The sequence below is a fragment of the Bubalus kerabau genome, chromosome 9, assembly GCF_029407905.1.
Source record: "Bubalus kerabau isolate K-KA32 ecotype Philippines breed swamp buffalo chromosome 9, PCC_UOA_SB_1v2, whole genome shotgun sequence".
Classification (NCBI taxonomy): domain Eukaryota; kingdom Metazoa; phylum Chordata; class Mammalia; order Artiodactyla; family Bovidae; genus Bubalus; species Bubalus kerabau.
Window position 1 is genome coordinate 75,788,963 of NC_073632.1, and position 241,201 is coordinate 76,030,163.

The 241,201-nt window shown below is 39.8% G+C and overlaps 1 protein-coding gene across 7 annotated transcripts; it reads right to left on the reverse strand.

Moving 5' to 3' along the window:
* Positions 1-280: 280 nt before the first annotated feature.
* Positions 281-206,608, reverse strand: ARHGAP18 (Rho GTPase activating protein 18). Of its 7 annotated transcripts, XM_055535602.1 has the most exons (17): positions 206,330-206,608; positions 199,554-199,634; positions 193,207-193,282; positions 64,872-65,068; positions 60,794-61,032; positions 56,549-56,612; positions 51,030-51,208; positions 38,602-38,767; positions 36,364-36,455; positions 31,685-31,762; positions 27,201-27,360; positions 24,733-24,815; positions 20,282-20,488; positions 19,295-19,435; positions 6,996-7,120; positions 3,222-3,283; positions 281-1,841 (listed from the first exon to the last, which is right to left on the reverse strand). In XM_055535602.1, exons 2-17 carry the CDS (start codon positions 199,603-199,605, stop codon positions 1,750-1,752), a joined length of 2,013 nt encoding a protein of 670 aa, XP_055391577.1. In that variant the 5' UTR covers positions 199,606-199,634; positions 206,330-206,608; the 3' UTR covers positions 281-1,749. The 7 variants fall into 7 exon arrangements, with proteins under 7 accessions (XP_055391577.1, XP_055391580.1, XP_055391581.1 ...); XM_055535605.1 differs by lacking the exon at positions 193,207-193,282 and having other exon boundaries at positions 206,330-206,604; XM_055535606.1 differs by lacking the exon at positions 199,554-199,634 and having other exon boundaries at positions 206,330-206,602.
* Between the last annotated feature and the right edge of the window lie 34,593 nt (positions 206,609-241,201).

A 241,201-nucleotide genomic window follows, 5' to 3' on the forward strand; every position in this document is an offset into this window, starting at 1 on the left:
GATGGACAGGGAGGCCTGGTGTGCTGTAATTCATGGGGTCCCAAAGAGTTGGACATGACTGAGCAACTGAACTGAACTGAAAGAATAGAAATTTCATAAGGAAAAACCTAAGGAAGGAAACAAGTTTATACCTTCCATGTCTCTTCCCACTTTAAAAACAACACAGGAGCAGTAAATAGGAGAAATAAAAGAGTAGAAGTGGCTTTTAACAAAAACAAGAATAGCCCATTATTATACTCATGAACACATCAGGTTAAATGTAATAAATTCCAAGAAAAGATAATTTAGAAAAATGTATTTAATTATAAAAAATTTTTTAAATAAAAAAGCAATGGCACAAATCATCACAAAGGTATTTAAGTGATCATATCCACAGGCTGCTCTTAATTAAAAGTTTCTGACTGTTCTCATTAGCAGCATTTTCCCCTCCTAATTAGAGTGACATCAAGAGCTTCTGAGAATGTGCAATGTTTCCTATCCTAAAGTCCTACTGAAAAGTATCATAAACACAGTTTGTGCAACATTCATGTACATTACTTTTATTCACTACACTCTAAACTCATAAAATATGAAACATTTCTCTCTCACTTCATTCCTCTTATTTACAGTATGGAGGCTCATCTCTTATTATAATATGGTTTGTGCACGAAAATTTCTGGGAATGGTCTTTCCACAGCATTTTAATAAATTTGCTCTGATTAAAATAAGTACACAAACAAAAGCTTGTTCATATGATGGTGTCATACTCAGAAGAATAATTCTTCCTGCGACTCATTTATAAGTAAAAAAAAAAAAAAAAAAAAAAAAGATCCCTCTTTCAGCAGAATACATTCTCAACGACTGGATCACACTATTGCACGTATTTGTACTGCTAATATGACAACAGGTAAAGCCAGTTACAGTATTTGTACTGCTAATACGACAATAGGTAAAGCCAGCTATATGACTTTTTAAATTTCATTTAGGAGACTACAGCATACACGAAGTGATCTTCCACTCTTTCATTATCCATAATCCAGTTATTCCACATGGATATATTTTATTTATTCTGAATACGTAAGTCTTAAACAGTGCAGTAAGAATTGGCAGTTTCTGACAGTTCTGTTTTCTTGATAGTGGATATAGTTCTGAGCACATACGTGAGCTGAACTGAAAAAAAATGCAAGTCTCTTGGTGTGATACAGCAGTAAGAAGTGGGAGGCCACTGTCTGAACAAGTGACTCAAAGAGATGAATATTAATGTACGACAGAGACAGAAATATTGCTGAACTCAGTCTGTTTCCAGAGGTACTATCTTCACATCTTGCCATACCTGATCCTGGTTACCTTTCCGGATGCAAAACAAACCCATCTGGGGGAAGGCAGGTGTCAGGAGGAGAGAAAGGCGAAAATGCACATTATTACTGTATACATCATTTTAGAACAGAAAAAGAGGGGGAAGAGAGGATATTTTCATATTAAAAAGGGATGTCGCATCTGGACACATTCCACGGAGTGGATGAAAATAGCCTACAAGCTAATTTAGCTCCTTTCTTCCCACTCCAGAGATGTTTTCTAATATGAATAATAACAATTAACATAATCTGGCAGCAGCACAAATCTAGAACTTTTTAAGGCTCAGTGTGTCACTATTCAAGAATAGGGTATATGTGAATAATAAGAGTCCCACCATTTATTTTATTTACACTCTTGACCCAGCAAGTATGATTAAGGGAGTCCTTATGGCTGGCTATCTTCAGCATAAATCTTCTATGATGGCTTTGACTTTATAACCCACTCAGCATTGGGGTTGAGTTGATATAAGTCCTTCATGTAAGTGTCGTCATCGAGGCAGCGTTCCCCTAGGAAAGAGATGTTACATCAGTGTGATACAGTGACTCGGGAGATAGAGAGGCAATTTTAAATTTAAGCCTCGTGGTTTAACTCTGGAGTCTTACACTTTGAAATAGTTATCATTTTTTCCCACCTCCCATAATATTATAAGGCTTGGGCCAATAATGGAAAAATTAATTGAGTAGTCCTCCAAATGCACAGGTTTTCAAATGAAGTTAGGAAGTTGAAAATACTGTCTGTGATGGGCTTTTAAATGGTTCCTTAAAAGTTTATTTGCCTTTATTAAGTAAGAAACCATGCTTAATTCCCAATATCTAATAGCAAAATGCACAATCAAATAAATATACTAATACTTGATTAACAGAGTTAACAATCCAGATTTCTAGTGGAATTGTGACTTATTTAAATTTTTGAAGGAAACTTGATATTCTTAAATTCAAGTTTCAATATTTACTAAAATTTTTTAAGTCCTAGAAAAGAATTCTACAAAACTTATCTTAAGGTATTTTCAATGACTATTTTGAATTTATTTGCTGACAATTTTACTCTTACCATTTTAAGGATCAAAAAAAAGAAGGAAGGTTTACTTTAAATTTTAATAAGAAGATGAGTACAACCCATTGATAGTTATAAGTGGGCAAATAAAATATGAGACATGGTCAAAACTAATCCATTTATCCTATTTCTATTTTATAAGGTACCAATGTGTGTAGGTATACATATGTGTATTATGTAGCAGGCAATCAACAATGGCAAAATAACTTCAACTTTCACTAAAAAATACCCAATACTATACCATAATAAAAGTATCAACTTGGTCTTAAATATGCTCACTCCCTTTATTAAGATGTGCTTTCAGCATATAAAAGGGCTTCTCTCATAGCTCAGTTGGTAAAGAACCTGCCTGCAATGCAGGAGACTTGGGTTCGATTTCTGGGTCAGGAAGATCCCCTGGAGAAGGAAATGGTAACCCACTCCAGTATTCTCGCCTGGAGAATCCCATGGAGAGAGGAGCTTGGTGGGCTCCAGTCCATGGGGTCACAAGAGTCGGACACGACTGAGTGACTTTCACTACCACTACCTATCAGCATATAAAAAAGAAAGAGGTTTTGAAAAAATTCATTAACCATTTTAGAAGTTATTTCCATTTTAGGGAACTTGCCTTTGGCTCAAGGTCCACATAGAAGGAGCTCTAAAAGAGCCAGAACAGAAAGTCCAGACCATTAAAAAAAAAAAAAAAATCTCATCAACTATAATACTCATCAACTGTCTACAGAGTGTTATATTTTACTTCAAATTTCCTTTTCTCTCCCAAAGATATAAAAAACAACCACTGGCAATGTCAAATAAGCATATGGTATAAAAGATTTAAAAAAAAATGTGCTTACCAATATTTCCTCCAATTTCATACAAAAAAACTTCCCCATTCTTGAGAGTCTGGGCAACTCCACTAGCAGGGACAAGACAAACTGATTAGTTGCATCATCAGACAGCTTGCAAGTAAATCACTTTAATGTGCTTGGGGAATTCTAGCTTGTATGGAAAATTCATAACTTAGACATACTGTAATTATCTACACGTTTGTATTTTCCCATCTGTTAAATGTGTTGAACAGTAATAAAAATGTCACACCTGTAAATTAAAATAAACAAATGGAATCGTACATCCAAAGGTGAAATAATAAATCACTACCTAAATTTGTAAAGTTAAAAAGAAAAGTACCATTTTAGCTGTCCATAAAATTATTAATATGGTCATCTATTTTGCATAGGGGCCAGAAAGGTCCTCATGAAACTCTAAGAAGAAATGTTTGCACATTGCATTTATTCAATAGTATTCCTCACAGGGTTGCTGTGCTGGCCGCTCTACTAGTGCACAAGGTGAATATAAAGAACACAGCACAGTTCATAGGCCTCCCTGTGCTAACTGTCGCAATATGGGAGGTAGATGCTCTCAAAATAGAACCAAACACTCATGACGATGACTTTACAAGTAGAATGCATCTACAGGTTTACACTCTTCAGAAAGTAAAGTCTCCAGAACATCAGGTTTAACAGTGGCAAAATTAAGTGCTTTACAAACATCTCTATTATTTGGAAAACTTGCCAAAAAGCAGATTCAGAGCTCTAGAAAATCTGATTTAATATGCCTAGGTCAAGCCCTAGAATCTGGTTTTTAAGCACTCTCTGGTAGATGCTGATGCACAGACGGGTTTGGGAACCACTGACAGAGGACCTGAGGACAAACTCCCCGGAATTGACGAGAGAAAACCAGGGCTGACTTTTACCCAAACCAGTAGAAAGATGTGATACAGCAGAAGCTTTCCTAACCAACCATTCAGTGGCCCCTCTAGTTACCCAGCTCCATCTACTCTGCTGTCCACAGCACCCTGACCACTCAGGGCTATGGGAGTTCTCATGCTTACCATCCTCCCTGTTGAGCCATATCCTGACCAGGAGACAACTCACTTTGCTTCCAAACTGGGGTATGCTTATTTTTGAAATTAAATAATTTAATAAATACATTTTCATTTTTAATACAGTATATAACCTGATAAACTATAATGAGAGTCATTATTTTTACGAAAACCAAATGGGATGTTTTGGGAGACGGGAAAAATCTAGTCAGGTTACTGTTCTCCGATTGTATCTCCAATATTTATATTCTTATTTTACTTTAAAGAAACCTAAACTAGATTTTTTGGTATACATTAACTTTCACTTAATACTAATCAACAAATCCATAATTAAAGAAAAGGCAACAGCTATTACCAAAGATTGGTGAATGAATGTATAATTTATTGCACATTTATTTTATGTCATTTGTGTGTTCTTGGCTTCAGTAGAGAAAGCAGGGGAGGAAAAGGATGGAGGGAAGTGGGGTTTCCCACTGTCCCTGTACAAGTGGAAGGCAAAGAAGGAAAGCAAAGTCATGGAAGAAAAGATACATATAAGTATTTATTGAAAACATCACTTATTAGATGGCCCAGACAAATGCTATGTACTTCATGGTCATTTTCCTATTTAATTATCACACAGCTATAACGTAGGTCCACTTTTACAATGAAGAGCCTGAGACTTACAGAGATGATAAAAACTAGCTTAACATAAAACAGGAGAATCTGGTATTTGGATCCATATTATCTGGTTCCAGCATCCCCAAGCATAAAAGAAAGGGTTGAGCACTGGGCGGAGAAAAGGCAAATGGGCAAAGAAGTTTGCTAGACTTCCCTTTGGATGGAGCGGGATGGTAGAGGAGAGGGGGAGAAGAAAGGATTCTGCTTTAGTGCGCAGCAAATGTTTGCTTAATAAAAGCACCACAAGCAGTAAATCCAAATAGACAAAGGGCAATTGTCAAAAACTGGTAGTTTCTTATAAGAGTATGTCTATAAAAGTCACAGTGGAGTGTATCATACAACTTCAGAGCCACACCTTGTATTACCTACAAGCAGAGGAGCACAGCTGCAGACTAAATTGAGCATCTGGGTCCTGCAGGTAAACACTGCATAAATTAAACTATGTCTAGCCTGGAAGAGCTGCTTATATCTGAAGTCTGGCCAGATCTTCAGGTAGACACTTTGGGAGGGGATGGGAAGCCATTCCTGGTGGGAAGAATGGCATCTACTTGGTCAGCTCAGGGAATAAAGAGGAAGTGGATTGATTTCCTCGAGGCAGAAAGACATTTTAGGGAGCAAAGACATCGAAGAAACTCCAACTGCTCCCAGAACCTAATCCCCGCTCCCCCAATTCCAACTGGTCCAGGAATTTATCCCCTCAAAGTCCATCTATTCCCAGACTCTACATCAGTGGTCCCCAGATCCATGATGATCTCTTGGTCCCTGAACCAGTAAAGAGAGGGGTTAAAGGACTTCCTTTGGGGACAAACCCCAGATTTAGAATTCAGCTCCACCACCCAGGTGACATGTGACCTTGAAAGTCTCAAGTTTCCTTATCAGTAAAATGGAGTACTTCCCTCAGAGTGTGGTTGAGAGGAAAGTTTAAGCCCAGAATTACCAATAAGCCTCTCTTTTATTTCATCACCATCTGTTAACTACACAGGCTCATTTCTTCCAATTTACAAACCACAAGGGAAGACACTTTAAGATATTTTTTATACCCTTTTCAACATTTAGCAGAGGGCCATAGACAGAGCAGAGACATATTAAATACATGCAGTTCTGTATTAAAACTGGAGAAATTTTGACAGAAAACTTGAATGAAAGAATGAAGAGATTAAATTCTATCGGAGATGAAATCAGTATAAAGACGCTAAACAGCTAATGCCTCTGAGGTCTCTGTCTTAAAAAAAAAAAGTTAGATTTATTTATTTCAATAAGTGGAAATGAGAAAGGAAAGCATTAAAATATAATTTTAGCTAAAAATAAGAATTTGAACACTGAAATATCCATACCCTGTTCGAACCTCCAAAATTCAAGAAAAGATGTCTCAAACATGTCTCAAAAAGTGTGAGGGAGGTTCAAGAGGGAGGGGACATACGTATACTTACGGCTGATTCACATTGTTTGTTGTATGGTAGAAACCAATACAACATTGTAAAGCAATTATTCTCCAGCTTAAAAGGGATGCCAATGGCTTTCAAAAGACTCCTCCTGCCTCATCAGCCCCATAACAGAGGGGAAGATATGGTGGTCTCTACTGAGGAGGGTGTGCTTTGTCCTGTGACTTCAGAACTCCTCGGCCAGCTGTCCCCTCTGAATTCTTTATACTTTCTGTCTTAAAATTTAAGCATTTCTTTGTATTCATTATATTTCATTGAAAAAGTTGTATCTTTTGTTTTAATCCCACTGTATCCTAATTAGTGATTTTCCTAACAGACTACACATAGTAATTAACCTCCAAATCACCATATTCTGGAAAGAATACTGAGTAGTGTCATGTGCCAAGTCCATTGCAGACAGAGTGAAGGAATGCTCAGACTGCCTGCCTGCAACAGGCTCAACTTGAACACAAACTACACGCAATGAACTCAACTTATTCCAACAGTATTATTTTTAAGTCTCCTTTTCTCTTCTACTAACATTTTAAGTCCTTCACACCAGCCATCGTTTAAAAAAAAAGGAAGAAAAAAAAGAAAAAAAGGGGGGAGGGAGAGAGAGCAAGTGAGTGATACCATGCAATAATTAAAACAAAACAGGCCTCTACCTTTCTTGGCTGAGAAATCTGGCAAGTACATCACTGGCTTTGAGTTCTTCAGTTAGCTGTATTGCCATGGAAACTTTGGAAAGATGGGGAGCTTGTACTCGAATCACTCCCTGAGGAACGTCAGCCTGCAAAGCAATAATGACACTGGAACAAAGCTGGCAGCAGCTGGAACGTGTAACTCTGTACAATGCATTATACGGTAAGTGTGCTTAACTACTATGCATTTTACTTCACTACATAAAAACCTTAACTACTGTATAATGTAATTTACTAAATTACATCAAACCTCAAATATCCTCTTAATGGTGATAGGGGAACTTTATAATGCCTGTGCAGTAATGCTTAATTATTTTTAAAGATGTAAAGAATGACAGCAATAACCATTACTGCCATATTAAGTGCTGATTTCTGAGTATTATCTACTGGAGGGTGCTTCTTCGTGTAGCAATTTATGAAATTGAATCAGAATGAAGTTACTTTGTGGGCTATTGCAATGTATGCATTAAAAAAAAAAAATCTTCCTGCACATTCACAAAACTTCACAAAAATTTTGTCCCTGAGAGTATTAAAATAAATGAAACATACTTTTCCAATACATTTGTATTGTGTCAGTTCCTCACTCGGTCGATAAGCACACACTGTGACTGCACACTTTGAACCTGGGATGACTCATTCTAAATCCTGTGCCCACTGATGTTAAGAACATTTTATGTATTTGGGAGGCTATCAAAGAAAGATTTTGAGGATTATAATATCAAAACATCAACTATGGCATTCAAAATATTAGACTTAATTAAGTCCTAATGGTTCTGCTAAAATAAATACTAACTTATTATTTATAACCATATGCTCTTGAACAGACCTTAGACCAAACAGCATGCACAAATTATGTTTAAACAAAATGCTTTAAACACTACAAATACCCTGTTTAATTCAACCATAATTTACTAAGCATCTACTGAGTACCACATTGTGCTACTGATGTTTAGCAAATTTATTTACTTAGCCAGTAAATAAATAAGACACAAGTCCTTTGGTGCACAATAATTTTTGTGCTCACAGCATCATTTTTTAATGTATATGGTCTTGAATTTTTTTTAACAAAGTATAAATATACCATACATGGAATTAATGTGATGCTTTTCAACATGTAACAAAAATAAGATCATTTTTAGATCAGGTTGCATAAAAACATAGGTGTCCTCAAAAGATATAAGATTGCTTCTCAGTAACATCTGAAATGTAGTATGGGAATAACAAAGAAAAGTGATACTGCACAGGACTATCAAAGGAGCAAAGGGTATGATGACAATGGTATTGTTCCCCCAAATGAATCCCAAACACCCGCTTCACCTGTAGAGACAGCCTGCACCCTCATCTGACCCCTCAGTGATGCCCTATAGGGGGCATGCCCCTCCAAGCCACACAAAGACAAATCACGTGGGGCTGCCCACTGGCCATCCAGCTGGGGATAGACTGCATTCCTAGCACCCTGGCCTGAGTCCTCTCTCTGGGGATACTGTGCTCAATCCATCCCTGATCCTAGCCTGTGCCCTGACCCCTCAACTCCTGCTCAATTTCTCCCATCCAGCCTGGACCCTTGCCTTGGTTTGTTGACTTCCAGCTTCTGGGGCTTGTAGTTTAGCCTGATACCTTACCTAGTCTCTGACCTCCACCTCACCTCTAACTTACAAGGCTAATTTGCCGTTGTCCTTGATTCTAAGACACATTTTCATCTGTAGTATTTTGGAAAATAAGCAGGTTCTTACAACGACTGGGGCATTTCACGTGCTACTCTTGTCATCCTTTCCCAAAGCAGTTCTTCAATCAGTGAAGCACCTTGTAACTCAAGGATTATGCTACATGCACTTCTTCTTGGGGTTCATCTCTAGCTACTATCCTGCTATGGTGATTCTGCCTGCTGGCCTGGCCTCAACTGTTTCCTCATAGGATGTGAAAAACAATAAGCTTGGCCTGATAACTTGAATGTTGGAGTGATAATTGTAATATTGTAATAGCAACAGTACTGAGTCTGTGTTCATAAAACCCAATCTACCTTGTCTACTCAGTGAAAAAAATATTGGTATTTTGGATTCTGTTAGTCTATTATTACCATACCATACGAGGGTCCTAAATAGCAGGTTCGGGTTTGCAGATCAGCATCCAGTTTACCCTGATTTAAAAGTTAGGAAATTCTGCTAAAGTCATAGTGCCAACTATCCTGACAAAGAGGGTTTCTTTGGTGAAAGTCATAGTCATAGAAATTATTTCCATAATTACATCTTCTACAATCCTAGACTATCAAAAAGGGCAGGAAAACCTATACTGACATTTAAAGTGAAGTAAGATGATATGATTAAGTTTTTAAATATAGAAGGTCCTACAATAAATGAGTTATAAAATCAAAATGACCCAGAAAAATAATAAATTTGCCATAGAGAGTTCAGGCATATAGCAACCTTCCTCTGCTCCCTGCCTCTCCCCACTATTTCTTGTGGCACATTCCATTCTTTGGATAAAAAAATAGTCAAAATTTGCTGAAAATACCCACACTTTCCTGTATTTATGTACATTTTCCTCCCCTTCTGAAATATTCCCTGGTATCCATCCATTTTTCAAGGCCAAGCTCACATACCTCAAACCCCATGGAACACTCCATAGATGGTTTCTGACTTCACAGAATCAAAAGGAAATTCCTCTTTCCATTGAAACTCCCACTGAGTCTCTTTTATAATGGAGATCCTAATTTATGACACTTGCATTCTAGTTATATGCCACATATCTGAGTCGTATCTGTAGCCATCTATCAATGTTTATTGATTAAATGAGTCACTCAAACATATTTTTCACTAGAGACTTCCCATGTAGGGCCAGTGGTTAAAACTCTATGCTCCCAATTCAGGGAGCATGGGTTTGATTCCATGTCAGGGAATTAAGATCCTGCATGCACATAGTATAGAAAAAGTCTCACTCAAAATCATATGCTAATAAAAGTAAAATTTCTCCAGAATAAAACTATAGCAATGAGCACTTTCCTTAATAGCAAAACATAGTCTTAGGAATATTGTCTAAAATAAAAAAGTTAAGTTGCCTCTATCTATCATATGATACTACTATTCGCCTCGCTACTGAGAAAAGACAGGGAGGGAAAGAGAACGGAGGATGCAGTCACTTTCCCCCCAAGGCATCTCATGAACAGCTGAAGACCCCTAATAATAGGACCATGGCTACACTTCCCAAATGAGTTCAGGGAACATACTGTGGAGAGTATGGCCAAGCTTTCTTGCAAAGCACAACAGTGAGATCAGGATGGTGTGAGGAGTTGTACCCGACAGACAGCACCGCACCTCTCGTGGGCATCCAGACTCTCTTTGATTGTTAGTTTAGAAGGAAGAGGCCCAGGTACCAGCATCTGAAGGCACTTGAGAGTTCTCAAGTGTATGTGAAAAGTCAGGTAATTGCTGTATTTTGGCTTTTGCCAGTATATGGGGAGCAGCTTGTGTATAGGTTGCTTATGGCTATGAAATTAAATATTTCCTATACTTTGCTTGTGTGTGTGTGTGTGTGTGTGTGTGTGTGTGTTCATGGGAGGGAGGAAGAGAGAGGGAATTCTCAAAGAGTGTTTATTTCCATGGTAATACATCTCATCCAAATTCTCACTACACTACAATAAAAAGATTGTGAGCCTCACTCAATTTGAATCTATTCTGCTCTTTACTGTTGGAGGAGAAATTAGCTTAACTGATACATGTAATAGTTAAAGATGAAGCATTTGAAAGTTGTTTCTGGAAAGTTTTCCCTGGTATCTTGACAAGGATAGGAAAATGGTATTTACTAAAGATGACAAATAGTAAATGATGTCAAAGTTCTCATTTAAATAGTGTATGACAATTACTATCAAGCTCCAAAATCATGGTGTATTAAATACTAATGATGTTAGTATACTAATTACACTGAGCTGCCAAGCTTTGAATAGACACAACATGCCTGTTGATTGGAGAAGGCAATGGCAACCCACACCAGTACTCTTGCCTAGAGAATCCCAGGGACAGAGGAGCCTGGTAGGCTGCAGTCCACTGGGTCGCGAAGAGTTGGACAAGACTGAGCGACTTCACTTTCACTTTTCACTTTTGTGCATTGGAGAAGGAAATGGCAACCCACTCCAGTGTTATTGCCTGAAGAATCCCAGGGATGGGGGAGCCTGGTGGGCTGCTGTCTCTGGGGTCGCACAGAGTCGGACATGACTGAAGCGACTTAGCAGCAGCAGCTGACTCTGTCTCTTACTTCTTGGAATTCTTTTGGTGTGTTTGTGAGCTGAAGTTTTATAATGTACAAAAAGACTAGGAAAGAGCATTATTTGACTAACATGATTAAAAATTAGTCACAAAGGATTTCACAACTTACAAAATGCTAGTTAATTTCTTACATATGCAAAGACTGTTAAAATAGAGAAAATAATCTCATATGGTCCTCACATGTTCTACATATTGAAGTCAAGTATATTTTTAAAAACAGGATCTTATTTCTTACTATTTCATAAAATAAACAATGATTTTATCATTTTTTTCAAAAGGTATAGACAAATACTGTGTTGCTTATATTTTTATACCCTAGAGATTAGAAATTTAATGTCAGACCCTTAGAAGAAACATTGATTTCCTTTTTTAAATTAAAAGATAATTTAAATGTAAAGCTGACATCTTTTAATACTACCCCCCACCCCAAAAAAAAAAACAAAAAAAAAAACCAACCACACACCTCTGTCTTCAAAGGGGCAAATTGGAAATACAGCTTTCTCAAAAAAAAAAAAAAGCCAAATATAATAAATATTTTGGAAAATTTAACAAGGACATTTTAGCAGGGTATCTTCAACTAAAATGGCATGTTCATCACTTTAGTCTGTTTGGAGGTGGAGATACAAAAATCATTCTCTGTTATCTTGAACTGTCTAATTTTAATTGTGCTTTTGTAACCCAAATGCTTAAACTTTTATCCACCTTACAGACACAGAGAATTTTAAAGGTCTGAAATAAGTTTTATCATTAATAAGCACTTAATTGACAATGAAATAAATTCTGACATTTTTTACTTTTAATATGGTATTTTTTAGGCACTATAAAAAATCAGAGAACATCTGAAAGAAATAAGATTTTATGCTTGATATTGTGATTTGATTTTCCATATGTGTCCCCCAAGTAGAGCCAGACACTATTTCTAGACCCAAAGCAGATGCTTGAAACAATACCTGTGACAATGCTCTGGGTCTGAGCTGTTATGTGAAACCACAGATGGGATTCTAAGCAGAGTTGTGACTAGACACACAACCTCAGCCACAAATGACCCAGAGTCTACATCACACTGCTGCCAACTCCAGGATTCTTCTGAAATGGCAGAAGATGAGAGTAACAGATTTCTTTTTCATGTCCAAAACCCCAAAAATGTCACAAGATCATTTTGGAACTTTTAGCAAGTCATGTAAACTCTCTAAAGCTCAAGTTCCTCAGCTGTTAATTAAGGGTGTGACCAGCAGATCATCCTGAGTTAACACTGAAATTCAACCTCAGGGAAGAAAATGTTTGTTTCCACTATAATGATGGCAGATGGAATGAGCAGCTTGCCTTATTTCACAGAACCTCACAGAGCCCTGCTCTCTGCTCATGCTCTCTCATAAATGCAGTCTCCTTTTACTTTTAGAGGTATACTGGACTGATAGAAGAAAAATCACACAGATCTAAGTCCACAATGGACTTGAAGCCTGTGTGATTCAGCAATTCATAACCAAATGCTCATCAAAGCTGCCCAAGATCCTTTTTAAACAGAGATGCAAAATGAGGTAATTATAGGTGAAATGATGAAAGGTCTATGATTTCCCTAAAAATACTAAAAGGAAAAATGGTGTGGAAGACAAGATGGAACAAGATATAAAAATGTGTTTGATGGTTGGTAATAGGTTTATGGAAGTTGACATACTATTCTATTTTTGTGTACTTTAGAGAAATCCCATAATAAAATTAAATTTATATGCACACAAACACATGTGCACCAAATGGGGGAAAATTACCCTGACAGTTTTTAATACAAGACACATGTGTATGCCCTGTGCTGAGAGATTCTGATTCACAGGGTCCAGGAAGTGGCCTAGTCGTGATTTTTTGCTATTTACTTTAAAAAAATAATAATCCTACAGAGGCCCCTACTGCATACTTCTGGCTAAGCACCATTAAGCTGTTCTTACTCTCATTTTATAGAAGAAATTGAGACCCAGAGAGAAAGTGATTTGCCATTAACATCTCATTAATGGCAAAGCTAGGGCTATATCAAGCCACATGACCTCTGATGTTTGATGCAGCGTGTTTATATATATATGTGCATGTGCGTGTCTCTGTGTGTGTGTGTATGATATCAATCCTAACTCAAGTTGAAGGTAATCAGAAAATGGTTCTTTTCAAGTGGTCGATAATTATGTTATTTTTCACCAAGTGTTTCCTCCATGTTGTAATTAATAGATAAGTCTCATTAGTACTTGGAAATTCACATTTGTACCAAACAATTACTATGCTGCAGCCATTATAAACATTGGTCTTGCTAAATAGATTGAGCGTGTCCCTTACATTCTGGTTTAAACTATTAATCCACCTAGTCCAGCATGTCTTAATAACAGGAATACCTTGTTATATACAGTTAGCATTCAGAGGGCTTTAAAAAAAAAATATTAGCTTGATGAATTCTCATTGGGGAAAAGTCACAACTAACCTTTCAAATGCAAAATCCAGAGGATCTCTCATCCAACTTTACTCAACCTCTCTGTAGCATTTGGTACTATGACCAAATTCCATTACCCTACTCTTCTCCCCAGGGCAGCTACAACACAACCTTCAACTTTCTGTTCCTTCCTATTACTTTCTGGCCTCTTCTACCAGTTCCTTTTCCATGGCCCACTATTTAAATATTTGCATTTTTGCTTTTTTTTTTTTTTTTTTTTTGCTTTTTCATTCCTAACCCCATGTACCCACTTGTGTAAAAAGAATCACTTTATGGCTTCAAATACAGTCTCTATGTTGGTCCCAAATGCATGCCTCCAGCTCTGTCCACCCCCTGAGCTTCAGGCCCATGTAGACAACTTTTATGCCAAAAACGGACTACCCCAAAGTCTGTTCCTTTTATTGGATGTTTTATCTTGATGACAAAGTCTCCCAAGGTAAAATCAGCAAGTCATTCTAGATTCCTTCTTCTTCTACATTCCTCACATTCAATCAGTTTTACCATCTCACTGATAAGGGTCTTACAGGCTCACAGTCAACACTCTTTTCATTCCCAAAGCTGGGGCTTAGCTCAGCCCAAGCCTGTTTTTAAAGCTATATATTAAATATATGTAATAATGGCAGTAAAACATGTTCATTTTATTACTATACCTAAGCCCAGAATTTGGGATATATATATATATATATATATATATATCCTTCTCAGAATTTTTCTGTGCTCTGTGGGTAAGACAGGCTAACAGCAAAGAGACCTAGATTTAAAGTCCTATAGACTTGGTTTCAAATTCCAGCTCCACAACTTCCTATCTAGATAACCTTAAGTAAATTATTTACGATTGCTAAGCCTCCCTTTCCTGATCTGTAAAAAAAACGAGACTATTTTAAGAGTAAATTCCAACTAAACAGCAGCAGCAAACTGCAAGGAATACTAAACAAACAAAGTGTGGGTAACATGTTTAGCAGCATACCTGACCTCTGATAAGCATTCAAAATAATGATAATTATTATCCCTTACAAATATAGCAATAAACAACTCACTGATTTGTAATTTCTTCCTTCAACATATTACAAATATCTTCCAATGTCATATACACACTTTTTCACTTTCATGGTATTTCATTAAATAGATACATCATAACATATTTAACTGATCACCTCTCTCCTTTTGGATTATTTCTAATTTTGATCCATACAAAGAAAATGGCAATGAATTTAAGCATAATTATTTGCATGATTTTGAGGATTTTGCCACATGCTCTCCAGAGAGATTTGACCAATTTATTTATATATACTCCAATTAACAATGAACTTAGCTGACATCTACCTAACCTTCTCTCACAATATCCTTCACCTGCCAAGCATAATAACTGCTCTAAAATGCAAATACAATCATGTTACCTCCTGGGGGGGGAGGTTCACAACTTTCAGCAGTTCCCCACCATACACACAATAGAAGCCTGGCTCCCCCTGGAGCCCCATTCCTGCCTTCTTTCTGTCCCTGCCCTCCATGCACCTTACTGGCCAGGATGACTTAATTTTCCCTCCAAACACCTTCAGTCATCCTCACTTAGATATCCAACACACACCTTCTAGTCAACAGACCCTAAATTGAAATTGTGATCTTCCCTAAGTGTCAATCCCATTCTTCAATTTCTTAGGCCAAAAACTTCTGAATCATTCTGGACTTTTTTCTTTTTCTTTTTTTTTTTTTTACAACTCATCATTTCAGCATCAAGAGATCCCAATGGCAGAACTCCCTGGCAGTCAGTGGTTAGGACTCGGCACTTCTATGGCAAGGCACATAGGTTTGATCTTTGGTTAAAGAACTAAGGTCCTGCATGATGTGTGGTGTGCCCAAAAAAAGAAAAAAAAAAATTAAATAAAAATCCCAATGGTCTAACTTCAAAAAATATCCAGAATTTTACCACCCCTCAATCTCCTGATCTGTCACTCAGATTACGACATGAACCTCTTAGAAGGTCTCCCTATTCTATCTTCACTCTCCTAGAGTCTGTTTTCAAAACAACAGACCAAGGGATCATTTTAAAATATAGATTTTCAAGCCTTTCTTCAAAAGCCTGAAATGATCGTGCTTCACCCAGGGCAAACCCAGATTCCTAACAACGGCCTACAAGGCCCTGCATAACCTGGTCCCACTGTCCCACTGACTTCATTACATACATTGTCCTCCTTGCTGGCTCCACTCCAATCACAATCACTTCTTGCCAGTCCCCAAGTGCCTTAAGGCTTTTGTGCAGTCTATTCCCTCCGCCTGGAAAGTGCTGCCTAAAATATAGACCCAGCTTAGTTCCCTGCCCTCCTGCACATCATCCCCAGACCATCCAACTTAACACTACAAGACACTCCCCACTCCCGATTCCTCTTTTTCTGCCCTACTATTTTTATTATTATTTTAGGTGCATTTAACCACATACTCGGAGAAGGCAATGGCACCCCACTCCAGTACTCTTGCCTGGAAAATCCCATGGACAGAGGAGCCTGGTAGGCTGCAGTCCATGGGGTTGCTAGGAGTCAGACACGACTGAGCGACTTTACTTTCACTTTTCACTTTTATGCACTGGAGAAGGAAATGGCAACCCACTCCAGTGTTCTTGCCTGGAGAATCCCAGGGACGGGGGAGCCTGGTGGGCTGCCGTCTGTGGGGTCACACAGAGTCGGACACAACTGAAGTGACTTAGCAGCAGCAGCAACCACATACTAACATACTATATAATTTATTAATTTTAATTTTAAAATTTAAGCTGCATAAGAGCAGCAAGCTTTATGCTTTGTTCATAGAATGTATTTTGAGTGCCTAGAACAGTGTCTGGCACATAACAGGCACATATCCAAGAATTGTTTAACAAATAAAACATCTCAGGCAGTTTCATTCAAATGATTTGGGTGGAGAGTCAAGACACACAAAACAACATGAAAAATCTGGAGTGGGCAAGGGGGGATAGTTTATGGAAACATAGATGGCCTGTGTTCCTGGTATCTCAGATGGTAAAGAATCTGCCTGTAATGCATAAGACCCAGGTTAGGTCCCTGGGTTGGGAAGATCCCCTGGAGAAGAGAATGGCTACTCACTCCAGTATTTTTGCCTGGAGAATTCCATGGACAGAGGAGCCTGGCAGGCTCCAGTCCATGGGGTTGGAGAGAGTCGACATGCCTGAGTGACCAACACACACATGTTCCACCCAAGTGAATAGCTGCTACTCAGATCCAGGCAATTGCTACTCTGCTGGAAACAGATTCCCCCTAGGGCAGGGAAACATGAGGATACTCCCACTTCCAATATGTCCAGTTAAGATGGATGTCCAGACTTTAAGGTTAAAATGTTTTAAAATGCTGGCAACTGATGGGACTTAGGTAGAAAACTAATTGGTGACTCACCACATAACCACAGTACTTGACATTATCTTGTACTCTGTTGTTCTGTCATTGTTTCCCAATATTTTTTCTCCTTAATAAAATGATAGTAGCTTGAAAAAAAAAATTCTGGTAATTGATGAAATTGTTTCAACCAAAACGACAAGCTAAATGACCTCCACTGTGGGCCACGATCACCCATGGATGACCACTCTGCCTCTCTAATGTCCACTTCCTGCTTGTGGCCCAGAGTCCTCTGGTCAGGCTCCATCACACAGTTCTAGCATCTCTGAGCTCCACCCTCCTGCATCCTTCTCTTGCTTTCTGTGGGACAGCACCAGCCCCATCTCCCCCTGAAGACCTAACAGGGAGTGGGGGCTTGGCACCAAGGAGGCATTTACTAGTATTTTGTCAGAAGAATTGCTGAATCTCAAAAGAGAAAATCAAAATCAAAACTCAAAGATTAAGTGACAACTAATGCATGATTTAACTGAGAGTTAAATCCAGGCTTAATCCCACGCCTTAAACTGACAATATAGCTTTTAACTAGTATAGACACAATTCCCAGACCAGCTCTTATCTATTTAACCCAAAGGTGTTCCCTGGTGGCTCAGCCAGAAAAGAATCCGCCTACAATGCAGGAGACCCAGGTTCGATCCCTGGGTTGGGAAGATCTCCTGGAGAAGGAATGGTTACCCACTCCAGTATTCTTGCCTGGAGAATTCCATGGACAGAGGAGCCTGGCAGGCTATAATCCATGGGATCTCAAAGAGTTGGACATGACTGAGTGACTAACACTTTCACACTTTACACTAAAAGAAATCCAATGCTATTTTTCTATAAATGACCAAATCATTTAAACATTTCATCTCCAAAAAATTAACATTTTAATTTCTGTCTAAAAGACTTATTAAAAAGGTACAGCACCAAGTCTGTTTTCTTAAACCGTTCCTCAGAGTATGACATTGTAACTGTCTCCTTAAATATTAGTAAAACAAGAGTATAAAGTCACCTACATTAATGTGAATAAGCAGGACTACAAAAAAAAAAAAGTTCACGTACTCATGACATCCTTAGAAGTAACAAAACATTCTAAGTTAAATAAGAACGATATCTTGAAAATCCTTTCTAACCTGTATCATTTCTCAAAAAATACCACACTATGTACAACTCCCATTTATTAAATTTTACATTTTTAAGATAATACAAATTTACCCAAAAAAGTTTAATGTCAATAAAATGCTATTTTTTAAGAATGAGAGCTATAAATCAATAAAGGAGAAAAACATTTTTTTGTGTGATTACTGGATCCCTAAGTAGGCCAAAACAGGAAAATCAGACAAAGGCTGGTAAGTGCATTTCCATATTATTCCACAAGATGTCAGCATGTAACTGAGGAACCTCAATGGTGGAGCTGGTGGTGGAAGGGTGTCTTCGCCATAAATAGAACAATAGAAACCCTTGCATTTCATGTTCTTAAGTTAGAGCTTTCATAACTCACTTCTAAATGTGTTTTCATATACATTTCATTATTTTAGCCCAGTTCTTAAGATATTCTTACGGAAGTTTATGATTACTAATATTTAGATATCCCTTTTTAAAATATTTTAATTTTCTGTGTTCCAACATAACTCTTTCCAAATTCTTATGACCCCATTAAGACCCTTTGAAGACTTGCTGAAGTCCAGGGAGGATTTTAGGCACAACACTAATACTTACCTATTTGTTTTTCAGGGTTAGTTATTTTTCCCCATTTTACAGATGAGAAAAGTGAAGAAAAGATCAGTGGTTCACACAAGAGAATCTTCAGCCACTAAACATTACAACTGGTGGACAACTGCTATCTCCGTGTCATCTGTGTGTGTACATGTGGGTGAGTGACGGTGAGTGTGTGATGAGACATTCCTTTCTTGTTGTCTTCCTTTGTTCTTTATCAACAAACTCACATGCTGAGTCACCAAGACCTGTGCAACTATCCCTACTTATTATTAGTACTAATGAGCATAGTTACCCTTATTAATTACTTTAACTTATAAACAGTACCAGAGCTTAGCAAGTGTGTAGATAGTCATACTATAAAACATTTAAAACTCTTTGATGTATATATGATATTAAAAACAGTACTGCAATCTGCATAAATACATATATCTTCAAATTGTTTCTTACATCATTTGCACTCTTATCTTGCTTTTCATATTTTTCTCGATCATAAGCCATTTTCTTCAGCAATTTCTTCATGGCTTTTTTATCTTTTCTTTGATTTTCAGTGTTTTGCTTCCTCACTTGGTTGACAATAAACTTGGGAATCTATGGAGAAATGAAATCAAGTTTGGGGAGGAAAAAGAAGTAGCAACATTTTCAACTATTGAAATAAGTATCTTTATTTCTTATATTTGGAGAGAAGTAAAAGTTTTATCTATTTGATAAGACTATGCAATTCATTAAATCTGTGGGGAAAAAAATGGATCGTATTACTCACCATGCGTTCAGAGCCTTCAGGTGATACAAGTTACCACCCACTGTGTAAGGTTCAAAGAGAGGCTGGGTGAAGTTCAAGGACATAGGGGCCATTTCCTATGCCAAGACTGGAGACTGCCTGAGGTAACTGACCTCAACAGTTGGCCCCTTTGTGTGGGGGCTTCCCTGCTGGCTCAGATGGTAAGGAATCTACCTGCAATGCAGGAGACCGGGGTTCGGTCCCTGGGTTCGGGAGACCCCTGGAGAAGGGAATGCCTGAGGTAACTGGCATTAGGGGTCACCACCTCAATGGCTGGCCCCTTTAGGGTTTACCTATGTATAACCTTGCCTCTTTAACCTATAGACCTCTTCTAAAAGCTAACCAGCTAGCCTCTCCTGTCAGAAGAGAAAGAAAAACTCACTAAGAGCTGATGGATGCCTAACAATAATCCAGGAAAAAATAATCCTCAGAAATTCCATTAGCAAAAATAATATATTTTAGAAGTTACCAAATTGAAACAATAAAATCATGTTGGCATTTTAAGAAATGAGATTTAAAACATTAGTTTTTTTTAACTGCATTTGAAATCACCTATATTGGTTACTTTTTTGCAGAGACTGTAACAATATAAAAATAATAAAGACTTCAAGATCTAGATATTATCACATTAACAGAGCTTGAAAATATATACTTACTGTCCACAGGAGTTTTTGATACCTAATCAGTAAGTGCATGATATTAGCTATCCCGGCTGCCATTACAAATTCTCGCTGTTCGCCGGACTTCAAACCCAATGTGTGATACATGAAGAGATTTGGGGCCATGACCATTGCTACATTCATGACTGTCATCTTATTTTTCTCTTTATTGTCTACGACTCTTTGGAGAAATTCAAGCAGGGCCTGAAACAGAAATGGCTCTTTGAGATCTGTGTCATACTTGAAGATAAGAGATTAAAGCACTGTAGCACATGAGATTTTTATTTACTTAAAAAAAAATTACTAAGTTGAACATAACCACAGTCAGCTGGCCACATCCAGTGGGCCTTGTCCTCAAAGCTGTTCTATTGGTTAACACACCCTGAGGTGGTGCTGTGTGTCTGCTAAGGACTATGGCCCTGGGGAATGATGCAAGAGACACACATCTGAGCTGCCAGTGGAGAGAGGAATGGAGAAGCATCAGACTGCATGCCTACCAAGCCATGGAGCACTGAAAAATAGTTACAATATCAAACAAATATTCACTTTGCAGGAAGTGCTGTACTTTTAGGAATTAAAATTTTAAAAAAAGAAAAGAAAAACCTTAAAAGGATTCATTCAATCTCAGTTGCATTTGTTTTAAGGGATTCAGTAGCTGGCTGACATGAAATCCAAAAAGAATGGAGACTCTGATGGGGAGGAAGGGGAATAGCTAGAGACAAAAAGAAGAGAATTTAAAAAAAAAAAAAAAAAATGAAAAGAAGCTTTTCACCAGACCAAGCCAGTTTATGCTCAGTTTGATGCCACCCACTTCCCATCTCTATCGCCAATACTTAAGTCTCCTCCGAGCCTCTCCTATACAACAACCACAGGCAGCTTAGACCACCCTTCTGCCAGGACAGAAAGCTTCCACTTCTTCTGCGAATCAGTTTTGGTCTAAACCATTAACAACAATAACTGCACAGATAGTCAATGATATCTATGAGCAAGGCATTGTTTTAAGAACTTCATAGACATCATTTCACTTAATCCTGGTTGGAAATCGAAGCTGTAACGACTTTCATCATACAGATGAGAAAACAGAATCTAAGAGAATGGATGTAATTTACGCGATGTCATAGAGTGAGCAAATGGGGGAGAAGTAACTTAATTACCTATCTATTGGCTTTGTTTCTGAACTCTTAACTATTAAAAGAAGCATGTTTTCATATTTAGCCTAAAATTCCTACATAAAAAAAGGCCAAATAAACTATGCCAAAATGGAAAACAACAACAACAAAAAACTGTTCTTCTCTCACAAAATTTTTAGGGAAAAAAAATTCCTAAAAGCTCTAAAAGCTTGATCTTGAATCCAGTTTAGCTGTTATATAGACTCTCAAAGTTTGAAACAAACTAAAGTCATAGCCTTACTATCTAACAATGAGATTCATGTATCTAATTTTTGATCCAGTGCTCAGAAAGTTAAACTGTAATCCAAGAATAAGCTTATGTAGAAACAATACAGTCTCAAATGAGGACAAAAGATTAATTGGTAAGGTTTGGAAAAATATTTAATTTTGTTCCAGAGACCAGAATAATTATTCAGGGAACAGTGTCTTACTTTACAAGCATAAATTACAGAGTTTAGGTAATAAACCACTTAAAGGTAGTATGCATAATGCAATAAAGTTAATCAAAATACCACTATCAGGATATTAGAATGTTATGTGTATAGACATAAAATTAATAAAATGTTAGCCTAGGCTTTGCTGAAAGAACTTCATCTTCAGATGTATTGTAACTACATCTGATCTATAAGAGCTCCCTTTTCTTAAAAGTATCTATCACCAGGACTTCCCTGGGTCTAGTGTTTAAGACTCTACACTTCCAATGCAGGGGGTATAGGTTCAATCCCTAGTCAGAGAACTAAGATCCCACATGTGGCAGAGTACGGCCAAAAAAAAAAAGTATCTATCACCAGCCAGGTGTTATATAAATGTCACTGGACCCACTCTCTGAAAACTCAGTTTGAGTCTCAGTACAGTTAGTTACTAATCAGCTCTGTGCGATCTTAGGGTAAACCTTTTGGCATCCCGTTCCTTAAAGTCTTCTTATTCATAAAATGGGAATACTAATTTCCTAGCCTGCCAAGATTAAGCAACAAAATATATACAATGAATTTGCTGAAACTACAAAAAAGATAAATGCTTGTCAATAATAACATTAATACGGATTCCCCACTGTTAACATTAGTCTTTGTTATTCCTCCAAGTCAAAGGTAGGTTTGATCACTAGTCCAAATGCACATAATCCAAGGTTAAAAAAAAAATCCTGGTCAACAAGTTCCCTAAAGACATCTGTTGCCTTAGATTTAAACTAGGATATAGGGTTTAATATGGTCCCTCCAAACCCTTAGATGTGCTGTACAAATTGGCTATACAAGTCATGTATATGATCCTATCCCTTCAAATGGCAATAGAAAGAGTGGCAAAACTGGAAAAATTGAGGAAGTTTGCATTAAGCTTCCTGAAATCATCTTGTGATGAAGTTTCCCTTCTCTTTTGGAGAACTAAATTTAAATGGTTTATTCTCTGGTATGCATGCTATACTTGTTTCAGCATTTCTAGTATTAGACATGTTGTTGAAACCTTTATCAGATCTGGCTAATTAAACTACTAAAGCTTAAGTAAATTAGTAAAATTGTTTGGCAATTTCCAATTTTTTTACCCCAAGAAAGTATTTTCCACTTACTTATACAATTGTGCTCCAGTAACTTTATGTCCCAAAAATAAAAAATTGAAAAAAAAAATACACCCTTAAACAGATTTTGTCTTAAAAGAATGTGCCTGGGGTTTAAAGGCAAAATCCAAGAATGAGCTCTGGGCCAACCTTGCCCAATAGTAACCATATTGGAATAAGTGTTTCCTCCACTAGTGGTTGAACTCTTTCGAAAGTAGGCATATTTTAAGTACCTCATGTGTCTTTCTATTTCCATTTTATACTGGCCATTCACAGGGCCATGACACAGATAGGCACCTTTATGTGAATCAGAAAAAAGATGGACTAAATTCCTCTTTCTGGGTAGTTGATGAACTGTGACAAGGGCATGGCTGACAAGCAGAGCACAGACTGAAAATCAGTCCCCACCTCGTCCTGGGCCCGATGTCCCCATTTTAGCCACAGTCTACCCACCCATACACAGCAGCCTTGGTCACATGATGCTTGAATACAACCCTTCCTGGAGCTGGCCTCTGTCTCCAAAACCAAACCAAACCTATTCTCAGCTACTCACAAAGTTAATCAGTGAAGCGAAAGATTATTTTCTGACTTAGTAAAGGGAACAACTCATTGGAAGTTCTCTTGCAGCGATGTAATGTTTTATTCCAGCAATCCTCATCAACTGCTTCAGGCAGAAAAGTTGAGTATTGACATTTATTCCAAGGGCATGGAATTTGCTCACCTGGTTTCAGTTCAAGGAGTCTTAATGAGGTACAGAAAAACATTTCCAAGGTTTACCAACTGGTGGTTTTGTTTTCTCGACAAGAAATTTTTTGATGTGATTCTTTTTCATTTTAAATATAAGGAATATAGGGGGTAAATGGGCAAGGGTTGCACCCTTACTTGTATAAAAAAAACTTTTACTTGTATAAAAAAACTGTTACTTTTTAAGGTAACAGTAAAACATAAGGTAGATGTGCTTTCTAAATTAAATTTTTTTTTTCTAAGAGTTTATAATTAAACCTTTTTTAACCACTCTAAAATTTTTTGCTATTAAGGAAAACTAATCAATGTGGAACAATCCACTGATTATTATGAAAGCCTCTGATGATACATAATAAATGGTATTTAATCATATGACTATCAGACCAAATCACTGTGAAATGACGATATAGATCAGAAACTCAGGGTAAGCCCTTAGAGAAATGACTAGAACTTGAGTTGGTTTATCTTTTGACTAATCAAACATTTCAAGTTCATCATTATGACTTATTTCAAACTCTACTGCTTGGAACTACAAACACATGTAACATCTTTAGGCAGCAATGGGCTATATTTGGTGAGCTTTAGGAGTTCCTTTTTAAACATTCAATTTTTACCTTACTAGTACATGCTCACTAAATAAAACTGGAAAATACAGGAATAATAGAAAGAAGAAAAAACTAAAATACATTCATGTTTTTATTAACAAATGAACCTCAATCACCTGTAGAAGAAATGTTATAGTTGAAAAAAAGACCAAAAAATATTAAAAAAAAAAAAAAAAAAACCTAATGATACTATTCACATGACTAACCTGGGTAGTAAATTAATAAAGAGTTAACAACTTTCACCATCTCTCCTTGAAAATAGGTCTTCACTTTATAGACAACTACTAACATTTCCACAATAACATTATTTTGTTTTGCCACAAATAATGAAAAATAACTCTTAGTTCTGAGGGATATTTAGCGTAAATCAAACCAGCTGACCTTGAGTGTGTCTCTGTTTGCTTCAGGCAGGAGGATGACAAGAAGGTTCAAAGCCTGTAGTTGTTGCTTCCTGGTTGGAAGATCTGCAGACAGATTAAATACATCTGAATGCTTGCCTTTACCAAATACTTCTCTTTACTTTCTTTTTCTGTTTTGCAAGAAAAAAGTTATTTGGCATAAACATCACTGTGAAATGTGAGACACAATGAGTGAGCAGTAAGCCTTGTTGAGAGTGTGTGTAGGGGAGATCAGGAGAAGCAGCTGTTAAAGTAGAGCTTTCTCTTTCTCGGAATGCTCACTTCCAACTGTGAGCGTATGACGGCAGCCTTATGTTTGCAGACACACAACCGTGCTTTGGAAATAATTTTAACTTCCGCATGATAATCATTCCCCAATTAAAAAGCAGAGGAGATTGGACCTTTTATAATACAGTGTCAGAGTGCACCTGTAACGGTGAAGCTTCTTTTCATGGTGAGTGAACAAATTATGTGGTGTCCATAGTTAAAAGCCTATCAATTACAACAGAAATATGTAAAACAAAGCCTGGAACACAGTAAGTGCTCGATAAATATTTGTGGAAAGAGTAAGAAAACCAATCAGCAATGAGAGAGTTGAAGAGGTACATTATTATTATTGATATTTCCTATTTTCAGTACCCCCACCCCAATAAGTAATACTCATGGATATCTGGAATCATTCTTGCTTTTACTTCTCGGGGATAAATTTGGTCCTTCAATCCATATCTAAGGACTATATATGCAAAATAGCACAACTTAACCATTAAAAAATATTTTAAATGACAATTTCAATACTTCCCTAAAAATTCTGAATAAATGATATGATGATATCATTTATGATATCCCTATCCTTAAATGAGATAAGCCATGGGAAACATCTCAATATGACATGCTTTAAGAATAGCTTGGAACATAATGGAATAATATTCAGTCATAAAAAAAAATCTGGCCATTTTCAACAACATGGATGAACCTTGAGTGCATTATGCTAAGTGAAATAAGATGGAGAAAGACAAATATCTTATGATCTCACTTATATATAGAATCTAAACAAAAACAGCTCACATATATACAGAGAACAGATTGGTGGAACAATGTGAACCACCATAGGTATTGGGGTCAGGAGGGGAAATGGCTAAAGGCAGACAAAAGGTACAAACTTCCAATTACAAAATAAGTAAGTCTCAGGGAAATAATGCAAGCACGGCAGCTACGGCTTTCCAGGTGGCTCAGTGGTAAAAGCATTCACCTGCTGATGCAGGGGCCGCAGGAGACACGGGTTTGTTCCCTGGGTCAGGAAGAGCCCCTGGAGGAGGGCATGGCAATACACTCCTTGTTGCCTGGAGAATCCCTTGGACAGAGGAGTCCGGTGGACCACAGTCCATAGCATAGCAAAGAGTAAGACACAACTGAGTGACTATGCATCAGACTATGCGTGGCAACTATAGTTAATACTACTCTATTACATACTTTAAAGTTACTAAGAGTAGATCTTTAAAGTGGTCATTACAAGACATTTTTCCATAATTATGAACGGTTACAGATGTTAAGTAGACATTATGATGATCACTTTGCAATGCATGCAAATAACAAATATTGTACATGTGAAACTACGATGATATTATATGTCAATATACTTCAATTAAAAAAAAGAATAGCCTGGAAAAGTTCTGGTTGACACTGCAGTTCAGCATAATCATTAACAGTGCTTCTCTTTCACTCTCAAAAGTGTCCCAATTTGGACCTTAAAGTCTGGCTTGGCCACTAGAATGTGGTGACAGCATTTTCCCTTTTTGATGGTCTCTATGACTAAAAGGGACAATTAGCCAGTACACAAACCTCATCAGATCTCTCTGTTCACTGGAAAGGACTTGAGAACTATTCAAGGCGATAATTTGGAGCCTGCCCAAGACCACAAAATGGAAAGACATAAGAAATCTGTTGCCCTCCGACCAATGAAGCAGTCAAATGATTTGCTCCATGTTTCTGCATCACAATTTCAGAAGCTAATTTTTCAGGAAATAATCACAGACTCTGTCACATCTCCTTGTGCTTTTATGATAACTGTTAATCCACAGCTTCTCCAGTAAGTGTTGCTTTTAACACTTGGCAAGAGAAATGTATCAGAGAGCTTACGTGATTCATTCTATTAAAAAATAAATGTGACGTTTCCAGCTTTTAATATGAAAATACATACACTGTATTGCTTAAAGGGCACGTAATTAATCTGCACCTGAAGAGATACGGATAGATCTGTTATCTATTTACTCCTAGATGTATATTTATAAAGGAAAAGAAAACGAGTGGCATTTTATTACTCACTGACATCAGTGAGTCAGTGTGTCTACCCAAATATATCTGGTTATATTCTTCACAAAGCAAAATGTCATTAAAGCAATTAATATGGATGGCACTGACTCAACGATTGCTTCAAAGAGGGGTGGCACTTACTCTGGACAGCCTGGAAAGCTTTGAGATATTCTACACTGAGCAGTGGCTGGGGCAGCTCCCGGATAAAGAGCTTCAGCAGGCTGGCGGCATCATGCTGCTTGACACTTTCCCAATTAAAAGTCCCTTCATAGAACTTTGCTTCTAGTTCTTGGCAAAGATTCTGAAAGGCAGAAGAGAGAAAGGGGGGAAAAAATAAAAAGCTACCAGTAAGTTGATTTCCTTGCTAAGACTGATATACTTCCACTTCAGAAGAGATTCTACCCTTTTGTGGCTTTTTATTATTTAATATTTATTTATTAATTTGGTTGCATAGGGTCTTTCATTGTGGTGTGGAGGCTCTCTAGTTGTGGCTGGCAAGCTTAGCTTAGTTGCCCACGACATGGGGGATCTTAGTTCCCCAACCTGCGTCCTCTGCACTGCAAGGCTGGTTCTTAACCACCAGGCCACCAGGGAAGTCCCAAGATGTTACTTTTTTGAAAAGACATCTGAAACTAGTAAAGGCCAATACTTCTCTATTACTCAGAAAAATATTCCTTCTCCTACCCCAAGTTGATACCTAAGGTCTAGAATTCCAAGACTTTACACATTTTCCAGGATAGGCAACAAACCTTAAGCAGTAGAGGCTGAAATAAAAGAACAGTTAAAACAGACTTTACACTTGGGAGCTTTACTTAGATACTATAATTTTTCACCAACTTTTAAAAAATTATTTAAAGAAAAAGTCTGTGCTTTATTTAGAAGTGTACATTATGTAACAAAATACTTAATCAATCTATGGACCTAAAGCAAAAGGCCACCTCTGATTAGTCACCTCTGGGAAATGGAAAACCAAATTCCAAAGCAAATGAGGTACGAAAAATACCCCTTCTTAAACGCGTAGGCTGTCAGTGACCCAGCCGTCCTGCTGCCAGCTGCAAAAAACAGCTGGAGTCCTTGTGGAATTAGAAGTACCTAATTCATTTACCTCAAGGACTCCACAAAATCTGCCAGGCAAATTATTAATAATAAATCAGTTTTGTTTTGTAATTACTATTTTCTATATGCTTTTTCACTGTGGCATAAATCCGATTATGTTAGAAACCCTTCCAAGTTTCTGTCACTCCCTTCTAATATTTGAAACTGTTCTCCCAAGAAATGTTCTTTGTTTTTCCTATAAGGTGAATTTATTACACTTTCTCTTCCCAACACAATTCCATCCTCTACTCTACTTGTTTTTTGTAATTGGTGAAATACATAAAGGCAAACCTAGAAATGGGGGGAAAGAAAAGTGGGAGGAGAGAGGATGAAAGAAGGGAGGGGGGAAGGAGATGGGGAGGAAGGGAGGGAAGGAAAGAAGGCCTGCGGAAGAGGGAGAAGGGGGCGAAAGAACGAAGAAGAGGGAAAAGAGAGGAAAGAGAGAAGGAGAAGAGGATGGAGTGGGAGGGAGAGTCCAAGAAATTTGGTGGGGAAGGGAGAAGAATGACAACCCTAAATTTTGCATGTCATCTTTACATTATGTACAAACAGAGACCAGGTGCCGTACCATTCAGTCTGTGATAACAGGCTGTGTTGAGCCAGCTGAATCTACTTCATTGACTTCTAAGAAGTTACATATAGTTGAATTTACTCCTCTGTCAGCGATCTGGCCAAAATGTGAAATCTACATTACATCCATCTTTGTGAACTAAGGCTTCCCTGGTGGCTCAGAGGTTAAAGCGTCTGCCTGCGAGGTGGGAGACCTGGGTTCGATCCCTGGGTTGGGAAGATCCCCTGGAGAAGGAAATGGCAACCCACTCCAGTATTCTTGCCTGGAGAATCCCATGGACAGAGAAGCCTGGTGGGCTACAGTCCACGGGGTAGCAAAGAGTCAGACACGACTGAGCGACTTAACTTTGTGTACTAAAGTAAACATGTTTATGACTCTCCTGAGTTGGCCATCACCTTTTGCTAATGTGGGACATGAAGAGTGATGTGGGAACCAGTGTTCTTGCTAAGATAGGTAGAATGGAGTCATGTAACTGGCTTCTGAGGGACCCTTTCTCTGTTAGAGAATGTATTTCTCGACAGGACTCATCTCCCAATCACACACACTGTCCCTGATTGACTGACTGGTGGTGAAACTGCCACAGGTGTCAGCAAATGAGGTGAGACAGTGGCTGCGTATCGAAATTAAAAGAGCACCTGAACAGTTTTGGGGACCTCTGTGCATCAGACATCAGACCCAGGGGATGCAAGTTGAATGACATTTGTGAGCGGGTGTGTGTGTGTGTGTGTGTGTGTGTGTGTGTGTGTGTGTATCAGTTCAGCTCACTCGCTTAATTGTGTCCAACTCTTTACAACCCCATGGACTGCAGCACGCCAGGCCTCCCTGTCCATCACCAACTCCCGGAGTTTACCCAAACTTATGCCCATTGAGTTGGTGATGCTATCCAACCATCTCATCCTATGTCGTCCCCTTCTGCTCCCACCTTCAATCTTTCCCAGCATCAGGGTCTTTTCAAATGAGTCAGCTTTTCGCATCAGGTGGCCACAGTATCAGAGTTTCAGCTTCACCATCAGTCCTTCCAATGAACACTCAGGACTGATCTCCTTTAGGATGGACTGGTTGGATCTGCTTGCAATCCAAGGGACTCTCAAGAGTCTTCTCCAACACCACAGTTCAAAAGCATCAATTCTTCGGTGCTCAGCTTTCTTTATAGTCTAACTCTCACATCCATACATGACTACTGGAAAAACCATAGCCTTGACCAGAGGGACATTTGTTGGCAAAGTAATGTCTCTGGTTTTTAATATGCTGTCTAGGTTGCCGTAAATGGAGTCGCACAGAGTTGGACATGACTGAAGCAACTTAGCAGCAGCAGCAGCAGGTTGGTCATAACTTTCCTTCCAAGGAGTAAGCGTCTTTTAATTTCATGGCTGCAGTCACCATCTGCAGTGATTTTAGAGCCCCCAAAAATAAAGTCTGACATTGTTTCCACTGTTTCCCCATCTATTTGCCATGAAGTAATGGGACCAGATGCCATGATCTTAGTTTTCTGAATGTTGAGCTTCAAGCCAACTTTTTCACTCTCCTCTTTCACTTTCATCAAGAGGCTCTTTAGATCTTCTTACTTTCTGCCATAAGGCTTGTGTCATCTGAATATCTGAGGTTATTGATATTTCTCCTGGTAATCTTGATTCCAGACTGTGCTTCATCCAGCCCAGCATTTCTCATGATTTATCAGGTTACTCAAATCCGATTAAACTGAGATCGCAATGTGGTAAGAGCCATGTAAGCCGAAACTAGTGCTTTAAACTGAAGAAGCTTATAAAAATCAGCAAGTGATGCAAACTGTGGAATCTTTGCACAGACCTGGCATTGCCATGGCCACGACTGGCTAGGAGAGTGTACACCCACCAAGAGTCATTTCTTCCTGATCTAGCTCTAAAGAGCTCATACAGAATACATCTTTAGGAGATGAACAGGGAATATCTCTTCCCTTTATCCTATTTTTTCTTGGATTTACAAATTCAGGAAGACAAACTATTGGATGTGGCCAGTGACTTGTGTTATCTTTTTAGAGCTAGAGCTGAATTTGGAGGATAAGGGTTAAGGAGGTTTTTAATGACTGATAATCAAAAAATTTCCTAGATAAGTTTTCCAGATAGAGCTACAATTCCAAGTATGAAGTCCCCATTAAATGCAAATCCCTGGAGAGGCACATTCCATCTACATTATCTGCAGGGTAATTCTACTTAGACCAAGCATTCATTGGATACTGGATTCCCCAAAGCAGGAGTCAGGAACAGAGAAAGGAGGAGGACACACAGTATCCTAGGAAAGTGGGGAGGAAATGTCATCTTGAGAAAAAAGAAAGAAGGGGAGTGAGAAAGGGGGTTCCAACTGGAAAGCCTGGGAATCCCCTTGACTCTTTCACAAGCCAGACTCAGGCTGCCCTTGGATCCAGTGAGCCAAGGAACTGGGACAGCCAGGAGCGGTTAAGACAATCTCATTTTGCCAGCTCACTACGACTGATAATGTACGGAGACTAATGCCAAGTCCCCTACTCTGCCCACCTGGTGGAGTTTACCATCCTGCCCTTTAAAAAAGAAAAAGAAATAAATCTCACGCTGTTACTCATGCAGACTGTCAGCAGTCCCCTCTTAGTATTTTGACTCATCATGTTCTCTTTCCATCAGCAGGACAGAACTGCTCTTTGTCTTCTGCTTGTTTACTTTTGTTCCTATTTTATATCTGCACAGTTGGAGAGTAAAATCATTTGCCTCTTTACTTATCACAGTATTGTTACTGGTAATAGGGTGATTTTGAAAAAAAAAAAAAAAAAAGTCAAAATTTACAATCAGAAGAGACTGTAGAGAAGCTAATATAAACTGAATGTTAAGGTGTTTTTGTGTTTTTTCATCTTCTAAAATGGGAAGAAAGAGTGGAGAGGACAACTGAGCTTTGCAGATGGAAAAAGTTTAATTAAACAAAGTTATTTACATGAGTAGAACCAAGAAATCACCTTGATTCGAACAGCAACTCCAGGGATTCTTAAGAGACCTTCGGTTTCCAAACCTCCCTCTTCAATGCGAGAAATCAGCTGTGTATAAACAGAAGGACATTCTGATTTTGGCATTTTAATAGGTACATTCTCAAAGTTAACATCTCCTTCATACATAAATAAATAAAAATTGAATACAGTGACATGTTAACTGGATTTCACTAAGTTTTGAACGCTGTGGCACAATCACTACTCGTCTTTAAGCCAATATATCCCAAAACTTTGGTTGTAATTTGGAAAAAGTTGGGTCCTTTAGAACAAAAGTATGTAACTTCACAGAACACCTGCAATATCCCAGATAGAGACTGACCCATGTTCACTGTTTAAAAGTAACTAAGATGATCCATTTCTTCTGCTTTTTCACAAACATACATTCTGCAATCAAATACATCTTATGAAATTACAGTATTTGCATATTTACACCTCCTTTTCAGTTTGTTCAAAGAAAAAATTGTTTATGATATGAAGGGAAAAAAACCTGCTTCCAAATATTCATTTTTAGGCTTTAAGCTTTTGGTGATAAACTTAAATTAAAAAAACAGTTTTGGTATGGGGGTTTCTAAATCATACCTGATGAATACACACAGATCTCTAAGGTTTTTTGTTTGTTTTAATAAGACAGAAACCCACAAGAATAAGAAAATGGAGAAATTTCAATAACATAACACTGGAAGCTAGGAAGTGGTTAGTTTCTTGGCAGAGACTTTCAATTGGAATATGCATTCCCTGGGCAGTACACAAAGGGTTTTTAGAGGGGTACTTGACTATTTTGGCTTCCCTGTGACTCAGCTGCGTAAAGAATCCACCTGCAATGTGGGAGACCTGGGTTCACTCCCTGGGTTGGGAAGATCCCCTGGAGAAGGGAAAGGCTACCCACTCCAGTATTCTGGCCTGGAGAATTCCACGGACTGTATAGTCCATGAGGTCGCAAAGAGTCAGACAAAACTGAGCAACTTTCACACTTGATTATTTTAAGGGCTTCCCTGGTGGCTCAGATGGTAAAAAATCCACCTGCAATGTGGGAGACCTGGGTTTGATCCCTGGATTGGGAAGATCCCCTGGAAAAGGGACTGGCAACCCACTCCAGTATTCTTGCCTGGAAAATTCCATGGACCGAGGAGTGTGGCGGACTACAGTCCATGGGGTTGCATTATTGAGTGACTTTCACTTTTCACTGACTATTTCAAAAAATCAATTTCCTTGTTCTCAATTTAAATATAAGGAATTGCTAGCATCATATAGGCTTTCCTTACCATCCATTCCCCTCCTTTCACAATAGCCTTCTTCTAAAAGACAAACCTACTTTTCTCTCAGCCCCAAACTTACTATAATACCCTCTGCATACCCTGAGGCACAACATCTTCCAGACTGCCAAAACAGTATAAAATTTTAATTTTTTTTTTTTTCAGAGAAACGTCCTTAATGATTTACCAAGGCTTTATAAATAACATAAAGCTTACTATTTTCCCCATGCTTATAAAAATGTCTATTAGGAGCAAAGCATTGCATCATGAATGAAGTCTTTTGACCTTTATCTAGATGTTCTGAAGTACGATTTATTGTAGCACATAGGCACTGGAAGAGGGCACAAATGTTTCTCCATGACCCCACCTCTTATATCCCTGGATTATGTCCAAAGTCTGTACTAATTTTGAGTTAGTCAAGTAAGAACAAAGCAAAGAGTAGTCTCCCAAGTAGTTATTACTGACTGAAAATAGAAGCACTGAATTTCAAAAATTCAACTGGAATGATTTTTGAGACATTTTTCGAGTTACACTGGATAAAAACTCATGGGGAAAAAAGTCTTTAAATGAATTATTTTAGATTAGATGAACATTATTCAATAAAGTATTTAAAACTAAATATATCAAATAATACCATGTGACATTTATTCAACATACAAGCAATTTGTTTTATTTCATCTTATAAAATGTTTAAAATATTCTATTAACAAAAAATAAAATTGCATGCCAGTAGCTGGATCAAATTAGTTTTTAGCAGTGAGACGAATTTTGCTTTTATTAAATACACAGGCATAACTGATGATTTCTAAATAACTGAATGAGAATAATTTTTACATTTTTATGTTTTAATGTTTTTTATTATTCTCTAATGCTGAATACTAGCATTCAACAGAGAATGTATATATACACTGTCATTTTTCTCATTATTTCTCACTTTGAGAATAACATATTTTAGCTACATTCTATTGTCATTGTTAAAATACAAATAATACTTTATTATGAAAATATCATTTACTAATTTGCCAGAATTTTGCCATAGATAAAAGTTAAGAATATTTCTATTTCTCCAGTGCTTTTGGGAATATGGTTTAAACAATGTGTTTCTAAGGTGTGGGGTGGGGGGGCGTGGAGTGGCATGGGGAACCAGATTCAATTTATAGATATTAGATAAGCTTTTTTAAAGCCTCTTTGAGGTATATTTCTCAATAACTGAGAAAATATAATCTGTTAAGACTGATAATAAAAATTTTTGCAAATCAGTGGTTTTCAATTCTTTCATTTCAATAAAATTAAGGGAATACCTAATTGCATTGTCAGCTGATAAAATAAAAAAATACTTTTCGGGATAGATCACGGTGATTTTTTTTGCTTATCATTCAGAGGGGATACAAACAGATGAGTGTTATCTAACAGAAAGCTCTTTATATTCTCTTTTATTATATGAACCCCAAATCTTTAAGGCTGTTATCCAAAGATTTCAAACTGGTGGGTAGTCTGAGTCTCTAAAAAGTCTGAAGAGACCAAAAATGTAAACTAACTAAATACAAAAACAATGTCAAGAGAAAATGATAGGGTGCTGGATGCAATCCTGAGTCTGACCAGGAGGCAACACTGACTTCTGTTGGGACCAACGCTTGCTCTTAGCTGATGTGATAGTGAATCTGATGTGTCAACTGGGCTGGGCTAGAGTACCCAGCTATTTAGTCAAACACCAGTCTAGATGTTGCTGTGAAGGTGTTTTTTAGATGTGATTAATATGTAACCTGTAGACTTTGAGTAAAGCACTACTTTCCATAATGTGAGTGGGCCTCATCCAGTCAGCTGAAGGCTGTAAGAACCCAGACTGAGGTTCCCCAAAGCAGCACAATTCTGCCTCAAGACTGCAACACAGAAACCCCACAGGAGTTTCCGCCTGCAGAGTTTGGACTCGACCCTGAAATGTTAACCCTTGCCTGTGTTTCCAGCTTGCTGTACATAATTCAGACTTGACAGGCCCCACAATTGCAGAAGCTAATTCTTTAACATATAATAAATCTCTCTATCCCCCTGACCCCTGACCCCGAGAGAGAGACAGATGCTCAATAAATATTATTGAATAAGTGAGTGAAGGAAAGCACATGTGTGTGTGTGTGTGTGTATGTGGCTGCATGTATCTCTTTCTCTCTCCCCCTCCCCAACACACACTCATTCCTTCATTTACTTAATAATATTTATTGAGCATCTCTCTCCCAGAGAGAGAAAGAAAGAGAAATCTCCTATTGGTGCTGTTTCTCTGAATAGCCCCAATACACTGGGAAAGGGTTCTACTGAGATCCATGCTTTGTCCATCTGCATAAGTAACTCACACCATTTACTGCCATTAAAAGAACTTGAATCTATGGTCTCCATTCATAAGCATCTCTCTGGTTATCCCAGACATCACGAACTATCCACACAGACACAGGTTCTGCAGGCAATGACGAGAGGAAGCTGGTGAGTAGAACAAGCTGTCTACAACAAAGTCCATCAAGAGAAACACTGAGACACAGGTTTGGATGTAATGGTGATTATGAGGAATGAAGAAATCAGAGCTTAGTATTAATAGGTAAGATAGCAAATGACTGGCTTAGAATAATGGAAGAATTGGTGCCAAGTAGATTAAGCTTAAGTATTAAATGGCTTTGTTGAGCCAAACAACTGAGAACATTACTACTGCCATTCTTGCTATCCATGAATTTTCAGAAACTGAGTGCCTGAACTGTTGCAAAATCTGCGTCTTGGGTAGCCCACAACTGATGTGACTAGCCTTCCTCAGGGGTATTCCCTGTCTTTTATCCAATGTAATCTGTGTTTCTGAACAATGATGGCTCAGAGGTTAGACTGCAACTTTTATATTGTCATAGATAATCCCCTTATGAATAATTGAGTGTTGGCTACACAAGTGACTTTATAGTTTAGCAATCATTTTCTAATTCTACTTTATGGTTTCTTTGCCTACTTTGGAAGAAGGCACTAGTAAATTAAATTGGACATCCTCACTGTAAATAGGAAAGCTTGGAAAATACATACAGGCATAAAATATTCATGAGGATTCAATTCCTTAGAAATTTACCAGCAGTCCCCACTCTTATGTATTATAGAATTGAAATCTCAATTATACAAAGCCAGCTAATATAAGACAGGAAAATGATGCCAGGTAATCACAGTTACAAGAAATAACACGGAAAGTATCACCATGAAATAAAAATTATGAGTCCTTGAAACAAATCTGTTTTCTGAATAGAAAAACCAAAGCATAAAATAAAAGAGCATATCAATTGGAAAACTATATTATAATAGTATGAATGCAAAAACAAAAACAAAACACCATTATCTCAAGTATGCTGTCTCTATGCTGACCCATTTGAGCCTACTTACTTTTTGAAATATCAAGGGTATTCGAGTTCCTGGTACTTTCTTCTGATCTTGTTCTAACAATACTGTCAATGGGACACAAAAAAGGCCAGAATCTGCAAAAACAACAACGAAATCTCTTCACTTTCATCAACCTATGAAATATCAATGCAAAAATGTTACGGCACCAGATTCCCGATATTGTCATTCAATCAGACAACTATATCAAGCATCTAAGTGGGTGACATTGCCTACCAATTAGGTAAACACAACTCAATTGGAAAATTCTGGCTCCACCTTATAGAGCAATCTAGCAAAGACAACTAAACTAATGATTACAGATCATCACCAAAATAATTAGAAAAGTATAACTGTTACAAAAGAGAAATAGAGTGCTTAGGGGAATAGGCAAAATATGCAAATAATTTACTAAATGTAATCAAATTAAAAGTTCTCACTTAAAGCAAATATCACTCATGTCTTCCATATTTAACTGACATTCAACATTCTATAATATAGCAAAGTATAAATATTTGCTTTTTGGAAAATCAGCCAAGATTATGAGCTTGCTCTACAAATGTTCTTCTTTAGAGAACACAGTAGATACTTGGTCTTTGTGAATTTAAATTTGTTTTTTTATATATTTGGGAACAACTCCAGAAGACATGACAGGTAATAATTTATAATTTTTCTAAATTAAAATTATATGCTTTCAGTCTGATGTGAGCATAGCTTCTATCCAGCACCTCCTACCCCACACCCATCACTGAGTGAACAGTTACAACAAAAAAGTGTAACACACATCATCAGAGAGATATAAATCATTTGTGAACAAGAAAAGGGGGATTATCCCGTGATATGAAAACAGACATTGGAAACTGTGACATTCAGAACAATGTCAGTAACCTACTAAATAACTTTTAGTTTAGGAATTAAGAAAAGCATAATCTTTAAGCATATCAAATTCTACTTTATAACATAAATATCTTAGATAAGATACAAAAATATAAAAAGGTGGGAAGAAAATCTATTTTATTAATAGTGTTACTTTTAATGAGAATGGCTTAATATTTCTCTGTCTGGTAGGAGGCAATTCTGAGATAAAATTAAAAAGGCCTCTCTAAGTCACTCTGGAAGTCTTGAACACTGAGTCACAACTATTTTTTTTTTTCACAATTATTTAAATTAAAATTTTATTTTGTATCTGGAGAAGACTTTGTGATGAGCTTTTGAAAAAGCATCTGAAGTCTTTATCCATTAATGGGCCTGTGGAAAACCAGAACTGTTTGACTCAGAAATTCACCATCACAAGCCTTAAGCTAAAATACTCACTCAAAGGAACTAAACACAGAACGGGGTCTTCTGGGGCCCAGCATGGCAGAGAGGACTTGAGGGAAGGTACACTTCAGTCCTACAGAGAAATTGCCTCTAAAACTTACATCAGGTGAATACTTGTCTTTGCTAACGTTACCATAGCAACTCAATAATCCCCATTCTTGGTTTTTCTTTAAGAGATATCTTTAAAGTTAAATGAGATGTCAGAGATTTCTAAACAGTATAGCTTTATCAACAGAAAATTATCTGGATTTTCAGATAAATAAAATCTTGGAAAAAAACAAGAACTGAGGAGGTGTTTGTTTTCTATCATATTATAAAAAAAAAAACAAAACAGCCTATTTATATAATGGAGAAAGCAAGCTGATTACAAAGAAAAAAAAAACTATGCATACACAAGAGATGCACAATTTAGGGATATTATATGCCAAAATTACGTTATTATCTTCAAAGAGGGAAGAATATTTTTTGCAAAAGAGTTAAAAGTAGATTGTAAATGAACAAAAGGACATACTACTAACTGCCTGTGCATTTGCTATCAAATAAATAAAGCAAAATTAATCGATGAGGATTAACCATATTAATGTCAGTTGTCAGGATCCAGTCTTAGAAATAAGTATATGTACCAAACGTTGTTTTTAAATACAGCTTTCAAAGGAGAGAGCATTTAAGAATCCTTGATAAGAATTTCCTTTTTTTTTCCATGGTAATTAACTATTTGATTATGCCTTTATCTTCTATAATCTAGGAGACAGATTTATCAAATTACAAAAATTTTAGAATCCTAACTTTAGATGTATTCATGTGCGGATTATAGGCAATTTGTTATGCATGCATTTCCCACACCCCAGAAAGGATACTTCTAAAAAGCAAGCTCATTCTTACTAGCTCAGGAGTAAATCCAACTGGTTTTTGTTTCAAAATTACCTTTTGTTTTGATTTTCACAGCTTTCTGTTGTTTCAGTTCAATACCCAAGACATCATAGAGGGCAGTCAGCTCAATTAGGGCTAAATAGCAAACTTTCTTCATGTCCTGGGGCGCTAGGTCACCAATCCTGGTGGTGCCTGTTTTGTCTTTTGGCACTCTGTAAGTCTAAAATAAACATCATTAATGCAGTAAAGGTTTACAAGACCTAACCCCTTTTTAATGAAAGATAACAAAATTGTAACTATGAAAAGAATTCGTTCTCAGAGTGGTGACAATGAAAGCCATGGAAGAATTTCTCCAGCCAGAATGAAGAGCAATCCTGTCTTAATGATGATCCCAAACCTGCAGGGAGTCAATATGTGAAATATGACAGACAGCAGAACCATGTACTAGGAGTGTGAACATCAGTGGCCAAGAGGACAAAAGAGACAGTGAAACAAAAGGAGAAAACAAACAAACAAGTTAACTGACCTTTAAGAACCAAGAAAAAGTACAAGTCAAGACAAACTGTGAGGAGGAAGACACAGGAGGTGAGAGAAGAGTAGGAGTAACCACTAGTGCGTGCCAGGAACCGTTTATCTACACTATTATTAATTGTCATATATATATATGTGTGTGTGTGTGTGTATATATATATATATATATAGTATGGCATTGTATTGATATAGATAATATTATATATTCAGATATATGATACCCAAATAAGGCAGGTACAAAAGGACCGTGCAGCACTGGAGAGAAGGTGAGAACAGAGGGGAAACCAAAAGCAGGGACTTTAGAGCCACCATGTATCAGTCATCTAACTGCTAATTCGCCGTGTGTGACTTCTGGCAATTCTTTAACCGACACTTTTTACAAAATGGACATGCAAAAACCATATCCCAAAATAGCAGTTCTCAAAGTGTGGTCCAGGGAGCCATATAGATACCCAATACCAAATACCCAATACTCTTTTCAAGGAATCTAAAGAGGTCAACTTCCACCTCCAGATGTTCAAGCTGGATTTAGAAAAGGCAGAGGAACCAGAGATCAAATTGCCAATATCTGTTGGATCATTGAAAAAGCAAGAGAATACTAGAAAAACATCTACTTTTTCTTCATTGATTATGCCAAGGCCTTTCACTGTGTAGATCACAACAAACTGGAAAATTCTTCAAGAGATGGGAATACCAGACCACCTGACCTGCCTCCTGAGAAATCTATATGCAGGTCAAGAAACAACAGTTAGAACCAGACATGGAAAAACAGACTGGTTCCAAATCAGGAAAGGAGTAGGTCAGGGCTGTATATTGTCACTCTGCTTATTTAACTTATAAGCAGAGTACATCAGGGGAAATGCAGGGCTGGATGAAGCACAAGCTGGAATCAAGACTGCCGGGAGAAATACCAATAACCTCAGATACATAGATGACAGTACCCTTATGGCAGAAAGCAAAGGAGAACTAAAGAGCCTCTTGATGAAAGTGAAAGAGGAGAGTAAAAAAGTGGGCTTAAAACTCAACATTCAGAAAACAAAGATCATGGCATCCTAGTCCCATCCCTTCATGGCAAATAGATGGGAAAACAATGGAAACAGTGAGAGACTTTATTGTCTTGGACTCCAAAATCACTGCAGATGGTGATTGCAGCCATGAAATTAAAAGACACTTGCTCTTTGGAAGAAAAGCTATAACCAACCTAGACAGCATAGTGAAAAGCAGAAACATTACTTTGCCAACAAAGGTCCATCTAGTCAAAGTTATGGTTTTTCCAGTAGTCATGTATAGATGTGAGAGTTGGACTATAAAGAAAGCTGAGTGCAGAAGAACTGATGCTTTTGAACTCTGGTGTTAGAGAAGACTCTTGAGAGTCCCTTGGACTGCAAGGAGATCAAATCGGTCAGTCCCAAAGGAAATCAGCCCTTAATATTCATTGGAAGGACTGATGCTGAAGCTGAAACTCCAATACTTTGGCCACCTGATGTGAAGAACTGACTCATTGGAAAAGACCCTGATTCTGGGAAAGATTGAAGGCGGGAGGAGAAGGGGATGACAGAGGATGAGATGGTTGGATGGCATCACCAACTCAATGGACATGTGTTTGAGTAAACTCTGGGCATTGGTGATGGACAGCGAGGCCTGGTGTGCTGCAGTCCATGGGGTTGCAAAGAGTTGGACACGACTGAGCAACTGAACTGACTGAAGAGGTCAACACTATTTTAATAACACTAAGACATTATCTGCCTTTTTCACTCTTATTCTCTTATGGTGTACAGTGGAGTTTTTCAGAGTTTTTATAAGAAATGTGGTATTGCCAACAGACTGAACACAGAAGCAAATATGAGAATCCAAATGACATCAACTCAAGCCAGACATTAGAGAGTTGCGAAAACGTAAAACACCAATACAGTATATTAATGCATATATATGGAATTTAGAAAGATGGTAACGATGACCCTATAGGCAAGACAGCAAAAGTGACACAGATATAAAGAACAGACTTTTGGAGTCCGTGGGAGAAGCGAGGGTGAGATGATTTGAGAGAACAGCATTGAAACGTGTATATTACCATATGTGAAAGAGATCACCAGTCCGAGTTTGAGGTGTGAAACAGGGCACGCAAAGTCAGTGCACTGGGACAACTCTGAGGGATGGGATGGGGAGGGAGGGGGGAGGGGGGTTTCAGGATGAGGGACACATGTACACCCATGGCTGGTTCATGTTAATGTATGGCAAAAACCACTACAATATTGTAAAGTAATTAGCCTCCAATTAAATTAAATAAATAAATTAAAAACAAACAAAAATTTGCTTTGGAAAAATGACTATTTTTAATGAAGATATTATTTATGTTCCCCATAATATTATATTTTAAATGGACTAATAGTTTAAATTTTTTTCAATTTTATTTATAATATGGGCTTCTTTGGTGGCTCAGATGGTAAAGAATCTGACTGAAGTTTGTTTTAGAAAATACAACTTTTTCATAAAAATGTTATTTATGCTTACCATAATAATAAATTTTAAATGGATTAATAGTTTAAATTTTTCTATTTTAATTTATATCATGGTAAATATCCATAGATATAACTGACATAAAGAAAAGCACCCCGTGCTCCTCCCCACTACACAGACAGTACTTTTAATTAATCACCAAGAGAAACTATTCCTTAGACTACTTATTTATATTTCAGAGCTCAAGAGCACAGTCAGTGACCAACTTCCACAGAACTCAATCCAAAGAAATTCTTTACATTCCAAAATCACTTTGTACCAGCCTTCTTCATCTCCTCAGAGTCTTCCAAGGAATCATAGCTTCTGTAGAAATCTGTTTATGCCTTCTTTCTTAGGCCAGCCAGAGCAAACACAGAGAGCTGCAACCTACAGGAAGACAGTGAATGCTCCAACAATACAAATCACAGATTCCTGGCCGGAAGGCCACGCATCTGAGCTTTCACCAAAGCACTGCAAGGTGTGGCAGTTATTCTCCTCAACACCAACATCTGTCCTGACTGATTAGACAAAAGCTTTTTGAAGTCCTCAATAATTTTTTCAAGAGTCTGTAGGGGTTACAGGACCAAAATGTTTGAGAGTTACCCTCCTAGAACATTTCCTAAAACCTACAACTTTCAGCAATTTAGCAGCTAGTTCCTTTCAAGCAAACTCATCTCCAAGAGAGAATCTTCTATATTTCATTGTAGAACCTTTGACAGAACCTTTAGAATCTGCTATATTCTCGAGAGTCCACTATAGGAGAAAAGAGGTAATTCTTCTATTTTTGTGATACAGTTTCCCCATAAACACATTAAAAGAACAACAGTATTCTTTTCATATTATTATGAAAAGATATTCAGCCTTAGTGAATTTTCAGCATAATTTCCAAGGTCAATAGTACAGTGCATAGGAATTGAGAACATACAGACAGGTATCACGGTTTTTCTTTTAACTATTACTGCAAGGTAAGACAAAAATGGTAATACTCATTCTGACAAATAGTTTTTCATTTTATCCTGCAAAAGTTCCAATAAGACAAGTATTATTACAGCATATTCTACATGGGGAAACTGAGGCTCATTAAGAGACTAAAGTGAAGTGAAAGTGTTAGTTGCTTAGTTGTTCCGACTCTGCGAAACCCCATAGACTGCAGCCCTCCAGGCTCCTCTGTCTATGGGATTTCCCAGGCAAGAATACTGGAGTGGGTTGCCGTTCCCATCTCCAGGAGATCTTCCTGAGCCAGGAATCAAACCCAGGTCTCCAGCATTGCAGGCAGATTCTTTACTGTCTGAGACAATGTCCACATAGCCAGTGACATAAGGAGGCAAATTCAGATCTTTTAAATCCTAAATTCAGTAGTCATTCTGTTCTGCTCCACTTTCCTTATGCCCCGCAATAGGCAGGGAGGAATCTAGGTTGATCAGTATTGATGTAGGACATGAAATCCTCAAGGACAGAAACCATGTCTTAATCACCTGTGTGTGCCCACTGCCCCACAGCCCTGACACACTGCAGGTGTTCTGTCTCCGTGTATACAATGAATGAAGACACACACCCAACATGGAGAAAAGCACAGAATCAAGCTCAGTGAGGGGTGGGGTCACTGGCTTGATGTTCCCCCAATTTCCTGTGATTTGTACTGAGCTTCATTTTCAAATCACACAAAACTCTCCCCATTTTCTTCTCGCCTAGTCCAGAGTTCTGCTAATTGCTTTGTTTTCTGAAGGACTGAACCAGTACTATTTACCAACCATTTATTTCAAAAAAGAAAAAAAGTCCTACATGCTTCATTAAAATCAGTTGCATCTGGTCTAATAAGCCAAATACATGTAATATAATTATTTAAAGCATTACCCAAGGTAAATGTTTAAAGAAACCTGAAATATTATTCGTTCAAACATTTGATTTACCAAGCAATATGTCATGAGCTTTATTTATTTATTTATTTATTTAACAATGTACTTAATGAAAGGAGTTAGTTCTTTATCCCAATGTTTAATTCATAGCAGGAGTTTTAAATATTTATGAAGTTTCATGTCATTTTTGTTTAGTTAATAGACTGGATGGTTCAGTTCGTTGGCTAAGAGAAGGCAGTGCAATTTCAGCAAAAGGAAAGCTCTTTACCTTTTGAAAAATGTGCTTTTAAAAGGGGAGTGAAATAAAATTTTTCAAAATATATAAGGTCATTGGCTCCCATGTGTCACCATAAATTAATCAGGCAACTCTCCCTGGGTGCACCCTCTTCTGTAAGCTTTGAAATATGAGGGGCCCATTAGAAACCTTACCAGTAATGACATACTTGACTTTTTCACTCATCAAGTCACTCTAGCCTCAACTCGGAAAGCAAGAGAATCTACTCTTACTTGGTCAATTTCCACAGATGACTTATCACCTGCTAGGAAATTCATTTCTTACCTAAGATTTTTCCATGTGTAAAATGTGATTTTATTAAAGTATTTCACTCACTGTCAACCTAGAGAACCTAGAACGTTTCTAGATAAATGAAATTTTAGGAAACTTTCAAATTTACAGTTTTTAAAAAGAATTTTTAATGGCAAGGAATAATCATAATTTAAACTTTTCTTGACAATTCAGGATCATGATCCTACAGCTATCTCGCACATTTGTGCACAAACGTGTATCTGTCTTAGGTTCTCATTTTCCTTACTCTATCCCACCTAACATTTCTTTTACTGTCCTTCTGCTTCCTCCAAAGATGTTTCATTTTCTAGCAAACTCCCAACTTGGGCCTCCATGCAAGCCTGTGGCCTTCAGTATGCATAAAGCTTTGTTACAAGACAAGCAAAGTTGCAATAAAACATGAATTTACTTGAATTAAACATAATTCAGTAAGAATCCAAAGTACACTGAATAAAGACAAGAACTAATACAGGCTTCACCATAGTTATCATTTCAATACTATGATCTTAAAAATTTCTAAATAAACTCTTATTGTTTTTAGTCTGCCAAGATAGGATAAAGGAGTACTATCTCTCCTTTACTTATTTCTACTGTATAGATGGACTCGACATACCAGAATCTTATTCATGTAACCTCCCAAGCTATCCTGAAGTTGTTAGTAGCATCAAAACAAGGACACGTCTAAGTTAAATGAACACATACCTTTAGGGCACATGTCATCAGGAAAATTCCAGCTTCAAAAGATTAGGCAGTGAAGCCAAGACTTACCATGCACCTCCTAATCTCTCTAACTATGAAAGGAGAATCATAATATCTGTTTCATAGAGATCACTTGATAAATGAGCAAAGTAATTACACAGCATACTTTCTAATATATTATGGGTACACAAAACACAATATGTAATAGCTAAATTTTCATCCTAACACACATTAAAGTTATAAAACCTGATCTCCAAATTTAAGAGGAGAAATTTGAATCTGCTGAAAGATCACAAAGAATTAACAAAGACTGCTCAATGCCGTAAAAAAAAAAAAGAAGCAAATACAAAACGAGATCAACAAAGAACAATGTATTACATAAAACCCACTGCTTGTTCACAGAAGCAGAAGACCATGGAGTAGAAATGGAAATTAAGGTTTTATCTGCTTAGACTCTCACCTCAGAGTGAGGAATATAAATATTTACCTCACCAACCATGTTTTTGACTTGTGGAAAGCTTACAGTATGCACATGCTTTCCAGAAGATACAAATAAGTAAATAAGTAAATGGTTGTATAGATAAACTGATGCATATATACATAAATAAATTCACGGATACATTGACAATAATTATCAAAAGGATGGCATCTTAACAGTTTAAAAAACGATTTTATACATTTTATTAATGTAAGTTTGAAAACAGGAAAGCGCTAACAGGAAAGCTAGATATTGAGCTAGACCCCAAAGGATGGGTTAAGGATGATAAACAGAGAACAACAGAGGGGTAGAAATGGGAAGGTCACTTTAAGCTTGAGGCAAAACATGAATAAAATCTAGAAAGTAGGTGAGCAAAAATCAGTTTGTTAGGCAGAGAATAAAGTGAGAGAGGAAGTTTTGTCTTTAAGTTTCTGAAGTAGAAATGAATTCCTTTTATATTCCACTGTTTGAATCAACAACTTAAAAGTCAACAGTGTCTTCATCTTGTTTAATTAGACTACTTTCACTTAAACTCCCTTCCATCTGTTGAGATATAGAAGACCATCACTGTCATTTACTTACCTGTCACACAGTGTGGCATGTGGGAACTTAGTTCCCAGATCAGTGATCAAACTCACGCCCCTGCAATGGAGAAGACTATTACTTGTAAAAGATACTTTTGCTAAGGATGGGCTGGGAGCCTGATTTATCTCTTTAGGCCACATGACAAATACTCCTTTACTTTTCCCACTAGGCATGAAAATAGATCCTTAAAAATTTTTGATAAAGCCTGAAAACAACGTAGAAGCCCACTGTCAGATGACTGGTTGAATAAATTGTGATAGAGCTTCATAACATGGCACAACATATAAATAAAAAAGAATGAAAGATATTTTTCTATGCTACTATGGAGTGATCTCCAGGACATATTGCCAAGTCTAAGTAAATAATCAAGAGTGTATCTATCTAAGAATGGAAGGATAAACCATAAAATTAAAATAAAAAGAAACTGACCTGCAATGTAAATTAACCTGTAAAGGGGAGGGAGAGAAGAGGGTGATGGCTCAAGAATGGAAGTGAGACTTCTAATACACCTTGTTTTTAATTATGACATTTGGACCACTTAGATAATTCACATGTTTACAAAACACAATTAAGTTTCAACAAAGCAATCCCTAAACATTCAATAGAAAATGAAATTAACCAACCGGGTATGCAGTGAGTGGCATAACCATATGGAGAATAACTATCCTAAACAACCTGAAGCAGACTAATTTGATTATTACAGTCCTTTTGGGATAAAACCCTAAGGATACAGCCAACTGAGGAAAAGAAAACAAGTTTAAACTATTTTTTGGTTATTATATTGTTGATAGCAGTGTTAGTATTTCTATTCTGAGAATGCTGTGCAGTAATAAAGGATAAAACACACAAGTAATTATGTGATATTCTAATTATATTATCTGCTGTATCCTCAGAACCACTATTCTCAGCATGGAAGAAAGAAGATACAGATGTACTTGTCTTTTGTAAAGGCTTTAACAATAATCAACTCAGAGAAGGGAACGTTCCTAGTATCCTGAACACAGTAACAAAAGTATATTTCTACTAAGTAGAATCAGTGTTTCTTGAGGAAATAGATAATTCTAGGTTTGGATCTATGAAGTGATGGGACTAGATGCCATGATCTTAGTTTTTTGAATGTTGAGTTTCAAGCAAGCTTTTTCTCTCTCCTCTTTTCACCCCCCCATCAAGAGGCTCATTAGTTCCTCTTCACTTTCTGCCATTAGAGTGGTATCATCTGCATATCTGAGGTTGTTGATCTTCCTCCCAGCAATCTTGATGCTACCTTTTGATTCATCCAGCCTGGCATTTCACATGTTGAACTCTGCATAGATGCTAAATAAGCAGGATGATAATATACAGCCTTGTCATCCTCTTTTCCCAATTTGGAACCAGTCAGTTGTTTCATGTTCAATTCTAATTGTTGCCTCTTGACCCGCATACAGGTTTTTCAGGAGACAGGTAAGGTGTTCTGGTATTCCCATCTCTTAGTCAATGAAACAGAAGTAGACGCTTTTCTAGAATTTTCTTGTTTTTTCTATGATTCAACAAATGTTGGCAATTTGATCTCTGATTCCTCTACCTGTTCCTAGCTTGTATATCTAGGAGTTCTCAGTTCACATGCTGCTAAAGCCAAGCTAGAAGGAATTTGAGCATTACTTTGCTAGCATGTGAAATGAGTACAATTGTAGGATAGTTAGAACATTCTTTGGCATTGCCCTTCTATGGGATTGGAATGAAAACTGCCTTTTTCCAGTACTGTTATGACACATTTGTTAACATATTGAGTATAGCACTTTAACAGCATCATCTTTTAAAATTTTAAATAGCTCAGCTGAATTCTGTCACCTTCACTAATTCTGTCCATAATAATGCTTCCTAAGGCTCACCTGACTTCAACTCCAGGATGTCTGGCTCTAGGTAAGTGATGGCATCATCATGGTTATCGAGGTCATTAAGACCTTTCTTATATAGTTCCTCTGTGTACTCTTCTGCTAGGTCCTTATCATTGCTATTCTTTATCATGCCCATCCTTGCATGAAATGTTCCCTTTATATCTCCTATTTTCTTGAAGAGATCTCTAGTCTTGTCCATTCTACTGTTTTCCTCTATTTCTTTGCATTATTCATTAAAGAAGGCCTTTTTATTTCTCCTTGCTATTCTCTGGAACTCTGCATTCAGTTGGGTAGATCTTTCCCTTTATCCTGTGCCTTTCACTTGTCTTCTTTCCTCAGCTATTTGTTAAGCCTCCTCAGACAACCACATTAAAAACAAAACAAAACTAAGATCATGGCATCCAGTCCCACCACTTCATGGCAAAATAGATGTGGAAAAAGTGGAAGCAATAACATATTTTCTTTCCTTGGCTCCAAAATCACTGTGGACAGTGACTGCAGCCATGAAATTAAAAGGCACTTGCTCCTTAGAAGGAAAGCTAGGAAAAACCCTACATATCACATTAAAAAGCAGAAATAACACTTTGCCAACAAAGATCCATATAGTCAAAGCTATGTTTTTCGCCATGTACGGATGTGAGAGTTGGACTATAAAGAAGGCTGAGCACTGAAGAGTTGGTGCTTTCAAACTGTGGTGCTAGAGAAGATTCCTGAGTCCCTTGGACTGCAAGGAGTTCAAACCAATCAGTCCTAAAAGAAATCAACCCTGAATATTCATTGGAAGGACTGATAAGCTTCAATACTTTGACCACCTGATGTGAAGAGCTGACTCACTGGAAAAGACCCTGACATACCAGTAAAGATTGAAGATGAAAGAAGGGGCAGTAGAGGAGGAGATGGTTAGATGGTATCACTGACTCAGTGCACATGAATTTGAGCTAACAGAGGAGGACAGAGGAGCCTGGTGTGCTACAGTCCATGAGGTCACAAAGAGCTGGACACAATTTTGCAACTTAACAACAAGAACAACAACATGTCTGGAGCAAAAAATATGCTGAAACACATGAGAAATTATCTTTGGAGTCATGTCATACATGAGTTAAGATATTATTTTTACAAGAAAACTAAAACAACACTAGTTGGTCATTAATGAAAGGTACTAGGGAATTTAAGAAAGGAAGAAAAAAAGAAAACTGGTAAATGAAAGTAAGAAGTAACCCTTGAGAAAGTTTTTCTTAAGAGAGATATTCAAATTAATAAATGAATTTATTAGAACATGATTTTATAACCATTAATAAATGGATATAAGTACTGATCAGCAGCCGCTGCTAATTTCACAAATGAGAAAGACAGAATTTTGTATCTCTTGCTACATGATCACAAGAAGTAATCTTGACCAAAAAAAAAAAGAGCATGAATCTGATAAATCTCGAGTCAACCAATCTACAAAAAAGAGAAGGACATGGGAACAGAATTAGAAACTTAATAAGCAGGCTTCTTCAACAAACAAAGTCTGAGAGAAGGAGAATGGGAGGAAAGAAGTAAAAACAGATAGGGGAAAAGAACTTAATGAAGAGAAAGAGGGAGGCAGAGACAGAGGCACACTGGCAGGAGGAGGAAGGAAGGGAGGGATTAAAGCTGCTGGAAAAGCCCTTTCAACCAACTCAGCTAACTGCAATGCATGAACCTTATCTGGATTCTGATTCAAACAAACTGTAAAAAAAAATCATGAAATTTGCAATACAATATGAAATTTAATATTTAGATATTTGAAATTAAGAATTGTTAGCATTTTAAATAGGTACAATAATAGCAATATGAATTTAAAAATAACCTTATATCTTGTAGGGAACTGCTTGGGGGTGTGCATAGGACAGAACTAGTCATGGGTTAACGAATGTTGGGGCTTGGTGGGGGGTTCATTATACTATCCCTATTAGCTTTTATGTATGTGAAATCTTACAAAATAAGTAAGTGTATTTTTAAAAAATATAAGACATTCGGTATCAATGAGAACACTCAGTACACAGAGGTTGGTTTCTAAATACAATATGCTTCTGAAAAAACAAGGGTTCCTTGAAGAAATAGATTCTTCCTAATCTGAGGGGAAAAAAGTACAAGGTGAGCCTAGAACATCTTGTACCAGAAAGCAAAGGAGTGAAACAAGGAGTACATGTTAAAATGGCATAGGAACCAGCTTGAAGGGCTGCCTTTTGTCAAACTTGGGTAAACTTAAACGTCAAAGAAAAACAGTAATGATTTATAAAACACTGAATGAAAAATGGAAGCTTCTGCACAGTGACATTCAAAAATAAAAAGAGAAAAGGGAGGAAAAGCAACTATTGCAGACGACTGCCAGCCAGTCAATATTGAAGGAATAATAAAATTAGAAAAATCACCACTTCTCTAACACTAGTCTATTTTTTCTGGTAAGGATCACAAATGCACAGTAAAGCCACTGGATGATAGGTTTTTACTGGCAGATAGGCTATGCGTTCGGTTTCAAGGATCACAAATTAGCATCAGTTACCAATAGGAAAAGGTATTTTTACAATGAGGAAAGAAATAAGAGGGCTATCTGACATCACACACCTCTTCTGATGATGCGATGGGAGGCATAAACAATCTAGGCATCTAGGTTTGCCAAAACTGTTCAACTTGAATTCAGTCATCAAAAACAGACAAAATCAGAAATTTGATTTGGAGTCTTTAAAATATACAGAAAAATCAGAGGATCTAATCTAAATTTAAGAAACCAAAAAGATATGACATCAAACGCAACGCATAACCCTTGCTTGAATCCCAGGTAGAGCGAGGGAGAAGCCATTAGGACAATATTATGACAACTGGGAAATTTCTAATATGGTCATATATTAAAATATAATTGTTTTAATGTTCAAGTTCTTAAGCATTATACCTGTTTTGTTTAGTATGGCCATGTTAGGCTTAAAAAAAAAAGTGAGTGTATATGGCACAACCTATACATAGATACAGAAAAAGAGTGTGAAAAGTGAAAGTGGTAGTTGCTCAGTCATGTCTGACTCTTTGCAACCCCATGGACTACAGCCCGCTAAGGCTCCTCTGTCCATGGAATTCTCCAGGCAAGAATACTGGAGTGGGTTGCCATCCCCTTCTCCAGGGGATTTCCTGACCCAGGGATCGAACCCAGGTCTCCCGCATTGCAGGCAGATTCTTCACCATTTGAGCTACCCGGGAGGCCCAAGAAAGAGTAAAAGTTGTACAATGTTATAATAACTGGTGAATGGGATCTACAGGGAGGCTCCAAGGGATGCATTCTATACTATTCTTTCAACTTTTCTAGGGACTTAAATTTTTCAAAATAAACAGCTGATGAAAAATGTAATCTGATAGTGACATCTGAATAGTGTACTACGTACCAGTAACGTGGCATCATCACCTTTGCTCCTCTGGATCTTCTCTCTGGAGCTCTCTTTCTGACTGACAGCTTGCTCTGCAAATGATACCTCCAGGTTGATGTCTGTTTCAGAGGCAGGTGCCTCCTCAGGCACCAGTGGGGTCAGCTCCTTTCCACCAACACCTAGGTGAGATGCCTGGTCTGGGAACAAAAGAGAAGACTTAATTCCTGTGCTTTGGTTACTTCTTTTTAAAAAAAAAAAAAAAAAAACTTCTAACACATCAACTATATAAACCTTTAGAAAAAGTACTACTTACTGTAAGCAATAATTAAAATAATTAACCCTTCTTTGCATAGTAAAACATATACTCAAGGAATCCTAACAATGGCACATGGGGGACAGAGGAGGCAAGGTGGTAACCAGAAAGCCAGAGCTGAATTGTGGAATCTTTCTCTGAGGTCACAGTTCTTAGATTGAATCCAATTCTAAAACATTCCTGGATGATCTCAAGCTCTGAATGAAAAACTCATAACAACTTACTAAAACTTAATTGTTGTTTTATATTATACTGGGAGATTAAAATTTAGTACACTTAATGATTGTTTTACTTTATACTCAGAAATGAGAAGAGAAGGAGGTTAGTTTTACTCTCTTAAAATCCTGGTGGCTCAGACGCTAAAGAATCTACCTGACAATGCAGGAGACCTAGATTCAAGTCCTGGGTTGGAAAGATGCCCTGGAGAAGGAGATGGCAACCCACTCCAGTATTCTTGCCTGGAGAATCCCATGGACAGAGGAGCCTGGCAGGGTAGAGTCCACAGGGTCACACAGAGTTGGAGATGACTGAACAAAGGTTTTTAAAACTATGATATACCATTTAATTTTCTCACAGTGGAACAGATTCCTGAATAAGATTTCTTTCATGCCCTTCATGTCCTTTCTGGAATGCTATCTACCAATCAAAGCAAAAATTCCAGCACCAAGAATGTTCACCGTGGGAGTCAGTTCTGGAGGTACCTGGTTCAGGAATCAGATTATTACAGGGATTATAACAGTTCTTACAACTATAAATCTAGTCAAATGAGTTCCAGGTATTTACATCAACAGTTTATAATAAATTTAACATTTTTTTCTTGCTTTATTTACTGTTAATTTAATCCTCTGGGGGAGGGGGGAATTAACATTTGAAAATTTCCTTGCTGAAAAACATCAGGTTTAAGCTTGGAAGAAAATACTTCTAAATTTGGCTATTTGATAAATTTTTGGTTTTAACACAACTCACACTAGAAAAACATCTGGCATCAATGACAGGATTATTGTCATTTTCTCACTGTGACCTTTAATTCATGGTGAGCGGCTCTAGATTACATCAGTAAGCTTATGCGCTACAATCAAATGCATATATACTAACACAACAAGGTGATGGAAGGTACGTTAATTTTTTAATTTAATAAATATGTTATATATACACATTTACTATTAAAAGTCTGATGCCTTCAGAAAACATATCTGTATTACCTTCTATATATTTTCTATATTTATAGTCATTTAAATAAAAAACAACCACAAAAATTATTTTACTCAAAAGAAAATAAGAATAAATCTAAATCTAGCCTTTTTCACTCCCACTCAATAAGCAGGGCGGGCTTCATGGGTGTAGGACTTTCGAAGTGCTTGGTATGGGCCCCACGCTGGGTTTAATGCTCTGCTGTTGCCTTCTTGAAATTTGAATGAGAAGCTCTACATTTTCAGTTTGCACTGAGCCTCGCAAATTATATAGCTGGCCCTGGTCACATCTCACAGTTAAGAAAGAAACAAAGAACTGACCTATGTCAAGTCTAAAAATAACAGTAAATTTGGAGCTCTGATTGTATTTATCTGTTCCTAACTATGCTACATTATGCTTTTTCAACAGCCTGTGACAATTTTGTTTAAAACTAAGGATAACTAGACCTCTGATTAATTTTTAAAGTATTAAATTAAATATCAAAGCACAATTTGAGTTTTATTTTCCCACTGGTTTACACTACTTTATGTTTTACTGTGAATATGTATGTTGGTTTCCTAGGAAACCATTCTGAGAGGAAAAAACTGATTAGCCATTTTCTTAAATTAGAAGCTACCTTTCCAAAACCTGAGTGTTTACCAACAAGCATTTTAAATGGACTCCCTGTTCTTAACAGCCCCACATCAGAGCTACAATAAACACAACCTCCCCCACCACACACAAATAAATGTTCTGTGCTGAACTCAAAACTGAGGAGAAAAATTATAATTAAGTTAGAATACATTTAAAACATATGAATTTCCTCCAAATATTAGCAAAAACAAAAAGCACAATATAGAGAAGGATTAAGGATTAAATGATAATTCCAGTTAAGGCAGATAGCAAGAAAAAGAGTTTCAGGATGATCTAAGAAATGGATGGTTAATTCGCTAATAAAAGTATTTATGAATTAATCATTTACTCTCCCTAGTGGCTCAGAGGGTAAAGCATCTGTCTGCAGTGTGGGAGACCTGGGTTTGATCCCTGGGTCGGGACGATCCCCTGGAGAAGGAAATGGCAACCCACTCCAGTATTCTTGCCTGGAGAATCCCATGGACGGAGGAGCGTGGTAGGCTACAGTCCATGGGGTTGCAAAGAGTCGGACACGACTGTGTGACTTCACTTTCACTTTCTCAACGAGAAACATTAATAGAGAATGCTGAGATAAACCTTTTGGCTCTTTAAGCCCTGAAGTGTAAATAATACAGTTTTAATCTATTTTCTCCTTTGGTTTTTAAAGTGGACAACAGCACCAAGTTACAAATATTTTCAAAAACTCTAAGTTTTTCAACTGTCCAAAATAATCCACGTCTTTATTCAAAAAAATAATTTCGCTTCCTCCATGGAACTCAAAAAAAGAAAATATATATTACATGAAAGTTTTAAAAATTATTTGGGCATTATTAACACTTCTAAATGTATGTATTGAACACTGGTCTTTCAAATACATACTGTACAATTTGGTGAGAAAATTGATATTAGCAGTAGATTAATGAATTTGAAATGCAACAACCCTGGCAACATTAAAATGTAATAATTTTCATTTAGAATAAGTAACTTTATAGAACATGCATAAAAGCCCAAGTGTAGAGAAAACATTTAAAATAGACTATGTAGCTCAGGCTTTCATATTTCAAGTGGAAAGAGCTCCACTTTTGAACTCCAGACAATATTTTCCGAGCATTTCATTCAGAACCTTTCAACGTTTGCATAACACTGGGGAATTCACTGGCTAGCAAAAGAGCACGGTATTGCCCAGAACAGGTGCAGTAGTAAATCCTCAGTGACTTGGATGGCGTCATACACATTATCTTATTATTCTCACTGGAGGCTCTCTGCCCACTTCATAGTATTCCAGCAAAAGCAGATGTAAATCAGGCAGCAAGCTTGTCACATTCCACTTGGCTGCCGCAAGCTAGGCTGGAAAAAGCTGCTACAATGAGCCTGCCTTCCAGAACTTCTGTTTATATAGGCTATATCACCATCTCCAGCAGAGGAGGAAAACACCAAGAAAGGACAATGTTTTCCTCAGTATTCATTTAGCAATTGCCAGTCGCTCTTCTTCAAAGCCCAAAACATATTGACACTGGCACAAAAGGTTCATCTGTCTCTCTTGACAACCCAGTTCTCTACCCAGCCAGCAAGGGCTATTCCAGCCTGCCTGCCATTCCAGTGTCAGCAGGCACACAGGCCTGGGGAAACACCCAATCATTTCAATCTGATATACTTATGTAACTGAAGAAATTTCCACAGAATAGTAAAAAGCAGGTGCTTTTATGAATACAAATATAAATATATAGACTCATGTGTCTATACACACACATGCACACACACATATACATATGAACATACATACACACACACACATATTATGTGTGTGTATCTATTTGAAGGCAGGGGTACAGGAGAGAAGTTCTGAGATAAAAGCATAGAAGGAAAGATAAAGATATTAGATGCTCCAAGATTCCAAAATGTCCCAAAGTGACAAATTTTCTTTTCTTGGCCTCCAAAGTCACTGCAAATGGTGACTTTGTAGCCATGAAATTAAAAGACACTTGCTCTTTGGAAGGAGAGCTATGACAAACCTAGACAGTGTATTAAAAAGCAGAGACATCACTTTGCCAACAAAGGTCCATCTAGTCAAAGCTATGGTTTTTCCGGTAGTCATGTGCACATGTGAGAGCTGGATCATAGAGAAGGCTGCGTGCCGAAGAATTGATGCTTTCGAACTATGGTGCTGGAGAAGACTCTTGAGAGTCCCTTGGACTGCAAGGAGATCCAACCAGTCCATCCTAAAGAAAATCAACCCTGAATATTCTTTGGAAGGGCTGATGCTGAAGCTCCAATACTCTGGCCACCTGATGTAAAGAGCCAACTTATGGGAAAAGACCCTGATGCTGGGAAAGATCGAAGGCAGGAGGAGAAGGAGGCAACAGAGGACAAGATGATTAGATAGCATCACTGACTCAATGGGTAAAAATTTGAGCTAACTCTGGGAGATAATGAAGGACAGAGGAGCCTGGGGTGCTGCAGTCCATGGGGCCACAAAGAGTTGGACATGACTTAGCAAATGAACAACAACAGTAATTTTGGACAAAACTCTGATTTTAATAGAAAGGTTGGGAACACTTCCCAGGCCTCCGCAGTCTACCTGACACTCTTCCTTCACTACTTCCAATCCAAACATGACACTAATAATGCCATGAACACCCCAGGTGCTGGGTATTAAGAACATAAACAAAAGCAAAGTCCCAGTTGGGACACAGGCAGCCACTGACCATCTTTGTTATATTATTTAAGTAGCAACACATTAAGGATTAACCTATGACCTTAATTTAGAACATTTTTCCTTTTTGTAAATCCATGAAATAGCTTTAAATTCTTTCTTGGTAAGTACTAATAAATCCTTACTATTTGTTTTCATCCATGCTTTAAATTTCTAATCCATTTCTGAAATAATAGATACAGAAAAAGGAATGAAATGGAGAATTAGAATCAACTTCCACCCCCAACCCCAGATCTTAATTCAAAATGTCTTTTTAAGCTTTCTTAAAAGCAATCCATTTATGAGCTAAGAACTTAAGATTTGAAAACGAAGTTCCAAATTCACTGGCTCCCCTTACTAGCTGTATGGCCTTGGGGAAGTGATTTTATATCTCAAAACCTTGCTTCTCTCATCTGTCGAATGGGTTAAGAATAATATTTACTACAGAGCATTCATGAGTATATTAAATTAGGTAAATGTCTCTGCATAGCACCTGGCACATGGTAAGCATTCAAGAAAACTATGTATAGAGATGTTAGAATAGATATAGACAAGTATTTTTAAAAACTCAAAAGCCAACTATATGCTCAGACTTATGTAATTATCTACTTTGATATGAGAGTATTTTAATTGAATTTGCTTACTAGAATTGAAGATGAATGTTTTAAATTGTCTTATCTATTTGTTATACTAATAATGAGAAAATACAAGAGAACGGGTCCAACTTACCATCTTTTCCTCGGTATTTGTTTTCATCTGTTCCGACTGATTGTGATTCTGTGCCATCTGGAGCCTAAAGATAGAAAATGGGCCATTTAGTCATTTCCCACTCACAACCAGAGAAATGGTATTGTAAATAACTCTATTACTAACCTGTAGAGCACAAGAAATGTATTCAGACTTATACCACGTCAATAAAAGGACTACAGTTATAATTAACAAGCAACCAGCCAACAAATACGTGATCACCCACAACATCCAAGACATACTACTAAGCTCTGTGTAAATACAGACAATATCAAGTGTCCCTACCATCAGGAACACCATTAAGATAACATCTCAAAAAGTTAATTTCTACTAACAAATGAGTAGATAAATAAAATGTGAGCCATCCACACAATGGAATGTTATTTGACAATGAAAAGAAACAAAAGTAAAGAAAGTACAGATACATGGGACAACATGGATGAACCTTGTAAACATGATATGAAGTGAAAGTCACAAGGACCACATACTGTGTGATTCCACGTCTATGAAATCTTCAGAACAGGCAAGTCACAGAGACAAAGATTAGTGGTTGCCTAGGGGTAAGGAGGGGAAAACAAGGAATGACTGCTCTGGGTATGGGGTTTCTTTTGGAGATGATGAAAGTGTGCTAAGATGACTGTGGAGATGGTTGCATATACATGACTACCTAAAAACCTCTGTATTTCAAACTTTAAATGGGTTAACTAGATGGTATGTGAATTCTCTCTCAATGACATGGTTATAAAATAAAATTACAAACTGACATATAGGTAGAAAATAGAATACTTCTTTTTTAAAAAGCTAGTAATAAATGTGAGAGACATTAAAACTAATTTGCCAAGCAGGTAATAAGAGCTTAGGTAGTCAAAGGAACTCCTCTTTCAAGGGGTTGGGACAGTGACACCCAAAGAAATGAAGCCCTCCAAGGGTTTATGGACACAGTAAAATGCAGTGGGCTCCTCTCACCAGTAAGTGTGTCTAGGCAGTACCCACTCCTTTCCAAGTAAGGCTCCAGGAGGAATCAGCAAGGGGAGCCTCGGTCAATCATACAGAAAGGTCTATCTGAATGAATTGTTTTTAAAATACTCATTCTAGTGGACTTTCATTTCAATACAAAAGAAGGGAGCCTCTGTCGTCCCCTCCCCACACTTCACAGCTCAAGTGTTAGCAGAGAAGGACTCCCGTCTCCACCTGCAATCTAAGAAGAGCGGGGAGAGCAGCAGGGCAGGCATGTGGAGGTGCTCTCCTTCGATTATGCAGGATAGCACACAGTGAGTACCAGTCACAAAGGGATACTAAGTCCCCCCCAGGCAGAGCAATACCACCTTCCTCCCTCCACCCCCAGCTGCAGAAGGCTGGGTCTCCATGGCACAGGGAACACAGTAACTCTAATCTTACATATGAACACATATTTTGGAGCATGTGGTTGAAATTGTTTTCCTAAGCAATTGAAGATGACAGTGCAGATGGTATTCATTTCTGTATTTTATTTCCTAGTGTCAGCAAGGGCTTCATGAGGAAGCATTTAACATGGAAGAGCTGAATATGGACAGTCATCGCTCAGTATCTGTGGAAGATTGGTTAAAGGACACCCCCACCCCATGAATACCAACACTGGAGATGCTCCGGTCCCTTATAAAGAATGGCAGAGCACAGTCAGCCCTCCCTATCCACAGGTGCAGAAGCCAGGGATATGGAGGGCATACTGCATTTATTAGAGAATAGAAGAAATGCAAGTAAAGATGGCTGGCCCCTGTTTACTTGAGGGTTGGAAGACATATTTCTAATGGGTGGTCATATTTCAATTAAAGGCAGAAAGCGTAAGTTAACACTATTTTAATTTACTTCTGCTGTTTCTCACTTATTGACTCCATCAGCCGATACAATCCACCAATTACCTTGAATTCAAAGCATGTGATTAAGACACTAGCAAGGATTCGCTGAAAAATGTTGCTTCTAGCACTGAGAAGCAACATCCTCTTCAAGACTGGCAGGAATCCCACAGAATATGGTTTGCTGAGGCTCAGTTCTCTGTCCCCTCCCGCTTTTGGCTTCCTCTTAACTCCCTCAGGGAGGGCTCTTTAATTGGGAAGGAAATGCCAATAATACTGGATTTCCTTATTATTCATTTTTTTACTGCTGTAAAAAAGCAGTCTAGTCCTTCCAAATAACGAATGGGTGGCATGCAAGTGTGTAACTGCCTCACAGCAGCAACAGATCTGTCTGGAGCAATCCTGTGACCCCAAAACTCCCATAAAATGGACTAGATTTGATCTACAATCGACCATACAAACAGAGTAGCAATCTGCAACTATGCAGGATTTCTTAGAAGAATGAAATGTTTACAAAAAGCCAAAAAACCTCTATATGACAGAAAGATACCTTAAATATGTCTTCTTATTCCCAAATTTTTAAAAAAGATTTTTGTTACCCTTTATTATAGTGTAAATACAATCTCATGTATTTACTGGGATTACTTAACATCAGAATTATAGATGTAAAACCAAATGTAGTAGGATGTATAGTGGTTAAAAGCACATATTTAGAGTCTGACAAATTTGGGTTTACTATCTATGGGACCATTGAGCAAGTTACTTAAAGTCTATGAGCCTCGGCGGTAGAACAGAAATGATGAAACCTCACTCATAGGACAAGCTCTAAGGATGAAATGAAATAAGGCATGGAAAGTAGTCAGCACAGTACGTGTTCAGTGGTGGTGGCTAGTGCTATAATAATTGCTATTATCGTCATTACAATCCTCATTTAAGATCTCTTCTATTTGCTCTTACTTCATCCACCCAACTGGATCTTCTAGACTAGAGCTATGCTAACTGTCATCTGAGAACAGTTCAATGTGTCAACCAACTTTGACCCTAAGAACACCATTAAGTTCAGCTGACCTTTTTTTCTCTTGGTAGCATGACTGTTTCTTGCTGGGAGCAGATATTAATTTTCATTTTGGGCAAGCTCTTTAGGTCCTCATGGGCACTCCATAAACAACCTACCAAATGGCTATCCTGAGTAGCACTGTTCTAGGCCATTCAGGTCCCTGACTGGTACCATGCTATCTTAGATAGCCATCAGCCCCAGAGTCTCCACCAGACTCCAATAGCTTCCACTAATAAATTCATCATCGTGGCAAATATCTATTCCAATCCTCTACATGCTAGGCACTAGACACAGAGGGGAAGTTATTTTATGTTCAGGGTTCCTGTTTTATAATTCAGCTGCAATTAGGTTCCTTGCATTCCACTTCCATTCATCCCCACGTGAGTCTTAAAAAAAAAGCAAATTTTCCTACAAGAGTCAATGTGGAAAAAAGAACCTCCTGCCTCTGACTGCTAAGTAACAACTAGCAGTCACATTGTCCAGGAGGTTGGGGCACTCCCAAAGCTCCAAGGACACCGAGTGCAGGGACTGTCAGAGAATTTTAACTTGTTTCATTTTCTGCCCCATCAGAAGGTAACTTCTAGAAGGACAGGGATCGAATCCCTCTTGATCATGGCCAGCATGGAGCTTCAGTGCCTTACACACGAAAAGTGAAAGTCGCTCTGCTGCTGCTGCTAAGTCGCTTCAGTCGTGTCCGACTCTGTGCGACCCCACAGACGGCAGCCCACCAGGCTCCCCCGTCCCTGGGATTCTCCAGGCAAGAACACTGCAGTGGGTTGCCATTTCCTTCTCCAATGCATGAAAGAGAAAAGTGAAAGTGAAGTCGCTCAATCATCTCCGACCCTTAGCAACCCCATGGACTACAGCCCACCAGGCTCCTCCGTCCATGGGATTTTCCAGGCAAGAGTACTGGAGTGGGGTGCCATTGCCTTCTCCTCTCAGTCGTGTCCAACTCTGTGCGACCTCCACTGACTATATAGTTCATGGAATTCTCCGGGCCAGAATACTGGAGTGGGTAGCCTTTCCCTTCTCCAGGAGATCTTCCCAACCCAGGGATCAAACCCAGGTCTCCAGCATTGAAGGCAGATTCTTTACCAGCTGAGTCACCAGGGAAGCCCAAGAATACTGGAGTGGGTATCCTATCCTTTCTCCAGAGGATCTTCTCGACCCAGGAATTGAACTAGGGTCTCCTGCATTGAAGGAGGATTCTTTACCAAGTAAGCTATGGTGGCCTTACATATACATGCCCATTAAGTTTTTAATGATATGAATTTAACTGGACGAGTTCAACTGAGTCTAAGCCATTATTCCTCTATGTTACTGAAAAAGAAAACCTACCTCCTTTTCTTTTGACCCTGTCTGTTGAGCAAATATGTCTCTGACGTCAGGAACCTGGTACTGTTTGTTTTTTTTCCTCAAGGTCTGGGAGACAGTCTCTACTCGTTTCTGAACAGCTGCCGCCTGCGTCCGGGTCAGTGTTGATAAAAACACCATGCTCTCTTGGGGATCTCCAGCAGTCTCTCCAAAGAGATTAGACAAACCGGCCTCCTTAAGCCACTCTTCTTCCAATTCTCCTTCTGAGACAGTAGAGAAAAAATGGTATTTAAATCACAAAATATGAGAACTTCCACATTTTTAAAAACTGTTTTAAAAACTCTTACTAAAACTCTTGTACCATAACCCAACCACAGTGCTAAGAATCATTATCTGAAACTTGGAGCACTGCCATAAACTCCAGCCATAAAGATATCAAATTTTAGATCCATTTCATATATACTCAATTAAAATTTTTAAATGACTTCACATGTGATTAACCTCTATAACTTCCCTGCAGATTAACTAGGGGAAGATAATACTGTTCCCTTTCCAGAGATGAGCAAGCAATGAAAAGATAACTTACTTCCAGCAAGTTACAGAAGGAAGTCAATGCTGGGGATGGCCATTAAAGCCCTATTTCTTGGCTTACATTCAGCACTATCCCAGAGTCCGACCCTAATTGATGGAAAGGCTTATTTTCTCTGCTCTCTGTAGCTGACAGTGTGGCAAAGAAGTAAAAAGCATCTGGACATCAGGAACTAATCAATTTCAAATTAATTTTTTAACCCCCCAGTCAGCATACCAGAGTCCTGTTTTTCTTTCTTTACAATTTTTTTTTTAAAAAGCAAACTGTTTTCAGAAAAAAACCAAGTAGATTATAGGAAACTAATTAAACAACTGAATCAATTCAAAACACTGTAAGGGAGTAAATAGTAAAGCAAATATTGTGTAAGATCTGTTGACAATTCAAGACTTTCCCGATGGTCTACGCTCCTACTGCAGAGGGTGAGGGTTCAGTTCCTGGTCAGGGAACTAAGATCCCACTTGCTGTGAGGCATGGCCAAAAAAAATTTATTGATGATTGTAGAAAAACTGAATGACAACTAGAACAGATTTACTCCAAGCTCCACATTTATAGTGGACATCAGAAAACCAAGGACTTGGGACACAAAAGATCTGTCCATACTCCATTCCTGCACCTTGATGGCCATGTCACTTTGGTCAAGTCACTTAGCCTCAAGCTGACTCTGTTTTCTCATCTGTAAACTAAAGCACAGCTGCCCTGGTTGCCTCATAACCAAATGTGAGCATGTTGCATGCAAAGAACTTTGCAGAGCTCCATTATAGCCGGCAGCACAAGACGGGGCACTGACCACTGTGCTTGTCTATAGCTTCTCTACTATCTAGACTCCATGAGGGCAGAAATAAAGTATCAATAACCTTGACTTCAAGAAACATAAGGCATGGATTCATTTTGATATTTGGCAAAACTAATACAATTATGTAAAGTTTAAAAATAAAATAAAATTAAAAAAACAAACAAACAAAAAAAGAAACATAAGGCAGTGCAGGGCATTCTGCCTGCCAGGCAACAAAAACTGTTCACTGAAATAAAAACTCACCGTGATTATTAAAGATATTAAAGTAGAATTCAGTGTAAATGGTCAGAAAAAGCTGATACTGCCATAAGGGAAGTAAACAAGATTACAATATAGAGCAGCTTGTTCCAGTAAAAAGTAGAGGTAAAATTCAAACTATTTAAAGTCAAAGAAAAGGCATGGGTGTGTAGAAACACTCCCAATTCTTGATAATCACATCATGAGCAACATTTCATGAATCCACTTTAGCCTTGAAGAGTTATGACATAGCTGACACATGGCTATGTATCAGGCTTGAGTGCTTCTTTGCGCAGAATGCTTTCTCCTTACTCAGCAGGCCACCGGTATGCTGCTGCCATCTTGAAACATTGATCAGAAAGGTTGAAAGATACTATTATTCCAAATAAGCTCAACTGGATTGGTAAAGTGAGAAAGAATGAGAGTAAAATGAAAGAGAACCCAAATAAAAGGATGAGCTGGCTATCATTTTCTTTTACAAATCAATGTTAAATTAAGGAAAATCTCCAACTTTCCTCTTTCAAGTGTTCAGTTCAGATCAGCCGCTCAGTCGTGTCCGACTCTTTGTGACCCCATGAATCGCAGCACGCCAGGCCTCCCTGTCCATCACCAACTCCTGGAGTTCACTCAAACTAATGTCCATCAAGTCGGTGACGCCATCCAGTCATCTCAACCTCTGTCGCCCCCTTCTCCTCCTGCCCCCAATCCTTCCCAGATTCAGAGTCTTTTCCAATGAGTCAACTCTTCACATGAGGTGGCGAAGGTACTGGAGTTTCAGCTTTAGCATCATTCCTTCCAATGAACACCCAGGACTGATCTCCTTTAGAATGGACTGGTTGGATCTCCTTGCAGTCCAAGGGACTCTCAAGAGTCTTCTCCAATACCACAGTTCAAAAGCATCAATTCTTTGGCGCTCAGCTTTCTTCACAGTCCAACTCTCACATCCATACATGACTACTGGAAAAACCATAGCCTTGACTAGACAGACCTTTGTTGGCAAAGTAATGTCTCTGCTTTTGAATATGCTGTCTAGGTTGGTCATAACTTTCCTTCCAAGGAGTAAGCGTCTTTTAATTTCATGTCTGCAATCACCATCTGCAGTGATTTTGGAGCCCAGAAAAATAAAGTCTGACACTGTTTCCCCATCTATTTCCCATGAAGTGATGGGACCAGATGCCATGATCTTCGAATATTGAGCTTTAAGCCAACTTTTTCACTCTCCTCTTTCACTTTCATCAAGAGGTTCCTCTTCACTTTCTGCCATAAGGGTGGTGTCATCTGCATATCTGAAGTATTAATGGTTGCTTTTTTTCCCCAAGCAATGTTATAGCAAAGGAGAAAAACCTATGCAGATTTTAGTACTAAACAACTTGATGCTAAGTCATTTAGCATCATTAAGAAGTCTTCTGTTGAAAAACAGGTCACTGCTAGCTGTGGGTCCCAAGGTACTGACCGTGGCTCTTTTTTGGAATCGGTATCAGCCTGTACACCAAAGATATACTTACAAACTTATGGTCAGCACAAGGCATGGAAAGCAAGCTAATATAATAGATACCAGAGTTAGACATGAGAAACCTAGTGTCTACTTGAATTTAATGTTGATTTTTTTTTTAAAAAGCATGAAATTTAAGAGGAGGGAAAAAAGTAAAATTTTCCATGCTTCTTCCAGAATATCAAGTACAATAATGGGGACTGTGGGAAACGCAGATAGAGATGACAGCAATTATGAACCAAATATGAGAAGTAAATAGGGAGGCTAAAAATGCTAATACCGTCTTCCACTTTCACTGTCAAAACCTCCACCCTAAGCTCAGCTGGTACTGTTGCCAATCTAGAAGACAACAGTTTGAAAGATAAGATAACCAAGACTAGGATAGGTCTGCAATCCACCACCAAGGACTGATTTATGTGAATCTTTTTCCTTCTAGAAAAAAGTTATTTGTCTAGTAACAAGATAATTATCCTCAATCATTTGAAAAGCTGTCATGCAAACAACAGAGCAGATTTGTTCTGCTCTTCCAGAAAGTAGATTGACAATAAGTGAGTCAAAGGTAGTGTGGAACAGATTGTAAATCAATAAAATAAAGAACATCAAAACAGCTCAAGCTGAACAATGGAAAAACACCAACATCATCAGCATCTCTACTCACTTGAGGCCAAACAACCATGGGGCTAGGATACCACAGATGGAATTTAAAGAGAGGTTAGATGATTTCAAAGATCAAGTCCAGCCCTAAGAGTCTATGATACAGCTTAGCCAATAAGAGTCTAGCCATATCCAAAACTCAGTGACTTTACTTATATCATTTATATTTGGCGGCTGCATCTATAATCTGCCACAATTAAGTCATTTTTAAGTTGAAAGGCAACTACCATTTTTTTTTCTGGTTTTCCTCATTTTAATTTCTTTCTTCCTATGTATTCATTTCCCATCAATACATGCAAAATAAACTAAGAAAAAGTTTTATTAATTTCATCATTACCATCAGGCTCTTTGACAACCACCACCTCTTGATCATCTTGTCTGTTTTCATGAGATTTCTTGATATTTTCTAGTTCAGTCCAATAAGCTTCCATAGATAGTTCATCCAAAGAATCCTGGGAACCTGATCGATCAAATGGAGGTCTTTCTGTAACTTTGGTGACTTCCTGGTTCATAGTATACTGGCCATATCTTCTACTGTAAAGTCAAAAGAAAACATGGTTCATTTTAGTGTATAAGGAAGTAGTATTATTTCTACAATATCATAATACTAAGCTGGAGAACTTGGAAACTCAAGTTCTCCTTAACAAAACCAAAGAGATGTTTGCTTTGAAACTGTTTGCCTTGAGAGGCTACTGATTATAACATGTTTGTAAAATGAAAAGTTTTATCCTCTACAGAAAACTTTGGCAATGAACAAACAGCTATGTGATAAATATTTTTACATTTCCATTTCACTTAAATTATTTTAAAGCTCCTTTAAACCTGAAAATTTGTTCTTAGAAAGCAACTGATTAAAGGTTAATAAACTTGGGATTGAATTTTACACAGTATTTCATATTTATCATTGATAATTATAAATTAAACTCAGTCAACCCTTACACAGCAAATATCTGCAAACAATGAATGAGGTACCGCTTGAATTTTCCTTTTATTTTTTGGAACCAAAACATAAATAGAAGGATAATATATTAAGTTTACTGTTACACCTTATTTTAGAAAGCAACATTTAATCTTTACACTTATAAATGTACCTATTACTTACATATATTTTAAAAAATGGTAAAATGCATTTATTGGCAATTCTGAATAAGTTGAGAATTACCTCTTAAACCATTCAGCTTATAATTTATGATAAAAGGATACGTGAATAGGGTGGGTTTTTTAATAACTTCAACTATATTTTTTCTTTATAAATCATATCCTACCTACTACGAAAATTGAATTAAAAGGCCTAATAATAAAAACCCATATAGAAGAGAAATACTGAATTGTTTCATGATTGTTTATATTGAGATAGAAGAGGAAAAGCCTTATTACTTGAAGGAGGAAATTTTTCAGCTATGTTTTTCCCCTTTATATTCAATAATTTTTTAGAAATATAATTTGAGTAGAGATAATAATTGGTGAATGAGTATTTTGTTATTTTAATTTCAAATCGCTTTTTTAATCTCCCAAGAGGACATTAGGAAGTGATACACTCTTGCTAGACTGGTTTACTTACTGCACATAGAGAAAATAAAAAGAAATGCAATAAAACAAAATTCTTTAATTGTCTGTGAACATTTTCACATTGAAACTGGCCTCTCCCATAATTATTTAAAATAGTAGGATTTAATATGGCATAAGGAAGAAGGTCACTAAACTCTGGTGGAATCTACCCAGTAGTTTAATTCCAACTGACTTCTCAGAAAAAGTCAAAGAATTACCTATTGCTGCAAATAAACGCAATATAACTGACTTAACTGTAATATGCTAATTGGCCAGTTTTATCCCTGTAAAAACGGTTCTCTCTGTCTTGATTACACATTTTATTAATGCAACAATTCCTATCATCTCGCTCCAGTAGCAGTCCTGGGGTGGTGATGGGGGGGTCAGTGTTAGATGAGGGCCAACAGGAGGACGTCTAGACGTGTTTGTGTGAATCTCTTTCCTCTAGTCTTGGGCACTGTTTGCCTCCCCATCCCTTAATTCAGAGACAGTTTCTCCCTCCCTGCCCCGGCTCCTGTTTACATCCTTATATCCCACTCTGGTCCCTTCTCTCACCCAGTGGCCATGATACCATCGATGTCCTCCATTTAGGGTTTACATTCTGATTCTTAAATTAAAATGCAAATGAAAATGCTCTCTTTCTCTTAGAAATGAAAAGTAAACTATACTTTTTATTTCTGTGATCACCAGCTCAACTGATCTTTGGTTCATAATCCTTAATCCGGCTTTATCAGGACTAGCTCAAACTAATTTTATAGAGCATCTGCCAAATTCACTTTTGATTTCATGTCAGATATATGGATACCCTTCCTTGCTTTTGTTTTACCTCTCATTTTAAGATTGTCTACTATATTCCTATTTTCTATAACCTTAGCCCCACGATGAGAACTGCGGAATGTGTGAAGTATAATGACTAATGCCAAATAATGTGTTTTATCTGCTCACAGGAAAGAGGTGCCGTTGAATGAAAAGTACATTAAGCCTTTCGCTCCTGAAGGAATGTGTTTATTCTGGCAAGAATTTTCCAGTAAATTTCCATTAAGATAGCATGTGCAGAAAAATGCAAGGGCATTGAGCAATAGCACTGTTACGTAAATAAACCTTCTATATCAAGGCCTGCTTTCAAAACATGCATAAAGCAAAAATCTAATCATTTAGTGCTGATGAACCTACTCAATATTTTGACTCTATTAAGATTCAAAAGCTGAAAAGGTTTGTTATAATAACCTGAAGATACTGAGTCATGGAAAGGGAAGATTTTATTTTATTTTTTTTTGGATCACTGGCAAATTTTGCAAGAAAACAATTTCTTTTTTAAATATTAGGGGATGGAATATAGGAAGGAGGCAACCATCCAGTGAAAGTCCCCTTCTTAATTAGATGCTGAATATTTCACATTTTTTCTAAAAATGTGACTGAACATTCTTTATTTACAGTTTACATCAATAAACATGTCATGTCACTGGTTTTCTTCTTAGATTATTCTCACTTTTGTAGTTCAGACAGGCCACAGCTAAAAGCCTGTCCCTTCTTAAAACTGTCCTGGTAACAGGCCAGTTAACTGGTTTCCTCTCTTCTGTTTTTAGGAGTATGCTTTTATGACACCATGTTCATTCTGCAAATTGAACTCAAACACATAAAAGCAACATCTGCTAGACATAATGAAGTATGGAGCAGAGATATTCTGTATTTCCCAAAGATCCCAGCCAACACATGGTGCTCAAATCAGAGAAACACACAATTTGCCCCACCACAGGCAACTACCAATTACCTCCACCTGACTCACTGCCAATGCTAATTCTCTTTGCATTCTTCCTCACCCCCACCCAGAATCCCCTATGCTAAATATCCCATGAACACTTTTCCCCAACTCCCCCACTTCTCACCTTTTTACAACTAGAACTACAGAACTAGACACTCCTCTAAAAGAAGCTGCTTCTTAGTCTGCTGGACAAGGCATTACATCACAGTATTATCACTTGGGCTCTTTTTCCCTGGGCACTAACATACCAGCAAATACTCAACTTTACAGGCCCCCTCTGTCCCCTGGGCCTTCATGGTGTGTTATCTTCTTGCAGCATGTCCTCATGCTGTGTTGATAAAAATTGGGGATCTGTTTCCTTGTATTTTCCCCAGGTGTATTTTCTCCCATTTTTCTGTAATTTCTTTTTTTTTTTCCTACTCGGTGAGTGAATTTCAAATATACTGACATCATTCAGGGTATTAGTGATACCTGTTATTTATTTTTTCGTAGAAATCTTAAACTGATCTGACAGAAGTTGTCCTCCAGAAGGAGGCAGACTCTACCACGCACTTTGCTGTGGTCCGCTAGAAGAACATGCATGATTCATCCTGGTACCACTGCAGTCAGTGAACTGACAGGGAAACATACAGGACTGGGAGTCCTAAGCACCAAATGATTCTAGCTTTACTTAACTTTCTTTCATGATCCCTGGAGGAAATCACTCCTCTGATTCTAACTTGCTGCTATCTATAAAATGGCAAGAATGCCAATAGCCTTGACGATTTTGTTGTAAGTCATCCAATAAGAGCTTCCCTGGTGGCTCAGCAGTAAAGAATCCGCCTGCCAATGCAGGCAATGTGGGTTCGCTTCCTGGATGGGAAAGATCCCCTGGAGAAGGAAATGGCAACCCACTCCAGCCTTCTTGCCTGGAAAATCCCATGGACAGAGGAGCCTGGCAGGCTACAGTCCACGGGGTCACAAATGCGTTGGATATGACCTAGCAACTAAACAAAACAACATCAAATAATTCCTACTGAGGAACGACCTTAGAGGTAACCAAGGAGAAGGCACTCAAGTTAGTATCATTGCTAACATTTGTGTAACTGCTAACTACAGATAACTGCCTCTCCCACAGTTTAATAAAGTCACCTTTGCCCTCTTCTAAGGTTCAGAGAAATTGCTTATCCTCTAAGGACGGTCATTCTTTAACCTCTGGTCTCAGGACTCTTTTACACACTTCCTAATTTTCAAGGGCTTCCAAAGAGTTTTTGAGATAGATTATATTCATTGATATGTACACTATTAGATCTTAAAACTTAAAAAAACTTTAAATATTAATTCATTTAATAAGAAATAATCTTATATTTAAGATGTTATTTAAGAAAACATCATAAATAACATTGGGGAGAGGTGGGGAAAAGCCCTATATTTTTTCTAAAAAAAATAGATAAGTAGCACTGTTTTACATTTTTGAAACTGTTTTAATGTTTCGTTTAATAGAAGACATATGGATTCTCCCATCTCCCTCTGCATCTACTCTTTTGCGATATTCTAAGTCATGTAGTTTCTGGGAAACACCACTGTATTCTCAGGAGAGCATCAGAATGAACAAGGCCAGTTAACAGCTTGGGTTATTATGAAAACAGTTCTGATCTCCTAGACCCTTTGAAGGGTCTCAAGAGCCTCGGGTTCCATGGCCACACTTTGAAAACCGCTGCTCCAGGATTTCTCAAAAACACCTAATGGATCTGAGAAAGCACTTTTCAATTCTGTGGGCAATGTTCCAGAAAGCCTTACTGAAAGAAATAGACATGCTTTCCTAGTGACTCCTGACCTACTTCTTTGTTTATTTTAGTTTAGTTTTACGGCCTTTCATCAAAACTGGGACTTACTCCAATGATATATCCATATTTAATTCATACTACAATGACAAAAAATACAAGCATATTTAAAAACCCCTGCCTCACCAATGTCTTCCATCATCCACTTTTATCCATCATGCACAATGGGTAGAAATTCTAAGCTTCCCCTTTTGGCCAGTGTATTTGAAATATGGGTATTTTCTTTAATGCTCCTTCGCCATCTGTACCTCTTCCTATAATCATCTCAAGGCATTTATTTAGAACTAGGACACTTCTTTGCACTCATATTTAACTACATGATCCAATCTCTACTTTGTGCACTCCACCCCATCAACAGTCATACTGCTAAACTTCACATCCAGTCTGTCTCTCAATCCTGCTCCTTCTAGAAGCATTTTTACGGCTCAAAGTCTGCTTTCTTGAAGTCCTTTGATGCTAGGATTTGGTTTTCTATTCTTACAAGATCCTTTCTAAAAGAAGTATACTCTCTTGCATGCTTCTTATTCTCCTTTCACTTCCAACACAGGAAAAGAAGGGACTGGGTTGAGAGATATGAGGATAAGGCTATTTTTGTTTTGTTTTTGTTCTGTTTTTAAGGTGCCAAAAAAAAAGTTCTTATTGAGATCACGACTTATCAACCATAATGACCAAGTATATTTTAGATAAAGCCATATTTATTGAAGTGTAAGCTTTAGAATGTTATTGGACCTTAGAGATTTAAACCTATCCCATGATTTTCTAGATGAGGAAATGAGTTGCCAGGGCTAAATCTTCTTCAAAATCTCAGCAAAGTGATGGTGGAACCAAAATTGGTGTCCTCATTTCTTCTGCAGTCATTATACCAAATAGACTGGAAAGGGTAGAATTTACTTTTTTTCACATCCAACGTTCCAGTCTTTGTGAGTTTTGCACATAGCAAAACCAAAAGTGATCTTGTTGACACAGCCTATAATTAATGTTTTTGAATGACCACTATACTTATCTAGAGAAAAATACATTTAACAATCAAATCATACCTCTTTAAAATGCATGAGAAACCTTTTCCAATGCATTTTCTAAAATGTGATTTATGCCATGCTAGGACACGACTTCAAATATATATATATATTTTTTAAAACTTTGTTTCAAAGATGTTTAAAATGTTTTAAACATTCACTCTGGATCTACATTACCTCTAGGCTGGGGGGGGGGGGGCGGGGAAAGTGCTTCTGATGTGTAGATTTTTCTCTTTCATTTTATCAGTGATTTTAAAGTAATCACTGCCATCTGAGATAGTAAAGCTATTAATACTCCATAATGGCCTTGTCCATTAGACTACATTGAATTTGAGTGACTAGGAAGAACTGCAGCCTATGAATGACCCATGTCATTTCTTTTTCCCTGTGAACTGAATGCCTACTATTGTTAGTTGAAAGCAGTAATTATTAGAAGTGGCTCTGACACCAGGAAGAAAGAACACTGACAATGCCTTAAGGCAGGAAGAAGTTGATTCGGAAGCAATCCCTCTCTGGCCTTTCTTTCCCTACTCCCAGGCAGCCTTCAGAGCGCAGCAGAAAAGTTCCTTACATCTTCTTCCCAACCCAACTGCTACAGTTTTAGAAACACACTAATTTTCACAATCCAAGTAAGCTTACTTGTATCCTTTGTACATTTTAACCCTTTCATTTGGGGGAGTGGGGGCGGGGGGAAGCAGTAGTAGTTGTGTTAATCCTAGTGTTAATCACTCAGTTGAGTCCAACTCTTTGCGACACCATGGACTGTAGGACCCACTCTGTCCATGGGGTTCTCCAGGCAAGAATACTGGAGTGGGTTGCCATTCCCTTCTCCAGGGGATCTTCCTGACCCAGGGATTGAATCCTGGTCTTTTGCATTGCAGGCAGATTTTTAACCATCAGGCAAGCCCATGGGGTGGAGGGGTGGAGATAAAATTTACTCATTATTTCTTTCAGCTTTTTCTTTAAAAATAAAAATCACTTAATATCTGCATAGCACACTGCTATAGTCATCACAGAGTGTCCACCCAACTTTGACACACAGCAAAACAATGAACAAATGAACTGATGACGCACCATTTACCCAACACTGCCCAAGTCAAGCTGGGAAGAGAAGCACATTAGTAAGGTTGCTGCGAGAAAGCTTTGAAAACTTGGCTTTATCACTTTTACAAAAACACTGTGGTAGAACCAACCCATATGTGAATATCACTAACAGAATAAAGGCTATAGGTGGCAGCCACAACCACCAGGTCTAGTAGAAAGGAAGGAGGAAAGGTACAACACAGAAAGGCATGTGGAAGCATCATGAGGCAACCAGAGTAAGCTGGAAAAACTCCCTTCCCTTTTAAGTAGAGGCACAGGTTATGTAAAAGGGAAATCATGGGATAACACCAACCACCAGGCAGAGGACTTTCCTATTTTCGAGGGCTTCTTCTCAGTAGATGTGAGATACTCTTTGTTCTGAGCTCCCCCAATCTCTCTCAAGAGGCAGTTTTTCCTTCCTCAACTGGAGACACGACTCAAAAAGTAGCCAAATGGGAGCCAAGGATCTTAAAATCAAAGTCATTTTCCAAGACGAGGCTAGAGAGATCTGAAGTGGGACTTTAACGTGAAATGTCAAGATCTTGGAAGACTGGTTCAAAGCACATGGGACTGAGTTTGCATATGCACTCCCCTCAATCTCAATTCTCCATCACCAGGATGTGTCTCTACCGGACACTGGGATGCACCTGACACAGCTCGAATCCAGAACTCTGGCCTTTCCTTGTTCTGGTTAGTTGTGAAACATCTGGAGGTGCAACACCAGCAGCCACTCAGCATTTGGTGGCCCTCCAGTTGGATCTGTTTTCCAGCTGTCATATCTTGGCACCTTTCTCCATGGGGGTTGGAATAAAGAAAGACATTTCCTTGCTCCTTCAGTCTCCCCCCATCCCTGACCACAACTCAGACTGTGTTACCCACACTTGTATTTCTACCACTACACTGTGTGTTCCTTGGGGCAAGTATCTACAAAGGTCTTTCTGGGTTGTTTTTTTTTTTTTTTTTTTTTTGCTGCTGTTGTTTTTTCATCTGGGTGTCCCTGGGTTTAGCCATCCACTTACCATAGCAGATGCTTGGGAATTGTTTGATTATTAATTACTGAATTATCGTTGTCTCTGAAACAACATCCTCCTTTTAATTTCTAAGGTGTTTCTTATTTAATTGCACAAAACCACAAAGGAATAAAACAGGTACATGAAAAGTAGACAATAAAAAATCTAGTCATCAGGAAACCCTAAAAGGTAATTAATAGGTGATTGTTCTATGCCTCTATAACTCTTAAGTGCTTAATTTGAAATTAGGCTTCTTTATATGAAACATATAAAACAAATATTTTCCTATCAGACTGTACCTAATATTAAGTCACAAACAAGCACTGGCATACTGTTTTTTAAGCACACATTCCCTGGTTCCATCCTGTCAACTTAATTGCTAAAACAAATAAAATATTTGTTGAATGCCTGCAGTGTTTTGGGCACCTTATCAGAGATGTCTGTTCAACCAGCCTACTCAAGTCTGAGTTGTCAGAGAGATTAGAAATGATACTGACGCTAGGCAAAGGTGGCGTTTTCCAGTTCCTCACTGAACCAGCAGCCCAGACAGCTCTCAGAAAGGGCCTCTGGTTCATGACCTCTGCTTCAGCATCGTCCCTAACACGCTCCAGGCGCTGCTGCGGTTCCCCTTTCCTGCCTCAGAATTTCACTTCCTCTCTAATTGCCACTATGCGCTCACCTCCCCTTCAACCTCTGCCCAAATAACCATTTCTGCAAATTCAGATCAATAATTTAGGTTACCTCCACAGCCCATCCTGGGGATCCCCCCCCAGCACCGTTGGCCACAGTCCTCCTAGATTTGCCTGAAGCCCACTCACACAGGACCCTAGGCTCCATAGGCTACTCTTTCCTGAGCCGGAGTCTGGTTTTCTCACAACTGTCTAATGCCTGATTCTTTTCTCACAAAAGTTATGAGGCTTCAAAGGCGGCTATCGGCACCCAAAACTGTCATCAAGCGTATACCTATTTTTTATTGCTCTTGAAAAATCAAATTTTTGCCTTTTGGGTTTCAAAGCTGTGCTTATTTCTTTCTGAGGAGTCTATCAAGTTCTCAACATGTTTTCAGAGGTAAAAGATCAAAAGTCTTCCCATCTTCTCTAATATGCTTGAACTCCTCATTCAAAACTCCCCTATCACGCCCTCCATTACCTTAGAATCTCAACATTACAGTTAACCATATGCCTTAAAACTACATTAATGCAAATGGATAAGTTTTCACCAATGTGCAACTCTCTTACATACAAAACTTAATATACTTCAAGATCTAGGATACAGGATAGATGTTTAACTATTGGCCAGCACACTCATTCTGGGTATTGACTGACTACAGACTGATAAATTACAATTTTCTGATTTCTCTTTCCAATTCATAAAGTAAGCTGCCATTGATTCATAAAGCCTACCATCATATGTTGTTGCTGTTTTACTCACCTAGTTATGTCTGACTTTTTTGTGACCCCATCGACTGTAACCCGCCAGGCTCTTCTGCCCATGGTATTTTCCAAGAATACTGGAGTGGGTTGCTATTTCCTTCTCCAGGGGGTCTTCCTGACCCTGGGATCAAACCTGCATCTCCTTCCCTGGCAGGTGGATTCTTTACCATCAGCCACCTGGGAAGCCCGCACCATCACATAGGTACTAACAAAATATTTGTTGATGTAACACAAAACTATGAACACTAATATTTTAGAATACTGTTGGACGATGGTTTCACTTACTTCTATGGGCCACTCTCTTGCCTTTCTATAAGACTTTATATACGTATTAACATCAATTTTCCTATGCCAGTGGACATAAGGCAAGATTTGATTAAAAAAAAAAAAAGACCCTTTTGATAATAATCGAAGCTAAATGCACAGGCATATACTGTGGAAAAGATGGGGGTACTATTATTAAACTCTTTTCAGTCCTTTGGGATTGTTTGTTACAATAAGGTTGGGAAATCATTTATCTCAGTGGGGTCACAGTGGCATAAAACCAAGCTTCCATCAGTCAGCATAAGGACTGCTATAGACAAACACTGAAAAAAATGTTCAAAGTGGAAGGATGTCTGTGTTTATGTTTCACAATAAAAAGGGAGAAGACACATATTTCTACATCATTTCAAAGTAATGCTGGTGAGTAGTAATAGCAGAACAATTTAAAACAGCATTAACTGTGTGGCAAATACCTGGGTAGGAAAAAGAAAGCTGCTTCACTTAGCCTGCAAAGTGTAATTTTATGGATAGCTCCAAATGACCTTCAAAGACTATAATGTTCCACCGGTAAGTTCTGAAGGCCAGGAAGTATTTTCATAAGCCAGGTACTAAAAGTCAGCTGTACCGAGGAGATGGAAGGGGGTGGTGAAGAAATAATTTCCAGCTCTTAAAATAATTTAGCCAAGCTTAGAAATAATTCATCTGTAACATTTTCCACTATATGTTTTCAGAAGTCAGTTACAGAGTAGACTATTTGAATATTACAGAATACTTTTTTTTCCTTTTTCAATGAGATTATCTGAGACCACTTTTTTCTTAGTATGCTTCAGAATCTGAGCTGATTCGACATAAGACAGATATGAACACAAGTAGCCTCAAAAAGACATGAAATATAAAATAAAACATGGAAACTAAAGGCAATTTCTAATAGTAAAATGCTGCCTGGGGGTGGGGGCTTGAAACCTAATTTTTGAAGGAAAAAACAGAACAAACCAAAAATCTCACAAAAACAAATCTTTTTAGTCAACGTCGCTGAGCTCTGTTTAGAGGACAGGAACAAGGTCCAAAAGACAGAGAGACCTAAGGTGACCCTGAGGAATGGGCAAGGGCTTTATGGGAAAAATTATGGGCACCAGTCCATTCTGAAGGAGATCAGCCCTGGGATTTCTTTGCAAGGAATGATGCTAAAGCTGAAACTCCAGTACTTTGGCCACCTCATGCGAAGAGTTGACTCATTGGAAAAGACTCTGATGCTGGGAGGGATTGGAGGAGAAGGGGACGACAGAGGATGAGATGGCTGGATGGTATCACTGACTCAATGGACGTAAGTCTGAGTGAACTCGGGGAGTTGGTGATGGACAGGGAGGCCTGGCATGCTGCGATTCATGGGGTCGCAAAGAGTCGGACACGACTGAGCGACTGAACTGAACTGAACTGAAGAAGGGAAAGAAAAACTACAAATAAGAAAACATAACTAGGACTTCCCTGGTGGTCCGGTGGTTAAGAATCCACGTACCAATGCAGAGGATGTGGATTCAACCCCCGATCAGGGAAATTCCACATGGCGCTGGGTAATGAAGGGCCCATGTACCACAACTACTGAGCCCACGCCCTAGAGCCTGGGTCTGCAACAAGAGAAACCACAGCATGAGAGGCCCATGCACCACAACTAGTGAGTAGCCCCTGCTCACGGCAACTAGGGAAAACCCACGCGCAGCAACAAAGACCCAGCACAGCCAAAAATAAATGAATAAATTAAAAAGAAAAAGAAAACCTAACTAATGCAATTCCCATATCATCCAGCACAGTTATGGGCACACAGAGCTCTGGTAAATCAAATTCTGGGAAGAAAGACTAAATCAAATCAAATTCTGCCACATCAAATTCTGGGAGGATTAAATCCTCCAAGCTGGATTTAAGTTTATGCACCTGTCCTGGTTGAATTCCTCTCCTGGTCCTCTTAGGAAGTCTGAGAGTCTCCAGCTCATCATCAGGCTTTTGCAAGCCTACTGTCAACCTGTTACTTACATGGGGCAGCAATATTCCCACTTCATCAAAAGTAATATGGCATCTGGTTCCAAAATGCCATTCCTTGTGGGACTTTGAAACAAGCTAAGAAATTCACAAGAGTTCCCCCCCTAGCTATGGCCAAGGCTGTTGGCATTCTATAAAAAGTGAAAGTGAAAGTGAAGTCTCTCAGTCACATCCGACTCTTTGTGACCCCATGGACTGTAGCCTACCACCCTCCTCTATCCATGGGATTTTCCAGGCAAGAGTACTGGAGTGGATTGCCATTTCCTTCTCCAGGGGACCTTCCCAACCCAGGTATTGAACCCAGGTCTCCTGCATTGTAGACAGATGCTTTACCGTCTGAGCCGCCAGGGAAGTCCTATTCTGTAAAAAGCTGGTGATAAATCAAGGTCCAGCTCAAGGACTCCAGTCTCCCACTGCCATTCCTCTTGCTCTCTACTGCTGACCCCACTACTCCATACATGGATTCTCCTTTCTGCCCAGTCCCTACAAAGAAACAATCCAGACTGAGTGATATCTCTTTCCCAAAGGTCATCTGCTGAGTTGCCCTCTCAAATGAACCCCATATTCTGCACAGGCCAAGGCTCCCAGGAATTCACGTCCTAGCCAGATGTGCCACCCATGCCCTTTCTTGCCAGGAAAGAGAGGTGGAAGAAAGAACTGTCATTTCCGGAAGCCAACATTGCTGAAGAGATTAGCAAGAGGGTGACTGACTAGAGAATGAGCCTCTTGAGACAGAACACAATCTGAATAAGTTCTACAAGGAAAAGATAAAAGGATGTCGTGCCCCTAAGGCAGAAGGTGGTATTTATGCAGGGCACCAAGGGCATGGTAGCCAGGGATCAAAGATAAACTTCCTTTACTATCTTGTCAGAGTAAGTTAGAAAGATCTAGGCCATCAGACACTGCACAGTAAACATCCAAGACTCAGAATTTTTCTAGTTCTTTTTCAACTTAGATGTTTGAGGGCCAACTATTAAGTGTCCTTACCTCATAAAGGACTTTAGTTATTTGCTGAAGACAGTTCTGTAAACTAAATACACAGCTCTTACTAGAAATACTTGTGAAACTCTAAGCATATGCCAACCAATCTAATACAGGAATGTAAATTTCTTAATCCAATAGCTTTGTGAATAGAAAATTTCACTGAAGAATGCCTACATTCAATCTTTGGTCTTCATTATGCTATTGAGTGCCTGCTAAGTTACTTTAGCTGGGTCCAACTCCATGCAACCTTGTGAATTGTAGCCTGCCATGCTCCTCTATCCATGGAATTTTCCAGGCAAGAATACTAGCATGGGTTGCCATTTCCTCCTCCAGGGGATCTTCCCCACCCAGGGATCAAACCCGAGTCTCTAATGTCTCCTATATTGGCAGGTGGGTTCTTTAACACTGTGCCACCAGAGAAGCCTACTTAATCTACATAATTAACTATATTTTCCATTCAGTAATGAAGTGGACACTGGAAAGAACAGTGGAATTGGAATTAGGTTAACACTTCAATGTTTTGGTGGAATGATGCTATAGCACTTGAGTTCTCACTTGATAGCAACAAATAACCAACTTGTGATTATTCACACATTCATTCAACAAATACTGGCTCCTCATTAGCTGCAAGGTACTATACAAGGTGAGGGTTTCCCAGGTGGTGCTAGTGGTAAAGAACCCACCTACCAATGTAGGAGACATAAGAGACATGGGCTCAATCCCTGGGTCAGGAAGATCCCCTGGAGGGGGATATGGCAACCCATTCCAGTATTCTTGCACAGAGAACCCCACGAGAACCCCTCCTCCACAGAGGAGCCTGGGGGTCTATAGTCCATAGGGTCACAAAGAGTTGGACACGACTGAAGCGATTTGGCATGCACATATACAAGTTGAAGTCCAAAGCAGTGCAGGCCTCACCTCTGATCCCTAAGAGTTTACATGATATTAGAATAGATAAAACACATAGGAAAATAATAGTCCAGGGAACACTGACTCCATGCAAATGAGCAGTGCAGACAGCAGGTGCTGCAGAGCTCAGTCCAGTTAGAGGCAGACACAGATGCAGGGGAGTATACAAAATGCTTGTATCCCAACAATAGGCAATAAGAAGGGAGATTCCAGGCTCTTGCTCTACCTCATTCTAATTTTATAAAGCTCTCCCCAGAGCCAACAGTGTCTTCCTGTTATTTGATTCAACTTTACTTCCCTCCAATTTAAGCCCATTTCCTCCAAGCAAATAAAGAATTAATCAGTGTCCTCTTTATATTAACCCCTTTGCTGGGAATAGTTTTAAGACAGTCTTTTACTATACCTTGAATTGTTCAATGCATAACGTTCATTTACCTTTTCCTCCTATATTTTAAAAAGCAATCTCTTAGATACCATATTCTTAGTGGTATCTGAATCATGATACAGATACCAGCATATAACCTTTGTACCTGCATATAACCTTTGGGCCTTTTCCCGACTGATTCTTGATCTGCAAGTAAACCTCCAAGGTGTTGCTGATTTTAGAAGCAAGTACCAAAAAAGGCCCAGTTGGGTGGTCCTTGGCACAGATACCAAAGTAAGAAATGTAGTCATAAATGTTTCTCCTTCCTAACTGAGGACATAAACACTGCTTTGAATTGCTTTCCATGGATGGTTCTGCTTTCCTTCTTAAAAAGCCCTTGCTAATGATTTGCATTAATATTATGCTAATAAAAGTAAGGGGATGCTAACTAATTCAGTCTCTTCAGTAGTAACTAAAGATCAGAAAAAGATGTAATTTGCATATCTTCATGAATTGGCATTTAAATACTTGTCGCCATTTCTGAAGAAAAATAATAATGTTGGGCCAGCCAGGCAGAAGTAATTCCTCCAGTAGAACCATCTCAAATCCAAGCATTTCAAGAGATGTTTGGCTTGAATCTTAGATGACATGGATGAGCATTCAAACACAGGGCAACCATCTGCATATAAATACATTTCAGTTCCTCTCTGCAGAAGGAACTCATTTACTGTTGAAGGCCATTCACTTCCACTTCTGAGTGCTTATTCCTCAAAAAGCTTCCAAGTGTTGTGGGAACAATGATTAAAAGAGGATCTTTCCATCTGTGCATTAGGCTGCAAGACAGCTCCTGCTGCAGAAATAGCTTTTGCATAATTCATTGTGCCATTTTCAACCCTAATCAGTGAATTGCAAGGAGCTATGGAGTGAGTACAGAGGGAAGAGAGACTGACATTTTACTGACTACCTCCTAAGCGGTCACCCCATCCTCACTTTGGGCTACTATTCTATGAGTCATGGTATAAATGTCCTCACTTTATCTCCAACAGCTTACTACCCCATCCTCCCATCTCAAGTGCTGTCATCATTGTTTGTCCATACTAATGTCCCAGGAAAGAGTAGTTTTAAGGCTATTATTACAGGAAAGTGTATGGGGAAAAAAAGATTCTACTGGAAGTCAGAAGAAATCAGCCTTTCTCCAGCCCTTACCGTTCACCGTATAAGCAAGCATGACATAAAATTCACCCTACAACAAGAATACCTCAATTCTATCCTTCAATTAACAAGAAATAAATTTTTTAAAAAAAGAAAAATAAAGAATACCTCAAGTCTTTTCTAAATCTAAAAATTATATAAGTCTAATCTGTTCACATTGATGTTTTCATGCATAAAGTCTGAACCAGTCACTTTGCCTTAGAGTTGCTCCCCCCACCCCACAACCCATCGACCCACACTGAGCAATTTGTGAGATCTCAATTCCCTGACCTGGGATTGAACCTAAGTGAAAGCACCAAATCCTAACCACTAGGTCACCAGGGAACTTCCAGAGTTGCATTTTTTAAGGAAGGAGAAAATAAGGTGATGGAAATGAACCTCTCTGTGTTCCCCACTTATTCCTCCCCCTCAACTACAGAAACTTTGATAAATAAGTTACCTGGCAATCTATTTAAGAATGTACTGGAAAAGGATCCTATGGCTATAGAAAATTAGAAAAACAAGTGCTTTAGACATCTCAAGGTAAAAAGAAAAAAGTCTTTTATATAATCCTTACGGTTTAAACACTGAATAATGAAGCAGAAGATTTTCATGATGGTAAGGAATGTATGTGATTTTAAACCAGCAAAATAGGTTAAAGATGTGGATTTTACAGCACAAATTTTATAGTAAACTTTCCAATTTTCTATTTCTTACTACTCCATATATCATGGTACATAAAGAAATAAACATTCTGAGTTTTTCTTGATAGCTGACATATAGTAAAGTTACTGAGATTTAGTTTGGTAGTTCATTAAGAATTGAAAGAATCATCTCAAAAGACACTACAAATGGGAAAACTGAATTCAGTGGTAGTATTTTCATATAAATGATTTTATTTTTTTAAATCAACAACTCATAATTGAAAACTTAACCCTAAACATTAAATACCTGACAGAATATTAAAAAGCACAATTAGAGGGAGGGAGTGGCAGGAAACCTGAGTTGTTCTGAATGTGACACTAAGTTGTTATTTTATAGTAGTGCTGTCTAATTGAAATAAAAGGCAAGCCACAGTAGTAATTTTTTAGTGGTCACATTAAAAAACAAAAAATAAATAGATAAAATTAATTTTGATGGTGTACTTTAGCCCAATATACCCAAAGTATTACTGCAATGTGTAATTAACATAAACATTGTTAATGAAATCTTTTGCTTTTATTTTTTCATTTTGAATCTTCAAAATCCTATAACTTATGCCTGTATCCCAGCACAGTTTGGACCAACCACATTTCAAGTGCTCAGTCACCACAGATAGCTGGTGGCTATTGTATAGACAGCACAGCTGCAGAAAGGATGAGGTGGTGGGCAGGTTTTCCTCATACACCCGAATATATACAAGTGAAATAATTTTCTTCTATTCCTAACATGCAAAATTTCATGTCTGTCTGACTACAGAATATTTGCTTTTTCAGTGACTCAGCAAACACTTAGGGAAAACCTACTTTATTCCACACTATGCTAAATGATGGGATGTAGGTGTATTTCAGACAAGGCAAGCCTAGAATTTGGTAAGCAACAAAGACCCATGCAATGAACTCCAAAACAATAGTGCAAGTGGTGACTGCCATGGGAGCAGAGATCAGAAGTCACAAGCTTTAAGGAAGAGACTTGGTCAAGGAGTTCAGAGAAGAGCGGTATGAGATAGAGTGTGCAGCCTGAGCAATATTCTGCTAGGTAGAACGTGATGAGAAAGGCATTCAAGGCAGTGGCCACCATAAAAGCAAAGACACACTGTGAGCTTGGGGAACTGTGACTGGATTGATATAGACAGACTATACTGGCTTCCAGGGAAGTGAAACCAGTTGGGAGGTGAGGGGATGGCGTTAGGCATTGGGGGGAAGAAAGGGCCACAGCCAAACTGTACTGAACCTTCACTATCATCCAGAAACACTTGGAATGTGACAGAGGAAGGTCTTTAAACAAGCAAATGTCAGTCCAAATTAATGCTTAAGAAACATACTTTTAAGAAAATAGTGAGACAGCCTGGAGCTGTGATGCTCTGGAATAAGGGGATTTCTGAGAGATAAGGATCTGAACCCAGAGGGCACTGCTAGAAACAAAAGTCAAAGGCCAAATTCAGGAAGCTTCTCTCAGGTAGACTCAGATGACCTTGGTGACCAGTTAGATGAACAGGATGGTGGACACAGAAGAAAGCAAAATGATTCCAGTGTGTTCTTGGCCAGGCAAACAGATAACATCGTTAACTGGGAGCGAGAATGTAGAACACGGAACAGGTTGGACAGAGAATGTGATGGGTTCACTTTGGACCTGCAACATTTGAGTTACAGACCCTTGGGTGACATCATATACCTACAGCTCATACCCATCTTATCCAAGATCCATTTGTCTTTACCTCTGTGCCTTAAATTAATGACCCTTGGGGTAAGAAGTGTGTTTCCAGGACTAGCAGCACTAGCATCAAGTTTGTTGGAAAAGCACAATCTCAAACCGTACCCCAGTGTGAACCCCAGTGTGCGTTTTACCAAGATTCCCAGGTGACTTTTACAGACATTCAAATTAGAAAAGAATTGCTGCAAGGGTTTGAAAATCTAGATTAGGAGCTCCTAAAAGAGGCACTGACTGAAGGCAGGATAATTTTAGAAGTCATCAGCATATAGATGAGAGTTAAAACTACAGGAGTGCAAGAGAGCTTATTCCCTGAAAACAAAGAACTTTAAACAGGATAGACAAGTCCGTGTGGTGAGGGGGGCACTGTATGTTTCTAATTAAAAAATCAGCATGAAGGTAGGTACACAGTGGTTCTCTCTTGCTAAGTACATTAAATAAAAACTGAACAAGAAGAAGAGGAAGAAGAGAAAAAGGAAACAAAACCTTTAAAACAGTGAAAGAACCACAAAGGTGAATCTGCATTAAAGCTATAAAGAACTTCTATTTATGATTAAGATACACACACATTAATGTTCCTTAATATTCAGGGATGTTTTTTGAGCAACAAATTGGTTGAAAAACAAATGTGATGTGAGTGGAGGGAGAATTCACTGGAATCTTTGGGGCCACTGCTTGCTGGAGAAGCACCGAGAGCCTGGGGCAGAATCAGAAGGCCTGGATGCTAGGTTGGCTTCACCTCAGGCTGGCATCTGCCCTCTATGCACCACGCGGCTACGTAATGTGGGGGCTTGAGAACAAGATACTCTCTTTCAAGATTTCCAGCTGCGACTGGCTATGTGGGGAGGTGAGGTTCATTTGTTGCCTCCAAAGACTCCCTGACAACAATATGAAGAATGTTCTGTTGCCTACCCTCGGCCCATCCCCGCCACCTCATCCCATCAGCTCACGCAGCAAACAACTCTGCTGAAGTTTCGTTCGGAATCAAACAGCTGTTTAGAGCTGGTTTCAAGTCCACCAAGTGAATCTTCTGTGTACTCTGTTTCCCAGGCGACGCTGACGTCGCTGCCCTGCCCACTGTTGCCACAGACAGGATCAGCACACCCAGGCCTGCAACCAGGAGAGAGCCCCGTGCAGACTGCTGCTCCCTGAGGCAGAAGGCCCTCTTAAGGTGTCTTGCTAGATGCCAAGCCATTAAAAATCAGTGTGCATAATTACCATTCCATGTAAAAGCCTTACCATATATACTTTTTAAATTTGGTTTTACTGCAGGTCACAGAAGCAAAGCTGGGAGTACAAGCTGGGCTTTGATGTGGGAGACTGTGCATCTGAATCCAAATATGGCAGAAGATGAAAGTGCAGAAGATAAGGACTGGATGCTGTTTCAGTAGCCAGTGCGGCCCAGTATGAAGGGCCATCAGGGCATGATGCCTGCTTCTTGGCTCCTTGAACAAATACTCAGTGTGAATCCGCACTCTCCTTTTAAAGTGGAGGCAATTTGTCTATTATCAGTCTCCTGCCTTAATTAGACTCCAGTATGGATCTGAAGAGACATCTTTGTTCTCCCAGTGCAGAGGTCCTTCACAGTAGCCCATGAAAGCTACCGAAATATCATCTTCTGTAATAAACTCTTCCCTTCACTGCAAAGTGGCATCAGATGATCTTTGAGACGGATACCAAATCCACATGTGCAAGTGGCCTTTCCATTTCACTGTGTAAGGGGTTCCAGGCACGTCTACCCAGCCACATGTCCAAAAGTTAGCTCTTCTGTTAACATCGGGTCCTACAGCTCACACCCATCTCACAAGAGTCATCCATCTTTACCTCTGTGCTGTAATCAATTGGTACGAATCAAACACTGAAGTTCACACCCACACTGTCCCTCACATCAAGGTTCAAATAACCTTGCCAGTTTTTAATTCCAACACATCTCTGTTCCTACCAAGAAATTTAAAAGCCCTAAATCTGCTGGGAAAGGGGGGAAATTCACATGCTGTGTTTCAAATGTAAATGTTAATAAAATTTGATTTTCATTATCGATGCCACATGGTTGCTACACGACAAGAATAAAAGGAGGAAAAAAAAAGAATAGAAGGAGTATTTAATAATTTGCCAGAACAATGATCCCAACAGCAAGACTATGAGATAGTCGCCATTATTATCATCCCCATTTTAAGGATGAGGAAACTGAGGATTGAAGAAATAAATCAAAATTAGAAGGAAAGCCAGCATGCAATCTATTCCATGTGGCTCCAGAATCCATGCTCTACACGGCAGAAGCCTTTGCAACCTGTCCTCAGAAATAGTCATTCAAGTTACAATGGAGTCTGGAGCAGAAATGACCCTACAGATCATTAAGCAAATCATTCTCAACCTGCCTCAGCTTCCCAGCTGGCACGTGAGAGGGACCGCAGCAAATCCCCGGCTATTATCAACATGCTTAAAGACATAAGTGATAAACACAAACCATCCAAGTCTTCTCTGCCTCTCTTCTCTCTGACAACACTGGTTTTTTGTCGTCATTGTTGGTTTGTTTTAGAGCCAAAGATAAAGAGCTGGGTTTAAGTCCTGCATGAAATCCTCAGAATTCTTTGTTTCCCTAGGCCTTATAAAATCCAGCCCTTGTTTATTCAAACATGAATACAGCAGAGTAGAAAAGCAGGTGATTTGCCCAGTGACATAGAGGTACAGTAAATACAGGTACACAGTCCTGCCAAATCGCCAAGAAGATTTCCTGATTCTCAGTCAGTAAACAGCATAACCAAGCACTTTGCATAAGGACAGATGGTATTATGACAGAGAAAACACATTACTCTTCAACTTTATCAGCAGGGTAATAAAGATGGGCAATAAATACTCCTTTTATTGATAATTATTTTCCCTCTGTGAACTTTGACAGCCCAACCCACTGATCCTTGGGCTAAAGAACAAGTAACCACAGTGACACCACTTTGCATATTTTCCTACACAGCCCCACTTACTGAAACGTACTCCTTTGGAAAGAAAAGAGCTATTAACACTAAAACTTTAGCAGTCACAAACTGGAAGCCTGCAGGCAAGATCTGGCTGACAGAAATGTTTCATTTGGCCAGCAGGGTATTTCAAACAGTTTGATTGGTTTACCACCTTTTTCTCTTGTAACATGTTTCTCTGGGCAGGCAGTTTGCCAGAGTTCCCACCGGCAGCTTGACTGTTACGCTATCTGCTGGTCCCTGTGGGCATCTGGTTTGCAGTCTCTGCTTTACTGCATTAATATTATGGCATTAAAATAACAGGACCCAGGATTTCACACCAGTCACCTACGACCGATACCTGAATGCTGCATCAAAATCGGGCTCACTTTGTAAAGAAAAAAGTGATTGCATAAGGGTACAGAGGGCTAGGACTGAACTGGGAGATTGGGTATCCTGATTCTGGTCCTTTCTCCATCAGTAAATAGTGGAATTACTTTGATCGTGTCACCTATTCTCAATGGATCACAGTCATTTCCTCATTTGTAAAACAGGGAAGCTGGCTAGCTACTTAAGATTTTTTTTGCTAACTAAAAAAACCTGTGTGCTGTCTCTTTCCTCAATCACGTACAAATACAGGAATCTTCCCAGATTAGCAAAGGTCTTTAGCAAAGGAGGGATTTTAAAAGTCACATAGACTAGAATTTAAATGTGGTTCCATCAATTTCCATGAAATTTTAGGCCAGTTATATAAAACTCTGAGAGCCTCAGTGTGAGTACTTTCTATGTACTTACACTCTCAGGTACCTTCTAAATTCTGAACATCCACGAGTTAGCAAAACAAAGACCCTGTTCTCATGAAGCCTACATTCTAATGGTGAGGAGAGAGAAAATAAAAATTTGTGTAATCTGTCAGGTGATACGAAGGGCTATGGAAATAAATTAAGTGGGTTAGGAGGTTGAGGGAGGAGAGGTCAAATGATTAGAGATGGGAGGAGAAGATCTGACAAGACTCCCCAAAGAAGTGGGGAATAGGGATGGTTTAGCCATGTAGCCCCCTGGGTATAGGTTGCTCCAGGCAGAATACCCAGGTGTCGTAAAAATTAAATGATGTGACAAGCAGGACTCCTGACAGAATCTTTGTGATAAGCTGCTTTCCTCCCTACCCTCTCCCTTACCATGTCCCTCCTAAAAAACTTGTGTATGGTCTTCAGGATCTCCTGTTTGCCTTGATATCAGTCCCAAATATCTCAAAGCAAAGCAGACCAGGGGTGAGAAAAACCTTACCTCTATCCAGCATTCTAACCAGTGACAACCCATATCTGTCAAATCCTATTTTTGATACTCAGGTAAGACAGGCAAACCCTTCCCCAACTGTGCTTTGAGGAAAATCTTTTCATAACAAAGTACTCCAAAATATATTGTTGTTTTTGTTCAGTCACTAAGTAGTGTCCGGTCACTACTGTGACTTCACCATTGTGACCCCATGGACTGCAGCACACCAGGCCTCCCCGTCCTTCACTAACTCCCGAAGTTTGCTCCAACTCATCAGGAGTTGGTAATGGACAGTGAAGCCTGGCGTGCTGCGATTCATGGGGTCACAAAGAGTCGGACATGACTGAGAGACTGAACTGAACTGAACTGATGTCCATTGAGTCGGTGATGCCATCCAACCATCTGTACAGGAAGTTAATGGTAATGATCTGCATTCCTCAGAGGATGGGAGCCAGAGGACAGAAGTTAAGACCACAGTCTCTGTGTAGGAAAGCCTGGATCACACTCCAGCTCTCTGCTTATTGCCCGTGTGATCTTAGTCAAGTTACTTAGCCTCTCTGAATCTCAAGTTTTTCAGCTATAATTGGGGACCAACATAATCTCCATCCTGAGTTGTGTGAGACCCTAATGTTCATAAAACACGTGAAATTCTCTTGGTACAAAGAAAGGTGCCTGATGATATGTGTGTATTTCTATCAGGGCTTCCAATAGCAAATTACACATCAGCTCTGACTACACAGGAGAGAATGTTATTAAATGTCACCCAGTGGGTGGCTCCCGAAGTGTGACAGCCGAGTGTAATGCCCCCAGTTGTGCTGCAGAGTGGCCCAGGAACACTGCGCAGGAGCAGACCACACAGCTCACAGCACCGAGCCCTGCAGCAGTAGGCACTGCCCTACTGTTCAGTGAGAGGAGGGCTGTGTCCCCCAGCAAAGCTCGGGCAGTAAAGAGTTTCCCAAACCAGACAGGAGCACAGATGCCAGCAGCCCAGAGTGACAGGTGTTTTACTACAGCCCCACTATTACTACAGCAGGGTTAGGGGTGCCAAGCCTCCGACCCCTGTGCAACAAAAGGTCAGCATCTAACTTATAGTCAGCCCTCCACATCTGTGGTTCCTCCGTATCCATGGATCTGTTTCCTCAGATTCAACCAACTGCAGACCGGGCAGTATTTACCATTGAATTAAATGTATCAGTTCAGTTCAGTCACTCAGTCGTGTCCGACTCTTTGCGACCCCATGAATTGCAGCACGCCAGGCCTCCCTGTCCATCACCAACTCCCGGAGTTCACTCAGACTCACGTCCATTGAGTCAGTGATGCCATCCAGCCATCTCATCCTCTGTCGTCCCCTTCTCCTCCTGCCCCCAATCCCTCCCAGCATCAGAGTCTTTTCCAATGAGTCAACTCTTCGCATGAGGTGGCCAAAGTACTGGAGTTTCAGCTTTAGCATCATTCCTTCCAAAGAAATCCCAGGGCTGATCTCCTTCAGAATGGACTGGTTGGATCTCCTTGCAGTCCAAGGGACTCTCAAGAGTCTTCTCCAACACCACAGTTCAAAAGCATCAGTTCTTTGGTGCTCAGCCTTCTTCACAGTCCAACTCTCACATCCTTACATGACTACTGGAAAAACCATAGCCTTGACTAGACAAACCTTTGTTGGCAAAGTAATGTCTCTGCTTTTGAATATGCTATCTAGGTTGGTCATAACTTTCCTTCCAAGGAGTAAGTGTCTTTTAATTTCATGGCTGGACCCAATTCAAACCCATGTTGTTCGAGGGTTGCCTGTACAAATATCCTTTGGAGCATCTACCAGTTTGCTCGTGCTTCTTCCCTCCTGGAGGCTCCCTGCCCTGGGAAATCTTCTCCCCAACTCCAAAGCCTGCTTCCTCCCTTTTCCCGCTAATTCTCTTACAAGGCACCTCATTACAAATTGATTTACACACCCTAACTATACATACTCATATACAAACAGACACAAATCCTTTGGAGCATACACAGGCTAGAGATTAAAAACAAGTGCATATATGGTTATAAATAACCCTGCTTGGTTCACTAATCATTTTATGTGTGTATATCTCAACCCACAAATGAGGTTATAATTAATTCTTGACAGGGAGCACCATCCTTTTCTCTCCTGTTAGAAGCCTGTTTCCTGTTCTATGCCAATGCTTAATACCTCTTCCTTTAAAGCTGGGATGATGCATAGTTTTTATATTGGGGGTCAAATATCTAATTCATCTACAAATATGCCTTTCTTAAGAAAAACAAATACAGACTCTCATATAAAATGGGGACAGTTACCAGTGTCAACAAATTTCACAAAATATTGAAACATGTACAAATTATTTTATAGAATCATTTTTACTCATTTTCAGATTAAAAAAGAAACACTATCCTACTTCAAAAATTGGGGAATCCCACACTGCCCCAAATTTACAAAAAAAAAAAAAAAGTAGGTTCCCACCCCCCACCTTTGAATAACATCCCCATCTTAAGGGCACAATTGCTCAATGTTGTCAAAAACCATGGTGACATTTTTAGAACTGTAATATCTCTTAATACTGCTCAGGGATAGATAGACTTGAACTACAACTCCTATACAGCCCATTAGCCAAAAGTCTTAATATGTCTTTAATAAGACATACAGAGTACTATACAGAGTACTTGTAAATTTAAACTAATTATAAACCTACAATATTGAGTCAGGAATCTACCAAATCTACAGAAAAAGAAATATATATATATAAAATCTGGAGAAGGAAATGGCAACCCAGTCTGGTATTCTTGCCCAAAGAATCCCATGGACAGATAACCCTCGTGGGCTACAGTCCATGGGGTCACAAAGAGTCAGACATGACTAAGAGATTTATCAGGCATATAATATATATATTAGATACCTAAAGAGGAAGTTCTCCCATGAAGAGTTATCTTCTCCCAATGAGTAATGAACTCCTTCAGGAAACATTTACTGAGATCCAAAGTGTCTATGCTGAGGGCTATTATCCCCTAGTCAGAAACTGTCAAGCCAGAAGGCAATACATATGTGAAGGGCAAAGAGAAACTGACAAGAACCTTAGTGGTTCCCAGCAGGCTCCTGGCAAAGCGGGGAGCTGATAATGCTACCTGGGCTTTCAGCCAAGAGGAGGAAGGTTAACAGGCAGTCAGAAAAGTGCATGTGTGGACGAGTTGGAAACAAGAAGGGAGAGGAGCATGGTCAGACAATGGAACAATGGAAAAGTCAGAGGAGGAAACATTGGAGGTATCTTTTTCATCAAGAAAAAGGAAGGGCATGTACATCTATCAAAAAGAAGTAAAAAAACAAAATATGAGAAAACAGGCTCAAAATAGTGCCCATCTCGCTTCTCCAATGTGCTTCAAACACACCCTGGGTATTCAAGCAAGTCTGCAACTTGCAGATATCACAGATATTTAAAGTTCCCTCGTCACTACCTTCCTTCCTTATGGACTTGTCATCATGTACAAGGTTATTTGGTCTTGCTTCTATTCATTTTCCCACATTCAAAGTCTTTTCCTAGAAACAGAGAGAATCATGCTTCCCAAGCCAGAACATGATGTCAAGCCCACTGTTTTCACTGCTCATTTATTTCAGAATCACCTTTTCTGTTGAAGAAGGTTATCACTGCAATGCAGATCGTGCGTGCAGTGTAAATGTAGCATCATCTTTAAACACTAGTTCCCAACCATCAGTTTATCCAAATACTCCCCCAATAAATATGCAAAATGCTCTGTGAATCCAGCCAGTTTCATCATCTCCAAATTCTCTGTTACATCTCTTTGTAAACCATGAAGTCAGTCAGTACCAGAGTGGCCTGGTTCATTAGGTCCCCAGGACCTTCAGTTTGCCATTCAAGACACTTGGAGCTTGGCCCCAGCTACTTTCCCCATCAGGCCTCAAGTCCATTTCCTTCAGGCCCACTTCTGTAATCAAGAACCCAACCTATGCAAACAGTACAGACTTGCCAAGCCCAGCTCTACCCAGGTCCCTTTCCTGCCCCAAGAACCTCTTCTGCATAGTCCTCCCCAACTTTACACCCTCCCGACCCTCCCCAGTGCCCACCAGCAAATGATGCAATCATTGCTTCTGATGGGATCCCTGTCCTGAGAGTCCAGAGCTTCCGGGACAAAGGAAGGCTTTGGAGTCTAAACCCTGCCACTCATTGCACATGGAGCCTTAGCCAAACCACCTAATCTCTTTGAACATCCCTTTCCATATCTGTAAAATGAAATAACAACACGTACCTTGCAGGGCTATTATGAGGACTGGAAACAATTTACAGAAAGGGCCAAATACTATTAATCCATAGTAGATATTCAAGAAAGGAGGATTATGAGTCCATCAAGAACAAGAACAACACTGTGAATGTCTCAAGTCCAGAGAAAGAAAGCACTCACACACAGGGCTGTAGTATCAGCTGTTGGCTCCTGGAGAGCAGGGCCCAGTCGTTCCCTCTCCAGATACTCAGTGCTCCATCCACTCAGCTTTATGTTTAACCGGCATTTTATAAACAGCAACGGGGAGAAAAAACCAAAATAATATTTACCCAATGTTAAAGTAACTATCTTCAGGCACTGGTTTTATAGGAGATTTATGAGGCTTTTTAATGTGTGCCTTTTGATATTAACTACCTTTTCTAGAGGCAACAGATATTAAAAAAGTCTTGCCAAATGTATTCAACATCTCATTAAAATTTTAGGGTCTCAAGCCCCATTATGAACTCCAAATAGGAGTTACATTAACAACTTGATTTTCACTTGGTTTAACCTCTTTCAAACTTGTCTAATTTTTCTCCTGAAGCAATAATCAAGGGTGGAAGTCACTCAGTCATGTCTGACTCTTTGCGACCCTGTGAACTGCAGCCTGCCAGGCTCCTCTGCCAATGGAATTTTCTAGGCAAGAATACTGGAATGGGTTTCCATTCCCTTCTCCAAGGGATCTTCTCAGCCCAGGGATAGAACCTGGTTCTCCTGCACTGGCAGGCAGATTCTTTACCATCTGAGCCACCAGGGAAGCTCAAGCAATAATGCCTCCAATAAAGCACCATTTTCTAGACCAAAACAAAGACAGTTTTTATGACAAGTCCCCTTTGATTTAACTCCAAAATATGCCCTCAGAATTTCACTTGTGATCACAGTGAGCATTAATATTGGAGGTCAAGTTCAAACTTTTTCTGGTCTAAAAACCAACTTAACAACAAAACAGGAAGTAAGCCTAAAAATGGAGAAAGAAATGGCAACCCACTCCAGTATTCTTGTCTGGGAAATGCCATGGACAGAGGAGCCTGGCAGGTTACATTCCTTCGGGTCTCAAAGAGTCAGACATGACTTAGCAACTAAACTACCAGCACCACCACCACCACATCTAACAAATCTCATATTCTATTTTAAAAGGATGCCTTATTATTTTGACATTCACACTTTTTCATACGGCAGGTGGCTGTAATCAGTTTTCATATTTTCAATATGCTTTAATATATTAGATAAACTAACAAGTAGAAGATAAAACTACTCTCCAATTAGAAACTGAAGGGGCAACAGTGTGCCTATTGGAATAAAAAGAAAGGTCACATATCATGGGCCACTTTTTTCTTGTACTCTGAGAGAGGACTTTCACACAAACGATGGGTGATGGCACTGCGTCATAATTTAAAACCAAAATAAGCTTCCAGAAGAGAGGGATGCGCTGGTGGGCAGCTAAATCGTTGGAAAAGCCTCTGCTACCACCTACTTTCCATCAAAAAGAGGATCACCCAGATGCAGCTGCAAAAAAACAGTGGTAATCGCCCCTGCCCTCCTCACAGCTGCCCTCCTCTGCAGACTTCATGGACAGCACACCCTCCCGTCTGCCTGCATCCACACTCCCCGGCAAGGACCCATCATGGGCCTTTCCCTCAGGGAGATTTCAGCTTCTCAGGCTTTCATGCAATTCACAAGAAGTGGCTGATTTCCACCAATTCCCAACCTGATGCTGTCAGTTTTTAACCCGTCCCACCTCAGAAAACTACCTCTTCAAGTGGAGCTGTAGTATTTTAGAGATGTCATGAGTGAAAAACCTGGGGAATCATTTAGGGAAGCGGTTCTTGACCTTAACAGACTTGCCCTTAACATAATATTTTATCATCTCCAACATTAATTATCCTGAAGTGAAATTCTGATCCTTTATCTCTACACCATTTTAAGATACATGTGTCTGCCTATGACCTTTATCATAATATTGAGGAACAAAGGAAAATAATTTTCAAAATTATGCATTTCAATAAGAGGATTAATGCTCAGACTCTATAAGACACAAGAAAGTGGTCAACTGCTTACTTCTACTTGTTACTTCTAATGAGTGACTTTAGATTTGGAGAAAAACAAGATCAGAAAACATGCCTCGTAAGAAAAACAGAAAACAAGAGAACAAAGGGACAGGTGGTACATGGAATTAAAAGCTTGAGTTAAGATAAGCAGAGATGAGACGTTTATACGACATCCGTCAGGAATGCCCACTGGGTCATTCTAAAGACATGAAGGACACCACATAATTCTTTGTTTGGCAGGACTGTCCTAAAACTGCAGGATGTCTGACACAACTGGAACCTACCTGGCAAACAATGAAATAACATAAAACACTCCCACGAATTTCCAGAACGCCCTCTGGAGAGCAATACTGCCCCCACTGAGAAGTACTGACACAGTTCCACTGTTCGCCTCATTCTGGCTTTGAGAACACAGAGGCCCTGAGAGGTGAAGTGATTACACTCCCAGCAGGTTACTGACAGCGACACAGCTGGTTTTAGAATGAGACTTATAATCCACACACACCCCCCTCATCCCTACTCCTAGATCAGATTTTTCACTCTGGCCCTCTGCAATCATCATCCCCCTTAAAATTGAAACACCTGTGTCACGCTGACCCCACACCTCCTGTATTCTTCCCTAATCATGTATGCTGACTTGTTTGTTCCCATCAAGCCCTATTAGCATGGTCACAGCCCGAGCCTTATTAACTCACATCACAAGAAACATGCTTTGGGTTCCCCTTCTTGAACCATAACCAACATCCTGACTGTCTTTGGGACCTTCCAGTTCCCAACCAGCCCATTATCCAGTCCCTCCCTCCCCACACCTCATTCTCTCAGCATCCAGAATGCTTCCCACGCTGCTCCCTTGGCACTGCCCATCATACGTCTGCTAAATCTTGGTTTACTGCCCCTCTGTCAGCTTTTTACTTAATCCTTGCTGCACAGAAGTGTAGGTGTGTTAAGTTTCATATCTAAGCAGACCTGTGTTATTTCATATTCATCAGCTACAATATAATTCTATTCAATGTAGTTTCTTCCAGCTACTTAAGAAGTTCTTTCAATGGCTGTTCCAAATCTGCTGAGTCAATCCCTGATTCAATCCACATATTCTGCTTTTATAATGATTGGACAATAAATTATGAGGATGCCCCCTTCCAATGAGATCTCTGTTCATGCTATAGGTCCAAGCAGACTGACCTCATTTTAATAATTTTTATCCTTCCTCCAAAATCTGGCTCCTGTTAAAATCCTCAACAAAGCTTTCAAGCTCCTGGCCCATGTTGATCTCTGAATTCTCAAATCATTAAACAGAAATGAAAGCAATTTTTAGATGACCTAGCCAAATCATTTTACTTTACACATGAAGGAACTGAGATTCAGAGAAGCAAAGAAATAGTCTCTGGGCATATAACTGGTTACAAACAAGGCTACAACTGAGGTCTCCCCCTTCCTGCTCTGTGAGTTAATTTGCTAATATTTACAGATGTTTCCAAAAAATCTGTTAAAAAAAAAAAAAACCAGAAAGAAAGAAAAGAAAAAAAACGAAAAAACCTCCTCTTAAAAAACACACTTTTGTATGCTGCTGCTGCTAAGTCACTTCGGTCGTGTCCGACTCTGTGCGACCCCAGAGACGGCAGCCCACCAGGCTTCCCCGTCCCTGGGATTCTCCAGGCAAGAACACTGGAGTGTGTTGCCATTTCCTTCTCCAATGCATGAAAGTGAAAAGTGATAGTGAAGTCGCTCAGTCATGTCCGACTCTAGCGACCCCACAGACTGCAGCCTACCAGGCTCCTCCGTCCATGGGATTTTCCAGGCAAGAGTACTGGAGTGGGGTGCCATTGCCTTCTCCGACACTTTTGTATATTTGTTAGGATAATTCTACTATCCTTCATATTGTCATTCATTCAGTACATAAAAATGGAAATGTTTTATTTGCAATGTATTTTCACACTAAGTGGAAATTTAATGCAAATATTCAGTTCCTATTTTGCTTGTTCATTTCAGGTTTATTTCAGTTAATAACCATCTTCAATTTGCTTTCTAGGCAACACAATCTTGCCAAAAATTCCTAAATGGGGCCACAAAATAATCATCTCAAATGAAGCTTTTTAACTTTTATAGCCTACTTCCGTCTCAAACCAGGTTTACTTCACAAGTGGTTTTCATTTTTATTTTATGACTATATAAAAGGACAAAGTAAAATTATAATATTCAGTCTGAAATCATTTCCTAAACTTCTAAAGAGTGCCTTGCATGCCTAAACTATTGTTAATTAGTCAGCAATGATTCACATACTCTTTAAGCTCATGCTGTCTTCTTGCAATTTCTCAGTCCTCAATCATTTAGGTGGTGAATCCACTGTGAGGTGACTAATGTGTTAAATCTCCAGATTAGATTATTTCTATTCTTTTCATAAGGTTATTTTTACTACCGGCTTCTTTTACATTAATATACCATTAGTTGACTCTTTTTAATGTTATCTCTCTTTTTAATGGTTATCTGAAGAGACCAAAGTCAATATTCAAAAAAACCACCTCCTTTCACACCCGCAGGTACACATTACCGTACTGAATGCACTTCACCAGCCTTGAAAACCTGATGTTTCCATCCTCTGAAGAAACTCTCTCCTTTGAAGTTATTTTGTGCTCTCTTTTAAACACAATCAAAATGTGGAAAAGAAAAGTGGATATTCTCCCAAAGCCACTCAACTGAATGACAAAATTGGGAAAGGTTTCAAAAATACTGGCTCATATTTCATTTTCTTCCTCTCTAGTCCCATAGAGTAACTTCACACACACACATACACACACAAAGCTTCCTCTTTGAGAAAGCTGTTAGTCATCAATCTGTTTTTAGCTAGTTCCCAACTCAAGCTTTTAATCTCGCCTTCATCATTAAGGAGATATACCTTAAGTATTTTATAAACTATCTAAAAATTTCAATTAGCTATTTTTATCTCCATGAAAATTGTTCAGTAAAATTCTCATTAATACAACCATCCAACATTGAAGGAAACAAGTGTAAGATGTTAGCTAGGTAGTTGACACACAAGAAGATCTGTAACACATGTCTGTAACTTAAAAGAGAGGGGGCAGAGACTGCCTGCCTGCCTGCATAATTAACTATCTAATCTTGAAGATGGCACTTCTATCTCCGGCCTACTTTCTTCCGTGTGAATCAGGGAGTAAAGAATGCAAACACAGTATCTGTTTAAGTTTTTACTATTTATGATCCTAGGAAATTACAAAAAATATATTGACATCTTTCTATAACATGACTAAATGAAGAAAATATGCTTCCTTAAACATATGTATTTATTCTGTTTATTTAATTTAGAAGCAGAGTACGTACATCATGTGAAACGCTGGGCTGGATGAAACACAAGCTGGAATCAAGATAGTCCAGGGAAACAGCAACAACCTCAGATATGCAGATGATACCACCCTAATGGCAGAAAGTGAGAGGAACTAAAGAGCCTCTTGATGAGGATGAAAGAGGGAAGTGAAAAAGTTGGCTTAAAACTCAACATTCAAAAACAAAGATCATGGCATCCGGTCCCATCACATCATGGCAAGTGGAGGGGAAAAAGTGGAAGCAGTGACAGATTTTATTTTCTTGGGCTCCAAAATCACTGCAAGCAGTGACTCAGCCACAAAATTAAAAGACACCTGCTCCTTGGAGGGAAGACTATGATAAACCTAGACAAAGTATTAAAAAGGAAAGACATCACTTTGCCAACAAAGGTCTATATAGCTAAGGCCATGGTTTTTCCAGTGGTCATGTATGGATGTGAGAGTTGGACCATAAAGAAGGCTTAATGCCAAAGAACTGATGCTTTTGAACTGTGGTGCTGGAAAAGGCTCTTGAGAGTCCCTTGGACAGCAAGATCAAACTAGCCAATCCTAAAGGAAATCAACCCTAAATATTCACTGGAAGAACTGATGCTGAAGCTCCAATACTTGACCACTTAATGCAAACAGCTGATTCATTGGAAAAGACCCTGATGCTGGGAGAGATTGAAGGAAAAAAGAGAAGAGGGCAGCAGAGGATGAGATGGTTGGATGGCATCATCAACACCATGGACAAGAATTTCAGCAAACTCTGGGAGATAGTGAAGGACAGAGGAGCCTGGTGTGCTGCAGTCAGTAGGGTTGCAAAGAGTCAGACACAACTTTGTGACTGAACAACATCATTATATATATTACCTAAGAGCCAATGGCAACCCACTCCAGTATTCTTTCCTGGAAAATCCCATGGACGGAGGAACCTGGTAGGCTACAGTTCATGGAGTCGCAGAGTCAGACAATACTGAACGACTTCACTAAGAGTCAAACTATGAATTTCTTTTGTTTATAACATCAGCTCACTATCACATATTGTTTGGCCAACTGAATCTATATATAGTTTTATTTTCATAAGGTGTTGCTTCTACCTTTCATTTTTAAAATGTTGACAAAATGCTAGTAAAAGAGTAAAAGAGCCCAGAAAGAATAACAATCACAATGATACCAGTAGCTTGTACTCACTGAGCCATCACCATCAGTCAGGATATCATTTAAATAACACTTGCACATGTGCTTTTGCATTTACTCCTCATAACAACTTTATCTACTGATTTGTCAGTTGAGAAACAGAGGGACAGAGTGGTTAAGTAACTTGACAAGGTTACATCATAGGTTGGAGAGCTGGATCTGGATGCCGGACAAGCCAGCTTCGGCTTAATCGGGTAGTTTACGCCTTCGCTTTACTGCCTCTTGATAAGAGGCTGGGTGACAAGATGAAGGTTAGTTCAGTTCAACACTAACCAGATACATTCGCTGGAACTCACTTTCCATATCTATTAATACTACGAGAATACTATTCATAGTATGAGATATGGCATTCCCATATCTGGTGCTAGGGCTTCCCTTGTGGCTCAGCTGGTAAAGAATCTGCCTGCAATGCGGGACATCTGGGTTCGATCCCTGAGTTGGTAAGATCCCCTGGAGAAGGGAGCGGCTACCCACTCCAGTATTCTGGTCTGGAGAATTCCATGGGGTCACAAAGACTGGGACATGACTGATGGACTTTCACAATCTGGTGCTATAATCTAGAAAATCCATACAAGTATTTACACAGACATCTAAAAAGATTGGTATTTCTCTCTGGAGCATGTCTTACAGCATAGCCACCTGCCTTCTGCCCTACTTCTCAGAAATGAATCTATGACCAAGCAAATAGCCTTGGTTCCCAGCCATAAGAGATATGAGAAGGTATTTCAGAAAAGAAACAGAGGCTTAATTGCTCTTCCCCACCCCTTGCTCCTTGGATGAGGTGTGTCACCAAGTCTCCTCCCTCTGTCCCTCGCCTACCTGTGCTGCCAATCAAACTGCCCTCAATTCCAGACCAACACCCACTCCAACTTCAACCAAGAGCCACCTCACCCCACCCTACTCCACCCCACTCTGACAACTGAAGGCACAACTGTGTCCTGTGGAAGGACTGACTAATAAGTGGCCAGGGATCATTTTAAATGCCAGCTGTTATTTCTGCAGAAAGTGTAAAGCCGATGCACTGAAAAAACCCTGCTTAGAGTCACTGGGTTTGGGCTCTTGACCTAGCACATCAAGTGCTCGACTCTGATTCTTGTCTGGCCATCTTCTAGAAGAGGCTGCAGATGGGTGAGAAAAGTGGGAGAGAATGGGGAGAGCAGGTGCGGCCAAGCTTCTTCACATCTGATGCAGTTGGTCAGTGTTCCGGGTTAAAGGGGAAAGCAATAAATCCATGGCAAATGAAGTCAATGTTTTCTTCCAAGAGAAAGTGGTAAGGACTGCTGCTTTTGTGTTCTGACCACTCCTAAATTTAAGGTTAAATGCCCCCGAGGAGCTACAGAGGGGGCAACAGGTCAAACACCACCACTAGCATCTTCATCACTCAGTAATCCTTGAAATACAGCTAAAGGTATTAATCACTGAATCTTCACAGCTACCCGAAGCCATCACACTCCAAAACCAACCACTCACTGTCTAAGAAAGGTGTGAGTGCCATGCACACTGCATGGTTTATGAGCTTCCATGTCCTTAGCATCGCTACAGTTAGAACTCAGGCTGAAAACATCCCTTTTCCATCCTTGTTCATGAAGATGGAATGAAAACATTCTACTCAGCCATATATAAATACTGCACTTTGTAGAACTTCAACATTGGATTGTTGCAATAATACTCTTACAGCAGGCCCTTAACAAAGTTCATCGGGGATCACAGGCTCTGTTCTTCTCACCACCAGCTGGATGTGAGAAACCTTCAACAGCCACTAAACACCCCTCAGTGACTCTTCCCTTGGTTCCATCACCAGCTAGCTGTGGGTTTACCTCTCCTGATTTCCATCTCCTCACACTGTAAAAGAAAGAGTTCAGACCAAATGACACTTGGATTTCCTCAACCACAAAAATCTGTGATTACAAGGGGAAAGTATTATCCTTGACAGTGACCTAAGAATCAGTGATTTAATCGGAAAAAAAAAAAACGAAGAGTTGCTTATACATTTTTCAAAAAAAAAAAAAAGAGGAAAAAAGGATATTTGGGGATAATAACACCATTGAATTTTTATATTGTTGAACATAAGTAAGCAAATCACAAGGCCTGATCTAAAACTGCAAATTAACAGTGCCAGGGACCTAGCACCAAAGGTCAAATTTAAATAAAAAATTACTTTTGTTGATGTATAGTCTTCACAGATTTTTGTTGTTGTTGTTCATAAAAACCATACTTGCTGATGATTATGAGTAGCTAGTTTTAAGCAGCTTGAGAACTCGTACTTTCACGAAGCATGAAAACTTAGAATTCTGGCTCTGAAAGAAATAAGGCACCATATTCAAGCCAGTTAGATTCTACCTCTTGGTTAGATGAGACTTTGGTGTGCTATCTGTTAAACTCCTGGAGCTGTCCTAAAATTGAACGTTGATGCTTGGGGAATATTCAACAGCAGACATAATAACCCTGATTAAAATATTTCTCAGAATTTTGTTACCACTGATTCCCTTATTCTTGCAAAAACCTAGGCTCTCAAATTTTACCACTCTTACCATCAGCCAGAATTTAAACTTCCCCACACAGTAATACTACTACCATCAAAGCTATTAAGTAATCTTAATATGTGAAAGGAAAGAGGGATGCAAGACAGGATAGCTGAAACGTCAAAAATATAACTTGTGCAAATGGAACAATTTCATTCTTTCTCACAGCTAATATTCCATTCTATATATTGTACAAAAACTTTTGACACAATTGGGCATACAATCACAATGTTTTTTAATATTCAGCAAGAAATGAACTCCTAGAATCTGCCTGCAATGCATGAGACTCAGGTTCAATCCCTAGGTCAGGAAAATCCCCTGGGGAAAGGAATGGCAACCCACTCCAGTATTTTTGCCTAGAGAATTCCATGGACAGAGGAGACTGGTGGTCTACAGTCCACACAGTCGCAAAGAGTTGGTCACGACTGAGCAACTAACACACACACACATACCAAAAAAATCTAGAAAATGTTATTTTTCATGGTGAAATATTAAAAAGTTTTTTCTGAGAAAAAATTAATAAATAAATGAAACTTATGTATTGAGTGCCATTTTTTCAAACTGTGTCCCACTGAAGCCCAGGGACCCATCCATGTTTGCTTCAGGCTTTCACAAAGTATAATTAAACCCATTGGTACCAAAAAAAAAAAAAGGTGATTATGTGCCTACATGAGTATGAACTCACCCTGAGGGCCACCATCAAACAGGGGTTTTTTCAAACTGTGTCCCATTGAAGCCCAGGGACCCAGACAGGTAAACCCCTTTGGGTCTCTGAGCAATGTGTACACAAATCACATAATGAAATTTTACTTTACATCTCTGCACATATTTGAACCTAAATGTACCATTGATTAGGAAGGTGTAGTTCTCCATTATCTTTTTCTAAATCCAGGATGACACTTTTTTGTTCAAGCAAAGCCATACATCAGTCAGTCATATCCAACACACCTGCCCCCACCAAATGCAGGAGCCATGGATTAAGTTCACACAACCTACAAATACTTCTCAATGACCTACTCGGCTCAGCCTCTCTTCTAGACACTGGGGATACAGTGAACAGAACAGGCAAAAATCCCTGTCCTTGCAGAGACATTACAACCAAATAAATACATAGTTTAGAAATAAAACAAGATATAAAAGTTAGCCAGGGAAACTCTGTGAAAACCTTAATATGGATCATATACTACACTATAATTATCTTTGGTGTGATAATAGTATATTACAGTGGTTTTCAAACTTGTCTGCACATTGGAATCACCTGGGAACTTAAAAAAAAAAAAAACAACATGGATGCCTATGACCCATCCAGGAATTGAGATTTAATTAGTTTGGTATATAGTCTGAGGTTTGGAATTTTAAACTTTTTTTAAATTAAAACTTTGAATCCAGATGTAAGATTTATGTGTATCCATTATCCATTTTAAAACAGTCCTAAGAACTTAACTTTTTTTGTATAAAAGCTGAGGAAACAAAATCAATCATCTAGTTCACTTGATTATCTTAGGATGTTGCCCTAAGTATGAAATTCAACAATTTACAAGCAGAAAACTACTTTCAGATGATGGGCAATGTTTCAGAATTCACCAAGTGAATTTTTAATTTCAGCTTGATATAATTGTTTTACTACAAATTTTTTGTTTCAATGTTTATTTTTCAATATTTTAAAACCATACTATCATCTTTAAAAGAGCAGTGCCTCACTGACACCGTTTTGAATATTCATTGCTCCTAAAGACTGCTGCAAGCATAGGACACATTAGGGTTTTATCTATACTCATCCTAAAAACATGAACTACATTTAAAAAATAAATCCTTAATATACACTTGGTTTGTCCCAGTTTACCTCTCTTTCCTAAAGATGTAACAAAACGTTTCAATTAATATTATACAGTCTATTCCAGTGCCATCTGTCATCTGGACAGTTATTATTCATAAGGGAAACTATAGTTACTATTCATTATTTGTATCTTCCCAACTTGGGTTTTTTTTTGTATGTTTGTTTTTTGGCCTAACAGGAATACAAATACATACACAAACAGAGAGATAATATGAAAGAGAGAAGGCAGGAGGGGCGGGGTGGGGCAGTGGATATAGCTGGAAAAGAAGACTAGAGCCCTAATTAGAAAGATACTCATACTTAAGCATGTACTCATCTGGAAAATATTTACTAAGAACCTACTATGTGCCAAGCAATGTGGAAACAATTATAAACAAGCCAAACAGAATTCCAAATTGATAGTCCCATTGGGATGGAGAAGGCAATGGCACCCCACTCCAGTACTCTTGCCTGGAAAATCCCATGGACAGAGGACCTGGTGGGCTGCAGTCCATGGGGTCACTAAGAGTCAGACACAACTGAGTGACTTCACTTTCACTTTTCACTTTCATGCATTGGAGAAGGAAATGGCAACCCACTCCAGTGTTCTTGCCTGGAGAATCCCAGGGACAGGGGAACCTGGTGGGCTGCCGTCTCTGGGGTCGCACAGAGTCGGACACGACTGAAGCGACTTAGCAGCAGCAGTCACATTGGGAACATGGATGAGCAAACTCGACACAATTAGAGCACTGTTTTTGCAGAGTTAATCTGATGCTGAGGATTAAAACCAACTAGACCAGGTTTGCATTCAAATTGTATATTATACCTAAGTAATAAAAGGGGATTCTTTCTAAAAACTAAATCTGATGGTAGACTCCTGACTGTGTTGCTTTCTACTTGTATTTCTTCTCTTTCACGTGGTTGCTAATTACTACATAAAGTGGCATAAAGTAACAGCAATTTACTCTCTTATAATTCTGCAAACTAGGCACTCAAAATCAGGATTGCTGGGGCCAAGGTGTCAAAGGAGACAAACTCCCACCAGAACCTCTGGGGGATCCATTCCCTGCTCTTCCAACTTGGGACAAGCATCTTTTGCTCATGACCTCATTGACTCCAATCTCTGCCTCCATTTTCAATTGGGTGTGGGGGGGTGTGATCTCCCTCTTTCATAAGGACCATTATGATTGCCTTTGGGGCCCAACTGAATAATCTGGGATAAACTCCCATCCCAAGATCCTTCACTTAACTATATCTCCAAAGACCCTTTTTCTAAATAGGATTCACATATTAAGATTCAGAGATTCCAGTGATTAAGACTTAAACCTTTCAAAGCCATCACCAAAGTACCACACCTACCAAGAAACCCTAAGAGTAGCGACGCACAATAGGAGAAACTCGACTAAACCAGAGCATTTACAGATCTGCTCCAAACACATCTGTCTGACAAACTGACCTGCTTCTGTACAGATCCCTAAGTGTAAGGTGCTTTACTCCTCGGCTACATTTATGTGTTTATGGTGAGAATTTAATTAAATGAGATTAGAAAGCACCATGCAGATTGAAAGTAATATTAGCTTTTTCCCTTTCTCTTCTGCCTCCTCAGCTATAACCTCAAATACCCTTACAAAACAACTCCCGTGATTTTCCCTTACCCATTTTGGAACCCTGACTTGACTTCTCGATATACTGAATCTGCAAAGAAAGAGCTCAAAAAAGTTCAGTAAGCCAGGCCAACATGGCACCAGTTCTCAGGAGTCTTCAGGACCAGGGGCAAACCTGGGCAAAGCTAAAGCCTGGTCTGGTGGAACTCTGGAGCTGGAACCTCTCTGATTGCTCAAACGGGAAAAGTGACATGACATTTACTCTGGGGTCACTTTGCGTGCGTGAGTACGTGCACGTTCAGTCATTCAGTTGTGTTTGACTCTTTGTGACCCCATGGACTATAGCCTGCCAGACTCCTCTGTCCATGGGATTTCCCAGGCAAGAACACTGCAGTGGGTTGCCCTTTCCTTCTCCAGGGGATCTTCCCAATCTGAAAATGAACCTGTGTCTCCTGCTTGGCAGGCAGATTCTTTACCACTGAGCAACCAGAGAAGCCCTGGGGTCACTCTACTCACTCACTTTTCCCTAATTACAAAAGTAAGTCTTGATTAGAGACGCTAAGAAATCTAAGACCAAAACTGCATGGATAAGAAGGATGGTACAGAGAAACTGAAGATTTCCAGTCAAATCACTGAGGAGCCATTCTGCCTTCTGAGCTTCAGCAATTGCTACTATAACTGAGGCTTGGCCAAGTCACTGCTTTCCTGACCAAGCTATTTGAGTAGAATCAAAATCCTGACTTGTCTCATTCTCTAGTGACCCTGATAAGGAGAATGTCTACTTTTCCAGAATCCACTAAGCAGTGAGCCTTAGCTGAAATTCTTACTCGGAAGTATTTTTTTAATGTATTTTCTGTTTTGTTTTGTTTGGGTTGTTTTCTTCAGATGCATTTCTTAATACTGTTAATATGTAGGGGTATCCTCTAAAAATGAAAACATCCTAATGTAGAAAATTTAAATAAACCAACAACTGCTTATATACAAGCTCCATCTACTTTCTTCTCACTCCAGACCTGAAACTAGTGTATAAATACAATTCTTAGCCTCTCAAGGAAGAATGAAAATAGCATCTCATATGCTATGATGCCATTACAAATATATTTCTATTTTATTTGAGCTATTAACATTGTTTGCTTTTATAAACAGAATAAATAAAACAATTCAGGATTTCCCTGGCAGCTCAGTGGTAAAGAATCCCCCTGCCAATGTAGGAGACACAAGTTTGATCCCTGATTTAAGAACATCCCACATGCCACAGAGCAACTAAGCCTGTGCACAACAACTATTGAGCCTGTGCTCTAGAGCCTGGGGCCACAATTGTGGAGCCCATGAGCTGTATTTACTGAAGCCCTCTTCCCCTAGAGCTCATGCTCTGCAACAAGAGAAGCCACCACAATGAGAAGCCCCACACAGTACAACCACAGAGTGGCCCCAAGCTTGACCCATCTAGAGAAAAGCCCACAAACCAACAAAGACCCAGCATAGCCAAATATAAATAAAATTATTTAAAAATATACAATAAATATACATATAACAAAACAATTCATTTCATTATCACATTGGCTTAAAATACAACATGAAAGCAAATGTCAAATGAATAACAAACTAAAATCTACAGGATATTAGTCAAAAGCTGTCTGATGCAGGGCAAGCACTGTGGCACAATCCAAAGACATAAAACACTGAATTTCACCTTCTTGTTTTCCAAGAGCATGATAAGCAAGCCCATAGGAAAGGCAATCTATTATCTCCTCTTCCTCATTCAAGGCTTGCCTTTGGTATTAAATATTCCAGACAGCTACATAATACACTTACTGTTTCTTCTCCACTGTCTTACCATTCAATCTCCTTCCACTTTAGTGAAAAACCTGTATTCTCCTGTAGAAATAATTTTAACCTATTCAATGTAAAATCCAACAATTGCACCAATAGAATGCATCATAATTATACAATCATAGAATATTTTAAAGATTCAGTATTTGAAAGCAGACACTGCCTCAGCCCCATCATACTTTCTGAACAAAAGACCTATCACCCCCTCCCTCAGTTCAGTTCAGTCACTCAGTCGTGTCTGACTCTTTGTGACCCCACGGACTGCAGCACGCAAGGCTTCCCTGTCCATCTCCGGGAGCCTACTGAAACTCTTGTCCATTGAGTCGGTAATGCCATCCAACCATGTCATCCTCTGTCATCCCCTTCTCCTTCCACCTTCAATCTTTTCCAGCATCAGGATATTTTCCAATGAGTCAGTTCTTTGCATCAGGTGGCCAAAGTATTGGAGTTTCAGCTTCAGCATCAGTCCTTCCAATGAATATCCAGGACTGATTTCCTTTAGGATGGACTGGTTGGATCTCCCTGCAGTTCAATGGACTCTCAAGAGTCTTCTCCAACACCACAGTTCAAAAGCATCAATTCTTCGGTGCTCAGCTTTCTTAATAGTCCACCTCTCATACCCATACATGACCACTGGAAAAACCGTATCTTTGACTAGATGGACTTCTGTTGGCCAAGTAATGCCTCTGCTTTTTAATATACTGCTTAGGTTGGTCATAACTTTTCTTCCAAGGAGCAAGCATCTTTTAATTTCATGGCTGCAGTCACCATCTGCAGTAATTTTGGAGCCCAAAAAATTAGTCTGTCACTGTTTCCATTGTTTCCCATCTATTTGCCATGACATGATGCAACCGGATACCATGATCTTAGTTTTTTGAATGTTGAGTTTTAAGCCAAGTTTTTCACTCTCTTTCAATTTCACCAAGAGGCTCTTTAGTTCTTCTTTGCTTTCTGCCATAAGGGTGGTGTCATCTGCATATCTGAGATTATTGATACTTCTCCCGGCAATCTTGATTCCAGCTTGTGCTTCATCCAGCCCAGCATTTCACATGATGTACTCTGCATATAAGTTAAATAAGCAGGGTGACAATATACAACCTTGACGTACTCCATTCCTGATTTGGAACCAGTCTGTTGTTCCATGTCCAGTTCTAACTGTTGATTCTTAACCTGCAAACAGATTTCTCAGGAGGCAGGTCAGGTGGTCTGGTAGTCCCATCTCTTTGAGAATTAGTCACAGTTTATTGTGATCCACACAGTCAAAGCCTTTGGCATAGCCAATAAAGCAGAAGTAGATGTTTTTCTGGAACTCTATTGCTTTTTTGATGATCCAGCAGATGTTGGCAATTTGATCTCTGGGTCCTCTGCCTTTTCTAAATCTTTTGAAAATCTGGAAGTTCATAGTTCATGTACTATTGAAGCCTGGCTTGGAGAATTTTGAGCATTACTTTGCTAGTGTGTGCTGCTGCCGCTAAGTTACTTCAGTAGTGTCCGACTCTGTGTGATCCCATAGATGGCAGCCCACCAGTCTCCCCCGTCCCTGGGATTCTCCAGGCAACAACACTGGAGTGGGTTGCCATTTCCTTCTCCAATGCATGAAAGTGAAAAGTGAAAAGTGAAAAGTGAAAAGTGAAGTCACTCAGTCATGTCTGACTCTTCGTGACCCCATGGACTGCAGCCTACCAGGCTCCTCCGTCCATGGGATTTTCCAGGCAAGAGTACCGGAGTGGGGTGCCATGTTAGTGTGTGAGATGAGTGCAACTGTGCAGTAGTTTGAACATTCTTTGGCATTGCCTTTCTTTGAAACTGGAACAAAAACTGACCTTTTCCAGTCCTGTGGCCACTGCTGAGTTTTCCAAATTTGCTGGCCTATTGAGTGCAGCACTCGCACAGCATCATCTTTTAGGATTTGAAACAGCTCAGCTGGAATTCCATCACCTCCACTAGCTTTGTTCATAGTGATGCTTTCTAAGGCCCACTTGACTTTGCATTCCAGGATGTCTGGCTCTAGATGAGTGATCACACCATCATGGTTATCTGGGTCATAAAGATGTTTTTTGTATAGTTCTTCTTTGTAGTCTTGTCACCTCTTCTTAATATCTTCTGCTTCTGTTAGGTCCATACCATTTCTGTCCTTTCTTATGCCCATCTTGGTATAAAATGTTCCCTTGGTATCTCTAATTTTCTTGAAGAGACCTCTGGTCTCTCTACAACCCCAATTTTGGCTGAAGCAAGGAAAGGACAAGATTAGTGTCTATGAGTATGAAGTCATACTAGGACACAGAAGAGATAGTTCCACCTTTAGAATATAAGGGCTCCCCTTGTGGCTCAGATGGTAAAGAATCTGCCTGCAATGCAGGAGACTGGGTTTGATCCGTAGGTTGGGAACATACCCTGGAGAAGCAAACGGCAACCCAACTCCACTATTCTTGCCTGGGAAATCAAATGGACAGAGGAGCCTGGAGGGCTACAGTCCATGGGCTCACAATGAGTTGGGCATGACTGAACGACTAACACACACCTTGGAATATAAAACCACCCATGCAAGCTCTCCTTGCCAGGCCAGCATACTGACATGGCCACTGAAGCACATTTCATGTGGTCTCAGGCTCGCTCTTTTTTTAGCTCAGTCCCCAAAGCAAAAGAAGAGGTCTTTAAAGCCAAGTATCAGCACGAGAGGAATCTACTCCATGCTGTCACCAACATGGGTTGCAAATGAAATATCCTCGTGAACAACTGGATCCCATTTCCTATAGTTGTTGAAACGTGGATTTCTGATACTGGTGTTACAGAGTCAAATTCTTCATTCTGTTGGGTAAAAATAAACTAAAACCCTAGAAATATAAAAAAGACCATCCTGTTCCTAAACACTATCATATAATCAGCAATCATTTGTTGACTATGCAGAGCATGCCAGGCACTAACTAGATGTTGAGATTCAAGGATAAAGAAAATAACAGGCTCAGTACTTTCATGTTTATTATTCTAAGACGGATACAATACCACAGAATATTATGGTTAATATTCTTTTCATCTGTAGCTAAGAAGAAGGGACTACACAATAAAACAAAAGTAGAAAGTATTTTTTCCCTAAATTAGCACACATTTTTATCAAAGAAAAACATACTCATAATAATGCAGTCTTATCAAAGGACACAGCTTGCTAATATTACTATCTCTTACTGGCTGTCCTATTCTTTATCTCTCCTCCTCCTGCTACTTCTCTTTTTCACTGCTACAGCTTTAAGTAGTTATTCCCAGACTTACATATTAGGGGAAAAAAATTTTTTTTAATTTGGGGGTGGAGAGTATCAATACAGAGTTGCAACTTTTTATTAGCCAACCAAGAGCAATTTTAAAAAAATAGAAACTATATCTACTTGCACCAACTTTATTTCATTAAAGACATTTGATCACATAAAACAATATGCAATCCTTTCAGATCCTTTCATATCTGACTGTAAGTGTGAACTCCAAATGACAAATAGGAGGGAAGAAGAACCCTTGTGGTTAAAAATATATTATGGAGGATAGAGGATGGAAATGGCAAAGACTTTGCTTACTTCACAATTTTCAGTAGGGCCAGTCCAGGTCACCTTGAACAATGCAGTAAGAAAGGCCCAAGGTGTGTCTTTGCCTGGCATGAAGTGGATGAGGTGATAGAGGATGCATGGAGACTCTGAAACCAATGTAGAGACAACCAGAAGGTAATAGAGAGGTGGTATCACCATGGGGGGAGTCCTGCTAAGATCAGGATGCTGAGAAAACACTTAAGAGAAAATTACTTTTTAAAGTGTGGATAGAACACAGAAGAAGCTCAAGGCCCAGAAACAGACACTGGATAGCAGGAGATGGCTGATGGTAGGGCAGCAGTTGAAAAAGTACAGATCTGAGAAATTTCAAGGAGAAGAAAAAATAACCAAGCTCAGTAACAGGCTCCGTGAGGAAGCCTGGGGACAGCGCTGTCAGCGATGACTCAGATGTCACGAGTGGAGAGCAGACAGGCCAGCAGTAGCACTGCCAGCGACACCGAGGAAGTAAGAGAGGAAACGATGCATGAGATAGCTAAGAAACACTATCAACAGTCGCATAGCTGTGGCTTCCCCAGCAAAAAATGCATGTGCAAAATACCCTGTGTTCCACACCTTGGTTAAATTTTATCTCAGAGAATAACAACACATTAATGACCCACACTATTGCTGTAAGAGAGCATGTCTAGGAATGTGTGTGTAAGGGGCAAAAAAAAAAAATAGAGGGAAAGTAGATTTCAATAGTGGCTGGCTCTGGAGTAGTAGTAGATGTGACCTTTATTTCCTTCTTTGCACTCTTAATTTAGTTTTTCAAATTTCCTCTAAGGAGAATGCTATTTTGTTGGTAAAATTTGGGGGATTTCATAATTGAGCATGTTAGCATGTTGTGTTAATTTGCAGGCTTCATTAACCCACAGGCAACACACACAAAACGTCCACCTACTTTAAGAATTACGGAGACTTTAGCACAGCAAGGGGAACTCCAAATTAGGGTTCACATACCCATTGAAGTCAACATGCATCGTCCTGGTCTGCCATCTGGGGACTATTCACATTTAACATGTATCAGAAGCACAAAGATTGGTCTCACTTCAGCTAAAGTTAATCATGAAAGCCAAGAAATATTGGCCCAATATTCAAGCTAAAGCCTCCCAATGCCAGGAACTACAATTGCAAGGAATTTTTCACTAAGGTCTGTAAAAGGTACTTCTTAGAAGTGTAGAGGATATACATATGAAGATTTTCTAGTATTAAATAAGGTACTTTATTGTCTTAGAGAAGTGGAATGGCTACTTTCAAAGTAAACTGGACAAATCCAATGTGCAAGGAACTAGATAACAGTCTCCATTCTCTAACTCAGGCTGTGGGCAGTGGACATAGGGCAGCCACTAAGGGAACAAACTCTGGAAACCCAGCTCTGTTCTAGTGCCTTCCTAGCATGTCATCTGGAGCATGTTTCTGAGCCTCAGTTTCTTCCATCATAAAATAGAGACAAAATTATACCTATCCTCAGTATTGTGAAGTATCAGTTCAGTTCAGTTCAGTTGAGTCACTCAGTCGTGTCCGACTCTTTGCAACCCTGTGAATCGCAGCACGCCAGGCCTCCCTGTCCATCACCAACTCCCGGAGTTCACTCAGACTCACATCCATCGAGTCAGTGATGCCATCCACCCATCTCATCCTCTGTCGTCCCCTTCTCCTCCTGCCCCCAATCCCTTGTGAAGTACAGAGGAGTTAAAATTCACATATAGGATATTGTAAAGCAGCAGAAGAGCACTAGGCAAATACAGGGTACTATTATTTTTTTATTTATAATAAATACTGTTGAAAAAGCTCAGCCTTCTCAAACACCATACTTAAACACAACCATAAACTGTGCTAATCATGCTGGTGATCATTTGATACCCTTCTGTCATATTAAAAAATACAAAGTTGCTTTTTTCCTTCTCACTTCCTCTTATTCCCTCCTGACCTACATTCAAAGATTAACAGAGCGGATACTAGAGTTCCTCAAAAATAGTAACACCCCAAAATTGAGAAGCCTGGATGTTTTCCTTCTGTGTCATGCTCTGCCCTGCTCAATCCCTCTCCTAGGAAACCAAGGAAACATCTTTACTCAATAATCCAGTGTGTTGGCAACAACTTTCAAAATCAAGAAACAAGTTGGCTCACTGTTTAAAAAAAAAGTCTGTGCTAAAGAAAAACTAAGTAAATATATTTTTGCAAAAAGCTCTAATAACTAACTCTCCTGTGGAGTAATGCAGCCTCCGAGAATGCAGCTCAGTACTTCTTTAAGTCACCTCTCGAGATAATGAATCTTCCCCAGCAGGACTGTCCATTTGTATACTAAATGCAAGCACAAACTGAAATACCAACTCCCATCAGAGCCAACCCCACTACTTGTGGTTGGCTCTGTCATTTACACTTGCCCTCTTCAGGCTGGCTTGTCCATGTCCTAGTGAGCTTCTCTCTTCTCAGCCATTCACATGAGGCTCCCTGAGCACTCTATGTATGATTATTAGGGAGCCCTAGAAAGCCCACCCCATCTCCAAATCTGGCCAATGACAGTAGCTTCTCTGCCAATAAGACGCCAGGCCAAAGGTTCCCTGTTAGGTAAGTTGACAAGTGCCAAAGGCTTACCCAGAGTTCCCTTGGCTCCTCACAGGGAGCTAAGTGTCTTCCAAGCTAAGTCTCTTTCCTAGGATATTAAGAAAACCAAACACCTGGAAACGGGCTAAGAGTTTCCACAGTCCTCAGAATTGCAACCACAGAAGTATTTATACAGACTTGTGGTTTTCTCCAGATTTACATTTCTCTCAGAAGTCAAGGCAGTCACCATGTCAACTTTCACTAAATTGTCTCCCTAAAAAACTATTCTTTATAAGCACAGAGACTCATCACTTCAGGACTATCAGCTGCAGGCACTGGGCAGGTATTCCCTGCTCTTGTCAGAGCCTGGCTTCTACACATTGTGTCTTTGCTGCTGCTGCTGCTGCTAAGGCGCTTCAGTCATGTCCGACTCTGTGCGACCCCAGAGACACCAGCCCACTAGGCTCAATCGTCCCTGGGATTCTCCAGGCAAGAACACTGGAGTGGGTTGCCATTTCCTTCTCCAATGCATGAAAGTAAAAAGTGAAAGTGAAGTTGCTCAGTCGTGTCTGACTCTTCGCGACCCCATGAACTGTAGCCCACCAGGCTCCTCCGTCCATGGGATTTTCCAGGCAAGAGTACTGGAGTGGGGTGCCATTGCCTTCTCCGATTGTGTCTTTAGGACTCGCAATTCTGGTTCATGGGTCTCAGAAACAACCACAGTTTCCAACGGTCCAAGTTACTGCAAATGACAGACAACACAAATGTTATTTCTGAAAATACTAGGGGTCTGAAGACCTACTGACAGAGCTTGTTGCTGTTGTTTAGTCACATGACTTAATGCTGTTAAGTCACGTCTGACTCTTTGTGACCCCATGGACTGTAGCCCACCAGGTTCCTCTGACCAGGGGATTTCGCAGACAAGAACATTGGACTGGGTAGCCATTTCCAACTCCAAGAGATCTTTCCGACCCAAGGATCAAACCTGTGTCTCCTGCATTGTAGGTGAATTCTTTACTGCTGAGCCACCAGAGAAGATAATTAGCTGAACCTTATCCCACAAAGTGTTTTTTGACTGCCTGGGGCTGATAAGCTGTTACTTCTTTCCTCTCCTCAGGGACCAAGTAGGACTTATGGGGACACTCAAGCTCAGGCTCAAAGCCTACCAAAGCAGCTAGAGCCTGAGCCTGTTTCTTTCCTTCTCTTTTCTGAATATGGGAAAGAGATGGGCAAGAACCTTTGTTCGAGGAAGTCAGACTTCACTATAGGAAATAAACCTACAGATAATTACTCATATTTCACGCAAAAGCCAATACTTTCCTCTTCCCTACACCTTACCTCTGTTAACCATCTCCCCATCTCTTCATTGCACTTTGTCTATCTCTGAATTCATTCATGGGCCTCCCTCAAGGCCCAGTGGTAAAGAATCCACCTGCAATGTGAGAGACCTGGGTTCGATCCCTGGGTTGGGAAGATCCCCTGGAGGAGGGCATGGCAACCCACTCCAGTGTTCTTGCCTGGAGAATCCCATGGACAGAGGAGCCTGGCGGGCTACAGTCCATGGGGTCACAAAGAGTCAGAGCTAAGCTCCTAATGGGACAGAAAGGGAAGGAGACTGTTTAAGATGGCATAAGAGGTTCAGTAGCAACCAAACTTTTTTTTTTTCCCCAGTTATTTGCAATGCTCCTGTGTGCTTTACGTGGTTTACCACATTTAATCCTCATACCACCACTGAAACACAGAAAGGTTCAGTAACTTGCCTAAGGTCACATAACCAGTAAACCTTGGGTCCAACATATGAAACCATGCTGTCTCCTAAGCCAGAGCTCCCTCTTCTCCCCACAGCACTATTCCATCACCCCAGTCCCAAATCGGGGGACCCAAGGGTCTATGATGGAGCTGTCAGCTATTCTGAAAAGGGGGCAGATTACATGTAGCTGAAAGAACTCCCAACTCCTCAGTCAAGGCTGACCTTTAAAGCTTGCCACAGAGTGACCTCCACCTCCCCTTCTTGCCTTTCCTTCTGCCTCTCGTCAAGCAGCCTGTCCTTTAACGAAATGAGAATCCTCACAGAATCAACCCCCATCTGAACCTCCCTCTCCTCAAAATACATCTCCCTTCTTCCCCTAAAGCCGAATCCTACCCAATCACTCCAACAAGATGAAACCTTGTTAGGGAAGTTGACAAGTGCCAGAGGCTTACCCAGAGTTCCCTTGGCTCCTCGCAGGGAGTGAGCAGAGTGCTCTCCTCACTAAGCACTTTGACTAAGAAGTGCTCTCCCATCCTTAGTCAAAAAGAGGATGTCCTTCCTCTGCAGACATTCGGAGCAGGGTTATTGGTTCGTTTATTTGTTTTAACCTATGTTAAAGCAATTGTAACTTTCTCTAGTGATTGCAACACGTGACACAGCTCAGTGTCCTCAGCAGAAACTTGAAAACCCCTTACAGGGGTTTATCTCGGAATAGTACAGTTTACCCAGCAGAGGAGAGAACACAGTTTCTGTTCAACAAACTTCATAGCCGAGTTTACATAGTACAGTTTTTTGGTGTTTCTTTTTAAAGATGTCTCAACACTGGCAGCTGCTACACCGGGTAATAAAAACAAATTGAGCTGCTACTAGCGACAATAATTCCATCTTCTGGAGACTCAGTAAACTGATTCTAAGTATGCGCCATCTGAGTACTGTCTAATATAAAAATCTCGATTTTCTTCCTATCTCCTAAGGATCTCAATGTCACAAGATCAAGAAGAGGAAGATTCTAAGTTAATTCTTCAACATCCAAAAATGTTTTTGCTGTTACTCTTCTTTATCTGGAATTTATTGAACAAACACAACCAAGGGGGCTAATTTTAAATTTCTAGAGGAATTAATAGTTTGTTATCACTAATGATGGCCCCCCAGCCAGGCCTCTGAGGCCTCATCAGCAGCTTAAGAACAAATTTATCAATTTCTAGCATGAAAGACTGGGAGAAACCTGACAGTGAAAGGCGGTAATTCTCCTCTCAGATGTAGATGGGAACTCCCCACCCCATCCCACCTCCGCCGCCCCACTCCCACCCCCCAGGAAGGACAGAGGTGCAGCTATTGTTTTTGCATTTGAAAACGTCACCAGAGTACTTTCCATGAAAGATATAGGAATGATAATCCACTTGCATATTATTTTGCATTAAGATGTCCTTTTGGATTAACTTCAAAAATCATTGCAAGTGTGAATGTACATAAATCTTTTTCTATTTCTCTTTCTCATCGCTTGGAAAAAGCATACATTTTTCCATTTGCTTTTCATGAGGATCTGAGAAAACAGCATCGTTGGAAAAACAAGTATTTCTCTACCTTTCTCACTCCTGTCATCCCAGCCTTCAAATTTTCATTCTGAATTCTGAAACTACACAGGTTTGACCATTTAAGTCAAGTTGCCATTCAATTTTAAAAGGGAGCTAGTTAATTTGTTTTTATTTATTTATTTTTTTTTTATTTTTTTTTAAACTTTACATAATTGTATTAGTTTTGCCAAATATCAAAATGAATCCGCCACAGGTATATATGTGTTCCCCATCCTGAACCCTCCTCCCTCCTCCCTCCTCCCTCCCCATACCATCCCTCTGGGTCATCCCAGTGCACTAGCCCCAAGCATCCAATATCGTGCATCGAACCTGGACTGGAACACTTTCTAACACCATACACAAAAATAAACTCAAAATGGATTAAAGATCTCAACGTAAGACCAGAAACTATAAAACTCCTAGAGGAGAACATAGGCAAAACACTCTCTGACATACATCACAGCAGGATCCTCTATGACCCACCTCCCAGAATAGTGGAAATAAAAGCAAAAATAAACAAATGGGACCTAATTAAACTTAAAAGCTTCTGCACATCAAAGGTGTGCAGGTGAAAAGGTGAAAAGACAGCCTTCAGAATGGGAGAAGATAATAGCAAATGAAGCAACTGACAAACAACTAATCTCGAGAATATACAAGCAACTCCTACAGCTCAACTCCAGAAAAATAAATGACCCAATCAAAAAATGGGCCAAAGAACTAAATAGACATTTCTCCAAAGAAGACATACAGATGGCTAATTTGTTTTTAAAAGAATTACATAAATTTAAATTATTACTCTAATACTAATAACAAGCAAACATACCAGATTGCTTTGGCTAAAGCGATAAATTAATAACATTTTATTAATCACAAAACCAACACAAATTCCCTGCCCATGTAAACATAATTCCATATGCGTATATGGAATTATTTATATAGACATTTTAAGTAAAAATTAATCAAAAATTAATCACAAAACCAACACAAATTCCCTGCCCATGTAAACATAATTCCATATGTGTATATGGAATTATTTATATAGACATTTTAAGTAAAAATTAATCAAATGGCTAATTCATATAGTACTAATATTACCTTCCTATACACGCAATGTAAAAATGCATAAAATCACAGCTGAACTGAATACATGCTTATCAGATATATTACTATAAATGCTATACTTAAAATGGAAAACTCTTAAATATATGACATGGATTTTGCAAAAGTGGTAGATTTTAACCTCAGCTCAAATCACCTGTCATTACATACAACATATAAAATTGTCTGAGTATAAAAATATTTATGTTCTAAATATAAAAAGATGACAATTCAGATAGTAAAGAAATAGTTGGTTTACGTTACTCACAAGTATAATTCTGAAATATACAGATCATTTATGCAATACAAACTACTTGAGTGATTAAAAAAGATGCTAGTGGTACATGAAGACACAGTGTAACAGTGCATTGTATCTTGGTCATTTATAGATGGGGGCTCAATTTAAGCTGTTTTTTGATGAGCAACATAAGTTATGTTATAGCAGTTCACAAAGTCCTCACAATTTAACGGGTTGTTCGATTCTTAATTCAGTTCATTAATAATAATGAGATGGGGGAAGAAGCAGCAGGTCTGTGAGGCAGGGATGAAGGAGTGACTAACCCAGAAATGGTCACCTACAACACAAATACACCAAAACTTTCCCTAACTCAGCCCTCAATAAAGGATGACACAGTCTTCCACCACACCTTTTCAACATGGGGCCCTTAGAACCCTGAGGAGCTCCTCTTAAAGAGCAAGATGTCAAGGATGGGGTGGGAAGACGGAGAAGACACTGAGTCGTGCAGACCCTTTGCTTCAGCCATCTCCAGGGAAAGATTGATCTAACCTGCAATGAATTTTGCCCACTTGCACATTTTGCTTAGGAAGCTAGTTCCTTCTAATGAAATTCACTCTTTTGAGCATGTCTTCAAAATACTTGGATTATCAGCATTTCAGGTGGAAATCTAAAGGCTAATTCTCCCCAAAGCTTTAAAATTCACTGGCCAAGGTTTCATAGAACACAATTTTATTAGAGATATTTTAAAATTTCAGTACTATTAGTTAAAAAACAAAAGGTATGCCTGAAGAGGTGCTTCCCTGGCCACCTCCCCAAGAAGCATAATTGAGGGGATGTGAACTACCCCATCACAACAGTGCAAGGAAATGGTCTCTGGTTCCCAAAAGGCTGCTGAGAGACTGCACACACACCTCCCCACGTCCAAGAGCTCTAGTGACCATGTTCCTCTCCTGGTCATCCCACAGTGCCTTCTGGGCTCTCGACTCATTGGAAAAGACCCAGATGTTGGGGAAAATTGAAGGTAAGAGGAAAAGGGGGTGACAGAGGATAAAATGGTTGGATGGCATCACTGACTCAATAGACATGAGTTTGGGCAAACTCCGGGAGATAGTGAAGGACAGGGAAGCCTGGCGTGCTGCAGTTCATGGGGTCACACAGAGTCAGACCTGACTTAGCAACTGAACAACAATAGGCCACCTTGCTTCCCCAGGCTGCCTCCGTACTGACATTGCCAACACCTCTGTAAGGCGACTGGAGCAACTGTCCAATTGTCCCTTACTTCCATCACTGCTCTCCTCCTCCTCCAGGCCCAGGCCCATTTTTCTGTTCTTGATCCTGAAGCCCAGAGATCACATTGTTTCCTTGACTGAGATCTCTGGAAGCACTGGCCTGAGACGACGACTGGACAGCCTGGGCCTTCTTTGTTAAACGTTTACATTGTGAAACATTTAATTTTTTGCAAAACATGTCCTCCCATCCTTCCTTCTCCCCAAAGAGGCAGACTGTCCATGGAGCTAAGCCTGCCTGAGCAGGCTCCTTTATCAAGACCATCCCATCATCTGTGGGTAACCCGGCAGCACAGGGTTCATATTTTCCTTCCCCACTCCTTGTCCTTCCTGCACTGGGACTGCAGACTTGGCTGCTTGGAAGATAGCTCCATGCAAACCACGTGCCTGGGTCCAGAGAAAGGATATCAAGTCAAGTAGCTTAAAACGGCAGAGAATCTTGGGAGACAAGTAGATTTTTCCGGGTGATGTCTGCACTCCTTCCTGTGTGGCAAAGCAGCACAGGGATGGCATCCTCGGAAAGCAGGACAGCTCTGGGCAGACAGAGAATTCTATTTTGGCCAAGATTAGCAGTTTGTGGCAGCAGGACATTTACGGGAACATGTCATACAGGGACAGCTTGGCCTGCAATTCAACTATTTATAAGACAGGTCTAGGTTTAGGACCAAGAATAAGGTAATCCCCAACGTTTGGCTTTCAGACCAGTTTCAAATTACTTTGCCTAAAAGTGAGGAAGCTCCAGAAAGAGCTGTGGTAGAGTTGATCACTTGGTAAGTAGTTATAAACTAAGAAAATCTATTGATATTTGCTGTAAAAAATTTCTATGGCTAGAAGATAATTCTAAGTATATGCTGTTCAGTCAGCCCGTCCTCACTTACCACCTTCTTAAATATTTTCAGTAATTTAATCAAAAGCGCTTTTGACACACCAAATAGGTCATTTTATTTTGAGATTTTCGGGTCTGTGGTAGTCCAAGATTTTAATGGCCCTGCATCCCTGTGAAGTGTTTGGATGACTTTAATAGGTGACAAGGAGATGCTCAGTAGCAACTGCAACATGCCCACACTTTCACAGCTGAAGAGAACAGCTCATTTGGATTTCAGAGGGAAGTTCTTAGGCAATAGAAAGGGTATTGAGACCAACTAGATGGCTGGGGAAGGCAGAGATGATATAGCTTCACAGTTGTCTTACTGTCCTATTTTTCTAGGACTAAGGAAACTCTGATTATCGAAGCTTTATTGAAAAATACAACTACCTAATGGCAAGGACAGTGGTGATGATGGCAGTATTTTAAATACATATCGTATTAGTGTATCATGCTGGTTAGGGGAGATTTTCAATGCCTTTGAAGACAGTTTCCAGTTTACAAAGACCTACTGATGGAGAAAGAAGAGAGGCCCCAGCCTGGGGCTTTCTCCTCTACTTTACCTACAGGAACCTCTACTTCACCACGGCTCCCACAGCCCCCACCACAGCATGGTACGCTCAGACTGCTGCTCTGAAAGACCCAGATCTGGGTCTGCCACAGAAGACATCTTGCCCTTTGAATTGAGTCTCCACTGTCATTCAGACACATGTGCTTGGAAGAGAGAAAAACAATAATGGCCCTTATTCTACATCAGTTAGTAGAATGAAAATGACCAAGGTTTCAATCAGAACTGATCTATATACAAGGTGTATGATTTGAAACCAGTTATTTCATGTATTTATGGGAACTTTCTCTGTCTTTGGATGTGTATGGTTATTCTCAATTTATGAAGATTAAACAAAGTCCATTTTAAAGGGCTCTGAACACAGAGTGTACTCAATAAATATTTGTTTTTCTTTTCCTCTGTGATACAATTTGTCCCAGTTACGTGAAGAGCTGACCACAAGAGGCCAGGAGACACCTCAAGGAAGGCCACACAAAACTACTTGCTTAAATGGTAGAATTTACTAAAGCTATTTACTACTTCATTGCAGTAAATGGTATCATGGGGTTTTGAAAGTAGCTCAGGTTATCTTCCAAAGTGCCTATTTTACTACCGAGTGAATTGCTGAGAATTCAGATTCACATAAGCTTCTCTTAACACCAAAGAGAACAAGAGTTTTATTATCAACACACACACCACCAGACAACCAAACGTTCTGTTGTAATTAACTTGTTTTGCATATACTTCCAGAAGCCATATTCAGTTTACAAAAGTTAGAAACTAATCATTTCTATGAACAGCACAGTGAAGACCCTGACAGCAGTCTGCTTGGGTTCAAATCCTAGTCCTGCCAAACTTGGCTCTAGGCCCTCAAGTGAGGTTTGTTGCTCCCTGCCTCTATTTCTCCTTGTGTAAATTAGGAGTGATACCACCTGAGTGCTTGGGTTGTTAACCTCTCTAAAGTAGTGGCAGCAATCCTTACCTTAAAAAAAAAAAAAACACTAACATTGTCCTCTTCTTTCAAATACAGAAAACGTGTAACACATCTACCCCAGACCTTCAACCCACACACAGCAAAACTCCCACACGTAACTAACAGACTATCGTGTTGAATCTAAAATGCTGAAAATGCTGTTTACTGAAGACCAAACTATTAGTAAGACTAAGTGCTGTTTCTAGTTGGTGACATGGCATATGACCTCTTGACTGACAATGAGTGTGGTTTTCCAGATATCCATGTCATACTAAAAATGTAACTCGAGCTATTTCCCCCACATTTGGGTTTAATATGTCATTATTGGGTTTGGAGGCATACATATAAATTTTCCCTATAAAAACATGAGCTAAAAATTTTGTATTAAAAGATGTGCCTGCTATAAAGCTTGGGTACTAAAAAAGCAATAAACATTCTTACCGTGGAAATATGTTCACCAAGAGGAGCTTTAAAAGGGCATACTTTTATTGATAAAACAGTGGCCACAGAAGATAATTTTTAAAAATCCATTATACTACTACCAATACTACCACCACAACAAATAAAGCCCAAAATATGTTCCTAACTCTAAACTATACAATTTTTCAACATGTTTCCACTTATAAAGAAACAATAATATTTGGGGATTTTACAAATTGTGTTCCCTGGAACATTGGTAACAAGCAGGTTTTTTGTTTTTGTTTTTGTTTTGTTTTTTGAAGTCTCCTCAGTGCAATAAATTTAGAATGTGATTCTTGCTACCAGTTTTTGTTTTTTTTTTTAAGAAATTCACAATACTACCTAAAATATATGCTATAAGGCATCTTGCATAAACTTGACTTACACCTAAGTATTAGACCACAAAATGCTTTCTTCTTTCTTAACGGAACACCTAGTGATAATATTCCACGCAATTTGGCAAAAAGAAATCTATCACTTTGACTTATTTATTGAAGGAATTTTGTTTTAAGCAAATTAACAAAGTAATGGTTTTTCCTGAAATGTATAAAAAACCTATTAGAATAAGCCTTCCATTTTAAGGACACATAGCCTGGCCTTGGCTTCCAAGATTCAGGCTACCAACTAAGCTCAAAAGGGGTTAGTCTCTTTTCTTTGCCTGCAAAACAGAGATGATATGATTCCAATTGATAGTATGCATGCGTGCTCAGCCACTAAGTCATATCTGATTCTTCGAAACCCCATCGACTGTAGCCTGAGGACTCCTGACTGTAGCCAGGCTCCTCGGTCTATGGGATTTCCCAGGCAAGATTACTGGAGTGGGTTGCCATTTCCATCTCCAGGTATTGGGACAGGAAAAATGATGTATTTCTCCAATGACCCTAAAATCTTAGGAACTAAGTGAGCTGATAAAACATTACCATCATTGCTATAGACAAATAACTAAAATGTATGCAGCAAGTTCTCACAAAACAGTGGCAGCTCTAAGCTGGGGATACAAAGTACTTTTAAAAAATGCTTCCTTGGTGGCTCAGACAGTAAAGAATCTGCCTGCAATGCAGGAGACTCAGGTTCAATCCCTGGAGAAGGATCCCACTCCAGTATTCTTGCCTAGAGAATTTCATGGACAGAGGAGCCTGGTGGCTATAGTCCACAGGGTTGCAAAGAGTCGGACATGACTGAGCAAATGTTTCAGTTCAGTTTCATACATATTCTAATCTCCAAGCACTGTTTTAAAAAATTTCCCCTATATAAGGAAAAAACACCCTTTGCCCTCCAGATTTCGGAGGGTGTTCTAGCCACTTATCTTCCTCTTTGCTTTGAAGGACACCTTGGAGAAGGAAGTGGCAACCCACTCCAGTATTCTTGCCTGGAGAATCCCATGGACAGAGGAGCCTAGAGGGCTACAGTCTGTGGGATCGCAGAGTCAGACACGACTGAGCGACTAAGACTCTGAAGGAAGTGTGGTGAGAGGCAAATATGGTGTAATAATTAGTATAGTAAAGCAACATTTCTGAACAAGAAAGAAAGGAAATTCTACAGTGATGCTATTTAGATATTCTGACAAGCAGTGATAAGAATTACTGGACGACTGCTAAATTTAACTAATGTTCTGGGAGGAGAAAAAGCAAGCAATTCAAATACTGACAATTAATTTTTATACAGCTTCTGGGATGTTTTCCATATGTACTATGTGATCTCAAAAATATTATGTACTCCAAAATACTACATCTGTATCCAATAGTCCCTTAGAGTAAATATCACTGGATATAAATAAACAAGGGCCTTTGGCAACTCTGCTGCTATCAAATAGAGGGAACGTGTTCTTTACAAGGAAGAAGATCTCATTTCTTAGGATTATTCTTTCCAAATTCAAATCCACTTGTGCCTAAAATCAAATTTATAACCCTTTGTGGAAAACGTTTTTGAGAATCTTTTTTTTTTTTTTTTGGTGGAAAGGAGAAAGGTCTCTATATTAAATTTTTTGCAAACATAATACTCAGTCTTTCCAAAATATAAAATATCAGTCAATGCACAAATACAGTTAAATTCCTAGGATATACAGGGTAATGAATCCATCTAGTGTTAGGATAAAGAAAAATTAGGCCTAAGCTTAAGGCATTTATGCTCTTGATGAGTAGAAAAATTTTTCCAACATAAATTTACCTAATAAAGCAAGGCCAGAATGGTAAGTGTACATAGGATGTGCACGTACTGGTGGAAAATAAAGTCAAGATCCAGGGAACAGAGGTTTCTGTCTACAAGAACAGTTGGCCTAAGGCCAGAAAAGGCAGGTAGGAGATGCAGAGAGACTGGAATGATAACTGAGCAGCTTATTGCCAAAGATGACCTTGTTACCCAGCTGAGTAAGCCTCTCCTTCACTGAGAGGAGGTGAAGCCTGTTCCTCCATGCTCTTAAATTACAGATGGGCTATGATTCATTGGCCCACAGAATATGGGCAAGCGGCACTGAGTAACTTCTGAGGCTAGGCCTAAGAAGCCTGGCAGGTTCTACCTAAGACATCTTAGAATGCTCATTCTGGGGTAAGCCAACAAGAGTGTGGGAAGTCTGACTCCTCTGATTCTGCCATGCAGTGAGGAAGCCCAAGCCAGCCATTCAGAGAAGCTGCAAAAGGGGAAAGAAGACCCAGCAGTGCAGGTCAAATCTGTGCACAAAGAAGCCTCTGATGACCCCCATGACTCAGCCCACTTTGCTTGATGGATCCCAAGAAAGAACTTGATTGTGATCCTCCAGAATCAAGAGAGAAAACTGATAAGTCACTAAGTTTTGGATAGTATGTTACAAAGCAACAGACAACTGAAACCACCACCTTGACCTTCAGGATAGGGGTCACATACAGTGGTACCTGGGTCAGATCCAAACTGCAGATTGGATTTTAAAGGGGCTTACTCAGTATTTTTAAAATTCTAGCTAACATTTTCTAATTAAACATACATTTTTCTGCCTGCATTTTCCAATCATCTGCTTCACTTATTATATAATCTGCCAGGCCACTATTGATTCTTAAGTATATAAACCTTTTTCTAAAAAATGGGGAGCAAAGGATTAATAGGGCTTCCCTGATGGTTCAGACAGTAAAGAATCTGCCTGTAACACAGGAGACCCAGGTTCAATCCCTGGGTCAGGAAGATCCACTGGATAAGGGAATGGCTGGCTACCCATTCCTGCCTGGAAAATTCCACAGATAGAGGAGCCTGTCAGGCTACAGTCTATGGGGTCGCAGAGAGTCAGACATGACTGAGCAACTAACAATGAAGGATTAATACACTTATACATTTACCTAAATATATCCAGTGTGATGACATTATGTAATTATACTATATTCCAGAATGATTCAAAAATGCTATAATTAAAAACATTTTAGCCTGGAGATATTAAAGGATATATATCCCCATTTTAACAATCAATGATTTACTTAAAAAAAAAAAAGACATCATACAAACTTACTTCTACTGTGACCTAAATAGCTTCTATCAGATGATGGACCATAGCTTTGACAGCATTATTTGGAAAGAAATGAAAAGACACTCACTTAGTAACTCTAGTCTAAACATTAATTATAGAATAAGTTGATCGAGTTACATGTTTCTATACCACCTATAAATAGACAAAGTTCCTTTCAACTTTCAGTTCCCAACTCACCTTTTCCTACTCAAACCAAATCTTAATTACTCAATAACAAATTTTTGTGAAGTTTTATACTTCAAAAAAGAGAATCACACATGGCTTCCTAAATATGATACTGAAAACGTTGTTTCAGAATCTGTCCAAAGTATATTGCAAGCTCCCTCAGAGTAGGAATTCTTATATTCATTTTATTCTAGGCTTATATATACTCAGCAAAGATCTTCACAATTGTTTATTAAAATACATATTAAGATTTTTTGAATAATTAAAATTTTAAGACATTCTACATTTATATATTTTTAATGCCTTTCTGAATTATCCAAATCTTATTCTAAGTAGGATTTCAGTTTTATGCTGCTCATCAACAATAAATAATTCTTACTATTTTTTTCAAAATATATAGATGATATCTGAGAGACATTAGCATTCAGAGATAAACCAGATCTCTACAGCCAAACCACCCGAACTTGAAAAATTCTTGCTAGTGTGGATTCCATTAATTTTCTACACAGCTTCACTTTTACAGCAGCATGCTATTAAAGCATTTCCCATTTTAAGTTAATTACATTTTACAGTTCTAATCTGATTCAACTAGAGACACAACATATATCAATTTCCACATTTCTAAATCTTCCAAAGAAATGACAAATTTCGGCTAGTGCCTGCTCCCTAATGTAGGACAGGCACATGTTCAGGACCTGTGGAAAGACACATCAGGGTATGCAGCGCTCCTGTTTGCCTTGAGAAGTGCACTGTACTGCTGCTGCTGCTGCTAAGTCACTTCAGTCGTGTCCGACTCTGTGCGACCTCATAGACGGTAGCCCACCAGGCTCCCCCGTCCCTGGGATTCTCCAGGCAAGGACACTGGAGTGGGCTGCCATTTCCTTCTCCAGTGCATGAAAGTGAAAAGTGAAAGTGAATTTGCTCAGTTGTGTCCAACTCCTAGCAACCCCATGGACTGCAGCCCACCAAGTTCCTCCATCCATAGGATTTTCCAGGCAAGAGTATTGGAGTGTACTAGAGAAAGACAAAACTAAAGGCAGCAGAAAAAAACATCTCTTTCACGTCTCAACTAACAGAGATCCTAAAAGGCAGCAAAGAACATCACCCCCAACTTACTCGAAGATTTTACTTAGGTTTGAAACATGTTATTGGGAACTCAGGACACATTCTCCCATAGCAACAATGCCACAAATATATGGTGTTTAGAGTTTTCCAACTGGCGAAAAGAACTCTATTAATCCAGAAAATGGCACAAACTGGAGCTCTGTGGGATTTGATTACCATCTGTGATGCTACTTTTCTGCCTATGGAAAATGGCTTCTGCATAACTCAGTGGATTACACCTCCCTCCTCTCTCCAGCTCTGTCTGTTTCCTTCCTCCAGGTTCCCACATCCCACCACTAAAGTCCCCAGTCTCTTAGAGGTGGAGGCAGAGCAGCCTACTCGGTGAGCCACTCATAAGCAGGAGCTACCAAGTTAATAGCAACTTGAAAGGCAGGTATGAGAGGGATTTGGGAAGAACTGGCTAAGAGGACAGAGTTTCCTAGGCGAGGCCCAGTGCACAGTAAGCATTTAAAGTAATGTATTATGTATGATACAGAGGAAGAGAAAAATCAATAGATAGCCTTTAAGTGTGTGCACTAAATGGGAAATGGGATGTAGCTCAGGGGTAACTGTGTGAGGATCTGGGCTGCGGATATCACACCTTCACTTTAGCTCTGCTCCATGAAATATCACTGCTCGGTTATAAGATCAAGAGTTGTTCAGAAAGTACACAGGTACATTTTAAGGGGGGAAAGTGTAAACATTATCCTGTCTTCAAATATTTTAGCTATGGTGATATATTGGGGCTTGTACCTACAAGTATTCAAATAAGCTAAAGTCAGTTTGGTCTTTGGAGAAGGCAATGGCACCCCACTCCAGTACTCTTGCCTGGAAAATCCCATGGACGGAGGAGCCTGGTGGGCTTCAGTCCATGGGGTCGCTAAGAGTCGGACACGACTGAGTGACTTCACTTTCACTTCTCACTTTCATGCATTGGAGAAGGAAATGGCAACCCATTCCAGTGTTCTTGCCTGGAGAATCCCAGGGATGGGGGAGCCTGGTGGGCTGCCATCTATGGGGTCGCACAGAGTCGGACACGACTGAAGCGACTTAGCAGCAGTAGCAGCAAATAACTGTTCCTTGCTCTACATGAGATGATTTTCCACATTATTAAGAGTAACAAATGATTTAGAAATTTATATCCACCCAAACTACAGAAAGTTGTTTAAAACAGTGGGCCTAACAAGGGTTCAGTACCCATTAAGCCCTTTTTTAAGATAGGTATTCTTAGTATTTCTTAAAATTAATATAATTTGAGATATCTTTATAAATATCTTAAACTTATTCCAAAACACCATTTCTCAAATAAAGAAATTATACTGCATATGTATTAAAGCAAACATTCTTTTCCCAAACCACTACAACTCAGCTTCAAAGATGCTTTCTAGCAGTATTTCCAGATTAATTCACCAACATCTGTGACTGAAAGTAAAAGTGTTAGTCCCTCAGTCATGTCTGACTCTTTGTGACCCCAAGGACTGTAGCCGCCAGGCTCCTCTGTCCCCTGTATCATCACAGACGGTCACTGTGCTTTAGAACAAACACTCTTAAGAATGTTACATATACTAACACATTCAAACCTCATAACTCTTGAATTATGTATTAATATGCCCAGTTTGCTGGAGAAAGTGATGGCACCCCACTCCAGTACTCTTGTCTGGAAAATCCCATGGACAGAGGAGCCTGGTAGGCTGCAGTCCATGGGGTTGCGAAGAGTTGGACATGACTGAAAGACTTCACTTTCATGCATTGGAGAAGGAAATGGCAACCCACTCCAGTGTTCTTGCCTGGAGAATCCCAGGGACGGCGGAGCTTGGTGGGCTGCCTGGTGGTCTATGGGGTCGCACAGAGTCGGACACGACTGAAGCGACTTAGCAGCAGCAGCATGCCCAGTTTGCAGAAGGAAAAGAAAAAACTGAAGCTCTATGACATTAAATAACTTGCCCAAGATCACACAGCTATTATGACAGAACCAGGACTCTGACCGAGACAGTCTAGTCTCAAAGTCTATGCATGTAATCACTACAGCCTACTCCCTCTTACACTCATTCAAATTTTTACTACCTGCCTAGAGTAGGTCAAGCCCTTTGCTAAACCCAAGTAAAGAGACAAAATGAGGCAAGACCTCCATAATCAAGGAACTTACATTTTAATTTAATACACAGCAAAAAAGGAAAGTGCAAATTAAAGCAAAAAGTTCAGTATGACAATTCTGGTAAAGTGAACTGTCCTGGGAAAAGTTAGAGTATTGAAAATGATTCAGCAATAATATTCCTGATGTGTACATTTTTTTGAATGCTTTCAAAAGCTACAGAGTTGATCTTTATAATTAACCTTGAGAAGCAGAACTTCATCACACTCATTTCATAGATGAGGAATGAAATCAAATCTAAACAGCTTACCAAAGATGCCAAGTTACCTTTGGAGGGAAGCTGCCCCATTGACAGAATCTGCTTCTCTAAAAAGACCCCAGATGGTCAATTCATGGGCTTCCCCAGACAGCTCAAAAAAATTAACTGGGCAAAACTGATCCCCGTTCAAAAATTTGAAATTAGCTCATATGCTATGAGGTGTAAGATCTTAGAGGGCTACACAAGTGGGGCATCCATTAAGAGACAAGCTCAAGCTCAAAATATGATTATACAGCCAGTGGACAGAAAAGGATAGAGTCCCCAAAAGAGAGCAACTTATCATGTGACCAGTCCTGAGGGAAGAAGACATGGTCTTTTCCTTATGACCCAGATGCCTGCAATAAACCTCATTTTCCCTGGAGACACAAGTGTTCTTTGCAAAAGTGACTACCGAAAGAGCATGTGTCAAAGGGGTGACATGTCACCATTTTTTTCCCAACACAAAAATTCAGATGTTTGGTGGACTTGAGTAACGACTCCAGATGTAGTAACTGACCATGCAGATCTCCATGGTTTCTGTTTACTTCTTTCAAAAAAGGGGATAAACTTGGCCAGCTCCCAGCAACAAATGCAGAAGTCAAAACAATGTGTCTTCAGAAGTATCCACACATCATCCCGTCTGCTCCCTCTGCCCTAATCCACCCAACACCTTGACTTGTCCCTATCTATGCTTTGTGCTCAGTCGCCTCAGACTCTCTTGTGACCCCATGGACTATAGCCTGCTAGGCTCCTCTACTTATGGGATTTTTCAAGCAAGAAGACAGTGAGTTGCCATTTCCTCCTCCAGGGATCTTCCCAACCCAGGGATCTAACGATTGTCTTCTGCATCTCCTGCATTGAGGGTGGGTTCTTCACCGAATAGACTGGGAAAGCCCAGTCTCCTCCTGTAAAAAAACTTCTTACTTTCTATCTCCTCTTATAGAAAGTAAAACAAAGCCATTAAATATCAGTACTGACTAAAACTTTGACAACAAGCCATTTTATCTTGGAGTATTTGTATGACATGAAAGGTTTAGGTCAGGAAAGAAATCACCCAGAGGGGAGAGTTCAGGAAGGGACTGGCATCACACCTGGTCTAGGATACCTTCTTCCCCAAACTAAGCTTGGAGGCCACGCTGCTAACCCTTCCCATGCCCACCCTCCACCGCACCACCACCGAAGCAACAGCCTGGAGGCCTCAAGTTTCTGCTGTTGCAAGCTTTCTCACAGGGCCACCACGGGGTAGCAAGTAGAGGGGCTTCTCTGGACTTCTAGGTAGCATTCAGACAAGATGTAGGAGAGCAGAGGCTGCCGAAGAGTGTGAGACCTTACAGACCCACAACCATGGGACACTGGGAACTTCCACTTGGCTCAAGTGTAGCCTAGGCCTCTAGGATGCCGGGTCCTTTTTCTAAGCTGTAAATGATACTCAGGTGTACAGATAATGAGGAATTTTAAAACAAGAGAAAAAAGTAATTCATTTTGGTGGGCCAATTATTAAAAACTCTTTAGGTCTAATTGCCAGGCAATCCGGAAGCCATCATGAGCACTGTTAAATGCATCAGTCTTTGTGAGTTTGTTTTGCTACAACACTCTCAAAAACATGACAAATACTAAGAACTTAAAAGAGCAACCATAAACCTTGCAAAGCACTAGCCTCACTCAGAAGAGAGATGAGGGTAAACAGTGAAAAACGTTAAGTGTGCCATTGAAGTCGAGGAAAGTTTTCAGCAGGTTCCTTTCGTTTTGCTTTTTTTTTTTAAAAAAAAAAGGTGGGGTTCTTGAGATTTATAAATCCTTATACTTAAAAGACATATACCTAATATAAGTCCCATGAAGATACTTTAAAGAGTCCCACAAAAATCAGAGACCTCACAGATGAGGGTGGTTAGAAGGCAAATACCACATAATTCTAAATGAAGGTAAGACCTGTCTAGTTAGAATACTGGGTGTGTCTTTTAACAACTCAAGAGAAAATTACTAGTAAGACTTTTAAATGACACAGTAAAGAAAATCAGTTTTTAGAAAGCACTCTTACACCAGGAAATGAGGACTAGATTGATCTAGAAAACAATTATCCGTATGGGCAGGTTAAAAATGCATTTGGTCACTAACTCCTGCAAAATCAGAATGACAAATCACCCTTAAACTCCAAGGTCAAGGAAAATGGTCCACATATTACATAATTTCATTATAAAAACTCTTCACCATTCCGTCACCAAAAATATGTAATTTCAAATAATACATAAATTCAAAAGGAAAGAACTCTATCTGTGGTACCGTACTTTTTTTTAAATGTTACAAATTCAACTTGAAAGACATAAGAAGGTGGCAGCCCTCTTTAATTTGGCACACCAGAAGCAGTAATTCTTAAAGGAGGAGGACAGAAGCATGGAGGCAGCAATTAGTCCAGCTGCCAAAAGAGGACCCACCCACATTCCAGCCTGCCATAAAAGTCAATGTTTGCAGACCTCAGCATGGCCCATCAATGCCCCAAGGCAGGCCTGTTATAAGTGGCTGTCACTAGTTCAAATTGTAAATGTTGCTTGGGATCAAAAGGACATCTCCAAGGTCTTTTAAACTTCCAAGGCCTGAATTTTTACATCATTAATTGCTGGTTATGTCATTTTTAGTTAAGCATATGGATCATGGCCATGTTTCTTAACACATGACAAAATATTATTTGTAAAAATACTTCTGAAATGAAAAAGAATATATTGTACACCACAAAGCTCCATAAGTTATTTTTCTGTATCTACTGTGAAAAAAAGCAGAGGCTAGCCATAAACTCTTCCCTGTTCTATGGGCTTTACACGGATCTTCCCACGTAATCCTCCCTGTGAAGTGAGTACACCATGAAGTTCAATTTACAAGACAGTTAAATAATCCTTCTAAGGCCAAGCTGCTGATGACTGGCAGAACTGGGATTCGACCCCATGCAGCCTGGCCCCACACCCAGAGTTTCAGGGTTTATGTCACCGTGACAGTGCCTCCTGGTTCTGCCTCTGCCCAAAACCAGTGGCAAACGGCTTCAGCAAAACAAAATCTTTCATGATGAACACCATACATGTACTCATGGAAGACATAAAAATATCTCATATGATAACTAGATAACTAGAGTCAGAGGTTCAGTAAGAAGAAAAATACTACTGACGTTAATATTTATCAAATATCAGCAAAAACTGATAGGAAGCAAATAAAACAAACAGCTCTGCTTAAAATGACAGGAAAGTCAAGGCAGAATAGTAAGGATAGCCAAAATGCAGTCTTTTTTGAAAAACTGCTTTGCAAAAGTAAACATTAAAAAACCTACTTGAAAATTAACAAGTAAATAAAGTCTTATAAATATAGCTACTCATAAAAAGTGGTTTCCTCTGGAAACATCTGACTATGTACAACTCAGTCAGAACTAGCATTAGCATATTTCTTCAAATCCTAATGTTTTCAAGAAGAAACATAACAAAAAAACTGGAAAGCAGGATTCTGTAACTATTTGAAAGACTAACCAGGACTGGGCTTCTCAGGTAGCACAGTGGTAAAGAATCACCTGCCAATGCAGGAGACACAAGAGATGTGGGTTCGATCCCTGGATCGGGAAGATCCTCTGGATCTGGATCTAGGAAATGGCAACCCACTCCAGTATTCTTGTCTGGAAAATTCCATGGACAGAGGAGTCTGGCGGACTACAGCCCATGGGGTCGCAAAGAGTCAGACAGGACTGAGCACACACACACAGCAAAAACAAGAGTAGCAAGAATTCCTTAATCAAATAAACAATGACTATGTCCTGATAAAGAGGGATAATGGAATGGAATGGAGGGAATTTTAGACTAACAACTTACAAAATTAGCTCCTTACTATCCCAGCTTTCCCAAAGACCAAAAGAACAATTAAAAAAAAAAAAAAAAAGGATTTGGTAATATAGGTCTAAAACTCACTTTCTATAAATATCCGAAATCATATACATAATCCTCTATACTTATCAAATAGCATATAATGAGTTCATCTAATTGAACTTTTGAATAAGTAGTTCATCAAAGTGCATATTATTTAGAAGAGACAAAGTCTTGCAAAAAGCCAAATAAGACTTCTGTGCTGCCTTCAAAAAATGTTAAATAGGTGGACACAGAGTCTAACTTCTGTCTCTTTTTCAGAGGTTTTGCTTTATTTTGGTTTGGTTTGATTTTTGAAATGCTTTTTAAAATAGGCATCTACCTTGCACCTTGGGGCAGCTTGCCAATGCTTAAAGTACAAGCTGAGCACTCCAGCCCCAAAGCCCTGTGTACTGCCTCTCCCTCACCATCATCTTTAAGGGATCACTCCTGATGCCATTCCTTCTTCAAATCCCTCCTCCCTCCACCTACCCCAACTGCAATATCTCAACCCTTTCAAACTAAAGAAGGTGCCTTCCAAAGAAACACTGAGCTTATCTGATAAATTAGTTAATGTGCTTAAGGGTAAAAGCAAAAAAGGACTGTCCCTTTTCTCGCCTTTCCTCCCAGCCCTAAAACAAAGGCTCCCATCTTCTCCAGCAGAGGATTCTGATTCAGTGGTGGGAACTGGCACCAGTACGGGCAAGCAATATGGCAGCCAGTGGTGGGGAGGGGGGACCTGAAAAACAGATCTGGTGCCACCCGATGGAGAGCAGTCACTCTGAGCAGCTGCCCACCCTGCAGCCTCTTGACTTTGCTCTAACCTAAGCTGAAAATGGGGGGTTCCCTGGTGGCTGAGTGGTAAAGAATCCACCTACCAAAGCAGGAGCTGCAGGTTCCATCCTTGGGTTGGGAAGATCCCCTGGAGAAGGAAATGGCAACCCACTCCAGTATTCTTACCTGGAGAATCCCATGGACAGAGGAGCCTGGCAGGCTACAGTCCATGGTGTCTCAGAATTCGGACACAACTGAGTGACAACAAGGCTGAGAATGACCCATCCTTTCCTCTCTTTTGTCCCACAACCCACTCAAGTATAGGTCACTTGAGTATAGGTCACCCACAACAGGCAGCTAAGCTCCAAACACAGGATGAAGTCTCCGTATCTCAGTACGCAAAGCCCTAGAAAAGACCTTGCAAAAAAGCTTAATTCCTGGGGTTTGAGTCAAGGTAATAAAAGTGAGAGGTCAGGCCTCAATGTCCCTAAGGTTCTTTTCACTCAAGATCCAAAATTCAGCTCACATCTTCAGGCCATTCCAGAGTAAAGTCTCTGGAGAATGTGCAATTTGGACTGTCAAGTGGAGTCCAAGTTATGGACAATAAGGGGTTGGCATTGCTGTCTGCTTACTGCTGAAAGGTAACTATCCCCTTAGTGCACTACAAAAAAAAAGAAAAAGAAAACATGTTATGAGCTCTCAGACAAAATACTTAAAAAGATAGAAAATAAATTAACACACCCAAAGTACAAGCAGCAAATCCCTTTTATCTTTGGAAATGAATTAATTCAATAGAATACATATGGTGGTTGCTATGTAAGGAAAAATTCTAGTCAGCCTGGGAATCTAAGGCAGAGTATTACAGCCAGTCCTTTGATTTTTATTCCCCTCCCCCATATCTGGGGATTTTAAAACAAATGAAAGAAGGCATTATTCCAGCTTAAGGCCTAAGCATAAGTCACAAAAGAACAAAGAAGGTTTTATTATTACATTAAACATCAAGGAGGAAATGTGCTTACTGATAATTAGTGTCCTACCCTATTAGGTTAGCATTTGCTGTTTGCAAGCTTCTGGGCCAATATTTACAATTTATATCTAATACGGAGGTAAAAATGTTCAGCTAGTGAGAAGGTCACTAAGGAAAGGTAAGGGGAAAAAAAAACCTTGAAAAAACAGAGCAAAATACACAGAGAGAAAGGTACTCTTTGCGCCTCAGTGGTCTACAGAATATTCGCCCCCTCTACCTATAAAGTGAGTTCACATTAACCACAGGTCACTCTGGTAGCAGAGTACTACTTCCTGACAAAACCTTTCTGAAAGCTCCCCCCAATAACAACAACAAAAAATCTACATACACCAAAGAATGTGAAACATACTGCCACAGGCCAGTGTCTTGGGCTTTCTGCCTAAGAAGTTTGCTTTCAGCCAGAAGAGAGGGGGAAAAAAAACATACTGTAACAACAACAGATTGTACAATGAACAGCCCTCCTGCTTGTTGGCACTGTTCCCAAGCAGCAGTTTCAGTGGCTGGGCCTTGGGCCCATTCAAGAATTCCATCTCACAGGAAGTGTTTCAAATATAGTTATTTGATCTTTCAGCATTTGCAAATGCACCTGCTGAGCGAGGAGCCTGACAGCCATCGCCCCAGTTCCTTCCTATCCGTCTTCACCAGTCATCGTGGAGGCGGTTTCCGACTCAAACTAGGTGAGATGTAAAGTACAGAAAGCCCCAAACATTTCTGCTGCTGCACGAGGTTAGGCGCGACCTGCGGCTGTAGCTTACTTTCTACCCACACCAACTTCCCTGTCACTTTCTTCCCTGAGGAGCAGGTAAGAGCGTTTTGTTTTGTTCTCTGGCTTTCGAGTGCCCAGGCTTACCTCGAGGCGGCTTCCTCCCCGCCCTTGCCATGGCTCCCCCCCAGGGCCTGGTCCTTGCCGCTGGGGTGGTAGGCAGTGAGCACAACTGCCTGGGAATTGGAGAGCCAGCTCATGGTGAGAGAAGGGGCATAGTTTCTGCGATGCTGACACAGAGGAGGGAATGAAGTTCTTGGCTCGCCCGGCAACTCGACTCATTAGCATCCGCCGGCTCCGCCCACCGAGGTCGGCGATTCACACGGGAGGGGCGGGGCCTCTCGGCGCGCGGCCGCGCCTCTCCAATGGAGAGACCGGTGACTCAGAGCCATGGTCCCAGCCCAGGACCAACCCAGTCCGAAAGGCCTGGGTTAAAGGGTGGGGGTGTAGGGGTTACTTGTTGCCCCCTCCCCTAAGTTATTCTGATCTGATTAAACTGCCAGGTTGTAGCCGCCTCTCATTCTTGTAAGCACAAGTTTTCTTGGTTAGGAAACAATGAATTGCCGCAGAGCCTTTTTTTTTTTTTTTTCTTTCTTAATTCCAGTTTCCATCTGATAATTTCTGCTACTTCATGTAACACGAGTAAGGGCTTTTCTTAACCCCTGCACGTCAGCGTTAAAATTAACCATAGCAAAACCCAATGAACCTGCCCAGCAGACAAGAGAGGCTACCTCTTGTATCTGGTTAAAAATGTTCGCAGCGGAAATGTCACCTTCTTTCACATAAAAGCCAATGCCAAGTTTACCTTTTGCTTTTAATAAAATACCCTTCAGTACCAAAAAGAGCTGCATCTACCAAAAGTGTTAAATGGCATTGTTGAGAATTAAAAAAAAAAAGTACTATTTGTTGAGCACCTACTATATGCAAGGTGCTCTCTGTGACAGGTGTTGTACATGTACTATCTCATTCAATTCAGTTAAATTCTCTCTCTCCCTCCTCCCCCTCTTTCTCTCACACACATACACATCTTATAACAAGGGTATCTGCAGGAAAGTGAGGCTGAAGGGCTGATTAAGTTCCTTGTCTCTCCACTAGTTGGCCCCTGCTTCCCTGGTGGCTCAGTGGTAAAGAATCTGCCTGCCAATGCAGGAGACACAAGTAGAATCACTGGGTCAGGAAGATCCCCCAGAGAAGGAAATGGCACCCACCCCAGTATTCTTGCCTGGGAAATTCCATGGACAGAGAGGAGCCTGGGGTCCATGGGGCGGCAAAGAGCTGGACACAACTGAGCGAGTATACAACAACTAAGATAACAATTGTTCTATGCCAGAGCTAGATTTGCACAGAATTCTAGGCTAAAATCCATTCTTTTTAACCACTATCCTGCTTTTGTCCTGTAGATAAGGAAACAAATGAAAAAGTTATTAAAAATGTAAGATTTTTCTGTCCTTTCTCCTCTAAAAAAAAAATTCTATACTCTTCTATATATCTAGTAGCCTGAATTGAAGTGGCTTTTGTTGTTCATTTTCATGTCTATTAGTATTTGTATTCAAACTTTCTTATAAATAAGCTGTCAGTTTCATCATTCCATAAAAATACTGTTTATACTTTTTATTATGTAAAATGATCATGAGAAATAAGTACTTTATTCATACTTACACATCTTTTTTTTTAATTTTATTTTATTTTTTAAACTTTACATAATTGTATTAGTTTTGCCAAACATCCATACTTACACATCTTAAAGTACCAAAATTTTTTTTATTATTTTTTAAATCCTCTTTGGTAACTACTGTGAACTCCCACTTATAAGTCTTCCAAAAAAAGTTTATTATAGGTTTCTCCCTCCCCTCTCTCCATAACTAGTTGGTCAATTTTTGCACAAATGCCTCCATCAGGCTCTACCTATTGTCTTGCTTCCTCCTAAGAATTATCTGGCACATCACTATCACACCCAAGCATAAGCCCTAATGATGTTGCTCCACACGTAAAAACTTCCACTGGTTCCCCATTGGAACCATTGTTTGCCAGAACCAGTTTCAAACTTTTGAGAAGAGTACTGTACGTTCTTGCTCCTTTACTCACACAAGTCTTGCCATGGCTTCTGCCAGACACCAGTCTCTCTGGTCCCACTGTCATTCCTTCTGTCCCTTCTATATCTAACTTAATCCTTCCACATAGTGGGTCTTTAGTGACTGCTAAAGACCCACTGTGTGGAAGGATTAAGTTAGATATAGAAGGACAGAAAGGAATGACAGTGGGACCAGAGAGACTGGTGTCTGGCAGAAGCCATGGCAAGACTTGTGGAGAAGGCAATGGCACCCCACTCCAGTACTCTTGCCTGGAAAATCCCATGGACGGAGGAGCCTGGTGGGCCGCAGTCCATGGGGTCGCTAAGAGTCGGACACGACTGAGCGACTTCACTTTCACTTTTCACTTTCATGCATTGGAGCAGGAAGTAGCAACCCACTCCAATGTTCTTGCCTGGAGAATCCCAGGGACGGGGGAGCCTGGTGGGCTGCCGTCTACGGGGTCACACAGAGTCAGACACGACTGAAGCGACTTAGCAGCAGCAGCAGCAGCAGCAGTGACTGCTGACCAGTAAAGAACTGAATGAATTTAGTATGCCCTTAGAAAGTACACTAGTTTTTGTTGTTGTTGTTAAAATTGGTAAATTAGACAAACGATCCTCATAGTGGTATGAACCTATGATGCGATGTTTACTAGTTCAGGCAAGAAAAATACAGGAAGGCAAAAGGGAAATTGATTGTATGAGTTCCTTTTAATTCTTTATGTGGAAAAATGAGTAGTGTTTCCACATTCACCCTTCTTTCTTATGCAGCTGCTCTGAGATGCAAGAAAAATCCAGGAATCCCTACCTTCTACATTATTGGTAGGCCATATATTCTAGAGGGCTTCCTAGATGGTGCTAGTGGTAAAGAACCCTCCTGCCCAATGCAGGAGACATAAGAGATGTGGGTTCAATCCCTGGGTCTAGAAGACCCATGGAGAAGGACACAGCAACCCACTCCAGTATTCCTGCCTGGAGAATCCCATGAACAGAGGGGCCCAGTGGACTACAGTCCATAGGGTCTCAAAGAGTTGGACATGACTGAAGAGACTTAGCACACATGCATTCCTGTTGTTGTTCAGTCTCTCAGTTATGTTCGACTCTTTGTAACCCCAGCATGGACTGAGGCACACTAGGCTTGCCTGTCCTTCACTATCTCCCAGAGTTTGCTCAAACTCATGTCCATTGAGTCAGTGATACCAACCAACCATTTCATCTTCTGTTACCTACTTCTCCTCCCGCCTTCAATCTTTCCCAGCATCAGGGTCTTTTCCAATGAGTTGGCTCTTGCCATCAGGTGGCCAGAGTATTGGAACTTCAGCATCAGTCTTTCTAATGAATATTCACAGTTGATTTCCTTTAGGATTGACTGGTTTGATTACTTGCTGTTCAAGGGTCTCTCAAGAGTCTTCTCCAGTACCACAGTTTGAAAGTTTGCTTCTCTATTTTTCTATTACTCCATCCTTTCTTTCCCATCCTTCCCTGGACTTTTTTTTTTTTAACATATTTTTCTATTTTTCCTTCTTCTTTCACTGTCTCCTCAGTCTGTCGGTGTAACACATGCCCACTGAGAGCCCTGAACACTACCAACTCTCATGAGACCATTTATGATAAAGGGACCTTTTGTCTGGTTTTAACCAAAATGATGATTAAGCTATATCTTTATCTAATTATAGGCTCTCCATTTGTTTAATAACAAGCAAATCACAATGTGTAAATCAAAACATAACTACTAGCTCAAAATAAAACTTGGGTTCATAGGGTATGTGTGTGCTCAGTCATCCAGTCCAGTATGACTCTTTGTCACCCCATGGACTATAGCCCGCCAGCCTCCTCTATCCATGGGATTTTCCAGGCAAGAAGGCTGGAGTGGGTTGCCATTTCCTCATCCAGGCAATCTTTCCAACTCAGGGATCGAACTCTCATCTCCTGTATCTCCTGCTTGGAGACAGATTCTTTGCCACTGAGCAAGCCAAAATAACATTTGGGTTCACAGTAGCCAAGTTTCTTAACTTTTGTGAGGCATAAAATAAAATGTGATACAAATTGATTTACATAGTTTGGGTACATAAAATCTGAATCCTCTTAAGTTAACTTTCAGGTACATGAAAGTCTTCTGGACTCCTCTTCTTTTCCTCCTAATAAGTCCTGTTATTACTGATCTGAGAATGTTTCCTGTAATAGGGAGACAGCTTGTGCCCTGGTGTGTTTAACTCTGCAAGGAGATCAAACCAGTCCATTCTGAAGGAGATCAGCCCTGGGATTTCTTTGGAAGGAATGATGCTAAAGCTGAAACTCCAGTACTTTGGCCACCTCATGCGAAGAGTTGACTCATTGGAAAAGACTCTGATGCTGGGAGGGATTGGGGGCAGGAGGAGAAGGGGACGACAGAGGATGAGATGGCTGGATGGCATCACTGACTTGATGGATGTGAGTCTCAGCGAACTCCGGGAGTTGGTGATGGACAGGGAGGCCTGGCGTGCTGTGATTCATGGGGTCGCAAAGAGTCAGACACGACTGAGCGACTGATCTGATCTGATAGGCTCAAACAGATGAAGAATAGTTTTCAGAATTTTCTTATGACCATCACAGAAGCAAATCCTACTACCAAGATGCTCTCTTGAAAGGCTTTTTAACACCTAAAAGCCTACCAAGAATAAGCTAGTCTGTCCCTCATACCCTTCCTCATAGAGACACATTTTATGGAAAAAAAAAAAAAAAAGTATTATTTTACTCTCTTCTTTAACCACTTTTAAATAAATGCTAAGAACATAACATCCTTGAAGATGTTACTATTCCAAGCTATTGATTGCATGCCAAAGTCTTTCCTGTTATGAAATATCTCACAAAGTAATTAACAACATCAAGATGGTTGAAACATTCATTTCATTCATTCCCTTCAAATGGGATGTACTAGATGACTTATGGAGGAAAAAGGAAGCTGTAATTTATGTACCCTAATCAGTTGTGAAAAATAGGGTGGAGATAGTACTGCAGCCTGAGATAATTTGACAGTCATGTTCAAAAATAATGAATAAAATTCTTAGCTTCAATGCTAGTAGTATCAAGGAATTTATTAACAGGTTTTCATATTCTGATTTAGGAGCCTCGTTAATAGTATGGACTTATATTTGCAAGATACCAAAACTGCAACAGATCAACATATTTATATAATTTTTCTTTAATTGGTTTCTGTCATTTTAAATGGAATTAACTAAGGAGAATGTTTATATTCAAACAAACACTGTAAGATAATTGGAAGCCTTCTTTATGGTCCAACTCTCATATCCGTACATGATTATCGGAAAAACCATAGCTTTGACTATGCGGACCTTTGTTAGCAAAGTGATGTCTCTGCTTTTTAATACATTGTCTAGGTTTGTCACGGCTGTTCTTCCAAGGAGCAAGCGTCTTTTAATTTCATGGCTGCAGTCACCATCTGCAGTGATTTTGAAGCCCCCCAAAATAGAGTTTACTACCAATAAGAAACAATAAATAACACAGGGTGATGTGAAAACTGACCTTTCAATAGGTAAAGCTAAACTCAGTTTCCAATAATATAACAAGAACTTGGATAACTTAATCATCAACTGAAGTTAAAGTTTTACATAGGTGATAAAACCTAGATAGATTCCTACAACAGAATTAACTAATGAAGAGGGAGTGTTCGAATATCTCCCTCCTTATGTCTTATCAAGCTTTTGTATGAATAATTCTGTGAGCTTTCAAGTGAGCCAGTTCTCATTGACGAGCTGTGATTGAAAATTTTTCCACACACAGACTCGAAACCTACTCCCTTGAAAACTGCCTTTATTATTACTAATTCTGTCGCTGGAGTAACAAGGAAAAAGCCTTTTCTCTCTCTCTGGACAGCTCTAAAAAGTTGTCATTATTCTCAAAGGTATTTTCTTAAGGATTCCTCCAGGGAAAAAATACTAGTCATGCCTGGGATGATTTCTAACTGCTTTTGCCAGAGGCTACTTTAGGTTCCCTGATAAACACCTGGAAAAAAATCCTACAGCTAAAAGCTTACTAGCAATAAATGATGATGTTGTTCAGTCACTAAGTCATATCTGACTCTGCAACACCATGGACTGCAGCGTGCCTGGCCTTCCCTGTCCTTCACCATCTCCCAGAGTTTGCTCAAATTCATGTCCGTTGAGTCGGTGATGCCATCCAGCCATCTCATCCTCTGTCGCCTCCTCCTTGGCCTGCCCTCAGTCTCTCCTAGCATCAGGGTCTTTTCCAATGAGTCAGCTCTTCGCATCGGGTGGTCAGTGTATTGGAGTTTCAGCATCAGTCCTTCCAATGAATATTCAGGGTTGGTTTCCTTTAGGATTGGCTGGCTTGATCTCCTTGCAGTCCAAGGGACTCTTGAGTCTTCTCCAGCACCACAGTTGAAAAGCATCAATTCTTTGGCTCTCAGCCTTCTTTATGGTTCAACTCGCACATCCGTACATGACTACTGGAAAAACCATAGCTTTGACTATACAGACCTTTGTTAGCAAAGTGATGTCTCTGCTTTTTAATACCGTCTAGGTTTGTCATAGCTTTTCTTCCAAGGAGCAAGCGTCTTTCAATTTCATAGCTGCAGTCACCATCACCAGTGATTTTGGACACCAAGAAGATAAAGAGTTTACTACCAATAAATAACAATACCTCGAAAAGCAAGTTTGAGCACTTGCTTTTTGCTAGACATGGTGTACATATAGTCTCTCATTTAATTTGCACAAGTCTGAGAAATCAACATTAGAATTCTTCCCACTTTGAGAAGAAGAATGTGAGGTCACTCCATTAGTAGATGGCAGAACCAGGACATGTAAGACTGAGTTTATAGAACCATCGAACCTGAGCTCTCAAACATTATAAAGGTCACAGCTGTTCTGCAACTGACTGTTTTGTTTATGAAAAAGTCTATGTGGATAATTAATGAGGAAAAACAATCTATAGCACGTCTAAAGTGCTAAACACTGATGTAAAGGAAGTGCTATGGAGAGGAACATTTAGTTAGCCTTAAACACATTAGTTTTGTTTCCTGGTTTTTTTCTGGAATTTTTCTTTTATGTCAAATTACTAGGGGAGTGTGGCATAGTGTACATCCTACTGTACAAGGTCATCATTATTATGTCGTCATATCTAAAATTGTTTCTGCTCATAGAACTGAAGGGAAAATCCTCTGGCCATTATGATTATAAACATCCTTTTCTTCTAATTAAAAAAAAAGTTTTTTAAAACACCAGGCAAAGACAGATCTAGCTTTATGGACCCTAAGTTCACTTCAGTTGCTTAGTCATGTCCGACTCTTTGCAACCCCATGGAATGCAGCATGCCAGGCCTCCCTGTCCATCGCCAACTCCTGGAGCTTACTAAAACTCATGTCCATTGAGTCGGTGATGCTATCCAACCATCTCATCCTTTGTCGTCCCCTTCTCCTCCTGCCTTCAATCTTTCCCAGCATCAGGGTCTTTTCAAATGAGTCAGTTCTTCACATCAGGTGGTCAAAGTACTGGAGTTTCAGCTTCGGCATGAGTCCTTCCAATGAATATTTAGGACCAATTTTCTTTAGGATGGACTGGTTGGATCTTCTTGCAGTCCAAGGGACTCTAAAACATATAGAATTTCTTAGATATGGGGCTTTGGAAGGGGCTTAGCAAGAGCAAGACTGGTGGGTTAACTTCACTTAGTTTCATGGTAAATCCACCTCCAGGGCTTCCCAGGTGGCTCAATGGTAAAGAATCCTCCTGCCAATGTAGGAGATGTAGGTTTGATCCCTGATTTGGGAAGAGTCCCTGAAGAAGGAAATGGCAACCCACTCTAGCATCCTTGCCTGGGAAATTGCATGGACAGAAGAGCCTGGGAGGCTACAGTCCATGGGGTGCAAAGAGTTGGACAGAATTTAGCAACAAAGACACAAACTCCACCTCCTGCCAAAACTAGTCTAAACTGGAAATTACCTGCTATAAGTAAAAGCACTGATCTTAAACTCTCCTCTGGTTTTCTCTTCATTGCTAAATACATTGGAACCTGTGTTGCAAAACACTTGCATTTAAAAGCACCAAGTCAGGGAGCCTGAAGTATATTTTGGAGGTAGGTACATTCTGGAAAGGTAGTATTTTGCTTATGAACAAAGATTCAACTTGAAATATCTAAAAGTATAACAGTACTTAGGTTTGTCCTAGTACAAAAGCCTCGTTCTGAAGTAGAATGCAAAGAATGTTTTATCTCCTTGTCAAGTAAATGCTTATCTCCTTGTCCAGTAAAAGAAGCCATGATGCTTGGGAAAGATTTGGGAAGCTGAATATTGAAGGAAAGCACTATAGTTCTATTAAAGCTTAGTTTTTATTTTAAATAAAAGAACTAAGTTTTCATTTTATTTATCAAAGTTTTAGAGAGGTCCTAGAGTAGTGATACTATTTTTATTGGCCAAAATACTTGCTAAAACTGTGAAGATACTATCAAAGAAGAATCTCTATTTTATAAGCACTTTGGGAAATCTCTAAGGTTAGAAATGTCTCCAAAGAGAAGGGAACCTCCTGCAGTGTTGGTGGGAATGTAAACTGGTGCAACCACTATGGAGAACAGTATAGAGATTCCTTAAAAAACTAAAAATAGAGCTATCATATGACCCTGCAATCCCATTCCTGGGCATATATCTGGAGGAAAACATGATCCAAAAGGATACAGACACCCCAATGTTCATTGAAGCACTGTTTACAGTAGCCAAGACATGGGAACAACCTAAATGTCTATCAACAGAGGAATGGATAAAGAAGATGCAGTATATTTATACAATGGAATATTATGCAGCCATTCAAAAGAAAAAAAGAAGGCCATCTGCAGTAACACAGATGGATCTACAGATTGTCATACTGAGTGAAGTAAATCAGACAGATAAGGAGAAATATTGTATGGCATCCCTTTTATGTGGAATCTAAAAAGAAATGACACAAATGAACTTACTTACAAAATAGAAAGAGACTCACAGACTTAGAAGCTGAACTAAGTGGGCAAGGGATATTTAGGGAATTTGGGATGGTCATGTACACACTGCTGTATTTAAAATGGATAACAAACACGGACATATTGCATACCACATGGAACTCTGCTCCATGTTATGTGGCAGCCTGGATGAGAGGAGGGTTTGGGGATAGTGGATATGTATACGTATGGCTGAGTCCCTTCAATGTTCACCTGAAATTATAACAACATTGTTAACTGGCTATATCACAGTACAAAATTAAAAGTTCAAAAAGAAAGAAAGAAAGAAATGTCTCCAAAACAGTATAAAATAATTTTACTGGGGGAAAATAAGTCTTATTAATCAGCTTATAGAAGGAGCACCTAGAATGTAGGGCAATACCTCTGGTTTTGCTTTCTGGTATGAAGAAATTCTCCAAGCCAGGCTTCAGCAATATGTGAACCATGAACTTCCTAATGTTCAAGCTGGTTTTAGAAAAGGCAGAGGAACCAGAGATCAAATTGCCAACATCTGCTGGATCATGGAAAAAGCAAGAGAGTTCCAGAAAAACATCTATTTCTGCTTTATTGACTATGCCAAAGCCTTTGACTGTGTGGATCACAATAAACTGTGGAAAATCCAGAAAGAGATGGGAATACCAGACCACCTGATCTGCCTCTTGAGAAATTTGTATGCAGGTCAGGAAGCAACAGTTCGAACTGGACATGGAACAACAGACTGGTTCCAAACAGGAAAAGGAGTATGTCAAGGCTGTATATTGTCACCCTGTTTATTTAACTTATATGCAGAGTACATCATGAGAAACACTGGACTGGAAGACACACAAGGTGGAATCAAGACTGCAGGGAGAAATATCAATAACCTCAGATATGCAGATGACACCACCCTTATGGCAGAAAGTGAAGAGGAACTCAAAAGCCTCTTGATGAAAGTGAAAGTGGAGAGTGAAAAAGTTGGCTTAAAGCTCAACATTCAGAAAACGAAGATCATGGCATCTGGTCCCACCACTTCATGGGAAATAGATGGGGAAACAGTGGAAACAGTGTCAGACTTTATTTTTCTGGGCTCCAAGATCACTACAGATGGTGACTGCAGCCATGAAATTAAAAGACACTTACTCCTTGGAAGGAAAGTTATGACCAACCTAGACAGCATATTCAAAAGCAGAGACATTATTTGCCAACAAAGGTTTGTCTAGTCAAGGCTATGGTTTTTCCTGTGGTCATGTATGGATGTGAGAGCCGGACTGTGAAGAATGCTGAGTGCCAAAGAATTGATGCTTTTGAACTGTGGTGTTGGAGAAGACTCTTGAGAGTCCCTTGGACTGCAAGGAGATCCAACCAGTCCATTCTGAAGGAGATCAGCCCTGGGATTTCTTTGGAAGGAATGATGCTAAAGCTGAAACTCCAGTACTTTGGCCACCTCATGCGAAGAGTTGACTCATTGGAAAAGACTCTGATGCTGGGAGGGATTGGGGGCAGGAGGAGAAGGGGACAACAGGATGAGATGGCTGGATGGCATCACTGACTCGATGGATGTGAGTCTGAGTGAACTCCGGGAGTTGGTGATGGACAGGGAGGCCTGGCGTGCTGAGATTCATGGGGTCGCAAAGAGTCGGACACGACTGAGCAACTGATCTGATCTGATGAAGAAATTAGACTCATATGTAATCATGGATCAGTGCTCTCTACACATACAAACACTGGCAGCAAAAACTATTCTAGAACCATGCAAATTGTCAACATCATCAGACCATGGACTCTGACCACTAACTTTTCAAAAAGGCGGTGTCAATAAATATTAGAAAAATATTAGCTTCCCTTTGATACACAGGACTTCACTAGTTTTCTAAAGAATGTCAGCTATGTTTCGACTATTTCATGAAGAAGATTTGTTTTGTTTTGTGTTCTATTTTTAAAGAGAAAAGGGAAACCTTCAAGATAATCTCACAGAGGAATTTAATCAGGGAGTTTGGCTCATTTAAAAGTAATTATTTCTGGTCAGTTGAATGAGTAAATCTTTTCAAGTTGTAGAACAAGCAGAGTTGCTTTGGCCCAGCAGCCATCATGTTCACAGAGGTCAGAAACTGAAATACTAGACAAATTTCTGAATGCCATAATTGATTGCTAATATAGAGAAAGACAACTACCTCTCAATTTCCCAGCAAACAAACATCTCAGGAGAACTGTTTTTCAAGTTTGCTTCTACTCAGATGAATGAGAGTAACAGCTCTTGACTTCCTAACAGGGCTTCAACTGAGGGTCTCCTAGGATTCTTGATGGGCCAGTCTTGCCATAAGCCTGTGCAGCAGAGCAAGTCATATGAATTTAAATTTTCTACACTTCTACTACATGGTTTTGAGAACTACTGTTTTCAGGAATTATCAAAATAAAAATCAAAGGAATTATATATAAAAAATATATGTGCATTACTTGGTAGAAAAGCAGTCTTTGTATTAAAATTTATTTGGGGAAGAATTTGCTTTGTCTTTGTTTGACCAGTTGGGATTTTGTTTTTGCTTTTAGGGAATAATTTTTTTTTCAGATAAGTGAGCCATAGTTTTTTATTTAAAAAACGTTTATACCATATTCCTTCAATTTTAAGAAACAGATTTTAACATTTTTAAAGCTACCTTAAAATAAGTTTTTTATGGTGACAATACTTTTATTTAAAAAAATAAACTACTAACTTGATTTGTTTTACATTTACTATAATGTATAATCATTGAAATATTCTGTCTTTGCAAAATTATGGTATAATATACAAGCTTTATTGGACAGTATGAATTTTCTTCATTGGTTATAATTTACTTATTTCATTGGAAATTTATTTCACTGTGAAAGAATACATGTCCAATGAAATAAAAAATTATTTAAAAAAATTTTAGCATGATTGTTTATAATAATTTTGTTTTGAACCAGCACCCATATGCTATTAGAATTCTCAATAAGCTTCCAAAAAGGATGAGGAACCATTGCTCTACACATTACTAAAAAGGATTTCTACCCAAATGTTAATTGAGAAAGTTTTCCTCACATAATATCCTAGCCCTAAAATTGTCTGTGCTCCTGAAATATTGCTCTGAAGATACCTTAAAAAGCTATTTGCCTTCATTCTATTTAATAATTTGGCTAGCTGGCTTGTTACAAAGGCTCAAAGAACATAGCTATAATCATGAGGATTTTGGCTTTTTGAAATTTTAAAGCAGACTCAAAATGAGTCTGTTTTGAGGTTGACCAGAGGTTAACTATGGAGAAGGCAATGGCAACCCACTCCAGTACTTTTGCCTGGAAAATCCCATGGACAGAGAAGCCTGGTAGGCTGCAGTCCATGGGGTGGCTAAGAGTCGGGCATGACTGAGTGACTTCACTTTCACTTTTCACTTTCATGCATTGGAGAAGGAAATGGCAACCCACTCCAGTGTTCTTGCCTGGAGAATCCCAGGGATGGGGAGCCTGGTGGGCTGCCGTCTATGGGGTCACACAGAGTTGGACACGACTGAAGCGACTTAGCAGCAGCAGCAGCAGCGGTTAACTATACCTACTCCAAACTACTTTCATTACAGAAGCAGCTACTAAGGAATAAAAGGTTAGACAAAAGCTGGCAGGCAGATGGTTACAGAGTCAGGACTCGTAACAGTTGAGGAAAACACCATATCCTGCCTCCAGAATCTGTACTTCCTTACAGTGTAAGTTGCTCAGGCTCAAGGATTGCCTCAACACACAGTTCCTGGATCAAAATGTCGATTATAAGAACAGACATCTGGTTCTTGTGAATCACTCCTAAACAATGTCTTTAAAATTTCTATTCCCCCTCCATACCCTCCCCAAAATCCATAAGGTTCCCTACAATTCAAAGGGTCAAAGAATTTGAATTACACTACATAAAGGAAAAAATACATTATTTTCCATTATCAACCTATCTTCCTGCTAACTCTATTTCAGTTTTGCATTTTTCTTTAGTCTGTAAAATATATATTTTTTCTTTCCCAATAATGAAATTATGTGTTTAATATTAGATATGTCACATTCCTGCAAGTAAAGATTAATAAGTAACAATAAATATAATAAAATTTATTCCAATCATCATCCTTCCAAGCATGTCACAATACATTTTACATATACATCCAATATCCACAAACACTGTAAACTAGATATATTCATAAAGAACAGCTTTTATCACAAAGTGGCATGACAAAAGAAAAGCAGGAATGACAGAAGAAAAGCAGAAAGAGAGTATGACAACGGTAGATTATTCTTTCAGTTTCCAAACACACTTTATATCACATTGCCTCGTCCTCTTAATTTTTAATTTTTTTTTTCCAGAAAGTGAATATAACCTTCAAAGTCTTGAATTTAATCACACTCTGTGATGTTCTGGGAAATTTATACCACTGTAGTTATCAGGTATTCAAATCAAGGCAGCAGAGCCACATTTTTTATAACATTTATAACATTTTTTATTTTTTATAACAAAACTGAGACATGTATCAGAATTCTCCTTCCTGCCAGTCTGCCCCTCTCATAAGTAATACTTGCAACGATCATCAAAATAAAGCTGTGATGAACAAGTAAATACATCACTTAGAGAAAACAAAGTGAAATGGGCAGAACCCTCTAGGGCTTTTCTTTCGAGAGAGACAGCCACACAGTCTATTATAAGCATTCAGATATTAGAAGGTAATCAAAAGAAACCAGAGGCATCATCAAACAGGTTAAAAGACTTTTTCAAAGGTGTCAGTCCAGAGCAGATGTGAACTAGAGGCACAAAACAAGCCCAACAGAGACTCCTCAAATGTCCCAAGAACAGTTACTAGACACCAGCAATGGCCTGCTGGAGCATTCTGAGGAAGACCACCAGGACTGCCTCTAAAAGAAATATAGTTCTCCAACAGCCCATGGTTTCACCACTGAAGTCACATGCAGCATTATATTGCATAGCCACTGGCCCCCTTCAGATAGATAAGCTAAAGGAGTCAGACCCAACCCAGTTCCACTTCTCTTTTAGGTAGGGTGGACAAATGTGTATGTATTTACAATTTCAAGCATTGTACAGTAAATTAAAAAATAAACAAAAGTATACCCAAATGCTAAATCCATTAAGGTTGGGAGGAAGAAGGCACCAATACTGTGCACGTGTACTTTTCCCCCAAGCTTTCTGCCTTCAATATTGATTATTTTACAATCAAAGAAAATGCTATTAACATACATCAAGTCATAACAGCCCATAAGGACTCTGGTTAGGGTGGGCAAAGCATGGCTTTTTACAGGGAAAGAGAACAAAAGAAGCAAAGGCAAAGGTTCTGGATGACTGCTTATACAAAGTCAAGGCGTGTTCACAGCCAAATCACTGGAAAGGATCACTGGAAAGGGAGACAGGAGAGGAAGATTAAACATATAAGTATATAAATGCCTACCAGATGCTTAGGGACTTCCAGTACCTTGCAAATAGTCCACATTCCATGGAAAGAGATCCAGTGGGTCATTACAGTAGAGCTTATCAGTTAGGAGAGTGCAGTAGTATTACAACAGGGGCAGACCTGTCTGTCCTTCACGTTCGTTCTCCATCCATGCCACCTCCATCAGTGGCAATGCACAGATGGCAGCAGTAGGCTCTTTTAGGAACCGGTAAATATTTGGAAATGGGAACAGAAGAGAAAGGGGTTCTAACCTAGACGAATGGAGATCAGATTTTAGACACAAATGGTTAAATACAAAGTAGTTTTAGAGGACAGCTGACGTTTCCCCACAGCAGGAAGGCCTCAGGCAACACACGGTTATGAAATACCCAGGGACAGCTAGTAGGTGAGGAAAAGCTTTGGGTCTCAACCCAGCTCTCCCACAAGAGAACTGGTCACCGGAAGGGTTTATTCTTGTGCCTGCCTCATTGGTGAGGAAGAGCATTTACCCATTTCTTAAAGATGCTTCATTTCTATACTGGAAGTCCACTTAGATCTGTTAAACTTCAAAACTATTTCAGACAATGAGAGTTTTTCATTTTTATTTATTTTAGGGTGCAACGGGTCTTTGTTGCTGCATGTGGGCTTTCTCATTGTGGTGGCTTCTCTTGTTGTAGAGTATGGGCTCTAGGTACGTGGACTTCAGTAGTTGTGGTGAACAGGGTTTGCCCCACGGCATGTGGAATCTTCCTGAAACAGGGATCAAACCAGTGTTCCCTGCATCGGCAGGCAGATTCTTATCCACTGGGCCACCAGAGAGGTCCCCAGACAATGAAAGTTTTCAATCAAGAGTGACGGATTAAAACGGAAGAGAATAGGACTTCCCTGGTGGTCCAAGGGTTAAGACTCCCAGCTTCCAATACAGGAGACTCAGGTTTGATCTCTAGTCAGGGAACTAAGATCCCACATGCTCTGCAGTGCAGCAAAAAAACAAAATGAATTTTTTAAAAAAAGAGTCTTGCTTGCATTGCAGCCTAACTTAAAAAAAGAAGAAGAAGAAAGATGGGAAAGGTGAATTTTCTGAGCAACTATCAAGTTTCAGGTACTTGCTAGGCCCTTTCAAATATTTTTTCTCTTAATCTGCCATCTATAGGGGCACTAAAGCTTTAACATGCATCAGTGCTTCGTCCTTAATCACAGAGCTAGCCCTTGCTGAAGTGGGTTAGGCTCACTCAGAAACCTGATTGCCATTCCAAATGAAAAGCACATCATTTTCATTTAATTTTGGTAAAGTTTTATTATTAAACCAAGTCAATTTCCTTGTTATTTGATTCATTTGCAGCTTTAATTTAAAAAATGTGATTACCAAATAGAAAAAAAATGCTGAGGCTAAATTAAAAAAAAAAAAACAAAAAAAACCTTATAATTGAAAATGTTCAGGCCAAACTGAAAAAACATAAAAGCAATTTCCACAGCATCTACCAGTGATTCCACCCTGGATCTTTAAGGCCTGAAGGTCTAATATCCATTGGCTATTAGTCTATTGGTCTATCACAGTAGAATCCTGATAAGTTGTTTTGAGTTTTGCACTAAGCCCCAAGGTCCTAGTGCTGATCTTTAATTTTAGTCTCACCTCATGGGTTTGCTCTATGAAAATAAAAGAATAGTGTGAATTGATTTATGAATCACAGTATTTTTGAACATGTGGTTTATACCATCTTGAACCAATTTTCTGGTGAACAATGAGATGAGGAAAACATCTGGCTCAGAAATTGCTAGGCCAGGTGATACAATATCCTTTTCCTTCTTCCCTTTCCTCCTCTTTAAATAGAGGCCCATCCTTGTTTACAGGATGAGGGCAAGAGCTAAAATCCTTTCCAGAAAGGATATAGTGTGTGATATTGTTATTAAGGTATTGTGTAAAATTGTTACACAGGCTGCCTAAGGAAACTTATCCACAAAAAACTAGCTAAGCTCTCACCAAAGTCGACAGATACCTGTGAGAAGTCGAATGCAGCACTGGGGGATGGGAAAATCAACACTCCAGGGAGGTCTCTCTCTTAACTCACCTGTGCTGCTAAGCCTGTCTCTCTGAACCAGTAAAATGGAAGCTACATGTTCCTACCTGACAGGGCTGGTCTAAAGCACACATAAGCTGGTGAAGGAGGCTGAGAGAAAAAAGGAGGAATTTGCTGAATTTGCTCATTAAATTATTTATTATTAATAAATTTTAAAATGAGCAAAATAAATTAATTTTATTTATTATTAATACATTTAAATTTATAAATAAAATAGTAATTTATTTTGCTAATTAAATTATCTATTTAGCACAGATCCTTAATATGAATGCTTTATTCCCATCACATAGATAAGAGCACTGTGGCTCAAAGACTAATGACAGGGCAAGCTCTTTACTCAGATTTTCAAAAAAAGGCAGAACCAGGATTCACAATAAAATTCTTTTGATATAAAATCCATGCTCTTTCCATCATTCTATCCTATACACATGGCAACACATGCATTATCAAGGTGAGCTTATATATTATTTTTATAGCTTACCCAATCTAAGAAACATATCCCGTTTTAGACTTGCCATTCATTATTTGCAAACCATTAGTAAAGAAAAATACTGCTGATATTACGGAAAGCACCAACTGTAAGCTGCATCAGAGTTTCAGTGATATTCAAATGTGAATGAAACAAATACGCATCTTAGAGAAAATACAGAAATAGGATGACCAAGTAGAACCAATTTTTTAATTTCACCAAAAAGTCAGAAATTTGATTCCTGTTAAGATCTGCCAAGTATTTCAAAACTTCAATACATGATTGCTGTTTAATCACTAAGTCGTGTCCGACTCCATTTGTGACCCCCATGGACTATATAGCCCTTCAGGCTCCTCTGTCCATGGGATTTCCCAGGCAGGAATACTGGAGTAGGCTGCCATTTCCTTCTCCAGGGGATCTTCCTGATCCGAGGATCGAACCCTTGTCTCCTGCAGTGGTAGGTGGATTCTTTACCACTGAGCCACCAGGGTAGCCCTCAATACATGATACTGATACATTTATTCAGTCAATAAATTACACATTCATTTAATTACTGTGTATTTAGCACTGCCTCAACCCTCAAGACCATGTTATCAAAAAACAAGAATCAAGCTGCCAAACATGTTACTAGAAAACAACAATGTTAACAACAACAATATCAATCAAGTGCATGCTCTGGGCATGAGGGAAGACTACAGAGAGGACACAAAGCACTGCTAGTCAGTTCTTCCCATAATTACCTCTCTGTCTCTCTTAGAAATGACTGGCTTCAAATGCAAAGCTCCCATCTGTAAGATGAAAGTCCCTATTCTAGATTTCTTCATTTGGTTATCTGTTTATCCTTCTTCACCTTTAAAAAGAAGGCTGCGGCCTTTCAGAGTAGCACGGAAGTCCTTACAAGTGGGCACAGTTTAACTGGAACCTGCCCCTGCCCGGCCTAGAGTTGTCCAGACTTTGCATGTCACCTCCTGGTGACATGTCACCCATCACATTCTCGGCGTGGTTTCTGGGCTCCTGGAATCATCTCTTGGTTGACCCACACACCCCAGCATTGTCATGAGCCAGTCCGGTTGGAATGAGATTCCATGTTCTCTAGGAGTACACATGAGTATACACTTCCTACCAAGTCCTAGAAACCACCTGATGTGCCCTGGCTAAGTTGGCAAAGACACAGGCGTACTCATTTTTTTTTTTGGCCACATCATGCAGCTTGCAAATCTTAGTTCCCAGACCAGGGATTGAACCTGGGCCACCAAAGTAAAAGCACTGAGTCCTAACCACTGGACCGCCTGTGAACTGGACATGGCTTACTTCCTTTCAGATTTCTGTTCTTTGCACCAATCAGTGAACAATAAAAGATTTCAGGTAGAAATACTGTCATTCCTTTCTTAACATCAAAGCAAATTACCTGTTCTATTAATTGATATAGCAAGCTTTAAATTAATTAATACAAGAAAATTCCTAGCTCCCTTTTTTTAACTGAAGTATAGCTGACTTACAATATTATATTAGTTTCAGGTATATAACATAGTGATCCAACATTTTGATAAATTACACAGTTATGATAAAATATTGGCTATTTTTCCTACGCTGTACATTAGTCTTGTGATGCACTTACTTTATAACTAGTAGTTTTCTCCTCTTAATCCCCTTCACCTATTTTACCCTTCTCTCCACCCCCACTCTCCTCTGGCCCCACTATTTTGTTCTTTGTATCTGTAGCCTATTTCTGTTTCACTGTATTTAGCTTTTTTTAGATTTCACATATAAATGATAACACACAGTTATTAGTCTTTTTCTGTCTGACTTATTTCACTAAGTATAATACTTTCCAGGTCCATCCATGCTGTTGCAAACGGCAAGATTTGTTTTCTTTTTAATCTAACTAAATACCTTTTGATAGTTGTGGAATTCTTAACTATTCATTTCCTGAATTAATGTGAAGGTCACCAGATTGACCTGAAAATATCATTCATGGCATAATTATTGTGAGTTGTTGGTTTATTTTTCTATGAGAATAAATTCCTTGGCCATTCATCAATTTATTCCTTTGGCAAATACTTTTGCCGTGCACTTACTAGTGCCAGGCACTATATTAGCTGATGGTAATAAATTGATATATAAGAATGAAATAAAGAACTTACTAAAAGCTATTGGGCCCAAATTCTTAGGTTCCCCCCATTAAAAATAAGTGAATTTAGTAGATGCCAATTACATGCTACTCTGTGCTATTTTACTTCTTCTCAATCAATTCTCATTTCTTTGTCTCTTTCTGACAAATGAGGGAACTGAAAGATTAGCTAGAAAGAGTAAGCAATTTACAAGAAAGAGGACCGCCAGGGCTCACATTTGAACTCACATCTCCTGACTTTAAATCAATCATACAGTCTTTTTACTAAAGCATATTGCGTATGCCATTTGCCAAAAGGAATACTATGGTGCAGTTTGAAGTTCCAATCTCAAGCAGATTTGTGTTCAGTTTGAGCTCTGTTGTGTCCTTAACGGAAACTTGGAACAAAAATTACTAGCAGCTGAGCACAGTACCAGAGCTCTAGTCCTCTGAACACTATTATGTTTTATGATTAAACATACAATTTCACATTTATTTTCATTTGACAGAGAAATACCATGTTCCTATAAATTAACCATATAAATGCTCTGCACACTTCTGTAGTGAGCATGTCTTATTCTTTCAAGGGAAAAGGTAAGCTACTAATATTTCTCAGCCCTTGTATGTGTTCAGGTTATAACACACTCACTGGAATCTCATTATAACAAATTCTAGGTTCTTAAAGGATTGTTCCAAAGGTGACTTAATCTTCCACCAAGATAATACTTGGTGCCAACAAGTAAATCCCCCCTGACCACAGTCAGCTGTGTAGCAAAGCATATGCCATACTTGCTCACTTTCTTTCTCTCTCTGTATCCTGCCCCATGATAAGAGGGATGTGAGACTGTTTCCCTCCCCACCCCCCAGGCATTTTAGCTAAAAGTATACTGCTAAGACATGTACTTTGCCTAGCATTTTAAAGAGTGAGAGCCTTTATGTCTCACAATGATATTCTAGGCATTAACTTAGATCTCCCTTGGACATTCATTCTAAAGAAAGGCTGAATTACTGAAGTATGAACACGCCAACGTGTGATCACTCTACCAACATGTTCCCATAGTATATGAAAAAGTAGAAAATGAAAGTGTTAGTTGCTCAGTTGTATCCGACTCTTTGAAACCCCATGGACTATAGCCCACCAGGCTCCTCTGTCCATGGGGATTCTCCAGGCAAGCATACTGGATTGGGTTGCCATGGCCTCCTCCAGATCATCTTCCCAACCCAGGGATCGAACCCAGGTCTATCACATTGTAGACGTATTCTTTACCATCTGAGCCATCAGGAAAGCCCAGGCCTGGTCCTCTATTCTACGTCTCAACTTGTTATACTGAAGTTATTTCTGATAACTCATCCCCCAACCCCCAACACACACACACATACACACACACACACACACACACACACACGAGGACTTTGTAGGATTATATGGTCCTTAAGGTCTCTATACTCTGAATATAATGTCTGGACATAGTCACTCTTCAGTATTTATTGACGGAATATGCTGAAGTATCCATGTTAAAGCCACTGGGTCTGGCCAAGGACACAAGCGAAAGCTTCAGGAGTCCTTCCCTACAGGTGAGGGTGGGTAGGTCAGTAAACACACTAAGAACAGCATAATCAAAAAATGCAGTAGATTCGAATCTCTGCTAGAATAGTTTCTTGGCTGATAAACATTGTGGTAAGAATAAGCTACTCCACTGAATCAGTCATTGTTAATACAGCCCTATATCACCTGAGAAGCAATGTCAACTATGCATTCTGAAATAGGAAGGAAAAATATCGTTTTCACTCTATTCTTTTTACCTCCCCTTTCCTAAAGAAACCAGAATCACTATCACACTAGAATTGACCAATTTTTCAACCTGCCTTTATTTTATGGAGCATCAGGATATGCATGAGAAAAATGCACCAAGAGAAGAGCACAAAGTCTGTAATTCTCCCCACAGCACAGCATTAAACTACCACTGGCATCACTAATCAACAACTGTAATTAAGCCTAATTATAAATTACAAGTATCTAATTTTAGAAGACCTTTGCTTTATAAATCCTAGACATTAGAGATGTTATTAACTTAGCTACTTCAAATTATTCCAGAGCCAGAAACATCCTTTATTCATTGGTGCCTCATGAATCTGGCCTGAAAACATTCCAATGGTCAGGATCCTTTCCTCAGGTCTATAAGGACCAAGGGCAGCAGTCCACTTGCTATTGTAAGTTGAGCATCTCTGAGAAGCCAGCTGCATGCTACCCACTCAAATCTCTCTTCTACTTACACCTGTAACATCCCTGCAGGTTTCTGATTTTCTTTTACTTGCTCCCCTGTGGTCCTGTTGTGAGTTTTGATGTGAATAGTCTCAGGACAATTTAACAAAGACTTGAATGAGGGGGAGCCCTGAAATGGGAAAAGTGTCTGAAAAGGAAGAAATAAGTCCAGCATAGGATACATAAAGATCCAGGTGGAGCTAGTGGTAAAGAATCTGCCTGACAATGCAGGAGACATAAGAGAACATAGGTTCGATCCCTGGGTTTGGAAGATCCCCTGGAGGAGGAAATGGCAACCTATTCCAGTATTCTCTTTTTGTTTTTTCAATTGCACTCATCTCACATGCTAGTAAAGTGATGCTCAAAATTCTCCAAGCCAGGCTTCAGCAATATGTGAACTGTGAACTTCCTGATGTTCAAGCTGGTTTTAGAAAAGGGAGAGGAACCAGAGATCAAATTGCCACCATCCGCTGGATCATGGAAAAAGCAAGAGAGTTCCAGAAAAGCATCTATTTCTGCTTTATTGACTATGCCAAAGCCTTTGACTGTGTGGATCACCAGAAACTGTGGAAAATTCTGAAAGAGATGGGAATACCAGACCACCTGATCTGCCTCTTGAGAAATCTGTATGCAGGTCAGGAAGCAACAGTTAGAACTGGACATGGAACAACAGACTGGTTCCAAATAGGAAAAGGAATACGTCAAGGCTGTATATTGTCACCCTGCTTATTTAACTTACATGCAGAGTACATCATGAGAAACGCTGGACTGGAAGAAACACAAGCTGGAATCAAGATTGCCAGGAGAAATATCAATAACCTCAGATATGCAGATGACACCACCCTTACGGCAGAAAGTGAAGAGAAACTAAAAGGCCTCTTGATGAAAGTGAAAGAGGAGAGTGAAAAAGTTGGCTTAAAGCTCAACATTCAGAAAATGAAGATCATGGCATCCGGTCCCACCACTTCATGGGAAATAGATGGGGAAACAGTGTCAGACTTTATTTTTGGGGGCTCCAAAATCACTGCAGATGGTGACTGCAGCCATGAAATTAAAAGACACTTACTCCTTGGAAGGAAAGTTATGACCAACCTAGATAGCATATTCAAAAGCAGAGACATTACTTTGCCAACAAAGGTTCGTCTAGTCAAGGCTAAGGTTTTTCCTGTGGTCGTGTATGGATGTGAGAGTTGGACTGTGAAGAAGGCTGAGCACCGAAGAATTGATGCTTTTGAACTGTGGTGTTGGAGAAGACTCTTGAGAGTCCCTTGGACTGCAAGGAGATCCAACCAGTCCATTCTGAAGGAGATCAGCCCTGGGATTTCTTTGGAAGGAATGATGCTAAAGCTGAAACTCCAGTACTTTGGCCACCTCATGCAAAGAGTTGACTCATTGGAAAAGACTCTGATGCTGGGAGGGATTGGGGGCAGGAGGAGAAGGGGACAACAGAGGATGAGATGGCTGGATGGCATCACTGACTCGATGGACATGAGTCTCAGTGAACTCCGGGAGTTGGTGATGGACAGGGAGGCCTGGCGTGCTGAGATTCATGGGGTCACAAAGAGTCGGATACGACTGAGCGACTGATCTGATCTGATCTGATAGCCAACTTACAACACTGTGATAGTTTCAGGTGAACAGCGAAGGGATTCAGCCATACATATTCATGTACCCACTTCAGTATTCTTGCCTGGAGAATTCCATGGATTGGGGAGCCTGGCGGTCTACAGTCCATAGGGTTGCAAAGAGTTGGATGCGACTGAGTAACTTAACAGTTTCACTTTTCATAGAATACATACTAGCTCATGGCAAAGTACTTAAGCCCCTTGCGGCCAGCCTTAAAGCATCATCATTTAAGTTTTGTTTGGGCTTTGAACATTTCCAAGTAGAATTAGGATGACCAAAGTATTATCTTTGCCAGGTATAAGGACTGGCACAAAAGAAAGCCATTACAGTCATGACAGATGCCAGGCCCAATGAAGTTCTGCTGGGTTTTCTGATTTGTAAAACGATGGGCCACACAGCACATGGGAACTTGTGCTTCCTCTGGCTGCCACATGATCTGTCTATGGCACATCACGTTGTGAACATCCCTGACAGTGTGATGGACCACACTTCCCGCATTGGCAGGTTATATGGCTATGATGGTAACAGCTCCCACCTGATTCAAGGCCCAGTGTCCCCAAATCCCTGACCTCTAGAGATACTAGAGGGCTAGGAGTGGCAAGCAGCAAGCCAAATAAGGGTGGGGGATGTTTGCCCCTCTGTCTAGCACTTCAAAGGCCTTTCATAGGAAACTGAAGACTATTAAGGGGAGCCACAGATCAGCAGCTTTAGCCATGAGGGTTGCGAATTCTTTCTCTTGGAACACAGCTGGTGGTGGGGACACTGAGCCATTCCTGACAATCCCAGGATGCTCAACATGGGTCAGGGACAATGGCCGTAGTTCTGGTCTTCCTGTTGAGAGAAAGGGGACACAGCAGGAACTTGCTTTGGAAAAGGAAGCTGGTAGTAGGGGTTTATCTTACTGTTTAGACTTTATCTCAAAGGATATCAGAGGCACGCATCACGTGACAGTGCTTTGATCTTGACCCTGCCTCTTAAAGACAGGTCTGCCACACCCACTACCCTGCTGACAGTCCTGAGAAAAAAAATAGCTGTCCCTTAGCATGGACAGCCGTGCTCTACAGCATCCATGTCCAGGTGGAGTGAGCTAATGACTCACCCCAGTATTGGCGTTAGAAAAGAACCATGGCTTCGGGAGATCTGGTTTCCAGAACAGATGTTGACGCTTAATTAACTGTGCCTTTGTGCACAGTACCTTTTCTATAGCTCAGTTTCCTCACCGTATACAGAAATGCAGGAGACCCAGGTTCAATCCCTGGGTCTGGAAGATCCCTTAGAGAAGGAAATGACAACCCACTTCAGTATTCTTTCCTGAAAAATCCCATGGACAGAGAAGCCTGGCGGACTGCAGCCCATGGGGTCACAAAGAGTCTGGCACAACTGAGTGACTAAAGCACAACCACCACCAAAGGAAAGGTTAGTTAGACCACAGGGACCCTCAGATCTTACTTTTAGTGATTCTGTGACAATGATACAAATCATCTACATAATTTTTTTCTTTTTTTTTTTTGGCCATGTGGCTTGCAGGATCTTAGTTCCCTGACCAAGAATCAAACCTGGGACCCTAAGTCCTAACCACTGAAGTGCAAAGGAATTCCTGATAGTAGGGTGCATGGCATAATAAATGGTACTAAGTGTTTTTCCTACATCCTCTACTTTAATTCTTTCAACAATATGTGATGACAATTTTACTCATGCTTTATAGGTAAAACAAAACAAACTAAGGTGCAAAGATATGATTTACCAACTGTTCTATCCTGCTTATACCTTTTAATGTCTTTTTAGTCGAAAGTTGTGCTTTGTTTAAAAAATATATATCACACAAATTCGCAATGGGCAAATCCTCCAAAATTCACATAAAACCAGATTAAAAATAAAATGAAATAGAATTTTTGCAGCTGTTCTATTTTATAATTGATGACTTCGCTTTATACTCTGTTTTTTAAACTGCCAAATCAAGTGAATAGATTATTTTCAACACAATATTGCATAAATCATAATGATTTCTCTGACAAGTCTATGGGAAGATGGATGACCATCGTCCTTTGGTACTCAAATCAAAAGCAGCCTTAAGAAAATGGTTCTTCTAGGTTTGGGGCCTCATGTTAAAAATGCCTTCACTAGGAGTGACTCCAGAGCCAAATGTTTTCCATCCACAAGTCACTTCCATCAAGCATTAATACAGAGAGGCAATATTCTTACCAGTTATCAAAATGAGGTGAACTTTTAGCTTTAATTTGGTTGCCACCTGCTGGCTAAAAAGACAAAAATCCTCTCTCTGCAGCAAAGGCATCCTGGGAACCCAGGACAAATGGAAACAAATGAATTCTCTATTATGAGTAAAGCAAGTTTGGGTGACATCAGATTATCTTCTAAACCAGAAAAGAGTGAGTATTTAATGTCTCTATTGTTTTCCAGGTACTGTGTTAGGTCTTCAGATACACTATTACATGTAATCAGCTCCAAATGATTGATTGGCCTAAGTATGAAAAACACCATTTTAAGTGGCTTCAGGCTCCACAACCAAAAAGCCACCATGAATTCAAAACCAGTGCTCACCCAGAGATCAGCTTTTCTTCATCAATGTACATTCTTTTAATTAACCATGATTCTTCTCAACCGTGTCTGAATAATCTTTATTTGTGCTAAGTTGCTTCAGTAGTATCCGACTCGTTAAAATAAGAAAATAGGTATCTTAATTTAACAGCTCTCCTGTTTTGTTTCATCTTCCTGTTGCTGTTCTGTCGCTTTCAGTCATATCCAACTCTTTGCGACCCCATGGACTGTAGCCTGCCAAGCTCCATATGGGATTCTTCAGACAAGAATACTGGAGTGGGTTGCCATTTCCTTCTCTAGGGGATCTTCCCGACACAGGAATCGAGCTCCCTCTCTTATGTCTCCTGCATTGGCAGGTGGGTTCTTCACCATTACCACCACCTGGGAAGCTCTCAATCTTTATTTATTTATTTATTTTTGGTTATTCTGGGTCTCCACTGCTGCACACGGGCTTTCTCTAATTGTGGCAAGTGGGGGCTACTCTTCATCGTGGTGCCCAGGCTTCTCATTGTGCTGGCTTCTCTCATGGCCGAGCACAAGCTCAGTAGTCATGGTGCACAGGCTTAGTTGCTCTGCAGCATGTAGAATCTTCCCTGACCAGGGATTACCCATGTCCCCTGCATTCACAGGTAGAGTCTTATCAACTGTTCTACCAGGGAAGTCCTCTCCAAGTAATCTTACCCTGCAGAGAAGAGGCTTAAGAACAGAGCTGCAACTCACCACGGGGAGTCACAAAGCTTTCATGACAGTTCACAAGTTAAGCAGAGACAAGTCACATAAATACATAAATTTGGCAGGAAGGGCACCAATGATTAGCAAGAATGTGAATAAGAGTCATCGATAAAAGCAATTCAGGTGATCAGAAAAAATAATGCATTTTACAGTAAAATTTCAGGGCTTCTCTGGTGGCTCAGTGGCAAAGAATCCACCTGCCAATGTAGGAGATATGGGTTCAATCCCTGATAGTGGAAGATCCCACATGCCACAGAACAACTAAGCCTGTACGCCACAACTACTGAGCCTGTGCTCTAGAGCCACAACTACTGAAGCCCATGCTCCCTGGGGTCCATGCTCTGCAACAAGAGAAGCCAACATGAGAGGCCTATGCACCACAATGAAGAGTAGCCCCTGCTCACAGCAACTAGAGAAAGCCCACTCGCAACAACAAAGATCCAGCACAATCGAACTTCAATCCTTTAGGAAACACTCACCAGCGCACCATCTCTTCATTGTGTACTGCATGCCCATGTGGCACAGACACAGCCCAGATCCTGGTATCAAGAAGCTCACAATCTAGTTGGCTAGACACCAACATAAAAGCAAGCCTCAATACTCAGAGCCCCTTTCTCTGGTCTCTAAGAGGTACTACCATTGAAAAGAACAATGGCTGGTGTTTGAGTTATAACTGTGTACCAGACACTGTTCTATTTATTTATTTATTTGTTTATTTATTTTTTGCCCTTTCAGTGTTTTTTTTTTAATTTTTATTTTATTTTTAAACTTTACAAAATTGTATTAGTTTTGCCAAATATCAAAATGAATCCGCCACAGGTATACATGTGTTCCCCATCCTGAACCCTCCTCCCTCCTCCCTCCTCCCTCCCCATACCATCCCTCTGGGTCGTCCCAGTGCACTAGCCCCAAGCATCCAGTATCATGCATCGAACCTGGACTGGAACACTTTCTAACACCATACACAAAAATAAACTCAAAATGGATTAAAGATCTCAACGTAAGACCAGAAACTATAAAACTCCTAGAGGAGAACATAGGCAAAACACTTTCTGACATACATCACAGCAGGATCCTCTATGACCCACCTCCCAGAATATTGGAAATAAAAGCAAAAATAAACAAATGGGACCTAATTAAACTTAAAAGCTTCTGCACATCAAAGGAAACTATTAGCAAGGTGAAAAGATAGCCTTCAGAATGGGAGAGAATAATACCAAATGAAGCAACTGACAAACAACTAATCTCAAAAATATACAAGCAACTCCTACAGCTCAATTCCAGAAAAATAAATGACCCAATCAAAAAATGGGCCAAAGAACTAAATAGACATTTCTCCAAAGAAGACATACAGATGGCTAACAAACACATGAAAAGATGCTCAACATCACTCATTATCAGAGAAATGCAAATCAAAACCACTATGAGGTACCATTTCACACCAGTCAGAATGGCTGCGATCCAAAAGTCTACAAGTAATAAATGCTGGAGAGGGTGTGGAGAAAAGGGAACCCTCTTACACTGTTGGTGGGAATGCAAACTAGTACAGCCACTATGGAGAACACTGTGGCGATTCCTTAAAAAACTGGAAATAGAACTGCCTTATGATCCAGCAATCCCACTGCTGGGCATACACACTGAGGAAACCAGAAGGGAAAGAGACACGTGTACCCCAATGTTCATCGCAGCACTGTTTATAATAGCCAGGACATGGAAGCAACCTAGATGTCCATCAGCAGATGAATGGATAAGAAAGCAGTGGTACATATACACAATGGAGTATTACTCAGCCATTAAAAAGAATACATTTGAAACAGTTCTAATGAGGTGGATGAAACTGGAGCCTATTATACAGAGTGAAGTAAGCCAGAAAGAAAAACACCAATACGGTATACTAACGCATATATATGGAATTTAGAAAGATGGTAACAATAACCCGGTGTAAGAGACAGCAAAAGAGACACTGATGTATAGAACAGTCTTATGGACTCCGTGGGAGAGGGAGAGGGTGGGAAGATTTGGGAGAATGGCATTGAAACATGTAAAATATCATGTATGAAACGAGTTGCCAGACACTGTTCTAAGTTAGTTAATATATGTAAAGTGCTTAATCTTCACATAATGGTATGAGATAACTAGGGTCTCTAAATCTGCCTGTTATACATACACAAGGGTAAACAATTTGCCTAAAATCACACTGATCTCTTAAGTGACTGAACTGGTGGTGTTCAAATCCACGTACTTGGCTCCACAGCTCAGATGCATAAAGACCAGGCTATACAGCCTGTGAGAGAAGAAGCATCACTGACTCAATGGACATGATGATGAGCAAACTCTGCTGCTGCTGCTGTTATGTCGCTTCAGTCGTGTCCGACTCTGTGCGACCCCATAGACGGAAGCCCACCAGGCTGCCCTGCCCCTGAGATTCTCCAGGCAAGAACACTGGAGTGGGTTGCCATTTCTTTCTCCAATGCATGAAAGTGAAAAGTGAAAAGGAAGTCGCTCAGTCATGTCCGACTCTTAGTGACCCCATGGACTACAGCCTACCAGGCTCCTCCATCCATGGGATTTTCCAGGAAAGACTACTGGAGTGGGGTGCCATTGCCTTCTCCGTGAGCAAACTCTAGGAGATAGTAAAGGCCAGAGAAGCCACACAGGCTACAGTCCACTGGGTTGCAAAGAGTCAGACATGACTGAGTGACTGAACAACAAGAGAAGTATCAGTGCCCTGGTGTCAAAGAAGAGGAACAGAAAGGTCAGGTAACTTATCAGATGTTGCACAGTCAAGTAGCCAGAAGTGGAACCTGTTCTCTAACCATTAGTACAGTTCTCAACTACTACCATCATGTTGCTTCTGAAAATAACAAAAAGTGATACAACAAGCATGAAAAATACTCATCTATATCACTCAGGAAGTTGAAATTCAGGTTATTGGGAACAGAACCTTTAGCAGAGACTACAGAGTAGGCTTATTCCAAGTGAGGCTGCTTGGAGGCTCTGAGTTACTTCCAGACCCATCCACCTGTGAACTGACTCCTCTTCTACCTTGGACGCTCAGCTTCCAAAAGAGGCCTGGCACAAAACACCAATTCCGCAGGTGAGGAGAGTGACTAACTCAACATCTCAGCCCCTATACCCTGAGGAGCCACGTGAACTTCCATCTATAGGATGCACACGGTTCATCAAGTTAGAATGATCATCAGTTTCTGAGGCAAATTCAAAGGGCACTTTTACATTCTGTAGCCAATTGGAAAGAAATGAGAATTAGAATCCACTCTGTACACCCTGTGGAATTAACACTGACACAAAATCATTATCCTCACATGAAGTTTTACCTAGAAGTTTTAGGAGGAATCACCATTATTATTTAATAACTACATCTCACATTCATCTCAAACAGCTATAATTGGAAGATACAACTACTATTTACCACAAATCAAATAAAATATTGACACTAAGTTATGCTTGAATAATGAGATAAACAGACCTGGAAATCAGCCTGTCCAGAATGAGAAAGACACAAACTCATGGCTAATAGTCACCCATGAGTAGATCTAAAAATTTGACAGAATCTTTCATTCTTTTTATTTCATTTATCAGGACATTAATGCCTATATAGCACAATGCTTTTCTTTTCTTTTCTTTTTTAACCATAGAATGATGTGTCTGTTTTCCCTTATGAGGGCTCTGAAAAGAAGAAAAAGAAAAATGTAAGTGGAGAAAGGAAGAGCATACACTGTGAAATGTAGGTGAATCCACAGAGAATTTTTCAAGTGAGTTATAATTTTCATTGTCCTAAAATACTTTATAATCATTGCTAGTAGCTTAAAGATAGATACATCATGCTGTGTCCCTGAGCTAAATAAACTATTTGTTTTAAGCTCTAATATCACATTTCAAGAAAAATGTGCATCTAGAGAGATTCAGGATGTATGAAACTCCAAAAATATATCATATGAGGAAAAAAATAGAAGGAAATAGGGATGCTTGTCCTCAGAAGGACAAAAACATTCAGAAATAATAATAGCAGTCGTTATGCTGTAACCTTAAGTTTACACAATGCTATATGTCAATTCATCCCAATAAAACTAAAAACTGATAATGGCATGTACTGAGTCTGTATTATACACCAGGCATTGTGCTAAATAATTTATGTGCATTATCTCATTTAATCTTTACCTACCACCATACGAGGTAAGTAATACCTTTTATAGACAAAGATCGGAAATACTCCCCGAGGATCATTAGTTGACAAATGGGGTAGATAAAACCATTCTGAAGGTCTGCCTTACATCCAAAGCCTAACATCTTACTCAATCTGCTACAATGGCTTCCACTTGAGAGACAGCAAGCAGCCCAGCCTCTACTGTATAGGCTAGGGTTCTCACACCAACTGCTGCCACCACCTGGGAATATGACTTTAGGTAAAATGTCATCTCAGTGCATCATTCTTCGGTCACGTACAAAAAGAGTTGCTGCTAAGTCACTTCAGTCGTGTCCAACTCTCTGTGACCCCATAGATGGCAGCCCACCAGGCTCCCCCATCCCTGGGATTCTCCAGGCAAGAAAACTGGAGTGGGCTGCCATTTCCTTCTCCAATGGATGAAAGTGAAAAGTGAAAGGTAAGTCGCTCAGTCATGTCCGACTCTCAGCGACCCCATGGACTGCAGTCTACCAGGCTCCTCAGTCCATGGGATTTTCCAGGCAAGAGTACTGGAGTGGGGTGCCATCGCCTTCTCCGAAAAAGAGTTGGGAGGACCACTAAATATGCGTAAAGCTCAAATTACATAATTTCAAATATTTTAAAGTTTATTTAACAGAGAATGAATTTTGCATTGCTCTAGATGACAGAACTCAGAGAAGGCAATGGCACCCCACTCCAGTACTCTTGCCTGGCAAATCCCATGGATGGAGGAGCCTGGTGGGCTACAGTCCATGGGGTCGCTAAGAGTTGGACACGGCTGAGCAACTTCACTTTCACTTTTCACTTTCATGCATTGGAGAAGGAAATGGCAACCCACTCCAGTGTTCTTGCCTGGAGAATCCCAGGGACGGGGGAGCCTGGTAGGCTGCTGTCTATGGGGTCGCACAGAGTCGGACACGACTGAAGCGACTTAGCAGCAGCAGATGACAGAACTAGAATGAATGTGATTACTCAGAGACTGATTGTCTATAATACATGGATTATTTTGGCACTGCTCAAGAATAAGATGGAGATTTGAAGAAAAAGAGAATATGTGAATGAAAATATAGATCTCAAAATTATGGTCTATAATACATGAATTTTTCTGGCATTGCTCAAGACTAAAATGGAGATTTGCAGAGGAAAAGAATATATGAATGAAAATACAGATCTCAAACTCACTCATTCAGCGTTGAATACATATACATTTTAGCAGTATTTTGATATAATCCTAATGGTGGAATAGGGCCAAAAGTAGACTCAGAATTTAACTTTTATAATAAAATTCTAAAATTATACTTTGTGTACCTTTGATTATTTTCCCACCTATATTCAGGGCAGTGTCTTTCAAAAGAAAACTAGTCAAATTCTGAGTCCTCTAGACACTAAAATAATTTTAGTAATGTGAAATGGTTTAGACTATAATTTAACAGTGCTAATGAACAGTGGTCATGTATGGATGTGAGAATTGGACTGTGAAGAAAGCTGGGTGCCGAAGAATTGATGCTTTTGAATTGTGATGTGGTGTTGGAGAAGACTCTTGAGAGCCCCTTGGACTGCAAGGAGATCTAACCAGTCCATTCTGAAGGAGATCAATCCTGGGTGTTCTTTGGAAGGACTGATGCTGAAGCTGAAACTCCAATACTTTGGCCACCTCATGTGAAGAGTTGACTCTTTGGAAAAGACTCTGATGCTGGGAGGGATTGTGGGCAGGAGGTGAAGGGGACGACAGAGGATGAGATGGCTGGATGGCATCACTGACTCAATGGACGTGAGTCTGAGTGAACTCCGGGAGTTGGTGATGGACAGGGAGGCCTGGCGTGCTGCGATTCATGGGGTTGCAAAGAGTCGAACACGACTGAGCGACTGAACTGAACTGAATCAACAGTGTTTTGAAACATCTGCAGCCAACAAACATTTTCATGGTAACATTGTCAGAACAAGTTTTAGATGGCATTTTTAATTATTTTTCTACAAAACTAAGATTGTGATTTTACAAAGTTATAGACACTGATAGAAAACCCATGTTGCAGCCATTTGACTCTAAAAACTAAATCATCACTCTAAAAACTAAATCATCACATCTATAGAGATGATGTGCAGTCTTGATTTCTAGTCTCAGTTTCTCTCCATTTTTAATATGCCAGCCTTGCATTTCTGGCTACCTGTTGGATATCTATCTTTATTGGGCATTCCTTCAACATCTTAACTCCATGTGCCCATGCTGTTAGTCTGTGGAGATTACAGAAAAGTGCCTCAAAGGACTTTTAAAAATGACAGCAACAAGCAGTCTTCAGTCTGCCGATCCACAGGAACCAAAAGGACAGATCAGCTCTCAAGACAGCAGGACCCTGCCAGTGGGACAAGTTTATAATCCTATTAACATATCTAAAGAATCAAAGGAAGGAGGGAAGAGAGGCTGGGGCAGAGCAGGTGGAGCAGATAGATGCATAGGAAATGGCAATTTCTATCCAAATGATATTCAGGAGGCCAAGAGCCTTACCATGTGGGGTCATGGAGGTTGGCTAGTCCTTTTCCAGGCAAGAGACATACCAAACCTAATGCATCTTCCAGCACCCCTTGTTTTTGTCGACAAGTCTTTTGGCCTAGCTTGTCATGTTGGCCTGCCCAGGAGATATTGTGTTAATCAGACAAACTTTTAAGAACTTCCTATTTCTGTGTCACTGGTCCCTAAAAATGTGCCAGTAAAACAGTTTCAGTTGACTTTACAGAGTATGAATTGATCATATCTATTAAGTACTCCAGTTCCTGTGACAAGTCAAATACAACACACACAAAGAAAAATATACAAAACAAAACTCCATACCTCTACGATTTAGGGCTTCCTGGCATCCTGGGTAACTCAGCTGGTAAAGAATCTGCCTGCAATGCATGAGACCCCAGTTTGATCCCTGGGTTGGGAAGATCCCTTGGAGGAGGGCATGGCAACCCACTCCAGTATTCTTGCCTGGAGAATCCCCATCGACAGAAGAGCCTGGTGGGCTACAATCCATAGGGTCGCAGAGAGTCAGACATGACTGAGCAGCTAAGCATGGCACAGGTGGCGCTAGTGATAAGGAACCCGCCTGCCAATGCAAGAGACATAAGGGACTCAGGCTCGATCCCTGGGTCAGGAAGATCCCCTGGAGAAGGAAATGGCAACCCACTCCAGTACTCTTGCCTGAGGAATCCCACGGACAGAGAAGCCTGGAAGTCTACAGTTCATGCAGTCACAAAGAATCAAACATGACTGAAGTTACTTAGCATGCACATGATTTATCACAGTGCAAACATTCAAGTAAACAGTTAAGAAACAGGACGCTGCTAGCCCTCAGAAATCTTGCACCCCTTCCTTCTCAATCACCAATCCCTACTTCCTGAATCTATATAATGATAATTCATTGCTTTTTTGGGTAGAATGACCACCTAAATACACATTCTTAAAACTGTGGCTCAGCTTTACCTTATTTCTGAATTTTATGTGAATATAAATTCACATAATACATACTCTCTACTGCCTAGCATTCTTTCCTTATATTTATGCTCACAAGTTTCATCCACATTGTTCAGATAAGTGTAATTTATTCATTCTCTTTTTTTTTATTTTTATTTTTATTTTTTTTTAATTTATTCATTTTCATTGATAGGTAGTGTTCCATTTTATGGAGAAACATAATTTATCCACTCCCCTATAAATAAAAGTTAGGGCTGTTTTCAATTTTTATCCATACAAATAAGGCCTACAAATATTCTTGTATGTCTCCTGTTTCACTTGTGAACACATTTCAATTGAGTATATATATACTCAACAGTGGAAGGCTGCTGGGACTTAAACTTTGTGCCCTTGTACTCTTTGTCAGTCTGGCAAAATCTCTGGACATTGTATTAGGATAACATTTTTAAATATACATAAACAGGATAACAAAGGAAATCAACCTTTTCAAAATATAGTTATCAAAATGTTACAAACAATTGTGATGTTTTAACAATTGTTTCTTTACCAATACATTCACTAGCAGTATCTAATGATGGTTCCTACAACCTCCATAATTTAAAAGCAATGTTAAGCACAAAGAGCTTTCCCAAGTATTTTCAACAATGGTTATATGATATGAAAATGTCTTCCATATCTATTGGTGACAAAGTAACAGGTTCTTCTAACACTACTGTAATTTATTGCCTACATTCTTAATTAAAACAATCATTCAATTTCAGTGAGATATTAATGAAAATAAGTTAGTCACTTTTTTCTGCCCACGTTCAAAGACACACTAAACTCCACCCGTTAAAGTATTCATGTTTCTGGACCATATACTAAGAACCTCTGCCTCAGACTGTCAAATCAGAGATCAACCTGAATTTCAGAAAGAGCTAGGATGCTGTTCTCACTTCCAGCTTACTATCTCCTGTTTACTTCTCATGTTTTCTTCTCCCCTTGTTACTTTTGCTCTTTCTCATTCTGTTGTTACTGTTTAGTCACTAAGTTGTGTCCAACTCTTTGTGACCCCACGGACTGTAGCCCACCAGGCTCCTGTGTCCATAGGATTTCGCAGGCAAGAACACTGGAGTGGGTTGCCATTTTCTCCTCCATGGAGTCTTCCAACCCAGGGATTCAACCTACACTTCTTGCATTGGCAGGCAGATTCTTGACCATTGAGCCATGAAGGAAGCCCCTTTCTCACTCTCTTTCATAACAAATTAATAATCATCTTGCTATTCCCCAAGCACTTTTTCACCGAACTGTACTGTCTTAGTAAATGATATAACCATTTTGTTAAGAAATACGACTGTTTCCTTCTCTAAATCCTTAATGGAATATGTTTCTCTTATGGTATTCATCATGCCTTTTACGTTATGGATGTTTGGTATACTAGCCTTATCTACATTACTATACATAAATTTGTATAAAGCTTTCATGCAGTATGAAAATAATTTCTCAAAAAATATTTGTTGAGATTATATAATTCACTTTGTATCTGAAAAACTTTATCCTCTAAAATTATATTTGTCCTTGAGAAATCAGCAGAGTGAATGAGAAAAGTTTTGCCTCTGATATTTCCTTTTTATTACCTTACTCTGTCTTGAATAATCTAAACCTAGCTGAGACCCTTCATTTTATTTATATCAGCCAAAACCTGGAAACCATCAAATGCCCATTTACAGAAAAATGGACAAAGTGTGGTATTTCCATAATCAACAGTTAAAAAAAAAAAGAAAAATTAGCTTTTGATACATGAACCAATACAGGTGAATCTCAAAAGAAACACATTATGAAAAAAATCACATACAAAAAATCAGCCAGACACAAAAACACACATGTATTTCATTTTAAACAGATAAAAATAACGTATGGTGATAGAAGTCAGAATATTGGGACTATGGGAGCAGGATCTAAAAAGAGCACGGAAGAACTTTCTGGGATGATGGGTATATAGTTTATCTTAATCCAGATTGATGGGTACACAGGTGTATACATGAGTATACATTAAAACAGTGAACTTAACAAGTTTACATTTTGCCATAGGTCAATTATGCCTCAAAAAGTTAAAGGAAAAAAAGCAGCATTTTAGTTAAACAGTCTACTGCCATGTACTGAAGATAAAGCAGTAAATGAAACACTGAGATAAAGAGCAAAGTGAATAACATATTGCAATTGCAATCTTCTTTTGGCTAGAGTAAACTATATGGCTAGTTGACATAATTTGAATGGCAACCTTACAGAAACACTGCTGCTGCTGCTAAGTCACTTCAGTTGTGTCCAGCTCTGTGTGACTACCAGGCTCCCCCATCCCTGGGATTCTCCAGGCAAGAACACTGGAGTGGGTTGCCATTTCCTTCTCCAATGCATGAAAGTGAAAAGTGAAAGGGCAGTCGCTCAGTTGTGTCCAACTCTTTGTGACCCCATGGACTGTAGCCTACCAGGCTCCTCCATGGGATTTGCCAGGCAAGAGTACTGGAGTGGGGTGCCATTGCCTTCTCCGACAGAAACACTACTTGTTGACTTTCAGTTTTTATTACCCAGTCTCATGTCTAGTGGCGCCAGTGGTAAAGAACCTGCTTGCCAATGCAGGAGACTAAGAGACACGGGTTTGATCCCTGAGACAGGAAGATCCACTGGAGTAGGAAATGGGAACCCACCCCAGTATTCTTGCCTGGGAAATCCCATGGACAGAAGAACCTGGTGAGTTCCATCAAACACGACAGAAGTGACTTAGCAGATGTCTTTATTAATACACATGCAGTAAGCATTCATTGTAGAAGACAGAAACTCCAATAAGCACAAAAAATAATTATCTATAATCCAACCACAGAGAATATTTTCTTTTTATATTGGCCAAATAAATTATTTGTTCTATTATTGAGCTGTGTCCTAGTTTTAACAAGGAGTTTCTAAACATAAATTCCAGGATCCCTTTAACATTGAAAATATTCCATTCTAATCAATTCATCTTTCATTTGAAAAACAAAATGAACAACAAGAAACTCAACTGGGATATGTTTTATTGATGGTTCAAGAAATAAAAGGAAAATGGATCTATGCAATAATTATAAACTACATTTCAATAACATTTAAAAACATAACTAAGTCTTATGGGGCTCTTTAGCCTTGAGGATCCCTTATTTTCTTACTCATTCAGTCTTGTCCGACTCTTTGTGACCCCATGAACTGCAGCACACCAGGCTTCTCTGTCCTTTACTATCTCCCGGAGTTTGCTCAAACTTACATCCACTGAGTCAGTGATGCCATCCAACCATTTCATCCTCTGTTGCAACCTTCTTCTCCTGCCCTCAATCTTTCCCAGCATCAGGGTTTTTCCAATGAGTCAGCTCTTCATATCAGATGGCCAAAGTATTGAAGCTTCAGCTTCAGCACCAGTCCCTGATTTTAGTCTGGTTTTAGAAATAGTCACACATAAAGGATCCATAGACTTACAGAGAAAGTGAGGTGGAAACAGATTCAGTTTAAATAACAAAGTATTCTAATGGGTTGCTACAGATTATAGCAACATCTCCTACTGAAGGCTAGGGGAGAGGTCAGTTGTTCTATCAGTATATGTAGGAAACTACAAAAAAAGCTAGTGGAGGTGGTGGAATTCCAGTTGAGCTATTTCAAATCCTGAAAGATGATGCTGTGAAAGTGCTGCACTCAGTAGGCCAGCAAATTTGGACAACTCAGCAGTGGCCACAGGACTGGAAAAGGGCAGTTTTCATTCCAATCCCAAAGAAAGGCAATGCCAAAGAATGCTCAGACTACCGCACAATTGCACTCATCTCACACGCTAGGAAAGTAATGTTCAAAATTCTCTAATTCTCCAAAATTCTCCAGGCTTCAGCAATATGTGAACCATGAACTTCCAGATGTTCAAGCTGGTTTTAGAAAAGGCAGAGGAACCAGAGATCAAACTGCCAACATCTGCTGGATCATGGAAAAAACAAGAGAGTTCCAGAAAAACATCTATTTCTGCTTTATTGACTATGCCAAAGCCTTTGACTGTGTGGATCACAATAAACTGCGGAAAATTCTGAAAGAGATGGGAATACCTGACCACTTGACCTGCCTCTTGAGAAAGCTATATGCAGGTCAGGAAGCAACAGTTTGAACTGGACATGGAACAACAGACTGGTTCCAAATAGGAAAAGGAGTATGTCAAGGCTGTATATTGTCACCCTGCTTATTTAACTTATATGCAGAGTACATCATGAGAAACACTGGGCTGGATGAAGCACAAGCTGGAATCAAGGTGGCTGGGAGAAATATCAATAACCTCAGATATGCAGATAACACCACCCTTATGGCAGAAAGTGAAGAACTAAAGAGCCTCTTGATGAAAGTGAAAGAGGAGAGTGAAAAAGATGGCTTAAAGCTCAACATTCAGAAAACTAAGATCATGGCATCTGGTCCCATCACTTCATGGGAAATAGATGGGGAAACAGTGGAAACAATGGCTGACTTTAATTTTTTGGGCTCCAAAATCACTGCAGATGATGATCGTAGCCATGAAATTAAAAGACGCTTACTCCTTGGAAGGAAAGTTATGATCAGCCTAGACAGCATATTAAAAAGCAGAGACATTACTTTGCCAACAAAGGTCCATCTAGTCAAGGTTATGGTTTTTCCAGTGGTCATGTATGGATGTGAGAGTTGGACTGTGAAGAAAGCTGAGCACCAAAGAATTGATGCTTGTGAACTGTGGTGTTGGAGAAGACTCTTGAGAGTCCCTTGGACTACAAGGAGATCCAACCAGTCCATCCTAAAGGAGATCAGTCCTGGGTGTTCATTGGTGGAACTGATGTTGAAGCTGAAACTCCAATACTTTGACCACCTGATGAGAAGAGCTGACTCATTTGAGAAGACCCTGATGCTGGGAAAGATTGAGGGCAGGAGGAGAAGGGGACGACAGAGGATAAGGTGGTTGGATGGCATCACCAACTCAATGCAGGAAATAGGCCATGCCATTTCTTACCCTAGGAAAATAAGAATTTGCACAGTAAAGTAACTCTCTCAGAAGTCCTACCACAGAAAACATAAAACCTTGTTTTTCATTTCCCTTTCCTCCCACTCTCTGCTCAAGGAACAACTAAGAAAAACTGAAAATAAGACCAGTCTTTGGAAACACCAGCAGATAGCTGATCAGGGCCCTTTAGGAGGGTCTCCATCAGCACTATAACCCCACCTCTACGTTCTTTCACAGACACACCTGTCTGCCACCATGGCAAGCGCACCGCCATCCCCACAGACACCTGGTGGCTCACGTGCTCCACATCTTGGAACGTGCCGTCTCCTCAGCATAAATATCCCACTGTCCTTTGGCCTCCCTAGTTATCCTTTACGTAGTCAGTGCCTACCTATCCTTTATGTTGAGTAAAATATGCTCTGCTGGAGAAACTTGGGGAAACCTGCCTCCAGGGCTTCCATTTACATTCCAATCTTCTTCATTCTAGACATTCTCTCAGTATATTATAATTGTCTTCTTCTGTGGCTCCCTACATACAGGTCTAAGTGAGATCTATAGACGGTTTTTCTTTTGGGTCTTTTATGAAGGTAGACTGGCAGATGGGAGAGTCTTAACAAATGATGATGAAATGAATGAATAAGGTGGCTCAATAGTAAAGAAACTGCCTGCAACGCGGGAGACCTAGGTTCAATCCCTTGATAGGCAAAATCCCTTGGAGAAGGGAATGGCACCCCTTATCCAGTATTCTTACCTGAGAAATCCCATGGACAGAGGAGCCTGTTGGGCTACAGTTCACAGGATCACAAAGAGTGGGATGCTACTGAGCAACTCAACAACAGGAAGATGAACCAAAACAGAAAAGCCATTAAATTAAGATACCCATTTTCTTATTTTATCCACAAATTTGTGGTGTTAGAATTCTTAATAAAAGTGTATTTCTGAATGACTCCAGATTTCTCCATTTGTTACCAGGTGAAAAAGCAAACAGATTTAAAGTCCCTGAATTGTAAACTTAAAAATGACTAAAATGATAAATTTTACAGTCCATGGGGTCTCAAAGAGTTGGACATGACTAAGCGATTGAACTGAATTGATACATATTTTGCCACAATTTAAACAAGCAAATGGAAACAAATATTTAGAAGGTTTTTTCTTTCTTTTCTGGGGTTGGGGGGCATAGAAGAATAATATAATACCTATAATCTTTTTTAACCAATTTCCTTGTATAAACCAGCAATTTTAAAATGTGCTGAGCTGAAACTGAAAACTGACAGTAAAAAAAAAAGTAAACAAGTGAAAAAAGTTATAAAAGACACGTTTTTATTATGAAATTAAAACACAAAGAGCCCCTTAATTAGGGAAAATAGAGAAGCATTGCTGCAAATGACACCCCCATTATTACCACTTAAATTGCAAGGGACAGCTTACAGTTCACAAGTGACTATAAAGTTAGTTAACTGGTTTTACAATAAAACATTCAAATACCACATAAGAACTGTCTGTGAGAGAGATTTTTATGTGGCTCATAAGCCTATTCCAAAAGATATCCAAGTAGAGGGGTTCCTGGAGGACTTTGATCCATGAGAGATGCTTGTAATAACAGATCCCTAAGGCATTTACTCCCCATAAATTTTCTTCAAAGGGGACAATATCTCTGGTTTGTTTTAGAATAATCTGTAGTTGTAACTTTATAGGCAAGCTGCTTCTTTTTTTCTAGATCCTCAATCAAAAGCTCTAGTATTTATAAGATATGCAGAAAAATCAACTACATTTAAACTTGATCCATCATTCACATGACTTAAAAGTACACAGATCAGTACATTCTGGTACTTTTATTTTGTTACCCTTTTTTAAAAAAAGCATTTTTTAAATGGACTTAACTAAGGTTTTCCAGGTTTCCTTTATAAATAAAGTGACATGTAACTAGGATGAAAAATAATCAATGAAGAAGATATTGACATCTAAAACAGAAAAGGGCTTCCCTGGTGCCTCAAACAGTAAAGAATCTGCCTGCAATGTGGGAGATCCCAGTTTGATCCCTGGGTATGGACGATCCCCTGGAGAAGGGAATGGCAACCCACTCCAGTATTCTTTCCTGGAGAATTCTATGGACAGAGGAGCCTGGCAGGCTACAGTCCACAGGGTTGCAAAGAGTTGGACATGATTGAGCGACTAACACTTTCATTTAAAATAGAAAAGACACTTTTCTAGAAACAGTTACAGCATAGCAGGTGAACAGCATTAATAACTTTCTAAAACAAACACAAAACATCATCCTATATTTTTTTCTCTGTTCATATCTAATAGCTGCTCTTTTTGTTAATAAAATGTGAAAATATAAAGAAAAAAGTATTATCCATTTACTGGCAAGAGTCAATAAATTTACTTTCTATCACTTTGCTTTTATTGAAACTAAGGCCTGGAATTTTTGTACTTTTAATCTTTACACCACAATCTGTTATAGGCTGCAGCAAGTCAATGGATCTATTTTTTTTTTTTCTGTACTTTTTGTAGATGGTTAATCCAGGATCATAAATTACAAGAAACCAGTTCATCTAGAGTGAGTGAGTAGAGCCAAGCAGCCATCAGCTGCTGCTGCTTCACCCCACTGAGCAATTACTAAACAGCTGAGCTGCACAGACATTAACTGAACATCAATACACCTCTCACTTCCGTTTCTTGCTTCCTACTCCTTTAAAGATTTGAACCAAATAGATAAATTTTGCTGGTAACTAAATGACTAAGGACAGGAGTACAAAGTAAAATCTATTTAAACAATTCTGCATGACTTGCCATGCCCTGTCATTGATCATGAAGGCATAATTTCGCCCAAATGAATAAAGCACAAAATGTCATTCTTTCACTGCAACCTGGTCTACTACTAAGGTTGAGTGTTTAAATTCTGACACATGGTCTCATTAAAATGATCTTCCAGCCTTCTCACTGGGCAGTTTTCTCTGCTTGGGCCCATGACTACCTTCTACAGGATACTAAACTCGAATTTCTGACTCACTGCTCTGTTGATTTCTTGGAGTTGACAATGTCCAGCTTCTTCCCAGCCCAATTCCTCCAAACTTGACTTCAGACGTGCCAGATTTAGATACCAACTAGTCTACCTTCTAGCTGACCTAAATTTGGACATTGACACCCCAAGCCTGCCACTCTGATTGTAATTTCTAGACTGGATAATCCACAAAATAAGAAGTTACTCTACAGTAATGCTTCAAGGTAATTTGGCAGGTAGGAGAAGAGATCCAGTTGTCACATCCAAAGACACAGACTAGATCATACGGACTCTGATTCAGAAAGTGGCATAAACCAAAGGAAAGATTGGATCTTGTTAGCAAATTATGAAACACGCAAGAGATTCAACAGAGCTATAATATATGATCCACTGAATAAAGTTTATCATCAAAACCCAAGTGAGGAGAAATTGGTTCCTGGTATCAGATTATTATGTTATTTAAAGAACATTGTATATTATTTAAAGTATGCCAAGTAAGTGTGTTTGGTTGTTCTCAACAAACCTTGCTCATATAATCACAAATTTAAAACAATCTCTGGATAATATCACAGGGGTGCGGGTGATGGAAGGAGACACAACAGCATGTATGGTCTCTATAATTTCGGCAAAAATCAAACTTGCTGGGAGAATAGTTCTCCCAGCCCTGCATATAATCCACTGGTGAAAACAGAGTGTTTGAAACCTGTAGGCTTCTGTCTGGGCTATGGGAGCTCTTCTCTCACCATTTGAATTATATATGTTTACTAAGAATTAGGAAGCTATTCAGGCTAATTGGTCCTATTATCTTCATTAAGTAATTTAATTATGTATCATTCAAACTAATAAAATACAAATTCAAAAAGAATTGTGTCTCTGAAAATTAAATGGAATGCCTTGGGAATATTTTATAAATGCAACCTTCCAAGAAAAATGCTGTTGAACTGGGTACAAATAGGAAATGTATAAAAATCTAGCATTTTATGCTTATCTCCAAAGAGGTTTCTAGCTTTAGGATTACAAGATTTTTATCTTTTATAAAAGAATACACCTCAAAATACTTTATGCCCATATGTTTTTATATATAAGCACAAAGACAGACATGGAAAGGTGCACAGGTTATAAATTTGAGTTTCCTGTTTTCATGTCATTTTGTTTCGAAAGCAGTTATGGCCTGGGGCAGAGGTGAGGGAAGAAATGACTGTACATGAGAAAAAAAGTTACACAGCAAATAACATCATGGATAAAGAGAATCATGAAAGGATGCTCATTGAAAAAACAGTGGTGGTTATTTTGAAGCAATTTTAGTTTTCATACATTTCTTTTACATTTGAGTATTTTACAGTGAGCAGGATTTTACATAACAAGAAAAATGCAACTTTTTTTTTCATTTTGGATTTTTTTTTTTTTACTATTAAAGAGAGACCATGGGACTAATTTTAAGGAAAAATCAATGACTACACATTGTAGGAAAATGACTCCTGATCCTTGGTGATCTGGTCTTAACCAGAGAGGAGAGACTGCAATGAACCACCCATGTCCCACCCAATTTCTATAATCAAAAGTTCCATTCTTCAAGGAGCCAAATGATCTGCTGATTTCAAACCTCTTAAACTCTCAGCTGGCAATACTTGACCTTCACTCTACATTTTCTTCTCCATATTTGTTTGCATTATTTTAATAGAAAGTTAGAATTACTTTTTATATATCAACGCCCCATAGGCCTACTTATAATTCCAAGTCAGTCTGCCTACTGGAGGACTTTCAATACTTATCTCTGGGCCAGTGCTTCATTCAAGCAGTGTTTGTCACAGGTTATAGTTTATTTGTATGTGCAATGAATTAGCCTTTGGCTTCGCAATAGATAGGGAGCATCAGATCAGAAGATGTTAATTGCAAGGGTTAGGAGACTTTAAATTCCAATGATATAGTCTCAACCATACAAGGGAAAAAATCCTAAGGAAATCTTGATTGTTTGTGTTTTTTTTTTTTTTTTTTTTTTTTTAAGACTGCTTAACAGGAAGAACTTCATGGGGAACAAATTCTTTAAAAAAGAAATAATGACTCTGCTATATTGCAAACTAATACTTCAACAAGATCTGGAACCTGAGACTTCCCTGATGGCTCAGTAGGCAAGGAATCTGCCTGCAATGTAGGAGACACAGGAGACTCAGGTTCGATCCCTGAGTCAGGATTATCCCCTGCGGGAGGAAATGGCAACCCACTCCAGTATTCTTGCCTGGAGAATTCTATGGACAGAGGAGCCTGGCAGGTTGCAGCCCAAGGGGTCACAAATAGTCAGACACAACTGGGTGACTAAGCTTGAAACCAGAGATCAAACTGCCAACATACACACAAGATCACAAGAAAAGCAAGAGAATACCAGAGAAATGTCTACTTCTGCTTTGTCAACTATGCTAAAGCCTTTGACTGTGTGGAAAATTCTTCAAGAGGATGGAATAACAGATCACCTTACCTGCCTCCTGAGAAACCTGTATGCAGGTCAAGGAGCAACAGTTAAAACCACACATGAAACAACAGACTGGTTTCAAATTGGGAAAGGAGTATGTTAAGGCTTTATATCGTCAGTTCAGTTCAGTTGTTCAGCCGTGTTCGATACTTTGCAACCCCATGGACTTCAGCACACCAGGATTCCCTGTCCATCACCAACTCCCGGAGTTTACTCAAACTCATGTCCATTGAGTTGATGATGCCACCCAACCATCTTAGCCTCTGAGTCCCCTTCTCCTCCTACCTTCAATCTTTCCCAGCATCAGAGTCTTTTCAACTGAGTCAGTTCTTTGCATCAGGTGGCCAAAGTATTGGAGTTTCAGCTTCAGCATCAGTCCTTCCAATGAATATTCAGCACTGATTTCCTTTAGGATGGATGGGTTGGATCTCCCTGCAGTCCAAGGGACTCTCAAAAGTCTTCTCCAACACCACAGTTAAAAGGCATCAATTCTTCAGTGCTCAACTTTCTTTTTAGTTCAACTATCACATCGTTACATGACTACTGGAAAAACCATAGTTTTGACAAGATGGACTTCTGTTGGCCAAGTAATGTCTCTGCTTTTTAATATGCTGTCTAGGTTGGTCATAACTTTTCTTCCAAGGAGCAAGTGTCTTTTAATTTCATGGCTGCAGTCACCATCTGCAGGGATTTTGGAGCCCCAAAAAATAAAGTCCAAAATCCCCCAAAAATAAAGTCTGTCACTGTTGCCACTGTTTCCCCATCTATTTGCCATGAAGTGATGGGACCAGATGCAATGATCTTAGTTTTCTGAATGTTGAGCTTTAAGCCAACTCTTTCATTCTCCTCTTTGACTTTCATCAAGAGGCTCTTTAGTTCTTCTTCACATTCTGCCATAAGTGTGGTGTCATCTGCATATATGATGTTATTGATATTTCTCCCAGCCATCTTGATTCCAGCTTGTGCTTCATCCAGCTCAGTATTTCTCATGATGTACTCTACATATAAGTTAAATAAGCAAAGTGACAATATACAGCCTGGATGTACTCCTTTCCCGATATGGAACCAGTCTGTTGTTCCATGTCCAGTTCTAACTGTTGCTTCTTGACCCACATACAGATTCCTCAGGAGGCAGGTCAGGTAGTCTGGTATTCCCATCTCTTTAAGAATTTCCACAGTTTGTTGTGACAAAGGTTTTGTCATAGTCAATAAAGCAGAAATAGATGTTTTTCTGGAACTCTCATGCTTTTTTGATGATCCAATGGATGTTGGCAATTTGATCTCTGGTTCCTCTGCCTTTTCTAAATCCACCCTGAAGATCTGGAATTTCATGGTTCATGTACTGTTGAAGCCTGGCCTGGAGAATTTGGGGCATTACTTTGCTAGCGTGGGAGGTGAGTGCAAGTGTGCTATACTTTGAACATTCTTTGGCATTGCCTTTCTTTGGGATTGGAATGAAAACTGACCTTTTCCAGTCCTGTGGCTTCTGCTGAGTTTTCCAAATTTGCTGGCATATTGAGTGCAGCACTTTCACAGCATCATCTTTCATGCTTTGAAATAGCTCAACTGGAATTCCATCACCTCCACTAGCTTTATTCATAGTGATGCTTCGTAAGGCCCACTTGACTTTGCATTCCAGGATATCTGGCTCTGGGTGAGTGTTCACACAATTGTGATTATCTGGGTTGTTAAGATCTTTTTTGTATAGTTTTCTGTGTATTCTTGCTACCTCTTCTTAATATCTTCTGCTTCTGTTAGGTCCATAGCATTTCTGTCCTTTATTGAGCCTATCTTTGTATGAAATGTTCCCTTGGTATTTCTAATTCTCTTGAAGAGATATCTAGTTTTCCCATTCTAATGTTTTCCTCTATTTCTTTGGATTGATCACTGAGGAAAGCTTTCTTATCTACTTGCTATTCTTTGGAACTCTGCATTCAAATGGGTATATCTTTCCTTTTCTCCTTTGCCTTTCACTTCTTTTCACAACTATTTGTAAGGTCTCCTCAGACAACCATTTTGCCTTTTTGCATTCAAATGGGTATATCTTTCCTTTTCTCCTTTGCCTTTCACTTCTTTTCACAACTATTTGTAAGGTCTCCTCAGACAACCATTTTGCCTTTTTGCATTTCTTTTTCTTGGGGATGGTCTTGATCCCTGCCTCCTGTACAATGTCACGAACCTCCATCCATAGTTCTTCAGGCACTTGGTCTATCAGATTTAATTCCTTGAATCTATTTCTCACTTCCACTGTATAATCGTGAGGAATTTGATTTAGGTCATACCTGAATGGTCTAGTGGTTTTTCCTACTTTCTTCAATTTAAGGCTGAATTTGGCAATAAGGAGTTCACGGTCTGTGCCAGGCAGCTTCTGGTCTTGTTTTTGCTGACTGTATAGAGCTTCTCCATCTTTGGCTGCAAAGAATATAATCAATCTGATTTCGGTGTTGACCATCTGGTGATGTCCATGTGTAGAGTCTTCTCTTGTGTTGTTGGAAGAGGGTGTTTGCTATGACAAGTGTGTTTACTTGGCAAAATTCTGTTAGCCTTTGCCCTGCTTCATTCTGTACACCAAGGCCTAATTTGCCTGTTCCTCTTCTGTCCATGAAATTCTCCAGGCAAGAATATTGGAGTGGGTTTCAAGTTCCTGCTCCAAGGGAGGACCAATTCAGGCCTAAAGGAGTTACTGAACTTGTCTGTGTTTCTATATGGAAAATAAGTGGTAAAACTGGAATTCAGACACATCTAAAGCCCCCTGGATTCCAGGTGAAAGCCGGTACAACATGTCCAAGACAACGACATGAACTTTCCAACCCTCCATTTTTGCTAATAGCTCAGTTAATGAAAATCTACCTTTAGAGTGGATTCCATAAAATTATGTGTACCTTGCAGTAGTTCCGTCACCGTGGTTGGGATCTAGAACAGTCTATCTATTAATGTCCTCAGGATGATTTGAGAAATAAAAAAAGAGCATTCTTAACACTATTGCAGACTGACACCAACTTACAAAACTTGCAACTTGCAAAACCTCATTCCATCTACTCAAGAATGGTGACCAAGAAGATACCTTCCTCATGAAGTCCTATAGTTCATACCAGACTATAATGAAGCCACTTCCCATTTTACTAAAAGTCACCTGGAGTTAGAAATTGGGAGTGGCTCTCAGCGCTGCTGCCTTTGGCTTTTGCAAGAGTCCTGACATTGATCCAGCCTGTCTCACTTCATGGCTGTCCTCATCCTGTCTTAATTATTCACTTGGTTTCACTTTCACTTATACACAAACATACATACACCACACAAATACATCACTAGAAGTTATTACTATATTTAATATTAATGTTAAGATCAAGTATTCTAAATCCAACCAAGAACACAATTATTTTTCACGAGGAAGAAAATATGGTTAATTCCATACATCTTTTCTCTTAAAAGCAATAATTAGATTATTCAGATGCTATACACACTGTAATGCACAAAACCAGATCTTTAAATCTCATGGTTTTGAAAGCAGTAATGAAACATGATATCATCTAGTTTGCAAATGATCTGCTTTCCAATTTCCTTCTCTATATCTAGTTACTGCAAAGACAGACACCATGGTGTGGAAGTGGACCTATCAACTTGCGTGTCAGGAATCCCAGATTGTTGTTCTGGCTCTAACACTAACCTGTCATGTGACCATAAACAAATGCCTAACTTCTCTGGTCTTAGTCTCCTTATACATAAAAAGAAATAAGAATGAACAAATAACTTCTAAGACCTCTTCCAGTCTAACTAACCCCTCTCATTCTAGTTTCCACTTTGGATCCACTGACCCAGTCTATGACAATGCTTCTCTAAACTTTTACTGGCACTAAGAAGTTGGTCATTGTCCAACACCATTCCATTAGAAAGAGAAGATCACATTGTTATAAGACTGAGCAAACATCTGCGCTAATTCCTCCCCAATTTTATTGAGATGGAACTGACATATGTTGTATTAGAGGAATACAACAATTATTTGATATATATACACACACACACACACACACACAAATGATCACCACAATTAGTTAAGAATAGCATCCACTGCCCCACATTATTATAGTTTTTTAAATTTTTTTTAAGATGAGAACCTTTAAGACCTACTCTGTTGGCAACTTCAAGATATACAATACAGTATTAAGTATCAGGCTGCACACTACAGCTCTAGGACTTTTTAAACTTATACCCGGAAATCTGTACCTTTTGAGCCCCCCCTCACCCATTTCCCTCGCCTCTAGCAACCACCAATATGGTCTGTTTCTACGAGTTCCATCTTTTTTAGATTCCACATAAAAGTGAGATCATACAGACGCAATAAATAAAGAACTGAGGAAGTAAGAGAGATGGAGTACTCCAAATTCTCTGTGAAATGAAATTTGTGGTTATTTGACACTGTTGACAAAGGATGTTATTAGACTGTTCAGAATTACAAATGAGGTTAGAAGGACTGTTAGATATTAAGCAGATTCTATTTCACAATAATTAACAAGGATAGAAGACTACGCAAGCTAAATCACATCAGAAATTTCCTTCGGCTCTTTTCGGCATGCCAGGAAGAATTGGAGTCACTTTTATTGCTTATCCTATTCCTGTGCCCCTGAAGGGCGAAGAAGAGCGTTAGTCATCTGCAATTAATTACTCGTTGAATTTGTTAAGCCATGATCGTCTTTCCTTTTGAGCTTTCATCTAAGGATCTCTAAGAACTTTTGAATATTAATTATAACAACACTGTCCTGAAATAATTTTTGGCTTTGATTAAAATTGCATGCCCTACTTTTGATTACTCTCTTCAGGTGTGGAGCCTAAAAAAAAAATCCTAGACAGTTAAAGCTTAGCAAAATATTAAGCACATCAAACCCCTCATCTCACCTCTTACAGATGAGGTTATGAGACTACAGAGGTTAAGAGACTTGCTCGATTTCACCTAGCTCATCACAAAGCAGATTTAGCATACAATGAACCACATCCTGTTCTCCGAGGCTCTTTTGAGCTTGTGCCAAAATAACATATTTTATTATAATCTTCTACTCATTCAGCCCCTAAATTACTAAAAAACTTTAATTTCATGGATAACTTTCTTAGACACAAATCTAGCATGTTGGTGGGCATGCCCCTGCTGCCATATCATGGGTGATCTGGGAGCCTAAGCAAAATATATTTTCCTTCCTGAGATTTCTTGTATTTCTGTCATCCTCTCAAAATTAATCAAGATTAAGTTAATCGCCAATACATGAGAGTTGCATACAACTGTGGAGCTGAATAAAATGAACTGTGTTCAAATCTAAGACAGCAGCCACTAAATATAAAAAAAAAATTGTTTTTCACACTATCTGGCTTAGTAACAGTAGAATCTGAATTCAAGCATCATGTTACCTGCAAGGGATCACAATCACTGGTGAAACAGCTTTTTTTTTTTTTTTTAAAGTAACCTATGGCTTCCCTAGTGGCTCAGATGGTAAAGAATCTGCCTGCAATGCTGGAGACCTGGGTTCAATTCCTGAGTCAGGAAGATTCCCTGGAGAGGGGACTAGCAACCTACTCCACTGTTCTTGCCTGGAAAATTCCATGGACAGAGGAGCCTGGCAGGCTATACAGTCCATGGGATGGCAAAGAGTCAGACACCACTGAGTGACTTACACTTTCACATCACTTCCATGGTAACTTACCAGATGGCGTGAGTGGTAAAGACCCTGCTGGCCAATGCAGGAGACATAAGAGACTCAGGTTCAATCCCTAGGTCAGAAAGATTCACTGGATGAGGGCATGGCAACTCACTCCAGTATTCTTGCTGGGAGAATCCCATGGACAGAGGAACCTGGTGGGCTGCAGCCCATAGGGTTGCAAAGAGCTGAACACGACTGAAGCAACTTAGCACGCACACAGGCAGACATGCTACTTCAACCTCTCTGAGAAAGAGATGGGAGGTGAGGAAGAGCGGCAAGCAGGTGAGGACCCTGGAGTATGACTGAGAAAGAAGAGAACATTGAGAAGATATCTAAAGAATATTTCAATGAATTCACCATATGGCATAGGTCTGGCTTTCATGCCACACTTTTCTCAAGGGAAGACCATACTAACACGGTTCAAAGAATTAGACCAGGCTCCTCCCATCAGTAGTCACAGGACCCTAAGCTTATTACTTTACTCCCTTAAGTCTCAGTTTTTTCATCCATAAAACAAGGGTAATAAATGAACCCTTTCCCTGACAAAACTGTTGGGAAAATTAAAAGAGATAACACAAACAAGCGAATGTTGAGCACACGGTAAGCACACAATAAACTAACTCTTTGACTTGTTTCTAAACAAGTGACCTGTCTTTACATCAACTGGTTAGCTCCGAATAGTTTATATAGTTGTGAAGAGCAAAACACTCATGAGGCATTTCCTTAAGAATGCTATTTTTCTTCTCTCCTGAAAAGCTGTTTTTAAAAATTACAATAGGCTAGCGTGGCCTGTTTACTTTTGGTTTTAATTTGAAAGTACAGGGCTTAAACTAATCTACCCACCATTATTTTTTATTTTTCAGAAACCTTCAGAAAATGATATTAACTTACATTGCCCTGGGTTGCATTAGAGCTTCTTATCTGAATACTTCATCCTTTATCTCCACCCTTGTAATTTCTTTCCTTTGTTTTCTACCTTTTGCTTTACTCTGTCTCACTAGGCTCTGTAATTCCTCAAAGCACAGATGATCAAAAAAGAAATGAAAAAAAAAATTGAAGTAATAGTTGAAGATACAAACAAATAGAGTTAATAGAGCCCAAAACTATGGAAGTTTCATGACCTAAAGACAAATACTTCTAGAAAATAAATGTGCACCCTTTTCGGCTATTTTTTTTTGTGCATTGAATAATGTCACAAACACATTACTGATAACACATACTGCCATGTCCAAGAAAGCATAGAAATTCATTTTATATAGCTCCTAGGAATATTCCATGGCTATATCATCTCTTTCAGATATTCAGTTTAATTTTGCTGTGGTAGGGCCAGAATTACTTTATAGAAATGATGCCAGGACATCTGTTTGGTTAATGTTCTGCTGAAAATAAAGAATTGGCTTTGGGCTTAGATTTATCCTGGTTCTACTCCAAATTGGAGACAAGGTAGAGTTTTATATCAGCAGAATATCAAGTCCGGTGTTCCTTAGGTTAGGTATCGGTTGCCTGAAATCAATGATTCACTTCAGAAAATAAATTCTATTCTAATTCAAAGTAAGGGTTGCATGCATCCTATAAATGGCTCCCAACTCTTTTGTTCTCATGCGCCATCTAGTGTTACTTCAGGGAATATTTAGCTAAATTCGTATCCTGGCTGGAAAGATGAAAGGCTTATTCTGGAAAGAGCTCATCCAGTCCAAAGGCCTGGCCTCATTTTTCATATGAAGCAGAATCACTACTTTCTGCAGGTAAAGCACAGATAATTAATGTATTTCCTTATATATGGGATTATATATTATTCTGGAATAGTGGGGGGGACGTTCTCCATAACACTCTGCTGACTTTATTTACTGTTCATGTGTGAAAGTTGCTCAGTTGTGTCCGACTCTTTGTGACCCCACGGACTATACAGCTCATGAAATTCTCCAGGCCAGTATACTGGAGTGGGTGGCCTTTCCCTTCTCCAGGGGATCTTCCCAACCCAGGGATCAAACCCAGGTCTCCCACACTGCAGGTGAATGCTTTACCAGCTGAGCCACAAGGGAAGCCCCTTACTGCTCATAATCATCATCATTTACTAACAGTGTTAAGGACATAGAACTAAGGTATCCCCAATATTCATTACAGAAACTTAAATATACAGTGGCTTTAAAGTCAGACAAATAGCTGTGATTTGGAGAAAGTTACATATTTCACTCGGGGCTTCCCCGGTGGCTCAGATCTTCCCACATCTGCCCACATCTCCCAGATCTGCCCACATCTGCCCACAATGCGGGACCTGGGTTCGATTCCTGGGTCAGGAAGATCCCCTTGAGAAGGAAATGGTAATCCACTCGAGTACTTTTGCCTGGAAAATTCCATGGACGGAGGAGCGTGGTGGGCTACAGTCCATGGGGTCGCCAAGAGTTGGACGTGACTTCACTTTTCTTTCTTTCTTTCTACATACTTCACTCAGACTCTGTTCCATCATCTATAAAATGGGCATGATAATATGTATCACCATCACTGTATCTCAGATGGATGCTATGTTGTTTGTTTTTTTTTAAGAAAAGAAATATGTAAGGTCCCTATTATTGGAGTTTATGATCCATGTAAGCAGTCAATTAATGGCAGCCAGTTTTAATACTGTGTTAAAAATTCCTATACAATGGAATTCTTAGGAGCCAATACTTGGTTGACTGCAAGGAGATCCAACCAGTCCATCCTAAAGGTAATCAGTCCTGAATATTCACTGGAAGGACTGATGCTGAAACTGCAGCTCCAATACTTTGGCCACCTGATGCGAAGAGCTGACTCATTGGAAAAGACCCTGATGCTAGATTTACCCTAGATTTATGAACAAGATTCATGAAGTGAAAATATTTAAGTTCTAGAATTTTCAGTATTTTAGACCACCTGATCTGAACACTCTCATTTTTTTAAACTTTTTATTTTGTATTGGAGCTCAAAATTCTCCAAGCCAGGCTTCAGCAATATGTGAACTGTGAACTTCCTGATGTTCAAGCTGGTTTTAGAAAAGGCAGAGGAAACAGAGATCAAATTGCCAACATCTGCTGGATCATGGAAAAAGCAAGAGAGTTCCAGAAAAACATCTATTTCTGCTTTATTGACTATGCCAAAGCCTTTGACTGTGTGGATCACAATAAACTGTGGAAAATTCTGAAAGAGATGGGAATACCAGAACACCTGATCTGCCTCTTGAGAAATCTGTATGCAGGTCAGGAAGCAACAGTTAGAACTGGACATGGAACCACAGACTGGTTCCAAATAGGAAAAGGAGTACGTCAAGGCTGTATATTGTCACCCTGCTTATTTAACTTATATGCAGAGTAAATCATGAGAAACACTGGACTGGAAGAAACACAAGCTGGAATCAAGATTGCCGGGAGAAATCTCAATAACCTCAGATATGCAGATGACACCACCCTTATGGCAGAAAGTGAAGAGGAACTCAAAAGCCTCTTGATGAAAGTGAAAGAGGAGAGTGAAGAAGTTGGCTTAAAGCTCAACATTCAGAAAGCGAAGATCATGGCATCTGGTCCCATCACTTCATGGGAAATAGATGGGGAAACAGTGGAAACAGTGTCAGACTTTATTTTTGGGGGCTCCAAAATCACTGCAGATGGTGACTGCAGCCATGAAATTAAAAGACACTTACTCCTTGGAAGGAAAGTTATGACCAACCTAGAGAGCATATTCAAAAGCAGAGACATTACTTCACCAACAAAGGTCCGTCTAGTCAAGGCTATGGTTTTTCCTGTGGTCATGTACGGATGTGAGAGTTGGACTGTGAAGAAGGCTGAGCGCTGAAGAATTGATGCTTTTGAACTGTGGTGTTGGAGAAGACTCTTGAGAGTCCCTTGGACTGCTAGGAGATCCAACCAGTCCATTCTGAAGGAGATCAGCCCTGGGATTTCTTTGGAAGGATTTCTTTGGATGCTGAAGCTGAAACTCCAGTACTTTGGCCACCTGATGCGAAGAGTTGACTCATTGGAAAAGACTCTGATGCTGGGAGGGATTGGGGGCAGGAGGAGAAGGGGACGACAGAGGATGAGATGGCTGGATGGTGTCACCAACTTGATGGACATGAGTCTGAGTGAACTCCAGGAGTTGGTGATGGACAGGGAGGCCTGGCATGCTGCGATTCATGGTGTTGCAAAGAGTTGTACACAACTGAGCGACTGATCTGATCTGATAGCCAGTCAACAATGTTATGATAGTTTCAGGTAGACAAAAAAGGACTCAGACATACACATCATTGGAAAAGATCCTGATGCTGGGAAAGATGAAGGCAGGAGGAGAAAGGGGAAACAGAGGATGAGATGGTTGGATGGCATCACCGACTCAAGGCATGTGAATTTGAGCAAACTCCAGGAGATGGTGAAGGACAGGGAAGCCTGGAATGCTGCAGTCCATGGGATCACATAGAGTCAGACACAACTTAGCTACTGAACGACAACAATTCTTGGTTAGATCAGCACCTATTTGTGCCAAACAAATACAGATTTGTACAGTAACTGGAGTCTCTTGCTTTCTACTTACTAGCAACTCTCCTGTGATTTGTGTACCATGTGAAGGGTAAGAGTAGTGACTCCAGTCCCAGTAGGTGGGGCTCAAACCCTAGCTTCTCCGCACAGAGCCCAGGGACCTCAGACTTCCCACTCGACTTCTCTGTGGTGAAGTTTCAATGTCTGTCATACAGGGATCATGATAATATCTATCTCACTGGGGTTTTTCTTTTGCGGGGATTAAATGTGTTGATATATGTACTTGGCAAATAGCAAGTACTATATAATTTATCTGTTTAAATATTAGCTGTAGTTTAAAGCAAAATAAAGGTCATCTATCTGGTCTAAGTACTAATAACATTTATAGAACTACCAATTGATATTTAAATAAACCTAAATTTTCAAAAAAGATTGCTACAATATAACAGTTGATTTTCTTAATCAGAAAGAACTAGGAAAGTACCTATCTTTTAAGTGTTTCTAATACATATTGTCTAAAAATGCCAACTTTTGGGAAAATCCTTTTTCATAGAAGTATTTGTTTTAGTTTAGACAATAAAAACAATTCCACCTGATTTCTTTCCCTGTGCTCCATACATTATAAAACTCAGTTGTTTAATTCTACATATTCTTCTCTTAGCTTACTGTAATGAAATATTTAACATTAAAAATGTCATCACTTTAACCATTTACTCATTAGCCAGTCTTGATTTCTGTATTTCAGTAAATATAAAATAAGGGGGAAATCTGCCAAAAGTCAACCTAAGTATTAGCAGACCAAAAACATCACCTGCTTAGTATTTTGTTTTTATCTTCCTCAAGCCAGCCAGATGTATTTATTAGGAAAACGAAGACAATAATGTTAGTTTAACCTCTCACTGTTAGCATTCAATCAACACATCCAACAACTGGAAAGGAGCTACCTGCTGTTATGGTACTGACATACTAGCACTAAAGTCAGTCTAAACACTCCCAAATCACTCTGTACAACTGGACTGTTCAATGGCCTGGCCAAGAAGGCGAACCCCACCTTGGTTCCTAAGGCTAAGGGAACCGAGTTCTTGACAAGTTCACACATTAGTGTAGCAACTACATTTGGTATGGAAGGAAGAGAAGTTGACATCCCTGCTCACCCACTGCGAGATCCGTAACCTTTCACACACACTATCACATTCTCTTCACAGCACTCATAACTCTGACATGTTTAGCAAAGGTCTCTCTCACCCCATCAGAATTCAGGTTCCATGACATCAAGGATTAACCCTTTTTGTCACCCCTGTAGCCTAGTGCCTGACATAATATCTGACACATGATAGATGCTGGGAAAATATATTTACTAAGTAATAAGATCAATGCAAAGAAATAGAGGAAAGCAATAGAAGGGGAAAGACTAGAGATCTCTTCAAGAAAATTAGAGGTACCAAGGGAACATTTCATGCAAAGATGGGCTCAATAAAGGACAAAAATGGTATGAACCTGACAGAGGCAGAAGATATTAAGAAGAGGTGGCAAGAATACACAGAAGAACTGTACAAAAAAGATCTTCATGATGCAGATAATCACGATGGTGTGATCACTGACCTAGAGCCAGACATACTGGAATGTGAAGTCAAGTGGTCTTTAGGAAGCATCACTATGAACAAAGCTAGTGGAGGTGATGGAATTCCAGTTGAGCTATTTCACATCCTAAAAGATGATGCTGTGAAGGTGCTGCACTCAATAGGCCAGCAAATTTGGAAAACTCAGCAGTGGCCACAGGACTGGAAAAGGGCAGTGTTCATTCCAATCCCAAAGAAAGGCAATGCCAAAGAATGCTCAAACTACTGCACAATTGCACTCATCTCACATGCTAGTAAAGTAATGCTCAAAATTCTCCAAGCCAGGCTTCAGCAATATGTGAACCATGAACTTCAAGATGTTCAAGCTGGTTTTAGAAAAGGCAGTGAAACCAGAGATCAAATTGCCAACATCTGCTGGATCACGGAAAAAGCAAGAGAGTTCCAGAAAAACATCTATTTCTGCTTTATTGACTATGCCAAAGCCTTTGACTGCGTGGATCACAATGAACTGTGGAAAATTCTAAAATAAATAGGAAAACCAGACCACCTGACCTGCCTCTTGAGAAACCTATATGCAGGTCAGGAAGCAACAGTTCGAACTGGACATGGAACAACAGACTGGTTCTAAATAGGAAAAGGAGTACGTCAAGGCTCTATATTGTCACCCTGCTTATTTAACTTCTATGCAGAGTACATCATGAGAAATGCTGGACTGGATGAAGCACAAGTGGGAATCAAGATTGCCGGGAGAAATCTCAATAACCTCAGATATGCAGATGACACCACCCTTATGGCAGAAAGTGAAGAGGAACTCAAAAGCCTGTTGATGAAAGTGAGAGAGGAGAGTGAAGAAGTTGGCTTAAAGCTCAACATTCAGAAAACGAAGATCATGGCATCTGGTCCCATCACTTCATGGGAAATAGATGGGGAAACAGTGAAAACAGTGTCAGACTTTATTTTTCTGGGCTCCAAAATCACTGCAGATGGTGACTGCAGCCATGAAATTAAAAGACGCTTACTCCTTGGAAGGAAAGTTATGACCAACCTAGACAGCGACTTCACTTTCACTTTTCACTTTCATGCATTGGAGAAAGAAATGGCAACCCACTCCAGTGTTCTTTCCTGGAGACTCCCAGGGACGTGGGAGCCTGGTGGACTGCCATCTATGGGGTCGCATAGAGTCGGGCACAACTGAAGTGACTTAGCAGCAGCAGCAGACAGCATATTAAAAAGCTGAGACATTACTTTGTCAACAAAGGTCCCTCTAGTCAAGGTTATGGTTTTTCCAGTGGTCATGTATGGATGTGAGAGTTGGACCATAAATAAAGCTGAGCACCGAAGAATTGATGCTTTTAAACTGTGGTGTTGGAGAAGACTCTTGAGAATCCCTTGGACTGCAAGCAGATCCAACCAGTCCTGAATATTCATTGGAAGGACTGATGTTGAAGCTGAAACTCCAATACTTTGGTCACCTGATGTGAAGAGCTGACTCATTTGAAAAGACCCTAATGCTGGGAAAGATTAAGGGCAGGAGGAGAAGGGGATGACAGAGGATGAGATGGTTGAATAGCATCACCAACTCAATGGACATGAGTTTGTGTAGGCTCCAGGAGTTGGTGGTGGCCAGGGAGGCCTGGCATGCTGCAGTTCATGGAGCTGCAAAAAGTCGTACACAACTTAATGACTGAACTGAACTGACGTAATAAAAGTAAATCATGCAGGTAGTTGAAAAATTACTTTCTATTTCTGGATAATTTTTATTCCTGTTAGTTGTCGTCTTATTTACCTCTCTGCCCACTACTTAGAAGTAGATCTCACCTTTCCAGCAGGCTGTAGCAGGCTGGTGCTTTATGCTACAGCATGGTTTGTAATGCCAACCTTCACCTCATGCTTTGGGAGCATAAACCTCATAGACTCTCATACTCCTTCCAATGGGTGTAGAAGGGATGGGACAAATGGTAGCCCCATAGCTATCACACAGGATCATCTTGGGCTTGGGAGTGTTGTGCTAATTCTTAGCCTGGTTATACCCCACTGTCCTCTAAATTATACTTGATGTCCTTGAAACAGGTCTTTTTCTTGACAGTCTTGACAAGCCAGAAACCCACATCCACAGTTGGATTCAGACCTACAGGCCTTGCCTTGCAGAGCTCCCTGAGAGAAGATCACAGTCCTTGCCATGTACGAGAGGACCTGAGGAGTTTTTTAAAGGCATAGATTCCTGGCCTTTATTCTCAGGGAATTTTGATCCAGGAAGATGAAGAGAATCTGTGTTCATTAAAAGTTTAAAGAATTTTATTCACTGCCGCTTCTACCCACCACTCAACCATCCACCTCACCATATCTGTAGTAGATTCACTTTGGGAACCCATTCATCTAAACCATATTCCTATCAGCAATGCAGGAAGCAACAAAACTATTTTGTTTTGTTCTCGGAATAAAGGAGGCACTCATTCATTCATTCACTCATCTGTGCATCCAGCACAATGCTGAAAATTTGCAGGGAAACAAAAGATGAATAAGATCCCATTCCTGTTGCCAGGACTGACTGTGTTAGTTATGGGATCCAGTGCAAAATAAAAACACGGGGCCCCTTGTTCAGAAAATATTTATTAAGCGCTTCAAGACAGTGACGGCAGAGCATTAAACTAGCACAAGGCCCATCTGAGCGTGGGCAAAGCATGTTCATTTTGGAAACCCACTGACCTAAACAACATTCCTATGAGCACGACTAATAGCAACAAGAAGTACTTTGTTTTGCTCTCAAAACAAGGAGAGCCCTCAGCAATGGTCACAACACTGGCCCTGCTTATGTATAAAAGAGAAATCTAGAACATTCCCACTTGAGAAATGAAATTCAAAAAGTTAAGAAAGAGTCTCTATTTCAATCAGTTTTTCTAGTTGAATAACTAGCCCTGACTCTTCCAATGATCATGCTCAAATAAGAACAACACAGAGTAATGGATTAACATCTTTTATTACTTTGGGGTTTTCCTGGGTGCTACTGCCTTCTAGAAGCTGTAACTATGAGCCCTTACAAATAAAAGCCCCCTTTGTAGAGCTGACTTAGGCGTAAGCAAGTGACTTCCATGGCTTCATGAAAAGGAAAGAATAAAAGTTCTTCATTTCTATGTAACTCACAATAGCTCCTAAGTACTTCCTCATCCATCTCCTGCTGCTAAGTCACTTCAGTCATGTCCGGCTCTGTGCAACCCCATAGACGGCAGCCCACCAGGCTCCCCCGTCCCTGGGATTCTCCAGGCAAGAACACTGGAGTGGGTTGCCATTTCCTTCTCCAATGCGTGAAAGTGAAAAGTGAAAGTGAAGTTGCTCAGTCGTGTCCGACTTAGCGACCCCAGGGACTGCAGCCTACCAGGCTCCTCCATCCATGGGGTTTTCCAGGCAAGAGTACTGGAGTGGGGTGCCATTGCCTTCTCTGCATCCATCTCCTAATGAAATGCAAAAAAAAAAAAAAAAAAAAAAAAGTGAGAATTTTCACTCAAGACAGCTGACTTCAAATTCAAATTCCTTTAACAAATTAGTTCTTCCATACGTTAGTACATGATTTTTATAAAGCTATTTGTCAAACTCATATTCTGACACTTCATGTTAGTAATCATCATGATTCCATATGCAAAATTATGTAGTTGAAGTTGATGGCTATTTTCTTGTATGGATTTGGGGATCCATAAACTCAAATCTTTGTATTTATTCCTACCCTTTTAAGGTCAAAGAAAAATTTTTTTTTAACTGCAGACCAAAAACATGACTGCAATGCTCACTCTTCCTAAATACAGGGCTTAGGAGTTCTTTGTGTGGCTCCCGATGGTTGAGGTAAACTACATTAGCAGCCAAAGTGCCAAATAATTGTTTCTTAGACATTTACTATTTCATGGTTGTTTTGCCTTATTTGTATTCTGACATAATACTCAGCTTCAGAACATTACAAATAGCAATCAACAAAATTAAAATGAATACAGCGATATAGTATGTGGAAATGGCAGTAGAGGGGAAACAAAATCTCTAAACAAAAGCATGTACAGAGCAACAGGATTTTATTTTGTTTAAAAAAATACCTACCCAGATGGTAAGGGATGCTTTCTCTCCGAAGAGAGAGGAGGAAAAGCCGGAAAGAAGACCTCTTGGGCTATTTCTAGCCATTTTTAGAGAGCACTTGAACATTTAAACCTGCTACAGTGAAACCATGGAAGGATGGCAGAATGTGAGCTGTTCATGACTCCCCAACCCAGTATTGAAGTATAGCTAATTTACAATGTTGTGTTACTTTCAGGTGTACAGCAAAGTGATTCAGATAGACAGACAGGTAGTAGCTATACAGATATACTCTTTCAGACTCTTTTCCCTTATCAGATCAGTCGCTCAGTCATGTCCGACTCTTTGCAACCCCATGAATCACAGCACGCCAGGCCTCCCTGTCCATCACCAACTCCCGGAGTTCACTCAGGCTCATGTCCATTGAGTCAGTGATGCCATCCAGCTATCTCATCCTCTGTCGTCCCCTTCTCTCCTGCCCCCAATCCCTCCCAGCATGAGAGTCTTTTCCAATGAGTCAACTCTTCGCATGAGGTGGCCAAAGTACTGGAGTTTCAGCTTTAGCATCATTCCTTCCAAAGAAATCCCAGGGCTGATCTCCTTCAGAATGGACTGTTTGGATCTCCTTGCAGTCCAAGGGACTCTCAAGAGTCTTCTCCAACACCACAGTTCAAAAGCATCAATTCTTCAGTGCTCAGCCTTCTTCACAGTCCAACTCTCACATCCATACATGACCACAGAAAAACCATAGCCTTGACTAGACGGACCTTTGTTGGCAAAGTAATGTCTCTGCTTTTCAATATGCTCTCTAGGTTGGTCATAACTTTCCTTCCAAGGAGTAAGCATCTTTTAATTTCATGGCTGCAGTCACCATCTGTAGTGATCTTGGAGCCCAGAAAAATAAAGTCTTACACTGTTTCCCCATCTATTTCCCATGAAGTGGTTGGACCGGATGCCATGATCTTCGTTTTGTGAATGTTGAGCTTTAAGCCAACTTTTTCCCTCTCCACTTTCACTTTCATCAAGAGGCTTTTTAGTTCCTCTTCACTTTCTGCCATAAGGGTGGTGTCATCTGCATATCTGAGGTTATTGAGATTTCTCCTGGCAATCTTGATTTCAGTTTGTGTTTCTTCCAGTCCAGTGTTTCTCATGATTTACTCTGCATATAAGTTAAATAAACAGGGTGACAATATACAGCCTTGACGTACTCCTTTTCCTATTTGGAACCAGTCTGTGGTTCCATGTCCAGTTCGAACTGTTGCTTCCTGACCTGCATACAGGTTTCTCCAGAGGCAGATCAGGTGTTCTGGTATTCCCATCTCTTTCAGAATTTTCCACAGTTTATTGTGATCCACACAGTCAAAGGCTTTGGCATAGTCAATAAAGCAGAAATAGATGCTTTTCTGGAACTCTCTTGCTTTTTCCATGATCCAGCGGATGTTGGCAATTTGATCTCTGTTTCCTCTGCCTTTTCTAAAACCAGCTTGAACATCAGGAAGTTCACGGTTCACATATTGCTGAAGCCTGGCTTGGAGAATTTTGAGCATTACTTTACTAGCGTGTGAGATGAGTGCAGTTGTGCGGTAGTTTGAGCATTCTTTGGCATTGCCTTTCTTTGGGATTGGAATAAAAACTGACCTTTTCCAGTCCTGTGGCCACTGCTGAGTTGTCCAAATTTGCTGGCATATTGAGTGCAGCACTTTCATAGCATCATCTTTCAGGATTTGGAATAGCTCAACTGGAATTCCATCGCCTCCACTAGCTTTGCTCGTAGTGAGGCTTTCTAAGGCCTACTTGACTTCACATTCCAGTATGTCTGGCTCTAGGTCAGTGATCACACCATCATGATTATCTGGGTCATGAAGATCTTTTTTGTACAGTTCTTCTGTGTATTCTTGCCATCTCTTCTTAATATCTTCTGCTTCTGTTAGGTCCACACCATTTCTGTCCTTTATCGAGCTCATTTTTGCATGAAATGTTCCTTTGGTATCTCTGATTTTCCCTTATAGGTTATTATAAAATATTGAGAACAGTTCCCTGTGCTACATAGTGGGTCCTTGTTGGTTACCCTCACTCATTTTAAGGGAAATTATTAAGTATAGAATTGCAACTAATTTTACACAGTGAAAAAACAAAATTTACAAATACTTCCCAAAGTTAGTAAGAAAAAAGGAACTCTGCTGAATTGAGTGCACTTTTTAGACTATAATTTTTCTGCAGTCCACTGACAAATGTAATATACATACAGTATTCCAGTTTAGTTTTACTTAAAACTAAGAAAGGAATGATACCTGGATGTAATTTTTTAGAACTTACTGTAAACAATGTTTGTCATCAAAACAGCTCATGTACACCTTAGCCAGCAAAGCCCACATGACAGTTCTAAAAGCAAGATGATTATTCTTCAGAATTACTCTTTTTAAAATACAGACAAACTCTGGGGATTGATTTGTAAGTTTGGGGTGAGGCCAAGTATGTTTTATTAAAAAAAAAAAATTTAACTCCCTAGATGGTCCTGAGATGCAACTGAGGCTCAGAATCACAGCTCTGAACTAATGGTTCTGAAAGTGTGGTCCCCAGATCAACAGCATCAGCAGCATCCAGGAACCTGTCTCAATACAGCTTCTGGAGCATCACCCAAGGCTACTGAATTAGGAGTTCACTCAGGGGAGGGAAAACACTCTGCATTTGAACAAGCCCTCCAGGTGATTCTGATTCATGTTAAAGTTTTAAAATTGGCTTGGGTCAAAAGCATCTCTCTTGTGATTAGTAAAACAAAGCAATCAGATCTTTCACCAGATCTGTTTTTATAGTTTCTACCTGCAACACTAATCAAAATAAATCTCAGAAACATATTATTCCATATAAGTATCTAACATGGTCCCATCACGTCATGGCAAATAGATGGAGAAACAGTGGAAATAGTGGCAGACTTTATTTTGGGGGGGCTCCACAATCACTGCAGATGGTGATTGCAGCCATGAAATTAAAAGATGCTTACTCCTTGGGAGAAAAGTTATGACCACCCTAGACAATATATTAAAAAGCAGAGATGTTACTTTGCCAACAAAGGTCCCTCTAGTCAAGGCTATGGTTTTTCCAGTGGTCCTGTATGGATGTGAGAGTTGGACCATAAAGAAAACGGAGTGCCGAAGAATTGATGCCTTTGAACTGTGGTGTTGGAGAAGACTCTTGAGAATCCCTTGGACTGCAAGCAGATCCAACCAGTCCTGAATATTCATTGGAAGGACTGATGTTGAAGCTGAAACTCCAATACTTTGGTCACTTGATGTGAAGAGCTGACTCATTTTAAAAGACCCTGATGCTGGAAAAGATTGAGGGCAGGAGGAGAATGGGATGACAGAGGATGAGATGGTTGCATGGCATCACTGACTCGATGGACATGAATTTGAGTAAACTCTGGGAGTTGGTGATGGACAGGGAGGCCTGGCATGCTGCAGTCCCTGGGGTCGCAAAGAGTCGGACATGACTGAGCGACTGAACTGAACTGAAGGATCTAACAGCTGATACTTTGGAAAAGTCCCCTCAAGCAATCACTTCTGCCACGCTGATCTCAGACTCTAGCTTCTTCCCCACTTAGAGCAGGGGTCAGAAATCTTTTGCTGTAAAGGCTAAGTAAATATTTAGCACAAATGGTCATATGGTCTCTCTCTCAATCACTCAAGTCTGCCAGTCACATTACACAAATGAATGGGCATGATTGTGTACCATTAAAACTTTATTTATGAAAATGAGTATCAGGGCAGATTTGGCTCAAGAGCTGTACTTTACTGACCATTGGGTTTAAGAAGTGAAAAAGAGAAAAAGCAAAATAAAATGCACACTCTCCCACTAGCACAAACATATCCAGTCTGGAAGCTGCTTCCAGGTGAAGGACAGACTACAAGAAAAAGAAAAATTACGTGTCTCATATATTCACCTATGACTTATTCACACAACAACCATTAATTAGGTGCATACTATAAATGTGTCTGGAACCAACCAAAGCCTTGACCCCCTAAAGACCCAAGTTCAACAGAAGAAAAAAACAAAAATAATTAGAAAGAATGCACTGTGGTATAGCCACAGACAATGGAATATTATTCATCACTAAAAAGAATGAGCTAGTAGGTCATGAAAAGACAATGGGAAAATAAATGCATGTTACTAAATGAAGCCAATCTGAATAGACTACATACTGTGTTATTCCAACTCTATGACATTCTGCAAAAGGCAAAACTCTGCAAACAATAAAAACATCAGTGGTTCCCAGGGGTTGGGGGTAGGGAAGGGAAGAAACGGATGAATAAGCAGAGCACAGAGTGCTTTTAGGGCGGTGAAAATACTCGTATGATATCGATGACAGATACATGTCATCATGTGCTGTGTGTGCTCAGCCGCTAAGTCACGTCCAACTCTGTGAGCCCACGGATTGCGGCTCACCAGGCTCCTCTGTCCGCGGGATTCTCCAGGCAAGAATACCTCATTGGGTTGTCATTTCCTTCTCCAGGGGAGCTTCTCGACTCAGGAATCAAACCATGTCTCCTGAATTGACAGGCAGATTCTTTACCACTGAGCCACCTGGGAAGCCTGTGTGTTATCATACATTTATCCAAACCCATCGAAAGTATAACACCAAGAGTGAACTTTGTTGTAAAGTATGAACTCTGGGTGATTATGAGGTATCACTGTAGGTTCATCAGTTGTAACAAATGTTATCATTCTGGTGGAAGATGTTGATAATGCGGAAGGCTAGGTGTGTAATAAATGGTTGTATCATCATCTCAATTTTGCTATGAACCTAACAGTACTCTAAAAGGAAGTCTATCTAAAACAAATAAAATAAAAACAATATATGCAGGGAATGAGAAAAGAGATCTGTTAGGACTATTGGTTGAGCAACCTTAAAAAGTAAAAAATGCCAGTTAGATCTGATACTATATTTTTGTTCCAATCATGATGGTTCTATTCCAATAAGTCACACTCTCTGGCCCTTTAATTCACAGACCTAGGCCCACGGTTTAAAGATTAAGTAGACTAGTTGCCTAAGTGGACCCACAGGGCTGAAGAAAGAAGCCGAGTCTAAAGAAAGGACCAAATTCTGTAATAACAATAGTAATGAGGACCCCAAACAGCATCCTGCTTTGACCCTGTGGAGTCTCTCACTTCGGAGGTGTCTTGCCACTAGACATTCATGGAGAGAGTAAGTCCGCATATTTTCATTCCTGTATCTTCAGGAACTAAATGCAGTATCTGGCAAGCAAAAGGCACACAATCAATATTAAGTATCAACATGAAGTGAAAAACTACTGATGATTTTAGTGACTACAGAAAAAAAGAAAAATTGAAAATGTTAGTCACTCAGTCGTGTCTGACTCTTTGCAACCCCATGGACTATAGCCCACCAGGGAAGCAACTGCTTTAATATTAATCAGGTTGTTTCAGGAGAAGCTAAGAAACAGACAAATTAGGTCTGGATCTCCAGGAATGAATAAAATACACCATTTGGAGAAGATGGAGAAAGATATTACAGTAGAAGACACAGGAGATACAGGCGCAAGATTAATATATTAAAGAAACAAAAGATCAACACAGGTAGATCATGGGGTAAAACAGCAAGAAAAGGAAGGAGATAAATTTAGAAAGTGAAGGCAAATTGAGATGTACCTTGTTCGTCTGAGAAATTCACAGATGATCTGGATGTGTGGCATTGTACCATGTCATCTGGAAACCATCATGGCCAGGCACCTAAATTTTTTGAAAGCCCAAATAGATCACTCTGGTAGCACAAACAGAAGACCAAAGAGCGGAGTACTACAGAATGCTCAACAGAGCCTGTGAAAGATGGAAGGAGCTGACTGAACCAAAATAGTAACCAGCAGAATGGATGGGAGGGAAAGATCTGAGAGGCTTTTCCAAACTTGTGTAGACATTATTTCCTATCAGATGGAGAAGAAAGAGCTCAAAGAGATTCTCCCTTTTCCTACCAAACAGATAGTGTCAGGAGTGACAGCCAGAGAAGCAAGCTTGGAAAACAAAGATAAACCTCAGTCTCTTGGGTCTATGTTGAATTTCAGGCATTTGGGGAAAGATAGGCAAGTGTAGGCCTCAAATGTTTATTTAATACAGTAACCTACATAACAATATACAGCCTTGACGTACTCCTTTTCCTCTTTGGAACCAGTCTGTTGTTCCATGTCCAGTTCTAACTGTTGCTTCCTGACCTGCATACAGGTTTCTCAAGAGGCAGGTCAGGTGGCCTGGTATTCTCATCTCTTTCAGAATTTTCCACAGTTCATTGTGATCCACACAGTCAAAGGCTTTGGCATAGTCAATAAAGCAGAAATAGATGTTTTTCTGGAACTCTCTTGCTTTTTCCATGATCCAGCGGATGTTGGCAATTTGATTTCTGGTTCCTCTGCCTTTTCTAAAACCAGCTTGAATATCTGGAAGTTCACGGTTCACGTATTGCTGAAGCCTGGCTTGGAGAATTTCGAGCATTACTTTACTAGCGTGTGAGATGAGTGCAATTGTGCAGTAGTTTGAGCATTCTTTGGCATTGCCTTTCTTTGGGATTGGAATGAAAACTGATCTTTTCCAGTCCTGTGGCCACTGCTGAGTTTTCCAAATTTGCTGGCGTATTGGTTCCAAATAGGAAAAGGAGTATGTCAAGGCTGTATATTGTCACCCTGCTTATTTAACTTACATGCAGAGTACATCATGAGAAACGCTGGGCTGGAAGAAGCACAAGCTGGAATCAAGATTGCCAGGAGAAATATCAATAACCTCAGATATGCAGATGACACTATCCTTATGGCAGAAAGTGAAGAGGAACTAAGAAGCCTCTTGATGAAAGTGAAAGAGGAGAGTGAAAAAGTTGGCTTAAAGCTCAACATTCAGAAAATGAAGATCATGGCATCCGGTCCCATCACTTCATGGGAAATAGATGGGGAAACAGTGTCAGACTTTATTTTTGGGGGCTCCAAAATCATTGCAGATGGTGACTGCAGCCATGAAATTAAAAGACGCTTACTCCTTGGAAGGAAAAGTTATGACCAACTAGATAGCATATTGAAAAGCAGAGACATTACTTTGCCAACAAAGGTCCGTCTAGTCAAGGCTATGGTTTTTCCAGTGGTCACGTATGGATGTGAGAGTTGGACTGTGAAGAAAGCTGAGCACTGAAGAATTGATGCTTTTGAACTGTGGTGTTGGAGAAGACTCTTGAGAGTCCCTTGGACTGCAAGGAGATCCAACCAGTCCATTCTAAACGAGATCAGCCCTGGGTCTTCTTTGGAAGGAATGATGCTGAAACTGAGACTCCAGTACTTTGGCCACCTCATGCGAAGAGTTGACTCATTGGAAAAGACTCTGATGCTGGGAGGGATTGGGGGCAGGAGAAAAAGGGGACAACAGAGGATGAGATGGCTGGATGGCATCACCGGCTCAATGGACATGAGTCTGAGTGAACTCCGGGAGCTGGTGATGGACAAGGAGGCCTGGCGTGCTTCTATTCATGGGCTCGCAAAGAGTCGGACACGACTGAGGGACTGAACGGAACTGAACCTACATGAAAACACTCAGTGTAAAAATACAATGCAAACAAGTACTAATATTTTTAATAAGTTTATGATGAGCTTGAGGAAGTGATTAGGATTGTGCATTTTCTTCTCAGCATGCCCTGCCATCATCACTGCCCATTTGTGTGATAAAAGCAGAGAATGGGCATTTAGTTTGGACTCTTTTTTTGAATGCTTTTACCAGGTGACTTTTTAGAATTGAAGGTTTCTAAGAGATTCATCAGGTTAACTCTGCAATGGCTTACAACTCTTTTAAAATTGATATAAGCAAGATATTCAAACATAATAATATACGCAACTTTAAAAATGTAGGAGGAGTTGGGTTTCCCTGGTGGTCCAATGGTTAAGAATCTGCTTTGCAATGCAAGGGACACCAGTTCAGTCCCTGGTCCGGGAAGATTCCACATGCAGAGCAACTAAGCTTCACACCACAACTACTGAAGCCCACACGCCCTAAAGCCACAGCAAGAGAGGCCACTGCAATAAGAAGACCATGCACCACAACTAGACAAAGCCTGCACACAAGAAAGACCCAGCACAGCCAAAAACAAGTACATTTTTAAAATAGTTAAAAAAAAAAAAGATGTAGGAGGAGGGAATGAAAAATGGATGATTTGTTCCAAGAAACACAGATATTCAGATGCCAACTAGGCTTGAACCTTCCAAAAGACATCAGCATGACCTCCACTTCCCCATTCCCTACTCCCCCCTTCCCCAACCCACGTTGCTGAACTATTCCACAGAAAAGAATGTTACAGAGAAACAATACTATCCTAAAGCCTTAGGATGTATCTATATTCCCAGGTTGAATTTCTAGAAATGACAAGGTGAAAATTGCTGGCTGGGCTAAAAACTAACTATGCCCTTGAAGATGACAGACTCCCTGGGTTTTTTGGACACAAGTATATCAACCCTAGAACTAGTTTGATATTGCTGGCTTCTTGCCCAGACTGCAGTTAATGTTTTAATATTTCTAGTTCTGTATAGGTACAATGTTCCTTTCCTTAAGTTGTTAAAACCAAAGCTAAGAGTCAGCCTAATTAAAGGAAAATTCATTTATTAAATCAAAAGCAACCAGGGACAAGGATGAACATCTTTCAGGCTGTACAAGATAGTTGATTAGCTCTTTTCAGACGGCTACAAAAAAAATCTGATGAGGGATAGATGAAAATGTTCCATATTATTAAAATACATGCAGTCCCTCTATAAAAAAAATACTTGGGGGTATATACTGATCTGGAGAAGGCAATGGCACCCCACTCCAGTACTCTTGCCTGGCAAACCCCATGGATGGAGGAGCCTGGTAGGCTGCGGTCCATGGGGTCGCTAGGAGTCAGACATGACTGAGTGACTTCACTTTCACTTTTCACTTTAATGCATTAGAGAAGGAAATGGCAACCCACTCCAGTGTTCTCGCCTGGAGAATCCCAGGGATGGGGGAGCCTGGTGGGCTGGCATCTCTGGGGTCGCACAGAGTTGGACACGACTGAAGCGACTTAGCAGTAGCAGCATATACTGATCTAGGTTTTAAGAATGAACAAAACAACAGCTGTGTGCATGCTCAGTCGCGTTTGACTCTGAGACTCCACCGACTGTAGCCTGCCAGAGTGCTCTGTCCAAGGGACTTCCCCAGGCAAGAATACTGGAGTGGGTTATCATTTCCTCCTCCAGTGCATCTTCCTGACCCAGGGTCAAACTCCCATCTCCTGTGGCTCCTGCATTGGCAGCATTCTTTACTACTGAGCCACTTGGGAAACAGTAACGACAGCTGAGCCTTGTTCGAATCCTAAACAGTAGTTGCTACTGCTATTTAGTCAATGGAGTTGTGTCTGACATTTTGCGACCCTATGGACTATAGCCCACCAGGCTCTTCTGTCCATTGGATTTCCCAGGCAAGAATACTGGAGTGGGGCCATTTCCTTCTCTGGGGGGTCTTCCTGATGCAGGAATTGAACCCAAGTCTCCTGCTTAGCAGGCAGATTCTTTACCACTGAGCTACCTGGGAAGCCCCAAACACTAGTTGCTGCTGCTGCGTCACTTCAGTTGTGTCTGACTCTGTGCGACCCCATAGATGGCAGCCCACCAGGCTGAATCTACCTCAAAATTCATGGTAGAAATAAAGGGGCAGATATAAGTTCTTCCTCAATAAAGGAAAAGACAAGGAAAACATACACACTGGGACTGAAGTTCTAGTACTATTCAATGTTAAAAGGGCAAATGAAATTTATATTTCAAGCACTGACTTCAACCACTGTAAGTCAGTCCAAAAATTACATTTTCTTTTTTCTATCTCATATGGAAGAGATACCAGCAAGGCTGGGACAGGACAGCAACAGAGGCCACAGCACCATCCTCACTTTGCACCTGACTGCACAAGAGAAGAAAGCAGCAGAGAAAGAAACAGAACTGTCTCTCAAAACCCAAATGATGGAATGACTTTGTTTTTCCTATTTTCTTCTTCAGATTAATCAATTGTTACGGTATCATTCTAGGCAACTGCTAATTGGAGTTCTTAGCATTAGAACAAACTTAATACCTAACTTGGAGAAGGCAATGGCACCCCACTCCAGTACTCTTGCCTGGAAAATCCCATGGATGGAGGAGCCTGGTAGGCTGCAGTCCATGGGGTCGCGAAGAGTCGGACACGACTGAGTGACTTCACTTTCACTTTTCACTTTCATGCATTGGAGAAGGAAATGGCAACCCACTCCAGTGTTCTTGCCTGGAGAATCCCAAGGACGGGGGAGCATGGTGGGCTTCCATCTATGGGGTTGCACAGAGTCGGACGCGACCGAAATGACTTAGCAGCAGCAGCAACAGCAACAGCAATACCTAACTAGAACCAGAATGATCATTGCTGATAATGGGGAGTTGGGGGAACCTCCCAGAAACTATTCCACTGATAGAGACCAAGAACAGAGGCAGGCCTTAGAGACAGTTTTTCCTCAGTAAAACCATAGGTCCTTGGGAGCTATAAACATGATGCTTAAGTTAATTCCACTGAGGGTCTCCTGGGCTGGGGATCTGCAAACTCAGCTGACATGAATAGCTAAAGATTAGAGATTAGTGTTCTCAGGTGGCTTCTGTCTTGGTACAGGTCAGCTGAGAGCTCACAACTTGGGGTGCTAAAAATGCATGGAGTTGGGATATTTACACCAAAACAGGAGGAAGGAATGGCTTTCTCTCAGCTCCCAGACTAATAATGAGACTTTAAAGAACTCTGTTCCTTCTGTAGAACCAAGTGTTTTGAGTGAATGGAGCTGGCTTCCAATCCCTCCAGAATAAGATAGAAACAAACATTTAGGGCTTCCCAGGTGGAGTTTGGGGAATGAATCCACTTTCAAAGCAGGAGACATAAGAGATGAGGGTTTGATCCCTGGCTCAGGAATACCTGGAGTAGGAAGTGGCAACCCACTCCAGCATGCTTGCTCGGAAAATTCCATGGACAAAGGAGTCTGGTGGGAGTCCATGGGGGCAGCAAAGAGTTAGACATGACTGAGCCCAACATTTTAGCTCTGCACAAGCAAGAATCCTCACTCTTTCTGCCTAGAGTCTGTTTACTTGTTCATAGTTCAATGGGTCCACAAGAGAATGCATCACAAACACTGAACTATATTAAAAAAGACTTCATAAGCAACAATCTATCCAGAGACTAACTTTTTTTTTTCAGTCAAGCACACACTACTCAATATCAAGCATTTACTTGTCTTTTCCTCTTTATCACTGCAAGATTTGTAAATTGAGGTTTTAGTTTTGATAAGAAAAAGACATCAAAGGCTATCTCAGAGAAACAGCACATAGTTACCATTTTAAATGAACCATTATCAATAAGGATTATTGAAAAGGATAAGATTAAGCAGGAAACAAAGAAATCTAATATTAGACTATAAAGGAAACATTTTTCTATCCCATTTGATTATAATTGCTAAGTGTTAAGCAATACTCGTAGACCTACTACTCACTTATTAATTTGGGATTTACTTGAAAAAGTGATGCTTTCTTGCAAAACCTCCAACCAAATTAATAGTAACTGAAACTGTAGTTAATATTCCATGTTGGTTTTTGTTTAGTAGCATAGTCAAATACAGTTATTTGAATGCTCTTGGTTTATATTTGAAAACCTCTATTTTTTTCTTTATATGAAGAGTCCGCTAAAGATGTTGACTCCACAGTTTTCATCAACAATGTTAATTTGCAACCACAAAACTACACTTTGGCAGTGTTTCTTTAGTTTTGAACTGACAATGCTGTGGAGACACTCTCTTGATCAACACCTAAAGGACAGAAGGAGTGCTAATTTTTTGTTTTTCTTTAAATCTGTGGGCTCCTATTTCTCAAGGGTAACCCCCACAACTTGGTTTTGTTTTCACAAATAACCAGGTAACTGCATACAGGATGCACATGTCCTCCGGGCAACTTAAGTTCAATGCTGCTCAAAACTGATGTTCAACTTTAATATTATTAATTATCCTCTCAGCTGTAATTGAAATCATAAACATCCTGAAAAGACTACCAATTAAAATATCCGTTTGCCTATATGGAAAGTAGCTCTCCTAGAATATCCCAGAAATCTTTAAAAAGGAAACCAAAAAAAAAAAGTACCTTAACCTCATCTTGCAAACAGAGGCTGAAATTTTGCCAAGCAGGTCAGGGACAGGGTCAAGAAAAACAGAGATCAAGAAAGAACACTAAAGCTTACTTTTAACCTCAACCCAAAAGGATTTTTAAAATCACACAAAAACTCTTTTTTCTCAGTCTTCGTTAAAAAACAAACTTTAGCAGGTAAAAGACCTTTCCCAGTGTGGGTTTCGGAGTTACCACATGCACAGAGCAGAGAAAAGCACGCCAAGCCGCTCTCCTTACCTGAGACGAAAGCAGTGCACCAGCTTTGTTACTATTATAACCATCTTTCCCAGGTCAAGAGCGCGGAACGCCCGGGTGACAAGAAGTGAAGAGACAGCGACGAGCTTGAGCCGCCGCGGCGAGAACCTTGTCAGGGCGCTGCTTCCCCGACACACCTCCTCTCTCTGCTCGGAAGAGCAGCGGCTCGCACTCTCCTGTCACCGGGAACCGCGGCTTGTCATTTCCGCTGGATCACCCGGCAGCTGCTACGAGCCTCGGGCTGAAGCGCGGGCGCGAGGACCAGGAGCACGAGACTGCGCTGCGGGGCCGGCAGAGCGGCTGCAGCTGAGGCTCCGGCAGCCGCACGTTACTGGGCAGGGAAGGTCAGCTTTCCAGGAACCAGGATCAGCTGCCGCACGAGCCCCTCGCCTCTCCGAGCTCCGTGTGAGCCAAAGCCGGCTGCGAGGGCGGAGCGGCCCCAGCTATGGAGCGTGCTCGGCTCCGACGAGGGTCTTGCACGCGGTGACTTTTTGCCTGATCTGAGAACCAAGAGGTGGGCCAAGAGTGAGATTTAGTGGAGGTAATTTCTCGAATAGGGAGGTGAACTCCTCCCCATCCTCCTTTGAAAGAAAGAAAGAAAGACGGGAGGAAGAGAGGGAGGCCTCCTAAGATGCTCTTTGCCAAGATAAGCCAAATAGAGGGTGGGAGGGAGAGAGGGAGGGAATGGGGTGGGTGGGAGGGAGTGGAGGGTCCCCTAAGATGTTCTTTACCAAAATGAGCCAAATCCAGAGAGGGGGGTGGGGGGAAGGGAGGTAGGTTGGGGGTATGGGAGGAAGGAGGGAGGGGGTTGGGGTGGACAGATGAACACATGGCACTGCACTTAGCACATAGTTTTGATTGGTAGGTTGATGGAGATGTTTGGATGCTATCAGTGATGTTTAGTCTTTCAGGCTCTTCCTGCACCATTAGGTTGCCTCTGGGGTCAAGTACGTGGTCTAGGAATGGAAGGGGTTTTAATCCTAGCAAATCACTGATTATCTCAAGGATTAGGTGTGGAATTGCCTATGTTTGAAAATCTAGACAGCTGTGCTATGAATTAATTGATCTCTACACAAGTGAAATCTGCCTACAGATAATTACTTTAAAAACAAGCGTTTTATAAATGTGCAGTTTTTAAATTTAAATGTTAACACGTATTATGATAACATTTTGAAATTTCATTCTTTCAGATGGCAAGCTCAGTGAAAGCAGGGAATGTTGCTTATTCGTGAATCCTTTTACCTGGGCTTGGTGAATGGCAAACGCTCATAAATGCATGTGTGTGACAATGAACTGTGGGTTTGGTAGTTCTGTAAATGGCACTTTCAGGAAGGCTGAAGTTCTTGAATTTGGTGTGACTTTTATTCTAACTCAACCTCAGCTTTGCATTTTTAGCCCAATGACACTAATTTTTGTCATAAGTGTCCAAATGCATAAGCAAATTGGCTTTTAACTAGGATTTTCCTTTTGTGTTGCTGGGTGTTCTATTTTCCTCTCTTTCAGGCCAAAAGGAGTCAAATCCAGAGCATGTTCTCTCTGCTACTATTGATATCAGGGACATTGACTCTCCATGTTTGCAGATCATACCATTATTTAATTTTGAAAAATTACTAGCCAATCAGTTCTGGCTAGTAGACTAGCCAGTGGAGGGTGAATCCAAGAGGATTTCATGGCTGAAGTGGAGCTAAAACCTGAAAGCTGGGCCTGTGGGAGTCTGGACAGGACATAGGGCTGAGCTGGGAGTCAGATGTTTCTTGAATCCTTGGTACAGACTTGACCTATTGATCCAGTCCTTTAGGTCAGGAAAATTCTCCCCCCTCCTCCCGCCCCCCATCTCCCACCATATCTGTCTCTCTTCTTCTCCATCTCTCTCTCTCCTTCTCTTCCTCTTTTTCCCTAGTCCTCCATTCTCTGACTACTTTCCACACTCCCTTTAAGACTCAAGTGCTGTTGGACTCTAGAGTCCTAACCCCTCACCCCTTCAACCCCCTCACCCCAAACCTCCAACTCCTTCACCCCTCCAACCCCCTGACTCCCCACTCAGCCCTCTCATGCCCCACCCTCGACTTCCCCCACTCCCACCTCTCCAAAGCATATTTTTATCTCACACTTTCTGGATTGTCTTTAACTAAATCAGGCCCTACCTACCACCAGCTGTGAATTCCTTAAGATTAAGGACAACACTGGCTGTTTCCATCTATACAATTGTAAACATCTCCACAATTACTGGTCTTCACTTGTTTTCAGTTTAGATTAAGGCACAGGTGGGAGTCCTAATTGTGGTGACAAATTAGAAAATTGGTGGAGTTAATTTAGGGACATTTTCTAGAAGTGATTCTAGTTCAGTTCAGTTCGGTCGCTCAGTCGTGTCCAACTCCTTGCGACCCCATGAATCGCAGCACGCCAGGCCTCCCTGTCCATCACCAACTCCCAGAGTTCACTCAGATTCACATCCATCGAGTCAGTGATGCCATCCAGCCATCTCATCCTCTGTCGTCCCCTTCTCCTCCTGCCCCCAATCCCTCCCAGCATCAGAGTCTTTTCCAGTGAGTCAACTCTTCGCATGAGGTGGCCAAAGTACTGGAGTTTCAGCTTTAGCATCATTCCTTCCAAAGAAATCCCAGGGCTGATCTCCTTCAGAATGGACTGGTTGGATCTCCTTGCAGTCCAAGGGACTCTCAAGAGTCTTCTCCAACACCACACTTCAAAAGCATCAGTTCTTTGGCGCTCAGCCTTCTTCACAGTCCAACTCTCACAGGAAAAACCATAGCCTTGACTAGCTGGACCTTTGTTGGCAAAGTAATGTCTCTGCTTTTGAATATGCTATCTAGGTTGGTCATAACTATCCTTCCAAGGAGTAAGCGGCTTTTAATTTCATGGCTGCAGTCACCATCTGCAGTGATTTTGGAGCCCAAAAAAATAGTCTGATGCTGTTTCCTCTGTTTCCCCATCTATTTCCCATGAAGTGATGGGACCAGATGCCATGATCTTCGTTTTCTGAATGTTGAGCTTTAAGCCAACTTTTTCACTCTCCACTTTCACTTTCATCAAGAGGCTTTTGAGTTCCTCTTCACTTTCTGCCATAAGGGTGGTGTCATCTGCATATCTGAGGTTATTGAGATTTCTCCCGGCAATCTTGATTCCAGCTTGTGTTTCTTCCAGTCCAGCGTTTCTCATGATGTACTCTGCATATAAGTTAAATAAGCAGGGTGACAATATACAGCCTTGACGTACTCCTTTTCCTATTTGGAACCAGTCTGTTGTTCCATGTCCAGTTTGAACTGTTGCTTCCTGACCTGCATACAGATTTCTCAAGAGGCAGATCAGGTGTTCTGATATTCCCATCTCTTGAAGAATTTTCCACAGTTTACTGTGATCCACACAGTCAAAGGTTTTGGCATAGTCAATAAAGCAGAAATAGATGCTTTTCTGGAACTCTCTTGCTTTTTCCATGATCCAGCAGATGTTGGCAATTTGATCTCTGGTTCCTCTGCCTTTTCTAAAACACCTTGAACATCAGGAAGTTCATGGTTCATGTATTGCTGAAGCCTGGCTTGGAGAATTTTGAGCATTACTTTACTAGCATGTGAGATGAGTGCAGTTGTGCGGTAGTTTGAGCATTCTTTGGCATTGCCTTTCTTTGGGATTGGAGTGAAAACTGACCTTTTCCAGTCCTGTGGCCACTGCTGAGTTGTCCAAATTTGCTGGCATATTGAATGCAGCACTTTCACAGCATCATCTTTCAGGATTTGAAAGAGCTCTTAAAATTTCAGTGTAACCAAATCAAATATTTCATAACTGGGAGGGAAGACACAGAACTTTTTGTGCAGACCTGATAGATACAAATTATCAGGGTAGTGTTGTATATTTAATCCCTGCTTTGGCCACCTGATGCAAAGAGTCAACTCACTGGAAAATACCCTGATGCTGGGAAAGATTGAGGGCAGGAGGAGAAGGTGGCAACAGAGGATGAGATGGTTGGATGGCATCATTGACTCAGTGGACATGAGTTTGAGCAAACTCCAGGAGATGATGAAGGACAGGGGAGCCTGGTGTGCTGCAGTCCAAGGGGTTGCAAAGAATCGGACACGACTGAGCAACTGAACAGCAACAAATCCCTGCTTCTTGATCCCAAATAGAAACAGAAGAGGAAGCAATTATTCTCTTACTATGGGCCCACTGGACCCACTCATTTTATTTCATAGCAAAGAGTCCTTACACCATCATCCATATTAATCTCCTACAAATTTTTGCTATTCATTAATTTCAGTAAAGCTGGTTCTCAAAGGTTACCCAGGGTATCCAAAACACCTGAGCCAAGAATTTGTTTTGGTGACAAAATCATAGCCATCGTTCCTTTGGCACTTTATGCTCTTCCAGGCACAGCTAAATTCTTTACAAAGATCGCATTGCATTGTCACATGAAGCATCTTTTAATAGTACTTACCACAATTTTATATTTTGAACTTACAGTGTATAATAATATGTTTGCTGAGGAACAAAAGAAAACAGGCACAAACAATAATTGATCGTGGATATGGATAGAATATTATCATCTCTGATGATGAAACCAAGGCTTTGAGAGCTCAAGAAATGGAACTATACGTGGAACCAGGTTTGAAGTCCATGTTGTCAGGTGTCAGAGTTCATCAGAGCTTCACCAGTGGAGACTGCAACCACTCTTTCAGAACCCTGAGCCTTGCTAAGATAGAGGAGCCTAAAAGGAAGCAGAAAGATTCCACCTGCTCAGAGTTGTAAAGAAGGCAACACTGTACAAAGTGAAGAGTGGAGATGGAAAACGTGGATCTTTAGTGGGTATCATTGAACTGACCTATTTACCCAGTGCCTACCTTTACCTCACCTATTGGAATGTGAGCTAGTGAAGTATGTTTAAAGTCACTTTATTGTTTTTAATTATTTAAAAGAATTATTTTTAGTTTTTTTCTACAGTATTTTTTTTTTTTGCCACATGTGGCATGTGAGATCTTAGCTCCCCGACCAGGAATCGAATCCTTCCTCCTGCAGTGGAAGTACCATGTCTTAACTGCTGGACACCAGAGAAGTCCCTAAAGTCACTTTAAATTGGGTTTCCTTGTGGTCAAAAGCCTCCTGAAATAAGCTTGTTTCAATTTCTTATTCAAAATGTTAAAATGATTAAGAATTAACTCAGTGTCTTAGCATAGCATGTGAGTACTTTCTGTCACACTCAGCCATGCATTTTATATTCTGGCTGAGCTGGACTGCTTGCTCTGACCATATCCTTTGCTGTCCCACAGTCCACTCTGCCTTCCTCCTGCACTTTCTCCTTAGTTCTGTTTGCCATATACTTGTGCTGTGGTTAGTCGCTCAGTTGTGTCCGACTCTTTGCTACCCCATGGGATTCTCCAGGGAAGAATACTGGAGTGGATTGCTATGCCCTCCTCCAGGGGATCTTCCCAACCTATGGATCAAACCCAGGTCTCCTGCATTGCAGGTGGATCCTTTACTGTCTGAGCCACCAGGGATGCCCATGTCATATACAAAAGTCTCTTCCTTACTGAATGATAAACTCCTTAAAGGCAGGAATTGGTTTCATCTTTGTGTTTCACTGTATGTTTCTTGTTGTAGAGTCCATGTGGAGATTTGTCATGTTACTGAGCTGAATTCTACAATGTGTGACCTCAAACTTCTGTGTTAGTAACTCCTTACCCAGGTAGCTCAGGCTTCCCCAGTGTCTTAATGGTAAAGAATCCACCTGCCAATGCAGGAGATGTAGGTTTGATCCCTGGGTTGGGGTCGGGAAGATCCCCTGGATATGGAAATGGTAAGCCACTCCAGTATTCTTGCCGGGGAAATCCCATGGACAGAGGAGCCTGACAGGCTACAGTCCATGTGGTCACAAAAGAGACACGACTTAGCGACTAAACAACAATAAACTCCTTATAAAATAATAAGGGTAATGCCCTCCTCAATTCCATGAGAACTTGCTCTTGGAAGATGTAATATGCTATTCCATGATTCATATTTTTCTAATTTTTAATAATTTTAAAAAGAATTAACTTAGAATTAAACATACTGTGGGCCTGTGTGTTTCCACACAGAGGTTCTATTCTATAACTTCAGAGTCCAGTGTCAGGCGACAAAGTTGAGCATTGGCTGTTTAACACTCCATTTTCCTCAAACTTAAGCCCCACAGACAGTGGATTATCAAACTTTTGAGTTAAATTTATAATGTACTTCAATTCTTGACAGGGAAAATAATTTTCTCTTGCTTGATACATGATTTCCTCAACATTCATTTTTAGGTGACATGTGTTGACCTAAAACAAACAGACTGCCAGATAGTTCTCCAGGAAAGATGGAATTTATTCAGTATCAGCAAGAACTGTTATGTATCATTGTTAATTTAGAATCAATAATTATGGGTAAGATATAACAATAGTGTTTATAAGTTAGTACCCAGCAAGGAGATGGAAACCCCAGAGTAATTTGTAAAGGGAAAGCTTAATATAAAGAATTATTCACTGTTTTCAGAGAAAACTAGTGAAAAGGGATCAAAAGAGCTCTAAAGAATACCCAAGGCTGAAGAAGTATCCGAGGAAGGAGACTCTTCCCAAGACTGTGACTCATTTCTCTGTGAGGCAGTTGCTGCCCAGTGGATAATGGAGAGGCTTCCTGAGTGCCTAGGCCATCACTGGTCCATCCTCAGCAAGCCGAGGTCATGAACAGTGCCCCCACTGTTGAGCTAGAAGGCTTCTGCAGTGATGCTAGTAGGCTGAGGCTAGCTGGTAGGACACTGCCTGCTGGGGTACCTGCTGGGAGGCTACCTGGGGAAGCTGCTGTTGAACTGGCTGCACAGCTAGTTGGATACTGGCTGGACTTACCAGAAAATTGCCAGGAAGTCATCAGCAAGAGGTATTGAACTCTCTGGGCACCCACAGAACCCAGCTGAATCCAGCTGTGAGGATGTGCCAGTGAACTTGCAGATGTGTAGGTAGCTGGAGAGACTATAGAACACTCCAGAAGTTGCTGCCTGGAGATGATGAGATACCAGTAAACTCAGCTAGGATGACTCCAGAACTCACCTGCAAACTGCTTTGGGAGGTACTGCTGCAGTTACTGCTGGAAATGCTATTGGGGCTGAAAAGACTTCTACAGGAGTGCTGCTGAAAGTCAGTGAAGGTGAGCTCCACTGGATGTCCTGCATGTTAGCCCAACATTGCAGGAGAAAGAAGGCACACAGAAGGCACACATTGTGCCACACACAGAAGGCACAACATTGCAAGAGAAAGAAGGCACACAGGAACCAGGAAGAGGCAGCCCCACCTCCTGCAGTGTCCCTCCAGCGCCCTCTATTGACCAACTTTAATATGCTATCTGGAAAGAAATATTTCAGTATCACAAGCAGGCAAAGAACAATGGATTTGAACAAGTGGTGCTGGGAAAACTGGTCAACCACTTGTAAAATAATGAAACTAGAGCACTTTCTAACACCATACACAAAAATAAACTCAAAATGGATTAAAGATCTAAACATAAGACCAGAAACTATAAAACTCCTAGAGGAGAACATAGGCAAAACACTCTCCAACATACATCACAGCAGGATCCTCTATGACCCACCTCCCAGAATATTGGAAATAAAAACAAAATAAGCAAATGGGACCTAATTAAACTTAAAAGCTTCTGCACAACAAAGGAAACTATAAGTAAGGTGAAAAGACAGCCTTCAGAATGGGAGAAAATAATAGCAAATGAAGCAACAGACAAACAACTAATCTCAAAAATATACAAGCAACTCCTACAGCTCAATTCCAGAAAAATAAATGACCCAATCAAAAAATGGGCCAAAGAACTAAATAGACATTTCTCCAAAGAAGACATCCAGATGGCTAACAAACACATGAAAAGATGCTCAACATCACTCATTATCAGAGAAATGCAAATCAAACCCACTATGAGGTACCATTTCATGCCAGTCAGAATGGCTGTGATCCAAAAGTCTACAAGCAATAAATGCTGGAGAGGGTGTGGAGAAAAGGGAACCCTCTTACACTGTTGGTGGGAATGCAAACTAGTACAGCCACTATGGAGAACAGTGTGGAGATTCATTAAAAAACTGGAAATAGAACTGCCTTATGATCCAGCAATCCCACTGCTGGGCATACACACTGAGGAAACCAGAAGGGAAAGAGACACATGTACCCCAATGCTCATCGCAGCACTGTTTATAATAGCCAGGACATGGAAGCAACCTAGATGTCCATCAGGAGATGAATGGATAAGAAAGCAGTGGTACATATACACAATGGAGTATTACTCAGCCATTAAAAAGAATACATTTGAATCAGTTCTAATGAGGTGGATGAAACTGGAGCCTATTATACAGAGTGAAGTAAGCCAGAAAGAAAAACACCAATACGGTATGCTAACGCATATATATGGAATTTAGAAAGATGGTAACAATAACCCTGTGTACGAGACAGCAAAAGAGACACTGATGTATAGAACAGTCTTTTGGACTCTGTGGGAGAGGGAGAGGGTGGGATGATTTGGGAGAATGGCATTGAAATATGTATAATATCATATATGAAACGAGTCTCCAGTCCAGGTTTGATGCACGATACTGGATGCTTGGGGCTGGTGCACTGGGACGACCCAGAGGGATGGTATGGGGAGGGAGGAGGGAGGAGGGTTCAGGATGGGGAACACATGTATACCTGTGGCAGATTCATTTTGATATATGGCAAAACCAATACAATATTGTAAAGTTAAATAAAATAAAATTTAAAAAAGAACCATGGATTTGGAGTTGAGAATCAATACATTGATAACTGACTGGCACTGTGCTTTTGTCAAAATCACTACTTTATATTAAAATTATCTCTTTACTCATTTGTCTCTTCCACTAGCAGATGATATGCAAGGGTTTCAAAGGTAAGGAAAATCTTTATATTTATGCATGACATAGACTTTGGCACATGTTATGTATTTAATAAACATTTATCAAAATGTGGTACTACATTACATAAATATTGCATCCTGCACTGAAAGGCTCACTTGGTCTGACAAGCCCTAGGTATGCCCAAGTTTATTTGGCATGAAGGGAGTTATTTCTGTTATTCTCATCATTTACACAAAGAAGGAAAATTGCCTTAGTGGCAGTTGAAACATTGGATATCTGTAGAGTCACTGTTTTCTAAAAATGAACTTATTTTAGTTCCTTGAAATTTTGCTTGAGGTTGACTGACAAAATCTTCCGTGAATCACTAGGATTAAAAAAAAAAATCCCCCTTGAGAGGAAGAATATTCTACTCAGAAATATATTGAGGGAAAAAAGCAAATATACTAGTAAGCTGAAAGATGCCCATTTCAGAGATTTTAGTAAAATAGAAAAAATAAGAAAGACTCATATATAACAGAAGTTTTGTGCTTCAGTATGCGTCAACAAGATCCACTTCTGTGACATTCTGACTTAAAAACTGAATTTCATCTCATGTCGAAGATATCTGCACTGAATGAGTTTGGGAGTTGAATAAAGAGATGAATTTATTTAGTCGATATCAATGCTTTGTGTAGGATAGAAATCAAAGTATAGTTAAAATATAGACTTAGCTACTACAACAATGAGACCCCAAAAAAGAAATCAGTTTCTTTCTCATGCTACACCTGTGAGGTGGGCTCTGCTTCATTAAGTCTTTTGGGAAGGAGCTCAGGTTTCTGCTTTCTTGTCGGTTGGCCATTACTTGGGATGTCATCTTGCCCTGCAGTAGAAGACAGCTCTCTGGCAAAAATTTAGCCCAAATTCTCCTGTAGCATTGGTTAGGGACGAGAGGAAGAAACAGCAGTTTTGGCCATGAGTTTGTCCAAAGGTGTGAATCATCTGTCCAAAGTGACTGTTTTTATCAAATCCAGTGGCAAAGCAAGGACATCTTTATTTTCCTGCAGCAGCCATGTTTTAAATTTTCGGTAAAGACACTCTATGCTAGTTTTGCCTTGGGCAGCACCTCCCAGTTCCAGCCCACAGAGAAGAGAGTGAAAGCAGAGGGTAATTCCTTCTGAAGGAGATGGTGTTGAGGTTGTGCTTGCACTGAGACCCATCGACTGGAACATGGTCATGTAGTCACAACTTTCTGCAAGGTAAAGTGGGAAATGTAGCCGCAAACAAGAAGGGGTTTTTACTATCAAAAACAAGGAAGAATAGATACTGAAAGTTAGCAGTCTCTGCTACAGTAAGATACTCTATTCTGAGATAATTAAAATGTTTACTCAGTTTTAAATACCTTTTACTTAGGAATATGTTGAATGTTCAGTAATAATAACATTGATTAATATTAGCTATAAAATAGTGTTAACTATTCTGAATATGTTAAGTGCTTGGATAGAGGATCAATGTCAGCCCTCACAGTTTCAGTTACTTTGTTTTATTAAATTGATATATAGGCTACTAAAAAGATGATCATTCACCTTTAATAAACACATTGGTAGCTAATGTGCCAAGAAACAAGAAAATACATGAAAAAATGGGGAGAGGAAAATGAAGTAAAGGAAATTTCTAAAGAAATATATGGGGTAGGAGCAGAGGTACAAAACTTAATTGAAAAGGCAAAAATTATTAAACAACAGCAAACAGAATACCAATAGCCTTGGAGGAAGGACAGTAATATCATTAAAGTTTGAAAATGTCATCTGGGATAAACCAGAGATATGAAGAGCAGGAGCAGAGATGCAAGTGTGACACATCACTGAAGAGTAATGACAGGAATAACCACAATTGAAAAGAAAGCATAAGATATTATATGACGATATTTTACAATATAGTACATATCACGGGTTTGATCCCTGGATCAGGAAAATTCCCTGGAGGAGGAAATGGCAACCCACTCCAGTATTGTTGCCTGGAAAAGTCTGTGGATATAGGAGCCTGGTGGGCTACAAGTCCGTAGTGTTGCAAAGAGCCGGACACAACTGAGCACGCATGCATGTATGTTTTACGGTACTATGCAAACAAATTTGAAAAACTGAGTAAAATAGATGATTTTACAGAAATTTAAAAATAATTGACCCCAGAAGGGATATAAAACCTAAACAGATGAGCAACCTCATAAGAAACACAGGAAGCAATCAGAGAAACCTCAAATAAAAAGTTGTTTTGTGGATGACTTTTTTCAAATTTTCCTAGTACCGAGAATGTCAATGTAATTTAAATTGTTTCAGACATAGAGAAGAAGGAAGGCATCTGTATCCAGAGAAACAGAACCAACAGGATGTGTACATTAGTCAGCTCAAGCTGCCATACCAAAATATCATAGACAGAACGGCCTAACCAACAGGAGGCTGGAAGCAGAGACCAGGCTGTCAACGGGATCAGGTCTTGGTGAGGGCTCTCATCCTAGTTTGCAGATAGCCCCCTTCTCACTGTATTCTCACATCATAAAGGGAGCAAGTTCTCTGGTGTCTCTTCTTTATAAAGGGCACTAATCTCATCATGAGGGCTCCACCCTCATGACCTCATCTAAACCTAATTACTTCCAAAGGCCTCATCTTCAAATACCATCATATTGAGAGTTGGTGCTTAAACATATGAATTTTGGGGGTGCAATTTCAATCCATAGCAATTTGTGTGTGCATAATGAGAGAGAAAATATTAATGAAAAAATCCTGAAGAAAATATTGTTTCTTTAATTAATTAATTAAAATATTAATGTTGAATTTAACAGAGGTCAATATTAGGAAATATGTTTAATTCCAAGAGTAGACTGAAGGACAAAAAAATGAACACGTGATTGTCATGGTAGAGCCTGGTAGAACCATCTTTTCTGGTGAAAGGAACTGAGAGAAGAGGACCTTAACCTGAGAACATGGGAGAAAATCCCTGAACTGAGGGATCTGGAGAAGAGGACTCCTAAATTATATGTGTAACCTGACACAAATCAGGCTTACACCTGACCTGTGCATGTACAGAACAGACTAGAAGAAGCAAGCAGAGGTTTGGGGAACTGAATTATGACATAAAACAGTACCCAGTTCCCAGACTGGCACACAAAGGGTGCATGTGCAGGGCAGACACACACAGCATAAAAAAGCTTTGAAAACTGAACTGACAATGGAACCACAGCCCACAGATTGCAAGACAGAACTTTCAGTCTGAATGTTGACTGATTGCTAACATCAGTCAACATTCTCCACGGGATTTTAACAGGATCCAGAGTCTCACAACATAATATTCAAAATGCCCATGGTACATTTGAATTTACAAAAAATTACCAGAAAAATATGACCACAACTTAAAAGCTAATCAACAGATGCCAAGCCTGAATCAACCAGATGTTGGAATTATCAAAACTACTACTTAGGAATCAAAGACTGGAATAGTGATGTATGTAACAATGTGGATGAATCTCAGTTTTATATGTTACATATAAAATAGGGTACGTTCTCTGTGATTCCATTTATATGGCAGTCTGGAAGAGGCTAAACTACAGAGATAGTGAACAGAGCGGAGGTTGCCGGTGGTTAGGAGTATGGGAAAGGATGGACTATAAAGGAGGGGCAGGATGGAAACTGCCACCTTGATGGCAGTTTGACTCCATGTGTTTGTCAGTAAGTAGAATGAACTTCTTGTGTGAATTTAAAGTAAATTTTAAAAATACTCTAAAAACTTATTCTTTCCTCCTTCTGAAGAATGATCTAACTATAACAATCCACCTATCTTACATGTTAATATTACCCAGTATTTTCATATCACCTTGGTTTTATAGCTATGAATTGGTCATCGTATTTCTTATTCTTTTTTATATTCAACTTTTTTAAGATTTACCAATATGTAAAATGGTTTTTTTTCTTCTTGCCTCTCCTTCCTTTCTGCAATTACTCTTCTCCCTGAAATAGCGATACTTCCCTTAATAGTTCATTCAGCAACATTTAACTAAATTTACTCATTATTATCCAAATAACCCTTTAAATTGGTCTTGTATTTGAATGATAGCTTATCTGGATATAATATCTAGATTCTCAGTTATTTTCTTATGAATATTATAACTACATTATTTCATTGTCTTCTTGCAGCTATTGATGCTATTTATGGTGAGAGTTGGACCATAAAGAAGGCTGAGCACTGAATAATTGATGCTTTTGAACTGTGGTGATGGAGAAGACTCTTGGAAGTCCCTTGGACAGCAAGGAGATCAAACCAATCAATCTTAAAGGAAATCAACCCTAAATATTCATTGGAAGCTCCAATACTTTGGCCACCTGATGTGAAGAGCCAACTCACTGGAAAAGACCCCTCTGCTAGGAGAGACTGAGGGCAGGAGGAGAAGGGGATGACAGAGGATGAAATGGTTGCATGGTATCACCAACTCAATAGACATGAATTTGCGCAAACTCCCAGAGATGGTGAAGTATGGGGAAACCTGGCGTGCTGCAGTCCATGGGGTCTCGAAGACTCGGACATAACAGCGACTGAACAGCAGCAACAAATGCTACTTAACAGTCTGTATTTTTTTGTGCCTCATTGCTTAATATTTCCTTTTTACTTCTGAGATTCAGTAGTTAAGCATGTAGCTTTGCTATCCTCCAGACTTACTTGTTTTGACTTTGAATCTTAGATTCCTAACTTTATTAAATTCTGGAGAGTTCTATGCTTATGCATGCGTGCTCAGTTGCTTCAGTCATGTCCAACTCTTTGCAACCCTATGGACTGTAGCACACCAGGATCTTCTGTCCATGGTATTCTCCAGCCAAGAATAGTGAAGTTTCCATTTCCTTCTCCAGGGGATCTTCCTGATCTAGGGATCGAACCCACACCTTATGTGGCTCTTGCATTGGAAGGCAGGTTCTTTACCACTAGCGCCACCTGGGACGCCCTCTTCTATGTTCATATCATTTGCAAAATTTGCCTCTCTTCTATTCTCGCTAATGTCTTCTCATGGTGTACCAGTTACACATATGTTGAACCTTCTCATTCTATCCTTCATGTCGGTTCATTTCTTTTTCACATTATTTATTGCCCATAGTTTTCTCAGTAAAATCTACCAATTCACTAACACTCTTTCAATATTCATATAATCTTAAGTTTAACATATTCAATAATTGTTAAATTCTAGTGACTATATTTCTTTTGGAGAAGGAAATGGCAACCTACTCCAGTACTCTTGCCTGGAGAATCCCCATGGATAGAAGAGCCTAGCAGGCTACAGTCCATGGGGTCACAAAGAGTCAAACACAACTTAGCAACTAAACCACCAACCACCATATTCAGTAACTTAAATTCTAGTGGATATATTTCTTTTCTACAAATTTCTTTTTTCTTTTTAAAATTTGCTTGGCAATTTTCTTTTTTTTTTTTTTAATTTTATTTTATTTTTAAACTTTATATAATTGTATTAGTTTTGCCAAATATCAAAATGAATCCACCACAGATATACATGTGTTCCCCATCCTGAACCCTCATCCCTCCTCCCTCCCCATTCCATCCCTCTGGGTCGTCCCAGTGCACCAGCCCCAAGCATCCAGTATCATGCATCGAACCTGGACTGGCAACTCGTTTCATACATGATTAGAAAAGTACAACTTTCCAAAACTCGACCAGGAAGAAATAGAAAATCTTAACAGACCCATCACAAGCACAGAAATTGAAACTGTAATCAAAAATCTTCCAGCAAACAAAAGCCCAGGTCCAGACGGCTTCACAGCTGAATTCTACCAAAAATTTAGAGAAGAGCTAACACCTATCCTGCTCAAACTCTTCCAGAAAATTGCAGAGGATGGTAAACTTCCAAACTCATTCTATGAGGCCACCATCACTCTAATACCAAAACCTGACAAAGATCCCACAAAAAAAGAAAACTACAGGCCAATATCACTGATGAACATAGATGCAAAAATCCTTAACAAAATTCTAGCAATCAGAATCCAACAACACATTAAAAAGATCATACACCATGACCAAGTGGGCTTTATCCCAGGGATGCAAGGATTCTTCAATATCTGCAAATCAATCAATGTAATACACCACATTAACAAATTGAAAAATAAAAACCATATGATTATCTCAATAGATGCAGAGAAAGCCTTTGACAAAATTCAACATCCATTTATGATAAAAACTCTCCAGAAAGCAGGAATAGAAGGAACATACCTCAACATAATAAAAGCTATATATGACAAACCCACAGCAAACATTATCCTCAATGGTGAAAAATTGAAAGCATTTCCTCTAAAGTCAGGAACAAGACAAGGGTGCCCACTTTCACCATTACTATTCAACATAGTTTTGGAAGTTTTGGCCACAGCAATCAGAGCAGAAAAAGAAATAAAAGGAATCCAAATTGGAAAAGAAGAAGTAAAGCTTTCACTGTTTGCAGATGACATGATCCTCTACATAGAAAACCCTCAAGACTCCACCAGAAAATTACTAGAACTAATCAATGACTATAGTAAAGTTGCAGGATATAAAATCAACACACAGAAATCCCTTGCATTCCTAAACACTAATAATGAGAAAACAGAAAGAGAAATTAAGGAAACAATTCCATTCACCATTGCAACGGAAAGAATAAAATACTTAGGAATATATCTACCTAAAGAATCTAAAGACCTACATATAGAAAACTATAAAACACTGGTGAAAGAAATCAAAGAGGACACTAACAGATGGAGAAATATACCATGTTCATGGATTGGAAGAATCAATATAGTGAAAATGAGTATACTACCCAAAGCAATCTATCGATTCAATGCAATCCCTATCAAGCTACCAACAGCATTCTTCACAGAGCTAGAACAAATAATTTCACAATTTGTATGGAAATACAAAAAACCTCGAATAGCCAAAGCGATCTTGAGAAAGAAGAATGGAACTGGAGGAATCAACCTACCTGACTTCAGGCTCTACTACAAAGCCACAGTTATCAAGACAGTATGGTACTGGCACAAAGACAAATATAGATCAATGGAACAAAATAGAAAGCCCAGAGATAAATCCAGGCACATATGGACACCTTATGTTTGACAAAGGAGGCAAGAATATACAATGGATTAAAGACAATCTCTTTAACAAGTGGTGCTGGGAAATCTGATCAACCACTTGTAAAAGAATGAAACTAGAACACTTTCTAACACCATACACAAAAATAAACTCAAAATGGATTAAAGATCTAAACGTAAGACCAGAAACTATAAAACTCCTAGAGGAGAACATAGGCAAAACACTCTCTGACATACATCACAGCAGGATCCTCTATGACCCACCTCCCAGAATATTGGAAATAAAAGCAAAAATAAACAAATGGGCAATTTTCATAGTAACATATCTTTCTCATGTTCTTGTTTGTTTAGTTTATATACTTTAATTATTTAACATGTTTATTTTATTGTTGTGTCTGATAATCTTGTTCTTGGAGGTAGGGTCCAATCATAAATTTTTTTCTCTGCTGATCTTTTTCATGGTACATTTTTTTCCATGTATGCCTTAGAACTTTAGAATGTGAGCTTATCTTCCCAGGATTTATGTGTGGTAATCCTATGTAATTTGATTTAAGGTATCCTAGGATTTTTCACTTTCATGCATTGGAGAAGGAAATGGCAACCCACTCCAGTATTCTTGCCTGGAGAATCCTAGGGATAGAAGAACCTGGTGGGCTGCCGTCCATGGGGTCGCACAGAGTCGGACACGACTGAAGCGATTTAGCAGCAGCAGCAGCAGCAGGTCCATATTTATATTAATTTACTGGTATGGAGTTCGCAGACTTACAATGATGATGTCAATTCAAACCTCAAAATTGTGTGATCAGGTCTATGATCATAAATTTACAACAAATTATTAACTTTTTTCAACAAAAGCCTTGGTTGAGACCAAAAGTTTTCCTTGTCACCTTCCTATGTTAGGGACAGGTAACTTTTAGTTTACCTTTTCCATATGTGTAAATAATTTCTAACTGCCTATCTTTTTGTAGACTCAATTCCCTACATGCTATTTCAGCATGGGTTTATGCTCAGTTAATTTCCAGGCCTCTGGTTCATTAGGATTCACAAACCCCTCTTTGAAAGACATTCTTTTTTCATTCAGTTTCCTTTCTTTCCTTTTGTCCTCTGGAGACTTCCCCCACTTTCTTGTGAGTGTAGCTGTGTATGTTAAAATGATGTTTGCTGTCTTTCATTTATAATTTCTGTAATTTTGCATTGAAAAGCTGTTCATTTACTGTCCTATTTTCAGAAAACCTTTTCTTTTTTAAGATGATGTTAAACCACATTAATTTGTCCACAGCTTTACAAACTCTTTTAAAATATTTTGGTATTAATTTTGAAGGTATTTTAATAGCTTCAAATTAGGACAAAATTATACGACATGGCCAAAAAATGGTTCATGTAAAAAGACTAAAACCCTAGGTTAATAAACAATGTAGCAATCTAGGATTTTTGCAACCAGTTTCTTTTAAAGAAAACTGAATATAGAAATGGTCAGAGTAATATGATTGTGTAAATAACTTGAATTCTTCTCAGGCAAAATCCTTCATTACAACATCTTAATTCTAACAAGATAACTGGCATAGAAATTTGAAGGTCTAGTGTGAAAATTAATGGTTCTGGATGTTTGCTGTTCATCAGTTCTTAAAGACATAAAAATGATTTACCTCAATGTTGGCAGGGCTGCAAGGAAAAGGGTAAATGCTTTTATGGCTGATGGTAATATAAATGGGTGCCATTTTCCTAACCATCAAGATGGTAATATGTAACAAGATCTTAAAAATACATTTATATCATCTGACAAAAGAATGCTACTCCTGACTTTACGTCTTTCTCCTATTTTAAGTGTTCAGCGGTGTCTATGTGTAAAAATCAGAAATTTATATGCATTAAAAACATAAAATTCAGTAGAACCTAATTATTTTTATTAATAAAATTGATGTAATTTTTAAATGAGTACAACTTATTATATCAATTTTATTAATAAAAATAATTAGGTACTACTGAATTTTGTTTTTAATGCATTTATTATACATTGCTGATTTTTACACATGGATACCACTGAACACTTCTATGAACATAAAAGAAAGATATATAATTCAGGTGTAGGATTCTTTGGTCAGATGATATAAATGTATTTTTAAGATCTTGTTATATATTACCTTCTTGATGGTTAGAAAAATGGCACCCATTTATATTGCCATCAGTCATAAAGGCATTTATTAATAAAATTGGTGTAACTTTTAAATGAGTAGAACTTAAAAACATGACAACAACTGAAGCTAAAGTAAAAAAGGGAGATAATTTACTGGCCCTCATTATCATGACCTGGCCTTTTCCCTTTCTTAAAGAAATATGTAATCTGATTTCTTTTCTATGATTTTTGTTTGGCTGAAATGATACATATTGTAACTGATTTATTGAACACTTGCAAGATTAGCACATATCTCTATTCATTAGCAGATGTTTAAATAAACTTCTCTAAAGTAGGTGAAATGAGATAACTATTAAGCATCCTGTGCTAAACAGTAAACAGGCATTAGATAGTCATGATAAAGTAATAGAGTATAACAGCAACTGATATTTTATTGTTATGATTCCAAAGACAAATTGTCCTCAAACTGAGGTGACCTGTGGTCCTATGTCAAGAATTGCTCTGCACCCACAGGTGAGCGTTTTCTGGTACCCCAGAGTGTCCTTCAGGTTACCATTTCTTCCCATCTAAATCCATGCGTAACAACAGGGAAGGAGAATGGATTTCACAAAGATATTTGGGGCACATTTCCTTCAGGCCCTTGAGAACTATTACCTAGAATAGGACTTGCAAATAAAGCACAGAAACACTGACCTGAGATGGCTCTGAGTTTCTAGTAGTAATTAAGAGAATTCCCATCCAAAAGAGAACACAGTTGGAGCACTTTGTTTTCCCATACACATTTTATCAATGCTACCTTTTTAGGTGTGAATCCTTGTATGGAGCAGTAGGGTACATATTATGATTCCTATTAACACAACTGAACACACGCACACACATGATTACTATCACTATTACTACTACTATGTGCTGTGCTAAGTTGCTTCAGTCCTGTCCAACTCTGTGCGATCCCATGAACTGTAGACCTCCAGGTTCCTCTGTCCATGGGATTCTCCAGGCAAGAATACTGGAGTGGGTTGCCATGGCCTTCTCCAGGGGATCTTCCCGACCCTGGGATCCAATCCGTGTCTCTTACCTCTTCTGCATGGGCAGGCGAGTTCTTTATCACTAGTGCTGCCTAGAAAGCCTACTATACTCCTACTACTACTATTGTTACAGTTATTGAGGCATGCACTGAAATCCAAACTAACTACCTTTCCCTGTCTGGGGCTTGAATCTGCATTGGAGCTGTAACACATAGGAAAGGAAGTCCCATGAGTCATTTCAGATGCAGATGTCCCTGAGTTCTCACTAAAATGCATTATTAGTATCTGTTTCCAGGAGCACATATCTTTCTTCATAAATACTTTCCAGATGTGTTCCTCTTGTTTGTAATAGAAAAATACACATTTCAAAAGAAAACTATGACTAGTGTAACATTTTAACTAAAAATGATCTAGTACTATAATTTATTAAAAACTCAAAATGTAAAACCAGCTATAGACACAATCTGTAACTATCACACACCCATCCAAATTAGATGTATGACCCTTTTTGCAGCAGAATGCAAATACTTAACTAACCCATTCTGCATCTTGAGTTTCAACACATTCTGTCTCCCCATCTAACAAACTTGCCATGCATCCTGTAATTTTGTCCCTGTGTTTCTCAATCAGTTTCATCCCTCCTGACTTAGAACTTTGGCACATCTTTATATTTTTGTGTCATAACCTTGTATTGATTTATTATGTCCTCCTTAGGGTTATTCCTCCAAGTTCAGGCTAGCCCTCTACTATACTTTCCCTAACCACAAGTGGCATTTGTTCATTCAGTAAACTGAAGGACTAGTCTAACATCTGTGTAAGAAGTCATCAAATGCACTGCTACGTTCCACATAGCTGGGCAGCTGTTTCTTCCCCACACAGGAAAAGATAGCAGGCTTGTTTCCATACCCAGGCATGGAAATCTGGAAGAAGGTGTGACCTCTGAAAAATGGGCCAATTAGAAGACGTAAGCGGACTGGGTACTGAAGCTTGCAGATTTTATTTTCCATTCCTAGGATTCTGAAAGCCATTTTTCAAAACCAATGAAGATCATTTAGTAAATAAACCTAGGAACTTTCCTTAAAAGGTAGAGCTTGCAATCATTTGAACAGGACCGAATAAGAACAGGTGCCCCCACCCCCATCCTCATCTTTCATGGCACAAGCGAAACTGGATGGAGCCTTAGTCTCCCAACCTCCAGATCAGCACTCTTGTAAGCCACGCCAGCCCCATCTTGGGTTCGCCCAGAGTGGTCATCTGTATCAGGGATTCTGACCTGCTCCAGCCTTAAATGGATCACATTCAGGCCCACGCGAAATTTAGCAGTGGTCCAGTCCCAGCTCTGGCTCGACTTCTTTTCTCGATTTCCTTTCTTCCTAAGGCAGGAAAGTGGAATGGTTTTCTTTAGGAAATTTCTGAGGCCCAGGGAAAGTCCTAGAAATACCAACATCAGAGGTTCCACAATTAACTGGCCCAGTTAGATCACCTGGTGATGAATCTCACTGTTAACATACCTTACTCATGGACCCAGAGCTTCCAATCACCCCTCCCTCTACAGTATGCACAGACAAGTAGATATGAACAGGCATCTCAGAAGGCCCTCTAATATGAAAGATATAGACCAAAAAAAAAGTCAAAGAAAAACAGAAAGAAGCCACTTAGGAGAGAAATATATTAAATAGGAAGAAAGAAAAAAAGTCTATCATTAATATCTTCAACTGTGAATAGTTTTATATAGTTTTAATAATGTATAACATTGAATGCCAATCTAACATATCAAGCCAAAATTATGATACAACTCTATTGGGAAAAGGATGGTTGACACACACACACACATATAGAGAGAGAAGGAAAGGGAGTTAAGTCCTCACCCTTCCTAGTGGAAGGTCAATAGAAAATGCTTAAAATTGAGAAAATATAATAATACAGCTTATTATTTATTAGCTAAATACCTGGGCTTCCCTGGTGGCTCAGTGGTAAAGAATCTGCCTGCCAATGCAGGTGATACAGGTTCAATCCCTGGGTCAGGAAGACCCCCTGGAGGAGGAAATGGCAACTCACTCTAGTACTGGAGAATCCCATGGACAGAAAGCCTTACAGGCTACAGTCCGTGGGGTTCCAAAGAGTCAGAAACAACTTAGCATCTCAGCACAAGCACCCAAATTATCAGCTAAAATTGCTGATGATTGCTCCCTCTAGGGAAATGAAGGAAGGATGACTAGGAGACCAAAATTTCTTAACAAATTTTGTGAAATTTTTTGCTACTTTATATACATGTATAACCTCAACATTTTTTTTTTAATTTAAAAAGAAGAGATAAAAAGGAGCCAACAATGGCATATCATTTAGAAAACTTTTTTGAAGTCTATGCAAAAATGATGATGTCTTGAATTAGGATCATGGTAGAGGAAATTAAAAGAACTAGACACATGGAACTATTTAATTGATTTCTGGCATTGTGATCAGAAAAGATGCTTTGATATGATTTCAACAGATAAACTATGAAGTCACAGGATCTGAAAATAACTTAGATGTAGATGTCCAGTTGGAGAGCATGAGGCATCCAGAATGACCACTAGGTATTTAGCTCAAGCTAGTGGATAGATGGTGGTGCCATTTGCTGAAGGAGAGAATCAAGGGGGCAGAGCAAGTTTTAGGAGAGAAAATACTGAGTTCACTTTATTTATTTATTGGTCATGCCTCATGGCATGTGCGGAGAAGGCAATGGCAACCCACTCCAGTACTCTTGCCTGGAAAATCCCATGGACGGAGGGGCCTGGTGGGCTGCAGTCCATGGGGTCGCTAGGAGTCTGACACGACTGAGCGACTTCACTTTCACTTTTCACTTTCATGCATTGGAGAAGGAAATGGCAACTCACTCCAGTGTTCTTGCCTGGAGAATCCCAGGGACGGGGGAGCCTGGTGGGCTGCCGTCTATGGGGTCGCACAGAGTCGGACACGACTGAAGCGACTTAGAAGCATGGCATGTGGGATCTTAGTTTCCCAACTGGGTGTCCAACCCGTGCCCCCTATATTGGAAGCATGAAGTCTTAACTGCTGGACTGCCAAGGGTGTCCTGAGTTCACTTTTAGAACTGTTTCATTTAATTTGCTTATGTGCATGCTTAGTCACTCAGTCATGTCTAACTCTTTATGACCCTTTGGACTGTAGCTCACCAGGCTCCTCTGTCCATGGGATCCTCCAGGCAAGAATACTGGACTGGGTTACTATTCCCTTCTCCAAGGGATCTTCCCAACCCAGGGATCAAACCTGGGTCTCCTGCACTGCAGGTGGATTCTTTATTGTCCAGTCCACCAGGGAAGCCCCTGTACATTTCCCCAAAAGAGGTAGGGCTGAAAAGTTATTTATATGATCTTCTAGAGCTCAAGACCCATAGTTAAGTTAGAAATTTTAGACCAAAAATTGACAAAAAGTGATCAAGAAGGCCGTGGATATGTATTGTGTTTTCTTGCCCAATAACTCTTTCCTCTCCTCAGAGTTCTTGTGAGGATACGCATGTGTGTTGGTTGGCACTCACTCTGCTCTACTCCTACTGCAAGCCAGGACCCAGACTGGCCCTCTAAATAGCCTTTCACTATGGCCACAGCACTTTGGTTCAGGAAGAGCATATAAACTGAGGTGAGTTTATCAGAACCCTTTTAGAAAAAGTGGAAATGCATATAAATAAATATTAATTTCTTTCCTTCTAGAATTCTGAGCCAGGAAAGTCTGGAGCTGCCTGTGGCTCTCTTGTCTATTCAGGGAGTCTGGCTGTGGATGAAGACAACATTGTGTAAATCAGGACAGATTCTTACTATGATTAGTCACCTTCTTGGACCAAGCCAAGTTTCATTCTCTGAATTCCCCACTTATGTGAGCCAGTAGTTTCCCTTCCTAAGATGGTCTGGGTTGCCCTGACAGTGTCCTGTCTTGTGAATGGACATGGATAAGGTTGTCATGGGAGAGTGTGAGAGTGTGAGGGGTTAATAGAGAAAGCCTTACAAGCCTACGAGTAGATGAGGAGCTGGCAGGAGAGACAAAGAAGAAATTGTTGAGTAGATAGAGGGGAAAAAAAAAAAAAGGAAAGGAAAAGCCATGGCAGTCATAAGACAGTGTTTCCAGAAGCAAAAAGGAGTCAACAATATTAACATTGCCCAAGGTCAATCAACACCTTGAAAAACTGGCTGACCTTGAAAATGTTGGTGAGAGCAGTTTTGGGGAAGTGAAACTTTGTGGAAATGGCTTGGGGGAATGTGTGGGAGTTGGAGAAATTGAATTAATAAATGGTGACAACTCATTCAAAAGTAGAATTTGTTGAAGGAAAGAGATCACATAGAAATTACCAGGGGACGGGTTTAGGGAACATTTCTTTTTCCCTTTTCAGGTTTTTGTTCTAAGAAAAGAGAGGCATGAGGATAATTAAATACTGATGAAAAGGACCTAGTGAAAAGAGAGAAACTGAAGTAGCAAAGTCTAATAATTTATCATGGGGAATCTACAAGACATTGGGGGAAATGTAGTCAGGAGCAGAGTAGGAGAATAAACTTAGGAAGAGAGAAGGTGGTGATGTTGATGGGTAAGATGGAATTGACTTTATAGGCTGGTTGAGAGAATTCCTATCATATGAATTTATTTTCACTGTGAAATAAGAAGCACAGTTATCTGCTAAGAATGAGGAGATGTGAAAGATTTGACTGAGGCAGGTAAGACCTGAAATAGTCACTGGGCCAACACGTGAGATAATACTGGATTGTTGGGTAGAGTTGAGGGCCTAGATCAGGTTGTGTCCAGGAATTTAAACCTACAGAACTGAAGGAGTGTGTCAAGCAGCGAGGGGGCAGTGTGGGTGCAAGCAGGGAGGGAAAGCTGGGTTTCTCTAGGATTTATATAGAATGGCAGTTCAGTCACTGTTTCCTACAGAGTTTGGGAGAAACAGTGATTTTGGGGGGCATAAAATTTCTTTCTTTAGAGAACAACCCATCTGTTTTTCTTACCCGAGGGTGTTTCAGGGAGAGTTGATGGAGCCTATTAATTGAACAGTGGGGTGGAGAGTGGAGGGATACATTTTATATCAGGAATAAGAAAAATAGGTATTTATCAGGCAGGCTCAGCAGTAAAGAACCCGCCTGCCAGTGCAGGAAACACAGGAGATGTGGGTCCAATCCCTGGGTTGGGAAGATCTCCAGAGTAGGAAATGGAAACCCACTCCAGTATTCTTGCCTGGGAAATCCCATGGACAGAGAAGCCTGGTAGGCTACAGTCCATGGGGCCGCAAACCACTTAGAACAACAGCAAAAAAATCAGGCAACGAGTAATTGATTATTCATCAACTAATCTAATCTTCATAAAACTCTAGGATGTAGTTTTACTGAACCTATGTTATAGCTGAAGAAACCAAGACTTGGAGGATTATTAACTTGTCTGAGGTCTCTCAGCAGGAAATGGCAGACAGACTGCTATTGTAATAGAAAAGGCAAGATTTCTGGTTTGTCTGCTGCTGCTGCTGCTAAGTCGCTTCAGTAGTGTTCGACTCTGTGCGACCCCATAGATGGCAGCCCACCAGGCTCCTCCGTCCCTGGGATTCTCCAGGCAAGAACACTGGAGTGGGTTTCCATTTCACACGAAAACCCAGTCAAGCTCTTCTCACTATGGAAGAGCTACCCATGTCATCATCTCTGGTCCTAAACACTCTGTGTGATGAGTGGCGTATCTCTGGGGACAGCAGTCCTTGGGGCAGTGATGGCAGGGTCCCAACATCCCCCAGGACTTAGGCCAGAAAGGCCCCTGTCCTGGCCCTGGCACTTCAGAGGTATCACAAACTTCTGTGAACGAGCGTGTAGGTACTTCCATCAACTTGCCATCTGCGTGGCGCTTGGTGCTAACATGGCAGAACCCACAATCCTAAACATCTGCTCTCGGAAGTAACACTTCATCCTCGGAGAAACACTGCACATTTCTCTCCCTGTCTCCTCTAGACAAATGCTGGCCGCCACTGAATGCTGTCAGGATTTGGGGGTTGTGTCGCTGACACTGCTTCTGAGTGCAGGGAGGATTCTAGGTGTGGAAGCAGGTAGAAAACAGAAAAAGCAAATTAACCTATTGTCAAATCCTTCCTCTCATATAAGATGATTGCATTAGACTCTGGCAGAATGAAATTGTCTTCCCAATGGTATCAAGCATCCATGTTCCCACTCTCCTCTTCTACATTCACTATTGTATGTGGCACCCAGGGAGCATTTTGTAGTATTAAACAGTCAGTATCACCCTCATATATTTTTGCTTACATATCTATATCTCCATATACATAAATCTAGACAGAATATGAGTAAAGAATAATTAAATTTTGTAATGACTAGATGAACATTAAAATCTGCAATTGCAAATAGTTTGGTTTTTGTGAAAGTATTTAATGAGATTTTATTAACTTGCCCCCAAGTAAATAATTTCAGGCTAGTTTAAATAAATTTATGTTAAAATTTTAATCAATCATTATAATTTTTATTGTATTTTACTTTATATACCATTTTTAATATTTTAGACCATAACATTTTTGAAAATATGTAGATAAAATTTTAATTTCCACTTTTAATGAAAAAGGTCAAACTGAGTTTAATTTGAATATAATGACATTTTATTTCTTAGTCCTTTAGGTTAGTGAGAATGAATTCATATTTCTAGTATGCTGGAAATAGAAAATACAAAAGTAGAGCTTAGGGAGAAAAAGGTGAAAAGCATCAAGAAATAGGAAAGGTTCAAAGAGGCAACTTGCTTAAGTTTTTTAAAACTCAAAATAATAAAAGTGAGATTTTATTGGCCATAACCCACATAAAATTTACAAACAGGATATTATAAATACTTTATTAAATAAGGATTTAATTACTGACCAAAACACTGAAAATGAAATGAAATTATTTTATTAGATTCACTTTAAACAAATCAAATCCCAGCAATAAATGAAGATTTAATGAAAACATTACTATAAGAGATGATGAATATTATTGCATAAGTAACATGATGAAAATAAAATATTTCATAAAATTTTCTTTGCTGCTGCTAAGTCTCTTCTGTCGTGTCCGACTCTGTGCGACCCCACAGACGGCAGCCCACCAGGCTCCCCCGTCCCTGGGATTCTCCAGGCAAGAACACTGGAGTGAGTTGCCATTTCCTTCTCCAATGCCTGAAAGTGAAAAGTGAAAGTGAAGTCGCTCAGTCATGTCCGACTCTTCACGACTCCATGAACTGCAGCCTACCAGGCTCCTCCATCCATGGGATTTTCCAGGCAAGAGTACCGGAGTGAGGTGCCATCGCCTTCTCTGAAAATTTTCTTTAATAATGTTTAAATTTTGTAATTTTTGTTTCATTCCCAAGTAAGTATGTGTATTGCAAATTTTATAAACTGTTTTGCTATTTTTCAGCTGGGTAGTTTCTCCAAATTTACACTAATTAAAAGTAGTTTAGGACCTACAGTGACTCAGTTTGACATTACTGTTAATAGAACACAAATTATAAGAAAATCCTGATTTTAACAACCTAATTGGCATTTTGCTTCCTGAAATAAAGCCATGAGAAATAACTTGTATGGAATAATTATACAATGATGTATAATTATGGACCATCTCCATTGTATTACTTACTCAAACATCATCACCTCAATCAACAAATCACCCGAACTTGTACAACAATAATAAAATCACATTTTCTTGAAATCTTGTTCTCTTCGGGTACATAAAAGCTTGTTTTACACAGTGTGTGCAAATTTTATTGTTATTAAGATATCTTTGTCAAGATGGGGGTAAACATTTTATTTAACAGTTTGATAGATTTTACTGTTTAAATGTTGGCTTATGTGGTATGTGGGTCTCTGTTTGTATTCTTCCCACAGACCATTTAGTAATTAACCATGGACTTGAGACTGGTCTAAACTTGTTAAATCAGAACCCATTAACTTAACCACCTGTAAACTTAATTTTGGAGAAGGCAATGGCACCTCACTCCAGTACTCTTGCCTGGAAAATCCCACGGACGGAGGAGCCTGGAAGGTCGCAGTCCATGGGGTTGCTGAGGGTCAGACATGACTGAGCGACTTCACTTCACTTTTCACTTTCATGCATTGGAGAAGGAAATGGTAAGCCACTCCAGTGTTCTTGCCTGGAGAATCCCAGGGACGGGGAAGCCTGGTGGGCTGCCGTCTATGGGGTCACGCAGAGTCGGACACGACTGAGGTGACCGCAGCAGCAGCAGACTTAATTTAAGCAAGGGATTCCAGAGAGCTACCTGACAACCACCCTGAAACCCCACTGGGATGGTTTGGAAAGCGACAATGCAACCAGATTAACCTAAGAGACTCAGCTGTGGTAGAAGAAATCAGAAAGGAAGGACACATGTAAGTAAAATGATCTCTAAGTCACTGGCTCACACTGAAACCTTCATGAAACATTGTATAGAACTGGCAGAGATAGTTAAAATTTTCACCTGGAAAAGGTTTCGGCAAATTATTTTTGATTATATGAAAATCTAGAGTGATGATGAGTTGCTTATTTATCTTTGTTATTATTTTCCCTAAAAAATGATAATGGTGCTAGTGTATGGAGGCAATTGAATAAAGGATGCTGTATGTGACTTACCTGCATCATCTTCTCATTGAAAAATACCTCAGTCTCATTCTATCTGTAATGGAAATAGACTATTTCTTTAGTACATATAATGGAAAAAAATTACAGCTGTCAGAAATGATAGCCTAGATTACTCTTATAAAGCATTTCCTTAAAGCTGTAAATTACTGGTTTTAGTACAATCTTAAATTTTCTTCTCATCTTTTTCTGTTATTCCTGTTTACATTTCTCCCCTCATTTATTTCTTTATATTGCCCTCCTTATAAGTGTTTATCCATGCTGTCATTTTGAGTAATGCTTCTCATTAAAATTTTTCACTTATTTTTCACATTTTGAACATATTAAGCCTCAAAAATCTGGGTCTTTGTGATACAGTGACTTCTGTTTAGATGTCTAACATGTTAGAGAAAAGGATACTTTAAGTTTTGACATTTGAGTAAGTTTTTACTTGTATTAAAACATATATGATAATATTTCATGGGATTTTTATTTTAACACGAACAAATATAAGCAAGAAAGCAAAAATGGCAACAACGGTTGAGAGCACTGGTTTAGGTCGCATAGACCTCAGTTCAGTCTGAGCTCTCCCTTTACTAGCTGTGTGACATTGAAGAATTTTCTTAATCTGCATTAGCCTGAATTTCTTCATCTGCCAAGTGGGTATAATAATAGTTTCTATTTCATAGAGGTGTGAGAATAAAATGATCTATGTACTGTGCTTATAACTGTGTGAAGTACATAGGCAAGTTTGTCAACATTATTACTGATTCCACTGTTATTCTCATTTATTGTTATTAACTGCTTCTGACCATTTTTATTGGAGGAGGAAACAGCAACCCACTCCAGTACTCTTGCCTGGAGAATCCCATAGACAGGGAGGCTGGTGGACTGCAGTCTGTGGGGTCCCAAAGAATCAGACACAACTGAGCACACAGAGGGCCTTCTTTTATAAAATAAAGTAAGACATACCCACAGTAGAAAATTTAGATGGTGGAGAAGCATGAATTGAAGAGCCTTCTTTTCTTGTGTCTGTTATTCCCTACCCCCGACCTCTATTAATGGTTTTTCTTGTGTTCTGCCCCCAAAATAGGTTGGGAGCCAGCATATATATGGTCCTTTCTGAAACTACACAGGCATATCAGACTTTGCACCCCATTTTGCTCTTTCGTCATTTAATTTATCTTGTGTGTCTTTCTCTATGCACACCTATCTATCACCCTCAGTCTTTATAATAACTGTGTCATGTCTCATCATATAAATGTACTATGAATCATAAAACTGATCTTCTTTTGCAGTTTTTTATCTTACTATTATGTCTGTAATAGTAAGTAGAATAACAGTAGAATTTCTCAGTTGAAGCATGCAGGTGTTTTCTACTTTGATACATTTTACCAAAATTACCCTCCCAAAAGTTTACACTAATTTACTTTAGTGGTATGGATGCATTTGGATATGGTCCTGAAAAAAAAAAATATATATATATATATGTTATTTGATATATAGATTTTTAAAATTAAATTAACTAGAGATGTGACTTATGTTATAGCAGGGCCCATGACTTTCTTTGATCATTTTTGAAAGATGAAGACTTTCATATTTCTAACAATTTACAATCCAGAAGACGCATGTGTGCATATCCGTTTAGAGGAAGTCCACCTATGATAGACTGGACAAGGCCCTCCCCCCAAAGATGTCCAGTGAGACTCATCTCAGACTTCTCACCTCCAGAACCAAGATACTGAATTTGTGTTGTTTTAAACAACTAAGTATGTGGTAATTTGTTACAGCAGTAAGAGAAAACTAATACATCAACCATATATCCCAAATGAGGAGTCAGCTGTTTGGGCAGATACGCTGTATTGGAATATATGAGAGCACAGCTTTAGAAAGCCAAAAATCCTTTGGTACACAAAGCAGTAAAAAGTGGAGCTAGCCAGGACCACCCTGTCCTCCAACTGTCAGTCCTGAAAGCAACTTTGTGGAACTGTCAGCGTTCCAAGAAGTAAACTGAAAACTACTCCTTTAGAGAGTTAAATAAGCTTTCCTCTGTGATTTGAGAATGTGTTCATAAATTGGATCTTTTAAAAATGTATTTTTCAATTAGTAAGTAATTATCGGTATCTATTTAAGGTCGCTACTGTACTAGACTCCAGGACATAGCAATAAACTAGGCAGACTTATTCCTACCCTCCGCAGGCTACAGTATAGTAAGGAAAATAGCCAGTTCCAATAGAATGTGACAAATGCTTTGGTGGGAAAAGACTAGGGAGCTGTGTGGATGCACAGAAGGGATATTGTCAGTGGTCTGATAAAGGCATAATAGAAATCTTCATGAGGGAACATCCAAGCTGAGATTAAGCAGAGTAAGAATGAGCCTGTGCAGCTGCCTAAGAAGGAGTGGGGTAAAGATAAGAGGTGTGGCATGTTGACAGTCACTCTGGTAGAACGTAATTTCTAAAGACCTAGTAGAGATAGATGAGGGTATATTTGGGAAACTAGCATGGATAAAGCACAAAATACAATGAAAAAATGGAAGGAAATGAAGTTAGTTCTTAAGGGGTCTTGCTATTCCTGCAAGGCATTTCCTCTTTATTCTCCTGTCCAGCCAGAGACACCCCAGTAGGTCTGGAATGGAGCCCCACTCACATTTAGAACAATTGCTCTGTACAGAAAGTGGAGGACTAATGAGAAGTTACACTGGAGGCTATTGCAGAAATCAAAGCTAGAGCCATAACAGTATGGAATAGCCTGACAAGATCTTTAGGTCCCATGCTTGACAGGGCTGCTGATGAGTGGATCTGTGGAGTGGGGGCTGGCAAGAAGAGAGAGGAATGCAGAATACACCTGGATTCCTGCCTTGATGAGGAATACAGGAAACTTTCATCCTGCAAGTGTTGAGTTTGAGCACATGTAGGGCGTTCTTTTTTGTGCTTAGTCTCCCAGTTGTTTCCAACTCTGTGACCCCATGGACAGAGGAGCCTGCTAGGCTCCTCTGTCCATGGGAATTTTTTCAGGCAAGAATACTGGAGTTGGTTGCCATTTCTTCTTACAGGAGATCTTCCCAACCCAGGAATTGAACCTGTATGTCCTGCATCTCCTGCTAGGTAGGCGGATTCTTTATTGGTGAGCCACCTGGAAGCCCATGGAGAGGTCTAAAAAATAGGTGCATAAATAGTTATGGAGCCCCAGAAAGTAATCTGGAATAGAGATAGAGATTTATGATCTATTAGCTTATCAGTCAGTTCAGTCACACACTCGTGTCCAACTCTTTGTGACCCCATGGACTGCAGCACACCAGGCTTCCCTGTCCATCACCAGCTCCCAGAGATTGTTCAAACTTATGTCCATCAAGTCGGTGATGCCATCCAGCCATCTTATCCTCTGTCATCCCCTTCTCCTCCTGCCCTCAATCTTTCTCAGCATCAGGGTCTTTTCCAATGAGTCAGTTCTTCGCATCAGGTGGCCAAAGTATTGGAGTTTCAGCTTTAGCATTAGTCCTTCCAATGAATATTCAAGACTGATTGCTTTTAGGATTGACTAGTTTGATCTCCTTGCAGTCCAAGGGACTCTTAAGAGTCTTCTCCAACACCACAGTTCAAAAGCATCAATTCTTCAGTGCTCAGCTTTCTTCACAGTCCAACTCTTACATCCATACATGACTACTGGAAAAACCATAGCTTTGACTATATGGGCCTTTGCTGGCAAAGTAATGTCTCTGCTTTTTAATATGCTGTCTAGGTTGGACATAGCTTTTCTTCCAAGGAGCAAGCATCTTTTAATTTCATGGCTGCAGTCACCATCTGCAGTGATTTTGGAGCCCAAGAAAATAAAGTCTCTCACTGTTTCCATTGTTTCCCCATTTACTTGCCATGAAGTGATGGGACCGGATGCCATGATCTTCATTTTCTGAATGTTGAGCTTTGAGCCAACTTCTTCACTCTCTTCTTTCACTTTCATCAAGAGGTTCTTTAGTTCTTCTTCACTTTCTGCCATAAGGGTGGTGTCATCTGCATATCTGAGGTTATTGATATTTCTCCTGGCCATCTTGATTCCAGCTTGTGCTTCATCCAGCCCAGCATTTCACATGATGTATTCTGAATATAAGTTAAGTAAGCAGGGTGACAATATATAGCCTTGATGTACTCCTTTCCCAATTTGGAAACAGTCTGTTGTTCCATGTCCGGTTCTAACTGTTGCTTCTTGACCTACATACAGATTTCTCAGGAGGCAGGTAAGGTGGTCTGGTAGTCCCATCTCTTTCAGAATTTTCCACAGTTTATTGTGATCCACACAGTCATAGGCTTTGGCATAGTCAATAAAGCAGAAATAGATGTTTTTCTGGAACTCTCTTGCTTTTTCCATGATCCAACAGATGTTGGCAATTTGATCTCTGGCTTCTCTGCCTTTTCTAAAACCAGCTTGAACATCTGGAAGTTCACGGTTCAGGTACTGTTGAAACCTGGCTAGAAGAATTTTGAGCATTATTACTTTGTTAGCGTGGGTACTTTGAACATTCTTTGGCATTGTCTTTCTTTGGGATTGGAATGAAAACTGACCTTTTCCAGTCTTGTGGCCACTGCTGAGTTTTCCAAATTGGCTGGCATATTGAGTGCAGCAGTTGCACAGCATCATCTTTTAGGATTTGAAACAGCTCAACTGGAATTCCATCACTTCCATGAACTTTGTACATAGTGATTGCTTCCTAAGGTCCACTTGACTTCACATTCTAGGGTGTCTGGCTCTAGGTGGGTGATCACACCGTTGTGGTTATTAGCTTATACTTAGGTATAAAGCAGTGAGGTGTGTGAATAAAATCCCCCAGGCAAAGAATGTAGAGTGGGATGAGCGTTTAGGACAGGACCACAAGGAAGTCAGTACTTATTCAAGGAATAACAGAAGAGGTGCCCACCATGACACTGATGAAGAACTGTTGGGGAAGGAACAGGCAAGGCTGCCAAGTATAAGTGAGTGGTTGGTAGGGCCCCTGCCAGCCCATGCCCCATGGAGGGCTGAAATAAAATCATTGCTAAAAATGTCTCTTGAGTATTCCACTGAAGGAGGGCTCAAGTTTCTCTAGGATAGTTTCAAGAGTGTGATGGGGGCAGAAGTGTAACCTGAATAGGGTGAAAAGTAACTGGGAACTGAGTCCCAGGGAGAAGGAGTAAAATTCAGAGCGTAAGTGGAAGAATGAACTGCAGAGGTGGGAAAGAAAACTTGCTCCATTGCAACAGAAGGAAAGGAGAAAGGATGGGTGCACTTCAGTTTTCATAAAAAAAATTTAGTCTCATCTTCAGCTATTAGAGAATGATTTTCTGATATCTAAATTATAAGAAAGAGCAATTAGAAATCTTCAGTTGTCTCAAATGTCAGAAACAGGACCAATGAGGAAACTAGAGAAAGATCAAGTTTGGCTTGACTTCAGGAAGAACTTGTTAATGATGACAGTTGCCCAGAATAGAAGGCTCTTGTTAGTAAATTGTGAGTTCCCTGTCGTGGGCTTGATTGAAATGAACACAGTCACTATGGCAAGGAAGAGTAAAAGAAAGTAACGGAGAGGGGCTGGAGGAGAAAAGGATTGACTACATGTTTTTGAAAATCCCCTCCTGTTTCTCACATTCAATTCTGTAAACCACAGCAAGCCTGTTATGTATCGAGTACTGTCTCTCAATTCCTTTTTCTTGGACTCTGCCCGATTACTGGTGGTAAAAATTTCATCCTCTAGACACTCAGCTTCCAGATTCAGAGACAGTTACAAGTATAGTATATCAGACCCAGAAACTGCGTCACCTCCAGAAGGGGGACTGGAATTAGTCTTTTGACCTTTGTCTGGTTTCCAGGATGTCTGAGTTGAGATCCACAGGTCCTTAAAGGCCCGTGATGCTAATCACCACAAGTGTTCATTATAACTGAACATCTTGTTTATTGCTAAACACTTACTATGTTCCAGGCACTAGTCTAGGTGATAAGTAGGTGAGGTTGAAAGTACATTTAATAAGGATGCAGATATTTGTCTGAAAACAGTTTGCTGATGTATTATTCCTACACCTAAAGCAATGCCTGGCACAGTGCAGGTCTCAATAAATTTTTGTCCAGTGAATGACACAAACTCTGCCTTCAAGTTGATTGAATCTAGTGTTCATGACAAGCATCTTCATTGCCTCCTGTGATACAATGTGACAAGTACGGTTATAAGAAATTACACAGAAAGCACAGAAAAGAGACACCTTCCCCAGCCTAGGGTTCTTGATTTGTATTCCAGTTCCCAAATAGCATAGGGGCCTAGCCTGAACTGCTTGCCAACCTGTCAGTCTTTGCTATTCCTCCAGACCTAAAAATGAACCATGTCATTCTACCCCAAACCATTTTCTGGGACTCCTCTTGAATCAAGCCACAGACATCATGATGACCATGAGTGGCTATTGCTCCTGATCAGAGGTGGGAACTTATATCTAGCAGATCAGAGTTCTTAGAGAAAAGCCTGACAGTCCAAACTGTTCCTTGTAAGTCACTCAGTCATGTCTGACTCTGCAATTCCATGGACTGTAGCCTACCATGCTCCTCTGTTCACAGAATTCTCCAGGAGTGGGTAGCTATTCCTTTCTCCAGGAGATCTTCTGGACCCAGGGATTGAACCCTGGTCTCCTACACTGTAGGCAGATTCTTTACCATCTAAGCCACCAGGGAAGCCCATTGTTCTTAATAGACATCATACCTTGGACAGCTATACAAGTTCTTAGAGGCCAAGGCATGCTGCCAAGACAGTGTCTCTAGTGCAGGCCACTCTACTGGCTCCTGTGCTGGTTATACCTTAGAATCCCAGTATGACTCATACAAGTGTTCAAGCAAATTCTCTAGGAATCATTGCCTCTGCTAACATACTGCTGCTGCTGCTGCTAAGTCGCTTCAGTCATGTCCGACTCTGTGCGACCCCATAGACGGCAGCCCACCAGGCTCCCCCGTTCCTGGGATTCTCCAGGCAAGAACACTGGAGTGGGTTGCCATTTCCTTCTCCAATGCGTGAAAGTGAAACGTGAAAGTGAAGTCACTCAGTCTTGTCCGACTCAGCGAATGCAAAATGCAGTCACAGGGAGAGGGAGGTGTGGTGAAAACAGCAGGA

What these genes read in the sequence shown, in the direction of transcription:
- ARHGAP18 (XM_055535602.1), bottom strand. Translation starts at nt 199,605, where the DNA reads ATGGTACAATGCCACACATCCAGATCATCTGTGAATTTCTCAGACGAA. An exon ending in CAGGGTCAAAAGAAAAGGAG is followed by an intron (nt 56,613 to 60,793) that starts GTAGGTTTTCTT and finishes TTCTATCTTTAG; the next exon opens with GCTCCAGATGGCACAGAATC. An exon ending in TGAAATTGGAGGAAATATTG is followed by an intron (nt 1,842 to 3,221) that starts GTAAGCACATTT and finishes TCTCTTTCCTAG; the next exon opens with GGGAACGCTGCCTCGATGAC.